The 217,697-nt window shown below is 38.9% G+C and overlaps 6 protein-coding genes across 9 annotated transcripts in view; 3 read left to right on the plus strand and 3 right to left on the minus strand.

The window, feature by feature from the left end:
- Nucleotides 1-6,600: 6,600 nt before the first annotated feature.
- slc41a2b (solute carrier family 41 member 2b) lies at nt 6,601-37,060 on the minus strand. 3 transcript variants are annotated; one of them, XM_053650899.1, is made up of 12 exons: nt 36,956-37,026; nt 35,033-35,916; nt 34,293-34,809; nt 32,604-32,711; nt 28,928-28,999; nt 28,236-28,380; nt 25,497-25,643; nt 21,892-22,039; nt 21,651-21,730; nt 17,516-17,647; nt 16,300-16,448; nt 6,601-9,754 (listed from the first exon to the last, which is right to left on the minus strand). In XM_053650899.1, the coding sequence occupies exons 3-12, from the start codon at nt 34,773-34,775 to the stop codon at nt 9,569-9,571; spliced, it is 1,650 nt and encodes a 549-aa protein (XP_053506874.1). In that variant the 5' UTR covers nt 34,776-34,809; nt 35,033-35,916; nt 36,956-37,026; the 3' UTR covers nt 6,601-9,568. The 3 variants fall into 3 exon arrangements, with proteins under 3 accessions (XP_053506874.1, XP_053506873.1, XP_053506872.1); XM_053650898.1 differs by lacking the exon at nt 35,033-35,916 and having other exon boundaries at nt 36,956-37,060; XM_053650897.1 differs by lacking the exon at nt 35,033-35,916 and having other exon boundaries at nt 34,293-34,901; nt 36,956-37,059.
- A 2,881-nt stretch (nt 37,061-39,941) lies between these two features.
- nopchap1 (NOP protein chaperone 1) lies at nt 39,942-44,547 on the plus strand. The gene is made up of 4 exons (XM_053650902.1): nt 39,942-40,186; nt 42,471-42,545; nt 42,677-42,810; nt 43,198-44,547. Exons 1-4 carry the CDS (start codon nt 40,117-40,119, stop codon nt 43,360-43,362), a joined length of 444 nt encoding a protein of 147 aa, XP_053506877.1. The 5' UTR covers nt 39,942-40,116; the 3' UTR covers nt 43,363-44,547.
- Nucleotides 44,548-58,691: 14,144 nt separating this feature from the next.
- On the minus strand, nt 58,692-80,187 carry aldh1l2 (aldehyde dehydrogenase 1 family, member L2). Its single transcript, XM_053650542.1, has 23 exons — nt 80,007-80,187; nt 78,968-79,112; nt 74,039-74,273; nt 73,571-73,736; nt 73,371-73,472; nt 71,595-71,684; nt 70,170-70,304; nt 68,552-68,677; nt 68,383-68,474; nt 67,176-67,323; nt 66,913-67,032; nt 66,695-66,822; nt 65,939-66,089; nt 65,789-65,859; nt 65,586-65,691; nt 64,939-65,026; nt 64,170-64,263; nt 63,209-63,308; nt 63,015-63,113; nt 62,695-62,860; nt 61,058-61,163; nt 60,750-60,949; nt 58,692-60,484 (listed from the first exon to the last, which is right to left on the minus strand). The coding sequence occupies exons 1-23, from the start codon at nt 80,052-80,054 to the stop codon at nt 60,429-60,431; spliced, it is 2,772 nt and encodes a 923-aa protein (XP_053506517.1). The 5' UTR covers nt 80,055-80,187; the 3' UTR covers nt 58,692-60,428.
- A 2,327-nt stretch (nt 80,188-82,514) lies between these two features.
- Nucleotides 82,515-91,559, minus strand: samm50l (sorting and assembly machinery component 50 homolog, like). Its single transcript, XM_053650791.1, has 15 exons — nt 91,342-91,559; nt 91,008-91,118; nt 90,608-90,709; nt 90,430-90,517; nt 89,728-89,834; nt 89,205-89,335; nt 89,028-89,115; nt 86,944-87,072; nt 86,211-86,282; nt 86,012-86,098; nt 85,856-85,926; nt 85,192-85,259; nt 84,924-85,070; nt 84,173-84,314; nt 82,515-83,226 (listed from the first exon to the last, which is right to left on the minus strand). Exons 1-15 carry the CDS (start codon nt 91,360-91,362, stop codon nt 83,181-83,183), a joined length of 1,410 nt encoding a protein of 469 aa, XP_053506766.1. The 5' UTR covers nt 91,363-91,559; the 3' UTR covers nt 82,515-83,180.
- Nucleotides 91,560-94,055: 2,496 nt separating this feature from the next.
- Nucleotides 94,056-189,726, plus strand: scube1 (signal peptide, CUB domain, EGF-like 1). 2 transcript variants are annotated; one of them, XM_053650675.1, is made up of 23 exons: nt 94,056-94,244; nt 96,633-96,755; nt 106,010-106,135; nt 120,698-120,832; nt 143,406-143,531; nt 146,276-146,392; nt 151,123-151,212; nt 163,703-163,819; nt 171,260-171,382; nt 173,015-173,131; nt 173,558-173,680; nt 173,781-173,900; nt 178,019-178,129; nt 179,129-179,245; nt 179,967-180,125; nt 180,414-180,617; nt 180,778-180,939; nt 181,190-181,357; nt 183,302-183,463; nt 184,240-184,437; nt 185,244-185,396; nt 186,926-187,005; nt 187,607-189,726. In XM_053650675.1, the coding sequence occupies exons 1-23, from the start codon at nt 94,157-94,159 to the stop codon at nt 187,757-187,759; spliced, it is 3,072 nt and encodes a 1,023-aa protein (XP_053506650.1). In that variant the 5' UTR covers nt 94,056-94,156; the 3' UTR covers nt 187,760-189,726. The 2 variants fall into 2 exon arrangements, with proteins under 2 accessions (XP_053506650.1, XP_053506651.1); XM_053650676.1 differs by lacking the exon at nt 151,123-151,212 and having other exon boundaries at nt 94,057-94,244.
- Nucleotides 189,727-217,661: 27,935 nt separating this feature from the next.
- mpped1 (metallophosphoesterase domain containing 1) overlaps nt 217,662-217,697 on the plus strand; it is a 37,231-nt gene continuing 37,195 nt past the window's right edge. Inside the window, exon 1 of the mRNA XM_053650030.1 lies at nt 217,662-217,692. Coding sequence (XP_053506005.1) covers nt 217,662-217,692 — 31 coding nt within the window. The remainder of the gene's footprint in view (nt 217,693-217,697) is intronic.

Below are 217,697 nucleotides of genomic sequence, written 5' to 3' on the forward strand. Positions count from 1 at the left end.
TCGTGCCAAAAAGTTCCAGTTTTGTTTCATCGCTCCACAGAACAGAATCCCAAAACTTCTGTGGCTTATTTATATGATTTTGAGTCAGTAGTGGTGAACGTATTGGAGTTCTGGCATGAAAACCTTCTGCGTTTAGTACACACCTTACTGTGCTCACTGAAACCTCAGTGTCTGTTACACCAAGTCTTGCTGCAGGTCTTTTGCAGTCACTCGAGTTTTTCACAACCTGCCTTCTCACAAATCTGCTTGCAGAAGTTGATAGCTTCCTTTTTCTGCCCCGTCCAGGTATTTCATACATTTTCTACCCCTAGCCAGTTCAGGTATTTCATGTGCTCCAGCTCAAGCGCACCTGCTGCAACTAATGAAGCCCTTGATTAATTGCATCAGGTGTAGCTTGAGACAACACCTGTTTTGCATATTTGTGTGTTGTGAGGAATTCTATTCAGGGGGTTGAATAATTTTGAGACTGGAGAAATCATTACAAGTTGCATTTTCAGTTGAATTTGGGGAAACCACTTGAAGCATTTGTTGTGTTGAAAGTCTATAAATGTTGACATTAAACTGATTTGAATCATTTTGATTGCAACTGTATCCGAAAGTGTGTTTTACTTTCAGTTTGTGTATGAGGCAAGTGTATTATGAGAATGAGCTGTCCGAGGTTTTTGTCAGTGCACATTTGTAGTGCCTTGCTTATTTAATTCTTGAGATTCATTTGATGAAAATGCAATGTAAATAATGGTATTTTGTTAACTAGAAGATTTTCAGAACCATTTCAGCCATAATTAGGCAAAGAAGAACAATAACTGGTCAAAATATTGCAAATTTTGTCCAAAAGTATACCATTTAGGAGCTGAAAGAGTCGACTTTCACTGAATCAAATGATCCGACTCACTGAACAACTCCAAAATTGATTTTATTCCAAATCCCACCCTCTACCACAGTTAATATTTTCTCCTAAACTTACTTGGTCTTGTTTTCCAAAATATAAACAAATTAGTCATTTAAACTGGATAAAGCTGTTACTGAGCAATGCACTGCTTCCAATACACTCCCATTTTAATGTGGAAAGCTGCAGACCCTGACTGAAAGTCAGTTTTTCTTTCTTTTTTTTCTTTTTCCTCTGTTGTTCTGTTTTATTTTAGTCACCTTTTTTATTTGTACTTTCGGGAAATCTCTTTAAGATCCACAAATTTGATTTTCTCCTCATTATGCATTGCACAATAAAAATTGCTGCATTATTGACAATCCTGGCAAAATGAACGAATGAATCAACTCAAACCGACACTCATTATTATAAACCTCTTTAAAAATACAAAGATGTAACAGAAAGTCTCTCTCGCTATGTGTGTTTAATCCTGAAACAGTTTCTTGCTGAGCAGATGTTATTGAAACTCTTCCAGCATGGCTGACCTTGGCACGCTGGCATTAGCTCCTACACTCTGTGGGAAGGCCTGCGCTCTCTGATTATATGTCCTGAGCTGCGTCCTGCCACGGTTTGAAGTGGTGTCTTTGAAGAAGTTGTTAGAGAGGAGAAAAAAAAGAAGAAGAAAAAAAAGCCAAAATTGTGCTGAGCGTCTGTGCCACTCTGTGCTTCAGATCTTCATGTCATCAGCAAACGCAGCATGACAGCATTGCAAGGAAACATCCAGGTTGTTCCGTGATAAGGAAGAAATGGTGATGTTACTGTAACTGCATGACCTTCAAAAGCTTGAGATTTCAGGAAAAGAGAGTCACATATGTTAGGATCTAAAAAAAAATAATAAATCTCATCCTGGACTGAATCCAGAAATAAGCTTGATCCTGGATTACATCAATGTTTATCTATTAATCCACCAAACGTTAAACACTGTAAAAAGGAAAAAAAAAATATGTATTGAGTTGAGACATTACTTTGTCCTTCTAATTTAGTTTTGAAATAATAGTTTTGGATTAATTGTAATCATGCTGCTCCATTACTTAAAACCCAGATTTACATAAAGTGCAGGTGATATGGTTTAAATTTTCAAATACTAGATAAATTACAGAAATTTAATGTCTCTCAATTTTTTTAAATCCTAGTGATCAAAAGGTAAAACAAACAGTATGGATGACTTTACTCATTAAATCCATAATGGTAAATGGTCTGCACTTATACAGCGCTTTTTTCCAAAGCGCTTTACACTGTGTCTCATTCACCCATTCACACACACACACACACACACACACACACCAATGGTAGCAGAGCTGCCATGCAAGGCGCTAACTTGCCATCGGGAGCAACTTGGGGTTCAGTGTCTTGCCCAAGGACACTTCGGTATGTGGAGTCATGTGGGTCGGGAATCAAACCGCCAAAATGAATCCCAGCTCAAAAGATTTAATCAGAGGTAAAACTATTAAAAATGAAAATAAAACAGATTTAAAAAAAAAAAAAATTAATGAATGCTTCTAATCCTTTTATCATTTATCCATTTTTTAAAAGCTGTAGTACTGAACTTTTGCCTCTCTGTCTGAAACATAAAACTGCAAGTTACTTGCGGAGTTATTGTTTTACGTGGGTTGTGCTTCGACACCGCTCCTGTGTACGTTTCTGATGAATCTGATGGTTTGAGGTATTCGTTTGTGTTGTATTAGCTCCAGTTCTTGGCAAACGGAGGTGGCGGTGGATACGGTTTTCTTGAAGTAGAGGCGAGTTGCTCTCTCTCATAGCTGGCAGAAAATAAGTGCGATTTCCCACAGTGACTATAGCAAAACAAAACAAACAAAAAAACATCATAGGAAACTCGATACCTAACTGAATCAAGCAAACAAGTGCGCTAATGTTAGCTAGCTAGTTATCGAGCCACTGAAATGTCTTGCCTGTTCAGCAGAAAAAAGCCATCTCTGCGTCAGTCTTCAATCCCTTCAGATCTGAGAGTTGTCGCCACCTCTCAAAAGCCATGCCGATATTTGTTCTCGTTTTATCACGAGCTCTGTCGCGTTCCCTTTTCCACTGCAGACTCTCCGCAGAGTCAAGGTTTCTTAGTTTTGACAACAGGTGAATCCCCAGATGACAACGATGATCGCCGTTTAGAACTATCCAGATTAAAAGCAGCCTTCTTCTTTCTGTTTACGGACGTGATGTAAACACGTACAGATGAATCACGTCAAACTGACGTTTCCCGCAAAATCCGACCCGACAGCTCAGATTATAAATCATTATTTTAATCTTACCGTTGTGAATCAGAGTACGGTAAGGAGACGGTTTTGAGCACTGATTATTTTACGTATTTGCTCAAGAACAGATTTTTGTTCATTTTTAACCAAAGAAAGTTTGATACTGTAGCTTTAAACAAACAAACAAAATATACAGCAATTAGGTACATATTTATCACCGAGGCACATATTTTAAGCGATTTGATAAATACTTAAAAAGTAAATGTAATATGTATCTCTTGTTTGCAGACAATTTGCTTCATTCTTCATTCTGAAACTCTGCAGTAATACATTTAATTTAAAAAATAATGCACTCAGTATAAATTCTTATAACTAGTTTTTATTTTAAGAAAAACAGTATAATTCTATAAGTTTGCATTATCACAGCTAGTGCTGTCAATTGTGAAAAAACATTTTATCCTCATAGAGTTGAGTGCAAAAGTTTGCACCCCCCCCCCCCTAATTTCTGGGTACAAAAAAAAATCTATTCTTATAATTAAATTGCAGAAAAAGAGTCGTATTATTTTATTATTAGTAAAAGAACAAAGCAAGAATTTTTACTATTCATATCTTAACACACTATTCAACTATTTGTCTTACTTCTATGAAAACTAACACACTAAATCTCATGTTGGGTCAAATAACTTGCCTATTTTTATTTATTTATTTTGTCCTAAGAATATGTACATTAAATATATTGAAGTTTGCACTTAAATGTATTAGAAAAAGAATGATGAAAAATGAAGAACTTGCTGATCTGAGAATATATTTAGACAAAATGGTACATACAAAATTGTCCATGACTAATGTAATACTCCAAAAATATCCTTTGAGATGTTACTATCTAGTAATTACAGTGACCCACATTTCCCATGCCGTTGGTTTGTGTGTGAGTGTGAATTTAGAGTGTGGTTGGGAAGTGCACCTGCAAACCCCATCTTCCATGACCCCTGTCCCTCCCTTTAACCAAAACCCTCACCACAGCCTCACAGTGCACTTCTGCTCTTCTGAAAATACCCCCCGAGTTAAGTTCAGCTCCTTCTTCCCACACTCCTCCCTCCTTCTTCCTTTCATCAGGCGCAGAACCACATCAGGCTTTTAATTCCAATCGGGCTTTGGGCATTTCCAACCCAGCTGGAGTGGGTCGAGAGTGGCTCCCTATCATTTTCAAGGTGTAGGAAAGCGGGTGATGGTGCAGGGAGGACATATGCTTTTATGATTTAGTGGTGAAATGTAGCATGCTCGCAGTTTAGGCCACTGGGTCTCCTAAGTGTTCACCTTGTCATTGGGCTGATGGAAGACCATGCACTCGAATCCCAGCGATGCCACAATCATCTGAGGTTGGAGACCAATGAGGACTGGCACTTATCTTTGGGTAGGAATTATAGGATGGTAGGTAGGGTGCAGTGTTGGGTGTAACGTGTTACTAAGTAACGTGTGACCAGTTAAATTACTTTTCCCCTCAAAAAAGTGAGGTAAAGGCGGAAGAGGATTATTCTTCATTTGTAAGTAATTAAATTAGCTACTTCTGATGTACTTCCATTATATAGTGTAGAGACTTTCAACAATTCTGTATAAAACAATATTAAATAAAAAATCTAAATGTATCATCTAAAGATAAAAACTTGTTTCCTAATTTAACTTGGCCCCTTTAAATTCGTTAGCTGCAGGCTAGTTCGCACCAGGTGGCTGTGAAGTCACTGAAGTTTAAAGATGTCAGCAGAAATGAGTGGCTGTTTTGCTAAATGGAAATTTTCCCATTACTTCATTTTTTTTTTACCTACGTAGAGGAAAAATATCACGATAAAAAATTAAATAAATAAAAAAAGCTATGTCCTGGGGGGGAAAAAAAACCCACTATCGGCTTCTCTCCAAAGTAGTAGTTCTTATTTTTAAGCAAGTTTATATAATTTGTTTACATTTTTGCATTAAAAATGATTTAATAAAGCTATGTTTAATAGGCTAAACTACTCCATGTTTGACACAAATTTAAAGAATTCAAGGAAGTGTTTAATTTTATTGTCCATGTGGTCAAGGTTAATACGGATTTTAAGAAGTAATTAGTAATGAGTAATGCAATTGCTTTTCAGGCAGAGCACTTAGTCAGTAAATTAAATACGCTGGTGCTTTACCCTTCAGAATTTTTTTCACTTCTGCATAAAAGTGACCTAAAACATCATCAGATTTTTACACAAGGACTAAAACTAGATCAAGAGAACCCAATTAAACAAATGAGATAAAAATATTATACTTGGTCATTTATTTATTGAAGGAAATGATCCAATATTACATATCTGTGAGTGGTAAAAGTATGTGAATGTTTGCTTTCAGTATCTGGTGTGATCCTCTTGTGCAGCAGTAACTGTAACTAAACGTTTGGGGTAACTGTTGATCAGTCCTGCACGTCGGCTTGGAGGAATTTTAGCCCGTTCCTCAGTACAGAACAGCTTCAACACTGGGATGTTGGTGGGTTTCCTCACATGAACTGCTTGCTTCAGGTTCTTACACAACATTTCTACTGGATTAAGGTCAGGACTTTGACTTGGCCATTCCAGAGCATTCACTTTATTCTTCTTTAAACATTCTTTGGTAGAACGACTCGTGTGTTTAGGATCGTTGTCTTGCTGCATGACCCACTTTCTCTTGAGATTCAGGTCATGGACAGATGTCCTGACAATTTCCTTTAGAAATCGCTGAAATAATTCAGATGCATTGTTCCATCGATGATGGCAAGTCGTCCTGGCCCAGATGCAGCAAAACAGGTTTCTTAATATAATCCTAAAAAATAAGGTTCTTGTGCTGGAATGCAGTGCTTTCCTTTCTCCAAACCCTTCTCTTTTAAACCAAAAATTCTATTTTGGTCTCATTTATCCACAAAAGATTTTTCCATTAGCTTTCTGGCTTTAGCAAATTGCAGACAGGCAGCAACGTTCTTTTTGGAGAGCAGTGTTTTTCTCCTTATAACCCTGCCATGCACACCATTGTTGTTCAGTGTTCTCCTGATGGTGGACTCATTAACATTAGCCAATGTAAGAGAGGCCTTTTGATGCTTAGATGTTACCCTGGGTTCCTTTGTGACCTCACGTGACACGTCTTGCTCTTGGAGTGATCTTTGTTGGTCAATCACTCCTATGGAGTGTAGCAGTGGTCTTGAATTTCCTCCATTTGACTACAATTTATCTGAATGTGAAATGGTGACGTCAAAACTCTTTAGAGATGGTTTTGTAAACTTTTCCAGCCTGATGAGCATCAACAACTCTTTTTCTGAGGTCCTCAGGAATCTCCTTTGTTCATGCCATGATACACTTCCACAAACATGTGTTGTGAAGATCAGACATTGACAGATCCCTGTTCTTTAAATAAAACAGGGTGCTCACTCACACCTGATTCTCATCTCATTGATTGAAAACACCTGACTCTAATTTCACCTTCAAACTAAACTGCTAATCCTAGAGCTTCACATACTTTTGTCACTCACAGATATGTAATATATCCTCAATAAATAAATGACCAAGTATAATATTTTTGTCTCAGTTGTTCAATTGGGATCTCTTTGTCTACTTTTAGGACTTGTGTGAAAATCGGTTGTTTTAGGCCATATTTATAGAAAATTCTACAAGCACCACTGTACAATGTTCACGTATGTAATTAGTAATTAATTACTTTTTTGAAGTAATTTACCCAACACTGGTAGGATGTCATTCATTGCTTTCCTACCAATCAGAACAACGGCAGCAAAATACCACTATTCTTGAAACGATCAGTGAGGTTCCATCAGTGGCAATTCAGAAACACAAGCTTGTTTCATGTGTATTAGAGGAAGCACATTAGCCTTCACCCTCACAAATTGGTAGCTGTTGTGCGATGAGGGATAACCAAGTAGTTAAGAATTAGAATTAAAAAGAAAATGTGATGACTGGCTTCACATGTCTTGGAGGAAGCATATGATAGTGCTGACTTGGTAGCTGTTGTGGGAAACGTTTTTATAGATCGTTGATGGCAATTGGACTAAATTGGAGAAAATAGTGTACAATTAAACCTGGCTAGCTTCACATTACTGACAGGAAACACATGACAACATTCACTCCTTTCAGGTTGGAAGCTGTTGTGTGATAGTGGAGAACTAGCTAATGGGAAGCAATTAATTAGGGCTAGCTTTAATAGCAATATTGTGCTAAATTATGTCACAATATGCTATTCTGAGATATCTTGGCTATTGTGATCTTTTTATTAAATTAACGGTTAAAAAAAATGACAGAAACTGACTGAAAGTAGCTGATTTGTTTGTTCAAAATTTATACTAAATCTTACAGATTTTTCTCCTTCTCTGTGTTAAACTGACTGTAAGAATGGTATTTTTTCGAATATACAAAATTTTAAAAACATACTTTTTTTTAGAAATGTTTCTAGAAAATGCAATACTACTGTTTTACTGGATAATATAGTATAGTATAGTATAGTATATAAATGTAGATTGTGATACATATTGTGTATTGTGGAAATACCTTAGAGAATTGTGATATGATCATTTTGTGATATCACACACCCCCACTGTCAATTACTCAAAAATATTTACAGTAAATCAGATTTGTAGTTGGAATAGAAAGGACATTTTTTAATTGGCTTAGGTGAAGTTTAGATTGTTTGCTTCAGTAACAGCCACTTCACCCATGATCCCACTTCTCCTGCTTAACCTAACTTCAACAAGAAAAGAATCTCTCAGCTGAGTGTTAGCAACCCTTCACTATTTGCCCAACAAGCAACCGTGAGCAAGAGAAAGAATGACTCAGTTCCATCTCTGCCATCCCACACTCTTTTCAAGCAACGTGGAAGCTCCTACTCTCCATCTGCATGACTGGACACAATTTAGACAGGCTAAAATGGAGGTACAGCTTAAGACAAGTAAGAGTGGCATCAATGATTATTTTCCTATAAGAGCACACACCAAGTGTTTTATTCCTGATGTGACAGAAATCACTATTGCTACTTCCCACAACAGAAATGAACCACATAGTGTTCTTGTTGTCTCCTACTCATAAACACTAGGCTTGCAGGGTTTTTTTCCTCAGTTCCAGACCCAGACTGAAGAGATAGAGTCATGATTAGTCTGCGTCAACGTTATAATGGTGTAATAAAGAACTCAAGCACAATGCTCTCGGGGACAATTGGAATGTCAGTCATGTATTTCAGGGTCCTATACACAACCTTTTTCTGTGTCTGGACTGTCCACATTAACGAGGATTACAAACACATTCTGCATAGTCTGACTTGTACTGGCTCTACACAGTATACACAATAAATCCCACAGAGCTGAATAAAATCCATTGCTTAAGGGGTTAATTCAATATTTTTTTTCCTGTGTGAAAAACGGCAGAGGGTTTATTTATAGCGTGGTGCTATAAATAATATTGGGGTCCACAATACTTCTTACAGTTTTTTCAGGTGTTGAGTCACTATGCTATACGAGTTATAGTAGCTCTGATGAAAATATAAATAAATAAAACATTATTATTATTATTATTATTATTATTATTATTATTGTTATTATTATTATTATAGAGCAGGAAAGTAAACTACAATGATGTTATGCCGTACATGTTGGGGGGGGTTGGGTTGGGAGAGGAGGAGGCACCTTCTGCTGAGATTGTCTATAAACAAATACTTAACATTTATTGTGAATATAAAAAAAACAGATCAGATTGTTTTTCTCCCATAAAGCAAAACCAACAAAGACAGCAAAATACACACACGAGACATATAGACAAGAGAAGGAAATAAGCCATTAAAGACAAACGCTGAGCCATCACCCACATGCAGAAGATTCTCAGGAACACATCTCTTGTGTCCTGTAGAGTTGCATACGTGTAAACAGAACATGTAAACACTGAAAAGTAAGCGTTTGAACAGACGGAACGAAACACATAAGTACCGTTTGTCTTACAAAGTGCAGACCCCTCTACACGAGGGCAGGAAGAGCAAGAGAGGAGTATGGGATAATTCTTTTTTTTAAATCCTGATCATGGATGTGATGTGAACAGAAAGATGGGCTGATGATTAGTTAATTCATAATGTTAATTCATGTCTGAGAGATCAGTAACACCTCCCAGGATTCTTACCTTCTTTCCAAAATTTGTACTCTTGACTGGAATGAAGCAGCATACAATAATCTCTCAAAAGCTGAATATTAAATAACTCTGTCCTTTAAAAAGCGCTATAAAATGTTCCAACTGATGAGGAAATCCCATCCTCATTGGTCCTCTCTGTGAATTTCACCACACATGATATACCGTCAGCCAATCACCGGTAACGTCCATTAATCGGTGGATGGACTTGTCCAATGGCAACGCAGCAAGGCTTTGGCCGAGATGCAACACATGACCGGTGAAAGGGTTTGGCCCTAGTCGCCTACGTCACTGTCCCGGTCCCCGATCACCCACAGGAAGTGGAAGCTCAAAGCCAGGAGGGCGGTGCCCAGCAGGTCTCCCAGCGCGGTCAGGTACGGGATGGAGAAACTGTCCGGGTCCTTCCCAGACTTCCACATGGCGTGGACCATCCAGTCTGCTATAGACAGCAAGAGGAACACCTGCGAGACAGACAGGCGCAGATTAAACGTATTTTAAAGTCACAGCTGTTAACAAATTCCCCAAGCGTGCCCGAGACAAGGCGACTGAGGAGTGTAAAATTAGTATGAGTCTATGTTAAGTGATTCCATTTGACTTGACTGCTCCCTGTACACACACACACACACACACACACACACACACACACACACACACACACACACACACACACACACTTAAGGGAAGAGGCTCTGAGCCGGAGAGAGCGGGTGACACAAGCGCTAACACACAATTAACACAAACTGGATCAGTGTCTTTGTGTGTGAAGTTTAGAAGCCCTTACTCTGCATCACTAATTAAGCCTATTTTCCACATTGTGAAAGTGTGTGTGGTATAAACATGTGCAATCCTGATGAAAGGAGAACTATCATGTAAAGGAAGGTATTGTCATGTGCAATGATTTAAATACAGTTAACTCCAGAATTATTGGCTCTCTTCAAACAAAATAAGAATTCACATTTGGTTCACACCAAATAAGAATATATAAAATAACATGCAATCGTTTACCTATTCATTTTTATCTTAAACATACAGGCACGCTATAGCTTTCATATTGATGCCATATTTGTTTAAGCACAAAGCCTTCTTTGTGTTTATATATTTAAAATCTGTATCCCGTGTTTATATGTTTCTGTAAAGCTGATTTGAGACAATGTCCATTGTAAAAAGCGCTATACAAATAAAACTGAATTGAAAAATTCTTAAGTACTACTTTTTCTGCAATGAAAGTTATTCACATACACACACGGAGGAAAGTTTAAGCAGGTTAGCTGAAGTTGCTGCTGTGCGTCATAGCCATGAAACTAGATGCAAACGTGATTACAGAGGAGAGCTCTCCCTTTCAGAATCAGTGATTTCTGCTGATGATAATATTGCCAGAGATGTTATTAAGAGAATAAACAACACAGTTTAACATTACAGGGAATTTGGTCAGACAATGAACAAAAAACAAATTAAATGTCAAAGTATCAGATAAAAAATATAATCTAATAAGGACCAGGATGTAGCCTATACATTGCTCGGATGTACTGCTATATGATTAAGTCATAAAGGGCATACAAATGTGATCACTTTTAAGCCATAAGCACACAGAGTAGAAATTAAATGGCAGTATTATGATTTACCCATGTCCATTCTTTCTTATCCTTAAATGCTGCAGATTTAAAAACTTCATAAAAGTGACTTCTGAATTTTCTTTTGAATTTTTAACATTCATCACCTTGCCAATCCTCTGTAATGATGTTCGGGTCTAGTTTCAAGGCTGCGATGCACAGCAGCAACTCCAGTTAACCTGCTTAAACTTTCCTCAGTGTGTGTACGTGAATGACTTTCATTTAGCAGAAAAATAAAAATAAAGGCAGTACATTAATCAGAGTGACAGACTGGTGTGAAACTCTCTGGGAAGCGGTGCACAGAGGTAGACTTGGCACTCGGAGGAACCGAGAAGCCTTTTTAGTGGCTTTCCAAGTTTGTTTGGATGGAGGCGAGATAAACAAGTAGATACTTCACTGGCCAGTGCGAGGCAATATGACGATTATACGTGGAGTATTAGAGTATAAAATTGTTAATGGGTGAGTAGGCAATACATACAGTATGGCTGTGTTACAAATCCTATAATAATGCTTCTTCTGCATGCATTCTCTTTATAAAATCTTGGGGTTTTTTCAGTCTGTAGTGTATTCTTAACTGCAAACTTGTCTAAAAACTGCAGTAATTACATACAAACACTTCTCATGAACAACAAAATGTGATGAAGTTGCTATAGAAACTAAGGGGTATTTAAGCTGGATGGTTTGCTAATTTATACAAACTAACAGGATCTGGGATGATGTTTCCACCCTCCACAAACATGTACACGTACAGACAGTACACAGCATGCACACAAAATAGTAGAATGATGATTAAAAATATCCTCTCCCATTCAAATATGTTTACTGTCCGAGCCTGGTAAATTCTCTCTCTCTCTCTCTCTCTCTCTCTCTCACACACACACACACACACACACACACACACACACACACACACACACACACACACAAATAGACAGGACTGCAAAAGTTTGCATCCCCCATTAAAAAAAAAAAAGCTTATGTACACTTTAACGGGGGGGGGGGGGGGGGGGGGGGAGGGGGGGGGATAGTACTTTCATTTTTACTATTTATTTATTACAAAGTATTTCAAGATGTTCAAATTTTGTCTCCTACAACTAGACAAGAAGCCAAGACTTTGAGTGTCATCCAGAACTGATCTGAAGAAGGCAGTGTATAACATCTGAAAGAATTATTACTAACAAACACTAACAGCTTAGTCCTGAATACTACTATGGAGCCTGATGATTACGACCGAGAAGATCCAAATGCTGTTCAGAGGATACGCAACAGGATGGAGGCAGTTCTAAAGGCAAATGGTAGGAATACAAGCTATTAATCTAAGAGATTATTTAAATGACATTCAAATATAACAGAGTTTTTAGAGTATTTCGTTTTCTTAATCTGGTTAAACACGCACACGCGCACACACAAACACCTGCTGGGTTTTTAGAAATTACATTCCTTCATTTTATTCTAAGGGAACACAAACATTTCCACAGTAAATGGTTACTAGCATCAACCACATCTGAGAAGTAACAGTCGAACACAAATATCTGCATGGCTGTTTGAAAACATGCACATCTCGCAGATACCGCAATCAATATGCCGCGTGTGTCACACTAGCTGCAGGTCTTTGTGTGGTCGCCGCCACTCGAGCACTTTCCCACGCCTTTGACGAGAGCATTTCTTTTCTCTTTGCCCTCTCGAATGCACACCGCAGCCACCGTGGCTCACTAATGGCCCCTTAGCACAGGCTCAGTCTATACGTAACAACCGTGTGCCAAGACTCCATTAATGCAACAAGTAGCCACTGGTTTCCTTTGGAATTCTGCATGTAGGCCTAGTTCCTTAGTGGTGTACAGGTCAAAGGTTATGGGTCAGAGATCAGCAGATGCTCGCGGTGAGCTCATGGAGGCAAACAATCAGCACGTCTTTGTCACAATCACAAACTGTTGGTGACAGTCTCTCACTCTGCATTTACATAGGTTATAAGATATCTATAAAAGTAATAAAATGCCTTTGTCCACAAACTGCTTCTCCTCTTCTGGCATTTACCATCAACATTTTATTACGCACAGGATTACTGGATATGTATGATGGTGAAGAATACCTGTATGGTGCATTCAAAAATCAGCCAGATGAAGGCAGCTCAAAAGGTTCATTATGTGAAAACTTTCCAAGGCTTCCAAATGCAGACTTAGAAGGTAGCATTTTCTATTTTTTTCCTGACACACCCAACGTGCATGGCTAGTGCATGTTCTTATCTTGAATTACAGTTGCCATGGTTTCACCTGGATAGAGTGTGATATGAGCACACAAACTACGCAGCTACCTAGAAAACGTATGAATAGAAAACCATACATTTTCACCACAGAAAAATATTGAAGGGAAATGGCTTGGATATACAGTCCCCTCCGAAAGTATTGGAACAGCAAGGCCAATTCAATTGTTTTTTGCTATACACTGAAGACATTTGGGTGTGGGATCAAAAGATGAATACGAGACAGTAGATCAGAATTTCAGCTTTCATTTCCTGATATTTATATCTAGAGATAACAACCCACCAATTCTGTGTGTATAGCAAAAACAAAACAAATGGCCTGGCCATTACAGCACTCGGAGGGGACTGTAAATAGCGTCCAAGCAATTAATCATTGTCTGGTATCAGAATGAGAAAAGGCTTCTTTTTTTTTCTTCTTTAAAAATAAATAAATAATAAAAATAAATAATAAAAATAAATCAAAAAAATGTATGATGACATCCATTCACAGCAAAATCATATCTCTACAGTCCTATTTTATTTGGATCATCAAACATTTTAACGCCATAGCAGTATGCTGCATCTCACCAGTTGCAACGAGGAATAAAAATCTGGTGTATATCAGGAAGTATATTTTAGGAAAGGATTGTATATCCTGATGGAAAAGTAAAAAAAAAAAAAAAAAAAAAAAAAAGGGAGGCTTTGAATTCTGGCATCCTACTAACACTTTTGTCCACATTGCTTCCTACTATTAAGAATAACTATTAACACCTCCAGGGTTGGGGGTTGGAATCCCGACTCCACCCTATGTGAGCAGAGTTTGCATGTTCTTGCCGTAATTCGGGGGTCCCTCCGAGTACTTCAGTTACTAGTGTGTGAATTTGTGTGCCCGACTGTGCCCTGCGAGGGGGTTGGCACCCCGTCCAGGGTGTCCCCTGCCTTGTGCCCCGAGTTCTGTGGGATAGGCTCCGGGCTCCTCATGACCCTGTGTAAGATAAGCGGTATGGAAAATGAATGGATGGATAAAATTCAAATATGAACAGCTGCCCAATATGACAACATAATATCAAGATCAAGGCAAATTGTGGCACAATACTTTTTCTGACATTGTGGCAAAGAAAGGCACAGAAACTTTCCCATCAAATTTCCATCAACATTTGTATTCAAGAACTTACTAATTGGAAGGATATTCTGAAAAGCCTCAAGACACAGGTTTTAAGTCTGTTATCTTTAGACATTTTACCTTTTAAAAAAAAAATAGTCTCGAGTCTTATCAGAATATCCATCATTTAAATCAAGATCTTGATGTTATCAGGTCCAGTTACTTAAAAGTGGTCCAAAAACTATATAAAAGCTACACTATAACAAATTTACACAGCTTGTAAATGAGTCAACTTTATATTCTCTGATGTTATGTACTGTACTCAACTGACCATCTCTCACTTCATAAATCATTGCAGCCTGATCTGAGGCCTGCTTTGTTCATATAGATGCATTTTCCTCACATTTCTAATAGTGCGAGGCTAGCATCTAGTTTAAATCATTGAAGTACTATTGCTGAGGTCTGTATTAACCTGCACACAGTTCACTAAAATCACTTCAAGCTTGCTGAGCAAAGGAGATTCAGCAGGCCGGCCTGTGTCTATTTATATCATGGCTTCAGCGAACTTCCACTTTCCATGCACAGAGAAATTTTACCCAGAATAAACAGAGACCCCACACAACGCACACCCCGAAAATGCCACACGTTCCATTCACTCTTAGCATACTTCTCATGAATACTTCTCAGTCATGTATTTGTAACTACAGTCATTGCTTAATTGATCGTAATTATTGTCTAAATAGTTCAGTCTTCAGTTTTTCAGATTTTGGAAAAGCATGCGTTACTAAAGCCAAGGAAGGGTTTTTAGTGTGAAATGTCTACAACAGTCCAGTGGTCAAAGTGAGTGAACTTCTAGAATAACGCTCAACAAATACCAATGACAGTGTTGAATTCTCAAATCTGATTGGTCAGAAGGTGTTGATTAATGTTCTGTAACAGCAGATCTGACAGTACTACCGACTGCAAGGCAAATCACAGGTTTATAATAATGCGCTCGTTCTGATATATTATTGTTTCTATAGTAACCGCTAATTCACAGGGTCTGTGACTGAAACTCCAGAAAACTCTAGAAAATTCCAGAAAATTCGCAGGCGCTTCAAATTTTTCAAAATTACCGCAGCTTTTCCGCAGATTTGGGCCAAGATGTGCACAACGCGCATTCAGCCAAAGCCCTCTACGATTCATGTGCGTCGCACGAGTACAGCTAAAAACATCACCATGCAAAACAATTTCATGCAATTGTGATTTCACCAATTCAAGTAGTTTTCCGCAAAATAACCCCCCCCAAAAATCTCTGCAAGTAGCATCGCAAATTTTTTAAAAAGCAGCAGAAAAAAAAAACAATAATAATAATAATTTTTTTTAAAAATCAACCATTTTGGGCCGCAACAACCACAAAAAACTGCGAAATCCTGTACGGACTGATTAGTAAAAATTAAAGAATGTGCTATTACTTAACCAAAAAAACCCCCAACAACATTAAAATTGTTGTTATAGCGTAGCTTTCTGCAAAGAAACTTTTTTCCCTTCACATTTATGGAAGGAGTCCCCAGTGTCAGCACTTTTTAACACCAAGTTTTCCAACAAGGGAAAATCTGTGTAACATGAAAAAATACATAGTTAGTCTTTAATTCAAGAGAGAGAGAAAGACAGGCTGATGATGTAACGAGTGTTCACAGCTACTATAAAGTTAATGATAACAGTACCTAACTTGTCTCAAGGAAGTTCCACAGCATTAAATGTAAGTATAAATGGATAAAAAAATGTAATGCGACATTTATTAATACATCAACTGTACGCGTTGGCAAATTGCTTTAGTAGAATACACATTTAACATGAGTGCACATTTAACAAGTGCATTGTATAGCACTTTCTGAGCTACACAATGTTCTTTACACTCTCCCTTCTCTCTCCCTGCATTGAGAAAAAAAAGTATGAAACCATTCTTTAGTCCAACTGTATTAAATAAAAGCTTTTTATTTGGGCAGTGCGTTGTCTCACTAAAACATCTGTCTAAAACATATGTATTCTCTGACTGCAGATGCACTGACTGACCTGTAGCAGCGCTGCAGCCAAGTAAACCGCCATGAAGATGGGCGTCAACGTGGTGTGGCCACTTTTCATCAGGTGAATCGTGTACAGGAAGACAAAGTGGCCTGGGACTGTCAATAGAAGCAGCACTTGTGCCGACCTGTGATTGGCTCCTGAAAAAAGAGACAGAAATGTAGAAATGATCACACCATACCATAATCATACCACATACGTGCAATCCATAGGTATGTGTTAACAGTCTATTTCTGAGTGATTGACGTACGGATCACTACAGGACCACCACTGAGCTATACGGGGCTGTACATCTGCTTTTTACGTACATGTAGAAAATAGTTTTTTTCAGTTTTTGCACAGAGTTTCAGACTCCTCAGAGATATGAGAGGATTTACGCCTCTTCCTCCAGATGGTAACGCCAGCCTGGCAGTAGGCGCTGCACCCCTTGTGTGTCTGTGTGCTTGGACATCTGTACCCAGCATTTCTGTTCCCCTCAGTCCTCCAAGCAGACTCGAGAAATGTGTGCTAAAAGCATAAGAGATGCCAGCTCGAGGCCTCTGCGCTGGCTTTCACTTCCACTGTTTATATTACACAGAGCTGCACAATATCCCAGTCTCTGTTAAATACACACTGCTCTGTAAGCACTGCATGCACTTAATCAAGTTCTGTGTTTTATCTCTCTCTCTTTCATCTAACCTTTCCTAGTCCTTCACTGTCTGTTGTGGAGAAAGCAGGAGGCTGAGTGGCAGTCTGCGCTTGGCTTTGTTTTCTCGAGCACCCGCATGACTCATGCATTTACAAATAAAGGCAGCCAGGGAACAAACACTACTAGAAAGCCAAGTAGAGATGCATCGTCGTCGTATTTAAATACATTTATTTTGACCATTGGGTAGATATTTAAACACAAACTCCAGGATCTACATAGAATGAGGTGCAAATCCAAAACCCGAAATTTCATTACCATACCAGAGGAAGCTAAAAGTGCAAATCGTCCATAATGTGTATTTTATCCTGATAAGTCTGAACCACTCTCAAATGTGCCTCTGGTTAGCCTGGTTGCTGATTACAATCTGACTGCCGGATACACAGGATATTTATCAGTTCCATGTATCTGACAACCTGTGTTGTTCCTCATTTCCAGTTTTAATGAGAATCCGCCGAGATTTTTTTTGTTTCAATACGTGATAAATTGGTGCAGGGTTCTGTGAGGTTTGTGTGAGGTTACCTGAGCCACAGAAAGTTCGGCAGGGATAGTAGCAGCCCTTGGCCTCGTCCGGTACCTCTCCTGGGGTGCTGTGGAAGTGCAAGTGTGTCGAGATGCGGCTAGACTGGATGGCCACAAGGTTTCCACCAATACCTGCACAGCAGAGATATTAACATTTCTCTGAGACACACTTTCCAGATTGAAAAAGTCATCAGTCCTGAGACTGGCTAAAGTAATACAATACATTCATCACTTCCTGCTATGAGGTACGGTTTTCATCTTACCTGACTTTCATCTTAATATACACTCTCATTTTATACTCTTCTCTATCGCTCACTCACTCACTCTATTCATTTCCAGCTTTTGACACGGCTAAGAAGAATTGAGTGCTGTCCATATGTGCAGTAATACATTTTTACAACCAGCAGCCTTAAAAAAATAGACATACAGACAGGATAAAGGAGAGCAGAAACAAACAAACAAAAAAAGGACAACCTATAGAGATAAAATTTGCCATCTTTTCCCCAGCATATGACATAATTAGCAGTGGTTGGATTTCAAACAAGCATTAGATATGCTATGAAGAATACAGTAGATAGAAAAATAAAAAATAGCCATAAAATGTACTCAATTACACCAAAAAATATATACAGTCGTGTGAAAAAATAAGTACACCCTATGGAACTTTATTTCTATTGAATAAATGCTTGACAAAACTAATGATTGAAAAAGCTTGTTCAGGTTTATCAACTTCATTAATAGGCACTGTTTAAAAAAAAAAAAAGATCAAATGCTTGCTTGTCCAAATATGTCCAAAAAAGCCTACAATTTCCATGGGGTGTACTTATTTTTTCACATGAGTGTAGATATAGTGGATATAGTTTAAATTCAAGAGTATAATTAAGTATTAGCATTAAATTATGTCACCAGGAATTAAGGCCTTACTTAAGTATTTGGTTACGTTTCTGGCTAAAGAAAGGGCTTTAGCCAGAAACGTAACTAATTACGTGGCTAATTAGAAATGATCTAATTTCTTTTGACTTTACAAACAGAAATCACACTATGGCTAAAATGCTTCGGATGACAGCAATGTCCCTAGAAATGTTGTAAAAATTACAACTTGAGGAAGGACATTTTAGACTAGGTGTCCCTGAAATGAACCATTCAAAATATAAATCACAATAATACTCCAATAATAACTCTGTCTTCGCTGACAGCACACTTGTACTTACGTCTGTGCTCGTGTCATTCTTAGCTTGTGTCTGTGTTTGTGCTCGTGTCTATGTGTGAATGAGCTCTTCTCTGTGCTTGAGTCAGTGTTTATACTTGTGTCAGTGTCTGTCTTAGCATGTGTCAGTGCTCGTGATTGTCTGAGCTCACGTCAGCATCTGTCTTAACTTATGTCAGTGTCTGATTGAGTTTATGTCTTTGCTGGTGTCTGTTACTGACCAAACTTGTGTCTGTGCTGTTGTCTGTGTCTGACTGAGCTTGTGTCTGTGCTGTTGTCTGTGTCTGACTGAGCTTGTGTCTGTGCTCATGTCTGTATCCGACCGAGCTTGAGTCTGTGCTCATGTCTGTATCCGACCGAGCTTGAGTCTGTGCTCATGTCTGTTTCTGACCGAGCTTATGTCTGTGCTGTTGTCCATTTCTGACCGAGCTTGTGTCTGTGCTGTTGTCCGTTTCTGACCGAGCTTGTGTCTATGCTGTTGTCTGTTTCTGAACGAGTTTGTGTCTGTGCTGTTGTCTGTTACTGACTGAGCTTGTGTCTTTGCTGTTGTCTGTTTCTGACCAAACTTGTGTCTGTGCTGTTGTCTGTTTCTGACCGAGCTTGTGTCTGTACTGTTGTCTGTTACTGACCGAGTTTGTGTCTGTGCTGTTGTCTGTTTCTGACCGAGCTTGTGTCTGTGCTGTTGTCTGTTTCTGACCGAGCTTGTGTCTGTGCTGTTGTCTGGTTCTGACTGAGTTTGTGTCCATGCCTGACTGAGACTGTGACTGTGCTTATGTCTGTGTCTGATTGAGCTTATGTCTTTGCTGGTGTCCAATTTCTTGTGACTTCACAAAAATACAACAGAAAGCACACTGTGGCTAAAATGCTTTGAATCACATTAATCTCCCTAGAAAGGAAGTAAAAATGATAACCTGAGGAAGGACATTGTTAATTCATAGAAGGTGTCCCTGAAATGAACCATTCAAACTATAAAATCACTCTGCTTTAATAATTTTTGTCCTTGCTGATAGCACACTCATGTTGACTCAGCAAATCCTAGTGCTTAGAATAAAATAAAGTTAAAATGCCAATGTCACATGGCTTTCTGTGAGCAAACAGATGAGGATGAGAAGAAATCTTTCATGCAAGACTCCCACAATAAAGTCTACGTAAGCTAATAATGGTTTATGCAAAGCTATAAGGCGGTAAATTATGCACAGTGCAGTTCCACAGATAATGACATACTGTCTTTGAATGTGCATCATAGGAATTGATGAGACTTGAAGATATTATGGAACACGATGTGCATATAGTTTTGATGAGGTTTTGCCAAGACGCAGTACAGCCATAGCAATACTGGACGTTTAGGGATTAAAAAGAAATAACATTTACAAAAATGAAAGCATTCTATGCAGAAAAGGAGATAAATGAAACCACCAATCAATTGCTAGTCAATTACAATGGCGTTAGAAACGCACAAGCACAATCTAACACCTCATAATTTCTGGGGCTGATTCTGTAACTGCAGCTCTGTAGCTAACTATATTAGTGCACTTAAATAGTAATGTAGTAATTACTTTAGCTCCCAATTTTTTAAATCAAGTTAATCAGGTTCTCAGAAAACCAATACACGGGAGTGGGCAAGCACATTTGAGCCTTCACTTGTTTGGTGAGTGAGATAATAAAGTAATGATTTGTGTACCCCTGAGAAGTCCAGATAAACTAATACCAACAGCTTTTAACCTTCTTACAGCCCATACAGAAATTGTGAATATCACACTTGCATATTCATATTGTATACACTAGTGTTAGCATCACACAATTCACCGACAAACCAGTGAGAATCTGATGTACGATTTGCTCACTTTTCGGGCGACAAGCTTCAGATTCTTGAAGGTTGCAAGCTCTCTGCGCTGGTTCCCAACGAGAAAACTTTTATACATCGTGACACGGTGAGTTTTCAGAGCAGGATTTAGTCACTGGATTGAAAAATGCATTAACAGATTCCGATCTTTAAAAGTTATTTTTAAAGAAATTTCGTTGGAAGCAGTTAGTGTTGAGTGACAGAGCTCTTGTGTTTGCTGATGGGCTGCAGGTCTGTATAGGCCTCAGCATCTTTCTCTGGAAGTAGGCAGATCTTGGCCTACTGACAAAATGTACCAGACTCTCTAGTGAATGCCAGATGTCATGCTGTGCGAGACTACATACACCCACACATACAGCTGTGTGATACAGTTAATCATGGCAGCCAGCACCACATCAGGGGCATATAATGTGGATCAGTGTGTTGATAAGACTGCCGAGCCATATCATAGTGTGTCTGAGGCTTATGTGAATGTAGATTTTGAGTCACCTAAATATCCCTGTACACACACAAACACACACAATCAGCTGTCCAATAATAGAGTGGGCAAGGATCAAGCTGGTTTAACACCTCACATCAGTGTGTTTTAATTAAAATCTTATCACTCCCTATTGAGATGCCGCATTACAGAGAGAAAGGAGCTATCATGGGTGTGATTAACAACCATACGCTACACATCCAAAACAAACTTACCCTAAAGCTTTTGCTCAAATGGTCATCTGCCATTTTCTCTAAATAGCAGCGTTCAGCCATTTATAAAAGCGGCTCGCTCTGCTAAAAATACGACTTCTTGAAATTTACAGATATTACCAGTACTTAATATTCAACACGAAGGTCCTAATTACCATTTATAATGCAATTTATGGAGTGCGGACTGAACAAAGCTCTTTACAGAACATTTTTCATTTTCATAACCTAAACTGACGGACTACAAATTGAAAAAGAATCCCCGCAAGCATCAGTGTTGAAAATCCTGCCTGTAGGCGAAAATGTTCCAAATGAGTTGGAAAGTTAAAATCAAATATATTTGGGAATGTTACTAAAAGTTTTACTTGAAGCTGGAATACAAACTGAGCTGGTCTTACCGTTTATGACAGGGGTGTAGACCACAATGCCAGCCAAGTTGGGGTCGGACACGGTTTTATCCAGGATCAGACCTCCAATACTGAGATGGACAAAAAAAAACAACACCACCCAAACATTAGGAATTGTGATCTGACAGGCAATGTTTAAATATGGGTGAATTGTCAAGTTAAGAGATGATGCATGTACTGCAAGTGCGTGTGCGTGTGTGTGTGTGTGTGTGTGTGTGTGTGTGTAAGAGACCTGCTGATGACCATGGCGGTGATGACAGGCTCCCAGCCAGAGTAGAGGAGCTGTCGGCTCGCCGGGTGTTTGGACGAGATGATCATCCACACCGGAGTCAGAGACATGAAGAAGGCACACACAAGAGACGACACGTATGGGTGAGAGTCTGAAAGAGACGGATATTAAGAGAGAGTTAACACCAATACCAACAGACACAGTGAGTAGCTCAGTGGTTAAGACATTGGACTACTGATTGGAAGGTCATGAGTTCTGATCCCACCAAGCTGCCACTGCTGGGCCCTTGAGCTCTGGTAAGGGCGTCTGCCAAATGGCATAAACGTAATGTGTTTTGAAATGGCTAAAGAAATAGAGTTACTCACGCGGTGAAAAGACATGGGCACTTGTACATACATCAAAATCTCATCGTAAAATTTGTGTTTGCGAATTCCACCATCAGTTGCTTATGTCTATGTTTAGTTCAACCTGACGGCTTGAGCTCCAAAAAGTCCTACAATACTAATTGCTTAAACCTGATACCAATTTTTTTTTCAGCATTCTCGAAGTCAAACACCTCTAACTAAGCTTCACAGATTTTTTTTCCCCCTTCTCGATTTACTCTTTTTCTCAGATATCACTGTTGTCTGATTACTGCTTTTTGTATTGACTCACTGTCGCAACACCTGCGTAAATTAAGGTTTTATGTAAATTAGATGTATATGAGGGTAAATCGGGATACGCATGTGACGTGGAAATGAGAGATGAGTGGGTGGGAGCTTGCACATTTCCATACAAATCATTTCTGGTTTCTTGAATCAGATGCACATTTGTTTGTACATCATTCTTGGAGCTCAAATCCGCAATCTGTTGTATGCAACTTTAATGAATAAGGGCCACTGACCCAAAAATGACACAGATGATTTTAATGTGCATTAACCACCTCAAACTTAGCTTTCTATCACATCTTAATCACTGTTCAACAAATCTGCATACATTTGCACAAGCCTCAGTCGTCCGATCCTTAATAGGGAACGTCTGAGTTTGTGTGACTATATTTAGTGAGAGCAGGCCCGACTGGGCCTGGGTTCATGATGGCATGAGCCACTGTTTGCTGGCTGGCATGGTGGCTGGATTTTGGCACAAAGTGGCACGAGCTGTTCACCTCACTTTACCTCTCAGACAGCGGCTGAGGAAGAGGCAAGGGGATGAAAAAAGAGAGGAAAAGACAAGATGCTATGTCATGGAGTCACTAATTTAACAGAAGAAACCCAAACATTTAAGACGGTCTGTGTGTGATGCGGTGTGTGGGAGTTGTGAGGACATCTGCCTCTGCGTTGGTTGTGTCAGCAGGTGGAAAGTGTGTGCGTGTGTGTGTGTGTATGTATTTTTTTCTCCCTTTTGTCATAATAACAACTAAAAAAAAAGGGTTACTTCAAACAGATGCATTATTTGTATCATTTTCTTAAACATTAAAAGAGAGCTACAAGGTTCCCAATCGAAGGGTTAATATTTCATATCCCTCATTTAAATGTGCAATCTGTGTTGTGTCATCACACAGATTTATGGAAAAAAAAACTGACAGTCAACTGTCAGTCGGGTCGATTCAATGGATTTAGGAACTCGGAAGCAAATCAAACTAACTGAGAAGAAATAGGAAAACTTCAAGTTCAAAAAGAAAAGGAAGTTAACTGAAATGTTTGTTTTATTCTTGCTTTACCATTGAGTATTCTGTTTCTGAGGGTTTCAGGGTGGGAGGGAGTACGTTACTCTCTCCTGTCAATCACGGTCACGCTAGCCGATTATGGGTGTCTGTTAGCTCATGTATGCGGAAGAGGATAGATATTGCTTTCCTCCAAATGGAAAGCAATGCGAAATTGCTCCGAGTGCGATATTCTGCCCTGTGCTAGCATGAGCAGTTTGAAAAGATATGGTTGGCTGGCTGTCTCAGAGGAAGCATGTGTTAGCCTTCGACCTCCCCGATTGGTGGCTGTTGTATGACAGGGGAATAAAGAAGAAACCAGAAGGAATTAAGGAAGTAAGCAAGGACGGAAGTAAGGCCGTAAGTAAGAAAGGACGGATGGAAGGAAGGAAGGAATGAAGTAGGTAAGTATTAATGGAAGAAAGGAAGCAAGGAAGAAAGAAGGTAAGGAAGTACAGTAAGTAAGTAAGTAGGCAATGAAGTAGGTGAAGGAAGAAGTAGTAAGTAAGAACAGAAGTAAGTAAGGAAGGAAGGAAGTAGGTAAGCAGGAACAGAACTAAGTAGAGACGTAAGGAAGGAAGAACAAAGATATGTAATAAAGGAAGGAAGTAAAGGAAGAAAGGGTGAAAGGAAGCAAGGATTAATACATTGTCCAGTAAAAATTAAATGAATAAGGAATTGGGAGCATTTAAATAAAGAATTCAGATTGAGAAGAATAACAGTGCTCATGATGATCATGATCAGATTCATTTTCAGAAGGATATTCTGTATTAGAAGAATTGGTAACTCAGACAAATTATCTAAGGCATAAGCTTTCTCTATATAAAACAACAGGCTGAGTAAGTTTCAGTGACGACATTAAAGGAATGCTGACCCGACTTCAGCATCAAAGTCATGTTATAATCAGCAAATTAAAACACTACTGTCCTGTCCCATCACTAGCAGAAGCAATTTCCTCCACGTCTTCCCACCGCACACATGCAGCACCAAGTCACATGATCTGTACCATTAAATAAAGCATGCAGACCGTGAAGAATTTCTACACGCAACTCAGCTCAAGTCCCTGAGTATGTGTTTCTGAGAATGAGAATGAATCAGTCATTCATGTCTTACTCTAGTCCAGGGGTCTGACAGGGAGGGATGGGAAAGGTATGAACTCTGCTACAGAAGTGCTATTGTGCAGCATTCTCTCCACCCAGCCCATGTCGCCTCATTAGCAGCACGGTGCAAACATAAAACATGTCAGCTCCTTAACTTTACATAGCACAGATAATCTAATACACATGTTATATTTGAATGCTATATTCAATTTCAATGTAAATACTAAAACCTGAAAAACAGAGACTGTGCACACTGTTAGAGCAGATCAGAACAGTGATCATTCAGCATTCACATTACTCTGCTGCCTTCTTGTGGTGCTAACTAAAAATACATGCACATGCACTATTGATTTCCTCTTTTATTTAACCTGCTTCTGCTCTCTGTCCTGCTTTCTCTCCGTCTCTCACGCTCTCTCTATCTTTGTCTATCTCTCCGTTTGTCTGACTGTCTCTCTCAGTCTGTTGGTCTCTTTCTCAGTTTGTCTCCCTTTGTCCGACTGTCTCTAACTGGCTGTTTCTCTCTATGTCTCCTTTCTTTGTCTATCTGCATCTTTCCCTCTCTTTCTGTCTGTCTGTCTGTCTCTCTCTCCAATCACCTGTCTCTGTCTCTCTGTCGGTCTGTTGGTCCCTTTCTCTTGTTTGTCTCTCTTCATCTGTCTCTCTGGGTCTGTCAGCCTCTTTTTCTTTGTCCGTCACTCTCTTCTCCCTTCATCTGTCTCTATTTCTGTTGGCCTCTTTCCCTTTGTTTGTCTCTCTTTATCGGTCCCGTCTGAGTCTTTCTGTCATTTTCTGTCAGTCTGTTGTTTGTCTGTCTCTCTCACACTCACCCAGGCAGTTATAGAGCCCTTGACTGATCCAGGCTAGGATGGCTAGAGTAATGAGGTCACCGAAGCTGGCCGCAATTGGCGTGGCTACGTTGTCAGGATTGATGCCAGTCTTCTTTGAACCCACGATCACACCCACCATGATGATACCTGTCACAGAGAAACAGTGAAAAAGCTCTCACTACAAATGACTCAGCCTGTTCTTACAGCAAAAAAAATAAGTTTTTCTTTCATCAACCTTAAGGCTTGTTGTCCTGACACGGCACAACGCCGTGTTTCATTCGGCCAGTGTGGACTTACAAAAATAATATTGAACCTACAAAAAAAAAAAAAAATAAAAAAATACTAAACCTACTACGTTTTCAAATTAGAGCAGTATTAATGGACTGTGACTGACTGTGTTGGGGAACAATTTTTTTTATGTTGATAATTTAGAAAACTTAATTAATCTGTACCTATAAAACATTATTACCTATAATACATTTACAGTACTATTAAATCATTTATGCGTTATATTCACCTTTTCTGTTTAAGAACCCATACTGTTCATGTAACCTATGACTGTTCTCTAGATAACGTGTGCACTTCTAGTACTAAACTGCATTAAATTGTAATTGCAGTCAAAATAGTAAATGCTAAACATTCTTCAGTTTAAGAAGCAAAAGTGTCAGAACCCTAAGATACACCGAAGTATCAGTATAAGTTAGAAGTTTGCTGGTTTGGTCCAACACGAAAGCACAGTCTATGCAAAAGCGCACCAATAGCAAAAAGATAATGAGTGTTTAGTGGTTTCCGGATGATGAGGCTGGTGTCTTATCATCCGGATACATCATCAACACATTCTTATTCAAGATCAGTGGTTTGAAAACCATTTACTAGACAACAGTCATTTTCAGATGCTGCGTTATCTGAATTTGAGATGTTAAAAAAGTGCCTCTCTATTTGTCAATATATCAAGGCCATCCATCCCGGTGCTGATATTAGTGCCAAGCAGGATTTTTTTTTTTTTTTTTAGGTCGACTGACTGATCGGTTGGTTTTGTTGATTAATCAGCACCGATAACCGTTTGCTGGAACTATCCCCACTGAAAGTTTTTCCCGGATGCGTCCGTTGCGGGAGTGTCCGAGCATGGTCCGCTGTCTTTATACAGTACGAGTGCGGCCTCAAGAGGCGAACTAAAAACCATCACTGACAAATTCTGTTGTGTTATTTGAAGTGTTTTTTGATTCCTTTTGGATGTCTCTATTTTTAATTGTTATTTGGAGTGTTACTTTTTGGTTCAGTTTGGATGTGTATCTTTTATTAGATTATATTATATAATATATATTTTCATGGTACAGTCAGTACCGTTTATTTTTGGAATAAAGTTCAGCAATATTTTACTTTGAGTGTTATGTTTTCATTCAGTATCAATTTTAATAACTATCGGTTGATTAATTGGTTATTGGCAGGTACTGCCCAACTTATTATATTTACAGATACCGTTATTGGTATCTGTAAAATCCGCTATTAGTTGACCGCTAGTATTTTCACCTCTTTGGAACACTTTTGAACACTTTATTCTTGCTGATATTCAAAAATATTCAACACACGGGGTGGTGTGATGCAGCCCGACACAGATTAGTAGACTTGCTTTGCAGTCACAACTACTGTCAGAGCTGCTGTTACAGAAAATTAATCAACACCTTCTGACCAATCAGATTCGAGAAATCAACATTGCTTAGCACAGACAGCATATAGCAGAGGGAAGTTCAACTGCAACGGCAAGCCATACAATCCAAAGTGAATGAGCTTGTTCCACAAAGAAACAAAGACCTTGCTGCTTATCCTCTGCTGTATTCAAAAATTCATCTAGTAATTTTGAATGTCAAATCTATCTAGGAGCCATGTCCTAGCTATCAGTATCATTCAATGTTGCTCTACAGGTTTATACTGGAGTGAAAGCTTTCCATCACGGATTATTATCTGCGCAGCTTTAAAGATACAATTTTGTTTGATGCAAGTCACCTAAAGATCCTGTTCAGAAACCCGAAATGCAAACTAATACAGCCACTCGCCCACGCACCCAGTCATGCACGTGCACTGAATATGCAAGAATACACAGATGCTATGCCTAAAAAGCAATCCCATCGCACATCAAGTTGCGCAACAGGAAAACATTTGCCCTAATGTCAGGAGATCAAGAGATAAATCTCAATGATGCCACAGTTAAGCATTGCTGGGAGCCAATTGGTGGCATCTGTGAGCTCATGCATGTGGAAGCGGGCAGATAGCTCTTTCATCTGCGTTTGTTATGATGCCCTGTGATGCAGCATGAGCAGCAGTTTAAAAAAGATGCGACTGGCTGGCTTCACGTGTCTTGGAGGAAGCATGTGTTAGCCTTCACCCTACCCAAGTGGTAGCGGTTGTATAATAAGGGAGAGTTGGAACAAAAAAAACCCCCAAAAAACGGGGAAACAAAAAAACAAAAAACAAAAGCAAGCATAACTTGATGGTGATGGTCGAAGTCATTTGTTCTTCCTCTTGCTCAAAAGAGCCTGGTGTTTTTCCCTCTGACTTTCTTCTGACTTTACTGAAGTGGCAATTTCACTGACGTAAGGAGAAGTTAGATAAAGAGTTCTGATTTAAATTGTTGACGGTACCTTTAAATGAAAGCACTACTTGGAAACAGAACTGTGGCCATTCGGAAATTGTTCATTTAGTCCATTTAAATGAACGTGGCAGTACTCCACTGAGACATACCTTGCAGCAGGGAGGCGATGAAGGCCGTGGCCACACTGCTGGAACACAGCAGCACAGCGTGACTCATCTGGAACTTTCCTTCAGGGATCCAGCCAAGAATAATGGCTGCCACTGCTGCCAGAAACCCCACCACTGTTGCTTGGACCTGAAGATACAGGGATGATCGTCAAGACAATCACATACCCCAAGGTGCATTTAATTATTAATTAGATGAGTGCCAAAATTCTCACAAAAAAAGAAGGCGAAAATGTAATTTATAGTAACAGGACTTTTGGTAAGTTAGCGTATGAATGTTAAGATATTAATAGTGCAAATATCAAAAATGATTTCAGTTCCAATGATTGTATCTCATTTTATGAATGTGATCTAAATGTTCAATAATAACTTGTTTGTCCACCCTTTGCATTTAGTATGCTTAGTTAAGTTCTTTGTATCATCGAAGCAGCTTTTAGATCATCTCAGTTGAAATACTTCAGCATCTTTCAGTTTTAATATTTTGGAATATTAATAAGTTGGGTTTTTTTTTTTTAAAATAGATGAATTGAAATGTCATACAGTGTAACTATGGAAAATCTTTCATCTAAGCTTGCACTAATCAGTAATGGCCAAATTGCAGATCCAAGTCTGAGCCACTGGACCTAGTGTGTTGAGTAAGTTTTAAAACAACCTCCAAATCAGTAGTTAAATCTTACTTGTTTTAGTGCCAAGTTGCCAATGATGAGGTTCCACTTCTCTATGGGCGAGTCCATTTTGCCAACATTCACCTGAGGAGGCAGCAGAGAAAACATGAACATACTCCACTGTTTCAAATGCACTCTCATTTCACTTCATCCCTGAGTGTATGTGCAAAAGTACACAGTTCTCAGTACACAGCTTCAATGGCAGAACAGACAGATCTAATAATAGAAATGCACCTCAATCACTTTCCCTTTTTACATGTTCACTAAAACCTCACGGACCGGTTAGATCTGCAAAGAGATGTCTGTAGTTTCTGTTTAAAGCAGTGAAGAAAAGAATTAAATAAATATCTATAGATAGGCCACTTTTAACTTTTAAGTGTTTCAATGCACTGAGGTCTGTATTTAAGCCAACTTTGTTTTAATAAACAAAAGGACAAAAGGTTCACAATTCATGACACAATATAGTTTTTTTCTCTTTTTAGGAATTAGAAAAGAAACTGCAGTGGAATGCATTTTTAATATAACCAGTTTAGCTCTCATAAACTTGAGCGCAAAGTGCAAGAGTTTTTATCTTAGGCAGCAGTCCAAAATCAACAACGTCAAAATTGGGGAAAGGGTCAAAAAGACCACTAGTACAGACATTTAAATGAATGTGGGTCAATCATAAAAAATCGCAGAATGACAGAATAAAGCTTATTGCACTCTACTGGATTTATACACATGAGAAACATGGGAGTTTGATTGATCGGACCAGTGGTTAGACCTAGCACTAGAAACTCTTTTACATTATATGTGCTTTTCCATAAAAAGCATTGTTTTATCCCAACATTTCAACATGACATGCATCGTATGTTGATTGGCATTTCCAAATTGTCCATAGTGTGTTAATGTGTGTGCGCAATTGTGCCCTGCGTTCCCTGGGATAGGCTCCAGGCTCCATTCGACCCTGTGTAGGATAAGCGGTATGGAAAATGGATGGATGGATATTGACAACAATGGATAGGTACACAGCCAAATAAAAAGAGGATACATGTGTGGCGGTCCGGGAAAACCCATTGGACGTCACTGCTAAGTGACTGTCAAAATGTCTGAGATGCCTCTGTACCATCACAATGCCACCTCAGAGAAGTGTGCTTGTGCACTGTGTGTAGCACACCAAGTTTTAAAATGTTTAAATGACCTGATAAAAAGGCTTCAATAAAAAGTAATGTAGTCAACAAACAGAAGTGAGAGAATTAAATCAGCGATGACTTCCCCACCGATGTTATCATGAAGAGACGACCATGAGGCTCGTGTTTAAATGCCATGAGAGACTTGTACCTCAGGTAATAAAACAAAGACTGATGTAGATGATAATCCAAGTGAGAACTCCATTCCCATTCCCGTAAATATATAATTCTTTACTTTTTCAGTAATGTTTTTCCATAAGCAGGTTAATTTAGAAGTGTAGAGGTAGGCACAGTATCTTTCAGTGGAAATAAAACAAAATCTTTGGCGGTGTTATGTAAATACACAAAAGAGTGTGAGAAAACCAGTTCTGGAACTAGGAAAAGCTGTTTGTACAAACTCCTGAGTATGTACCAAGAGGTCTGAGCAGGGGGGAAAAAGTAGATCATTCGTTTGCCTATTACATAATGATCAGACCACAAACTTTGTCAGCGTGTGTTCATAAGAAAAAGAGGAGAAAAATAAAACCACAGGCTAACTGTGTGAAAGACAGAGCAGCTGGGCTGTGACTGTGGCGGGTACAGCTGTGTGAGGAGAAAACAGAAGGCCAGAGCTTCTCCACTGCGGCGTTTGTTTGCCGTCTCACCTCGAGTGTGAACGACAGATTCAGTAGGGGAACGCTAGCTATTTCACACACTGAGGGTGACCTCCCTGACACGCCAAGCTGCTGCTGCTGCTGATGGAGATGGAGGTACAAAACAAAAAATCCGACAGAAGCGCTGCGTCGGCAAATTCCAGATTTGAGATACAAGCCTGTAGAAAAGGCCAGAATTTATGTAATTAAACTACGTGGATATAAAGATGCCAAATCACGCCTTCGTTCTCAGAGTGGACCTACAAATAAACATGATCCCTTTTCAAACAATTAGTTTCACATGAGAAAATCTGTCTTTCTACAGGCTGTGTTCCTGTGTCTGGAAAGAAACAATGCTAGTTTATATATAAATCACATGCAATTTGTTATTTTCATAAGTATGGAAGCACACCCAGAAGCCTTCTTTTGGATCATCTCACAGACAAACCGAGCTCTATTGTTGTTTAGAAAGGAAAACTAGATAATACAGATGAAAATTACAGCACACACAATAGCAACATGTTCAGACTGTAGATAAGCTGCATAGGTATGACACACACATACAGATCAAGCTCAACATATTTAGCAGTCAAAAACAATTCACTTAAATGATTTATTAATTAGACACGTAAGTCCCTTCCTCCTAGATTATGGTAAATACTTTCTGTAGCATATGAAATGAATGAATGCTTTTAAAGAATATTCCGTATAGATTTGTACAGAAGTTACAGGCTGTAAAATCTCATGGGAGATCTCTATCAGAACAGCCGTTCTGGGTACATACACACGCTTGGTAAACTTCTCACGTCAAAACAGGGATCTGTAAATAAAGGACACACCCAATTTAAAGCCTGCATGTGTCTAAGGATGCATTACTGGCTTTGGCTGTGACGGTTGCGAAATGAACACCTGCGATGATAATAAAAGACTAAGACGGTTTAAAACTAGCAACAGCCAACCCACAGAGCCATGTGCGCTTATATATGCACTCAGAACAAGAACGGACATGGCCAACGAATTCAGCAGAACCACTGACTCTCTACGACGGTGATGGCACTACTTCTGCATAAATTGGACACAAAATACAAGATTGTAATATGTACTGTAAATATCACTAGATTGGTTGAATTCTCAAATCCTGAACTTGGTCAGAAGGTGTGGATTAATCTTCTATAACAGAAGGGGTGACTAAGTTCAGAGCTTAGGTTATTAATGAATATATATTAATGCGCTCATTCTCATACATTATCATTTCTATAGTAATAGCTTACACAGAGACTTGTACACACAAATTTTTTTTTTTTTTTTTTTAAATGTGCAATTGTTGATATGGTGAAAGATTCTGAAAGGAGTAGATTGAATTTCACAACTTTTGGAAGACTACAAAGTGTCATTCATTCATAAATAAATAAAAATGTACTTGGCAAATTGCTGTGATACAATATAGGAGAACCTCAGGATGTGCAGTTATAAGAAAACAATCAGCTTTTGGGAACAGTAACTCCACTTAGCATCAGCCGCATCACACCACCACACCCGAGGGTTTCATTTCTCACGTATTGCTACACACAGTGATCGTGACATGCCTTGCTATGAATTCAGCTGATGAACGCATGAGGAGTCACTGTTAAACACTGACAATAATCAGCTGGTTCATGCCAATGCCACAATTTAACTTTACTACTCATAAATTTAAACAAACAAACAAACAAAAAATCTTATGGCTCTTGTTGCGTAAGGATTAAAAAAGAAACCACGGTCACTATTCTGTAAAATATTAAAATCAGATACCAGAGAATAAAGTAACTGAGCTGCCTGAAAGGGAAAAAAACAAAAAACGAACAACCCCCCCCCCCCCCAAAGGAAACACAAGAGCTAGACACTAACCGCTGTGGAGAGTCTGGAGGCTAGAGTCATTTCCAGGTTTCCTTTCAGACCCAGGAGAGCAGGGACCAGGATGAAGATCTCTGTGATGTATTTGAATGCATCCCAATGCTGCACGAGAGAAAAAGAGAGAGAGAGAGAGAGAGAGAGAGAGGCAATAAATGTAAACAAATGAGCAAATTTATATTTATTTAATAGTTTTCCACCACTGGATTGTCTTCAGGATTCAGTACTTTGTAGTTTTTCTAGCTTTTTTGGTGTTATTAAGCTCGAAAGAGGAAGACGATGCTAGAAGTACTTCTTTTTTTAACAACGTGTATGACCCAAGTGAAATCAGGAACTAATTTGTTTTGTGGAAGTTTCACACCATTAAATGTAACTATAAACTGTAAATAAATAAATAAATAAATAAATAAAATATTCAGCTGTGTTATAAGTTAAGAGCAATTTCAAGATGTGCTGTGGGGATATAAACAGCCTCTGGGTGGTTACAGTAACTCACTTTTGCATTGGGCCACATCACACCACCCTGTCACTGATTATTTTCCTATAAAAGCACACCCCATTGTTTTAAATCCTTACAAATGACCAACCAGACACATATCCACTATATCACATTCAAATGATCAGATGTCTTTATATCAGTAGCTTTGTATGGGATAAAATTGCACATATAAGGCACACACGACCACTATAATGGAGTGATGTCCTTTTATTTATGATCTTATTCTTATCATGTTTTGACTTTGTGTATGAGGGTGTTTTGTTTCTGGTTTCAGACACCACTTTGTAAGCAAGTTTGTTACAGTTTGTTCAGATTTACGATACGGAAAACGAGGTCATTTTGCACCGAGTAGACATGTGAGCACTTGCCTCAGGCTGAGATCGCGGTCTGTATGGTTACATATTTCTCCCATGATATTCTGGATCATTTCACTTTGTATACTTCAAAAGTCTGTTTTTATGTTCAAATGTTCTCAAAATAATGCAGTAAGAAAAGTAATAACATAATTTGTAAATTCTGTTTCATGTATTTTCAATATTAGTCATAGTGAAAGAACATCGATGGAACTGAAACTAAATGTCTTGTGGCATGAAGTATATTGCTTTTTTTTTCTTCCCCTTTAGACCTAAAGTTATGCAAACTTTTGTACTCAACAAAGACAAAAAAATCTTTTTTTCCAGTTAAAAACATTGCCACTAGTGATGATATCTACATTACAGCTGACCAATCAGCAGCTTCGCTTTAAAACACCCACACACAGTACAGGTGCACACTCTATAGCAACCCTACTCTCACTTCTTCACTTCTCTTTCTTGATCTCCTTTCCTCTATTTCTTTCATCTCACATTTTTCTCTCCATCATTCAATTTTCTTCTCTTTATCCCTTTTACATGATCTCATTCTCTTTCTTTTACCTTGTTTATTTATCCTTCTCCACACCTCCCTTTCTTTTCTTATGTCTCCTATTTCTCTTCCTTCCATTGCTTTCAGCTATTTGAAACCACTGTGGATTTGCATCAAGAAATGCAAATCTAGCTGCTGTAACAAGCAGGAACTTTTAAAAAAAACATTGCTGTATACAGACTTAGATAGCACGCAATTCGTTTCTAAATTCCTTGTTAAGGTTCACGTTATTCAACTAAAGGCGTTTTTGACATACTGATGTCATGATGAAGCATGAGACTCACCTGCACTATGTCTAACACCATGCCAGCTGACACCGTGCCAAAGCCAGCCAGCAGGAACGGCACCAGAATCTGCAGAGCCATGGCCAGTGGTGACTCCTTGGGCATGTTTTGTGTGGCTGGTTTCTGGTCTTCTTCTTCGCTTTCCTCTTCCTCATCTGCCTCCTCTCCCGAGAGCCCAGCATCAGGTAGCATGGGCTCCGTCTCGCTGTATCGGCCATCTCCGGAACGCTCCGAGGGGCGGCGGCCTTCGCGGTGAAAGCCGTTCTGGTGCGTCTCCGCCTTGGGCGAGTTCAATTCCACCATGGTCAGTCGCTCTTCTTGCAGCGCGGTGTAACCTTGAGGAACCATAGTGTGCAGCAGGGAAGACACTGGTTTCAGAGAGATAGAGCCCCAGCGGCTTCCTCCGCTATCACCACTGTTGCTCACAAACAGGTAAGGGCGCAGGGAGGGGAACAGAGCACCCCCAATGGTGCGGAGGCTCATACTGCAGGCAGAGGCTGGGCTGGCTCATGGCCCTCTGGAACGCAAAGGAGGAAACGGTGAGATCAGGAACACTGCTGCATGAAGCATAGTCTTCACATGAACACTGGATCTGACAAAGGTTCTGACCTGGAACGAGAGAAAGAAAACCTCACAGCCTACTCTTAGAAATCTGATACAATATACTATACAGAGTGTCTAATAATAAGCTGGAAGGTTATTATTAGACCAGTAGCACAGATAAACTGTAATCAAAGTACCTGCCAATTAGTCCTGCGTCTATTCCGTAGATTTAGGATTGCTTTTACTATTACCTAGACTGAAAAACAGCCAACCAAACATAAATAAGATTTACACCTTAATCTGTATTCTCATACCTAAAAAAATATTATGCTGTCTTTCACCTATACACATTTGATATGTCAGCAATTTTTATATCAAATCCTGTAAAAAAAATAAAAGTTCTCACACTTTTTCTCAGTTATGAAAACGACCCAGGAAGAGCACTCGCTCTTTTGTATCATCTCCTGCCTAACCCCAAGCCGAAACAAAGTATTGGTGGAGTTCAAAAAGCCGAACAATAATAATACAGGGGATGTTTAAAGGTGCTTGTCACAGGACCAACGCCTAGAGTAATTAGTGTATTCGTAGCATACGTATAACCTGTCCTATAAAATATGTCATGGGTGTTATGCCTACTAATGATCACCCTACAACAAGAGCAATTAAGCTGTTTGATGTTATAGTAATGTGTACATCTCTGTAGATTGTTTATCCTGTGAAAATCGTAAACACCATGCTTTCTGAACATCCCGTTATAGATTAAGACCCTCTTTGCTGTTATAATAACCTCCACTCTTTTGAGAAGGCTTTCCACTAGTTTTCGGAGTGTGGCTGAGGGGATTTGTTCAGCCACAAGGATATTAGTGAGGTCAGGAATTGATGTCATGTGAGGAGGCCTGGGGTTCAGTCAGTGTTCCAGTTCATCCCAAAGGTGTTCAGTGGGGTTGGGGTTCAGTTCTTTCACTCCAGCCTTGGCAAAAGATGTCATGTCTTCATGGAGCTTGCTTTGTGTACAGTGGCACAGTCATACTGGAACAGGTTTCAGCGAGTCCGCTCAGTTCCAGTGAAGGAAACTGAAACACTACAACACACAAATACGTTCTAAACAGTTGTGTGTTTCTAACTTTTGCAGTAACACTTTGGGGAAGAACCACGTACTCTATGGGTGTGATGGTCAGGTTTCCACATACGTTTGGACATATAGTGTACATTCACACTTAAGAGACTATTTAGATTCACTAATTCACCTACTGGAATGTTAGGAGGTTGGAGGAAACCAGAGATCCCTGAGGAAAGCATGTGAACAAATGGTAATCTGAGTTGAGGATCAAACCAAACTAACTTTAACCGTACACTAAAAGACACTCGGATATGCTATGACAGATTAGTGCAAACCTAAGCATGTACAAAACACGGGCCTTTCACCCAGTCTGACGTCATAAAACACAAATATAATAATAATTATAATAATAATAATGAAAAGATAAACCAAGGGTGACAAATTTGGGTCACTCTGACAAGTTAATGCACTTGGACCTGGTCCAAATCTGGACAGTTCTCACTCCTGATATTCCCTTTGCGCTCCTGTTGGACTTAATCTCACCTTTAATTTAAAGATATTTATCACAAACAAACAAGGAAACCAGGCGAAGTAGTCGCTCCGTCCTAAACCGCACACTACAGTTCTATATAGTGCGCCAATATAACACGTCACTACGATACTATTCTACACTATTTAGTACAGTAGTATGCTGACTGGGACGTCTAACCCCCTGAACTTCATTTGTGAGATGCTGGAGATGCCATGTGAAGGCGAGAATGCCGTGTTCTCTCTCACTTGACAAGACAACTACACATATAGCAAAACCGGAAGTGTATTTATGTAAAGGAGCAAATACTTATTTATTTATTAAATTCCGACGTGAGACTGAACTAAAAAAGTAAACACTGTAAGTCAGTGAAGCTAGCATGCTGGCTAGCAAAAATAAAAAATAAATTTTTAAAAAGCAGTAAACACCTCAGCTCGCTTTTATTCACCTTTACCTTAACCGATACGACAGATTAAGCTGGTCATAAATAAATAAGGAATAACATTTAAAATGTTCATTATGATCACAAACCTGTAGAAAGTGAAATATTCCTCCGCGAAGATGAAGCTTTCAGGATGTTGGACTTTACAGTTCTGGTAGTGATGTGGCGTCATTGCAGTGGGGTGGTGTAACCTGCCATACGCAAAGAAATATAATAAAAGTCATTCCAGGTTATAAAAAAAAACCCGTACTTTTATTTTATTTATTTATTTATTTTAAATAGTTCTGGAGATGTTGTGATTGTACAAAATATGGTGGTTACTTTGATAAAGCGCTCAGTTTTCCTATTATTGCAGTGTTGTTTCACTCAGAACTCATGACTAAGGGTCGTCAGTGTTATTTCCAGTGGAAAATCAGTGCTGATCTAAATTATTATTATTATCATTTTAAACAGACGTGAATTTCACACGATATCATGTTTTGTATATTAATAATCAAGTCTCAAATCAAAAATCATTTCATTATTTTTAACAATTAGGTAAAAGACTGTGTTACTTTAGGCGATATAATTTGTTTGTTAGATAAAATCTGCCGTGCTGGAATTTTCCTTTGAGTCTAGCACTAGTTTTAGTTTAAGTAAGATGACAAAGCTGTCATTCTGTATATGATAAGGATTTGATCATATATATATATATATATATATATATATATATATATATATATATATATATATATATATATATATATATATATGGGGGGGGGGGGGGGATGTGGTCCGATACAAAGTGGAGTAACTCTTACCACCCCAAAGTTGATTCTTTTCCAATAACAGAAAATTCTGAAGTGTTTTAATCTGCTTATACCACAGCAATTTGTGAAAATCCATCCATCTTCTATACCGCTTATCCTACAGGGTCATGGGGAAACCTGGAGCGTATCCCAGGGAGCATGGGATACAAGGTGGGGTACACCCTGGACAGGGTGCCAATCCATTGCAGGGCACAATCACACACACATTCACACAGCCATTCATACACTACGGACACTTTGGACATGCCAATCAGCCTACCATGCATGTCTTAGGACTGGGAGAGGAAACCGGAGTACCCGGAGGAAACCCCCGCATTACAGGGAGAACATGCAAACTCCACACACACACAGGGCCGTGGCGGGAATCGAACCCCCAACCTTGGAGGTGTGAGGCGAACATGCTAACCACTAAGTCACAAAATAAGATAGTTCCTGTTCTCACCGCCTCGCCTTTTTTTCTCTTTCTCTTGAATAAGACAAAAATACTGCAGCTTCCAATGTTACAGAGAAACCAGAAACAGTAATCTCCTCTGTCCTGAAGACTTTCCTGTGGTGGAAAACCTAAAGTTACAGCGTTACCTCTGACTGTTACAAAGCGCTGACACTGCAAACTCCTTCCAAAATATTAAATAAAGATTTCCTTATTGAAATCTTCACCATATCGATTAAACAATTAAAGGTTGTTGCTAAATAACAACATTTTTTTAAAAAAAAAATCTGTTTATTGTTAACATTAAATGATGTGGAGAGTCTCCCATACAAGTCCCTGTATAAGCAGAAATGATAACATATTTGAACAAATGCATTAAAATAAACCTGTGATTTGAATAATAGCTGAAACTGAATAGCTACTGTCAGAGCTGCTGTTACAGAAAATTAATCAATGCCTTCTGACCAATCATAATCCAGAATTCAACAGCACTGTGTTGTATTTCCTTTTAAGACTTTTCAAGAATCCAATATGTAACATAGTATCATAAATGCCTACTATGTTTTAAATAAAGGCCAATACATCAAAAACCTCAGAACACGAGTGCATATCAAAAAGGATCTTAACATAACAAGTGTAAGCGACCTGATTTACTTATAATGTTACCAGATTTACTGGAATTTCAGGACATGCAACATTTCTGGAAAACTTCTACTACTGACGCACATGTAAACAAACCCTTGGCTTGACATCAATAATATGGCAGTAGGCCAGGTGTTATCTGACTGGTCACCTGCACAGATGTTATTACATGAATTGAAAAAGATACTGCATACACAGGTGCTAAGAATTTTAAATCCTGTGACAGGTTAATATTCGGGTCTACATAGAAACCACGTGGGCCACCGTCTACTCAGAGAGCTTGGAATCTTTTACTGCTCCCCTGACAAAATGTACACAGCCTCACTTAATCTAACATATTAAATTATATACTGTGTATTTTGTAAAAGTCTTAAACACTCTAATTTATTTATTACATTCAAATTATGAACATCATTAAGGCTGTCTGGTTTTGCTTGCAGAAAATTTCATACAGCACACTGCTAGAGAGTGCATAAAGTAATGTTGTGTTGGGGTTTTTTTTTGTTGTTGCTGTAACTTTTCACCCAGAAGTTCTGCTTTAACCTGAGCAGGGAGCCTATCCTTGCAACACTAGACCCACAGCCCGGGTGGGGTGCCAGTCCATTGCCCAGCACCATGCACACCTATCTTATATAGGTCCCCAGTTTGAGCTCTAGTGTATCTAGCATAGCTAATCCACCTACAGAGTTTTGGACAGAGGGAAGAATCCTGTAAACCTGAAGGAAACCCATGAGGATACAAGGAAAACATTCAGTACACTGCAACAACAACTGTAACCCGAGCTGAGAATCAAACCAGGACCCTGGAGCTGTGAGGCTGCAGCACTACCTACTGTGACACCCTAATATTATATATTATAGTATATTTATGGATTCATATATTATGACATTTATATGTTTATATAACAATTTATACATTGTTTATTTTTCAAATTATTAATACATTTAACCGCTGGTGGTGGTCGATACTATTCATGATGTGATACTCGATACCATATCCATGATTCATGATAACATTCATAATGTTATTCATACAGCTCACTACTAGAGGGAGCATGGTGTTATTCATACAACTCACCGCTAGAGAGCGCACGGTGTTATACATACAGCTCACCGCTAGAGGGCATACGGTGTTATTCATGCAGCCCACCGCTAGAGGGCGCACGGTGTTATTCGTACAGCTCACCGCTAGAGGGCATACGGTGTTATTCGTACAGCTCACCGCTAGAGGGCATACGGTGTTATTCATGCAGCTCACCGCTAGAGGTGTTATTCGTGTTTTTTCGGCGTTTCGATATTTTTTTTTCACCCGGAAGTTGTTCGAGTAAACACATCGCACATGTTGCAAATAAGGAAAGTGACTGGAAAAGATGGACGTAAAGAAGAGTAACAGTCCTAAAAGTACCTCTCGGGATTTGCTGGACTGCGGGAACGGACACGGTAGCTTTATTTATTCACAAAACAGAGCGAATTGTGAATCTTTTGGTTTAAAGGTGCATGTTTTCGATCGTGTAGCATTACCGGCTGGTGCAAACTAAAGCAAAAGCGATTTATTAGAGAAAGACTTTGACAAAAATAAAAAATAAATGAATAAAAAAAATCAGGCAGAATAGGAGATACGTTTTATGTGTGTGTATAATACAGTGGTGCTTGAAAATGTGTGAACCCTTTAGAGTTTTCTTCATAAAAGTGACCTAAAACAACATCAGATTTTCCACAAGGACTAAAACTAGATCAAGAGAACCCAATTAAACAAATGAGACAAAAATATTATACTTGGTCATTTATTTATTGAGGGAAATGATCCAATATTACATATCTGTGAGTGGTAAAAGTATGTGAACCTTTGCTTTCAGTATCTGGTGTGATCCTCTTGTGCAGCAATAACTGCAACTAAACGTTTCCCGTAACTGTTGATCAGACCTGCACTGTTGTAACTGTTGATCAGACCTGCACTGTTGTAACTGTTGATCAGACCTGTACTGTTGTAACTGTTGATCAGACCTGCACTGTTGTAACTGTTGATCAGACCTGCACTGTTGTAACTGTCGATCAGACCTGCACTGTAGTAACTGTCGATCAGTCCTGTACTGTTGTAACTGTTGATCAGACCTGCACTGTTGTAACTGTCGATCAGACCTGCACTGTTGTAACTGTCGATCAGACCTGCACTGTTGTAACTGTCGATCAGACCTGCACTGTTGTAACTGTTGATCAGTCCTGTACTGTTGTAACTGTTGATCAGTCCTGTACTGTTGTAACTGTTGATCAGACCTGTACTGTTGTAACTGTCGATCAGACCTGCACTGTTGTAACTGTCGATCAGACCTGCACTGTTGTAACTGTCGATCAGACCTGCACTGTTGTAACTGTTGATCAGTCCTGTACTGTTGTAACTGTTGATCAGACCTGCACTGTTGTAACTGTTGATCAGACCTGCACTGTTGTAACTGTTGATCAGACCTGCACTGTTGTAACTGTTGATCAGTCCTGTACTGTTGTAACTGTTGATCAGACCTGTACTGTTGTAACTGTTGATCAGTCCTGTACTGTTGTAACTGTTGATCAGACCTGCACTGTTGTAACTGTTGATCAGACCTGCACTCTTGTAACTGTTGATCAGTCCTGTACTGTTGTAACTGTTGATCAGACCTGCACGTCGGCTTGGAGGAATTTTAATCCTCACACGAACTGCTTGCTTCAGGTTCTTCCGCAACATTTCTATTGGATTAAGGTCAGGACTTTGACTTGGCCATTCCAGAGCATTCACTTTATTCTTCTTTAAACATTCTTTGGTAGAACGATTTGTGTGTTTAGGATCGTTGTCTTGCTGCATCACCCACTTTCTCTTCAGATTCAGTTCAGATGTCCTGATATTTTCCTTTAAAATTCGCTGAAATAATTCAGAATTCATTGTTGTATAGATGATGGCAAGCCGTCCTGGGCCAAGTATAATATTTTTGTCTCGTTTGTTTAATTGGGATCTCTTTATCTACTTTTAGGGCTTGTGTGAAAATCTGATGATGTTTTAGGTCATATTTATGCAGATGTACACTACCTGTCTCAATTTTGGAGACACTCGACTGAAATGTTTCTCATGATCTTAAAAAGCTTTTGATCTGAAGGTGTGTGATTAAATGTGTGAAATCGGTGTTGTAGAGAGAAATATATTCGTGCCGACATATTCATTTCTTTCATTAGAAAACTAACATTTTATTTACAAAAAAAATTTTTTTTTAAAAGGACGACTCGGAGCGACTGAAAAGCAGCCGATAAGAGTCCGGCGTAGGTGTGAACTCCTTTAAAAAGCATCTCAGGGAAATTCCTCAAGAAATCGGTTGAGAAAACACAGAGAATGCTTTTCTGGACGTTCTAGGCAAAAAGGATGTCTACTTTGAAGATGATAAAATATAAAATTATTTTGATTTATTTTGGATTTTTTTTTTTTATCACAACATAATTCCCATAGTTCCATTTGTGTTAGAGAGTTTTATTTGATGACTTTATTATTATTCTATTATTATTTTTTATTTAACATGCAGTCAGATAAAGTTATAGAGCTGAAGTTATTCAGAATAAATGTTGTAACGATAGTGTGATCACCACATTGACCACTTCTAGTGTACAATATAAGGCTGACATTAAAAAGCTTGGATTAATCTTCGCTTTCCCAAACAAGGGTCTACGAACCACCCTTATTATCCGCTGTTTCTTTTACTTGCAGGAATTCCTGAAAAGCTGTTACTGAAATCCAAGTGTGCGTCGTCGCTGCGCACGGAGAAGGTCCTGAGAAGCAGTGGTGAGGACGTTTGGACTTTCTACAGAGTTACTGTTACACTGTTACCACCCCAGAGTGGATTATTAGCACATCCTGAAGTGTTTTATATCAACGATTATACACTTTTCTTTGTTTAATACCGTGTGTGTTAGTTCTAGACAGGGTCCAGGGTTTCCTGCCTCACATGGCCCGGGCTAATGAGACGTTAAGGCAGCAGATGGAGACCCTTCCTGCAGGTCACTTTGACATTGAGAGTGTTGAGGAAGCAGAGCGTGTCATTGAGATGGTAAGACCTGGTCACTTGGTTTCTGGAGTGAAACCAGTCTCCTGACCTAGTTTGTGACAAATGTAAGCATGTGTCAGAATTCAGTGTTTATATTTGTGTGGACTTGGTGGTTAGGGCGTTGTGCTGGCGAGTGATATATGAGGGAGACCCCGATAATTACTGCAATTCGAATTTGGCATGCGTACTCTGTATGCGCACCTAAACGATTTAAGATTGAAGTGCTTAGATGTATGTGGGAAAGTGTCAAGAAAAAATGTCTGGAGAAGTCTTTTAAAATGTATTGCTTTCATAAGACGTACTACTGATTTGTGCTTGTCAGAGTTATCCCTGTACATATCCTGCTAACCATGCTCACTCTTTTTGTGCGTGTGTGTGTTTCCTAAATAGGATGTTGCTGTGGTGGAGCTGGAGGACTCGGACAGCAGCGAGGAAGAGGAGTCATCCGAGGAGGAGAGCTCAGATGAAGAGACTGCCAGTGTTGAAACACTTAAATTACCTGGCAACCGAAAGAGAAAAGCCAACATTGAGGTGCTAGAAAAAGACAGAGAATGAAGGGACACGTCTCCTGATGGCAAATGCAACACCACTTTACGTTACCCCTCTCGCGTACGCACACAGAGGGTCTGGGAATTATCGCTCCTCTAAGCAGAGGACTCTTGAGCTACTGTAAATACGGACCTGAAATAGAAGAGCATAATTCTGGGCTTGTACGTTGAGTGATGGACATGAGCTTGAAGTGCTGAGGATTTTTACTACAGCCTTTGTTCTGTTTGCATGAATATATTCTGATGTCTGTATGAGAGAAAGACCTAATCTCAGGTTACGTAGACATACAGTGAGTTGCAGCAACAAGGATTAGATTAAAGCAAGTTTAGAGCTAATTAGGGATTTGTTGATCTACATTTTACATTCTGAACATGGGAAAACACTGATTAAAACCTTCATGTTGGATTCTTTGTCCATCAGGATAAATTTATCAGTATAAAAAGTCTGGTACTCTTGTGATTGTTGATTTAGCCACAAATAAACACGTTTCCTTAAGATGTTCTGTGCAGCCATTTTGAAAATTTAAACCTGTCCAGCTGCTAGATTTAAACAAATCAACTCAATTTGAAGTATTAAAGGATTAATGTTGCTGCAATCTTACTCTATAACTAATAGCTTACTGTATAACTAATATCAGGATCCATGTCTTATTGTGTGTCAAACTCAAGGTGGAACAGGTGCATCTCAAAAAATTTGAATATCGTAGAAAAGTTGTTTTTTTTTTTTTTTCTGTAATGTAATTCAAAAAGTGGAACTTTCATATATCCTAGATACATTACACATAAAGTGAAATTTCAAGCCTTTTTTGTTTTAAATCTTGATGATTACGGCTTACAGCTCACGGCAATAAAAAAAAATCCCGTATCTGAAAATATTAGAATAAAGAATTTTTAATACAGAAGTGTCAGCCTGAGAGGCAGGGGAGGATTAAGTCATTTTGGGACCTAAGGCAAACACAGGCATGGGGCCCTCCACATCCCTTGTTCTCCCCATTTGTCCTTATTGTCGTAATCCTTTTTTTTATCTAATAAAGACCTACTTGTAACGTCTCTTCACACAGCAAAGATGTCTAGACGTATGGGATTGCATCTGCAAAAAACACAAAACATTCAGTTTAACAAATACACCCAGTCACCCACTGTAAAAACCTATTTTCATTTTTTTTTTAAAATAAAGATCTCTGTACGATAATATTAATTGTCATCATTTACCTTGTTAAAGTTTAGATTTTTGGTGTAGCCAGGACATTTTGCTTCTCCAACCTACATTGACTCTGCTAGCCCACAAGTTCAAACTATAAAATTGATTAAAAGATCTATCTTACACTTCAGATAAGTAAAACAGCCGAACTCACGAAGACTGGATTCAGACGAAGCAGGTTTATCTAGCTTTAACCAATCATACACAGTTCTCTTTTTTTTTCATGGAATTAGCTTCCACTGTTATGCTGATGATACACAGTTGTATGTTTCAGCGAAGCCAGAGGACAGACAGAAGCTTAGTAAAGCTGAGGATTGTGTAAAGGACATTAGACATTGGATGTTAACTAACTTCCTTCTACTTAATTCTGAGAAAACAGAAATACTTTTATTAGGCCCACGTGTAGCTAGAAGTAATCTTTCTGATCACATGGTTACTCTGGATGGTCTTTCTGTTTCATCATGTGCAGCAGTTAAAGACCTTGGAGTGATTATTGACTCCAGCCTATCATTTGATGCTCATGTAGATAATATTACTAGGATAGCCTTCTTTCATCTCAGAAATATTTCTAAAATAAGAAACATATTGTCACTACATGATGCGGAAATACTAGTTCATGCATTCGTCACCTCTAGATTAGATTACTGTAATGCCTTACTGTCTGGATGTTCCAGTAGGAATATAAATAAGCTCCAGTTAGTCCAGAATGCAGCTGCTAGAGTCCTAACTAGAACTAGAAGGTACGACCATATCACACCGATATTATCAATACTGCATTGGCTCCCAGTAAAATCTCGCATTAACTATAAAATACTTTTATTAACCTATAAAGCACTAAACGGTCTCGCACCACAATATCTAAGCGACCTTTTGGTTTTATATAATCCGCCACGCCTGCTTAGATCAAAAGATGCAGGCTATTTGACGGTACCTCGAATAGTGAAGGCTACAGCAGGGGGAAGAGCTTTCTCTTATAGAGCCCCACAGTTATGGAACAGTCTTCCTATTAGTGTTCGGGACTCAGACACAGTCTCAGTGTTTAAGTCTAGGCTTAAAACGTATTTGTTTACTCAAGCCTACCCTGACTAGATTCTGTTCTACTACTTCGCAGTCATAATAATCTTTTTTCTCCCTCTCTCCTTTCGCCGAGCCCCACATGAATTTATGGAGATACTAGAGATCCAGATCCTTTTTGCCTCTGGATGGAGCTCAAATCTTCTTTAATTCCAGACTGCTGGGACTACGGCTGCTCCTAAGGCCATACAGACTTCATATAAATCCATAATGAACTTTTTCACACTATCTGTTGTTACCCAGATGAGGACGGGTTCCCTTCTGAGTCGGGTTCCTCTCAAGGTTTCTTCCTCTTAAAACATCTTAGGGAGTTTTTCCTTGCCACCGTCGCCACTCAGTGGCTTGCTCAGTTGGGATAAATTCGCACCTTTAATATCTGTATACCATGTTGATATTTCTGTAAAGCTGCTTTGAGACAATGTCTATTGTAAAAAGCGCTATACAAATAAAATTGAATTGAAAATTGAATTGAATTGAACTCTTTTGGTACATCCAATCACAATCTTCCACACATATCCCAATTACATAATTCCCCATTATCTTGAAGAGACCTTAGGTTTAGTTTAGTACTGCTCTAAATTTCCTTTATCTTTTCCTTCAGTCCATCATCATTTTTGACGGTTACACAGTTGAACATTCTAATGCTTATCTGTACAGTACAGTTGTTACTCTTTTTAGTTGGCCGTCTCGTCCGTTCTTGCTCCTCGTCTGACCCTTGATAAGGTCAGACTTGTGCTTGTAACTTATTCTTTATATTTTATGCGCTCTTCTGACTTAGACATATGGTCAAGCATCAGCCCTGGGCCTTCCACGACGGTTGATGCACACAAACCCACTTTCCCACTTTTCTCCAGGTGTTCCTCTCTTTTGCACCTACATGCATTGCAAACTTCACAATGGCCTTTATGTTAATGATTATAATGTGCCCAGTACACATACTGTGAAACTTTATTCTGTAAAAGCAAAGAGTAATGTTTCTTTTTGATTAGTGTTAAATGTTAATAATCAAAATTTCCTGTGTGTGTGTGTGAGAGAACTTTTCATCTGCGCCTGGGTACTTTCCTCTTCAACGGTCCATCTGTCAGAACTTCCTTATTCTCGTGCTGGTGTGCTCTTACACAACCACCACACTGTCTAGTGTCAAAAAGCAGCTGTCTTTAGGTTTTAAGATTTCACTTGACTCTAATTCTCTAATTAGAATTCTCTAATTAATTCTCTATAGAATTACTCTAATTAGGATTACTCTAATTTAATTCTCTATATTTTATTCATTAGTTTATATACTTTTATATCTTATTTTATCCCAAATTTCCTACACTCTCTCTCTATCACTCTCTCACATAGACATGCTCTTTCAAATATACACTTTCTCATCCACATACTCACTTTCTCTCTCTCTCTCTCTCTCTCTCTCTCTCTCATATGTATACATATGTATATCTCCTCCTCATTCCCTCATAAAGCTCTGTTGACCTGCTCCCAAGAGAAACCCTGAACTATGCAGACATGATCATAGGTGAGTTTAATGTCACATGATGATAGTGTGTTATTCAGACGTGGGTTCATGTTAAAAAATAAAGTTTCATTCCTGATTCAGGAGTTGTACAGCTGAGCGGTGGAGCTCTCCTACACTGCACCCAGATGATGCCCCCTGACTAACTAACATGCTGTCTTGATTGTTTTATATTCTTTTTCACTTTTTTTATTTTCTGTTTTATATTCTTTATTTTGTTGTTCTGTTTCTGTTTGTCTGTTTTACAAATATGACTTCATGTATGTTCAGTGCTACTTCAAATAAATATGCTTAAATAACGTTTATGTTTCTGTGTGTGTTATATTTTTATGCTAGTAAGTGGTGTTAAAAATGGGTCTAACCATCAATGAGCCGGTGTGTTATGATGGGGCGTGTTGTGGGCCGGGTGTGGTGGTCTGCTCTGGGGCAGAAAGTCCACGGCCACTTTTTGGGCCTAGTCTGCCCCGATGGCAACTTTTTTTTTTTCGTGTCAGTGAGACTTTGTGAAAAAATGTCAACACCACGTGTAATATCTGTAAATCTTTGCCAGAGCTTTTAACTATCTCCCTCTAAAAATTCCTATTCACCTCTCTGTTTTTGACTCTTTTTTTTAAAGGATATGGGTTGTTTAAAAACGTATAACTGCTCCATTTAGTTTTTCACATGGTGCTTGTTGGGTCTCTTCCCAATTCCACCACTGTCCAGTACACTTGCTTGATGCTGATTGATGGCATTTTCTGATGACATGTAACTGAGATGTCGGAGATGTGCACATGTCTCCTGTAAAAGCTGCAATTACCCATAAACACCCTCTCATTAACTCAACACTCATTGCATGTGTGTGCATCTTCACAGAAGTACATATCAGCTATAAACCATCACAATTATCCCTAATTCCTCTACCTGGATGTCCAAATAGTTTTTTGTTAACCAAAGTTTCTATTTAACCAAACATCCTGGGATGACCAGATTCAGACGCAAACCTGTCTGTTTGCTGTGGGGTTTTTTTTTTCATCACGAGAGAGAAAAAAAAAGAGAGGGAAGCAGCTATAACATAAGTGATAACAGAAATGTGTTTCACAGAATTAAATGTAACTACAGTATAAATAGATTTAAAAGTACATGTATGTCATTTTTTTACTAACTAAAAAATGGTAATTGTTGGGAAATTGCTGTGGTGTAAAAGGAATAAAACACTTGAGGATGTGCTGTTATAGGAAAATCTTCTACTGTTAACAGTAACTCAGCTTCATCATAGCATCCCATTGTTGGTTATTTTCCTATAACAACATGCTTCCCAGATCATCACCTTTATTTGAAGGCTGCAAAAAGAAATGGGCTTTTCTACAATACAGACAGGAAGCACTGTTCATATTCACTGTGGAAACTCTGAGAACGCTGAAATTACTCATCGAGTACAAATCTTAAAAATGACGGTCATTTTCATGATTTGTAACTAGTCAGCAAAGATGTACTTGTTAACATTCAAACATACAAACCCATGCTTTTGGCTTAATTAGGAGTGGAGTACAATTCGCCAGCCATGCGAAGAATTCACGCCTCATTGGTTATATCTGTTGGACTATGTGAAGCCGTGTTGATCTAAGCTCCAGGCCATGGTAACGCTCACAGATGATGAAATATTTAGCTAAACAATAAATTATTCCATCCGAGGATTTCGGAATGCCTCCTGCTACAGGATTTTGGGTACAGAATGGGCACTGTTTCCCCAGGGGCTCATTCAGAGGCTTAGATATATGGCTATGATCCTAAAAATGAAAATAAAACGTGTGCATGTTTATGTTTCAGAATACTGTGCTCCTCTGGGTCAGACAAAAAAAAAAGAAAAAGAAATGATCGCAAAGAATTTCTCATGTCTGAACAAAATCCAGTTTCCCTTAGAATTTCTTTATTATGTGAATCCACTAAACAGATCCATGAGGAATCATTCTGTTTCAGTACCTTTTATACATACACATATATAGTGTGTCTTTTTGATATATTCCCTATTCACTGGATTTTTTACCTTGAATGATGACTGTGGTAACTGATGCAGGTTTTAGAGTTAAATGCTATGTTTACTGACCTTTCTCAAATGTTCTATTTTGAATAATACATTCCATACACACATTATTGTTGCAATGTGTTTATTTATTTACACTACACATGATGTATGACGTGGTGCTCCATTTTTAAAAAGCCTTTACAATAATGTACAATGTCTTTCAGTGTTTTATGTCTTTTACACCATGTTTGAACTTTAACACACCAAATACTTTTATGATGGAATATTTCCATCCAACCCATAGGCAAAAAGTGTAATGTTTGTTTGTAATCTCAGTTTATCATCCACAGAGGAAGTTAAACCTGCAGTTATTCGTGCAATTATCCAGCCGATCATGTAACAGTAGCACAATGAATAAAATGATGCAGATACATGACAAGAGCTTCGGTTATGCATTTCAGAAATTTCTGAATAGCCAGACTGGTTCGAGTTGACAGAAAGGCAATGGCAATTCAAACAGCTACCCTTTACTATACCATGGTGAGCAGAAACGCATCTGAGAAAGCACAACATGTTGACTCTTTAGGCAGATGAGCCACAACACCAGAAAACCACATTGGGTCCCACTCCTGTCAGCCACGAACAGGAATCTGAGGCTATAGTGGGCGTAGACTCGCTGAAACAGGATAGTTGAAGATCGGAAAAATGTTACACGCGCTTATGGTAATCGGATCCTGCTGTGACATGCAGATGATAGGATTCAGCATTCAGCATCAAAAGCATGAATCCATGGACCCAATGTGCATTGTGTCATCAGTTTAGGCTGGTGGTGTAGGTGTAATAGTGTGGAGAATTTTTTTTTTGCATAGGTTGCACCCCTTAATTCCAATCAAGAGGCCACAGTTTACCTTCCTGTAATGCCATGATAATACACCATGTCACAAAGTCGTCTCAAACTGAATCCCTGAACATGACAATGACCTCAGGTTACTTCAAGAAAGTCACCAAATCTGAATCCAGTAGAGCATCTTCAGGATTGGTAGAAGAGGAGATTCGCAGCCTGAATGTGCAGCTGATAAATCTGCAGCAATTATGTAAAGCAATCATGTCAAAATCTCAAATCATGTCAAAATTGGAATATTTCCAATAACTTGTGGAATCAATGTCATGGTTTCAAAATTCAGGTTTTTCTGAGAGCAAAGGAGGGCCAGTATTAGTATGGTGCTACTAATAAAGTTGATGGTGAGTGTATTGGAAGCTTTACTGTTGCTTAGAAAAATAAATAAATAAATAAATGTTTTGTCTTGTTAATTGACATAGAGCAAAATTATTTTTTTTTCACTCTGCCTGCTAGGATTTTCTGGTTATATATTTAGCAATATAGGCACCTCTGCAGGCTAATCACTGAGGAGATGAACAAGCAGATTTAATGCTTCAGTTTTTCCAAATTTCTAAAGTACTTTCCACAAGATTCCAATGACATAAATCAGGCTTTAGATAACAGCTTTGGAACATGATGTGGGCTAATTCAGCTAGGTACAGCTTGAAAACCCACTCTGCTTAGCCTGTTATTATTATATAATCCTGCAGCTGAAATGATCCAATAATTTGAAGGCTTCTGGAGCAGACTTCACCTCATTCCTAATTGTGTTTACTCAGCAACAGGCAATGCACAGGTTTTGGTTTAATCTTATTTGGAATATGAAATGAAACTTTAGCCATGCAATACCCTTAATGCACAATTCACTCCTCCCAAAGCTCCTAATGCTCTCCAGATTTTTCCACATATTGAAAGCGGAATATCGCAAACTGGGCCCTCGGTCTGGAGTCTTTAAACTGTCAGGAGTGCAGGAAGGTCTCACAGGTGTTTTTTTTTTTTTTTTTGTATGCTGACTGGTTTAATGTGGAACAAGGAAACCTCCGCGTGTGAGAAAGGAACTTTTAACAGGATTTGACTCCTGAAGAACAGACTCAAATGCAGGAATGCTGAGAACATAAACTCCAGATTTTATAAAGAAGCTTCATGATGCATGGTCAATTCATACGCCTCCAAATTTGTGAAGATTTGTGAACATTCTAACATCAACTTTCATCACACACACCACTGATGAATACACAGCACATCAATATGAATCTAAACACTTGTCATTTGTTTAATTTATATCTTTATTTGGAAGAATACACCAAACTCTCTAAAGAGCTATTTCTGAGCACTGGGCCAAACATGGAGTGCTGCTTTTCGAGCATGAGTTATGTTTGATGAAGGTTGAAGAGCTCATCAGCTCCTTATTTGTGATATTTAATGAATGTTTACTGCTTTTGCACCATTATGCGCTGACACAAAACGTCCATTTTTGTTGCACCTCTCAGAATTTTCCATCAACCACGAACACCACAACAAAAACAAAAAAACTGCCGCCTCAGTCCAACTGTTCCAGTCAATTGGAGAAGTTCAAACACACTGAGTGACATAAATTTTATCCTTTGTTAATGTTTGTGGTTATTTTTGTGAAGCGCTTTGCAAAAATGGCTCCCTTCATTTGGTGAAAGTATGGTACAGTAACTCTAAATCACATGAGCGGTTGTGGAAATGTGTCACATTATTGAAAAATTTTCAAATACAATTTAACCTTCAGCTGAAGTAAAATCTAGCTAAGTGTAACTTTCGTACAGTGACACATTTGGTAGGATGGCATTTTACATTCCAGATGTTGAGATTCCACAGATGTGATATGCCACAGTCAGAGGACTTGTTGTACCAAATTTCATTCAATTAATCACCAGATATTTAAGCCTCCTAGAAAACAATAGAAGCAAAGAAGAGATGAAACAACAAAACCTTTTCTTTTCTAAGGGCGATACTGATACTGAAATCCATTCGATATTTTCTTCTTTAAAAAAAATAGTATCTTTTATAAATCTTTTAGAAATAGAAAAGAGGAGTCATATCAGGCATTGAAGGTTTCTGTGAGTGATTAGGCATGAAATGCACACAGCATGTTTGCTCTAGAGCGTGAGGGTTTCTTTGGTCCAGCGTGGGGGATGTGCTATGCTCTGGGACTAAACAGGGGCTCGATTCTGTCAGTTTAAGGGGGGCCTCGAGTCACTCCCACCTCAAACACATGTCACTCCTGAGTCCCGTTTATAAATCCCCTCGTCTCAGACACACAGCAGGTACGGCCGGTGCACGGCTGCTGTTCATACCCGAGTCAAAATCTGACAGAAGGCTGACACGATGCTGGTGAAGAGGTATGTGATGGATGCTGTAAGTATACATACGCTTCTACAAGAAGTGGTGACGACATTACTAAATACTCTCAGTACGTGTTTTAAAAACCCTGAATGATGGACAGATATCTGACATCTGAACATATCGCAGTTAAGATTGTACAAACTCAGAAAAAATGCTACTAAACTCTACAATTCTTTGTCACTGCAGTGGTTCCCTTATCTTTTGTATCTTTAAAATACCTGAAAATGTGGATATAATGTGCAATTTAAAAAAATATTTTTGGAGTAAAGTTTTAAAGGTACACTACATGCACCTTTCTTGGTAAAAGATACATACTAAAGGTACCAATGATGTATGTTTGAAGATGTACGCTTGATGATACCACCCCAGCAACAAGGATAGGTACAGTTTATTACCTCTTTTCCCTGAGAACGTGAAGTTAAGGTTGCAAAGTTGATTTTCTTTTTTTTTTAGGTTTGATTTTAACATTGATATTTGGCTACATAGCAAATAGTATTTCTTTTATTTCTGAGTGTAATGTCTATTTCTATTCATCATCATCATCATCATCATCGTACATATTATATTCTGACACACACATAGAGTAGCATACTGTGCCAAAAGTCTAAGAAATTAAGAAAATCTGGAAAATGATGCTGCTTCTAAAAATATTGAATTTAAAAGGTGTTAAATATGCAAAATAAATACTATAAAAAGCAATAAGTGGTGCAAACTTCTGTGTGTGTGTGTGTGTGTGTGTGTGTGTGTGTGTGTGTTCAACCCCTCCTGTGTGTTTAGGTATCTGGAGAACTGAACATCAAATCAGACATGGCTGCTGGCTGATAACAAGAATCATCTGAATTTTAAATAATCTACCAATCTTTCAACCACCTGATAACCTCCAGTGTTCCGATCCCGCCGGCAGATGGCGCTGTGGCAACAACGTGCACGAGCGGCTTGAGAGTGCGTACATGCACGTGATTGAAGTGCATGTGATTGACGTGCACGTAATTGATGCTAAAACTGTGTCAAGTGTTGCCAGCTGTCAGCAATTAAAAGACTGGTTACTTAAACCCCTCGCGTTTCTGCGTACATCGCGCGGCATTAAAGTAGTGACTTGACGAAAGGACTAACAGAGAAGAAGACGGGATGATTAATGTTGCCATGCTCTGTCTGTTGCCATGCTCTGTCTGTTGCCATGCTCTGTCTGTTGCCATGCTCTGTCTGTTGCCATGCTCTGTCTGTTTTCCTGTTCCTTAGCTTCTGTCATAGTTAAGAGTGTTTATGGCCTATCACAGTTAAATGTTTATGCCATGTCAAAGTCAAGAGTGTTTGTCATGCCAGAGATAAGAGTGATGTGTTGGTGCTCTAGTTAAAAGATGTGTTCATGCCACAATGAGGAGTGTTTCCTGCCTCATTTCTATTTAAAGGAGAACTGTTTAAGTTAGTTAAATGTGGTAGTTTCCACACCCTGTTTAGATTTCATGTTCTTTGCTTGAGTTCAAGTTAATGTTTAGACCTGGTTTCCCGCCTCCTTGTTTGTTGACTTAAGTGGCAAATGAAGACTGTACTCCTGCGCTTACTTCCTGTCTTGAGTCCCGTTTCATAACACAGAGACTCCTCCAACTCCAGATTTTTTTTTTTAAATCAGTGACACACTCTCACTTGCATTTGACTTTCCATTACTCATGTGTTTTTGTTCCCAAATGTTGTTCATTTTATGATTCATTGTTTTAGATGTGTGTCTGTCTATGGGGCATCCAATTATGAAAATAGTTTTACTCAACAGAAGTCATATAAATAAGAACATAATGGTCTGTCTGTGCACTAATAAATAAGGAATAAAATACACAAGTGCTGTGCAACTCTGGATTGGTGTGCAGAAGTGAAGTTACTGTTACCAGCCCAAAGGTAATCATTTTCCAATCACAGCAAGTGTTTATTACTAAACACTTAAACAGGAACAAGTGTCTTATTCCATTGACTGAAATCTGTCAATGCCTTGCCTGTTGTGTAGTTACTTCCTGTTAGGATGTATACTTATGCTTGCATCTGCTTTATGCGTCATCTAAGGAGGATGTCACAAAATTGTTCATTTTTATATTTATTCCGTTGGTTCAATTACCTGATGTCAGACTACAGAAAGCAACACACTGATTAGAGAATTGGACTTTGACAGATCTGGGATATGGTATGTATATTGATGAAATCCTATGTAAGTTATATTAAATTCATGTGCTTTTTGATTTCCAGGTAAATTTAAATAAAAAAGGGAATATTTTAAAGTACATAAATATATATTTTTAGCTTAGCAACTAAGGCTATATGCTAGTTAGATTATTATTTTTATATACAGTATAAATGGTAAATGATAGTTTGAGAATAGTTGGATTGAGAATATTTAGTCTATTTTTCAGTTATTGTTTTAACTATATTTAATATTTGATGTCAAATATTTGTTTATTGTCTCTAAATAGAGTGTGTTACCAAGGCCCATGCAGCCAGAGTAATGTATTGTGCTAAAATATTCATTACAATGATACAAAATGTGTTTTTGTTTTTTCTGGGCTCCTTAAGGGCCACATTTGACACAATATTTGCCAATCTGGTGTTAATATTCGTTCCTGGCCAAACTGAGCTGTTGTGTTGTGAGCCAGTATTACTGCACAAGGTTTTTAACAACCTAATGAGGATTAATCATGAGATTTACCTCTGAAATGTGAGGTTTTTCTTCATATCTATGCAAACTATTACTTTACATGTGTCAAGAGACATCTTTTAATATTTGCTTTAATATTTCCCAGTGCCAAAACGTAAAAAAAGGAGTCATCGATAACCCAGGAGTATGAGTCACAGGATTATGATAATTTTAGAGTATGTTGTTAACTGATTTAAATTGAGCGTAATTATAAATGGAAAAATGAGATTTGGGGAATTCTGTGAGGCTGGCAGGAAAATAGAAATGTCTTAACCATGAGTTTATCATTGGAAGTAGGTAGTGAGTCCGCCATTTTTCCAACATGCAGCCTGCCACCTACATTTTGAAAATTAAGATTGAGAATATTATCTTCATGTGATAGTACTGCCATCTGATGTTTGTACCTGGAAATTAAGATGAATATACTTTTAGATGAATAAACTTGGCATTTAATGGTAACATTATCATATAATATGAACGTTAAATTGTAAGATTGTTTAAAAGGAATATACATTTATTTTTGATTTATACCCCCCCCCCCACACACACACACACATTTTATTATGCCCTAAAACTACAACCATCCTTTGCTACATTCACCCTACATCCAACCTCCTCTAGTTGAGTAGAGCATCTTTACTTATTGCCCTATTCCTGTATTTATCAGACACAACATAAGGTTGTCTCTCTTTTTAGTTTGAAAACTAGAATCCTCATTACATATTTACTGTACAATAAATACAGTATCTTTTGTCATTGTGTGTTAATTATGGAGTGTGTTTGTAATACTGATTTGGCTGAACACATGAATCCAGATTTTTATTTATTTAGCCTCATTTTGTTTATTTCAGTTTCCTATTCAATGTGCGGAAAATCCAGAGGGCCAAAATGGATGTGTGATATCTGAGAAGAGATCATACAGACTACCTCTGCTGGATGTCTACACTGAGGACCATAGCGATCAAATTTCAGCACGTCATGAAACTCTAAGGGTAAATCATCATGCAGGAGACCATCTTTAAGATGAACTTAGCATTTAAGGTGAAAGTTAAATTGTGAGGTTTATTAAAAGGAATGTAATTTTATTTTGGGTTATAATTATTTAATGGAGTGCATTTGTAATACTGATCTGACTGAACACCCATGAATCTTGATTTGTTCTCATTGTGATGATGTTCCTTCAGGTTCCTGTTCAATGTGTGGAAAATCCAGAGGGCCAAAATGGACGTATCATTTTTGAGAACGAATCATACTTGCTACCGCATGGCCCTTGAAGCTCAGAGCATCATGAAACCCATTAAAATGATACATCACTGAGAGTAATACAGGAAGCTGTTCTCTGAAAGCTAGAAATACACGTTTGTTACCACAAAACCTCATAAGAATGTGACTTAAGTACGGGGAACCTGTAATATTTTAAAATTCTTAAAATAATTATAGAAATTAATGAGGTGCAGAGCCAGCACAACCAGAGCATAAACTGAGGCAAATAACAAAAGTTTTCAAGCTAGATTAGCTAGTTTTGTTGTGTTTAGATTAATTTTCATCTTATATACCCTTATTTTTCCCCATGACTGCTCTAACCTGGCTAATATTACATATCGGTCTAACCAACTAACATTAGGTTTACTGGCTAGTAAAGGTTAATGCTAGTTATCTAAGCTGGTTAAACAGCCCATGGCTAAACTACAAAATATACTGTCTTGTCTTGTCTACTGTTCTGTCTTATCAACTATTTATTTGTCAGGCCAAATAAATAAATAAAATAAAAATCAGTGACACTCATGGACCTTACACAGGCTAGTTATATCTGACAATATCTGGTGCTCGACACTCTCACTGAGTTACATTTCACAAGACATTACAAGACATTTCTCTTTTGTTTGTTCACTGTGTATTCCTCATTCTGAAAAATCATGTCTCATGTGTTGTAGGTTTCACTTCAATGTCAGGAGGATCAGCACGTCGAGTTTGACAACTTTTTTTGCAGCCTTGTGTGGAAGGGGACAGTGAAGAGTGGAAGATTTTTGTAATGATATGTACAACCTTATCAATTAAATGCTTTATATTCATTCATTTTGTATTAAGTATATAAAGTATTTATAACTTATATATTGTTCTTGTGTTTATTTGTTTTTGTTTTTTTCATTATTGTGTACCATTTTGAAATATGGACTTTGACTGGATGATGCTGGGTAGCTTTGGCAGTATGCTTAGGGCAATTGTCCTGTTAGAAGACTAATTTCTGCCCAAGTATCCTAGTCTCTGTCGATGAAAAGCTTATCCATTACATCATACTACCACCACCATGTTTCACTGTGGGGATGGTGTTCTTAGGGTGAGGAAAATTCTCTTTTGGTCTGTCCAGACTATGACTCAATTTTGGACTGTACAGGCTATGATTAAATTTTGTACTATCCAGGTTATGGCTTCTCGCAGATGTTCAACAACATTAACATTAACATAAACGGATATAAATCATGATATGTCATCCAAAAATAAAATATTACAAATATTGGCAAATCACTGTGGTCTGAGTGGAATAGAACTCTTTGGGACATGTTTTTATAGGAAAATAAAATTATTTAAAGTCTCCTTTAAATTTAAATTCGTTCATTGATGTTATCCTGAAACAGTCATTGTTTACTAATCATATGCAGATATAATGTAATGTCCAAAATTCTGAGACCACACTGAAAATCTGTGATTAATTTTTTTTTTTAAATAAACAGAAAATAAACAGATTTTAGAATTTTGAGATTTTTAAAACAAAGAAAGTAAATGTTGAATATTTAATATTCTGCACTATTTCTAGGTCCCTGCGTTAAATATAAGCAAATGTGTGATGACCATGTTAACTGCTTTGAACAAAAGGTCTGATTTTCCTAATGTCTAATCTCTTCTGTTGAAGCATGTGTTCAGACATGGATTTGATCTAAAATGGATCATAAGGTTTTAAACAATCTTGTGGAGTCCAGACCAGATTGAGTACACACTGACATTAAAGCAAAAAGGGGACATTCCAAATACTAAGAAACTCTGAAATTCATGTAAATATTTCAAAGAATCTACTTTTCACTCAAGTTGTTGTCAGTAATATAATTTGTAATGAAAATTGTTTAATAAATTTTGTTACATTTGAAAAGAATGCAAAATAGATGCATTTTCACTCGTGCTCTCAGACTTTTGGACCCCACTGTATATATTTTTCCAGTTACGTTTACAGCCAACAAAGAGCTAAAAAAAATCTGTGACACAGATATGCAAATCTAACGGAATATGCAAGCAGTTTTACACCTTTTCTGGATAAATAAAGACATATTTACAATTAAAGCAAACCACCAGGGTGGACATACAGTAGCAGTTACAGTAGTTATTACTATCACTTGAATTTTACTACTGTATTACAGCAGTTGGTCCATATTTATTTCATTATTAACAAATAACAATGATTTCTTTACCACAATTAGATTGACACTAACATGATGTCTTCTTGTATGCACTGCTTTTCACAGCATTTATTGACGAAAGAATCAAACCCGTCTTCTCTTCAAGATGATATGATGAAATAGAAAGACCCACTTTGTGAAAGAGACTTAAGAAAACAGAGAAATGGTGATCCATAGTCAGTTTATTGTTGATAGAAACGGATTTAATACTGTTGCTGTACAGTAGCTGCTTGGCAATATAAATACTGTCTTTCCTCACATAATGCACAGCTCATACTGAAGATAAGTGTTGATTTTAAATGTTGCCAATCAAATTTTTAGGTATGTCACACACTGTAACACATCAATATAAATAAACACTGGCAAACATTCTGTTGGTGTGATAATAGAAGCAGTTTATGTAATATTAAGAACTTTTCTTAATGGTGCCATAAAGGAAAACACCACCCTGAAACACAATAAATATGTTTATATTCAAATATTTATCACATGTTAGTGTTAGTAGTAACTGCTGCTAATTTATTGGTGATGCCACATTTCTTCTTCTTTTGTATGAGAAGTTAGAACTGAAACAGGTAGTCGAGATGTTGGTGCAAACACTGGACTCAAAGTTCTCAGAATGCAATGCATGTATACAAAGCTATTGCACTGAGTTATGACAGAGACTGGGATTGGCTAGTTGGCGATCTGCGACATGACGAAGAGGTGAGAAAGCCAGACAGACTAACGTATTAAAGTTGGCACCGCATCACTCTCTTTAGGTAGAGATGAAGTGAGGGCTAAATCCCACTTGAACCATTAACAGTGGGTAATCATCTGGCATTGTGGGTAATGTAGAAAAATGAAAATAGACCAACACGAACAAAAACTCAGAATTTCTTTACAAAATAAATCCATTGAAGATGATGTTTATTATAAAGATTATTATGCAAGTCGTTCAGGGTGGATTTTTCCTTTAAGACTATAACAGTGATTCCCGATTAAAATACTGAGTGTGCTTTTAATAACTAAAATGGTTTCTGGAGGATTTCCAGCCTTAATCTGGATTACATCACTCTGTCAAACTGGAACTCATCATAGAAAATGTTTTCTAGTAAACAACTGGGTTTAATCTGATTCCAGTAAGTCCAGCCTGAAGAGAGGGATGCTCAATAAAACATCACAATCTTCCTTAGTTTTCTTTCATGTACATGTCTCAGAATCCTTACATTTTTCAGACCGTCATATTTAGACTCAAGATTCAAAACATGATGTACTTCCTGTCTGGAATGCAAAGTTAAAAATATAAAGAAAGATCATTTGTTTCATTCTCTATAAAATATTTACATGTATATTAATTTAAAACAGGATTTCTGGAGGTGGCATGTTTATTAAAAGCCTAGCTCGGTGAGGTAGAAATATTCCATTAAAAAAAAAAAAATCATATTTTACGTGATAGTGCCATAAAATAGCTTTTGGATATATTAAGACAAAATACTTTAAATAAACCAGACACTGTGTATGGATTTATGTAAGAAACAGAAATCTTCCAAAAATAAAATAAATAAAATAAAAACTAAAATGTATTCTCCTTCTGATGTTAAATCAGCTGGATACTGGCAGTGTAGTGTTTTTAAAAACTGCACAATCAGAAGCCATACTGATCCATGTTTTTCCCAAGCAACTATTTCTACTATGTCCTTGGATCCATTTGTTGCATACTGAGCTGCCCTGGCTTTTTCCAGAAGCAAACTGACAGACATTGTAGGCACAAAAAGAGATGTGACAGAGAGTGCTTTTTTTTCCCTTTAAACACCCTTATCAATCCAAAACCCAAGCAAGATGGCAGATGAAGCATGAGACCTGCGTTCCCATCCACTGCCTGGCAACCCTGCATAAGGTCCAGCAGGTAATGTTTTCTCTCAGTACTCCACTGTCACAGCTTTGGTTCTGAGATATTCATGAAGGGCTTCCTCACCTATAAAACAGTCAAAAACACCCATAAGCTGAGCGTATTGTTAGAAATATGAACTAATTATATTTTTTTATACCACAGTGCTGTTGATTTGGTCAGAAGGTATTGATTCTTTTTCTATAACACCAGCTCTGATGGTAGTTCTGTAGACAATAGTTCAGGTTGATATGAATATCAACAGTACCTCCACATCACCACCCCATCACTGATTACTCTCCTATAACAGCTCATATTTTATTCGTCACAGATCAGGATTCACTGTGCTTACCAAGATCCTTCCCAAAGCCGGACTGCTTGAATCCTCCAAACGGCGCGGCCACATCCGTCTTGTTGTAGGTGTTGACGAACACAGTTCCAGCTTCCAGCCTCTCACTCACGTACATGGCTTTGTTGATGTCGCGTGTGAAGACTCCAGACGCCAGGCCAAACTCTGTGTCGTTCGCTCTGCTTAATACTCCCTCTACATCACTGGGGAGAAGCGTTCTTTAGGAAAAGGTGTTTCTACAAGCTTTAACAGGGTTTCCTGCAGAGCCGTTTTGTCACGTCTCCTTCTCAAGCTAACAAAGCACAACTTACCCATCTTTAAATTTAGACACCACCATGACGGGGCCAAATGATTCCTCTTTAGCGATGAACATGTGATCCTCTACGTCCGTGAAGACTGTAGGCTCCATGAAGAACCCTGCACAGATTATACACAAAACATTTTTTTAGGTTAGCTTTTTCTTAATGGCTTTAACCATTTTGTATTCAAGTCTGTTTTTTGTTTTTGTATGTGTTGTGTTTTTATCTGTTTTATTTTCTTGATATTTTCTTTGTTTGTGTAAAGTGCCTTGAGAATCTCCTTTAAAGGCGCTATATAAAAATAAAGTTTATTATTATTATTATTATTATTATTATAATAAAACACCCCTTGTATTACTCTGTTGGGTTTCTGACATTTTAATTTTAAATTAAATTTTTTTACACAGAAGAAAATAAGGATGCTTTCACTTATTTTCAATTATTTAAGGATACTTTAAGTAGTCCGTTTATTTGATTCGTGTTCATTTGCTATTTGGTTTGGTTTGATATTGCACATCCATCCATCCATTCATCATACTGATTATCCTACACAGGGTCATGGGGGAGCCTGAAGCCTATCCCAGGAAAGGCACAAGGCGGGGGACACCCTGGACGGGGTGCCAACACATAGCAGGGCACAATTGTACACACATTCACACACTACAGACCATTTGGAAATGCCAATCAGCCTACAATGCCAAATGTCTTTGGACTGGCGGAGGAAATCAGAGTGCCTGGAGGAAACCCCTGGAGCACAGGTAGAAAATGCAGACTTGGGATGCAAAACTCACAAAGGTGGTATTTGAGACCCCAATCCCGAAGGTACGAGGCAAACATGCTAATCACTGAGCCACTGTGCCCAGAATACTGCATATAATTAAACAAAACAAAATGGGAAAAAACCCCGCCAAAAATAATGAAACAAACAAACAAACAAAAAACACAACATAAAAAACTGGTAATGGCTGAAAACATCCTGGTAAAACTTTGACTCAGTGACTCATTTTGCTTCTTTGATTCACAAATATGGTCACGGAAAAAGATAAACCTTTGGCAAGGGTGTGCAGAAATCACAACGATCACCCGAGCATGGAGAACAAGTTGCCATTAAATAAAGAATAATTATATAAATAACTAGTTTAAAACATTCTGCATACAGAGGTTCTTTTCTCTTTTTGTTCATTGGTCCAAACCTCCAGAAAACATCGCATTTCTGCAACTCTACAGCTCTGTCCTTTGCCCAATTTGTGCATTGCAGCTCAGTTTCTCAGCTCACATCAATTAAAAACAAAACACTGCATGCAACCCAAAATATTGCATGTTTGATTCATTTCCTGCAGTGAGTCAACTCAGAGTCAAATTGCTTTTTTCATTTGAATTGATCTGTGCTAGCATTTGACAAATGCTCTTATCCAGAGCAACTTACATTTATCTCATTTATACATCTGAGGGTTACAGGCCTTGCTTAAGGACACAATAGTGGCAGCTTGGCTGTGCTGGGGTTTGAACTCATGACCTTCTGCACAGTAGCCCAACACCTTAATCCCTGAGCTACCACTGACTAAAGAACCACCCCAAGTGGGAAAACTTACACGGTTTCTAAGCACTCTAAATTAAGTGAAAACTTTCTTGGATGTGTGAAGTCTTACCAGGTCTGTCCACCTGTTTTCCCCCATATACGAGAGTGGCGCCCTCCTTCATGCCGATCTCACAATACTCTAGCAACTTGTCAAGGTGGGCCTTGTGGTTCTGGGGGCCGTGATCTGTAGAGCGATCCAAAGGATCTCCAATCTTCATTTTTTTAATCTCCTCAACCTGTGCATGTCAGTGGATTCAGTAAGTCACTCTTTGTTATTTTCAATAATCTTTTTCATTCATATCGGCTGGAAACAACAGAAAACGTACATGACGTATTTCTGGAAAACTAATTTTCTGTTAGTTTAAGTCATCAACATGAGTTCCAACCCACCACTCTTTGAATGAACTCATCATGAATAGACTCTTCAACAAACAGTCTGCCTGCTGCGATGCAGTTCTCTCCCTTGTTGAAGTACACAGAGCTCATACCCTACACACACGTACACACACACACATACACGTCAGATAAACCTGAGATTTCCAGTTCACAGTAATCTCAATTTCTGTGTGTTTCCTAGCTCTCACCATCCTCACGGCCTTGTCAATGTCACAGTCGCTAAAGATAATGAGAGGGGATTTGCCACCCAGCTCCAGGGAGACTTTCTTCAAGTTACTGACTGCACAGCTGCAGGAGGAAATGACACCAAGTTAACAGAGGGAACTTCAGATGGTCTCACAGGGCTATAAGAGCTGTAGAGAATGAAATTTGGGCAATATAAACCATATAGATCAGGGGTGTCCAAGGGCTGGTGTGGGTGCAGGTTTTCATTCCAACCAAGCAGAAGCCCCACCTGAGTCTAGTGAAAGCCAAGATCAACTGATTAAACAGGTGGAATCTGGTGTGGCTGTTGCTTCATTGGAATGAAAACCTTCACCCACACCGGCCCTTTGCAGATATGATTAGACACCCCTGATATAGACCATGGTGGTTGTTGGGATGGGCTGATTTGAGAAACCGGACAGGTCAGTCGAAATTTTTCCAGTCTTCACCTATCCAGTTTTGGTGAAACTGTGACCAATGTAGCCTCAGATTCCTGTTCTTGGCTAAAAGGATTGGAACCAAATCTGGTCTTCTCCTGTTGTAGCCCTTCCATCTCAAGGTTTGGCATGTTTTGAGATGCCTTTCTGTTTACCATGGTTGTAAAAAGTGAGTATTTGAATTACCATAGACTTCCTGTCAGCTCAAATTCGACTGAACATTCTTCTCTGACGTCTCTCATCAGCGTATTTCACCCCACAGACCTGCCGCACACTGGATGTTTTTTGCTTTTCACACCATTCTGTGTAAACTCTCGAGACTGTTGTGTGTCAAAATCTTATTTCCCCCATTGTGATGTTTGATGTGAAACTAAACTGATGCTCTTGTCCTGTACGTGTATCTGCATGAATCTATGCATTGCTCTGCTGCCACATGATTGGATGAATGCATGAATAAACAGTGGTACGAGTGTTCCTATTAAACTGGCCAAAATTGTACAAACTTTACCTTTTCATGATTTGTTTGCCAATGGGGGTGGATCCAGTGAATCCCAGCTTACGGATATCAGGGTGATCAGACAACCTCTGTCCAACCATACCACCTAAAAGACAGATTCATCAACATCATCATTCCTATCGTAATAAGTTAAATGTTATTGTTTATTGTATAGAAAAACAAATAACACAAATACTGTATGTCCCATATATAAATACAGGGCTTCTGGTGATGGCTTTTTTTAAAAATGAGACCAAACAAGGCTTTTTATTGTGTTGTAAAGGGAAACATCAGTGGGTTTAAAACCTTAGACCTAGATTTGTTAAGGTTTGTGTGTGTAAAAACATGTATAAACCTCTTAACACCCACAGTTAGGGTCTACAAAGGGCTGTTTTTCAAATGAGCAACTTAGCATGGTTTATGAATATGTCATTTGGGGTGTTTTTACCAACAAGTGCAAAAATACTGAGTGGAATCTATAAAAAATGATTCATTTGTCACAGACAGTGTGATTTAATGCCACCTGAATATAACTTTTAGCAGTTTTGAGCACAAATGAATATGACTGAAGGGCAGGTAATAAATTTGCCTTAGTGTCTTCAGTCTATATTACTTTGCCAACACATTATCCATACTTTTACAAAAGCATTTTCACAATCTTCATATTTTTGTAGGTTTAGAAATGAGTGCTTTTAAATTCCACAAAACTGTGTACACATACGCAGATGCATGCATCAAACAAGTAATCGGGCAGCATGCGAAGGAGCAGTGGTGTGATTACCTGATCCTGGTATGATATTGATGACACCTTTAGGAATGCCTGCTTTAACGGCCAGCTCAGCAAACTTCAGTGCTGTCAGAGGAGTCACCTGGATGGATTTGCATCCAAAGAGTTTTATTCGTATTTACTCTGTCTATGGGCTGGTTTGTGAGAGTGGTCACCTGCCAATTCCTGACCACCGCCAGCTCTCCCCTATTACATACATGTATAATAACTCATGCAACGTCACATGGCAGGGTAACCCAGGTGGAGCAAAGCGCTATCTACCCTCTTCCTCATACATGAGTATGCCACCTCTCCCACCCAGAGAGCACGGACCATTTTGCTCCTTACTCTCTCATATCCTTTAAACATCCAATCTCCAGATGATAACAAGCCACGTCAAATTTATTTATAAGGCACATTTAAAGACAACAGCAGTTGATCCAAAGTGCTGTAGAAAACATTAAAATTCATCACATTAAATAACATTATAACACAAAGAATAAAAATAAGTTTGAAGAGAAGATTTAAAAATAGCTTAAGATGGAGTGGACCTCATGTGAAAAGGGAGACTGTTCCAAAGAAACAGCAAAACTTTTCTGTTGCACCACTTGGGAGCACAAAGCTCTTAAGAGCTTTTAAATATCTGCCTATGTGTGTTTTACCTGTGCAGGTTTTAACACAAGTGTGTTTCCAGCTGCCAAACAAGCTGCGCTCTTCCAGGCCAACATCATTAGAGGGTAATTCCATGGAATCACAATGGCACACACCCTGGTCCAGAATGGTCGAAAAAATAACCTCACAGTTACAGATTGATACAATTCATCCTTTTAGTAGATTTATTGTAAACACAAATATCTATACTCACCCTAGAGGTTCTTTCTTAGTGAAGGTCAGGTTGCGGTTGGGTCGGGCCTGGTTGATGGGTATTGTTGTACCCTGTGGAAGACAGTATAGAATACATGTATAAGACAGATATTACCATTAGCAAGACCAAAGCACAGACTCTCATACGTACATGGATCTTGTCGCACCAGCCAGCAAAGTATCTGAAGGTTTGGATGGACATGCCAACATGAGTCTTTAGTGCAAGTGTGTACACAGCACCTGAGTCGATGGCCTCAATAGTGGCCAACTCCTCCTGATGCTCCTCCATGAGATCAGCCAGCCTGCACATACACACCATGTACATTTAGTGTGCAAGTATCTGAGGTGACTCCAAAAGTTTTCTTGTAGCTTCTTAGGTACTTAGGTAACGATTCTTAGGTAGCTAACAATACATAAACGGTTGATAAATTAAAGGAAAAAGCAATATAAAGTGTGTTATTAAGGCATTGTGGAATTGAACTGGACGATGAACGCTGTTCTTCCTAATGATTTTCAACCAGTTGGTGTTTTGATGATGGTGGTGGAAAGTGCTGTCTAACGCATGGCTCCAAAATCTCTCATAGCTGTACAACTGGTTTGAGATCTGCTGAGTGTGAAAGCCATAGCATATGATATACATCATTTGTATTTTCATCAAACTTTTCAGTGAGCCCTCGTGCCCTGCGGATGTGGGTGGAGTCATCCTGGAACCGACCACGCCCATCAGGATAGAAATGTTTCATTATAGGATAAAAGTGATCTGTCAGAAGAACGTTGTATTGATTTGCAGTGACCCCCCTCCCCCTCCCCCCAAAACCATAACAGAGCCACCAGGTTTTCCTTTAATTTGTCAGCCATCTGTACATAAACTAATTTGGGCCACTATTTCAGATAAAGTATCCTTTACTTGTAGAGCAGCCTGCCACGGTCGCGAGGGTTCATCTTGCCCCATGGGCCCGTCTCAAACGCCTCTTTAGCTGCAGCCACCGCTCTGTCTACATCAGCAACGGAGGAAAATGCCACCTTACAGATCACCTACAGGACAAGATCAAAAACCACAAAGGTCAAAAGTCAGACTCAGCCTGAGAATATGAGGACATGTGTGTAGATGTCTGAGTGACCTACAGAGCCATCAGTGGGGTTGACAGTGTTGTAAGTCTTTCCATTCTCTGCATCCTCAAAGCGCCCATTGATGAAACACTGGTAGGGCATCTTCAGCGTCATGTCATTGATGTCTTTTGTTGCCTGGAAATGGCAAATAATACCTAATAATAACACCTTTCTTACCACTGAAAAGATGGCACTAAAAATATTAACGTTAGAATGTCATGTCTTGCTCGAGTGTCAGGATAAAGTTAATCATGGACTGTTAGCGTATTTACACTTACGTAATTGATGACCAGCTCCTCCTCCTGGTCCTCCCCTCTCAGACGCCGTACAAACATCTGGATAAACTCCTGAAAGGAAGTAGCCATGTAGACATCCTCAGTCTGCAGCTGTACGCCTCCACACTTCTGCTTGATCTCCTCCACCAGTCTGCCACACGCACAAACACACCAGTTGTTCATGCTTACTATATGCAACCTTTTAATAATAATAATAATAATAATAATAATAATAATAAAAATTCACACAAGAAAAACAAAAAAGAGTAAATAAAAACATTTTAAAAAATCATATAAAATAAGACTTTGTAAAATAAAAAAACAATAATAAGATTAAATAAAAACAGAAGACAATACACAAATAAAGTCTGTATTAAGAAATAAACAAAAACAAGAAAGCAAATAAAAAAACAGAACAAATCATAAAATATAATGTCTTAGTGTCTTTAGCTACTATTTAAAAATGATATTCACGTATGCAATTCATATACAGTAACAATCAGAGGTGGGTTTTACAGTGATGTGCTAAACTCACATGTGCTAAACCCTCCACTGGCTTCCTGTAGCCGCCCGCATCAAATTCAAGGCCTTGATGCGCACCTACAAGACCTTGTCTGGAACAGCACCCTCCTACCTCAACACTCTGCTGAAGGCTTACGTTCCCTCACGCAATCTGCGATCAATCAACGACTGACGCTTAGTAGTGCCTACTCAGCGTGGCTCAAGGTCCCTTTCAAGAACATTCAAACTAACTGTTCCTCAGTGGTGGAATGAACTTCCAACATCAATCCGGACCGCAGAATCTCCCACCATCTTCAAAAAACAGATAAAGACCCACCTCTTCCGTGAACACCTAACTAACCCATAAAAAATAAATAAATAAATAAATAATGGCACTTACACCTCTACTCTGCACTCTTTGCTTCCTCTGGAACTCAATTAATGGATCTTGTATGGCAGCACTACTTGTAGCACTACTACACTTCTCTGCTTGATATATCGCTTTGCTTGTATTTTCTCATTTGTAAGTCGCTTTGGATAAAAGCGTCTGCTAAATGAATAAATGCAAATGTAAATGTAAAATGATAATATGAGACAAAATCAAAAGTTAAACTATGAATATGATGCACTTAAGGTAAACAATTTCCAGATCAGATCACAGATTAAAGGTTAGATGCATGTTGAGAAAGTATGTGAAAACAGCACACACCTGACCACATCCATAGACGCAGCCCCAGACTTAAAGAAGTCGGTTGTGTCCTCAATTACTGCCACGTTGCTCAGAATGCCCTTCCAGATCACCTAGAACCGAGTACAAGATGGTCATAAGATGAAGTGTATTTCATAATGTTTTACTTCTCTTGAGCACACACACATACCCTTATGTCCTCTGCCATGTTCTTCTCCTCCTCAGTGAGCTCTACACTGCTGGTATCTCCTGAAGAGAAGTACTTGGCAGCTGGAATCATCTTTCCATCTTCAAACTGCAGACTTTTCACCTGGAGCTGCACAATCAGCACAAAATGAAGTGGATGTCACTGATTTCACTGATTTATGACGAGTTTAGAAGGTGAAGGAATTATTTCTGCTACTGTTAACAGTGCTGTGAAAAAGTATTTGCCCCCATCCTGATTTCTTCTGTTTGTATGTATATCTCATACTAAATTGTTCAGAAATTAAAATAAAACGTAAAATAAAACAAAAACAACCTGAGTAAACCAAAAATACTGTTATCCAATACCAACTGGGCCTGTGTGAAAATGTATTTGCCCCCATAGTTACTAATTCCCCAAATCTATGAAACTGCATTCAAAATGGGGTTCAGCTGGACTAGACACAACCAGGCTTGATTACTGCAAACCCTGTTCAATCAAATCAACACTTAAATAGAACTTTTACAACAGTATGAAGTTGGTTAAAAGGTCTTATCCAGTAACACACTATGGCAAAACTGAAAGAAATTCCAGAAATGATGAGGAAGAAGGTGATTGAAATACCTCAGTCTGGGAAGGGTTACAAAGCTATTTCAAAGGGTCTGGGACTCCAAAGAGCTGTTATCTCCAAATGGAAAATCTCGGCACAGTAGTGAACCTTCTCAGAAGTGGTCGACCATCCAAATTCCTCCAAGAGCACAGCAATGACTCATCCAGCAAGTCAAAAAAGAGCCAATGACAACATCAAAAGGACCTACAGGCCTCTCTTGCATCAATAAAGGTCACTGTTCATGACTCCACTATCAGAAAGACACTGGGCAATAATCGTATCCATGGAAGAGTAATGAGGCGAAAACTACTGCTAATCCAGAAGAACATTAAGGCTCATCTGAATTTGGCCAAAGCACATCTTGATGATCCTCAAACCTTTTGGGAGAAGGTTCTGTGGATTTATGAGTCAGAAGTGGAACTGTTTGGAAGACAGGGATCCCACTGTATCTGTCATGAACCAAACACAGAATTCCACAAAAAGATCATCATACCTATGGTCAAGCATTGTGGTGGTAGTATGATGGTGTGGGGATGCTTTACTGCTTCAGGGCCTGGGCAACTTGCAGTAATTGAGGGAAACATGAATTCTGCTCTCTACCAGAAAATCCTAAAGGAGAATGTCCGGTCTTCAGTCTGTAGGAGTAAGTCCTAGTCCTAGAAGTAAGTGAAAGTCTGATCTCCAGTTATCAGAAGCGTTTGGTTGCAGTTATTGCTGCTAAAGGTGGTACACACAGATTTTAAGTTTAAGGGGGCAATTAGTTTTTCACATTGGTGATAGGTGTTGGCTAATTTGTTTTTGCTTCAATAAAATAAATGAATAAATAAATAAAAACTGTATTGTGTGTTTACTCAGGTTGCCTTTGTTTTATGTTGTATTTCATTTGAAGATCGAAAACTATTTAGAATGAGATATACACAAAAACAGAAGAAATCAAATACTTTTTCACAGCACTATGTGTGTGTGTGTGTGTGTGTGTGAGAGAGAGAGAGAGAGAGAGAGAGAGTGTGTTACCGCTTTCCCATCAGAGCCGAAGAGCACAAGGCCTGAGCTGGTGATGAGTCCGGGCTGAGACGCATCCTCTACATGCAGAGGCTGACCTGAAGGAACTGGACCACTCAGCATCGATGATCCATACAGCGTCACTGGCTACACAACACACACACACACACACACACACCATATGAATACCTAAAATATATATCATTAAACGTGTATAGAGATATTACAAAGAAGAATAAAGTTAGGAAGGTAGTATCAGTGATCGTCTGTGCCTCTGGTGAGCGTATGTACAGTAGCTCGTACGTATCTAAACTCCCTAAAAAAGCTAGCATGAAGCCTAGCATGTAACATTTAAATAAAACAAAGTGCAGTTCATAAAACAAAGTGGTTACTACTGTTTCTCATCAGAAGAAAAAAAATGTCCATAAAAGACAAACAACAAGCAACACAAGCGACTCGTCAGCTGTGCTAGTATGAATGCAGGGTTTGCCTAATAAATGTGGTAAACATATTACACACGTGGTAGCAGGAACGTTTACTTAACTGCACTGCTACAAATGCTACTAGTCATTCTTCTGCTAGAGGGTGAATGGAGGTTGCTATGCTACAGGACAGACTGCAGACAGATGTTGCTGATATAGATCATTTATAATCTGATGGGTTTTCCCAGACTGCTACGATGGATGTGAGTGTGTTTATACAGTTGCAATCATAAATTTACATACGTCTTGCAGAATCTACACAAAGTTAATAATAATTTTTTAAAAATAAGAGAGATCATAAAAATTGCATTTAGTTTTGTATTTAGTCCTGCCGTGAATAAGCTGTTTCACATAACAGATGTTTACATATAGTCCACAAGACAATAATAACTGAATTTACACAAATGAACCAGTTCAAAAGTTTACATACGCGTGATTATTAATCCTGTGTGTCGTTATCTGGATGATCAACGACTGTGTTTATGTTTTGTGAGAGTTGTTCATGAGTCCCTTGTTTGTCCTGAGCAGTTAAACTGCCCACTGTTCTTCAGAAAAATCCTCCAGGTCCTGCACATTCTTCACTTTTCCAGCATCTTCTGCATATTTGAGTTCTTTCGAACAGTGTTTATATGATGTTCAGATCCATCTTTTCACACTGAGGACGACTGAGGGACTCGTACATGACTATTACAAAAGTGTAAACATTCACTGATGCTCAAGAAGGCAACACGATGCATTAATTAAATAATAAAATTAAAAATAAAATAAAATAAAATTTAGAATAGGATAATTGGTGTTAACTGTTATTTTGTCCTATGTTTTTTTTGTTTTTTGTTTTTTTTTAAAAATGATGAACATTTTGCGGATTCTGCAAGGTGTATGTAAAAACTTATGACCTCAACATTAGCTTAATTTTCATTAACACCTGCATGTACAGTGTACTGACTCTACACACCTGTCCATCAATGACGGCCCAGGCTCCAGGAACTTTATCATGGCCACGAATCCAGTTATGAATAACATTAGCAGGCTGAGCCATGTTCACCTATAGAGAGAAAGGGGGGTGGTTAAACGAGTAGAAAATGACCCTGTGCACCTGTTACTTATTTTAGCCTCTAGTAACAGAAGTATTATGGCGGCAGCTGGCAGCAGAGCAACATTCCAGGCGTTGACCTCTGAACTACAGAAACCCTCTGCTTTACTCATTCACTCTCTCTCTTTTCCCACCCCCACACACACATTCCTTGTCATGCCAGACACCTTTCAGGCTTGTATCGGAAAAGTATGCACATTTACGACAAGGTCATCAGTCACAACATCTTTGGCAGTGCCAACGCACAAATTTCCTGGCAGCACTGACAGTCACGTCGACAACAAGAGAAAACGTCAGACTCGTATATGCACAGGTCCAAATTCTCCTCAAATACTGTGCTAGCCATAATGTAGGTGAATCTCTAACAGAAAGAAGAGGAGCAACATAAAGAGGGGTTTAATTACGTTTTAAAGATTTGTTTGCTAAAATATAAAGTCATGGGTAAAACATGATATTCCTGAGCCGCTCTGCATGGTCCTGACAATCCAGTAATAGTGAATCCCAGTGAGTGCTGTGTATCTGGTCTACATTGGCAGGAAATGTGTAAGCATACATCTTACAACATACGCCAGCTCACATATGTCTAGCATTGTCAACTGGAAGAGGTCTGACTACATGAGACGGAGAGACAGATTGACGATGCACGACAGTGTAAACAAACTAAACAAAAGAGAGAGAATGAAAAAATACGATATTATGCTATAAGAGTAAAATGGGGTAAAATGTAAAATGCTGATCAGGTATGGCATTCAGTCCCTCCAGAAACAAACACAAAATTAAGCAAACCGCAATATTCAGAGGAGCTTGGAATTTTTCGAAATTACCGCAGATTTGGGCCAAGACGCATCATGTGACGTCATCACAACGCACATTCAGCCAACGCCCTCTTCGATTCACGTGTGTCGAACATGAATACGGCTAAAAGGTCTCATTTACCAACAATCACTGTGAAAGACAACTGAAATTTTGCAGATTTAAGTAGTTTTCTGCTAAAAAAAAAAGTGCAAAAAGCTCTGCAAGTTGCATCGCAAACTTTGAAAAAAGCAGCAGCAAAATCAAGCGTTTTTGGTTGCAATAATCACAAAAAAAACTCAGCGAATCCTGTACGGACTGGGCATTTATTTATTCTGTAATTTGTTGGAAAGTTAGTGAATGATAGTCAACTGATTTATTTCTGTGGAGCATTTGTATCATTAGCCAGTTGTTAAACTTGAGTAAGATCAAGTCAGTCAATACTTCTGTTCACTCATGGTGTGTGTCATTTGAACAGTTCTGTGTCTATTTATCCTGTAAAATTGGTTTCGCCTGTGTGCAAGTATACGCCAGCTGGAGCTAACAGGTGTTTCTGGTTCAACTTTTTGAAACTCGATTGTACCAGACGAAAGTGGATGCTGAAAATGCCCATTTACCATCGCAATGGTTTGTTTCTATAAAAATGGGTTCACCAAAAAAGTCGACATTTTTGCTCTAAAGGATTAAAAAAATGCAACAACATCATATCTGAGAAACAGAAATTTGGAGCCATGGCCGTGAATAGCTCCCCACATCAGAAGGAAGGACATGACGGTTCTGAACTTTGAAACGATACTGTCCTAGACAGATTCAGCTGTGTGCCAGCCTGTGAGTACGTGTACTTACCCTGGCATTGGATTTCTTCTGGATGCCTTCGTAGCTTGCTCCCTCCTCGGGCTGTGGAATCCTGGGAGCTTTGCCGTCTGCGATAAGCTGCACTGCGTCCACCTGTTTAAATCCGTATGTTCAGTGTGTTCTGTCTATGTGACGATACTGTTTGTCTAAGTACAATTGTTGTACATTAAGTAAGAGAAATTTTGACTTACCATAGCTTTGATTCCCTCTGGGAAGAGGAAGCGGTTGTACAGTGTGTCCACAGTGTCATTGGGTTCCACTGGACATTCCTTTTGCAGCAGGATGGGACCAGTGTCCAAACCATCATCAGCCCAGAATATAGAGAAGCCAGCTTTTTTATCCCCCTCGATCAGAGTCCTGCGCATACAAATGTGCCTCCTTTATGTAAAACTACTGTACATGCACTCACAGTAAATCAACACATGCTAGCCCTCAATCTAGTGGGTACAAATTATGAAATGACCAACTTGGAGAAAATTTTGAGTAAAAATAAAAGAAAAAAGAAAAAAAAAACTAAGCTCCTTCTTCAACATGGATGGATAAGCTTATATACAGTTACACACAGCAATAAATAGAATAAAAACACCATGAAGTGCTTTACCCTTTATGTGCTACCAAACAGTTAATATCACACACACATATGAGCAGATGCCCCGTACCAGTTGATGGCAGAAGCTCCTCTGTGTCTGGGCAGGAGAGATGGGTGGTAGATGATGGAGCCGTGTTTGGGATGGTCGATCACATTCATGGGGATGAACTGGGAGCAGAAGGGCATGACGTTGAGTTCAGCTCCTACGGCCTTGTAGGCGTCCACCACCTCCGAGATTGGCTTCCCCTTCACACGCCAGCGTGGGAATTTAAACACTGGAGTGCCGTCATTTTCCGCTGCCACAGCTGATTAACAGGTTGAACAAACAGTATTAGGTCGGATAAGGACACACACTGTTGCTGAGTGATAACAGACATGAAACAGTTGTGTAACCACCCTATAACTGGGTTTCACTAGAAATAACGTCTGTTTGATCGTAAGAGATGTAATAGACTTTTTTTTTTTAAAACATACGCTATAGGGGAGAAAAACATAAATTGTCAAGACAGAGAATTTTACTTATTTTTATTCAGGGTAAATAGTCCCTACTGCTTTTTCATATGACAAATAGAAAGCAAAAGTCACATCTAAAACTCAACAATAATCTCATTTTTGAACATCCAACATTTTCAACATCGGACCTTTTAATGTTAGGAAAAACATCTGTCGAAGTGTTTCAGTTCTCTTACACCACAGCAATATTTTTTAGTTAAGAATGACAAGTTGTATTTTTTCATTGGGATGTTTTTTTAAAAATATAAGATAACATATAATGTTGTGAAATGTCCATGTGTCATATCGCAGCAAACCAGTGACTACATTTCCCATCCTGCACTGCGGCCTACAAACATGGCCGCCATGGACCGCAATTCCTAGGACACTCACATTCATTCTAATCACGCACACCTGCATCCAATTCACAGCACTCACAACCACAGTATATAGAGACTGTTTGTACACGATAGCTTTGCGAAGTATTGAGTGTTATCACCGTACCAAGCGTTTGTACCCTGTTCCTCGTTTTTGTTTCATGTTCATTGATCTTGTTTCTTGTTTCTCGTTTCTTGCCTTGCCTAGTTTATGCCTGTTTGCAGATCACCTGACCCATTGCCTGCTTTTTTTTATTGTCTCATGATTTGGATTTGTTCGCCTGCCTCTCTTTATTAAAAGCTCTTTTCTGCACTTGCATCCGTCCTAACCTTCATTACTTGGATTACGTGACACCATGAAACAAGTTATCACTTACGTTGTAACAGCTATAAACAGTTGTTCTCTCTCGTTTTCTCTCTTCAAGTTATGAAGACAAAAAATGCAGCAATATGGAGATACTGCAAAAGGACAAGTCTTCCACTGTGAAGACTTTCCTGTCGTTAAAAGCGTAAAGTTGCAGCTTTAACACTGACTGTGACGAAGCACTGACAGTGGAGACTCCTTTCATAAATGCTAAATAAACATCTCCTTACAAAACAGTTTATCATTATTCGACTTATATTATGTGCGTGTCCTCTGTACAAGTCTTTCTGAATTAGTTGTTGCTATGGAAACAATCATGTGTATGAGCGAGTACATTCATATAAACCTGTGAGCTGCCTTGATCATCAGATCTGTGCTGCAAACAGTGCTACGGTAGAATTTTTGTTGAACCCTCTAAACTCTAGACTTCAGTTATTCATCTTAAAGCATGTTACTTAGAATTGACTTTGAATTATTCAGTAATTACAGTCAAACTAATTGTTAAAGATGTATAGTTCCAACAGTGAGGAATGTAAGTATGGACCTCGCAGTCACACAAATACGCCCCTTTTTTTGAAAGACAAAGAAGAAATCCAGTAGAGAATTGTTCATGTTGAAGATCAAAATGGTTGAGACATTTTTGTATAAAACTCTTCTTAAAGAATATTCTTCAGTAATTACCATGAATTATTCAGTAATTACATTGGAAATAAGGAGAAAGGTATTTAGTTATGAGAGTGAGGAATGTAAGTCCGGACTTTGAGTATGGACAGTGAGTATGTGTGTTTGTGTGATCATATATGCTATTTAGTTACTTGAGTAACCCCGGTTCTCTGATAGCATTGAGTGAGGTGTCGGGATACGCCCCTTCCGCATATTCCTCAGAAGCCCTATTACATTACGGCAGCCAGCATTGGCTGGCAGGCATGACGCTTGTGTCTTGAGTGGCTCCCTTCTTCAGTATAAGATCATATAAACATCATTCTAGCATTCAAAACAAGCACACCTCTTCCTCGCTTCACATAGCAAAGAGGGTGATCTGGTGAGACACCTCACTTAATGCCATCAGAGAACCGGGGTTACGCAAATAACCTAAAGTTCTCTTTCAAGAATTCTTTTCTGTGTCTCACTATGGGATATTCTAACTCCTGTATTGCCAGATAGCCTGTTTCAAACCCCTCTGCCAACCAGAAACGACATTTATTTAGTCCTCATGGACTCAGGATTCTACACTCAGTACAGTATGTGCTAATGTCTGTGCTGCATCATCTAACTTATAAAACCTTGTAAATGTGTGCGCTGAAGAACAACTTGCTGTTCTGCTGAAGCATAAGCTGGTGGATAAAAGGGGAACAATGGAATGAATAACTTTGGGCATAAATACAGGATTCGGTCTCAGTACTACCCCTGCATACTACCCCTGCATCCCCCGGCATAAATTGCATACACGCAGAATGTACCGAAAATGCATGCAGTTCATTCATGCGATACGCTGAGGCCAGCGTTAACAGCAGCGCCGTCTTAAACGACAGTATTTTAAAATCAACTTCGTCCAGTGGCTCAAATGGAGACAAGGAAAGAGCGTAGAGTACCAATATTAAATCCCATGAGGGAGAATGCAGTTTCGAGACTGGCAAAGCGCACTGCACACCCTACATAAAGCGGCATACTAAATGGTGCTGTCCCACTGTCTTACCATCAAAGCCTATGTGGCATGCCGAAATAGCAGCCAGAAACACTGGTTGAAAACGCTGTCCACTGATCTCTCAAAGCTTGCCGAAAAAACAGTATCACTGCCACCGAACACTCAAAGGGAATCTCACGCTCAAACACGCCCCATTTACATTCATAAAGAGACCTAATAGAAGAGGCTCTAGTGTTCTGTATTTTTCTGATGACACTGTCGGGCAGCCCAGATGCGTTCAGATTGAACCGTTCACTGGCCAGACTCATAGTGCCAAGCGCTCTGGGTGAGGGTGTAAAATCTCCCGCCCCTGCCTGCAACAACAAGTCTCTGCATACTGGAAGAGACCACAGCTCCTCATAGAGCATATGTATGATCTCCGCTAGCCAGTATTTCCCTGGCCAACATGGAGCTATTAGTATCAGTCTCAGTTTCCCCTGGATAGCAGATCCGCACCCTGACTCAGATTTCCCTGTACGTGCATCGCGTTCAGGTATAGGAAGAGGGCATTGCCACATAAAAAACCCTGCCGGAGCAGGGTTAGCTGACACAAATGGGTCCTGACCCGACAGGCTAGCTTGGCGTGCTAGTCTGCGGTGAAGGCTCTTCATGGTGAAGCACACATTGTGCTCACATGAACCAGGACTATCAACGGCCGCCTGGGCATGTTTCTGCCCAAGGCATGTAGCGCAGACCTGGTGTGTGTCCTTCCATCAAATCTTAATCAAAGACACGAGAATCTCCCCCACTAGCCAAAGTACTCTGCATTGCTGTAGAGTCGAGGTACTAGAGTGGTTCTCACAATAAGCTGGAGTGCGAATTGCAGGAGTCAGGCAAAATACGGCGTGGTGGCCAGAAATTTGCAGAAAAATCCAGTCCCGGGAGGATTAGCCAGCAACTAGCGTGGAGGCTAGCAGTTGACAATTCAAACAGTAGTTCAGGCTTCTGGAGTGAAGCGAGAAGAGGTCTTAGAATACTAGAATGACTCTGTGCCGCTCATCTTATACTGGAGAAGGGAGCCATTCCCAGACACAAGCGTCATGCCTGCCAGCCAATACGGGCTGGCGTAATGTAGTAGGGCTTCTGAGGAATATGCGGAAGGGGCATATCCCATAGTGAGACACCGAAACGAATACTTATAGAGAGGACCAGCTGGTTAAACGCCTCTGTGACACCACCAACACCCAATCCCCTTTTACACTCAAAACACACTCCCATTTACCCTCCCACATGCAGCCACATCTAAAGATTTGGGTATTTCTTTTTCATAAAATGAATTGCACAGGCATTAATGAGTGTATTTAAGCTATTATTTTAGCTATACTTTTTATACTTATGCTTTTAACTTATTAGATATTATTTTCATTTTATTTCAAAATTTAATGCAATATATTTGTACTGTTACTTCATTATTCTTTTCTTCCTCTTCTTTTCCTCTGTCTTATTATTGTTATTGTTGTTATAATTATTGTTATTTTTATTATTAATAATTAAATAATTACTTTATATATCTATTTTATTGTACATTTTTTGGTCCTTTTATGCAATGTTATTTAAACGTTTTCCCCAAAGCCCCATATACACATTCTAGCATGCACAACTCCCAAACAATATACTATAAACATAAAAAAGTCACTTCTGCTTTGACACTAACTGATGTAAATCCGTATGAACCCTATCTTTTATAATCTGATTATAATTAAAGCTCTATTCTATTCTATTTTATTGTATTTTAAGAGATTTCAGAAAATTGTCTTCATTGTGTAACATGTTTCTATATGCAAATAATTATGGCGAATCAATGAATAAGCAAATTATTGTATAATGCCATTTGGTGATTTCTAGATCGTACATCGGCTACATTTCCCCTGAACAGATTTGGTAACACTGTTACATAAAAGTATTTTTGTGCAGTCTATGACCAGCATCTATGACTAACAATGATTGTAGCATTGTTTTAAAGTTTAAAACACAATAAATAGAAATCCATTCTGCTCATTTCCCTTGACCAAGGGAAGCCTCAGTGCTTTAATGGTTTGTTATAATAGCCTGTACGCCCCGCCCCCTCATGCTGTCACTCACCCAGAGGGTCTGCCTTGCCATCTTTATCGGGGACAGTGAACACGCCCACGACCTTATGGCCCTGCTTCCGGAGGCTGGTGTACACTTCCTGTCCAAACAAGCTCTGACCAATCAGCGCCAGCCTCAGCTTATTTTGGTAGCGAGCCTGTGTGGAGAAGTAGATTAATTTCAGTGACACGTCTCGATGAACCTGAAAACTGCACAAAAACCAACATGCATGCATCATTTCACGTTATATTAAGATAACTAATGTATAATAGAGCTGACTTTGTTTTGCTGTCTTTTCACAAGCATGTGTGAATGTTTTAAATAAAGTTAATAGAAATCGCAGTATACAGTATATCAGTTGTTTTATGCTTTTAGTGCACCCATACATGGAGCTATTTGTGGCTGTAGTAGATTTGTTGGGCTGACAACCTTGAAATTACGCCCAAGATAAGAGCCGGAAACTAAAAACAGACGTTTAACAACTTGTAGAGTCAGTCAATGTCAATGTTGCACTCATCAAATAATAATAATAATAATAATAATAATAATAATAAAGACATGTAAAAATAACGCTTTTGCATGTCTTTAGTAATGTGATATGCAGTGTGCCATTCCTCCAACACTTGCTGATGCAACTCAGTGCATATGTTTCTGCTGGGCAGTACCCGAGAGAGAGAGAGAGAGAGAGAGAGAGAGAGCAACAACGTGGCCACTGGGAACACTGTGCAGCTCTACAGTGGACACCAAGACAGCTAGGAAAAGCGATTACAGCCATGAATTGTGCACTATTATGTGCAGATAATGGTAATAAATCAGCTCGCGCACCTACTGCACTGCGCCTACATCTCCAACAGCACCCAAAATGAGAGATTAAAATGACAGTACGGACTATCCTTTAATCATCCAGGATTGCATGCATTAATTCATCTGTCTTTGCTAACCCTATTTTCTTTGGCAGTCTCGCGGCGAGCCTGTTCTACTGCAATTTTTCATTCATTGCTAACAGCAGCAACAAAGCCAGCAATGTTAAACAGGCGTAATCGTTACTCACGGAGGACGTGGAAAATTTCCTAACGACCGTGCTAACCGTCCACAACATGGCGACAATGCAAAGATTTAAAAAATAATAATAAGTGCAAAAAAAATTTAAGTACTCTGGGGACGCACACCTGCTCACGAGCGTGTGTATACGTGCGCGAGCAGGTCAGACTCGCCACAGTCAGTTTATAAGACAGACGGCGACTGTGACGGCTTGTGCGTGCGCGTCATTGTTGTGTACGTGCGCGCCCCCGCTTATATACCGCTGCTAGTCCTCAATTGACAATCTGCCCAACTGTCGACTACCAGCACTTGGTCACAAAAAGCTAGAGTGTATTATTTGTTTTAATCTCCAAATTGTTTCCCAATAGACTAATATTAATATAACTTTTTTTTTTAACTTAATGATCTCTTAAAAGCTCTCTTAGGGCTTACATTCCATCTCAAACGATTCAGTTAAAACCCCACACCATTATTCTGAATCAGGATTGATGCATAAATTAGCCTAAATTAGGGTTTATGCATCCAAACTTTGGGAATAAATTCATGCTTCTTCATACAAGCTTGTTTGATGCTGGATTTGAAGCATTTTCTGACAACATTTATTTATTTACATTTATTCATTTAGTAGATGCTTTTATCCAAAGCGACTTACAAATGAGAGAATACAAGCAAAACAGGCAAGACAGTTTAAATATGCTAACTATAGATTTATAGAAGTACTAGAGAAAATGCTTCTGGTACTGGTTCCTGAAAACCTATTAATTGTGCTAAGGTAGGACAGTTTGGTAAATTAAGACATATTGTCAGTAAAAGGATACCTATAATTTTGTATTATTCTGCGGCATACACCTCACACTTCAGGATTAAATTTGAACAAAGGTATTGATCCAAATGTGAGGACCAAATCTGTGGAACAAGACAAAATGTTATGCATCATGATATAGTCTCAAACTAATAAAGAAACAAGAAGTAAAGCAGGTAGCATTGCTGTCTCAGAGCTCTGTGTTGTGGGTTTGATCCTGAGCTCGGGTTACCTTCTGTGCAGAGGTTTGCATGTTCTTCCTGTGCCCTCTGAATTCCTCCTACTGTCCAAAAACACTACACGGACTGGCTATGGCCCAAGGTGTGTGTGGGTGTGTGTGTGTGTGTGTGTGTGTGTGTGTGTGAACAGTGCCCTACGATGGACTGGTGTCCCAGCTGTGGTTTATTCAACCAGTGCAAGGCCAGTGTGGCCTTGCAACCAGTGTTCCCAGTATAGGCTCCAAATCCACCGTGACCCTTTCTTTTGCAGGTGATGGTATCTGGTCCATCTATTCATTATCATAATAAAATCGCCTTGCCCCAGGCTGTAGTCTGTGCTGGAGTTTTGGGTGGGGTGAGTTTTTCCAGAGCCTCTTTGTTACAATATTGTATATAATGGCTGAGTTGTTATTACTTCTGCTATAACTATTGAAACTATTACTTCTTAAAACTATAACTGCTTAAATACCGCTTATAATATAATTTTATATAATATAATGCGTTATAATTGAGCAATTTCTGAGAATCGGTAAATGCAATGCATTAGTGACTTTCCTTATAAAGATTATTATAAATTCTTGGGAACATATTTTGATGTTAACAAACTGGATGTGATTTGTGATTTGATTTCCAGACCCTCCAGGGAATACAATAAACTCCATTTTGTCTCTGCAATTTACATTTATATACCAGGGATTTTAAATATAGCATATTTTTACTGAATCCAAAAAGGCACTTCAGAGACTTCCACACTGGTTTAGTGTAATTTACCCCCCCCCCCCCCCTTATGCAACACGTTTGAATTCTTGATTCTGATTTATCAAAAGGTGCTGATTAATTCTTTTTATAACAGGAGTGCAGTCTGCAAGGCTATATAAAAAGGAGCTTGTTCTAATAAATTACAATTTCTATAATAAAAACCTATAAGGATTTGTATGGAGGATGCTCCACATAAACAGAGTTTTAAAAGTGTCTAATTGTTGATTTCGAGATGTTTTATTATTTTACGCATAGGTCTTTGTGAGTTGTGGTTTCTTGGTAACATGACAATGTGTGCTTTTGTATTGTTAATTTAGGGGGGGAGAAAAAGACGAAAAAGAGGACGGTGAGGGAATGACTGTTTATAGCTGCTATAAGTGATAACAGGAACAAACTTGTTTTGCAGGGGTTCCACAACATTAAATGTAGCAGTAAATGGATAAAAAAGTATTGGAATTCTTTAAGTAATAATAAAATGTAATGATTGGCAAATTACTACGGTGTAAGAGCAGTACAACACTTTGGAACATGCTGATATTGGACAATAATCAACTTCAGGGTGGAAACAGAAACTCCAGCTTTCCGTTCAGTTGTCAGTGTCAACTATTTGTACATGTTTTGCCATTAAACAAGCATTTGGAAATAAAGTAATTTGATGTAAATTGAGCATAATAAGTGAATGTAATTTAATTGTGGATATATTCACAATCCTAAGCTTTTAAAATAAAAACAAATAAATAAATAAAAGGCTCACACAGTTTCAAAGGGGCAAATGTGATTTATTCTTACTTGGTGTACATCTTAACAGATATTAAAAAGAGGACAGTAAGAGCACTGCTGGTGGATCTTTAGTGGGGCTTCGACCCACAAAGGTTACAGAATGAAATGGAGTCAATACATAACCAATTCAATGAAACCAGGGAATCTATTCAGTCATGTGGTCTGGTATAGGGGGAGTCAACAACCAGAAAAAGACACTGGAACAATTCACTGAAAGAACGAAAAAGTGCTTGAATTAACTAGTACACACAAGTGACTGCATTACAATGGCATTAGATTTATTTTAAAAACATGTTTCCTCTGATCAGTCAGTACCTTATGTGATACATGGATTTAAACACAAGTTGGGTGCTTTTATACAAACATAAATAGTTGAAGCACATCTCTCAACAGAATCCTCACACAGTCTGGATATAGCACCTGTTATTACACACGAATAAGAGGTCCTAGTTCACAACAAAACCAACAAGCAAAAGATAAACAAGCTCAGTCATGTTTTGTCCTTGGAAGATGAAACCCATCACATTGTGCATGCAGGAGGGGTCTCATTCTGACATTTCTACACACATCTCAGCCAATAATCCTACAGTTCTTGGCTTTAGGACTAGACCAGCAGCTGATGACATCACAGGAAACGGATCCCAGCTCCAAACTGTACACCGTCACATATCCTTCACAGGGAAACAGAATGAAATTAAAACTCACAAAAACACAAAAAGGCACACAAACCAAAAACACAAAGGAAAATACATTAAAGGGAAAAATTATTTATAAAGTGCAAAATAATGGAGGCACTCAAGTAACCCGAAGTGATATTAAGGCAATTGCTTCAAAGTGGATAGGCTGTTTTCCCTTCTGCTTATTATTATGACTTAAGCTGTTTTACAGCATTTCCATAATGTCTCATGAATCAGACAGATTTGAACGCAATTTCTATGCGACTTTGATGAATGTCCCACATGGACACCCTAAAGATTTGCACTTCCCGAAAACAGTTTCTGCCCAAGTCTCACCCTTAGTTCAGTGCATAATCACGCTGTCATACTGTTGAGTTGTACAACAGTATAATAACTGTGGCTATATTTATAAAGACTGTCTTCTACTCATCCCAAAGCTCTAAGCCTATATTCACACTTGCAGGTGCTTGTAGCACTTTGTGTTTCATAGTTTGTTTCTTGCGAGTGTGCAGTAACCATTTAAATGGAAACTAATGACAGGAAAGTCATGAGTGGGGAACTGAAGACATCTCACATTACATGCGCCATATAACTGGCCCAAGGAACCATTTGCATTTACTGTTTATTTTTTACTCTTCTACACCTGTATATTGTAATGACTTATAATCCCACTATCTGGTGTCACCCAGAAAAGACCAGGTTTCCTTTTGATTCAAGGTGTTCCTCAGGTTGTCTCAGGGAGTTTTTCCCCCTCACCGCTGTCACCTCTCGCTTGTTCATTAGAGCTGTAAATCGACATGCGGTGATTTCTGTAAAGCTGCTTTATGACAAAGTCTTTTGTTAAATTGTTTGCTGTACAAATAAAAATGTTACCGAATTAAACTGAATAAACTGTGCAAATACTTATGGATTGAAATGTACTGTATGTGTATGCTGGTACCTGTCTCCGCTCTGAACACCCATGGGAATGCAGTAATTGAGCTCTAGTCTTGCGATGTTTCCCAACCGGAGGATGATGCCTGCACCGTAGGACCAGCGAATACATTCCGCTAACTTCTGCAAGTGTGCGTGTGGACCCTCTCCTAAACAACGGAAACAAGTGCTCAGCAATATTTACTCAAAATGACCTGCCTTTTCTTTCTTTCTTTCTTTTTTTTTTTTTTTTTTAAGTCCTGCATTACGAAATCACAAATAAAGAGTGGTAAATGCAGTCTAATCACTTATGCACATGGTCAGAGGGCATATTGGAGGTGATTAAGGTGATTATGGTCTTTGCTTGTACTATGTTTCTTGATAGCTGTGGAGAGTTTAAATCTCAAAGGAAAAAAAAAAGGTAAATGTAAAGAAAACCTTTTAAAGACTCTGGTTAACTTCTGCAAGCATGAAAGGCGTGAATGAATGACAGATATTAAAAAAAAACTTTATTACAGTTTAAGAAATTAACAATTTTGAGAAACTCTGACTATGTTAAAATACAAATTTAATAACTGCCCTTCATGCATATTAATACACATATATACACATAGTCTATGTATGAGTTCAAATATAAAATGTTCAAATACAATCTAAAACAAAACTTAAGACAACAAGAATTATGAGGGATGTGAATATAGCTTCAAGCACATCTGCTGGATGAATATGAATTGTTTCACGTGAGTCTTTTGATTTTCAGGCAACTCTGACATACTGACCGTAGTTGAGGTTGCAGAGATTTCCCGCATTAAGGAAGAAGTGTGTTCTGAAGAGATCAGCGAAGCTGCCCCGGGTAGTGCGAAACGGAAGCGGTGTGTACAGGTGGAGCCCTCCAGCCCAATATGCGTCTCCACCTAGGTAGTCACCTGAACAGGTATAGAGGCAGACACATAATTTTGAAGAAACTGTCTAATTCTTAATTCTAGATCTCTGAAAAGTGAATTTTTTTTTTTTTTATATGTAAAGTGTCTGTGAAACAGAACCGACCTTCACTCTGTGGGCCGATGCAGTACATGCCAAATCCTCTCACGCTGGTCGGACCACCCAGGTAGAACCTGACATCAGAAATAAATCACACAGCAACACACTGCCATGAATCATGTACTCCAAAATGAATTACAATTCTTTATTTATGCACCTAAATGCTGGGAGTCTGCAGGAATACTTAAGTTAGATTTAATATTATCCAACTAAAATTGAATTGAAGAACTAATTTGCAGTGATGCACTTTTTGTTCTGGTTACAAACCCAAATGTTATTAAGCCAGATAGACAGCACTGACTGTGTGAAACCCACTGTTTTTGGATTTGATACACAAATATGGAGTGGAACGTGGATTTGGAATGTTTATTACAGCAACAGAATTGCTTAAAAGTAACGTAAAAAGTTTAAAGGTGAAAATGTACACAGATTTTGCCTCTATGACGTTATATGCAGAGTAGTTTCATCTGATTTGCCAATACACTACTGCAGTTTAACGTGTCATTTAAAAGGTAGTGTTTCGCTGAACTCACATGGTTTTAAGTTACTGACTGATGGAGATTTTTAGAAACTGCCCAGCAAGTCAGTAACATCAGTAGTATACTCAGTTGTACGACACTAGTCATTTTTCTGACAGACTGTGGTGCATGAAATGGAAAATGACACATACCTGTCAGCAATGGAGATGGGTTGACCCCCAATAGGAACGATCATCCCTCCCCATAGAGATGCCGAGAGCACCTGAATAACATACAAACATTTTTAGTTTTTATACAACTAAAAAATGATATTCAGTCCAATGGGATTTCTCACAAGATGCACTTACAGAGCCCCAGAGGAATGGTTTGTTTAACTGCAGCTCAAAGTCTTCCTTCAGGAAGCTTGTATCTCCTCCGGTGTAGCCCGCTAGCTCCTGTAACAACATAGCCAGTGTACTCAGTTCATTAACACAGCTGAAATTCTCATCAGTAACCAAATGGGGTGCAAAGCAGACATCGTGAAAATATTTCACTGCCTGAACACACCTGGTTGATCCGCAGTAAGGCACCTTTTCTTGGAAGGATGGCAGAGTTCCTGGTGTCTATAGTCATTGTGTGCTGTCAGTGGAGGATAGACGTTTAAAAAAATTTCAAACTAACAGCAGAGGTTATTACTGTTCACTCATGTTCACAGAATATTACTAAAATACAGTCTGGTACAAACATTTACATACATTTTGGTTAAAATGACAACTTTTAAAACTGTTATGAATTGATGCCGTGTTGTTGGATACACCCACATTTCATTTTTAACATTATGGATTTCTTTTGTGTGTGTAAATATAGAGATGCAGTTTCCTTTTTACCATCCAGAACCCATGTACACAAACCTCTGCACTTGACTACTACTTCGCTAAGATAACAATAACGTTAATGAGTCTTTATTGGTCACAGCACAGTGAAATTCTTCTCTTCGCATACCCCAGAATACCAGGAAGTTGGGGTGAGAGTGCAGGGTCAGCCATGATATGGTGTTCCTGGAGTAGAGTGGGTTAAGGGCCCTGCTCAAGGGCCCAACAGTGGCAGGTTGGCAGCGCTGGGGCTTGAACCCCTGATCAGTAACCCAGAGCCAGACAGTGCTGGAGCTTGAACCCCCGACCTTCCGATCGGTAAACCAAAGCCTTAACCGCCAAGCCACCACTGCCCCGCTGTAAACAGTTTTTAATAGAAAAAAAAAGATTTAACATGATTTTCCTGGCTTAAGCTTGAGATAACCCACCGAGAGAGCAGATTTGAGAGTGTGGCCGCTTTCTTCTCGCACGGCAAATGATGCGCTGCGTGCGAGACAGCTCAGCTCCCGCCATACACCCTCCCACTTCACTGTGTGATCCGTCATCCACAGAGGGAACTAAGGGAGAGAAGCGTAAAGGTTGAGTCAAAGTTTCAGACTGCAGAATCAATGTGCTAGTTGTTACTGATTTGTATAACAGTACAACTAAGGAAAAAGGTTTTTAGACAAACACCACAAGTACAGTATAGTGCAAAAGTTTGGAAGAAATGCTGTAGAGTAAAGATGCCTTCAAAAATAATGAAATTAAATGTTTCCACATTTAAAGAAATACTATAAAGCGCAGTAAACAGTAATAAATGAAACAAAGTCAATATTTCACACTTTGCTTTAAAATAAATAAAAGTAGTCTCAGGTACAGTTTGTGCAGTTTAATAAGGAAATGAGCTGTAAGTTTTATTGAGCATGTTGCAGAACCAGTCACGGTTCTTCTGGAGACTTTGACTGTCACACTCGCTTCTTATTTTTGCAGCAAAACCCAGCAGAATTCATTCATTTTTTGTTTGAAAAGTGGTCTCTTATGTAATATGCTGCTTTCTTTACTTACATAAAAACATTTTTCTGTAAAATTTAATTTTGTGCTAGAAAACTAATGTTTTGGAAATCTAAAATGTTTTTTGTACTGACTCATACAGTACAAAATGTATAATGAGAAGTTATAAAATAAAAATCTGTTACAAAAATAGGGTGCCTAAAACTTTGACACAGTACTATACATGCCTGTACACTCTGTATCACACACACACACACACACACACACACACATATTTTGCTACAATACACTGTCATAGAATCATCTCAATGGGTCCTTCATCAGTATTACCATCTGCACAAAATCTACTAATACAGTTAAAATGTCAGTGACATTACTATTAACTCAATGGAAATCTTTGACTTCTTCTCACACTTATGAGTCCATAGGTTTGTGAAACAGGAAACAATTAAATCTCTAATGAGTGGCTCCATTCAGAGATTTCACAAAGTCTGGGATCCATGTTCTTATGGGTTATTTACTATCTAAAATACAAATGCAGCTGGTTTCTGCACTGTATATAAAAATGACAAATTGGACTGACTTTATTCATTTTTTTGGCATAAGAATTTGGTTTAGTATTTTTCTGTGTAGTTTAATTCAATATTAAATATACAAGAAGGGAAATTCCATTTATTTTGTTGCCAGAGTTCAGCACATTATTTGAGAAGCAACTGCAGCAATAAAATAACATGCTATCATGTATAAGGTAAAATAGTATAAGATATTTAATTGTCATTGTAGCTTATACTGTTAAATTCCATTGGGTGTGCTTATTATTATTATGTTTTTGTAAGGCATGTATACTGAATATTATATTCCAATCAGTGTGTTTTGCATCAGTTTGAAAATTTCAACAAATAACTCCATAAATCCAGACACAAACACAGCCTTGAGCCACCTAAGGAAAAAAATCGTAACATAAAGTACATAAAGACCAGCACAACTCGTATACTGTGGGACCTCTGAAGACACCATCCATTAAATATAAACAAAACTAAACAGAACCATGAACATGGTCTGTGCTCTATGTGTGCTTTACAAAAGTGAAACTATTGTCACGTGAATGAGAGTGACATCACAGTGAATTACATGTGTAATACATGAAAGAAAAATAAAACAGGCACAAACTATTTTAACAGCGCAAATGATATGCATACAATTAGAAATAGGATCTCACTCTTGGCTATAAACTAGAATGCATTCACTTGTTCAACTTCACTTGATCCTGATCAAGGTCGCCATCTGGAGTCTATCATGGCAACACCAATAACATCCCAGTACCTCAACCTGTACTCGATCCTTCCTGTAGCAGCCGTTTTTGAGAGACGGAAGGAAACTAGAGCTTGGGTTCAAACCTTGGATCCTGGAGCTGTGACACACCGATGCTACCTGTTGCACCACTGAAATATAGTCATTACAATACCTCTACTGTTAAACAAAACTCCCAGATACAAATACACTTGAGCTGATATAAGCTTACATTAAGTTCTGTGGAAACTCCCCTGTCAGTCTCCTTCAGTGAACTCCACGGAAATTGGCCAGTCACTTTGTAAAGGTTTAATGCCAAACTGCATGAATGAACATAAAAGGAATTTGGTTAAAGGAACATTTTCATAAAGTGAAATCAGTTTCCCAAAATAAACTTTTAGGGCCATACTTGCGTTCATAATAGCCAGACTGAGGTTTAAAGAAAGACAAGCCGTATGAGGTTTCCTTAGTCCCATAAGAAAACTGGAAGGTGAGCTTCTCTCCACGACCAAGCATGTTCGGTAGTTTAATGCCGAGCACCTGTATAGAGGAACATACAGACCATGTTCTTATATTAAATACACAAGAAGGGAAATAACATTCAATTTGTTGCCAGAATTATCTTCAGTATTATATTTGGTATTATTTGAGAAACAACACTAGTAATAAAATATGTTATACAGCATCAAGTTTAATATTATAAGATAAGAGATTTCATTGTTATTGTAGCTTATACAATGAAATTCCATTCTCAACAGTCCAGCTTAGTAAAGTAACAAGTGACAAAAATATACACGTTAAACATACAATCCAATGACAACAACAAACTTAATAAACAACCAGTGTGGTAAATAGTCTTAAATAGTATTAATATGTGTTGAATAGCATGTGTTCTTGTAAATTAAACGGACTGTGGGTGTTGTGTCCCTCACCATGCTACCCTCATTGTTTCCAACCATGGTGTTATAACTGCCCGTTATCCTCTTCATCTCCGTTACCTCAAATGTCACATCCAGACCATTAGGCAAGGCATCATCTCCTGAGAACCAGAGCATCAGAGTTAGGAACATCATTCAGGCAGGATGTCGATTAAAAATATTTTTATACCATAGCATGTTTGAATGCTCGAAAAAGATTAGGCTGAAGTTGTACATGATTTTCCTATAAACATCAGGGCTTGGAAAGTAGTTCTGATAGGTAATATTAATGTGCTCATTCTAATATATTACTGTTTCTATAGTAACAGCTCATACAATAGAGATCGAGCAAGAGAGAGAAAGAGAGAAAAACAGAGAGACTGGTGAGGAAATGACTGTTTGTCACGGCTATAATATCAGCGAGAACAAGAACCAACGTTTCGCACATTAATAATTAAACGTAGTTATCATTGGGAATATGCTGTGGTATAAGCAGAATAACACACTCCAGATCAGGGCGTTATAACCACTTCCCCCCTGCCAGAGTGCATTATTTTCATACAACAGCATGATGGTCAGTCGTGTTATTCCTCAATTGGGACATTTTGTTGAACCATAGACTCTGCTATATAATCACCAGTATTAATACAAGCACTCATGCTCCATTCACAATTACAATAAAACACACACAGACACAAAACAGTGTGCATATTGTACCTTCTGAGATGTCAATAAGAACTTCCACCTCTTTGAATATGCCCAAACGGAGCAACTTCATCCGAGCTTCATGTGATTTCCTCATCACCTGCAATGCAAACATATAAAACAGCATTTACCTCACAAAGTCCCACCGTCTGAGCGAACCATCTTGTCTTGACTTAATCACTACACTCACATCAATGAGATTTTTGGCACTGAAGACATCGGCGATCTCATAGCCCAGGTAGTCCTCTTTAGTTCTTCCCAAGCCTTCGATGCTGACATGCTGCACGACAATCTAAAATGATCAGAATCATAAGACAAATAGTTGAAAAAGAAGATCAGAGCATACTACCATATGTGTTTACAGCCAGTTTTTCCTTCTTCTGTTTCCAACTCTAAACTCTGGTATCTTGCTAATCTCCTGAAACAGCATAACCCATCATGAGCACTTCTCAGTTGAAGAATTGCTGTTAATTCCAATATATATATAATATCTCTGAAAGACTTAAGGAGAGAGCTTAATCCTGTTAGATCATTTAAACCAGACAGACCTGGAATTAATACATTTTATTCAAGCAATGAAGTGAACTCACATCTTTATTTTCCAGGACTTCTTTCTTGGGTTCCTGCTGTGCCTCCACCACTTCCAGGTCATCAGGGTGAACGCCCAGGTCGCGCCCGTGCATCGGGACAGGGTCCATGCTCTACAGTTTAACAGTACAAACCGAAATAATCACTGCAAACATATCGCTCATTCATACAATATGCATAATGCATGAACGGAATGACAATCCAGCTGTGCAGAGATACCCTGGAGGGCACTGAAGCACTGAAACACTACAGAGGGACATTACATTAGGCATGGATAGGAGAGGTCACACACAAATAAAGCGTATTTTCCATTGAGCCTTCTCAAAATACAATTACCCTTGCGTGCACCGTCCCCATATTCACGTCCTTAAAGTTGTATCTATTTTTTAAATTTGCTGAATAAACGCTGTTATCCTGAGGATGTAGATTTTCTTATTTAACAGCAGACCCGACCCCTTTCCAGGGAGACGCCATGACACACGCGCAGCCGCGCTGCAAGTCTGCGTCGTGATTGGCCAGAGAATGCGGCGTCACGACAGAATGGGCGGAGCTACGCGTGGTAAATCCGGAAGCGCCATGTAAATCCGGATGATCCCGAGTAGAATAATGTAAAGCGTAAAAGTGAATTTTTAGATCACAATATTCATAAATAGATAATTACATTACAACAACATTACTCTTAACTCTCTACTTATAAGACAGAGCAGACTTACTATATTTGAAAAAAAAACTATTAGAGGCTTGCACAACTCTATAGCACCATTTAGTGAGTTATGCAATGAACAAAACATATGGGGTGTGCTGTGAGAGGAAAATAATCAACAATGAGGTGGTGCGATTAACACTACTTACTGTTACTGTTATGTTTGAGTGTTTTAGTCCTCTTATATGTAGGCTACTACAGCGATTTTCCAATATGCCAACACTTACAATATTTTATTAATTAAAGAACATCATACAGTTTAGTTGTCTACAGTTACATTTAATGTTATTGAATGCCCACAAAACAAATGTTATCACTTAATTTATAACAGCTATAAAACAGTTTTACTCACAAAACCTCTCTTTTCTTATCTCCTTATTGTAATAAACAAAAAGACAAAAAAGCAGCTTGGCGCATTACAGAGAAAACACAAATTCCTTTGTCCTGAAAGCTTTCCTGTGGTGGAAAACTCACTGACTGTTACAAAGCGCTGACACTGGAGACTCCTTCCATAAATGTTAATATATGTCTCCTGACAGAAATTTCACCATATCAACAAATTTTATTTCTAGAAAAATCCATTAAATTTTTATCCTTAAATATATGTGGAGCATCTGCTGTATAAGTCCCTGTGAATGAGAAGTTACTAGACAAAGGATAACTTATTGAAACATGTGCTTTAATATATACCTGATTTGAATTACAGCCAGAATTGCTGTTATAGAAACTTAATCAACACTCTCTGACCAATCAGATTTGATAATTTACCATTACCGTGGAAACTATTCTATACTATCAGTAGACAGTTTATTGGGTACACTTAGATTATAAATGCAGTCCATGGCTTTTTTTTTTTTTTTTTTAAAGTTACAAGAACAAACAGGGCCACTGCTGATCAAATATTATTTGGGGGACTGTCATGGCTTGGTTCATGCTTGTAGAAGTGGCATAGTGTGGAATTGATATGAGTGTGACAGTGGCATTCTGGGATTTTTAACGTAGCCAGTAATAGACAGCAAGTATCTAGTTATCTTTCTTACTTTGTAAAAAAAATCTCATTCAGCCACATCACCCTTGTTTATTTGAATTGATTACAAACTTCACATTAAGTTAGCAACAACTGCTGCCATGTCCAGACTAAACAGGTTTCCATGTCCATAACCCCATATTTGGACATACTGTCATGAAAGTTAAAAAAGAAAGAAAGAAAGAAAAAGAAAGAAAGAAAGAAAGAAATTTGACAGCATTCGACCTACATTTAGTTTTTGAGCGGAAGCAATTAAATCTGGTGATTTAACATAATCTATTATTATATAATTTCTAATTAATCTTTGTGATATATTCACTGGCACTCCAGTTTAGATGTAGATTTAAATAATAAATCTTGGATTTATTATTCAAGTAAAACTTAATTTGTCAACCAATTAATTATTGAGTACTATACTGTATAACCTAAAAAAACCTTATAGATAGATCTTATAAATAGTCCTATACCTATAGTCCTATACCATTAGACATAACTAATTAATCATCCAAACATAGAATGCACTTTTTTTTATTGTGACACTATACTCTTCTATTGAAGCACTGTCTGTTACAACCTATTAGAAAACAAACCCCCCAATATGATTCATGCTGTATATAACTGCTTTAAAAATATTTACAGAGAGATGTGTGTTTGGTGCTTGACTGATTTACCAGCACCATTAGTGTGAATGGTTGAGATTTGTTGTCTAAATACGTGGTCATCAATGTGGCCAGCAGAGGGAAATATAATCTCTGTAATCACATCTACAGGGCAGCACATCCTTCAGGAATACAGAATAACGGGCCTGAACTCTGTACCTTATACTATATATTTGCCTGTAGTCGTTAAGTAAAAATAATATTTTTATTACTCAGACAGTCAATATGAATTACCTGCACATGGCGAGGTGTGAAGGCGCCTCAATAGTAAATTTCTTTATAAATTAATTACTTTAAATTAATAATGAACTGTGGTGAATTGGTCTATTAATAAGTGCGTTTATTAACTCTTCTGTGCTTTTATATAAGCTCAACAGATTGTGGGTGTGTTTGGAGAGCATTTCTGTCTCTCTGGAACCGTCCAAACCATGCTATCTGTACTAAAACCGCAGATATACTAGGCCTATTGATAGAATCGATATGCTGTGTTCATACACTATTTAGTGGAACAGTGTGCGGTTTTGGACTATGCCTTTCCCAATTGCGCACTCTCTCTCTCTCTCTCTCTCTCTCTCTCTCTCTCTCTCTTTACACGTCCAGTCTCCTCCTCAAAAACGTGTAAGCCAATGAGAAGCTCTTACTCTCACCTCTCTCTCTCTCTCTCTCTCTCTCTCTCGCTCTCTCTCTCTCAGAGTCCCGACCGTTCCTCTTATCACAGAAACCCGCATCTCTGGCAAACTGCACTCAATCACAGCTCTCGCCATGGCAAGTGCGCGCTTTCCTCGGCTCCTCTGTTTGCTTTTTGTCCTCATCAACATTTGCATTGTGAGGGGAAATTTCGGGACAGCAGGTCAGTCCTCTTATATCTTACCTTCATCTTCATTTTCAGCATTATCTTTCATCTCATTCCACTGGCAAAACTTTTAACACCATGTCCATATCTCCAAATACTTCATTAACGCACAAATGATCTCCAACTAGGCTACCCGTCCAGATCAATGTAAAGGTTAGTTCATTGCTGTGTATTTTGTGAACTGCTCAGTGCTGCCTAATTAGATCCCCTGATGATCCTCTTCCTTCAGTTTTATAAGGAAACCTAATAAGTGTAACTTTGTTTTTACGCACGCGTGTGCGCAATAACAAATTCTATTGTATGATATAGTTGAAAAAGCCTACATGGGGTCTCTGAGGGCGTCCATCTGGTCCAGGGCTTGTGTGGGTGTCGATCCTCCGACTTATCGACCCCTCACGGGTATACTATAGACCCTCATCGATATCCTTATCGACCCCTCACTGGCATCATCGACAGTTTGCAGAAACACTGTGGGCTTCTGTAATAGCAAATCAGTCGATATCTAACCATGAAAAGACCCTGAAACTGAATGTGACTTGGGATGTGTGTGTACATACATACATATATATATATATATATATATATATATATATATATATATATATATATATATATATACACACACACACACATATATTTACAATATTTCATTTCGATATAAAAAATATGAGCATTTCTTTATTTGTTTGCTTATTTATTTATTTATTTACATTTTGTAGATTACCAACACTTGGGTAGCCAATAAAAATTTTACAAAAGATACATAATGAAGCATTAATTTCCTGTTGCAAAAACACTTTTATGCTAAAATCTATATAGCATACACAGCAATTAACAACTGTGTTGATTAAAGAAAATTTCCATTAAAAAACAATGAAACTATTGCTCTTTAAAGCAGTTTAAAACTGTATTTTAAATTACATTACATGATGCCATGTTATGATTGATTATGTGTGCACCTCTTTAATTTAACGCCCACTAATATAGTCTGTGTGTCAGCAGACTTCGTCTAATATGAAATAACGGTTCCACCCATGAAATGTAATTATGTTTTCATTTGTGTGTTTAAGTTGTTAAGATATTATTATATTTATGTTGTTACTGTACTGTTTGATTTAGTTGAAGTCTGAGCATTTTGATTCCACAGTGGAGCAGTGTTTTATAAGTCTAAAAAGGAAATAAGCAAACTGTATGGGAATAAATAAAAAATGCAAAGACCTATACCCTGAAATGGACTGGTGTCCGATCCAGGGTGTATTCCCACATTGGGCATAGTTTTCCCAGCATAGGCTTTGGATTGAGTGGATTGAATGAATGGAAAGACCTTCTGTTCTTATCCAGTTATTGGACAATTATCTTGCTGCAATCTTAAAAATTAATGAAATGGATGAATTCCTCAATCCATCCATCCATCCATCTATCCATCCATCCATCCATTCATATGTCATGTATCTCTTACATTCATGCATATAGCTCATGTCTTCAGTAGTACTTCGTAAACTTAAATATGCTTAAAATTCTGAAAGAGTTATAAATTCAACACATACGATTATTGAGAGAGCGAGTTTTCTTATTTTAGGTCTCTCACACTGTGCTGCTACTTGTTGTCCTGTTTTGTCATTATTTTCCCTACTGAAATATAGTAATAAATTACAAAACCAAGGAGCAGCTTCAGCCAAAGCAATGCATTGTTCAGCCAGACAGCAAAATCTGAAGGTCTTCAATTATGAAACCTTCCTGAAATCGTCCTATTATTCAGTTTAATTTGAGTTGTATAGCACTTGTAACAAAACAGCTTTGGGCAGCACCACCTCACAGCTCCAAGGTCCCTGGCCCGATCCTGAACTCAGGTTATTGTCTGTGTCTGTGAGTTTTGCATGTTCTCCCTCCCAAAAACATGCCAGTTAGTTGAATTGGCAACTCAGTTGCCTCAGTTGTCAATGCGTGTACATGGCGTGCATGGTGCCCTATGAAGAACTGGTGTCCCAACCAGGGTGTATTCCCACCCCAGACACTCCAGGTATAGACTCTGGAAATCCGGATGAAGATTTATATCCCTAATGAGCAAGCCAGAGGTGACAGAGGTGAGAATAAACTCCCTGAGACGAGATAAGGAAGAAATCTGGAGGAGAACCAGAGTTAAAATGGAGCCGAGCATCACCAGATAGTGGATTTATAAATCATTTTGTACTAAGTATGTTTACAGGATGTTCAGTCTGAGCAGATTGTGAATAAGAGTCTTATAATCACAGTACAGTCTTTATTATTACAGCAGCAGATCCAGATGAGATTATGCCCTGAAGCAATGGTGAGACTTGGACGTAAACTGTAACACACGGATAATGGAGCACTACCAGTGAGTAACGTATGCTGTCTCTCTCTCAGACACAGATGAGTGTTCCATGGGTACAGATGACTGCCACATCGATGCTCTGTGCCAAAACACCCCAAAGTCTTTCAAGTGCATCTGTAAGGCTGGTTACAGGGGAGACGGCAAGCAATGTGAAGGTGGGTTTTCATTCTTCACATGTAAATGCATCCCTGTACAGAAATTTACATGCTTATACTCTCTCTTTATTTTGCTCTCGTACTTTATTCAGTGTGGGTTATACAGCTGTTCCCCAGCTCCTGCTGTGGGACTTAATTAGTGTGGAGGAAATGGGGTGTGAGGATGGTGTGAGGTGCTGCCCCAGCATTCACACCTCCAGCCCCTTTTCTGCCTGAGAGCACAGCACAGCTTGAGCTAATGCATGTACACACACACACACACACACACACACACACACACACACACACACACACTCACACACACACACACACACACCTTAATTACTCTTGTGCACTTACATACTCACATAATGATACATAACAGGACAACATATTGTATGAGGCACACACATTTGTGCATTGCATTCTGACAAATTTACTCATGTGTTCACACAGACACATCTGCACACACATCTGCAGACTCTAGGCCATTCATGTCCATGCAATATGCATCTATAGCCATAATGACACTGTGAGCATATTTGATTCCAGCAACTGATGCGCATTATCACTTTAAGCAAAACCTTACTTTTCCCTATAAACTCATGACTGGACAATAAAATATTTCTTTATTTGGTTTAGCATTCACCTGCCTTCATGTACACACACACACACACACACACACACACACACACATTTTGCATGTGAAAAAAGCTCTCCAGTAGAGCTCAGTGTTTTATTTTGAGAGCGAAAAAGAAAGAAAGAGCAATACTTAGATCGTTAATATCACGACAATCTGCATTCGACATCTGTGTATTCTGGATTATTCTTTCTCTCGTTCCTCTTCCTTACCCAGATGTTTAGAGCTAATGTTTCAGGAAGTGAGGAAATGTAATTTCTATCTATTATGGAACCTGAAACCCATTTCAGCTCCATTAATGAATTAGGAGGATTTGAAATGGAATTGAATCAGGCCGTGCTCGGGACAATATTCCCGATGCTGATGTCTGAGGGTAGAACAACCCATCTTTTATTTCCTTATTTCCTGTAAGGAACCAGACGAAATGTTCTGGAGCTTTCACGAGCCAGTTCCTCCCACCTTAAAAACCACAGTCTACGTGCCACAGAAGTGCGAGGATTGATAGCTTTGCTCCAGTATGAGTGCAAATCTGTGTGATGTACGTGTAGGTCAGTATTTCTGTTCTTCTGTTTGTCTTGCTCTTATTTTCTTCCTTTCTCTGTGGCTAGACGTACACAAAGGCTGGTGTGTCGTGGAAAGGAGGTCTAAAGCAAGAGCTCAAATTGAAGCCCTTCATGTTTAGCTTATGTTTGGAAGCTAAGTTAAAAGAATTACAGAATGCTCCAACTTATTGTTACTTCGTCACATCGCCTGCTTACACAGTAACGTCCTCGGCTCTGAATGTAAAGAGCTCCGAGACACCATGGTGTTGATTAGCGGTAGGAAGTCGTGGCACGCTTTGGCTTTTGTGGTCGAGCATGTGGTGTCTCCGGGACTCTGTGATACTACACAGGCTTCCGATGTGGATCCAGAGTTGGGCACTGTATTTTGGCATGCAAACAGAAACAACTCGCAGACAATTTATGGCTCATTTTGGCGCCAACTTCAGACAATGAGCCTGTACACTAGATTATTCCTGTTACACGGGTGATTCCACTATTTAGCCATTGAAACTCTTTCTTTTCAACACCGAATCTAAGAAAACACACACTTTTCTATTTATAATATGTTAACCCATCTCATTTTTTACAAAGTTTATTTGCTGACAATGGTTGCATTTGACAGTTTTTAAATGAGAAACAGGATTTTTTTTAGATCATAAATCTAATGATATAAGGACATAAAGGACATTCTAGTGATTTCCTTTAAAAAAAAAATCTATAAATCAATTTATTTACTAATGGATCAATCGATTGATTTATTGATTGAACTTACTGGATAATTACTAGAGTAATCTTTCAAATTGACCTCGTCAAGTGATATCACAATATCATTTAAAATAAAGAAAAAAGAACTTACTTTCCTTCTTCCCATAATCTTCAGGAACGTCTGATGGTGCAACTTCCTGTTGAACATGACTTGTGGATATTCCAAATATTTCATAGGGGTGAACCCAGGTAACAGGGTTGAGTAAATATGAGCTAAAATGTAAATGTTTCATTAACTGTCGTGGACGACTCATGGAGAATGATGTTCAAGCATGAGATGTTAATTAGATTCATAGATTAATGCAAAATATGATCTTTCAAGTATATTAAAGTGCGCTAGAACGAGTCAATAGAGCATCCATATTATTACTAAAGTCATGGAGTTTTATTAGTTCTTCTGGCAGTGTTTAACAATGACTTTAAATCAGTCATGAAATATACTTAATCATCAGAAGAGGTTATTTGGTGGGTGAACGAGTAGCCTCTCCTCTCCTTCTGTATTGCGATCATTGTTTTGAATTATTTTCCATCGCTGTCTTTTTTCTCATGCATTGGAAATATGTGAACTTTTCTTGCTCTTGTCACTCGTTGATTGGAGGATTGAGATGATCCAAATGTCATGCGCTTTTATCTGAGCCTGTATTATGTATTTTGTGTTGTGCTATTGATGGACGATTTCTGAGGCGCAGAAATTTATGATATTCAGTCATGGGGAGTTCTACATAGTTGAATAACTTGCACAACAGGCAAGGACAAGGATTTTTTTTCCCTAGCGAGTGCTTGTGTAATATATTTTTTGCTCAGAAGTTGATTAATGTTCTATAACAGCAGCTCTGACAATAGTACCAGCTGCAAATCCCTGGTTTATATTAGAACAACAGCAGTTTCATAGGGACTTGTATGGCAGATGCTCCACATAATCTAAACTTAGGGATAAACAGATTAAAACACATGGTGTTATTTAACAAAAAAAAGTATAATTGTTGAAATGGTTTTAAGTTTGACGTTTTCTGTAAGGACTTTTTTGGGGATAGAGGACTTTGTACTTAGTCTTCTTCGAAATTTCTCAAGCTGTGTTTTTTGTATGTTGTTTTTTGTAGAGAGAAAAAAGTAAGGGTCAGTGAGGGAACAACTCTTTATAGTAGTTGTTTATAGCAGTTATAGCATCATATGTTATTCCACTTATAATGTAAGTGGAACTAACTAACATTAAATATACCTATAAACACAAAGGTATGATATCATTCTTCAATTGCTGTGGTTTAAGAGGAATAGATCACTGTATGAAGTGCTGTTATTGGAAAATAGTCTATTTCCGGGTGGAAACAGTCATTCCAATTCATCACACCACTCATTTGTTGATTATTGTCCTGTAACACCATGCGCTGTTATGTTTTATTCTTAACATATACAATACACCTAGGACCACTGTATCAGGTACACCAACCATATAAATATTTTGAAGCTGTCCATCAGCATGGTATGCTATTCTCTACATAGTGCTGGCACTGACATGGTATTTTCAAAGCAGCAAAATAAAATCGAATAAAGTAACATTTCATGTTAGGAATACAATATAGATCATTATTCTGAATGGCACTTATGCACTTTTGTAGAACCTTATTTCTCTGTTGAGAAACTGTATATAACTACAACAGACACATCTTTGACTCATATTCACGTTACATCAGATTCTAGGTACACAAAATTATACATTTTGTTGACAAATAAGTAATTTCAACATTGTATTTGTAAAACCCCTTTTAACAACTAATCGGTGGGCCTTCTCTTAATTTGCACATTGAATGCGTCTTGCGATGGCCATTATAATGATCACAGGGTGTGAAGGGGTTACATAAAGAGATAAAGGATAAAAAGATGCAAATGTGTACTGGTGCAGTTGGAGCAGCTGTGTCAAGAATAATGTGCATAGCACTAAATAGGTAGTGTGTACGTGTGCTGTTGACGAAGACTGGGCTTAATGCGTCGATTCAGGAGTGTTAGAACCATAACTAGCACTACACCATGCAGCTCGCTGGAAAACTCCAACAGTGTGTATAAATAAGAATAAACAATATTTACTCCAGCAATCTGCAATGAAAAAACAATCGATTTGTTAGGATTGAAATTGGCACATTAAATAAAATGGTGCAGCTGGGATGGATACGGTGTTGCCTTGGAGACCGTGTTGGAGAGATTGTGCAGTGTTATTGATTTTGTGTATAGATTAATGCACGGGCATGACTCAGGTCTCTCGGGCACAGAGTGCTGTCAACCTGTTGCTGCGACACATATACATTGAGACCTAAAATGTTCTTGTGTTACTCTAGTGTCAGTCTGGTGAAGAGGATTTCTTGCTTTTCAGTGTTAATGAGCGGTAAGCGGTCCTGCCTCAGGCCCTTTACTCTTAATGCTAAAGGGGATCTTCAAGGGTATGCCATTTATATCGTTGGTGACAGTTAAAGGGAAAAACCGGTGGCTCTGTTATGCTGTCTCCACTTTTCTCTTCAGAAAGAAGCATCGCCGCACATCATTACGTTCTTCTGACTGATCGTTTTGATGCTACGATGAAACATTTTTATCCTGGTAGGTGTAGTCTCTTTCAGGATAACCCCACCCCCATCCACAGGGCTCATCATTCAGTATGAAAATGATGTAAATCATATGCTATGGCCTTCACACTCACCAGATTTCAAACCAATTCAACACCAATGGGAGATTTAGGATCGATGTGACCCTTATCAAAACACCAACTGAAGGGAAAATCTTTTGAAAGAATGGTGTTCGATGCTCCAGTAGTGTTTCAGAAACTTCTCGATGCTAAGACACACTGAAGCTGTTCTGGTGGCTTGTGGCAGCCCAATACATTAGACATTAATTTCTCAACTGTCTGTGCATTAAATAAATGAAAGATACATACCAAAGCCGAAGAGACCCCTGTCACTCTATCATCACAGTGACCAGTGTTGGTGCTGTCTAGTACATTTTTTTTCTGAGAGTGATTGAAGATCATGGCGTAATTACTTCTGATCTATCTTTCATTTATTTACATCCTTTAACTACAAGCATTGCTTTAATTGCATTTATGATCACTCAATTAGTATAGTAGTGAAAACGATTTTATTGACCAAGTAAGACAGCTTGTTGATAATCGTGACATAATTTCATTTTCTTAACATGACATATATTTTTAATCGCTTCACATTGTACATATTTTTCAGAACTCACTGCTGTGTTTTATAGAAACACGATATACTAAGTCACCCTCTTGAACAGCATTAGTTTAAACCTTCAATTTTGGAAACCTACTGAGCTTCCAATCTTCCATTACCTACATGGTTCCTTAAGGTTCGTTCTGGTTCCTGTTCTTTATCAATACGTGTGTGGTGATCTATGAACTTATTGCATCTATGAACTTATGCCTGAAAAATTGTGTGTTTGGCCAAAATTGTGTGTTTCTGCCTCAACATCTCAACATAAGTATAATTTTAGCAAAATATCATGGCAACGTTCTTATTTACTTTTCAACCTTGCCTGGCTTTCTTCCTGCAGAGCTCATGTTGTGTAAGAAGCCAGTTTATAACCTGTGGTGGTGAACCTTGTTAAGAGTGAATGTCATGCTTTATTTAAGTAGCTGCATAGGTACCTTAACGAAATGGACATAAGCCTCAATAATTCAGTTTGTAATCCGTCAAAATGTCCAGTGATGCTAGAACTTTACTTATGATTGAGATATATATTCAGGAAAGTCTGTAGGCATTTCAAAAGTATATATAGTATAAAATGTCAAAATTTCACCATGTCAAGGGTTTCCCAGGCTGCCACACATCTACAAAAAAGGCCACGCCCCATTCCTGTTGAGTAGAGGTGTCTAATTTACCTGTTGAAATATTGTGTGTGTGTGTGTGGGTGTGTGTGTGTGTCATATTACCATCCATCTTGTAACTGCTGAAATCAGATAATGACTGAATTACTAGTATAAGCACAAGTAAGGACAATTTCTGTCTGCAAGACTGGTAAATGTCCTAGTCTCCGCTGAAGGGTGCCTCTGTGTGTGAGAGAGAGAACGGAATGAAGGGGAATGAAGGATAGACAGATAGAGAAAAAGAGGGATGTGGGATTATTAGTAGGCCATTGTCTGCCTGGTGTCTGTGTGTTCGTCACAGAGCTGCTGCTGCTCTGAGTGGCTGACTGAGCACCATCATTTACAAAATCCCCCCCTACCAGAGCAGGTCAGTCTGTCTCTGCTGCTTTATATAGTCCACACACACACACACACACACACACACACACACACACACACACATAAACCCTGCCACAGTAATCCCACCTGTATGCATTCTCTCAGCCACTCGTACCCACTCACACACTTATCTCACACGCATTATCCAGACATTCACACAGCACGGTGGTAGAGAGCCGGACGCATCACACCCCCCTCTTGAATTTTGCCATGGAGCAGAACTGCATTTTGACATAGGCGAGAGAATTATCTTCACAGAACCACTACATGCTGAGGCTGGGCCTGTGTGGCTGGGGCCAGGACAGTGGCTGAGAAAAATCTTATGAGGCACCTCACATTGAGCCTTGATGTTCTGAGGAGGAGCGACAGAGGGGGTGGAAGGAAGGTGTGAAGTTCGGATATGACAAGGCGATGGCCTGAGAGAAATGTGGATGAGAGAGTGCTTGGGGCTCCCTTCGCTGAGAAAACAGCATGTCCAGTCAAAACGAATCAAACCTGAGCCCAGTTAGGAAGAGGAAGAAAGTTCACGTTAGTGATGTGTCAGAGTCCTGTTGATTTTTAATCATCAGCACCCCTGTCCCTGTTTCACTTCAGTAAAGGCATTGTTAACAGTGCTGTTAAGTTCTCAAATATGTGTGGATTTGTTACAGCAGCTCTGACAGTAGTCCCGGCTTTAATTTAAATCACATATTAATGCACTTGTTCTAATACGTTATCATTTCTATAGAAGCAGCTAATTCACAGGGACTTGTATGGCTAATATTCCACATAACCAGATTAGAAACAAACATGCTAATCATTGACTACGTTTACATGGACAGCAATAATCTAATTATTGACCTTAATCTAAGTAAGGTAATAATGTGATTAAGGTGTTTACATGAGTCGCTTTTAGAATACTCCTGTCATGTACCCGTTTTACACGTTATTGATCATAATTAGATTAAGAGCCCGCGTCATTACGTCACCGCGCCACGCCGTCCGACGTCCCTCCAGAATTTCACGTATCAACATACAGTTCGTCCTCGTTATGGTACCGTATACAGTTTTGGGTGTTTTTATTAAAATTTTTTACGAATGCTTCAAGTGCGGTTAATTATTAGTCATACTATACATGCAAATAGACGACTGCTTGAAGCCGTGGGCTGCGTCTCAAATTGCATACTTACCTACTGTATAGTAGCCAAGATGCATATATTTTTCCCCACTACAGGCCTATAGTAGGCAAGTATACAGTTTGGGACACAGCCGAACTCTCTTGTTCGCCGTAAAACGTAAAACTGCCGTGTGTGATCGTGTCCTGTCGCAAAATGCGGTGAAAACGCTCACACGACGTTAATAGTGTGATTAAGGTGTTTACATGTCTGTAATGCACGTCCATAATACGATTAAAACAGGAGTAATCCACCTGTCTTTATTCGATTAGAGCTTAATTAGATTATGACCATAATTAGATTAAGGTTGCTATTTACATGGTAGTTTCTTAATCAAATTATGGTCTTAATTAGATTAAGAGTGGATTATTGTTGTCCATGTAAACGCAGTCATTGATATAAGTTTTCTGTCTTTTTTGGAGATATTCATTTAGATTTTTTTTTCTCCAGTGTCATCTAATTGTAACAGTCATAGATAAACTTGTAACTTTAGGTTTTCCCACATGGGAAAGTCTTCAGGACAGAGGAGGTTATACTTTGCAGATTCCCACTAACATGATAATGCATTTTTTGAGTGGCTGGTGAGGGAAGAACTGTTTATATCTGCTGTGACTGTGTATAGGTGTTTTACGGATATTAAATGTCTATAAATGGATTAAAGTGCAATGGGACATTCATCCATCCATCCATTTTCCATACTGAGTGGAACCCGATGTGATCTTCTGCTGTTGTAGCCCATCTGCCTCTAGTCACTGGTTGTGATGTGTTGCCCCATTGTGATGTTTGACGTGAACATTAACTGAAGCTCTTGAACTGCATCTGCATGATTCTATGCATTGCTCTGCTGCCACCTGATTGGATATTTGCATGAATATGCAGGTGTACACGTGTTCCTATTAAAGTGGTCAGTATTAAAGCAGGTATCTGCCAACAAATTAATCTGGTGATGTTCCAGTTTTTATGTGCGAATGGGACTTGTCCTTGTATAAGCATAAAAAAAGGGGCAGCCGGGAGCTGTCTGCTTGCTGCTGGCTGATGTCAGAAACAGCTCATGGGCAGGAAGTCCTATCTGCTAATGACCTCCTCCTCTCCTGACGCCTACGACCATGCCCCTAACACTCTACACAGCAACACATACACACACACAGAGGTTCCCTATGGACGCATTTTCATATCTCCTTTCCCTCATTTTCTTCCTGCTTTTTTTTTTCTCTGAGCATTTGTGCATTTGGGATTTGCTGTACAGCTTCCCTCTAAACATGCAAAACCAAAACAACAAGCTACAAAAACAAAACACAACAAAAAAAAACATGTTTACGGATTCTTTATGGGTGAGCTGGCTCTGGGTTTGACAAGGTTGTGTACTGTGACAGCACTTTTTGCTCCCAAAGTCATAAACTAGCACTCTTTGATGCGGAAACGAAATAAACAACATCACTGTATACGAGTGCGATTGGAGTTTGCGAATGTGTGTAATGAATGTTTACTACTGGTCAAAAGTTTAGACACCCTCCTTCTTTATTCTAATTTTTCCCCACATTTTAGAATAATAATAATAAAGTCATCAAAACTCTGGAGTAACACAAATGGAACTATGGGAATTATGTTGTGATAAAAAAAATCCAAAATAAATCAAAATAATTGAATATTTTAGCATCTTCAAAGTTAACGCCTTTTTTGTCTAGAATTTCCAGAAATGTATTCTTGGCGTTTTCTCAACTGATTTCTTGAGGAATTTCCCTGATATGTTTTTTAAACAGTATTAAAGGAGTTCCCACCTATGCTGGACTCTTATCGGCTGCTTTTCGGAATATTTCGCTCCGAGTCATCGGTTTAAAAATTAAAAAAAAAATTTTTTGTAAATAAAATGTAATCTATGTAACATGAATGAATGAATGTAATACTAATATCTTTCTTTTTTTATTTTTTAGATATGGACGAGTGCGATAATGACTACAATGGCGGATGTGTGCATGACTGCATCAATATCCCTGGTAACTACAGATGTACATGCTATGATGGCTTCATGCTGGCAGATGATGGACATAACTGTCTAGGTAAGAAAATTGCAGCTTGCTCTTCAGTGTGTGTTTACAAATATACAACTGCACATCCAGTTCGATTCCATTTGACTCATATAGCACTTTTAACAATGTACAATGTAAAAGATCAGCTACAGAGATCCAGAAATCTGGATATAGATTTAGATTGAGATGCTTAATGAGCAGGCCAGCGGTGACAGTGGAAAGCATGAGACGACATGAGGAAGAAACCTTGAGAGGACCCAGATTGGGGGGATTGCGAGGTATGTTCATGTACTATAGTTGTATATGAAGAGGTACATTGTATGCAATGTGCAAGCAGGGATTCTGACAGGACTAGATATGTAAAGAGGATGGCAGCATCCAAACATCCCAGTTTACCAAAACTCTCTATGGCCATAAAGCAGATCTGCAGATCTTTACCGAGGAGAAAAGTTATTAACAATAATCTTGACTAAACAAATAGGTTTTCAACCTAGACTTAAACAAAGAGTGTCTCGACCACTAATTTGAAAGCATATCTGTAGGAAAAGGCTCTTCTGCAGTCTTCATTATTCTAGGTACTAATAAAGAGCCTGATTTTACATTTTTTTTCCTATGGTGTAAAACTTAAAATTGATGTCTTACTTATAGCTAGTCATTGATGATTAAACATTTTAGCATGCTAGTTGCTTATCCGGACATTTGTAGTTTTATGTAGCTGGACCTTCACAAATTGTAGTTTAATATCACTGTTCTTGACCTATAACCTGTTGGATATGATCCCACCGCCCACTTTTTCTTTTCTATATTCTCCCTAATTTCCACCCATCAACCAGCTATCTCCTATCATACTAATCGGGAAGGGTAAAGGCTAAGGGCTGAAACATAACTTACGTATCAACACAAATGCTTCAACACAAATACACTTTGAGCTACATGAAGTAGATTTCATTTTTTGTGTTCAGAAATGTGTCATGGCAAAATTGAACAAATTTATAAAGCAAAATCCATAATGTAGTGCAAGCACAAGCTGCATTATGAGCATTGTGGCAAGGGGCTAGTTTCTCCTCTTCAGCTGTCATGTCGCAATTAATTCATCAGCTATATTTTACTCTTGCCATTTTTACTCTTGTATTGAGAATTTCCCCTAGATTATATCATGGTGCTGCAGGCCTATATGATTTCAGCTTACACCCATATGTTAGAAAACCAAACTTTGCCTCCGCCATACACATAGCTAGCCTGTCTCTCGTCCACTTTCTCTTGAAGAGTTTTTCTCTCCTCTTCTCTTTGCCAAGTGACCTCTCCAACGACCCCTCCGTAAGCGTAAACAAACACGCCTCTGTGCGCTTTGGGAAGTGCAGCCTCATCTAGCCCAGCTCCCTCATTCCACTCCCGCTGACAGAAGTCGGCCGGCAAAAAAAAAAAAAAAAACCCTCCCGATTATTTTCTTCTCTTTAAAATGTCACCTCAAGTGTCACCAGTGGCGCAATCGCATCCATTTCCCAGAATCCAACTGGCACGGAGGTTGTTTATGTTAGTGGTTAAAAATGGACTCGTGAAGGGAAAAGTCAGAGAAAATTAATAACTCACCATCGAATATTTATTTAAATGGTTTGAATGTGAAATTCCACAACTCTGACAGGCAGGACTAGTTTAATGTTTTAGGGGGCTTGCTGTGGGGGTTCAGGAATCTGTTGAAAAGTGAAATGTGTGTGGGTTTTTCATGCTGCGTATCTTCACATGCCCATTTTTTATTCGTTCTACAAGCCAATGCAGATTGATAGGTTGAAAGACGTGCCATGGTGTGTCGGTAAATGTCCATTATTGGACCAGTCTTTCTCCACATCATAACATTTGGTCAGTTCTGTTCTGAACCCTTGAATTGATTTGACCCCTAGATATTTTTTTGGTTTACATTAAAGTTTGATCTTGTTTGCGATCGTAATACTTGTCTTTCTACCGCTTTGAAAGCTCTGGCCGAAAACTGGACCATTAATGGCATCTTTTTTTTTTATGTCTTTCAAGCATCATTGTGCACACGGGGTTACCAAGAAAGTGATAGAGAGCGTGAGGAGTTGGAGGACAGCACGAGTAGCTTGGCGAAGGAGGACAAGCTTTGGACGACTCTGTCTCTCCTCCTCTCCTCCCTGCTCGATGAATCCAAAAAAATTGAAGACCTGGCAGTGTGATTGAGTTTCATTATGCTGACATCATCGTTTTATTTTCACACTCAGTAATGATGATAAATGTCCAAGCAGCACGGAACAACACGGCCCTTCCAGCTACCTTATGTCTCATGTCTCTGCTATGTCTCTGTCTTTAGTTCTCGTTCTCATTGTCGTCCTTTTTTTCAGTGACTCGTTTTTTTACATTCTGGTTTAATAGTATTGCAACATACTGAGTCCAGTGTCTTCTCCCTTTGCCTCTCAGTCTACTCTAACTAATGTCTCTGCTCTTTATTTGTATCTCTGTAAACATATTAAGGTTCATGCTCTAATTATCCTTTGCCACTCTCTCTCTGTTCTCTCTCTCTCTCTTTCTCCCATGTTCATCTTCCTGACATCTAATTTCTCTGATCTTCCCCAAAATATCGCTTTTCTTGCTCTCTCTCGGTAAGTTCTTGGTTATTTTGGCCGTCTGTCTCTCTGGAACAACTCCAGGCTGTTTCCACAGAAGCAACAGGCTTGTTCTCTATTTGACATCTTTATTGTGGAGTGTTTCAAATAGAAGACTAAATGGTGGCGCTGGGAACCAATACAAGACCTTAGAGGGCCAACACTGAAGAGAGCTCTGCTGTTTTACATCACCACCTTCTCTTTTTTACTATATGTCTCTGTTACTTTCCATCTTGCCTTTATCTTTGTCCTAGACAAAGCCCTAGTTTCAGATAGTGGTGCAAGCATGGCATACCGTACATTGATGCAGATGGTAACCTGGAGTAGAGCAATGTAGTAGTAGAAAGGGGTGGGGCAAGAATATATACATTAATAAGAGCTGTGTTTAGGTATGCTGCTGCAATATCCAATCAAATTAGTTTGTCACATTTTCTTTACAAAAAAATGAGTCACTTAGCAAACTGACATTTTCGTAATGACATCTTAGATTTCACTTTTTAGATTAAGTGATAGAAATAGTCAGCTGGTATGGAACGTAAAGCAAAACTTAGAAAATGACATTTTAATAAGATTTGTTAAACATTTTGTTCATGGGCCTATGCCTATCCCTAAGGGGCGGCCAGGTGTGGGCAGTGCCACCCTAGTGTGAAGCGTGAAGCATGGCCACCCATGAAAGACCATCGTTATTATTATTATTATTATTATTAGTAGTAGTAGTAGTAGTAGTAGTAGTAGTAGTAGTAGTCGATGCGGTTAACAATGTCACATGATATGTAACTGAATGACTTGCTAAATCTCGCTGTGATGGACCTGTATGAATGATAACAAACATCTCTGGGAAATTTGAAAGTTCATTTCATCATTGTCCAATAGCAAGTATCGTCAACAAGTATAATGTCATACAGTCACAAGCAATTTTAGCTAGCTCACACAGAAGCGAGCAATTCCCTCATCCCACTGACCACAACAAACAAACAGCTTACAAACATGCAAAATTGTTTTATTTTTACATTAACAATGTTCATTATTTGAAGGCATTACACTGGATTTATTACGTTTGTTATCAGTTACTGCTAGCTAATGATTTTGAATTTGTAAAGCTAGAGTAGTTCGTAAGATGTAGCCTAATGTTATGTTCGCTAAGACTTTTTGTACTGTAACTTGCTAGACGACAAACAAACGTTGGTTAACTGTGTGTCTTTTATGTCCGATGGGAATCCTACTCAGGCCACATGCAGGTAGGAGGAGCCACATTATGTTTTTTTGTTTTTTTAATGGATGTTAATTAGAAATTTTCCCCACCCGAATAAATGTATTGAGTCTAACCAGGCAACCCTATTGTAAAAGGTCTGACTAAACCTCTGCTTCTGTTTATTTTGTAAATTACCTCACTTTCTGTGCTTTATTTCAGATTTCACAACTCGTGTTACAAATAAAACAATTCAGTCATATGTATTTACTTAGTACTTGAGAGAAATTGACTGTTTATGCTAAAGTGAGGTAATGTAAACATCCACAAAATGGAGTCATGAGTAAAGTGACAGGATGTTCAAGCCTACACTTTGAAGTTCAGCATACAGTTCATTTGAATTTTGAATGTCACACACCCTTGCACGGCTCCACCCACATCGGTTCGGATGGGTTCATTTCTGATTGAGAGAAATTACATTTGGATTAAAATTGAGCTTTGAAGCTTTTAAATACGCTATCTCTGTAATTTCCCCTCTTCTGTTCCTGTAACATTATGTCTCAAAGGTTCTCAGCTCTTTAAACCATATTACACGGCTCCTGATAAATGATGTTCTCAGAGTTTCTCTGGAGTCTTTTACTTTTAGATGAAAATGGAAACATGTTGGTTGACCACTTAGTGATGAGAAGTTTATTTAAAACCACAATTTCCAAAATACCAATCTGGCTAATGAAGTAGGAAGACACTGCCTGAATTTGCAAGATTTCATTAATTGTTGGCTGCATTACCTGAATTTGTGTCACGATCTTGTCTTGATCTGAAAATTATTTATCTTCCAAACCTTTCCAGCACATTTCATTACCGATGTTGCACTCTGATGTGTATAACCTTTACCCCAAAGCATGTCATTCTAAACTAGGTTATTAATCACCAATAGCCTATTAAATAAAGACCAACAACAACACCTTCAGCCTCAGTGAAAATGCTAGGCTCTATACATAAATATGCAATTTGGAAGTGTCTTCATGTCCCCCACCATCCCAAATATCTTAATATCTCTAACATTAGCTAACATATCTATGCTGCTAGTTAACTCCTCGAAAACTGACTACGAGATATAGTTGGGATTTCATGCATTTATTGTTATTTAACCTCATCTTATATTGTTTATTTGTTACTTTAACAGTAGCTAATCTTTTTCAAGTTCACTTCAACACACGAGTCATCACTCATATTAGCTATGTTATCTGGCTAATTATCTGCTAGTACACTAGCTCACATTCAGCTATTTTGTTCATTACTGCTAGGTTTAGCTAGGCTAGGTTAGCTATTTAATATGCAGGTTCTGTGGCTAGTTTAACTAGTACACAGGTTCTGTGGCTCGTTTAACTAGTATACAGGTTCTGTGGTTAGGTTAGCTATTTAGTATGCAGGTTTTGTGGTTAGGACACCTAGCTAGTGTGCAGGTTCTGTGGCTAGTAGTTATCAAAGTTGTGGAAGTTATCACTAGAGCTGAGTTCATATATAATAATAATAATAATAATGATCATTATAATAATAATAATAATTATTATTATTATTATGCTACTTGTTTTTAAGTTAGTTCATGTATCCAGTCTAACATGCTAAAACTATAAGAAATCAATAATAAATATAATGAAGTTATATTTGTGCCTACTTGTGTGTTTTTTTAAAAATAGTGATTTTCACCACTATACAGTAACAAAATAAAAATCACGTTGTATTCCACCGACTGAGAGGATTTAGATCACCAGTCACCAGTGACAAACTTTCAATGACAAGTGAAATATTCTTGCCAAGTTTATTAAAGCTTAACCGTCCTCATAGTGGTTTTTACACACTGTTCTTCACACTCTCTGTAGTCTTCTCTATAGCCATCTTTTTCTCCGTCCTTCACTCATCAAGCACATCGTCACTGTCCTTTCATGTCAGACAGATGATGTCACCGTTTCCACTGAACTCAGGGGCAACACCAGTAACCAGCTGACTGACCACCATAAATGGACTCCAGTGGCATCAGTTGTCCTCATGCTAGTGTTGTGTAACACTCAGAGCATAACGTAGCCTGCGGAATTAAGAAGTAACGTTATTTTTAAAAGAGCTGCATCAACCATAGTTGAATTCATTACGGTGAATATTTTTGTGGAGTAACCGTGTGTGTTCAGCTTTTCTTAGAAATGTCCTCGCTTAGTAATGTGTTTGTTTTAACTGAGAACTTCACCTCCCCCTATCCCCAACGACCCCCCCCCCACCTCTTCACCCCCCACCCACACCCACACATAGCAGAGGTTCAGGTGAAACAGCCTCTCTGTGTGTTGGAGCTCATGTCGGAAGTCGTTTCACAGACTCCCAGATGCCACATGTCAACAAGTTTAAGCTCTAATTGATTTAAGATTGGCTAATGGGGAGGCTGATTAAAGGGTAATCTGGTGCAGTTCCTCCCCGTCTTTTTTCATTTCGATTCGTATTTATTTTCCCTGCCTGCGCCGGCAGCTGGACTCAATGTGTTGATCATTTGGCTGTTTTAATGAATGTCTGCACCGCTGCTGCAGCTTATCTTTTTATCTGCCTGTCTGTTTATCTTTAACCTCTTTTTTCATCTTCTCACTTACTTCAGCCAGAAAGCAAAAAGAATTTTTGTTTTGTTTAAAAAGAGAGAGAGAGAGAGAGAGAGAGAGAGAGAGAGAGATAGAGAGAGATTACTTTCTAGTCTTACTAGTAAAAAGCAGTGACTAGAATGGTGTCCTGGACAGTGCTGTGAAAAAGTATCTGATTTCTTCTGTTTTTGAATATATCTCATACTAAATAGTTTTCGATCTTCAAACGAAATACAACATAAAACAAAGGCAACCTGAGTAAACACACAATACAGTTTTTATTTTATTTCTTTTATTATTTTTATTGAAGCAAAAAAATAGTGCATGGTGGCTTAGTGGTTAGCATGTTAGCCTCACACCTCTAGGGTTGGGGGGTTCGATTTCCGCCACGGCCCTGTGTGTGTCGGCAGAGTTTGCATGTTCTCCCCGTGCTGCGGGGGTTTCCTCCGGGTATTCCAGTTTCCTCCCCCAGTCCAAAGACATGCATGGTAGACTGATTGGCATGTCCAAAGTGTCCGTAGTGTATGAATTGGTGTGTGAATGTGTGTGTGATTGTGCCCTGCGATGTATTGGCACCCTGTCCAGGGTGTACCCCACCTTGTGCCCCATGCTCCAGGTTCCCCGCGACCCTGTAGGATAAGCGGTATGGAAAATGGATGGATGGATGAAGCAAATAAAAAATTATTCAACACAATGTGAAAAACTAGTTGCTCCCTTAAACTTAAAATCTGGTTGTGCCGCCTTTAGCAGCAATAACTGCAACCAAACGCTTCTGATAACTGGAGATCAGACTTTCAATTACTTCTAGGCTTAGGACTTACTCCTACGCTTTGGATCGTTGTCTTGCTGCATAATCCAGCTGTACTTGAGTTTCAGCTTACTAACTGAAGACTGGATGGACATTCTCCTTTAGGATTTTCTGGTAGAGAGCAGAATTCATGTTTCCCTCAATTACTGCAAGTTGCCCAGGTCCTGAAGCAGCAAAGCATCCCCACACCATCACACTGTATCATGTTCTTTTTGTGAAATTCTGTGTTTGGTTTACGTCAGATGTACCCGGACCCCTGTCTTCCAAACAGTTCCACTTTCGACTCCTTATAAATCCACAGAACATTCTCCCAAAAGCTTTGAGGATCATCAAGGTGTGTTTTGGCAAAATTCAGACGAGACTTAATGTTCTTCTGGGTCAGCAGTGGTCTTCACCTCACCACTCTTCCATGGATGCCATTTTTGCCCAGTGTCTTTCTGATAGTGGAGTCATGAACAGTGACCTTTATTGATGCAAGAGACTTTTGTGACTTGATGGATGAGTAGTTACTGTGCCCTTGGAGGAATTTTGGATGGTCAGCCACTTCTGGGAAGGTTCACTACTGTGTCCAGTTTTTCCATTTGGAGATAAAGGCTCTCACTGTGGTTCTTTGGAGTCCCAGAGTCTTAGAAATAGCTTTGTAACCCTTCCAAGACTAATGTATTTCAGTCTTCTTCCTCATCATTTCTGGAATTTCTTTAAACTTGGTCATAGTGTGTTACTGGGTAAGACTTTTAACCAGCTTTACACTGTTGTAAAAGTTCTATTTAAGTGTTGATGTGATTGAACAGGGTTTGCAGTAATCAGGCCTGGTTGCGTCTACTCCAGCTGAACCACATTTTGAATACAGCTTCATAGATTTGGGGAATTAGTAACTATGGGGGCAAATACATTTTCACATAGTTCACACAGGCTCAGTTGGTAGTGGATTACTTTTTTGCTTCAATAAATAACATTATCATTTAAAAACTGTATTTTGTGTTTACTCAGGTTACCTTAGTTTTATATTAGATTTTCTTTTAATTTCTGAAACAATTTAGTATAAGATATACACAAAAACAGGAGAAATCAGGATGGGGCAAATACTTTTGTATTCCTTTCCAACAGCAACGTGCATTATGGGTCTTCTGTACTTGATAAGACACATTTTTGTGTGACACACTTTTTATGGCTCAGCTTGTTTCTCAGATTGTTTAATAGACACTTTGTTGCTATTTTATTTCCTCTATTGTAGTACAAATACTGTATGGATTTTTAATAATTCATTATCACATTATAACTTCTTATCACACTGGCACCCTGTCCAGGGTGTACCCCGCTTTGTGCCCGATGCTCCCTGGGATAGGTTCCAGGTTCCCCGTGACCCTGAAAAGGAGTAAGCGGTAGAAAATGGATGGATGGATGGATGGAACTTCTTATCACATCTACTCTTTTGATGTGAAAGATGACTGCATTATATAAAAACAAGGTAAAAGTCTCCTGAGTGGCGCAACAGAAAAGCATTCGCGTTCTGGTCTGGAGATCACGACTCTGGAGAGTTCTGACAATGCCATAGCCACCCAAAATTGGCCGTGCTCTCTGGGTGGGAGGGATGTTGTACTCTTCTCTGCCCTGTCAATCACAATGACACTAGACAATCGTGGGCATGTGTGAGCTCATGTATGAGGAAGAGGGCAACAGTTTGAAAGTTCGATGCAGTCAGCTGGACTCAGATGCCTTGGACGAAGTAGGTGTTAGTCTTCAACCTCCTTGGTGTGGTAGCTGTTGTCTGGTTGGCGGATGAGAATCGGCCACCAAGCTCCATAAAGTCTTTTAAGATAAAAATACATCAATATAAGGAATCTATAATATATAGGATGTGGGGTTTTAATACAGATCTTGATAGACATCGTGAGAATGTGATCCAGAATCACTCAGTCATTACTCAGGCAAAAAGAATTAAACTATCGGTAGACAAGGCCAAAGGGTAATTCAAAGACTAATCCAAAGCCAAAGCAAAGGTCTAAAACACAACAGTGCAGTCAGCAATAACAAAGGCTCAGAAATTCCACACATGCTAGGAATGGCAAGACTTCACAATGAGCTAGAAAACATAAGCTGTTTAAATAGTCTAGAACCTGGAAGTAACCAGGAAGTGATACTAGAGGAGAGGAAATGTCCTGAGCTCTCATTACAGTTTCATAATTACAAAGCCATAAATTATTATTATTTGTTTTGGAATGAAAGGGTTACAACTTTTCTGTTGATCATATTTGGTATTTGGAGGCAACATGGCATGAAGCCAGTATACAGCATTACGGACTGAAAACACTTAAGTCAGTTTGTGTAATAGTAATACCACATCATTCTTATTATTCCAGTGAGGAGACCTTGTGATATTGTATTTCTGAATTGTCGAGCTATTGATAAAATTTTAGATTTTGGTGCTCTCATGTAATATCATGTGGACAGCGCATGACTGTAGGCTACAGCTGCAGCCTGTTCACTATATAGTTCATAATCAATAGGTTAGCATCCAAATTATTTACCTTATAGGGTACAGAATACCCATAACTCACTTTGCCTTTTGTAGAGAAAAGGAATTAAGGAGGCGGTATTTCAGTCTTTTTAAAATATTTTTTTCATTTCTTGGCGGTGCGTTCCATCAGCATCGTTTGCATTCTCTCTGTCTCCCCTTGTTGTGTCACGTCGTTCCCGATGCCTTTTCCAAATTAAAGTTTACACAAGTGCAATCAAGCAAAACAAAATCAGTCTAGTTTAAACTTGCTCTCAGATGCCAGATGTTTGACAGTATGAGCTTTAAATGTTTGACAGTATGAGCTTTAATTGAAAGATGACAGCTGAAATGTTGTTTTTATCTTTTTTTTTTTAGAACAAGCAAAAATTGCTGTCTGTCACATTAACTATCCGTTTTCATTCACGCATTAGACAGCGAGATCTGCATGAGCCGAGGCCACACATTGCAGTTCCTCACCACCCACTGTACTGTAGTGCAATGCTTTTTATACGTCATCTCATATAGGTTTGTGTTCACTTAGGAAATGGCAATTTATATTTCCCTGGATTGTTGCTGTATGATATGCAGTGGCACCATGTTTTGAATGAGATCTTATTTCAAGTACAAGACATGAGATGTGCTTGGCTGTGTGTGTGTGTGTGTGTGTGTGAGAGAGAGAGAGAGAGAGAGAGAGAGAGAGAGAGAGAGAAGGACACCTCTGGGGAAAACAGCATAAAGATAGGCCTTCTCTCCTTTTTCCAACTCCATTCCACCACTTGCTCGGACAGTAAAGGCCTTGCTGTCTTGGCTCCATTAACGAGTCGCCCTACTGAGCCTAAAATAAGAGTCATGTCTCCAGGTAAAAACCAAGGGCCACATAATAAACCCCTGTTACCAAATTAGGAGCCTGTGTGTGTGCGTGTAAACTGGTGTTTGCATATTACTCTTTTTATGAGGGTTTGTGTATCCGTGTGGGTTTGAGAGAATGCCAGTGACACGGATGATACTGTAACCTATAGCAGTGGCGCTTGCCCCGTCTGCTTGTATGTGATGCCACACGGGAATCTGGTGTTTGTCCATAATCTGTGCTCAGAACAAAACATTAGCAGTGTAATCCCAGCTGTAGAAGCTCATATTGGACAGTGAGTCTAGCTTTGGTGTTGCTCTTTTAGCCTGCAGTGGCTGTTGTACTGCTGTACCGGAGGTGCTAACAGCCATAAAGCACTTCACACACACAAATAATGAGCAGCTCCAACACTAGAGAGCTCATCAACCTTATTGCCTTTCAGTGCACTCTTAACAAAAAGGGGCTCACAGCATACTTACTTAAGTAGACACAGATTCAGTTGCATACATACACCCACACACATATAGTTGAGTGTAAAAGTTTGTGTACTTTTGCATAGGATAAAATAAATATTGTCACGAAGATGATCACAAGAGTACTTTGTAAGAGTACATAAAAACCATTACTTAACACAGTAGTAACTGTTAAAGATTAAGTCTATTAACCACTGAATAATGATAGTAATGATAACAAATATTCTTTTTTATTATTATTATTATTATTATTATTATTATTATTAAGCATTTCAAGTACTCACCCGGCATGCTGGTATAGGAAAATCATCAACGACAGAGTGATGGATGTGGCCTGAAATAAGTCGGAGTTAATGTTTCCACCACAAAGTTCATGGTTTTCCTATAACAGTCCTGAAGTGTTCTATTCATCATATATAACAGCAATCTGCCAACAGTTACAAGAACAACCCATCATATTTCCTATCCGTTTTATATCGGTACATCACCGAAACAAATTAGTTCCTGCTATCACTGATGTCAATCTTTTTGCTTTCTCTCATGAAGGTTATAAAGAAAATAAAAAATAAAAATAAAAGACTTTCCAATGGCGCCACTTACCGACGGGTGCAAAGCGCTGACACTGGAGACTCCTTCCATAAATGTTCCATAAGCATCACCTTACAGAAATCCATATCTTTGTTAAATAACACATTTTTAATCGATTTATTATTAGATTTAGGTTAAGCCCATGTGTAGTTTGTTATAGAAATAATAACGTACTAGAATGAGCGCATGAATATAAACCTGCTGTCAAAGCTGCTATTATAGAAAATGAATCAACACCTTCTTTCCAGTCAGAACCGAAAATGCAAAAGCACTGTGGTATAAAATAAAACAAATCTGTGAATCGAACCCTTCACACATCAACAATCTTACTAATAATCACATATCCTCAGAACTTATCTACTCTCACAAAGTCTATCAGAGAGAGTACACATCCTGGCAGCGAATCAGTGTTTGGTCTTTAGCTCTTCACCCAGAACCTTATACCATAGTAAATCAGATGGCACTGTAAACCCTTTTATAGCCAAAAAAAGCAAAACTTCACCATTAAATGAAACAGATGACTATATTATGACTATAATGAAACAGATGACATTATTTGCCTTCATTTTCCTTCAAAAACTGTTGTAACAAGTTAAAAACGCTATAATGCATAACGTATTGTATAGTTCAAACGCACACATTGTTTAAGTCCCCGTGAAGTGCCTTGAAACATGCAGCGCTATTCGATGTGTTGACGTAATCTCCACTGAAACAGGAAGCCAGGGCGGGACATATTGAGTAGCTCCTCCCCCCTTTTAAATAGCCAATAGTGTTTAGCTTACCTCACAACCCGGGCTAAACCGTACTTGACAGTTCGTACCATGGATTTTTATAATGTTGAGGACGGGACATTTCAGATTCTAGAGAGCATTTGATTGTACAGAAAATCTGATGAGAAGCCGAAGTACAGAATGATGTCTTCAGAATTGTTTATCCGTATTGGTGATAGAGAGAGAGACTCTAGCTTATAGATAACCTTAAAGCTAACATAGTCATACTAAAAGCCACAAAGCATCCATTTTGATGTCATGGGGACTTTAAATGTTGTTTTCTCTGAACCAATGAGATTTTACTGAGCCCAAAGGAAATTGTGACAACACAAGACAAAGAAATTCAGATTCTTGAAAAAAAAAGCACAAGTTATGCACATTTATCATTACTGCTTTTAGCAGATATCAGTGATGTTGTATTTGAGTCGTGAAGTTGGGCTTAATTCAGACTTGTCACAATTTTCATGACTTGAGTATGTTAGTTATGACTTAGGACTCGACTTGGATTTGCGCTTATATAATTGGACTTTGATTGAATGAATTTTGCATGCTCTGACATCTGTAAATACATCAGGAGTGCTCAAATTTTCTGGGCACACACCCTCCTATGTTTTAGTTTGGCCTTGTGGCAAATACTAAAGTAACATTATAGATGTCATCATTTTTATGTTTCATTAATGTACTTTATACCACAGCACTGCTGAATTCCCAATTCTGGATGATTATAAGATGTTAAATAAGAATAAAACACTTCTGGGTGTGGTGTTATAGGAAAATAATCAACATTGAGGTGTTTACTATCCTGAAGGTAATTATTTTCCAATAACATTCATTTTATTAGCAGAGCAATTTGCCAACAGTACACTTTTATATTTATTAATTAATGACGCCATACTTTTATCCATTTATATTTACATTACATGTTGTGGAACGTCCATGAGTTAGTCCATAAGTTAGTTCTTGTTATGACTTATGTTATAGCAGCTATAAACTCTGGTTCCATCACCAGCCTCTCTTTTTTCTCTCCCTTAAAGGTAATAAGACAACAAACAAAATGCAGCTCATCATTTAACTGACAAACCAGAAAGTGCAAAGTCCTCCAACATGAAGACGGTTCCTGTGTCAGAAAACATGCTGAGATCCTTTACATTTACGTCTTTTTTAGAGAAAACTTCAGCATATCAACGATTGTACGTTGGCAAATGTCCAGATTTGAACAATGAACAGCACTGTAGTATAATTTTCTATAACAGCAGCTCTGACAGTTGTTCCAGATGTAAGGCAAAGCATAGGTTTATATTAATGTGCTCATTCTAATATGTTATGGTTTCTATAGTAACAGCTCATTCACAGGCAAATGCTCCATATAGGCTAATCCAAATCATAAACATTAATGAAGAACCATACAATGCCCTCCACTAATATTGGCACCCTTGGTAAATATGAGCAAAGAAGGCTGTGAGAAATTGTCTAAAAAAGTCTAAAGATGGCAGACGTTGCACTTTGAGGTCACAGAACTGGTCAGAGTTTCAGACCCGAGTCTCCAAAGTAGCAGGTTGTTGCATCATTACTAAATAAAACTCACTCAAGTGTGTTACTGTTTTCTGGTGCTAAAATGTCACACCTCCCAACAAACCAATACATTTATAGATGTGTCAAAGGCATGGCATTGCCTATACAATATGAACACACTTTACAGGACAACATTAAACATCATGACCTGCATGGTAATGTTAACAAAACACAGCTTGAGACATGGTTTAAAGGTTGAACTCCATCAAAGAGGACTTGTTAAATCATAGATCTCATTTCCGAGAGGACTCAAGGCCAGTCTGCTCTCTAACTGACCCGTCTGTCTGTCTGCCTCTCTGTTTGTGCCTGTGACCGACTACCTGTGTTTTTCCTGGCCACTTTGTTTATTTGTTTGGCTGTCGGGAGAATGCTTGTATGGATGCTGGAACATTCCTGTTCTGCGTCTAACCGGCTGTGTTTCCCAGCTACATCAAATCGTGAAGAGGAAAAAGAGGAGGACCACAAATAAACAAAAGCATTCACTTTCACAAATACCTGTGTGGGCTTTTGATTACAGGGTAAAAAAAAAAAACTGGTGGCCCTATGTGTTTGCGTTTGTGTGTGTGTGTGTGGGCACATGTTAATGACTGTTTGTCTTTCTGTCTGGTGTGGTAGACGTGGACGAGTGTCAGGACAACAACGGCGGATGCCAGCATATCTGCGTGAACACCATGGGCAGCTACGAGTGCCAGTGCAAAGAGGGCTTCTTCCTGAGCGACAACCAGCACACCTGCATCCACCGCTCTGAAGGTGGGCCTAAAATTGTGTGTGTGTGTGTGTGTGTGTGTGTGTGTGTGTGTTTATGTGTCTAGGTCTGTAGCTTTGATCCTGCTTTTTCATCTCTGTGTATTAATTTTGGAATTTAACAACACTGATCTTGGTATCTCAGACAGTTCTTTGATAATTAAAAGATAAGACATTATTTAAGAAGGGGAGCCTCAAAAAGACAATTTGAGATGGTCTTTTTTTTTATATATATTTGATGATATATCTATTTGTAGTGTTGCCAAGTTGGTGGCTTTTCCACAGAACCGGCTGCTTTTGAACTCCAGCTGGTTGGCGGTTGAGTGTTTTGCATACATTAGGCTAATTATCCTTGTATATTAAAACATTTAAATTACTATTCACATTTAAATAAAATAATTTACTTATACCCAAATGAATAGAAACTGATCCCAAAATGGTCACAAAAACACATTGGCAAGGACACATCGCCCACCACACCCCTAAACTTCCCAGCACTAGGGGCCTCACAAGACTGTTTCCAGTCTTGATCTTATTCTCAGCTTTAGCGTCGTACTTTACTGCAAGGGTTCTTGAATATTTTGCAGCCAGTGACACCTTTAATTAAAAAAAAAAAATTATTAAATAATTAAAAAATCAACAGATTCCCTCTGCACAGATTTATTTTATGAACTAGTCAGATAGTAGACTCATTACGCAAATGAGTCATTCTTCATTATTAGGTTCATTATTCAAATACAGTAATTATTTAAGTACAGTAATATTCTGGCTATTTTTTGGAATCATGAAGCTTTTTAGTCCTGAACTTTCTGCCAACAGAACACATTAGGTCCAAGTTGACATTGTTTATGGGTTACATGTTCTTGATTTATTATGGTTTGCCTTAAACACATTCAGTTCAAGGGTTCAGTCAAACAAACTGAACTCAGTACTAAATGGTGGATTGTAATTTTCACAACTTAACAAAATATCATGTACCCCCTGACTATTCTTTATAGACCTCTGGGGATCCCTGGGACATCAATTGACGTACTATATGAATATATTACCTTCTATATTGGTGAATTAGTTATTCTCATAGCTGTCCTTTATTTATAACTAGATATGAAAGAGAATGCTTCACTTGAGTCAGTTCTTGTTGGTTTTAGTTCACTCTTTTACTGACTCTGCACATTAGAGAAAGATTTTTATAAGACCTGTTTTCATGTTTCCTCTGTTATTTCAAATAAAGCCTCAAGTTTTCTGAGGTCAGGTGATTTTGTGGGACAGTCAAAGTGTCCTAGTTTTGCATCAAAAGCCTGGTTCACACTGCACCGACAGACGTCGAACAACGCCAACAGACACGTTTGTCGGGTTTTGTCGAATCAGTGTGTTAACCCTGTCGGTGTCTGTTGCCGTTTGTCGGTGTTTGTTTTCACAGACTGACGATGTTCGGCATCTGTCAGGTCATTTAATGACTGAGCAGTGTGGGTCGATTTTCCAACAAACTTCGACTTAATGGTAGATGGTAAATGGTCTGCACTTATATAGTGTTTTTTTTTAACCTTAGCGGTTCTCCAAAGCACTTTACATTGGTTCTCATTCACCCATTCACACACACACTAACACACCAATGGTAGCAGGTGCTAGCTTGAGGGAGCAACTTGGGGTTCAGTGTCCTGCCCAAGGACACTTCGGCATGTGGAGTCGTGTGGGCCGGGAACTTAACTGCTAACTGCTAACCCTACGATTAGTGGACAACCCGCTCTACCACCTGAGCCATAGCCGCCCCTATGCTGATTGGGTAATCGGACCTGGGAATGAACCGTTGCCATGATGATGACGCAAGCATCCCTGCAAACTCTATAGAAATGAAATCCTGTGTGCTAGGTGCTAGACGCACATGATTCTAAGTAGACTATATTTTTGCCCTTGCATGTGAGGGCTAGTTGCTTAAAAATGTGAAAATTGGACAAAAAAAAGTTGGATTTATCATAAAACTTGCCCGGGATGTTATTACTTTTTGCAGGACTCAAAGACCGATAAAAAATAAAACTTTTTGGATAGTTTAGGCTAGTTTGGTGACACTAGCCAAGGGGAGGCTCAACTAAGCTATCAGTGTATGGGTTTAGCTGCTACATTGCCATGCAAAGTACGTAAGTTTTACACATCTTGTTTTCCTGCTCAGCATGAGAGGATGTTACTGTTTCAGTTTCAACCCCTTATATCCATTTCCCCCTCGCACTCACTGTGCGACCTAGTGTTTGGCAGAATTGAGAGCTGTCAGCCAATAAGACACAAGTATTTCCACGTATTTTCCTGTAAACCCTGTCATCCGTTCATTGAAGATAGAAAATTTCAACACCGCCGTCTTCTTTTACTGACGTTCAGTTAAGTAGTGAGAAACTGCTCCAAGTGGAGAATTATTTGGGGCTAAATAAAAAGTCTCCGGGGCTACAGCCCTGAATGCCCAGGCCAGGTTACGCCCCTGGACAAACCGAGCAATATTTTGAAAGCTTTGCACATCCTCTGTCTGCAGTTCTCGGAATAAATGCAAGTAAACGCCCTGTCGCTCACATAGCAACAACCAAGACTTCACCTGCAACCTCTTTTTGTTTTCAGGTGAAGAACAACATGTAAAGAGTAATAGTCAAATTTTGATTGTGGTAAAACGATCATCCATTTTTAAACCACCCCGACTGTCCGTAAAAAAGTTTGTTGTCTGTTGCAGCCGTGTGAACATGACAGTCATGTTTCCCAACATTCTAAATCGAACAGCCAGCTTTTAAAAGTTGGTGATTGTCGGCGTCTGTCTGTGCAATGTGAACTGGGCTAAACAAGACATAAACAGATTTGTCTCTATGCACCCTACGGTTGTCAAACTGAAACGTAGTAGTGTCAGTGTTGTGTTCTGATTTGACATAATGATCATGAGTCTTTATTGATCACATATACATTACAGCACAGTGAAATTCTTTTCTTCGCATACCCCAGCATGTTAGGACGTTGGGGTTAGTGATACAGCGCCCTGGAGCAGAGAGGGTTAAGGGCCTTGCTCAAGGGCCCAACAGTGGCAGCTTGGCAGTGCTGAGGCTTGAACCCCCGACCTTCAGATCAGTAACCCAGAGCCTTAACCGCCAAGACACCACTGCCCCTGAAACACAAAAAGGCACCTCAGTGTCTGGGACTAGAACATGTCCTGGACCCCCCACCCCAATGTTCACCCTATGCTGTCATCTGAAAATTCACACCCACCAGCTTGCTCTCTGATATCATACAACAGCCAGCATCTAGGGAGGGTGAAGGCTAACACATGCTTCCTCCAAGACATATGAAGCCAGCCAACCACATCTTTTCAAACTGCTGCTCATGCTGCATCACAGGGCAGTGTAACACTCTCAGACGAAAGCACTATTTGCCCTCTTCTGCGTACATGACGCTCACAATTGTCTAGTGTCGCTGTGATTGACAGGGGAGAGTACAGCCACTTTTGCTGTCTTGTCATGGATGGCTGTGGCATCATCGGGATTCAAACTATCAATTTCCAGATGATCGGTTGACCGCTTGGTAGCGATGATTCAGTTTTATGCCAAATTACATTCCTACAGCTGCGAAACCAGTTGACGTTGTTCAGTTAGACACTGTTATTAGTGGATGTGACTAATCTTCTGCCCAGGGATATTGTGGTTAAAGAGCTGTTTAGTTTAGGGAGCATGTTTTAGTACTGCTTTGTAGAAATGTATGGTGTTACAGTTTAATGTTACGGTACATTATGCATTAATATAGTCATTATGTTGGACGTACTGCATGGAAAGGGCAGATTTAGAGTTTTGGTAATGGGGGGGGTTAATAAAAAACCTGGCAACTCATGAGTTTTCATGTTTCTCGCTGCAAATTGTGCTGCGTTCATGTCATATGGCTGTAACTGTAATGATCACTTTCACATCAATCTCTAGTTTCTTTGACCAGACTAAAAGTTAGGGCATTTCTATTATGGCTGCCAATGTGAACACGCTGCGAGTCAAAGATATTCAAATTGTAGAATAGAATTGTATGATGTATGTATACTGGATTGAGACTCCTAAATTGTTCCACCTGCTTCAGTTTTTCTAAAGATTAAGTTAATTATGCTAATGCTTAACATGAATATAGCTATATGCGAATGCTAGCTAACGTCATACAACAGCCTTGTATAATTTTTACCTTATTAATATACCAATGTATGAAAGCATTCAATTTGTAAAACTGGACATTTTCTCATCATATAAATTCTTCCACATGGCCTAAATGAGACATTAGTGGCATTTTACTTGCACGGTCTATACTCAATTAGGACTTCTGTTCTTCTTTTGTCATGGCATCTTGGAAAAAGTAAGAATATGAGAAAAAGAAAATGGGAAAATGTCTGAATGTGCCTCAGCTCAGTGTAGTAGTGAAGGTCATGACTCAGGTCATTGTCACAGGGTTTTATCTGCTGAAATGCATTTCTTGTTTTGGGTTTTGGGGTCACATGCCTGTGCAGTGTGTGAGTGAGTGTGCATGCAGTTTGTGAAGGCTGGTGATAGCACATGGCTTATGACCTGTGTGTGTGTGTGTGTGTGCGCGTGTGTGTGTGTGCGCGTGTGTGTGTATGTTGAGCGGCATGTTTGGTCTTTTGCTGCCAGTCAGAAATGACAAATGCGACACATCTACACACACACACACACACACACACACACAAGCGAGAGTGGGCCGAGCTGTAATAATTTCTGTGATGTCACTCGCGGTCATGTGCGGAATGTGGCAAGTAGATGACCTCTCCTTCATTTCATTTCTCTCTCTCTCTCTCACTCTCTCCCTCTCTCTCTCTCTCTCTCTCTCTCTTTCTCTCTCACCCTCTCTCCCTCTCTCTCTGTCTCTCTCTCCCTCTCCCTCTCTCTCTCTCTCTCTCTCTCTCTCTCTCACTCACTTTAATCCCTCTTTGTCTCAGATACTTTTTTCTGGTTTTATTTATTTTTTTGCTTGCTGTCTCTGACAGAAAGCCTGGTCCAGTGAAGGTGTGTGGAATTATTTGCAGATACAAAAAAATCAGTGTATCGGATGAATTTGGAATACTTTCCAGTGAACTTCAGAATTATTGGCACCCTTCATAAGAATTGCCAAAAATATATGCAAATATACTTATGTTTGTTTGAACAAAAATAATTATAAAATAATACCATTTACTCTGAAAAATAAAAAATCTAAATAAAAAAATAAAATCACAAATTTATTTTTATATTTAAAACAGACAAACAAACAAACAAACAAAAATGTATATAAAATCTGTCTATATAAAATTGCTGTCAGTCTCCAAGAAGTTCGGTGTTTAAATTATAAACATGTTCAATCCGTTTTATTTCATCCATCATCTTGAAGAAAACCAGAAAATCTTTCAACACAGATGGTTGCTGATCTGCACAAGTCAGATAATGGACATAAGAAAAAACTTTGAAAAATTGTATGATGTTTAATCAAGGCCATTATAAGAAAAGTTGAAAAAGTCAGGAACTACTTAAATTTGCCAGGAAGAGGATGCATGAATATTCACTTTTGCTATCTTATCTATGGGAGGATTCAACAAAAAAATTTTTGTGTTGAGTGCTGATAATTTTGAAACTGGAAAAAAACGAATAAGTTGGAAATAAAACTATACGGTATGTTTAAAATCAAAACATCACTTTTTGCGTTTGTTAAATTCTTTTGCATATACATTTGACACATTTTTTGCAAAGGGTGCCAATAGTTATAGAGCTGACTGCAGATACATTTTAGGAGTGGACTAAACCCATTTTCATTCTGGAAACGTAACGGAGAGATGGAGTAAAGGAAAGTCAAAATGTGACTAAAAGGAAAACTGGGAAAGTGAAGATATAAAGATACAGAAATAGACATATTGGGTATTTGCTTTTTGGGAAGCCCATAACTACACAACTGTGTGTGCATCTCTCTGGGCCTGCGCAAGGTATATTTAACTCAGAAGTAAATCTTTGTGTGTGTGTGTGTGTGTGTGTGTGTGTGTGTGTGTGTGTGTGTGTGTGTGTGTGTGTGTAAATAAGCTGCAAAGATGTGTTTGTGGGAACCATGCTAATGTTTAGTGGCAGCTCTGAATTGATCGGCATGTCACACATATACCTACACAGTTTAAACACACACACACACACACACACATACACACACACACACACACACACACACACACACAGAGAACCAACATCAGGGGCTTTACTGGAGAATGCATTTGTTTGTTTACTTTTTCTCTCCAATTTCCGTAGTTTTGACTCTAACTTATGCACATCCACACACACACCCATGTACACACCCACACACACACACACACACGCCTTATTTCACACATTTGAGACATCACCTAAAACGAACCTCTCACCTTCACTCATCACACACACTTGTTGTTGACAGCCTGTGTCTTCATGCATGTGTGTATGCTTGTTGGATGTTTACAGTTCATCTCTCAGCACTCAGGGCCATTGGGTGAGTTGTGTGTTTGTGTGAGTGTGTGTCCTTGGCGCCGTCTGTCTGCTGTAGAAAAGTGGGGCTCTATTAACTGTGCATGTTCTCTAACATTGGATCCTGTCTTTGTTGAAGCATTTCACCAGCTCCCCTGAGGTTCTGTTTTACTCTAATGCTATTATACTGGATACACATCAGTGATGCACATTTACACCTGCTTGACAAAGTGAAACAAAGTTATAAAATATAAATAACGACTAGGGAAACAAGATGGAGGTGTGCCAAATCAGCCCTTATCCTTCCCTCTTGTTTCAACTACTCCCTTCCCATACAAACTACTTCCAAACCATGCCCCAAGACCATACTTTTTCAAATTTACTTGCAAATGGCTTTATTATTATTTATTATTTGACCTAAAAAGTCATACTATTAGTTTATGTATAGTATTATACATAATGTATAATACATTATAATACATTATGTACACTATTAGTTTAATTAATAAATCCAGATTCTATTAATACTGAGAGAGGAAATTCCCCAAACCTTCTATATATACCCCGCACCCATGCTCTGGTAAAACAGCATCATAACATCCATCCATCCATTTTCCATACTGCTTATCCTACACAGGGTCGCAGGGAGCCTGGAGCCTATCCCAGGAAATTTGAGGCACAAGGCAGGGGACACTCTGGATGGGGTGCCAACCCATCGCAGGGCACAATCGTACACACATTCACACACTACAGACAATTTGGAAATGCCTATCAGCCTACAATGCACGTATTTGGACTGAGGGAGGAAAGCAGAGTAGCATTATCACATAAAACAAGTTCACCCTGCATTTGCATATTAAACACGTTATGGTCTAAGCCAGGGGTGTCCAATCTTATCCGTAAAGGGCCGGTGTGGGTGCAGGTTTTCATTCTAATAAAGGAGGAGACACACCTGATTCCACCTGTTTAATAGGTGTGGACTCAGGTGTGGCTTTTGCTTGGTTGGAATGAAAACCTGCACCCATACCAGCCCTTGGACACCCCTGGCCTGAGCTTTTATGATGCAGTAATAGTTGCTTTTGCGGCATGGTGGTGCAGCAGGTCCAGGGTCCTTGTTTTGATCCTGAGCTCAGATTACTGTTTGTGTGGAGTTTTTGCACATGTTTTCTTTTGCCTGCGTGAGTTTCATCCCACCTCCCACAAACATGCCAGTAGATTGGTGGGTTGGCTAAGATAAATTGCTCCTATTTATGAATGAATGAATGAATGAATGAATGTGTGAGTACATGGTGCCAAATCAAGGGTGTATTCCTGTCTCGCACCCTGTGTTCCCGGGATGGGCTATCGATTCCCTAATTTCTCTATGACCAGTGGTCACCAACCCTGTTCCTAGAGATCTACTGTCTTTAGACTTTAGTTCCAACCATAATCATGTCCACCTGACCATCTAATCATTGCCTTAAGAAGCTCTTGATCAACAAAAACAGGTGTGTTAGAGTTGGTGTGTTGGTTGGAGATGGAAGGAAGAGGAAGAGGGTTGTTGACCACTGCTATAGACTATAGTGTTTTTCCCATAGTCCTGTTAGTGTAGCTTGGGATCAGTAGTCCACTCCGCATTCTGGCATCCTCACAGAGAGCTCACAAGTATCAAGCTGTAGTCGTGGGCAGCTGTGGATCAGGTGGTAGAGCGGGTTGTCCACTAATCGTAGGGTTGGAGTTTCGATTCATGGCCCACATGACTCCACATGCCGAAGTGTCCTTGGGCAAGACACTGAACCCCAAGTTGTTCCCGATGGCAAGTTAGCGCCTTGCATGGCAGCTCTGCTACCATTGGTGTGTGAGTGTGTGTGTAAATGGGTGAATGAGACACAGTGTAAAGCACTTTGGATAAAAGCGCTATATACATGTGCCATTTAGCATTAGTCTCATTGTCATGAAAAATTCCACAAATTTGCACGCAATATCAAAGCTGAACACAGCTTAACACAGGCCACCATAACAAAGGGGCAAGGCAATAATAATAAAAAAAAGGTTAATGCAGACAAAGGTTTGGCTGATACAGGTTTTAAGTATGTAAAAACAGAAAATATAAAATGAGACTAAGCAGAAAACCAGACAGGGAAACATTTGGATATAAGACTCAGTAACATTACAGGCTACGAAGCTGCAACAAGACTTCTGCAAAGTTCAAAGTGTACTCAACCATCCATAGTTTGTATGGGCACATCACTGATGAGGAACAGGTGTGAGTGATTAGTAATCAGGTGACTGTAAACATGGATAGGTTTGCTTCTGAGTGTTTTTTCTTATGACAGAGCCTGGAGTTTGTCACCTGAGGATTGTAGGAAATATAGTTTGTTTGTTCAAGTACTTTGCTGGAAGTGGGCACAGACGCCGTCATCGATAAAGCCGTCATTAGTATAAGCGGTTACGAATTTTCCGAACATATCTCGGAGTTAACTAATTTCTTGAAAGAAGCGTTGACCAAGCCACATGGCATGACTAAATATTCATAGTGTCCAGATGTTTTCCAGAAAGTTTTCCGTTCATCAGCCTCTCTGAAACAAATTAAATTATAAGCACACCTCAGGTGAAATTTAGTGAACATATGGGCAGATTTCGATAGTCCATTGCACTTTATTTAAGGCTCATAAGGGCTCACCTGCCTCTTTGCACAAAGGAAAAGGGGGGTGCTTGAACTCATTGGAAGAAAGTTTGTAAGATCGTAAAACGTCTACACTGTTTGACGCAATGGCAGTAACCTAAACTAAAGGCTGCCTGTGAGCAGTGAAATTATCTGAGGAATCTTGGTAAAATGTTTTTTTATGTTTGTCTTGTAAGGAAAATTACTCATAGATATTGTTTAATTGTGCTCAGTTGCAATCGTCCAGGTGCACAACATATTGACAGCTTGAGGACTTCTCATATGAAAGTGAAATATACAATCGTCTGACTCATTTCTTATTTAAAAATCATGCAGATGTTAACATACAATCCCTGTGTTTGAAATACTCACTAACCAACTGCAGTGCATTCTGGTATTTCATGAATATGGTGGATATTCTACAGGCAAAATTCCCCATATATTGGATAGGGTATGTTTTGATATCATTTCATTTAGTATACAATAGATCACCATGTGACACATACCCTGCCTACAGCTTTCGGTATATAATAATACTTTTCCATCCGTATTAACGATGAGTGATGGAAATACAGTTGCTTTTAATATCCATTAAAATTAAAATAGTCATGGATCTAGACTTCTGGACCGTACTGTTAAATGACAGTCATTTGTTTGAGGAGTGTGTTTACTTTAAGCTGAGATAATCATGCGACTGAAAGCCAGCAGTCCTTTGCTGCACTGTACATCTAATCATCGTGGTTGAGTTTCGGGTGAGGCTGTGCATCTGATGAGGTTCTTCTGCATTCCTAAATTTAAGGGAAAAATGGTTAGTGGTTTAACCTAACACAGCGTTTGGAAATCAGAGCCTGAACTGTTAAATATGGCATTAGATATCCCCTCATGTTGTGAAAATAATATCCTTGTAAATTCTCTCAGCTCAACCACAGAGATTCTGGCAATTGTTGGCTGGTTGTAAATTGGGAATTTGGGGAGGGGTGGAGGTTGTTTGCCATGAGAGCTAGTCTGCAACTTGTAAGGTTGTCAGGCTAGACGTGCCAACAGCATCCACAGTGATGAGACACAGGGAACGATGCTTGAAAACGGAGAGGGTTTTTTTTAACCACTACAGAAGGCATCGTTCTTCTCTTTCTTCTTTTTATTGTCCATAGCTCGTATACTAAGACAGGTACCGACAGGAACTAATGCTGTGTTCAAATGGGGTTGTGCTATCACTGGGGTTCTAGAAGATTCTCCATAAACGACCCAAAGATTTGGAAGATTACATTTTTTGACAGTTTATAAGTTGTTGAATGTTGTTGAATTTCTCAGTATGGTGGTGCTATGTGTCTACTTTTCTGTTTCATTTTTTTCTTTTGTTTCTACCAATGGTTATGAGAAAAAAAACCCCAGACACACAGATCATCCATAACATTAAAACCACTGACAGATGATGTGAATAACATTGATTATCTCGTTACAGTGGCACCTGTCAGAGGGGTGGGATATATTAGGCAGCAAGTGAACAATCAGTTCTTGAAATTGATGTGTTGGAAGCAGGAAAAATAGGCAAGTGTAAGAAACTGAGCGACTTTGACAAGGACACAGAGTGCATCGCATAACCACAGACCGGTCAGAGAGCCCATGCTGACCCCCTGTCCACCGCCGAAAGCGCCAACATTGGGCACGTGAGCATAAGAACCGGACCATGGAGGAATGGAAGAAGGTAGCATGGTCTGATGAATCACGTTTTCTTTTACATCATGTGGACGGTGTGTGCGTCACTTATCTGGGGAAGAGATGTCACCAGGATGCACTATGGGAAGAAGACAAGTCTGCAGAGGCAGAATGATGCTCTGGTTAATGTCCTGCTGGGAAACCTTGGGTCCTGGCATTCATGTGGATGTTACTTTGACACGTACTACCTACTTAAACATTGTTGCAGACCACGTACACCCCTTCATGGCAACAGTCTCTTTCAGCAGGATAATGCTCCCTACCACACTGCAAAAATTGTTCAGGAACGGTTTGAGGAACATGACAAGAGTTCAAGGTGTTGCCTTGGCCTCCAAATTCCCCAGATCTAAATCCGATCCAGCATCTGTGGGATGTGCTGGACAAACAAGTCTGATCCAGGGAGGCCCGACCTCACAACTTACAGAATTTAAAAGATGTCTTGGTGCCAGATACCACAGCACACCTTCAGAGGTCTTGTGGAGGCCACGCCTCGAAAGGTCAGAGCTGATTTGGCAGCACAAAGCGGACCTACACGATATTAGCCAGGTGGTTTTAATGTTATGGCTTATTGGTGTGTATCTGACAGTTCTGTCTTGTTTGACAGTTGTGTCTGACAGTTGTGCCACAAGCTCACACACCCATTTAGACATGCTAGTTAGCCTACAATGCATGTCTTTGCACTGGTGGTGGAGGAAACTGGAGTGCTCGGAGGAAGCCCCCAAAGCACAGGGAGAGCATGCAAACTCCACGTACACAGAGCGGAGGCGGGAATCGAATCCTCAACGCCAGAGGTGCGAGGCAAATGTGCTAACCGCTAAGCTACCTTGTCCCCCTCCCCAGTTACTGAATAATGTTGTAAGATAAATAAGCTGGGGTTAACCAGAAGTTCATTTCAACAAAGAAAAAATATATATAACTCAAACTATTCTTTCATGTTGAACAAACCTTGAGCATGATTCTGTCACTTTTACTGTGTAAAATATTTTTCCAGGCTAGACCAGAAAGAAACATTAACAAGCAAAATACAAGTTTGAACATAGTACCTACAATGTGCTATGTCATTTCTAGCTTGGATCCTTGATTATACATATGCATTTATCTTGAAGAGAGAATGTAAGTATGAGGGCAAAACCTTCGTGTGGCTAGAATTCCTGTATAATCACCCTGATGTGGAAAATGAGCTAGAATTTCAATTACTATTGTTTCCATTTTGTCTTTTAAACGTTCAGTAGAAAAATAACTTCAGACAGAGGAGCTCAGTCGAGCTGAGCGTGTTTTCGGCTGTCACTTCTGGACGTTTGTTCTGGTAGCTCTTGCTACCAGGGATTTGGCTGTGTGCATTAGTGATTGTGTGTTGGTGCAGGAATGCGAGTGTGTGTGAGATCCTTCAAAGCTCTTCTAAGTCTGGGTGACTCAGATGGCTCCGGGTCTACCTATAAATGCCCTCTCTTTCCGTCTCTGTCTGTCTTTCTGATTGGGGGGGGACGTTATTAATGCGAGGGCTCACAGCGGCGCCGCAGCCGCTGTTCAGACGGTGCTGGAGCAATGCAGTCAGATGATTTATGAGCACGAGACCTGGCATGACTACACACACACCTTTAAGCCCATACACCTACTATAACGCTGACAGGCTTTCCGGTCTATATAGGACGTCCTACATAATGCTGTTACAGAACAGTGTTTTAGAGGGCTTCAGACATTCCTATGAGCCTGTTTTTTTGTGTGAAGAAATTTGTGTTTCTTTTAGGTTTCAGCTTTGCTCGCAATGCCCTGATTTGTTCAGTCATGATGTACGATGTCTCCTCTCTCTCTCGCTCTTTCTCCTCTTCTCTCGCGGTCTCTGTGTCTCGCTGTCGCTGACCTGCGCCACAGGACAGCGCAGGAAGGACAGAGGGAAAAACAAACAGCAGGACAAACATGATTGAGAGCAGGAGCCCTGTGTGTTTATTTGGATTTTGTGGCGAGGCACATACATACACACGTGCACGCTGCGGATCGAAATGTAATTTTAATTTAATGCAGAACTGACGATGCCGAGAAAACAGGGCTGCTGTGCATGAATATATGTGTGTTTATGTGTGCGTGTCACACTTAATTAGGAAAGTGGTGGCTTAGGTATTTAAACTGAACACAGACACAGAGACACACACACACGTTTGTCAAACAATCCTTGTGAGGATCTTCCATTGAATAATTATTAATGAAACTAATTAATGCTATGCTACACCTAAACATTTTGACTCTATTAGTTTTTAAAATAAAAGCTGCAAAAAAAGCAGTTTTCCTCATGGGGACCAGCTTAACGTCCCAACAGGGTCAACATTTTCAGATATTCCTATTCTTGTGGACACACACACACACACACACGTACTCGTTCACACTGTGTCCCCTGCAAACATCCTGCTAGGGCTGTGGAATCCTGGCACCCAGGCCAGAGTTCATGGGTGGAAACTATTGGAGGTTGGGCTCGTGTTTGTGTGTGTGTGTTACTATGAAGAAGAAAGAGGGCATGCAGCCTGAGAGGGAGCTTTTCTAAGCTTGACGCTGTCCTATAGACGCCTCCTGACTGTCATCAGTCAGTCAGAGCTGTTCTGACATACAAAGGTCCAACTACACAATTTTGGGCAAAATCAAGTTCTGACTCGGAATTCAATTTTGGGCAGCTGTTTAATCTTGTGAGAGTGTTATTATTTTTTGGAGCAAGAGCGGTGTTAAAATGTACAGCTGTAACATGGAGCCATTTTTCCTCAGTTTCTGTGTCATGTCATTGTAGGTACTGTAGTCATTGTGTGTGTGACAGATATATGTGTGTGTGTGTGTGTGTGTGTGTGTGTTAGGGATTTTTTTTTCCGAGTGGGATGGTAATTCGAAAAAGTCGACTTTTCCATAGTTAATACAAAAATTGTTTCAGGACATCACTATTTTTAGGCTGCTTTATTTGTGCAGAAATTCAATACGCAGGCTACAAATGAAATTTCCGTCTGTAATGTTTTTAGGCCGTGCTGTATGCCGAACATGGCAGATGCGATGTCTAAGAGTTTTTTTCACCACAACTCCGGCATGAGTAGCATCCAAAAACATGTCTGCATCGACCTGACCGCTTCGAGCTCGGATGCCCTGCAACCTGACTCTAAACTAGCTGAGAGGGATTGTACAGTGATGTGCAACCCGTGGCTCTTTCACACCGAGCTAGTCACAGTGGAATCTGCTATGCCAGAATGCAAGGGTGTTGCTTCAATTTTATTTAGCTTTAAAGGACAACAAAAATAATGCGTGAGGAATTCCTGGAGTGGGATTAAAAACTGTCTCGCACACCCCGTCCACTTCATGCAAAATGTTAATGGTTCATTAAAGCAAAAGCACCTTTCCCGCTGTACTCTTGTACACTCTTGTACTCAGTTGACTGTAGAATTGACTCATCTAGTCTGAAATATTTTCAAGACTTATCCTGCATCTCCTTACCCCCTGTCCTCCATTCCAACTGGTCGACATCTCCACAGCGATGACTAGTGACCACAAGTTGACCAGTGTGTGTGTGTTAGTCATAATCAGTGTTTATTCTAATATGATGACTGATTTCTTACTGAGAGACGCGGCTCTGTTGTGTGATGTACAGGAAAAGGTGTCATCTTTTTTTTGAGGTTTATGGTAAGATGGAAGAACGTTGGCTAAACTTAAAAGCAGACACACATGGAAATGCACAGCGGAGGTGCTGAAGGTAACTGGGCGCTGGCAGCTTTACCGCTGTCTTCCTCTATTTATAAATACGTGTTCAAATATTAGCACTGAGGTGGGGAACTTAGAGCCACTGCTTTGGTTTACTCTTTTTTAAATCTATATTTTAAGCCCTTTTCCACCTGACACTGAGCTACAGTAACAAATCTGTGGCAATACGTTTTGGGTTTTTAAAAATTTATTCCCAAGCTGTACTGTTACCATGCTGAATAACCAGTACCGTCCTTATCAGGGTCATATGGGCGGAGCTAGAAATAGACGACATTATTAATTAGTCAAACACAATCATTACGAGTCATCTTTAAAATTGCACAAACAAACAAACAAACAAACAAACAAAAAACACTAGCTAGCTAGTCCAAATTTCAAATATAATGTATCTGCTTGTTTTGTGAGGCAACATCACAATTTCATAACTGTTCGGATTAGTTTTCATTTATTTATCCACAGTAATGCTTTTTGTTTGGCCTCTGATATGCATCTTTATTTTACATTTCTCACCTGTGGTTCACACACAATCTGTCGTTTTCAAGTTATTAGCAGCTAAACCCTATGTAGTGAGCATATATGAACTTTAGCCGAATGGTTTTATAGCCTGATTGGACCACAATTTTAAATTCAGCCACAAAATAAGGAGTGGCTTGTTGGATTTTAATATTGTCTGCAAAAATCTGCACTGACACCTCTCTGTGCATTTGCGCAGATTAAAGTATTGGCACCCTTCACTTTTGGTTTCAGTGGTTTCCTGCTGTACATTTTGCTCAATAGGAACAATAAAGAGGGAGAAAGGCCAGGAAACAGCACCACACACATTTTTACATATGTGATACACTGTATGCCTGAATTTTAAACATTGTCAAAGAAAATTTTACAAATTAGGTTATTACATAATGGGTACTGGGTTGGTTGAAGACTCGCCCATCACTAGTCCCCACCCCACAACCTCCTGAGAACACGTTCTAATTTTATAGGGGCTTTCATGTTATGACAAGGGGAAAGTGGTACTTGGTTGGGTATGGATTGGTATAGTGGATAGTGTGTACCATGTCATAATGTTTTGCACTCTGGTGGAAAAGTGTGTGTAAAAAGAGAGCTGTGTGTGCATGTGTGTGCGTGTGTTAGTGTCTAACTTTGTTCTTTACTAGAGTTGAGGCAACTGGTTTGTGTCATAAACCCTGGATGATGAGGTATGTGCATTAGAGTATCTGATGTGTGTATCTGAGTGTGTGTGTGAGAGAGACAGAGTGTCTTCTAAAGTCACATTATCTTTGTAAACATCCAAACCTCTATCCACACAGACACACACACACACACACACACACACACACACACATACACACACCTTCATTTATCCACTTATGTTGACATCACTAAGGTTCAGTGGTCTTGTTGTGGAAAGTGCAGAGGAAGTCCATATGAATGTCCAGTTTGTGGTTTGTGTGTGTATTTGCATATTTGTGTGAGAGCTTAATATAGCCAGAGAGTGAGAGAGCGAGAGAGAGAGAGATAGAGAGAGCGAGAGAGAGAGAGAGAGAGAGAGAGAGAGAGAGAGAATTTGTGTTTAAAGAAGAGCTTGGGGAGGGTTATTGGAAAGGACGTTTCTCAGCTGAAGGACATCAATGGTGGCTGGTGAAAACAGAGTCTCATTGAAATGCATGGCTTAGTACCTATAGCATTGTGTGTGGAGAGAGAGTCTGACAGATTTCAATTAAAACGGCATTTACAAAAGGATGGATGGGAAAAGGGGACTCTTTTGTGTCTATGCGTGTGTGTGTGTGTGTGTGTGTGTGTGTGTGTGATACATTCAAGCACCATGTTCAGTTCATAAAGACAGAGCAGTTTGATGTTGTTTTTTTCTTCCAAAATGTGAGATACTACAACAGGCACTATAACATATGGCCCATTCTTCATCAGAAATCCTTCCTGTGTATACCAAAAAGATCTGGCCACAATACCATCATTAATTTGACCATTTTTACCAATAATAACATAATGCCTAGTCTCTTAAACTAAACTTCTTGCATGCTTTAGAGAGTCGGGTATGTTTGATCAATTGGTTGCGATCCACCACAGAAAAAGGCCATTTGACTGACACAGCAAAGGACCAATCATAACTCGTCAACAAACACACAAGATGAACTCCTTAATAATAACTAAACAAAACTTTTAAAATATGGGATTCCGTTAACTTTGGTCAATCCAGTTTCAATGGAAAGCTGTTTGTCACCGTGTTCAGATGTTTATTTTACTGGTGGAAACCATCATTTTTTATTTTGTACTTCCTCATTTGTAAGTCGCTTTGGATAAAAGCTAAATGAATAAATGTAAATGCAAATGCAAATGTATATATATACGGAAGTGCTTTGAACCAAATCCCTTCAGATTCTTCAACTGGCAAGATTCTGAAGTGTGTGGCCAGAAAAGTGTACAAAAATATCAGATGCTCTGTAGCCCATAGCTGGAGCACCTGAGGCTGAGACTACACAGTGCCTCATACCAAAATGATCAAATACAAAACAAACAAACAAGACATTTGTCATCTGTGTATCATTTTGTATTTCTGATTTTAGCTCACATATTGAATACAACTGTTCACCTGTGTGTTTTAGATCTCCTGAAAATACAGCTCCCCCCCATGGGTTGACAGTAATTCATTATGTACATGAGCCACATGTAAATTCTTTCTGACATACCTACTGTATGTGCATAATACAATGTCAATATAGCATTGGGTGTTTCAATAAAGACTTTAAAGTATTGAAACTTAAAGAATTGTTTGCCACATTGTAGTGTCGCATCACTGCATTTTCTATCGCCCTGTTTTTTAAAAAATATTTATTTAATTAACTCTCCTTTGATGCCACACTTATTTAATACACCCAGTGAATTCTTTAAACTTGCCCTGCTGAAGACTCCGATGGCACGAGCCTCTTTGATGAGCATGCAGTTAAAGCTGATGTGAGTGTGGCTGTAACAGTTATATAAATTGTTATACATGAGGCTTTGAAAAGTGCTTTCCGTTTCATACAGTATTGCAGTGCTTTTAAAAGCCCTGATTTTGAAAGGGTTCTTTTAAGTGGAGAGTTTATGGGTAACCACACACACACACACACACACACAACTCACCACTGTATAGCATTATAGCCTGGTTTATACTACTGCAATGAAGCAATGTTTGCGTATCTGTGCCAGGAAGCAGAGAAGAAGAAGAAGACTTTTTTGGTCACATGTACATTACAGCACAGTGAAATTCTTTTCTTCGCATATCCCAGCTTGTTAGGAAGTTGGGATCAGCCACGATAAGGGGTTTATGGGTACTTGCAGCACTCAGAGGCTTGTGTATGCACCAAAATCCTAACAGTGTTTATTTGGTGCCGTGCATCAGGTGAATGCTGATTGGTTGTGCAGGGAAAGTCTTGAAGTCAAAGAGCTAGTAAATGTACATTTCAAAGCTACAAGGTTTATATGAATGCAATTGTTCTAATATGTTATTAGAACAACTAATTCACAGGGACTTGAGGGGAGGACTCTTTATGTAAACAGATTAAGAATGTGTATTATTGTTGATATGGTTAAGTTTGATGTAAGAAGATTTAAGATGTAAAAAGGAGTCTTCAGTGTCAGTACTTTGGAACAGTCAGAGGTAAAGCTGGTACTTTAAGTTTTTCCAATACTGTAAGGTTTCTCAGTAACATGACAAGATGCATTTTTAAAAATCAGAATAAAGACAGACTGATGAGGGAACAACTGTTTATAGCTGCTATAATGTCAGTTATAACGGGAAACTTTTGCGCATGTGCAGAAAATGAAATGTAACAGTAATCAGATAAAAGGCATGACATACTTTTTGTTGTGATCCTTGGCAAATGACTGCGGTATAAGAGATATGAAACACTTTGGGATGTGCTGTTATTGGAAATCAATCAACTTTGGAGTGGTAACATTAAAGTGCACCTATTATGGTTTTTCAAATATTACCTTTCATGTAGTGTGTTATATACGTAGCTGTTTGTGAATGTAAAAAGTCTGCAAAGTTTCAAAAATCAAAGCGCACGACAAACAGCGTTATTGACTCCCAAAAGTAGGAATCGATTCTGAACAGCTGAACCGAGTCGTTAGTAATTCCAGACTCACTTCCTGTACTAACCTATGTAGGTTTGTAACAAAAAGCCCCGCCTTTGGTCTTCATCGGCTGCTCGTGAACAGATGGAGCTAAAACTCATTACGGTAGTGGGCGTTTCCTTTTCGATGCATGCTGACAGCGGTGGACCAATCACAACAAACTGGGACGTCTGATCAATCAGAGCAGAGTATGCTCTCTGAAAGGAGGAGTTTAGAACGAATCCTTTAGAACGGATCATTTAACGAGTCGTTTGTGACACTGGGGGGAAAAGGTAACACTGCAGTTTAAATTATGCGCACGTTAAAGTGTTTTTTGACCTCGGATGCGTGTAAATCTATTGTATGAGACCTTTATAACAAAATAAGGCACGTTTCAAAACCATAATAGGTGCGCTTCATCTCTGTTTTGCACTGGGCTGCATCACACCATCTCATCGTTGATTATTTATCTATAACAGCACACGCTGTAGTGTTTTATTCCTTACTTATTGTTCTCACCATTACAGGTAAGGAGGAAATATTCAGGAAAAACAACGAGACAGTAAATAATTTGGCATTTCATTATGGCATGTGTTTATAGCAAACATAAGAAAATGTTACTTAGTGAGGTGGCTACCAAAATAACTGTAAATGAGCTCTAGTGGGCACTGTAGATTCTGGGAGGCAGGGCTTCATGTACATTAACATGGATAAGAGGAGGGATCATGGTGTAAACAAATCATTTCAATGATTTTGTAATTCACCTTATAATTGCTAGAGTTCAACCTTTGACTACAACATTAGATCTTGTTTTTCAGTGTACAACGGAATAGAGTCCTATCTCTTGTTCAGAGCAAATATGAAGAGACAGATAAAATGGCTGTCTTTCCTTCTCTTGTGCTACTTATCGAAGCCCCCTACCTTTGTCTTGTCAGCACCGCTGAACTCTCCAACATCTGCAGCCAAAACACATGCCAAGCTTCACCTCACACACATATTAACTTTCCTCTCTCCCTCTGCTTCTTATTCTATTTCTCTTCTCAAAGTTTTCTTCATTTAAACTCCATTGGGAATAGCGCTTGTAATACAAGACAGAATTGTCGAACTTTCCTAGTCAATCTGTCTTTTATCGTTCGCTCTGCGGACAGACGGAGCGCCCCCTCTGTGTTTGGTGATTCAGTAGAGCGGAGCACCGTTCCCTCTCGGTTTATTTGACTTCTCTGCAGTTTAAGCCGAGGGCCCACATGACATTTTAGCCTCGCGCTCACTCCTTCAAATAAATTATCCGAGCGAAACAGCGTGCTCCGTTTGGACTCGTGCTACGCGATCAGGCGCCAGCTCGGGTCACCTGGCAAAAGTTCGATTAAATCTTGATCTGTACTGTAAATCACATCAGATCTGCGATAGTGAGGCCATCTGGCCTGGATATATAAAGTGATTATGAAAAGATCTGGCGAGGAATGAGAAGTCTCTGCAGAGTGCACATCTTATTCTGTCACTCTTCTTGTACAGGAATGTGTACAGTAGTTTAACATTACATACACACAAACACTATGTGTGCAAGCATGATCCTTAGGCACATCAAGGCACCCTCACTGCTGCCCAAATGAAAAGACACAACCCCCACCAAGCATCCCAAGAGCTTCTGAAGGGCCTGAGCTCGGAGAACAGTGATGCAGTGACACAGGGTTACCACTGTGATTTGCTTTTCTGTGCACTTTCTTGGCCCATTGTCTGTCCATCACAAGAACTATACCCATTAGAGACACCCATTAGAGATGCCGATTAGGGACTGATAAGTACCTTGCTCTGTCTGCCTCTACCCCTTTTACCTCCTCTGTGTAATTCTTTCATGTGGCCATTTTCCTTGTTTAAGGAAAGCAGTGAATGAATTCTGGAAGGAAATGGTCCTAGGCTGTTGAGGTACACCCGCATGCCAGCTTGGGTCTTTAGCCTCAAGACTTTTTAAGAAAGTAAGATGGCATTGTTTGAGTGAAACAATGAGCTTTTCCCGCCACTCTGAACAGTCTCGTGACTGTACACCTTCTAAAGATAACTAAATACCTTCGTCTACAAACAATATTTTGGATAACTCCTCTTTTGCACTTAATTTGCATTGTCTTCTTAGCTTGCTGAACTTTGTTTGTGCATTTACATTTGGTCCTTGTTCCTAACTGAGCAGTTGAGCTTTAAGTGTCTTGCTCAAGGACCCAATGTCAGTGCCAGGATTTGAACTCACAACCTTCTGATCAGTGGCCCAAAGCCTCAAGCACTGAGCCACCACTTCCCCACTTATTCACGTATTAAAACTCTCCTGATTTGTCTCTAGCCTTTCTGGTTCTAGCTCCCCAGAGATTCTGTAGGTGCTTATTTATATCACTGCTCCTTCAGCATGTTTATAAGTCACTCTGAATAAATATCTGCCAAATGACTAAAACTCTTTTATTAACCCAGTAGTGGAGTTTCACAATTTTAACCTAAAAATATACATTTTTAATTTTTAATTTTAATCAAGATGCATTTTTGACCTTTGGCTGGAGCACAACTGACTGGTTTTTACTCTGATCAAAGAACGAAGGAAAACCTTATAAGTGGTCAAAAAGACAATATAATATTGATAAATTCCGTTTCTGAAATATTGTAATTATAAATTGCAAATAAATTTGAAAACATTTGGAAGAAGCTGATTGATGTTAAAATGTTGCACTGAATCATTCACATTGTTAAATGTTAACATTTAATGTCATATAATATATATTTTCCATTTTTAAAAAAAAGAAAATATACATACAGTATCATGATACATATTGTGTTTCGACAAAATGTCTTCTAGTGTCATGATATGACTTTTTTCTTTAATCATATCACCCTCCCCTGGTATGCAGTGTCCTTAGGAGGATGTTAATTGGCACTATTCAGTGTAAATCCCCCTTTTTTGTATTTAACACACACATTTATAAAGCTCACTCCAGTGTCCTTGTGGAGTTTCTGAGTATGCTCTTCCTGTGTCTATGTGGGTTTCCTCTGGGATTCTCTGGTTTCCTCCCAAAACACACTAGTAGTTGGACTGGCTATGCTAAACTAGCCCCAGGTGTAAATGTGTGTGTGTGCATGGTGCATTGTGATGAAATGGGATCCCATTCAGTATGTACTCCCACCTCATGTCTAGTGTTCCTGAGATAGACTCCAAATCCACCACAACCCTGACCACGATAAAGCGCTTACTGAACAGGAATGAACGAACGAACGAATGAATGAATGAATGAATGAAAGGCTGAATGTTAACCTATTTTATGTAGCTTAGATTAATTTTGGAAGTAGCTTAACTAACACTGACTATAATTTGAGTGTAAGATTATATGTTTTTGTTCTTTTATACACATATATACATACACACACATTAAAGCCAACTATTACATGAAGTCATGTAATGGGTTATCAGACTATCTTTTTTGTTTTTATTTTTAATTTTTTTCTTGTAGCTGTGACAAAACTAATTGTAATATACCGTAGATGGACTGTAGATGCAGCTAATAGTGTACATGCACTGTATATGATTTCACTGCTTATTTCTTGTGAATTGTTCGAAGTGATTATGGCCAAAAAGCTGTTCTTCTGAGAAGGGAGGTAAAGAAAGAAATCCATAGTGACTTCTTGAGAAGAAGAGAAAGCAGGGAAGGACTGTGTTATTCAGGGAGAAGTTTTTATGCTGGAATCCATGGGTCAGTGTTAATGTCAGTGGGCTTCTGGTTGTACAGTGGGTCCTGTGGCAGAAACATTAAGCTAATTTATACCTCTCACATAACACTTCCATCTCCAGGAGCCTGGCTGAGGATTGTTTGTAGTGGAGCGCGTACACGTCTTTCAGCTGTAAATTAATCCCCCTCTCACATTCTCTCTCTCCCTTTTTTTCCTGCAGATGGGATGAACTGCATGAACAAGGACCACGGCTGTGCTCACATCTGTAGGGAGACTCCTAAAGGTGGTGTGTCATGCGAGTGCAGGCCAGGCTTCGAACTGGCCGAGAACCAGCAGGACTGCAGATGTATGTACCGTGCCGTTTCAGCACCTCAGCAAAATACAGCTAACAACACGCCTGAAAATGTTGCTTTCAGTTATTATTCTCCAAGGCATAGGCTGGTGCTTATCCAGGAGCCGCTCTTCGTATGACAACACAGCTGTAGGTCCGGGTGACTTAGATGTAACAGTAACTTACATGTCTCCAGTCGTAAGTGTGTGGTAGTGAGATTAGGAATTTTTAGAGTTGTTCAGTGCTTACCTCAAATAATGCACATAATAATAATAATAATAGTCCATCCATCTTCTATACTGATTATCCTTCAGGGTCATAGGGAACCTGGAGGCTATCAATCCATCGCAGGGCACAATCACACACCAATTCATACACTACGGAAATGCCAATCAGCCTACCATGCATGTGTTTGGACAGGGGGAGGAAACCGGAGTACCCGGAAGAAACCCCCGCAGCACAGGGAGAACACGCAAACTCCACACACACGGTAGCGGCGGGAATTGAACCCCCAACCCTGGAGGTGTGAGGCAAACGTGCTAACCGCTAAGCCACCTGAAGAAGAAGAAGAAGAAGAAGAAGAAGAAGAAGAAGAAGAAGAAGAAGAAGAAGAAGAAGAAGAAGAAGAAGAAGAAGAAGAAGAAGAACAAGAACTGTCAGTCCCAGATTTGCATTCCATACTTTCTTAACTAACCCCAGTGTAGGTGCTGAATAATATGAATTAAGATGTATAAATGAATAATAAGCTGAAAGTTTAAGGAGTTAAACCTATTGTAGAAATGTTAATAATTTAGAAATGTGATAACACCTCTTATACCCCAGTGCTTCTGAACTGTCAATCCTGTAAGGAGACATTTATGTGGAAGGAGTCTCCAGTGTCAGCGCTTTGAAACAGTCAGAGGTAAAGCTGTAGCTTTAAGTTTTCTGCCACAGGAAAGTCAGAGAAAGTTACGCATTTGTGTTTTCTTGTCCAATTTCATTCTAGAGAGAGAAAAGAGATAGAGAGGCTGGTGAAGAGGCAGTCTATTGCTGCTATTACATGAATGATATCAGCTAACATCTTTAAACGTAACTATAAATGGCTAAAAAAAAAAGTATGACAAGTGTTGTTCATTAATACATAAAAAAATTGTATTCGTTGCCAAATGGTTGTGTTATTAGAGGAATAACACACTTTAGGATATGCTGTTATTTTTAAATCATCAACATCAGCTTGAAGAAATCTCGGATTGTTAGGAGTGTAAAGCTGGACCTGCTGACAGATCCTGAGATTTAAGGGGTTAATATGTAGAATGTGCACACACAGCTGTGACCTTTTCGAATTATATGTAGACCAACAGGTTGTGGGAAAAGAGAAAACTTGCAGCACTAGTGTATTTTGTAAGAATAAGTGGGAGTGATTTGGGATTAACTGGAAAAGGGCATATTGTATGTGGGATTCATTTCATCCTTTTAATGCAATAATAAACCCTACATACTCACTTTTCAGTCTGAAAGTGCATATTAGCCAAATTGTAGAGATTTGACAGTTTGGTTACATGGGTCAAATTGTATTTCAAGCCCTTTTCTACTCCATCCAAAGCATTAAGATCCAGGGCAAAAAAAATTCTTTGGAAATTGTAAGAAGTGAAATGCAAGCCTAAACTCCATTATTCATTACATTGATATATATATAAAAAAAAACAACTCTGCTAATAAAATGCCTAGGACTCAGCAAAAATATCCAGTGCTTGAGAGCAGGAGTAAAACATTTGTTTATTTGTTTATTCCTCCAAATCTATCATAGTTCATATCAATATATTTGTTCTAAATTGGACAATCCATTGTATAAAAATGCCAAGAAAATGTGAAAAGGATCAGAAGAATATAGGGCTATGAAGCAGTGTGTCTCTCATGACCATGTGAGCTCCCACATGGACCCATCCACTAGACAGCAGTCTGGGGGAGCGTGAGAGTGAGAGTTGCCTTTTTATTAGTTACACTTCGTTTGGCAACACATCCTGTTCCAGATGAGATTCAAGAGTGAAATATTGTGAAATGCTTTAATATCCATGATTAATGTGTGTGTGTGTGTGTGTGTGTGTGAGTGTATTTGCCCTGAACATTTTAGGCAAGTACTTCATATTCACACTTCAAATTCACATATGTTCATTTCTGTACAGTTCATTCGACATATAAAACAAATGAATGTTCGAATAATGATGGCAGTTTTATGAGCATCTGTGTGACTGATAGAAAGGCCTTTTAGATGAGTACGTGAGAATTCCTACAAGGAGCTTTAATATTACAGTATGTGCTATTCTCAGACATTTTTGGACAGAAATCAACCCAGGACTCACGCATGATGTAGCATTTGTAATACTTTTAAAGTATACGATTTCATTCATGCGGGTTGTATAGAGCTTAATGCTACAATCTGGAGACTGAATGGGTCAGGGAAAAACGTTTTGGGTTGTCTTGTTGCTGGATACACCCACATTTAATTTTACATCTTGGAATTCTCATGGAGATAAAATAAAGGTATCCCATCCCATACAGAAACAATAAAGGGGTTGCAAACGTTTGTACTCAATTGCATAGAAAAATGATTCACTCACTATGTTTATATAAAGTAGTAATTAATCAGGACATATCTCAGAGAGAGAGAGAGAGAGAGAGAGACAGACAGACAGACAGAGTGTGTGAGAGATGTGATGGAGTGTGTGTGTATGTATGTGCCAGTGCTTTAAGCCTCTCTCACAGTCATTGTGCATTACCAGTGACGTGTAACTATGGAAATGGCGGCTGCCAACACACGTGTGAAGACACTGAAACAGGACCGGTGTGCGGCTGCCACCAGAAATACGCCCTGCACTCTGACAGCAAGACCTGCGTCGGTGAGTCGTACACACACACACACACACACACACACACACACACACACACATTCTTCTGAGAGAAAGTTATGAGACTAGATTTTAAATTACCTTAGAACTCAAAAATGTGGTGTTTAAATTCTTCCTGGATGGCTAAATGGTTAAATCTGTTAACACTGAACAGTCAGTACGTCTGTAAAGAAAGTTAAGGAGTGTTATGTATGATCTCACTTAAATAAGCTCCCTGAGGAAACTTTTAGGTGCGAAATCTGTGTGATAAAACTAAACTCTCTCAATTTAGCTAACTAATGATGAACAAAAAAGGTTGTACAGATATTGAACTCCTACTGAAATCTTACAAAATAAGAGCTAGTTTACTAACAGTTCACTAAATCAAGACTCAGATATTAAATTTTCACTTGTACCTGTGAAGCTAGCTGACCATTAGCTAGATGGCTTAGTGAACAAATCAATTGGTGAGAACATGATGTAAATTGAGACTCATATTAAAATCCCACTTATGCCTGCTTATGACAAGCGTATGCTAAATAACTAGAGGTTAACTAAGATAACTTAGCTAATGTTATTGACAAACAAATACTTTGATGAGATTATGATTATGACAGATAGAAGTAGAAGTTAGTTAACTATATACAGCATAACAGGTCAAATAATGACTAGCTAACTTAGCTAATGTTAGTGATGACTGAATACACATCTATAAATGGAGACTTGGATACGAAAACAATGCTTATGACTTGTAAAATATGTGCGCTATGTAATGAAGCTAGCTGTTTGATTAGCTAATTATATACAGTGTAACAGCTCAGCTAATAGCTAAGTAACTTAGCTAATGTTAGTGATAGATAAATAATCTGTTGAGATATGATGATGTAATTCAAGCATCAGATACTATAATGCTATTTTTGTCTACCTAAGAAACATGTGTTCTAGGTGATTAGCCTTTAACTAGTTTATTTAGCTAATTATATGCATAATATATAAACAGCTCAGTTAATGGCTAGCTAACTTAGCTAATGTTACTGGTTAACAAATAAATTAATTAGCTAGTTATTTGGGATGGCAAAAAGACAGAACATGTCCAAGTTGTATGTATGTTCATAGATCCTGCTATTTTGAATGACAGTAAAGCTGTGGAGATTTAGGCCATTTTTAGTCATTTGTTTAGCACTAAATATAAAATAATTTATTATTCTGCAAATTATTTATAACAGTTTAAAATGACATGTTCAGGGATATTTTAAAATGTTGTGACTGAGGAGTGGTGTAACAAGGGCAAAACAGCCTCAGGGCATTGAGACGCTAGCAAACAGATGCTAATGTACTAATTTAATAGCATTTACCTAATTTAGTCCTTCATATTCTTATCTTCTTTATGTTATGCTTTCTCTCTCACACTAATATATATATATATACTCACTGACATATTATTAAAGGAATGATTTAGAGTATTAATTGTTGTAACTTTTGCTCTGGAAAGAGAGACAGAGAGAGAGAGCGAGAGAGAGAGAGAGAGAGAGAGAGAGAGAGAATATAAATATAAAAAGAAAAATGGTGTTTGGATGAGGGACAGGAGGTGGTTTGGGGAAGATGTGCTAGGTGAAGGAAACTTCATCATCACTGAAAGTGCAAAACACATTTATCATCCTCATAATGGCGGGAAATGCAGCCAGCCGTCCAGTGGAGTTCTGCCATATCCACCGAAATGGGAAAGCTTTATACACCATGTGGGTATAACCATATACACCCATGATGCCTCTAAAAAACAGGAGGAAAGCTGTTTTTTTTAATGCATCTGTCCTTTTTTGGAATTTTGCAAAACTAATGGACTGTTGCAGGTAAGTCGATTTTTCACCTTTATTTTTTTAGCTTGTGTCTCCATGCCTTGTTCCATGTTTGGTTTGGATGGCTGAGTCTTTTTCATATTAAAATCTCCTCTTCCAGGACATTCTTCACAGAATATTTGCCTTCTTGGTGAAACATTAGTTTCTCTCATGTTTCCTTATTGAGCTTTCAGAGATGGCTAAATCTGAGGCCAGATACACCCCGATAAGGCCATCCAAAGTCTCCTCCTGTACCTGTGTCATTTTAAAAAAAATACTTAAATTGGCCTTTTGTCATTGGTCAGGTTGTGTGCAAGTGTAGAATGTTCCAGAAAGATGGCATAGCTGAGTGGAATAAGGGTTAAACAGCGGTTAAACAACTGTTTTGTGTGTGCTATAACATACTAGCGTAGTCTGAGCAGATTAACACAGCACCTCAGGGTGTTTTTGGACACTTTGGCGTCTCGGCCTCACAGGAAGGGCCTCGTTCAGCCACGGCATGGTACATATCCCAGACAAATCCACATTCAGTCTAAATTACTATGTGCTGAGTGCCAGCGCTTTAAAGAGATCCATCTGATGTCATGTTTGCTACACTGGAAAATGAAATTGCAATTCTTTTTGTGAGGTTTTATGATTTCTTACTTCTCACTGTTGATGTTTTGTTATATGACTGAACTGTTCCCTGATTCTGCTGATAACCCAACACTGGACCGATGCCTCCATGTGGCTGTGCAGAGCCCAACGGAGACCATCCACCTGTCCCTGTCCTGATGCCTGCTGTACTACTCATCGCAGTCTTCTCTTTCAGCATCTGTGAAGAGTGACGCAAACGGCCGTAGAGACCAGAAGAGGAGTGTAGAGACTGATCCCTCCCATCTCTATCTCTATCTTTCTATCTATATTCCTCTCTCACTGTCTCACCAGACCCTATCGCTGTGGTTTGTGTGAGTAGCTGTGCTGTGTGGGTCGAGTCCTTCCCCTGTCTGTAGCATTGCTTCTTTAGAGTCTCCCTTCCGCCAGTAGTGTTTCCTCACAGGCTCCTTTGCTCTTCCCGTTCCTCCTGCCCTCTCTGGTGAAAGTTCCTGATTGCCTGTCTTGTCTGCAATTTTAAAAGAGTATTAGAGAGAATTATGGCTGAAAAGCAAATAAAGTCTTGTGAGACTTTTGAGAACAGATACCTCAATTGCAGCCTGCATCAAGGTCAGAAAAGTAGCCAATCAACAAACTAGCTCCACCTCTTGCCCGCCCTTTCTTACAGCACCTAGCCAATGGCCTGTCCTGATCCTCGACCTTTCCATCAAGCATGCCATACTGTAGCCTCCAACGAAAAAATATTAACGTGACTAAACAACACAAAAATGCTCCACTGCACCTCAAACTCATCTTCCACTTCCTGTTTCCTTGTCATGCCAATTGCATGTCCTCTGCCCTCTATACTATCTGCATCTGTGTGCTTCCTCTGTCTCTCCATGCTGTTCTTCCTAATAACTCATTCGCCTGCATGAATATGTTTGCAAATATCTTTTCTCTACTTTTTCCCTTTTTATTTGGTTATGTCTTCCCTTATGTATTGGTACCAACATTATTAGTAACCCCTGATCTCACGACAGTAGTGCCTCTGTTATGTTATAGCAGTAGTTTATCAATTAATTATTTTATCCTCTTTTTTTAGTTTCTGTTATTTAGTGCTTGCTCCCAATCCCTAATTTTTGGTCGTCCCTTATTATGGGCTGATCGTAGACGAGTCCCAATCTTGGAAATCCCTTGTATTCTCATTTTCTTTCCTGTGAGTCTGTCAGCAAAGATATATAAAACACATACTGGAGGCTGAACAGAATTTCAGATCCCACAGCATTAAGGCAGAACTTTGATTTTGTTGATTGGCCCATTTTATGAGGCTAAATATGGCCCAGTCATGTGCTGGTGCATCTGCATGCTCATTAACCATCTATACAGTAGCCCCACCCACTTTGCTCAGAGAACCTAGTTTTCCTGCGTTGACTTGATTGTCAAAGCCAGTTGTGATGTGTTCCATAGACAAACAGGCAACCAGCGCTGCCCCCAGACTACATCCACCTCCTCACCACCTTTCCTTTCCGCATGTCCCTCCACACTTCCTCCCACCGCAGGTTCCTCTCATGCTCTCCGACCATGAGACGGCACTTCTCTCCATTCCTTTCCATGTCATCTCTCCCTCATCTTGTCCTTACCACACTCTTCATGTAGTGTTACGCTGACCTACTGTAATTGTTATCCTCTCATCATGCAGTTTGTATCATTCCATCTCTTTCATTTTTCTCTACTTCTCCTCTCTGTCACTGCAGTAATTGAGTGGCCGTTTGATATGGAAGACTGCAACGGCAGCATCAAATATTCAATGTCAACGAGAACCCCTTCCATTTTTTTTTATTCCCCAAATCCCCCCCCCCCCAATTTTATTTATCTCTCATGTGTGTCTCTCCTTCTCGTTTTTTTCATGACAACTTCCAAAGGCTGATCTCTTTTTATTTCGGGAGAGTTTGACTTGATCTTCTTTATTTATATATTCATTAATTTCATTAACACTCTAACAGGGTTTATTGGCGCTTTTATTTTATTTCCGCAGCTTTTTTGCTTCTTGGCTTTGGTTTGTGCTCAAACGCCAAGAGGGTCAGGCAGTGTGAGTCTGGGTGTCCGAGCTGCGGCGACTGGGAGCAGGACTGCCTGTTAGCCCATCTGTTTGTCCCAGTTTGCGTGCTGGGAAAAAACTGACGTGGGATCAGTCTAACCTGCTCTTCAGGAGGCCTGCGAGTCGGATGCCCGAGGCTGGCTGGTCTATGGCAGGGCTGTCTGTGCGGGGCGATGGACATTGGGCTTCTAATTAACCTACTGCTCCCTGTTTGTCCTCTGTCACTTGTGTTTTAGAGAAAGATGAGGCTGCAATTGAGAGCTCTGAGTTCAATACCACGTCAGTAGCTGATGTGGACAAGCGGGTGAAACGGCGTCTACTTATGGGTAACTCCTTTCTTCCTCTTTCTATGTGTTGCCATGGCGCTTGTGCTTATTTCCTCTTCTACTCTTTACTTTCTTTCTGTCCTTTGATTTGTTTTGTTCGAGTTGTTCTCCAAACCCCTCCCCAACCACCACCATTATTGAAAGTTTCTGGTTGTTTCTGTGTCCGACAAAGCCTGAGAATAGACCCTCTAAACATGACAAGGTTCCTTCTAAACTTTCCCAAGCCTGCTCCCAACCCTACTTTATTCCCTTGCATAGGAACAGTAATGAATTTTTTTTTTTTTTTTTTTTTTTTTTTTAAATCCCTTTGCTTCTCATAGCTCCCATGCCATTCCTCTTGCATTTTAAGATCTTAACAAAGAACCAGGAATAACATGTGGTACACATTTGGTTTTTTTGTATTCCTTTTAGCACTGCAAGAAACACATTTCCTTTACACACGATATCTTTAGATGTTTTTAATAGTTTTATGTCAACCACAATTGGCCATATCCTAATTTATACTTTCTTGGACAAAGAATATATAAAGATGCAATTAAGAAGCATATCATAAATTAGTCTAAAGATACCGAGGGGCAAGTCTTAAATTCTTGTAACATTTCCAAAGTACAGTATTCCAACCTTTTACTCAGAGTCATTACTGATTTAATGCTCTGAATTTAGAAGCTCTTAGTACTGACCTGCTGTTTTTCAGCTGTATCTTTGATTAAGGCCAGACTCCCGCTACTGTAAAGCTCCACTGTCTGAGAAGAGATAACAATGGCAGTCTGAGTTTAAACTTTTAAAACTTGGAATGGGATTTCTGAAAACATTAAGGGGTTGTTTCAACCCCTTAAACTCCCAGCTTATTACTCACTTAGTCATTTAAAGCATATATGTGTTGCAGCCTGGGATTTACAGCCAGCCTTTACATGTTGAAATTTGGACATTTTGTCCTATTCGAAGTTTTGAAAAAAGATGTTTCTCTTCGCATGATGTGCTGTGCTGTATAGAAAAATAACTCACAACATGTACCACATTGCCAATGAATGCAATTATAGATTGATTAAAGAACACGTCATTTTTAACTGGTACATTTAATGTCGCAGAACTTCCAAAAAAAAACCCAAGTCAGTTCTTGTTATCATTTACGTTGGAGCAGCTTTAAACACTCAGTTCCTCAACAGCGACTCTTTACTCCTCTTTCTTGAAGTTAATAAGAGAAAGAAATGCAGTTTGTCTTGCTACTGAGTAGTCCTCTGTCGTGAAAACGTTCCCATGATGGAAAACCTCCTGACCGTTACAACATGCTGACACTGGAGACACTTTCCATGAATGTAAAATAAATGTATCCTTATAGAAAGCATCCACATATCAATGAATATATTGTCCTTATTTCACTAACATGATAGACAGATAGAAAAGGCAAGTTTTAAAAGTAAATAAAACCATTTCTACATCGTTTGCTGAAATGTAATTCATTTTTCTTCATTTCTGCCAAAACTGTAGCTGCAGCGGCATTCAGTAGGGTGTCCCAGGACCCCACACTTTTATCATTAACTACTATGAGCTATTTAGTAACTACAGTACAATTAATAGGCAATTATTTGACTGCTAGGTGTCCTAGTCAAATTGTATCGATGTCTATAGGGTGTTCATTTCCCTAAAATATATTTTCTTTGCATCGCATGCACATTGTGGTGTGTGGGCGTCTATACATGGACTACTAGACACTAAATACTACAGCTTCAATGTCCCTGTTCTCTTGTTCCATATTTAGAATACATTTAAGTGATTTGAAGTAGAACATTTGTCTAGGCAATAAGGAAAAATATTAAACTACACTGAGACACACTGGACAAGTGGAACGGCAACATAGTGTTTTTCTCTCCTTTTTACTACGTTTCCCTCTCTTAATATTACACATTAATGTTTGTCACATGTTTTCTTCCCCTTTAGCAAACAGATGAACCAATAACCAATATCTTTCTTTTCTTTGAGGCCACAGACATCGAAATTACTCTCATCTTTATGTATAACTTTGCCATTTATTGTCAAAACAGGTATCTTACAAGGACAGGGGCTTGAAACTCTCTACTCATAGTCCACGTCTCTTTTGCTCTTTTCTCTCATGAACTGCGGCTTTGACTGATTTCAAGTGGGAGTTACAATTGTTTCAAAAATGTTTGAATGCAGAAGTTTGTTTTAAGATGACCTGCATACATGAGCATACTATAGCAGCTATAAGCAGTTGGAGTATTTCAACAAATTGGAGTATTTCACTGAGAAAGCAAAAAACTGTCAATGCATAGAGTTTCCTGTGGTGGAAAATGTAAAGGAACAGCTTTACCTTGCCCATACACATCCCTGTAAATGAACTGTTACTACAGAACAAGCCTGTGATTTGAACGTTTGTCAGTGCTGCTGTTATAGAAAATTAATCAATACCCTCTGATCAATCCGATTCGAGAATTAAATAGTGCTGTGGTACAACTATGTTTATTCAATGCCTAAATGATATCATACATCCAAGCTGATATTAAAGCGTGTACTGAATGAATATGACAAAGGCGTTTCTCAGTTTTGCTGGAAGTGTCTCTTTTATTTAAGGCACCTCTGCTGAACTTGGCTGCTGATGTGTCCAAGTTGGAAGGGTCTGATTTACCCACTTCAAATGTAAATTGCCCTGTGCGTCTGCCAAACCTCTTAGAAGACGTCAACACTTGAGCCACATTCTAAAAGTTCATCAAGCAGAAGAAGTGCCAACTTACTTTATACCTACTATACACCATCTCGTATTTTTCACTAGTCATTACTGTCCTAACATGTACTTAATGTAGAGATTTATGGTGCTCTTTGGACAGAAGCTAGGATGGCATCGCTAATCAAAACCAGCTCAGATAATCAATCAGGGGATTATGAAGTGGGTTATAGTGGTGTCATCACTTCTATACCCTTTCATTTAATTTCTTGGATATTATGAGTTTATCACACAAATATGCTGGATGGTGTATGTGTGTGTGTGTGTGTGTGAGAGAGAGAGAGACTTTGTGTGTATGTGTAGCAATGCTGTACCTCAGGTTTGTGTTAGATTTGACACTCTCTGTTCACACTTCAGTTTGTGCTGCTGTCACAGCCGCGGCCAGCAGCACCAGGATGCGACCAATCCTGGCAAATTGAACTGGAAACTCGGCGTCAGTGGAAAAATCTCCTTCCCTGTAGTCATATTAAAAGTGCTGACATAGAGAATGGGGGGGGGGGGGAGACAGTAAGAGCGAATTTATTGTTCATTAAGGTGAATGGTGCTATTTGTTATAGTTATATGGTTTGGTAAAGTGGTTTGAATTCATCTGTTTATTTGGATCGGGTTAATGTGAATACTATTAAATCAGCATAAAGAATAATATCTAGCAAATAAAGTATGATCATGATGATCATAAGACTGGATATGAAAAAAGCATATTCCGTTAGTTATTAACTGAATCTTTATGAAAGGGCTGTACATACAGGGTTCTATTTATTTATTTATTTATTTTTTATTTTGTTCAGCAGTTTTCAACATTGAATCGATAAAAACATGCATTTAACCTTAGAAATTATGCAACAGTCTCTAATTTTGACAAGGTTTTTTTTTGCTGACAATGGGCTGCATTTATGCTCTGAAATTATTTAGCATAGAATTAACAAATACACCAAATGTGGTTAACTAGTATTACCTAGGACATTAAAGATGTTCTAATGATTTGCTTCAAATGACCTCACCAGTCAGTATCATATTAGAATTGAAAATAAAGACAAACAATGGTGAGAACTTACTTAAATTAATCCTCTAATCTTAATCATGCACATGATGCAACTTCCTGTTGAACATGTGACTTGAAAATTGAATATTCCCAATATTTCACAGGGGTGAATGTGTTTTAATTAAATGAATGACTCAAGGATAAAAGTTTGTTTTGAGCGTGAGATGTTAAAAGATTCACACTTTAATGTAAAATATAATCCGATTATATTTCAAGGTAAAGTGTATTTATAGTGTGCTGGGACAGGCAGAAATGCTAAGTGCTGTAGATTTAGGTTTTTATTCATGTTTTATATTATTTATCTGAAATATGTATGTACATAGGTTTTTATAAAGGACACTGTATTTAAAATGTCTTTTACCTTTACTTTACATACATATTTGTAAACATAATATCAGTAGGACACGGGACCCGAATCATGGTATCACTTCCGATGTTAGGATTAGGTCAGTCTGTGAAATGAATAGCTCTGGTGAATTTGTGAACCTTTACAAAGATTGCTCATCACACAGTTATAAAAGCTCACATGTCTATCACTCAGGAAGCTGTACTTCACATTATAAATACAGCTTTTGTAGGTGTGGACAATACGATACAGTACAAACTCTAACAATATGCAGGACATACAGCAAACAAATATACAATATATATAAAATATACATTATAACATGATATGTTACAATGCAGCATACACTGCAGACTGCAATGTTATAATACTGTGTTTACAGTATATCTTATATATAAGTGCAATACAACAAACCATGTGTAAGCTAGCCTCCTATATTTAACAAATATTTCAAGAGGTCCCATATTTGTGCTCTCATAACTGATTGAGTGTATGTGTGTGTGTGTGTGTGTGAATTTACCCTGTGAACAGTCAGACCCCTAGGCTATGTGCGTCCAGCTGTTACAGAATGTGTGCAATGGCCTGTAGCAAGATCCGCTAATAACAGGGCCGCTGGTATAAATCATTTTGTTTCAGAAAGCTTTTGAGGCTCTTTTAAACAAAACTGTCCTGCTACAATCTTTACTTCCCTCCTGTTTCCCAGTTTCCAAATTCAATCTCAGATATTTTGCCTGTGGGTTTATAAGGTCACCTTCTCATCCACATTTGCATTCAGATTAGCAAAACACCATCATAGCTCCAACTGAACGTTTCCCCATGTCCCGCACCTTGGCCCTTCTGCCATTTATGCTTTGTTTACTCTATCTACAATGTAAAGTCATTATGTAAATGCTCCGACATGGAAAACTGGACATTTATGATTGTATACTTATTGTAGCTCCCTCTAGCCTCCTCTCCGTATTTTGCATGATACAGTGGTGCTTGAAAATTTGTGAAGCATTTCGAATTTTCTTTACTTCTGCATAAATATGACATAATCATCATCAGATTTTCACACAGGTCCTTAAGATCAGGACTTTATTCTTCTTTAACCATTCTTTGGTAGAATGACTTGTGTGTTTAGGATCGTTGTCTTGCTGCATCACCCACTTTCTCTTCAGATTCAGTTCATGGACAGATGTCCTGATATTTTCCTTTAGAACTCGCCGAAATAATTCAGAATTCATTGTTTCACCAGCGAAACAGATGTGGCCCAGATGCAGCAAAACAGACCCAAACCATGACACTACCACCACCATGTTTCACAGATGGGATACTGTTCTTATTCTGGAATGCAGTGTTTTCCTTTCTCCAAACATATCAATTCTCATTTAAACCAAAATTTTCTATTTTTGTCTCATCTGTCCACAAAAGATTTTTCCAATAGCCTTCTGGCTTGTCCACATGATCTTGCAGACACATGAAACTGCAGACAGGCTGCAATGTTCTTTTGGAGAGCAGTGGTTTTCTCCTTGTAACCCTGCCATGCACACCATTGTTGAACATTAACATTAGACAATGGGAGAGAGGAATTTTGATGCTTAGAAGTTACCCTGGGTTCCTTGGTGACCTCTCAGACTATTACACGTCTTGCTCTCGGAGTGGTCTTTGTTGGTTCACCACTCCTGGAGAGGGTAACTATGGTCTTGAATTTCCTACATTTGTACACAATATGTCTGAATGTGAAATGGTGAAGTCAAAACTCTTTAGAGATGGTTTTGTAAACTTTTCCAGCCTGATGAGCATCACCAACTCTTTTTCTGAGGTCCTCAGAAATCTCCTTTGTTCATGCCATGATACACTTCCACAAACATGTGTTGTGAAGATCAGACGTTGACAGATCCCTGTTCTTTAAATAAAACAGGGTGCTCACTCACACCTGATTCTCATATCATTGATTGAAAACACCTGACTCTAATTTCACCTTCAAACTAAACTGCTAATCCTAGAGGTTCACATCCTTTTGCCACTCACAGATATGTAATATTGGATCATTATCCTTAATAAATAAATGACCAAGTATAATATTTTTGTCTCGTTTGTTTAATTGGGATCTTTTTGTCTACTTTTAGGACTTGTGTGAAAATCTGATGATGTTTTAGGTCATATTTGTGCAGATATATAGAAAAGTCTAAAGGGTTCCGAAACTTTCAAGCACCACTGGATTTGCATTACAAAAAGCTCTTAGGACAGAAGCTACTTTGAAGGACCATACATATATAAGACCCAGCAGAAGCATCTGAATATGTAAGAACTGGTTTCTTTTCTTATTAAACACTGTGGAGAAAGTGACTTAGATTTACAGAACTGAGATGAAGATCTGCTATCTGTGACATTGAATCTGTTGGGTTTTTTCTGAGGGTTTTTTTTTGTTGCTCCATTAAAGTACACTTTAATACATATATTGAGAGATAATGGCTTAGCAAATAAAATTTTAACAGCTATATAACAAATTGAGAGTGAAATAGAAACACAGTGAAATCCAAAAATACTACAGCCATGTCTCTAATATATTTTTTTGACATTGTTGACATCAGAGCATTAAAATTATAGTGTATTATTAATACCAGAATGTTTTACTAGAATTGGTTAAAAAGTAAACTTAGGACTCTGTACATTTTTTTTTCACTCAGTAGTAGCAGATTGTGCTATGTATTGGCAGAGGTAGAGCCATCATACACTGCTGGAGAATGAATTTTTCTATATGGCAGAGGTACCAAATGCAAACAGTTCCAGTCTGCATATGTAAATGAGCAAAAAGTTTGTGCTTGTACAATTGGATAATAAAATTCTTACTACACTCTTAAAAAAGGAAGATTCCAGAAAGGTTCCTTAAGGGGTTGTTTGGATGGGTCTAGCTTTCTATAGGGGTCCTACAGGGAATGGTTTCAGAAAGAGAAACCGTCTCTCTTAGGCTTCCAAATCAAACATTTAAATGTTTCCAGAAAAAGAATGAAAAGGAAGAACTCTTTATTGTGCTGGACAAGAAGTCACATGGTGACTGTTTTGGAATGGCCAAATGATTTGAGGTACCATGCACATTTGCAATATCTTAGTGTCTGATTTGAGAATTTACAAACGTACCGGTACTAGATAGTGTATAGTCTGAGAATAAAACAAACAGGCATTATATTATGCTGAGTTGTACATAATACATACTACATACTGAAATCTAAAAACTGAATAACCCTTAAGTGTGCTAGATATGTATATTATGGATACTGTATATCACTTTGTTTACAGTGCATGGTGTCAACATGTGAAAATATGGATCTAGTCAAAGCTCATTATGTTACAATTTAAGACATGGTATCATACTAAAATGTTTTTACAATTCATGTGACTAAACGTTTCCAGATTTGCTAACTATACATTAACCAAACGTTCTACAACTTCCTCCAGTTTCTTCGACCATTCACGACTAGACTAGTTGGGAATTAACTCTCTTGCTTCCTCTTTTAACTTTTGCTATTTCTTTTTTCAGCTTAAACATCACGTTGCTTCCACAGTTGCCTGAGATAAGAAAAAAGTCTGAATGCCTCAACTTTTGCCTTTTGTTAACTGTTGGTTAATATTTTTATCCCCAATTTAATCTTTTTATTTGCTAATGTTTTATCTTTTTTTTTCAGAAGTGAATCTTTATTAGGGAATCATTTCTGTACCTTACAGTTTTATTCATTGCTTAAATACAGTTTTCGAAGAATCTAAACGTTCAAAAAAGTCATACAAAATTAAAAAAGAAGTCATGCAGTTGGACAAACCCTTGAGTGTACATTTAAAGAGAATGTACCCTTTATGCCAAAAGAAGGCCATCAAATATGTTCAAGCTCACCTGATGGGTACAGTTCCAACATACACACTTAGAAACTGGGTTCTACTTGGAACTATTTCTGAAAGAGAGGCACTCTGTTGTAGGGTTCTACACAGTCCCTCAAAGCATTCTTCCAGAGGGACAAACTGAAGAACTCTTTAGGATGCTAGAGGAACGTTTTTTATTCTAAGAGTTACATTTCACATGTACCTAGGGACATTTGGTAGTGGATATTTGTACACAGGGCAGTGGTAATTCAGTGGTTAAGACATTGGACTTCTGATCATAAGGTTGTGAGTTCAAATCCCAGCACTGCCAAGTTGCCCCCGCTGGGCTCTTGAGCAAGGCCCTAAACCCTCAACTGCTCAGTTGTATAAATAAGATAAATGTAAGTCGCTCTGGTTAAGGGGGTCATGTGCCAAATTCCATAAATGTAAACGTAGAGAATTGGGGACGTATGAATTCTGCTGTTGGTGGTTCAAGGCATAGTGGATACCCCGCTAGTACCTGTGCACAGATTGGGATATTGTATCAACAAAGCCCAGCCAGTAATATAAAAACATACCATCTGACAACTCTGGTCAATAGAATTTTATATTACCACAAGTACTTTTGCATGTACATTTATATTTCCACAAAACTCATCGTATGACAAATACTCACTAAATCATCAAGAATGAGACTCACTTTGTAAGTGGCCATAACGAAAGCACTGATTACTGTGTGTGCAGCTAAGGCTAGTTCTTTTGTTCTTCAGTAACTCCTTTATCCTGGTCAGTGTTGTGATGGATCCAGAACCTAGCACCATGCATAAATATATTCACACACTCATTTATGCCTAGTGGTAGCTGTTCCACCTACTGGCATATTTCTGGGAGGTAGAAGGAAACTGGAGAGCCCGGAGGAAACCGACACGGACATGGAAATAACATGAGACTCAAAGACTATTGCCCAAGGATCCAACTGAGGATCATAGAGCATTGAGGTGGCAACACTACCCACTGCGTCACCATATCCTAAGGATTATCCCTTCACAAACTCATATACAGATACAAACTGTAGGTGTGTATTGGACTGGAGTCTTTCTAGTGGGACTGCTGAGGGACCAAACATTTTACATCACACTACAGACATGAAGATGTACATAGTCTATATTGACAAGACTCTGGCATACTGAAAAGGCTTGAATAGTTCACCCATTGTGGTTCTGGCCCAATGGCAACCACCTTATCTGAAGGCAATCTGGATGTGGGTACCATTTGGGACAGTTGGTCTTTCCTTATGGGGAACAGCTGTGTCAAGGGCTCCAGTGGTAAGGCATCCAGGCAGAGAAAAATGTTATAGTGCATTGAATGCACTGAAATAACTTTGTACTGGCAAAAGACCCAACATATCTCGGGTGCAGTCACCATTCTCTCAAATTTACCCTCAACTGTTTGCATAGCCCAGGCAGGTCAGCAAGTTTGAGGGAGATGACGCACATCAGCACATGGTAGCCAAGGTGAAAGGAGGCTACCAATCTTGAGACTTCCTGGTAATTTGGAAAAGCAAAAAACAAAAACTGAAGCTTTATTTGACCAACAACTCTAACCAGACGTTTTACAGTACTGTAGTCTGTTGTGACAACCTGAACAGCAAGCATCAGCTGTTACCACCTTTCTTTGGAAAGGAATTGACCCCAGGGGCACACTGGCAAAGAAAAAAACAGCTCTGTTTCCAGGGCATCAAGACTGCTATGCACTTGATATGTTTGTGTTTCACAGGGTCAAGGTGCAAGCCATGCAGCCATATCTGGACCCAGTAAAGATGGACTCAGAAAAGCTGTAACTATCTTGTGCTAGAGAGAGGACTTAAGTGAGGAGTTCACCTAATTCAGTCTCAAGTTTGACACGTTCCATCAGAGTGTCCGTCATGACCTTCTTACCTTTGGGAGAAGAAATGAGTCAGTCATCTACATAAGGATTCATTTCCAGGCAAGTTGCTAATAGTGCAGCTTGGACACCCTTGGTGAAACCACCAAAGACATAGTGAAGTGCAGGAATTTGTATTGTTGGAAGGCAGAGAAACAGACAACAGAGGAATTATGTACATTAAGGGCAAAAGAATGAAATGTTTATAACATGAAACCATGAAGATTTACTATCTTTATTAAAGAACTATTACAGAGAGGGTGCCAGTATTGATCTGGTTTCTCGAGATACTGTCACCAGAACCTCATTAGTCTGATGAAAGTTTGGACTAAAGTTGGGCCAAAAGTGCTACTTTAAGAAATGTGTCACCACTGAACTAATATAATCTCAATATATTTCTCAATGTTTAACCATAGTTGGAGTGTGGCTCCACTCACTAATTATAGTACTGTAGGACTGAAAATCTAGGCCTAAAGATTCAGCGTAGTGGTTGCCCAGTGGCTGTGTGTGGACCTTGAACTACAGTGGTTGTGTGAGAAAGTGTTGTAGAAGATTTCAGATGCCAGTAAATACCCTTGCAATACGTCTTTTGCTATGGCTCTAATGAGTTGACCTGGTACCATGGGTAGGCATATCAGGATGGTATTAAATGCCTAAGAGAGGGGACTGAAGAAATCCAATAGTTGGCCACAGTCTGGGACAATATATGCCACAGCCTAAAGTGAGCCTGAAGTGAGCCCATTTAACATGATGAAGCTATGCATTAGCTATAATGAAGAATGAATCAGAGATACCCCCTCAACCCAGTTTTGCAAGACTACTCCTGACAAGTATCAATAAGGCAGATTCAAGGAACTCTCACTGAGACAATATACAGAATCTTTAGAACCATGTTTAGGTGTTGTAACCACAAGAGGGTTGGATCCTGTTTGCAGGACTCTAAGTAAATACTTTATTTCGTCCATGCTTAATGTTGTTTAATTTATGCCTTCTTAATGAATACTTACAGGTTTGAGGCTTATCTGCAATGCAAGCAAGACACTCCTGCCTCTGGGACTTTGGCATTAAGACTGAAATATACTTCTCTGCCTGCAAATCTGCAGACATGTTGACATGTATTTTGCAGACCTTATCTGCTAACTGATCATGGAACATCTCCATTTCATGCTTAACCAATCAGTGTTTGTTTGACACGCACACACAAGCACGATGTGAAGTTGAGATTCTGGAGGCATGCATGTTGGCTCTTCTGTGAGCCTCTGCAAATTACATTTACCAATTAATCTCTTCTGTCTGTTTTGACCTAATCCTCTTTATAGAAGTATAAATCAGCCATTAGACAACTGTCCAAGCATGGGTAAGTCAGTCCCTACTTTATATTACATGGCATATGCGAAACACTATTGTCTGGTTACAAAGCATGTCATGGCACTCTTACCACAGGTAGCCCTTATATATGGCCTCTGGATTAAGATTGGAGTAAGATTGATATAAAAATCCAATATAATCAAGCAGACCAGCAGCATGGGGGCAGTAGCACATCTGGTTGTAGGACAACCAAAGCAACTGCTGATTTTGTTGCCATAGTCATGACCCATCTGCAGATGCACATGAAGGATTGATTGTGCTTTTTTTACGACCACTGATTGTCAATAGGCTGAAGTAGAACTGCTTAAACATAGTTTTATACATAGGGCTATATTAAATAGTATCTAATGTCATTGTCTTGGAGAAAAATCTTTCAAAACTAGTTTAGGATGCCATACAATTTATACTAGATTCTTTATCATAAGGATCATTGTGAAACTCTACAAGAGATGGTTTCCCTTTCACAACATGTTCCAAGTAGAACCCTTAAATGAAGCTAAAGCTCCTAAGAATCCAAAAAACCATTGAGAAGCCTTTTTTTCTAAGATTGTGTTGGGAAACTAGAGCTATTTGTAGGCTGTGATATTATGTCATGTGGCATAATGAAATATGTCATACCTATAATGATATTAAGTATGTTGAATCACTTCATTTTAATGACAAATATGCAATTTTACAGCAATTTTATACTGGCTAATGTCAATTTCTATGGAATTTTGGGTTATTGTATTGGGGGTTTTTTTTATGCCATTTTGTTGGGATTTTATGTGCCATTTTGCCAAATGGGAAGTCCATGTCTGTTTTAAGACATCCTTCTTTCATGTATTATAACATGTTAAGATAAATCATGTTACTCTGGGCTTCATTTGTTGTAACAGAGGTACTATTTTACATGTGAATAATTTCATGTGGTTGACTTTAGCAGTTTCTTTACTGCAGAGTCACATTATTTAAATTCAGATGCACCCTATCTTAATATATTATATAGGTTGATCTCACCTGAGTGCATCATAACAGGCCATGTATGCCAGCATGAAAGTAACTTATTGAGTATACTGCAATGAAATTTAGGTGAATGTGTATGTGTCCTTCTCCTGACTTTTCTATGGCCTGTATGTGTGTGTGTGTATATATATATATATATATATATATATATATATATATATATATATATATATATATATATATATATATATATATATATGTGTGTGTGTATGTGTGCATATTTACCCAGAGACCTGTGCAGTAAACAATGGTGGATGTGATCGCACATGTAAAGACACGGCCACTGGAGTCCGCTGCAGCTGTCCAGTCGGTTTCACTCTGCAGCCTGATGGCAAGACTTGCAAAGGTCAGTACGTGTTTGTGTGTGTCTGTGTATATTATCTGTGTTTTGATGTCTGTGTATATTAAAATGTTGAGGAACATTCCCCTTTTTTTCTCCTTCCAAAAGCTTCTGGATGTCAGGGAGCAATTTTACATTTCCTGTATTTAGACTGCAAGATTAAATTGCAGGTACACCAGGACAATGATTCTTTTGGTGGAGATGGCTAGGTAGCACCATGTGCCTATGTGAGTGATCCTTAGCCAAGACCAACTCAATCCATGTCTTTACGTCCTCCTCTCATGTGGAATGGGTCTGTGGTTGTTGTTGTTGTTGCTCTGGCCGCGAAGCATTCCCGCTTCCGAAATCCAGCTCTGACGTCAATGGCCATGTATTCAAAGATAAGTTGCCGCTAAATGATCTTGGCACAGCGCAATGGTGGGTTCTCTCTAAACAAATGCCACAGGAGAGTGGGAAAGGGGAACGCTAAATAAGTACTCACTTAGGCGACTGGAGTGTCTGCTTTATCTAGGTAAAGTCAACTCCTTCCTGTTATTGGCATCCTTCCTGGGGAAAATTAATATATAAAGCAAAAAACCACATGCAGTGATTGATATTTTAAACTTAAACATGAGGTTTTTTCCCTAATTCACTATTTTCCAAGAAATCGTAATCATATCATGGATATTTTGTGTGCAAAAAACACTGGGTTAAAAGTATTGGCACCTCGTACAATTAATGATTCCTGAAGCCTTCCCTGGAGAGATTAACAACACAGTCTTGTAATGACTAACACGTTTGGAGACACGTGTAGAAAATTTCAAGTTTCTTTTATTCCTAGACAGACTTTCTTCTTCAATTTGGTCCACAGATTTTCCAATAGGATTTGAATATGGCGACTGAGATGGCCAATGCAAATCCTGGATTATGTGTCCCACAACCATTTCCTTGTTGATTTAGAGGTATGCTTGATGTTGTTGAAAGATTCAGCTAAGCCCAATTCTTAACCTCCTGGCAGAGGCAACCTGTTTCTTTTTTTGAAATACTGAGCTGTTGGATCATTAGCCACAAAACAGCCTCAAAGATCTACCCCTGGGCGCCTCTCTTTTATGTAGTACCCTTAATTTCTCCAAACAATACATTGGCCAAAATTTTGATTTTGGTCTCAACTGACTACAACAGATGTTTGCAATTACAGCTCCAATGAAACCTGGCAAAGGTCTGTAAACGTTACGGGTGTCAATAGTTTTACCACATATTAAGAAATATTTCTTGCCTATTTTCTTGGAGGGTGTCAATCATTCTTTCCATCAGATTTTGCATAATTTAGCATGCAAAATTCATGTTAAGTTTCAGTGAGGTTGGACTAATGGCCACAGGTAATTTCTGGCTTTTTTTAACGCAGTGGTTTCCATAGGGATGTGGTGTGGTCATGTGACTGTGACTGTCTCTTAAGAAGGGGAGACATGTGGCATGTATGTGTGTAAAATAGCTGGACTTATTTGGACTGCACATAAAGGCGCTGCAGATCCGATACTGTTTGATCAGTCAATCTCACACATACACACACACACACACACACACACACACACATACACACCTCCTGAGCTGGACACAGAGGAAAACTTCAAATGTCAGGTGGTGAATGTGTGTATATGTGTGAATCTATACGAGTACCCTGGAAGGCGGATGTTAAGCTGGTCCGATGCTTCCCCGCCCTCATAATTAAGCCTGCCTCAAGGTCTGCAATCATAAATCCACCATGTCTTTGATCTACCTTGTGACATGCCGTTTATCTCACATAAACACTTGATGAATGACCTTGTTGCTGCCTGCTGATAAAGTTTGTAAAAACTCACTATGACCATATGGTCAAGTCAGGCTCCAAATTAGACTTGTATAGGAATTTTGCACAGAAACCTCTCAGAACGTCAAAATCACGTGTCAGACTCAAAGCCTGCAAGCCAAACATGGTTCGCTGCTTCGTTTCCTTTGGCCCATGCGCATGCAAAAAATAATATTTATACACGCTGTAGTAACTACTACTCAACTTTTTCACATTAGACCAGTAATATCTAGAATTCACACCAGACGAATACAGTAGCATAGCACCACTGTACAATGATCAAGTCAAACTTATATCTTAATTGATTCAGAAATGTATCGGGAACTTTGTTTTTTTCTTGTAATCCAGTCTTTGTCCCTGTCCTGTCATTGGTTTGTTGCCTGATTGTGTTCACCTGTTCAGTGTTAGTCATTGATTAGTTTGTCTATTTGTATCCTGTTGTTATGACGTCTTTCTGTGCCTTTGAATCCAAGTCCAATTCCAAATCTTGCTTTCCTGTTTCTATGTTTGTTCTGGTTCTTACTCTTGCTTCTATTTGGCCAGTGATTATGGATTATCCTTGTTTGATCATTGCCTGCCTGTTTTGACTCCCGTTGTGAATTCTAACTATGATTCTTGGATTTGCCTAAATAAATGTCTTACTGAGTTTACGTCTAAAATGATTCCGAAATGCATCTGGTTTTGGTCTGTAGTGTAATTCAATATTGACTCCAAATTGACGTACAATTTGGAGAAAAAAAAAAAGAAAAGCTGAGCATAAAGAAAAGAGAGATGAGACACTAAGGACATGTTCTGAGCAGAGATAAACCTGCATGATTTCTTCCTAATTGTCTTTCTTAACGTTATATATTTTCAATATTCACAAAACAGATATATCTATTATAGCATTAAACACTATGTCATGGTTACTTTCATGACTGCTAACTGGGGCATCAGCACAGGACCAGGACCAGTATACTAATTTATGTGGTATGGGAGGTTAACGCCATTGATTACTTTTAAGGGTGTGTTTCATTTACACTCTTGTCACAAGATGAAAAAGCACCATTCTGAGTTACTTTTAGAGAACTATTCTATTTACTGAAAATGATGAAGTTTATCAGAAGGCTGTACTTGACCCCTTATATGGTGCTTTAGAATAAAACCATTCTACAGTCTAAAAGCATTCCTACACCGTTATAATAGTTATAATGTCCCCCACCGAGCTGTGTAGCTGAGTCTGTAATCTGTCATTTGAAATGTAATTGATGGTTTTAATGTACTGTTGTAGATTATATAATTACTGACTTGAGGGAAATTAGGTTTTAGACCACCTTCTTGCAACAGACAAAATGGGAAAACAAGTCTTACCATGATTATGATTATTATAAAATGTCTGCTTCTACCTGTGTGTAGGGTGGTTTTTGTTTTTTTGTTTTGTGTGTGTGTGTGTGTGTGTGTGTGTGTGTGTGTGTGTAGGTGGCATGATAATGATAAGGCCTGGTTTGTACTTCTGCATCTATGTTTCTGCATCAATTACAAGTTTATGCAGTGTATTATTATTATTATTATTATTATTATTATTATTATTATTATTATTATTATACTTCTTCTCTCTGAGATCCCACAGGGAGCTGTCTGGTCTTGCTCTAGTAACATAATCATTTTAGTATAAACTATTTAGGGCATGTTGAAATCCCTTGTGTCTCATAAAGGATGTTTCAGCAGTGAAGACAGACAGGAGAGCTAACACAGACATGAGACAGACAAGCTGCTGACAGACACTTGCTTTATCAGGGAGAGAAAAGGGTGGAGGGGTGGAGAGAAGAAGAAGAAAGAGAAGGAGAGACAGAGAGAGAAAAATCGAGAGAAGAAGAGAAGAGATAGACACACACACACACACACACACACACACACACACACACACACAGAGAGAGAAAGAGAGAGAGAGAGAGAGAGAGAGAATAGTAGGGAAGGAGTGAGAGTGATGTAGAGAGAGAGAGAACTTAAAAAGGGAGGCAGATAGAAGAAGAGAGAGAATGGGACAGACAGAGATGGAGAGAGAGAGAGAGAGAGAGAGAGGGAGATGGGGAAGAAAGGTAGAGAAAAAAGAAACATAGAGAGACATACAGATGAAGAGAGAGAGAGTGAGAGAGAGACATAGAGATGAAGAGAGAGAGAGAGAGAGAGAGAGAGAGAGGAAGCAAGAGACAGAGATGAAGAGAGAGAGAGTGAGAGAGACAGAGATGAAGAGAGAGAGAGAGAGAGAGAGAGAGAGAAATGGGGAAGAAAGGTAGAGAAAAAAGAAACATAGAGAGACAGAGATGAAGAGAGAGAGTGAGAGAGAGACATAGAGATGAAGAGAGAGAGAGAGAGAGAGAGAGAGAGAGAGAGAGAGAAATGGGGAAGAAAGGTAGAGAAAAAAGAAACATAGAGAGACAGAGATGAAGAGAGAGAGTGAGAGAGAGACATAGAGATGAAGAGAGAGAGAGAGGAAGCAAGAGACATAGAGATGAAGAGAGAGTGAGCGAGACAGAGAGAGACAGAGAGAGAGAGAGAGAGAGAGAGAGAGAGAAATGGGGAAGAAAGGTAGAGAGAAAATCAGCCATGTACAGCTCATGTACAGGTTAGCCCTTAGCTAGCTGAGTGAGCTAGACAAGCTAGCCAGATGTTTAGCTGTTTTACAGTGTAAAAGTTCAGTATTAAACTTAATATGTCACTTCAATTTTCTGTAATGATTATGTTAAATATATCTAAGTCCTGCTACAGTCTATATGTAACACTCAAGATAATGTAAACATTAGGGGGGCATCTTTACTACATTGCTAATTATGTAGCTAGAAAAACGAGCTAGCTAGCTAAACAAACCTAGCAAGCTATTGAACCCCTAACAGCATTGGTTAAGTTAGCTAGCCAGCTAATGTTAATTTTCTTTGTATACTTTTGATAATGAAGGTGGTGTTCACTTAAGCATAGCTCACTTGGTTAGCACAATTAATAAAAAAACAAACAAACCCATAGAACATTTCTTGATTAGTTGTGTCTGTTGCAGACATGTATAAAGCGTCATTTTTACTTGCTGTTTTTCACCAGGATGAATTATTTACTTGTAATTTTCTTGATCATTAGTAGCAGCACTTTTTATAATGTCAGTGTGTTGTAGTCTTCATATCACTTTTCTCAGGACAAGTGCATTTATATTTTTAGATGTCAAGCTCACTTGTCCACAAATGAATTACCTTTCCTCCGATTATTTTTATTCCACGGTTTTTGTTATAGTTCTTTGCACTGTGGTCTCCTGGTCTTTCTCTCCTGCTTGCGAACATGCAGAGCCAGTGTTATTACATGGCATAATCCCTTTATGAAGAAAGCAAATAAAACAGGCCTTTTAATTTGCAGAAAACTAAACTGGCGCGTTCGGCCCCGCATTTCTGAGAGATTAGCTTCCCCGAGGTGTGCTGCTGAGAACAATCTGTGAAAATGTTTCTGCTGCTGAAAGCTGGATCATGACACTCCATCACGGGTTATTTGTAAAGGTTTGTGTTTCCACGAACATATTACTTTTAATTGCTTTTTACGTTCAAATATTTGGAAAAGCTACAAAGCGACTCTGAGTGCAGCTGCTAGTTCCTGGACCGCGAAGGGATCTGTATTCTTCTCACAAATGTTCTGTACACCACATGATTAACAACTAGACGTCGTTATAATTTTTTTCTCTCTTTTTCTTTCTCATGCGTGTTTGTGTTCATGGCACCTCCATTTTCTTTTTACAGTCACTTTCTCTTATACTCCTGTTTTTTTGTTTTTTTTTATCAGTTCAAGCTGTGGAAATGTTTAATATATTTGTTTAAATCTATAGCGTTCTTAAGCCCATTAAAGCTTATTATGCGGAAAATTGCTAGATTATGTAATATATCAAATATGTAATACATAAAGTAAATTATAAGCATATCTATAGATATATAATAATATACTTATTATGGGGAAGATTACTTGCCTCAGTAATCAGGTCGAGCAGGCAGTGATGCTGTATGTGGTGGTGTATGCGCTGACGTACAGGAGTATAAATAGTATGGACTGCAGTAGTTGCGGGTTTTGGCGTACTATTAAGCACAATGCAGGTCTGCATTTTATATGTATACACTCATGTGAAAAAACTAAAGTACACTTCATGGAAATTGTTGACTATTTTGACATATTTGGACAAGCAAACATTTGATCATCTTTGAAACAGCGCCTATTAATGAAGGTGATATACTTGAACAAAACCAGAAGGAAAATTAGCTTTTTCAATCATTTATTCAACAGAAATATCAATAGATGTGATATACTTCTAAGGAAAAAGTAAGTACACCCATGGCTAGTATTGCCCCCTTTAGCAGAAATAACTTCCTGTAAGCGTTTTTGCATAATCGTCCACCAGTCTCTGACATCGGCTTGCTGGAATTTTTGACCACTCCTCCATGCAATATTCTTTCAGTTGCAAGATGTTTGAGGGTTTTCTTGCATGTACTCCCGTTACAAATCCCCCCACAACATTTCAGTGGGATTCAAATCCGGGCTTTGACTAGGCCATTCCATAACCCTCCATTTCTTCTTTTTGCTAGTGTGCTATCCTGTTGAAAGGTCCACTTTCGGTTCAACTTCAACTTTCAGAAAGATGGCCTCACATTATCTTCAAGCACTCTTTGATCTGATGCAGAATTCATCGTTGAATCAATGAATGCAAGCTGTCCAGTCCCTGAGGCAGCAAAGCAACCCCAAACCATAACATTTCCACCACCATGCTTCACAGTTGCTATGAGGTGCTTCTCTTGAAAAGCTGTCTTTGGTCAGCACCAAACATGTCTGCTGATGATTTCAGCTGGTTCCTTGCCTCACCTTGCCTTAGAGAACTGCTTTTTCTTAGCATGTTCAATACTTTTTTCCCGTGACATTCCACTTTATTACACATTACTTTATTTATGGACTTTAATGTTGTGAATTCTTTATATTTACAGATTTCTTGAGTTAATGCTGATGTCTGGTGAAAATTTCATGTGAATAGCCTCATTGGAAATATATTTACTGAAAAAAATGTTGTTGCGTCCGATACTTATTTCCCCCACTGTATATGTGTCACCAAGTTTAAAGCCTTAGATTGTACTTGGAACAAAGTACTGTACCTGAGTGATAACAGTCAGGTGTATGTGTGTGTATGAGTGTGGGAGTGTGCATGACTGACAACAGCAATCCACACTACACACAGTGTACACAATGTACACAATGTACAGAAATCTGTGGAAACTTTCCTTACTTCCTTACTTCGGGTAATTTTTGTGTGTCTATTTAAAAATCACTTTAGAGGAAAGCCTAAACACACACACACACACACACACACACACACACACACACACACATTCACATAAAGTTTACTCTTTATTGGGCTGTGGACGGCTTTCCAGTGCTGGCTCTCATATTTAGGATTTTTCCTCCGAGTATCAGTGTGAGACTGATCATATTCTTGAGTCTGTGTTTATTATTATTATTATTATTATAGTTGTTGTTGTTGTTGTTATTGTTGTTATTATTGTTATTATTATTATTAAGATGATATCAGTGTTAATTGTGTTTTTGTTGTTGTTGTATTTATTCACACACAGACATAGACGAGTGTCTGGAGAATAAGGGAGGCTGTGATCACTTGTGTAGAAACACGGTGGGCAGCTTCGAGTGCAGCTGTCGCAAAGGCCACAAACTGCTCACCAACGAGCGCACGTGTCAAGGTAAGTGATGCTCATGCCACAGAGAGAACATTGCAGCTGCTGCCTCCATGTGATCACGGTGTGTCAGTGCAATTTCTTCTTCCACTGATGATGATGATGATGATGATGATGATGATGATGATGATGATAATGATGATAATAATGATGATGTTGCTTTATAGCTGCAACAGCTCCATATTTACTCACTATGGCAACAGTGATTAACCCATAACCCATTAAGCCCCTGGACCCATCGGTGGACTTAAATTCTTCACTCTTATAACTACACACCTTTGGTATTAGTTTTATTGTTGGTTGATGAAAATAGTAAAATTATGATTCTCTATTTTTCTGTCTAATTTTAACGCACAGGTTTTCAGCAGGAAAAGAAACTCTCTCCGCTTTTCAGAGATAGTGGCTTGATCGGATGGAATTTCATCTTTTGAAAGTTACTAAAGAGTAAAAATGATGATGTCAGTCACGTTACCTCTTTCTGTGATAGTAGGCAATTTGGGGTCATGTTTATTGGTGAATTGTACCAGACTCTGGCTTGCAAGACTAAATAATACTTGTTTGAACATTTGAAGTGTTTTTTTCTTTTTCAGCATGTAATGACACTATTTAGAATTGACAATATGTCTTCATATGCTCACTTTACTGTTACTCTGTGTGTGTGTGTGTGTGTGGGGGGGGGGGTCTATCTATCTATCTATCTATCTATCCATTACTCTCCTTATCTCACTTTCTCTCCTTCGATCACTGTATCTGTCTCTCTCTTTCTCTTATACTCCATCTCTCTTTTATCCCTCTTTCTCCCACTCTCTTTCTCCTTTCCTTTTGTTTCTCTTTTTCATTTTCTTTTTTATCTCTCTCATTCTCTCAGTCCTCATTTTTGTTCAATTTTATTCAACCCATACCATTTACTGTGTGTGTGTGTGTGTGTGTGTGTGTGTGTGTGTGATTCTTTCTGTCGGCTGTTGGACTGTTAGAGAAGAGAGATGTTTCTCATCTGATGCACTAAGAGTTTCTGCTTTGCCTTTTTTTTTTTTTTTTACATTTATTTTAGTTCAGCGTGAACTGAGGGGTCAAAAATCAAATGAATTGAAATGAGATAATAAGACAATAAAACATTGATGCAATAACACAGTGATACACAAAGATTTTATTTTTACTTACTGCTAGTAAATAGTTAATAGTTAAATAGTTCTTGGGCTTTTTTCCATGTTAAAGAAACTTTTCAGGATTTGTAGTAATTCACAGGTCATTAGTGTCATTGGTGATTGGAAATGATTTATAATCATGTTTGAATTATTTTAATTACTCCATGATTTTGGTCTAAAATGAAACAATCATTATTATTATTATTATATTTATTATTGTTGTTGTTGTTGTTATTTTTGACGTCATCATCATCATCCTGCTTGTATTTTTTTGTTTGTTTAATTGTTTATTAATGTATTACATTTTTTTTGGACTAATAATTTTCCAAACTCCAGTTATTATGAGTTAAAGTTCACTTTAACAGTGATGTGGACTTTATGTCTGTTGAGAAGACAGAGATATGGGAAGGGGTCAGGCAGCTAGGGTTCTATGAAAGTGCTTCACGGAAATGTCTCATATGGAATGTTACAGGTTTTTTTTTCTCCACTTCAGACATTGACGAGTGCTCATTTGAGAGGACATGCGATCACATCTGCATGAACTATGAAGGAAGTTTTGAGTGTGTGTGTCAGAAGGGCTACACTCTCTATGGCCTCACTCACTGTGGAGGTGTGTTCAGACACAGACACACACACACACACACATACATACACACACATACACACACACAGTCTGATGAAATGCAGAGGACAACTGATGATAGTTGCTCACCCTCCAGTGCGCTTGAATAGACAAATAGAAACATTTATTATGTATTGCTGCACTGAATTTCTGAAATAGCTTTTTACTTATTTCGTGTTACCTACCTGTCATGATATTCTCATTATTTTATAGTCTGCTAAAATTGATTGTTTTCCTTATTGTGAAATAAGCTTGTGAAATTTAGGACTGTGAACACCTAGTTTATATATATATATATATATATATATATATATATATATATATATATATATATATATATATAAATATATATATATATATATATAGATATATTAGTAACATGCGCCTATGTTTTTGTGTGTGTGTGTGTTGCAGATATTGATGAGTGCAGCATCAATAATGGACGCTGTGAGTACAGCTGTGTGAATACTCAGGGTAGTTATGAGTGTGTGTGTCCTCCTGGAAAGAAGCTCCACTGGAACAAGAAAGACTGTGTTGGTAAGTTTTTTTTTTCAACCATCATGTGCACATTTGTACACATGCATGTATTGTATGTGTTTGGTGTTTCCATGGTGACGTGACCCTGTGTGACCATCAGAGGCGGTGAACTGTCTGCCCAATGGCAAGCCACCACCTCGGGCTCTGCTCAGCTGCACTAAGACGGCCGGAGTGGAGACGTGTTCTCTGTCCTGTCCATCAAACGCCCTCTTCCAGGCAGGTCAGTGTCTCAGCGTCACATTGTGGTTAAGGGGTGTGTAATTACCTCACATTCTGAACTATCTGAATTTGTACTTTTGCTACATTGCTATTGTTTGTTATGATGATGCTGTTATTATTATTATTATTATTATTATTATTATTATTTTTCTCTGTTAAGGAGACGTTTGTGCAGGAAGACATGAACAGCATGTCTGCAGTCACTCAGGTTTCCTTAATAAATGTTCATTAACTACAAGAGCGCACCGATATTTTGATTCCTGTGTGTATTTACAAGAATTTTTTTACTTTAATGCAAGTAGAAATTGGAATATAAAACTTTTACCCTGATTCAGGTACACATTTTTTTACATTTTGTTAGCTGCTATTTCTGAACTATGGGCAGAAATAGCTATTTGACTATAATGTTAGTTTGTTAGCTCATGATTATATCTGAGAACAACCAAACTCCTGAAAGAACGTCATCCTTGTCTTCATTAGTTGCTGTTCAGGGACACTGGACACCACAGGGCTATCAAACATGTAGCTAATCTCAGTCTTTAACATTGTTAAATAATTTCTAACTTTATTGACATGCAGTTTAACTTACCTTTATGTGCTGATATCCTGACAAGATGCCGCCTCGGAATTTTTACTGGAGCACTGTAGCCCAAACTCTTCTATGAATATGGATGCTCCTCTATAGTTCTTCTGTGTACAAACTGAAAAGAGAAAACATACAGTCGCTTTGGTGGTTTCTTTAGATTCAAAGTATTTAACCAAAGCATTACAGTTACACTTATCTGGAACGATGTGGTCCACATCTTCTCCAGCATGACAATGCCCCTGTACACAAAGCAAGCTCCATGAAGACATAGTTCCCCAAGGTTGGAGTGGAAGAACATGAGTGGCCTGCACAGAACCCTGAACTCAACCCCAAGACCTTTGGGATGCCAACGATGCCCCAGGCTTTCTCACCCAACCTCACTAATGCTCTTGTGGCTGAATGAGTAAAACCCCACAGCCACGCTCCAAAATCTAGTGGAAAGCCCTCCCATAAGAGTGGAGGTTATTATAACATCAAAGGAGGGACCAACTCTGTGTTAATGCCCATGGTTTTGGAATGGACATATACAGGTGTGATGGTCACATACTTTTGGCCATATTGTGTGGGTATAGAGTGGGTTCTATAATGTTTGCATTTTAGTAGACTTATATAGACTTTAATAGACTTTTAAAGACTTTTTTTATTGAACCAATGGTACACAATCTCCATTCTCTGCTGGCATCTGGTGGCATTCACTAGTCATCACATTTTAGATGCAACAACATTGTAACTGACTATAAGATCCTCTTAGTACTCTCAGTAGTAGCCTCTTTTCAGTCAGAAGAAATGTTTAAGGTTTAAGGTGTTTAGTGGAAGGTTTAAACCAGATATCCTTATGACACAACCTCCTTCTACATGGCACGCATCGGTGATAGTCGTGGTTTGTCATTTGCTTTCTTAAGCTGGGTTGACTGTATGATTCTCAGCCCGACTTTGCTCTCATGGATGAAAATCACATATCGTAAAAGATATCTACTAATCGTAGGGTTGTTGGTTTGATTCCCGGCCCACGTGACTCCACATGCCGAAGTGTCCTTGGGCAAGACACTGAACCTCAAGTTGCTCCCGATGGCAAGTTAGCTCCTTGCATGGCAGCTCTGCTACCACTGGTATATGTGTGTGTGTGTGTGTGTGTGAATGGGTGAATGAGACACTGTGTAAAGCGCTTTGTTGAACCGCTAAGGTTAAAAAATCGCTATATAAGTGCAGACGATTTACCATATAATCTGACATGGAGAACATGTTGTGCAGTGTGTTATAAAATTCTATCTAAACTATCAGGCGCTCCACCAATAAATAGAAGTCGTATTTGAGAGACGTGGTATGCTCAATGAATTCATACCTGGAGTTCGGTTTTCCTTGAAGTTGGAAGATAGAAAGATCCATTTATCCATTTATCCATTATTTGTTTGTTGCTGGTATCCGAGGAGCAAACGAATCTTCAGTGAGGTAATAATAATTCATCATTTTGAGAAATTTTCTAATTATTCTGAGATAATAAGACAATTTTAACCATTTGCCTCACTATTTAGACAAAGTGAAAGGTTGCAGTTTGTCTTCAGCTGGCGAAAATAGTTTTTTGCAAATTTAGTACATGCTCACAGGTTGGATTCATTTGCACACTCTATAGCTGTCCTGACTTTATTACTTTCAGGCTGCAGGTGCTGAATTTATGAATCTGTTCACATAAACACCTCTCTGGGTAGAAATCGCATATTTATTAAGGCAAATGTGCAAAACAGACCAGATATATTGCGGGTTTGAAAGGCGCAGTCCTCCGTAGACTTTATCGTCTAAAGTTTGCACATTCTTTTAGTGAATCAGGATCCAGGTACTTTTGCAGTAGTCAAAAGCACTAAAGACTTTTCTCCGAAAAAAAAAAAAAATAGTCAAACTTTCATTTCATATGAAAGTATGTTGGAATGTGTTCTTATTTCTAAGTGGGTCAGACTGACTGCTGAAAGGTAGCATTGTGGGACATGGTTTTTGTTTTCACAGAACTGAAGTGTGATCCACAGCCCGGGAGGAATTACATTCTGAAACACGGTGCTGTTCCGGCCGTATGTCCACTGTGTTTTAAGTAAACGCCTGCAGCGTTTGGCTTGGCTGAGGCTCACACTAGGCTGATGGACAGCTCTTGAAAACAACGTGAAATATTTGTTTTTATATGTTTCTGGAGATAGAGAAGGTGAGAACAGTGAGGCTTTCAGAAGCACAGCCTCCGAGTCACCTGTGTCTTTATGTAGTCAGTGAAACTCAATTTCATTCCTCATCTGAGTGTATGTGTGTGAGTGTGTGTGGTGTGTGTGTGTGTGTAGTGCTTTGAGAACAGGTATAGAAAATGTGTGTGTGTTAGGAGTGAAAGAGTGTGTTAATTGTCTCTTTGGCTTCATATGGTGAGCACATGAGGCATGTAAAACCTGCTTTAATCCCGGCTGTGTAGAGTTAAGCCAAAAGAAATACTCCGGCTGCCATTGGACGATTTGTGGCCAGACTAACCGCAGGCTTCTGGCTCCTTACACAAGCTCACAGGACTCTGACGCTCTGATAGCCAACACTTACTGATACACATGGATACAAACACACACACACACACACACACCTACTTTTATTATAGTGCTTGCTGCATTTTATTTGAGCTAATGTACACTTTTTAATACCATATAAATGTTCACTTTCCTTTGTTTTTTCCCCTCTTAATTAATTTCTCCTTGTCTTTCTTTCTTTCTTTCTTTCGTTCTCTCTGCCTCCTTCTTTATTTTTCTTTATCTTTATTTGTCTTTTTAGTCTTAATCTCTGTTTATCTCTTTCTCTTTTTCTCTCACTTCCTTGTTTCCTTTTTTCTCCCCTTTTCTGTTCTTTCTTTCTTCTCTCTGTTTTTCTTTATTTCCTTTATTTATCTTTATTCTCTCATCTTATTAGTCTTTTATATATTCTTATATATCTCTGTTTTTCTCTTATTCTCTCCCTTCTTTGCTTCCTTTTTCTCCTGTCCTTTCTTTCCCCTGTCTCTTTCTTTATTCTTTCTTTATTTTCTTTATTTATCTCTATTCTCTCACCCTTTTTTCCTTTCTGTCTCTGTCTTCCTCTTCCTCTCTCTTTTCATTGCTTCCTTTTTTCTCTCCTTTTCTTTTATCCTGTTCTTTCTGTCTCTTTTTCTTTCTTTCTCTTTCTTTCTTTCTTTCCACTGCCTCCTTCTCAAGTTTTCCTTTATTTTCTTTATTTATCTGTTTTCTCTCATCCTTTTAGTCTTTCATATATTTTTCATATATCTATCTGTTGTTCTATTTTTCATAATCTCTCACTTCCTTGCTTCCTTTTTCCTCAGTTTTTCTTTTCTACTGTTCTTTCTTTCTTTCTTTCTTTCTTTCTTTCTCCATTCTTCCCTTGGCTAGAGTGAGTGCTGTGGCATTATTGGGATTTCAGATTGTTTGTAATGACAGTGCTCCCTGACTGTTGTGTCACTCCAGAGCCCTGTCTCCTTCATTTTGCAGCGTTGTAGTCTAATGCGTTTGTGTGTTGTTTATGTGTAGACTCTGAGAACAGTTACACCCTGAGCTGTGGAGTACCGGTTCAACCAGGCAAAGCAGTACAAAAGAACATCACTGCCTCCTCCTCCACCTCCACTCTACAGAGCTGTACCGGTAACTGCTCCTTTCTTCTTCCTCCTTTTATTCACTCTTTCTTTCTGTCTTCCTTTCATTTCTCCCCTCTGGTTTTCCCCTTGTACAGTACATTTCTTCGCATACATGATCCGTCTTTGGCAGTATTTAGTATGTGAGAGTGATGCCTTGCAGTCCAGGGTGTACACCCCTGTCTTCCTAGGATGGGGACTGGGCATTCCTTCAGTGGGAGGAGCCACAATAAACCATGTGAATGAATATTATAAATCTGTCCCAAACAGACCTAGCAAATTTTCATGACAGTGGATGAGTATCATGGGATGTGGTTTAACTCCCCTAAGATGCTGCACTGAAATTGAGCGACACTGCCATAGATATTTGATCAGAAATGGACCAACGCAGTCTTTGCACTGTGGTCGATACAAAAGTCTGTCTGGATTTTTTCAGAATAAATGGGTACGTATGAACGATGTTTGTTCAGTTATTTAACTTTTTGCAAATTTGAACTCTTATGAGCTCTTCCATGACCTTCTGTTCCCCTGGTTGCTGAGTTATAGATTTCCCATTGGGGTTTTGTACATTTTGGACAGTAACACAGTGTTCAGACAAACAGATGCACACACTCACTCACACACACACACACACACGGCTGATGTTGGACGACGCTACTGTGGCTGCTGTGTCTCCGCTGACAGATATGAAATACACAACCTGCTTTCCACCTCAGGTGTCCCACGCAGTTCCCTCAGAGTTCACTCTGTATGTGTGTGTATTTTTGTGTAAGGGGGAAAGGCCTCTACTCCTGTATTAAAGAGACTGTCCTCAAACCCCCTCAATTTCTTTCTGTCTCTCACGTTCCCTTCCTATTACTGTTTACCAGGATTGTCATGTTTGTAATGATATGGAATGAGCTTGTGAAATCCGTGAGCCTCTGAAGAATTTCATATTTGACTGATGTTTGTTTGAGATGGCGGGATGTTGGAATGATTGTGTGAGACGTGTGTTTGTCCTGCCCCTCAGAGGCACTGGCGCAGCCCGTTAAACAGAAGGCACGGTTCAAGATCAAGGACGCGAAGTGTCACCTGAGGCCACGCAACAGAGAGAAGCATCGAGATGGGGCCAAGCAGGGCCTGCAAGGTGACCTGTCCAAATAACACAACAAACCCTGTCTTTTTATTGTGGGATGCGGATAGGGAAGAGCCATCGTTATTATTTCATTTTATATCCTTTATATCCTGTTCTTTCTTTTATTTCTCTTTTCCTTTTTTCTTCTTTTTTCTCCTCTATATTTCTTTCCTCTCCTTTCTGCTTGTTTTCCTTTCCTTCCCTTTTTTCTTTCCTTTACTTAATTTTTTTTCTTTCCTATCCTATCTTCCCTTTCCTTTTTTCCTCCTTTCTTCACCACTGTATTCTATTTTCTTTATTTATTTTCTCCAATATTTCCCTTTCACCTTTCTATCCATTCTATCCTTTTCTTTCCTTTCTTTTATTTATCTTTTCCTTTTTTCTCCTCTATATTAATTTCCTTTTCTTCCTTTCCTTTCTGCTTGTTTTTCTTTCCTTTCTGCTTTTATCCTTTCTTCTCCACTCTATTACTTTCCTTATTTCTCCATTATTTCCCTTATTTCCTTTCTATCCTTTTCTGTTTATGTCTTTCTGCTTCTCTCTTTTCCTTTTTCTCCTCTCCTCCTCTCCTGTCCTCTCTTCCTCTCGTCTCCTCTCCTCCTCTCCTCTCCTCTCATCTCCTCCTCTCCTTTCCTCTCCTCCTCTCCTCTTCTCCTGTCCTGTCCTCTCCTCCTCTCCTTTCTTCCACTCTGCTTCTGTCCTCTCCTCCTCTCCTGTCCTCTCCTCTCCTCAGGAGCTCAGTTTCCCTGCACAGATGACTGCCAGGTGACGTTTGTAAATCTGAAGTGTGAGTCTTCTAAAAAGCGCCGGCGAGGGCGAAAGTCTCCGACTAAAGAGGTCTCACACATCACTGCTGAGTTCGAGATGGAAATGAAGGAGGAGGAGGCCTCAGGTGTGTGTTCAGCTTTACTCTACACCAGCTATCTGATATAACTGATCTTACTGATTAAGGCCCAAGCACGAAAATAAGACATAAGAAAACGGCATTATAACGGTAATTTTGTGACCATGTGGTAACCTGTAATTACAAAAAGGGGCGGGGTTTAAAAGAAATACAGGATTCTCATTTAGAAGTCACAAGTGAGCTGTTCCTTTTGTCACATATAAAATAATTGCACCTGAATGAAAATAAAGCACTAAAGTGAAATGAAATAAGAGTGCGTGTTGTTTTGTGTGGCAGAAACGTGTAATGTGGATTGCGTGCGAGAGAAGACGAAGCAGAGGCTGCAGAACACACTGCGCACCCTGAGGAAGTCCATCATTAAGCAGCAGTTCTATATCCAGTTTTCAGGCTCAGCGTACGAGGTGGCGCAACGTGCCGTCCGTCCACCGGAGACAGACGAGAGCTGTAGCACGGGTCAGGTCCTCACCAAGGGAAAGTGTGGTAGGCATTGTTGAACATGAGGCTGGTTGTGTGTTTTAGTCATCCAGGTTGTTTTTGACGATTAGTAGGTTTCAGAAAGTTCCGTCTGGCAACCTTAAGGGTTCTTTGGTTTGTCTCATGTGAAAACACTGATCTTATGACTGTGCTGTGTGTCTCCCAGTCAGCTGTGGTGTAGGGACGTTCTACAGCGGCGAGCAAGACAGGTGTGTCCAGTGTCCACCCGGAACCTATCAGGACACAGAGGGTCAGCTGTCCTGTGAGCCGTGTCCCGCTGCCGAAACCCAGAGCATTACAGGGGCCAAGAACGTCTCTGAGTGTGGAGGTGTGTGTGTGTCAAATCAATGATCGGCATTGTAATGTTAATACCAAGCACTGATTATAGGGATTGATTGAAATGGCAGAAATCAGTATCATTGATTACGCAACGTCAATGACTTCATCTCAGGTATTAATATGTAAATGTCGAGGCTTTTCAGAAAAATGGCTTGGAACCTATGCCGAACACTGACTGCGCTTCCTTCCTTCCATTATCGGGAATCTGCTCATTATTCTACATCATGTTGTGGTTATAGGTCTGTGTCCTGCTGGTCATTTCTCTGCCGATGGTTTCCAGCCGTGCCAGCAGTGTCCACTAGGAACCTTCCAGCAGGAGCGTGGGCGTGTGCTCTGCTTCCCCTGTGGAGGAGGACTCATGACCAAACACATAGGAAGCACCTCTTTCAGAGACTGTGAAGCCAAAGGTAACACACCAAACTCTACATTTTTAAATGTGTTTCAAGTTTTTTGTTCTGCTTTGTGTTGTGTATAACTAGGATCGCCCTCTCTCAAACACATCTCGATTCATTCAACCAAGCAACAATTTGATATACATCGCTTCACTACTGATGTGATATGATTCACTTCAGCGCTGATATGATTCAGTTCAACTCCAATCTAATATGATTCATTTCAGTTCAATTTTTCCACCATGAGAGCGTCTTCCGGATAGTGCGTCCTGCTTTCTTTGTTAATATGAAAATGTTGTTCTTTTTGCCTTGTTAACTTGTTAAGAGAGAAAAAAAAGAGAGGCTGGTGAGGGAACAACTGTTTATAGCTGCTATGGCACGATTGATAACGGAAATAGACTTTCTGGAAGTTCAATAACATATAACAATATGTAACAATATAACAAAACGTAACAATAACCGTTTTTAGCCATTTGCCCTTTCTTTTCAAACTGGATCTTGGCTTGTAGATTGATCCCCAAAGTAGATTGATCCCCAAAGTAGATTGATCCAGATCCCTTCAAACTGGATCTTGGCGTGTAGAGTGATCCGTAACATAGATTGATCCAGATCCCTTCAAACTGGATATTGGCATATTGATCTCTAAAGTAGATTGATCCAGATCCCTTCAAACTGGATCTTGACTTGTAGATTGATCCCTAACGTAGATTGATCCAGATCCCTTCAAACTGGATCTTGGTATGTAGATTGATCCCTAACGTAGATTGATCCAGATCCCTTCAAACTGGATCTTGCCTTGTAAATTGATCCCTAAAGTAGATTGATCCAGATCCCTTCAAACTGCATCTTGGCTTGTAGATTGATCCCTAACGTAGATTGATCCAGATCCCTTCAAATTGGATCTTGGTTTGTAGATTGATCCCTAAAGTAGATTGATCCAGATCCCTTCAAACTGGATCTTGGTATGTAGATTGATCCCTATCGTAGATTGATCCAGATCCCTTCAAACTGGATCTTGGTATGTAGATTGATCCCTATCGTAGATTGATCCAGATCCCTTCAAACTGGATCTTGCCTTGTAAATTGATCCCTAAAGTAGATTGATCCAGATCCCTTCAAACTGCATCTTGGCTTGTAGATTGATCCCTAAAGTAGATTGATCCAGATCCCTTCAAACTGCATCTTGGCTTGTAGATTGATCCCTAAAGTAGATTGATCCAGATTCCTTCAAAAGTTGATCTTGGCTTGTAGATTGATCCCTAAAGTAGACTGATCCAGATCCCTTCAAACTGGATCTTGGCTTGTAGATTGATCCCTAGAGCGTATCACAGACATTTTCTTTATTAATTTGAGTAATTTTTTTACACCCCTAATTACAAGCAATTTCTCTAAATTGGTGGTCTCTAAAACCACTTTAAAATAAAAAAAATCAGCGTCACTGTGTCGGAGCAATGCAAAGGTCGTAAAGTGTTACTGCGCATGTGTCAAAATACATAGACAGAAAAATGGCTGCCGGAAGAAATGCCTCATAAGGAATAAAACATGACAGGGCATGTTGTTATGGGAAAATAATCGATGATGGCAAACCCAATGCAAAGTGGCATTACTATCACCTCGAGAGCTGATTATTTTCCTCTAACAGCACGTCCTGCATTATTCCTCTTCTTCCATAACAATTCACCAACCATTACATTATTGTCAATAATTGAAACAGGACAATTTAGTTCTTGTAATCCCCATACACATCATTTGCTGTCTGCATCCTCCTCTTTATAGTCTTCCATACTTCTTTTATGCCTTATATAACATAGATAGAAAGAGAGAGAAAAAGCATGTGTACACAAAGACGTAAGACAATCCTTTTACATCTCATTTAATACTGCTTTGCCTTGTTACTGTCTAATGATCCTGCTTTCTGTGTGTGTGTGTGTGTGTGTGTGTGTGCGTGTGTGGGAACAGTGCACTGTGCTTCAGGACACTACTACAACTCCAGCACACACCGTTGTATCCGTTGTCCTGTTGGTACTTATCAGTCTGAGTTTGGGCAGAATTACTGCGTCACCTGTCCTGGAAACACCACCACTGACTTTGATGGAGCTACAAACGTCACGCAGTGCAAGAGTAAGGCAATCTGTAGAGAAAAAAACAAAAAGACAGAGATAAAAATATCATAAGATTAATAAAGGAAGTGCGGTTTGCAGCACATTTGAGAATGTGCTTGGTACACTTCAGAATTTTGGGCACCCTTTGATTAAAATGAGCAAAAATGACTGTATACATGCTTTTTGAGCTTGAACCTATAGGCATGTTGTGAGTTTTAATTTACGTTTACAATTGATTTAAAAAAAACATTTTAATTAAAATGGAATTATATTTCTCTTAAACACTGGTTTTAAATTTAGCCGCACCCCCAAAATGACATTTTCTTCACATTTTTTAAATGGTTCCAGGCTTATAAAACGTTTTTGTTATGTCCCTGATTGTATCCGATGGTATTTTATTATGTTTTGATGAAAGTTCTTTTGTTTTCCGCATTGTGGTCTTATTTACACCTCAGTTAAACAATAAAGGAAGCACAGTTTCTAGAGACTGAAAGCAATTTAAAAAATAATAAGAATGACAATTTGTTATTTATTTTAAATATTTTTTAGGGATTTCAATAATTTTGCCCTAAAAAAAAACAACAACAAAAATACTATATTAAAAACAATTCTTATAAAATTATGGAAAATGTGAATTATTTCACCAAATGCTTCTCCAAAGATTTATTTTACACAATGATATTTCTGCATTCTACTGAAGGGTGCTAATCATTTTGACTGGTTTTGTTTGAGAGTGGATCATTGATCTGCTTGACATGCTGTATATACATGACAGGATTGGTTTCCTCTGTATAGATCAAATGTGTGGGGGTGAGCTGGGGGATTTTATGGGTTATATCGAGTCCCCTAACTATCCCGGAGATTATCCGTCTAACGTGGACTGTGTGTGGACCATCAACCCTCCCAACAAGAGGCGGATCCTCATTGTGGTGCCTGAGATCTTCCTCCCTATCGAGGACGAGTGTGGGGACGTGCTGGTCATGAGGAAAAGCTGTACGTGTAGCACTTGACTTGTGTATCTAAGTCGTAACACTTTATTTAAGGGCAGCGTTTATAAGCCTTATATTCAGATACTTAACAAATGACATAAACTTACATAAACATTTATAAAGGCTTGTTCAGAATCACATTGGCATCTCATTATTACGCTGATGTGACCCAGACATACCAGAAGTAAGCTGTCATAACATTTGAAAACCAGTCCCAGTGAAAAACACTGTCATAACCTTATGTCAACCTTATATCAGATGATATGTCAGCTTAACTTAACATAAGTATTGACATAAGTAGCTTGTATAATATCTGACAAGTGTTGGAATATAACTTTGTAAATGTCTATGTAGGTTTACTTCATTTTTCTCAAGGACTTGTGTAGGGCGTATTTATGATATTTAGTATTTAATATTATGTAGTATTTGTCATTTAGTATGACAAATACTTTAGTATGTATTTAGTATGTATTATTGTGTCATTTATTTAGAATTAATTATTATTAGCTATTTATTATGTAATATTTATTTAGTTATTTGGTATTTATTGTTACTATTGTTAGTATTTATTTATTATTATGTCCTGTTTGATATTTAGTATTTATTTACATGACGTAATATTTATTATTATGTGATGTTTATTTTATTTAACAGTTATTATTGTGTCATATATGTTGTTTAGTATTTATTGAAGTTATGTAGCATTTGTTATTTAGTATTTACGTGTTATATATTAGGTTATCGAAACAGTCAGCTCTCTCAGCAATTGATATTCGGTGACTCGCTCAACTCCTCGTTCTTTTTTCTTAGCCCAGCCCACATCCATAACCACCTATGAGACGTGTCAGACGTACGAGAGGCCAATCGCTTTCACCTCCCGCTCCCGCAAACTCTGGATCCAGTTCAAGTCCAATGAGGGCAACAGCGGCAAGGGGTTTCAAGTTCCCTATGTCACCTACGATGGTGAGACATCTCTTCTCCCCATCTTTAGACGACCAATATATTTTTATGTTCTAGGTTGAAATGCCCTAAAAAAACCCCTGCAATTTGGACTCTAGTCATCCAGGTCCTTACTTACTTACGAACCCCCACGTTCTCTGATCCAACCAGCAAATTTGTATAGTTCGAAAGCACTCTTGAAAGATTTAAACAATACATAACTTTGTTTTAGGCTGACAATTTGCGTTTATTTCATATATTATTTGGGAGCATCAATTTTTATATTTAAAATATTATTAAAAACAGTTCTTATGAGAATTTTTTTTTGTTAGGGAAAATCTATGTAGGTTAGGAACATTTATCAGACACTCAGTATAATTTTGCTTTCTTTGCTGGTTGAAATAAGCAACACAGGTGCATCTCAGAAAAATGGAATATCATGGAAAACTTCATTTTTCCCCATAATTTAATTCAAGTGAAATATTTCAAGCCGTTTTTTTTTTTTTTTAATCTTGATTATTACAGCTTACAACTCATGGAAATAAAAAATCCAGTATCTCAAAATATTAGAATAAAGAATTTATAATACAGAAATGTCGTCCTGAGAAAAGCTCTAATCAGCGAATTAACTCAAAACACCTGCAAAGGTTTCCTGAGGCTTTAATCTCTCAGTCTGGTTCAGTACACAATCATAATCACGGGGAAGATGAAAGTAAATGTTGCATTTCATTTGGAAATCGAGGTCCCAGAGTCTGGAGGAAGAGTGGAGAGGAACAGAATCCGAGTTGCTTGAAGTCCAGCGTGAAGTTTCCACAGTCAGTGATGATTTGGGTTGCCAGGTCATCTGCTGGTGTTGGTCCACTGTGTTTTCTCAAGTCGAGAGTCGATGCAGCGTCTACCAGGAGATTTTAGAGCACTTCATGCTTCCATCTGCTGACGAGCTTTATGGAAATGCTGATTTCCTTTTCCAGCAGGACTTGGAACCTGTCCACAGTGCCAAAACTACTAGTATCTGGTTTGCAGACCATGGTATTACTGTGCTTGATTGGCCAGCCGACTCTCCTGACCCGAACCCCATAGAGAATCTACGAGAGACACCAGACCCAACAATACAGACGAGCTGAAGGCCGCTATCAAAGCAACCTGGGCTTCCAGAACACCTCAGCAGTGCCACAGGCTGATTGCCTCCATACCACGCCGCACTGATGCAGTAATTCATGCAAAAGGATTAAAGCCCCAACCGAGTATCGAGTGCATAAATTAACACCATACTTTTCAGAATGTCGACATTTCTCTATTATAAATTCTTTATTGTAATATTTTGAGTTACTTGATTTTTGATTTCCGTGAGCTGTAAGACGTAATCATCAAGATTATCACAAAAAAGACTTGAAATATTTGACTTTATATGTAATGAATCTAGAATATATGAAAGTTCCACTTTTTGAATTAAATTGCGGAAAAAATGAACTTTTCCACGATGTTCTGATTTTTTCCGATACACCTGTATGTAAGCATCCTTTTAACATGTTTATGTTTTGTGTGTGTGCCAGAGGATTACCAGCAGCTCATTGAGGACATTGTTCGAGATGGTCGACTCTACGCATCAGAGAATCACCAGGAGATCTTAAAAGTAAGAACTTTGATTCCTTCCACTATCATCCTGCAGTTTTTGATGGTACCGTAATCGTTTGTATTTAAACTTTAGAATTTTGCAGGAAGTCACAAAGAATCCTCTATCATTACATCTAATCAGGGATTAAGTGCGGAATAAAATGCTTGGAGACCTGCTGGTTTAGGAAAATAATCAACAATGGAGTCGGTGTGATGAAGAGTTACTGGTGCCACTCCGAAGTTGATTATTTTCCCATACCAGCACGTCCTGAAGTGTTTTATTCATCTTATACCACAGCAATTTGCCAAAAAGTTCTATTTTTATTTAACATAGAATGGCACATCATATTTTTATGCATTTATAGTAACATTTAACGTTGTGGAACGTCCCTAAAAGAGGTTAATCAGCTATGTTATAGCAGCTATAACCCTTCATTCCCTCACCAGGTTCTCTTTTTTCCTCTTTTCCGTGAGTTAGTGTAAAGCTGTGGCTTGAAATTGTCAGAGCTGCTGTTATTTAAAAAAATGAACCACCACCTTCTGACCAATCTGATTTGAGAATAGCATGCTTGTGTAGGTTTAATAGGTTTGGGTTTAAACTCTGTTTCTAATTTTTTCAGGATAAGAAGCTGATTAAGGCTCTGTTCGACGTCCTGGCTCACCCTCATAACTATTTCAAGTACACAGTTCAGGAGTCCAAAGAGATGTTCCCTCGCTCCTTCATCAAGCTTCTACGCTCCAAAGTCACCAGGTTTCTACGGCCTTACAAATAGAAACCTGCAACGCTGCTCTTTCCTTCCCCAACCCCTCGTCTTCTCCTCATCTCCTTTCACACGCCTCTGTTTCCCCTTCACTCGGCTGATTTTCTCTGTCTGCGTCCCTCTGGAGTGTTTCCACTCGCTAGCTAAATCCCAGAATGCCTCACTGCAACACAAAGTGGAGGTCTGGTCTTCCTCCTACCTCTTCTCTGGAGTCTCACTTTTATATTTCCTTTATAAGCCTATTTTTTTTGTTGTTCCATTGTTTATATTTTGCTTTGGGATTTTTTTTAAATGCTTTTGAATATTTATATGTGCTACAACTCGCAGAGACCCAATTTTCCCAGATGTTTAATATCTCTATATTTGTATATGTATGTACGTATGCATGTGTATTTGCGTATGTGTGTTACACCTGTGCCCTGCAGGCGTACATTCATACAAACATATTGTTAGTATGAAAAAAAAATTCGTTCATGCCCCAGACATGCACAAGATTGCGTTTAGAAATGACTGGTGTGCACTTAATTTTATTTTATTTTATTTCCAAAAACAAAATAGTCTCAGTATGGCGAATGGAATTAGTTTATGAACATGGACTAAAGGTGAACAACAGTGTTTGAACAAAGAGAAATAGATGATTAAAAAGCATATATAACAAGATAAAGACTACCTGCTGGTAACATTGGGTTACTATAGAGTTACACTTTTGTTTTGTAACTAATATTTGGAACTTTAATTGCACTTGAATTTTATATTGTAAACTTTAGAGAAAAAAAATTGTTACTTCTTCTTTTTCCTTATGTTTGTGTTGTATAGAAATGTTTTACATTTGGTTGTCCTGATTGCTTCTCTCTCCTGGCTGAAATGGGATTTAAAAAAGTCTCGCCTCTTCGGAATGCCAAAAAGCAGTTAAGCCTATATTAACCCCTTAAAGTCCCAGCTTATTATTTAGTCATTACCCTTATAGTACAGTATACGGCCAGTTTTGTTGTCTTGGACTCGTTGCATCGCCGGGACTCATGCTCGCGATCACCGGACGATAGGGTGAACGCCTTTCTGTTGAGCCACTCAGGAGCCCAGGGAAAGACTGTTTATAGTTGCTATAACGTAAGTGATAACAGGAATTAACTTGCTTTGTGGACGTTCCACAACATTCAACATCACTATAAATAGATAAAAAGTACAATGTATAGTTTTTTTAACAAAAAAAAAAATTGTGTTAGTGTTGGCCAATTGCTGTGGTATAAGAGGAATGAAACACTTCAGAACGTGCTGTTATTGGAAAAGAATCAACTTTATTTAGTTGTAACAGTAACTTCGCTTTACGCCAGGTCGCGTCACACCACCCTGTTGTTGATTATTATCCTTTAACGACAATTTGTTTAATAATATTATTATTATTATAAAGGGTTTTTCTTAATTTTCTTAATTTCTTAATTCAGTAACTACAGTAACTAAGGCCAGTAGGAAAGGTGTATAGTTATTATAGTGAGGAATGGAATTCTGGGACTTTAAGGGGTTTATTATATGAACCGAATTGGACTTTTGTTTGAAACATGTTGATTATATATAGTAAATGCATATTAGTAACGTTTGCGTGCTGTGCACATGGTAGAAAGCACAAAACAGCTCTCATTTTAGACATAACCTTTACAGCGCTTGAAGTCATACTGTAACACATCCATTTCAGTGGCATATGAAGTGTTCAATTTAAGGAATGTTAGCTTTAACTTTATGAATGTATCATGAGGGAGGTCATGTGGGTTTTTGGTTGAATAAGAGAAGATTATTTTCTGCTAACTGGTGAATATTTTGTATAAAATGGCTCTGTATGTGTGTCTAGGTTTCTCAGTAATGTCAGTGGGGTTCGTACACATCATGTTCATCATTGAAATTGGGCAGATTATAAATGTGCTTAAATACGTAGACTCTGAGTTGTAACACTGTTCTCTACATGCAATACATGGATTTTTACCCTAGTTTCTCTCGCTTTATTCCCAATTTCTACTAACTTGAAAGCTACTAACCTGGAAGAATGAAACCTCTGAAACAAGTCACCACATCTTCTTGAACCGCTGCTTGTGTAACATGATAGGATTGATCAGTGTTTCTCAATGCTGGTCCTGGAGTAGTTCCATCCTAAACATTTTGGTGTTTTCTCTTCTCTAATCAGTCCATACAGAATTTCGAGTTTTTTTGTGATCCAAAAATGCTTGATTTTGCAGCTTTTTTCAAAATTGCAATTGCAGGAAATTGTTCTGCAGGTCTTTCACAGTGATGTGTGTTGGTAAGTGAGACCGTATAGCTGTAGTCATGTTCGACGCACATGAATCAAAGAAGGCGTGTGTGTTCTGATGACATCACATGATGTGTCTTGGCCCGAATCCACAGAAAATCTGCAGTAATTTTGAAAAATTGCAAGCTCCTCAGAATATTGCAGAGTTTGCTTGATTTTGCTCTAATTTCTGCGATCAGGAAATCCTGGAGGGACTGATTAATTCACCTATACTGGCTTGTTAATTAGCTAATATTGAATCGGGTGAGATTGGAGCAGGAAAAACAACAAAATGTGTAGTGCGGTAGTACCTCATGAGCAGGATTGAGAAACACAGGAAGAGCTGAAGAGTTGAATGGAAGAGTTGAGTTGCTTGGAGGTGAGCAGTGTTCATAACAACCAAAAACTCGGTTCTTTTGAATTCCCTGACAAACTGTGAAAATTTCCACAATTTCAGCTGTATAAAAATCGGCAGTCACCGTAAGCTAGCGTTGTTTAGCTTGGTGCAGGTTTTTGGTTAGCGCTTTATTAAATTTACAACTGAACGTCAGATGGAGGCTGTGGTGATTTGGCTATTTAACGTTTGACATTTGGAGAGCACTAATGTGAGCCTGTGATTGGTTGGTGCTGTTCTGATCTGCATTTCTCCCACACAGAAGACAAAGCCAACGATGCTCCACTGGTCAATTTTGGGTTCTGTCTAAATGTCCCATTCAAAGCATTTTTTAGTCAAAGTCCCTGGAAAGCCTTCTACAATACCCCCAGTGTGATCTCAAAGGTCTACAACATTGTCCACAAAGAGCCAGTGTAGGTGCAGATTTTCATCCCAAAAATACTGATGAATGAATCTAATCTTGGTTGTTAATCAGGGTTGTTTCTGAACATTTGTGGGATGTGAGCGACAACTTACCTACTCAGAGGCCATCATCCCACACCAGTCATATTATTTTATATGCAAGAATGAACAGAATTAATACGTCATTATTTTGGATGAGTCAGCAGGCTACTGCTGTCATAGTCAGTAGTAATGGGCTAGCACCTTAACGCGTTTTAGCCTAACACTTACAATAGATACTAATTAGCTAGCTAGCTGGTTGGCTGCTAACTTTTTCAAGCAGAAGTAGACAAATGAGCTAAATCTAATTATATAGCATTGTTTTTTTTTTTGTTTTTTTTAAACAGTGGTTTGGTAAAAATTTCTCATATTCTACTTTTTTCTTCTCTGCACTTTTTTCTTTTTGCGCCACTGCTTTGGGATCTTCTCACATTAGTTAGGTTAGATACCAAATTGACTTAGATAAGTTGCAGTTTCTGTTCTTTTCACACCATAAGGGAGCCTCCTTTCACCAGGTGATAGTAAATGTTTTTTTTTAATGTTTATTTAAAAAATTTACGGAGCCCCCTGGTGATCCAAGTGCCCTAGGCAACTGCTTATACCACTTATATCACATGTATCAAACACAAGGCCCCGGGGCCAAATCCAGCCCGCAGCCTCATTTCATTTGGCCTGTATGAACTGTATGAAAAAATAGTAGTGAAACGGCCTGCAGCAGGCCTACACTACTACTCAACATTTTCACACAATCCAGAATTCACAGCAGCTCCGCAGTGCAGCGACCACAATTGTACAGCACGTGAGAACACACCTCACGCTGCTGTACTAAAACTGCAGAGTGGGACATTTTTCTCCCCCACTTTTTATTTCCAATCAACTATCCATAAAGTGCTGTGTATACTTGCACTCAGGTTTTTACCGCGCCTGGCTTGACTGTGGTCTGAAATACGGGTTCAAATGAACTACTCTGTGCTGCACTTGATGTAAATCGCACTCGCATCTAACAATGATTCGGAAGCAGGTCGTGTTGTGCTGGCAGTGACATAACAAAGAAACTCATTTCACTGGCATGAGGAAATATACCAAATAAAATCATTGTTTTTCTGATCTGTATAATTCAACCGGGAAGTGTGAGGTGCTCGTGCATTTCAGGTGGATGTCAGACAGCAGTAGGAGCGGTGATGACGTGAATTTGTTATTGAATCATTTAAGGCACAACCAAACAGTCTTTCTATATTAATAACGTTTCCATAAAATACCTTTATAACAGTTCCACTGAAAATGATTCACAGAACATGTTGATAATAGAGGAGAATTACATCTTATATTATAAATCCTGATCTTCTTTTGTTTTGCAGTAAACTCCAGTAGGCTACTTCACCAGCTGTCACCTCCATATCGTTGTTCTTATAGTGTAGCTATCTGGCTAGTGACTTTCAAATAGAAAAACGCATCATATGTATATATATATATATATATATATCCTACCCATCCATTTTCTAGACCGCTTATCCTACAGTACAGGGGCCTGGGCTCAGACTTCAGGACCTCAGTATACATATACATGTGTGCGCATGTGTCTGACAAGACAAGGATCTGAAGCTTAAGGCTGCTTGATTTATATTAGCACTTACACACAGTACTTATTCAGTTTTTCACCTGAATTATATTACATTTCATTACAGCATTTGGCAGACACACTTATCAAGAGCAACTTACATTTATCTCATTTATACATCTGAGCAGTTGAGGGTTAAGGGCCTTGCTCAAGGGCCCAATAGTGACAGCTTGTCAGTGCTGGGATTCGAACTCATAACCTTCCTATCATAAGTCCCACGTCTTAAACGCTGAGCTACCATATGAATATAAATAGAAAGGACACACGTATAAAACTAAAGTCTTGTGTTAGACACTCTATATTTTTAAAATAAAGTTGGTCTTGCATGCAAATTGTTTGCCTACTGCAATAATACTGGGCCGGCTGTGGCTTTGGTGGTAGAGCGGGTCGTCCACTAATCGTAGGATTGACGGTTCATATATGACTCCATATGACTCCACATGCTGAAGTGTCCACTGTCCAAGTTGCTCCCGAAGGCAAGTTAGCATCTTGCATGGCAGCTCTGCTACCATTGGTGTGTGTGTGTGTGTGTGTGTGAATGAAAACCAGTGCAAAGCGCTTTGTAGTACCGCTAAGGTTAAAAAAGCGTTATATAAGTGCAGACCATTTACCATATACCATAATGTATCAGTAGAAAACAAAAAAATATATATATATATTTTCCTTTAGAAAACAATATGGGAGTTTATGTAAAAGAATGAACACAGTTGTTAACACAAAGCCATTTCATGTACGGTTTAACAAAATGATTTCTTTACTTTGTGAACTACCCCCTGACTGTTCTTGTTTGGGTTTTTTTGTTTGTGTGTGTGTGTGTGTGTGTGTGTGTGTTTATTTACAGTTTTGTTGGATAGTTTATTTGCTGGTAACATCCTCTGTCATGTTACTGGGAAATACACAACGCAGCAGTGAAGCTCATTCCTAGTCCTGGAGTCTAAAAACCCGACGTTCGTGGACGTCTTGTGGGATGTTCTTCTCGGTCGGTCTGCGACGCTTCCAGTCTTTTTGAATTTGCTAATAAGTTAACAAATAAACCAGTGTCATGTTGTGTTGTGTTGTGCTCGCCATGTTTCCTGTTATAGTCCATCGCAGCCTTGTGACAGCTTTCCCATCCAGCCATGAGAATGATTTCAATACGTTCTTCTTGTCACAAAGGTGTTGTTAAAGGCGATCTGAAGAAGAAAAAAAAAGTCATATAAACTAATTATGGAAAATTTTGGAAGACATTTTGCTAAAAAGTGTTCAGTTCCCCTGTGTATGGAGACTTTTGGGACACCCTGTATAGTAACAGAACAGTCACAGGCACTCGTGTTGCAGATGACGTACATAATCTAAGACGTAATAAACAGCTTTAAGGACGTCTTATTTAACAAAGAAAGATGCTTCATTTCTTATGGTGAAGTTTCCACGTTTACTTATCGAAGGAATCTAACAGAAACGTTATAGTTTCTATAGTAACAGTCAGTAACTTTTACTCCATGGTAAAGTCTTCAGGACTGAGGAACATGAGGATCATGAAAGAGGCTAGTGAGGGAGTGACTGTTTAGACCCGATAACACGAGCTAACTTTCCCGACGACATTAAATGTAACTGTAAACGGATAAAAAAAAATAAAGCATGTTGCGTTAATTTTTAATAAACAAAAAAATATTAGCATTGGTGTAAGTAAACTGCATTGGTACATGGGGAAGAAAACACTTTTCCAGATGTGCTGTTATAAAAAAATAAACAACGGGCCATGTCATTTAAATGCTTTAGCGCTGTGGTTTAAATGACTTACTCGTTTAGATTTTGGGACGCACAAGCAAGTATGTTTATTAGCAAATATTTGCTGGAGTGGGCGAGATTTGTTTAGAATTCCTTTGGATGCTGACAAGCATGGAGTTTAAAAACCTGTCCCACACACATCTGTAACTCCAGACACCAGGAAATGAGAATCATTGTCCTAGACACAACATATCCACACATACGGATGAATCTAAAATTCTTGTTCATGTGCACACACACACACACACACACACACACACACATACGAATGAATCTAATATTGTATTCATGTGCACAAACACACACACACACACAATGTAAGCTTTATGATTACCAATATGTAAATGATGTACAATTTGTTTTTGTTTGTTTGTTTAAAGTTAATATTTACCTTGTCGGAAGAAATGGATCTACAGTGGAGAGAGGCAGTCTCGGGTCTGTTCATTGTGTTGTGAAGAAAAAAGAAAAGAAAGCATTCGAGACTGTTCCAGAGGTCTGGATGTGTTTGTGCTCTCAGTGGTGTGCTGCTGTGTTGATGAGAAAGATTCAACAAAGTCAATGCAACCCCACGACTCAGATGAAAAGTGTGTCAGAGGGAAGAACAACCTTGTTAAAAGCTCATTTTAATAATAAATCATACAAACCACAAGCTGTGTGTGTGTGTGTGTGTGTGTGTGTGTTTGTGTGTGTCTGTGTCTTACACTGTACTTCCTCATCGTGAAGGATGAACAATAATAACAACAACAACAACAACAACAATAATAATAATACACTGTATCTGTATTTACACTGCCCTTTCAATGCACTGTACAGATATCCATAGCACAACCCTTTTGATTTCTTGATTCTGATTGGTCAGAAGCTGTTGATTAATTTTCTGTGACATCAGCTCTGAGAGAAGCTTCATCTGCAAGAAGTTATTGTTTCTATAGTAACAAATAACGGAAGGACGTGTATGATGGACGCTCCACATGAACATAATTGTTTGCATAGTGAGGTTTACTCAGAGGAGATGTTTATTTCGCATTTTGTGGAAGGAGTCTCCTGTGTCAGCGCTTTGCACGTTTCAGAGGTAAAGCTGTAATAGAATACGTTTTCCATCACGGGAAAGTCTTCAGGACAGAGGACGTTGTGCTTCTTCATAACATGACAAGCTGCATATGTTTTCTTTCACAAAACAGACAAAAAGTGTCAGGTGAGTGAATATCTGTTTATAGCTGCTCTAACATAAGGTAGCGCTTGTTTCATAGACATTCTAGACCATGTAACCATAAAGGGAGAAAAAGTACAACATGCCCTTCTTTAGTAAGTAAAAAACAATATAGTGTTGGCAAATTGCTGTCATATAATTGGCATAATTTTATGGGAAAATAATGTTTTGGGAAAATAGTCAGCTTTGGGTTAGTAACAGTGACTTCACTTCACGTCAGGCAACATCACACCACCCCATCGGTGATTATTTTCCTATAACAGCACACCCTGTCATGTTTTGTTCCTTACATCATACACATTGTGTCACTGTAATAAAATAAATAAATAATGTCTAAAGCACATATTGTTTATGATTAGCATTTCCTATCAGTAATGCTCAGGTCCAGCTCCAGTGAACCCATTCCCCCTTTCCATAGTTTTGTGTCATGTGTCTGTGAGCTTTTGTTGCTTTGATAAACCCGACACACTTTATTAAGAATTGAATAATGACCGGATTATATCACTCAGGTGACTGGGAGCGTGGAAAACAAAACGTGCAGTTCATGGAACCATACAGTTTCCTATTTTACATTGATTTCTGAAAAGTCAGCAGAAAGAAATCGTACAATGCTTCCTTCCTGCTGACTTTTCAGAAACTCAGGAGATTTGCATAACAGTAACTGATGGAAACATATAATATGCAGATCTGCTGAAGAAGTAGCAACAACTTTATATCATCAAAAGTGTGGCAAGCATGAGAAAAATACCGTTTCTGATGGCGAATGTTTCAGCGAAAGAAAGATGTCTATTATATTAATGAAGTAAAAAAAATGAAAAGTTGAATTAAGTGTGTATACTGCAACGAGACAACAATCAAAATCATAATGTATCAAAACGATATAAAAATATCAAACGTAAAAAAAAAATTCTCACTTTTTTTGATTGTCATTTACAATACACTGTATGATTAATAATATGATCATGTGTGCTCTAGCACTGCTAATCTCTCTAAATAACACCGCACAGAACAATCAAACAGCATTGTGGGTAATGAAGGAAACCGGTAACCAAAGTGAAAATAAACCAACATGTCAAAGAAAGAAGTTTAAACTTAAAAAGTTCAACTAGGTCAAAAAAGCTCACAGACACATGACACAAAACTATGGAAAGGGGGAATGGGTTCACTGGAGCTGGACCTGAGCATTACTGATAGGAAATGCTAATCATAAACAATATGTGCTTTAGACATTATTTATTTATTTTATTACAGTGGCACAATGTGTATGATGTAAGGAATAAAACATGACAGGGTGTGCTGTTATAGGAAAATAATCACCGATGGGGTGGTGTGATGCTGCCTGACGTGAAGTGAAGTCACTGTTACCAACCCAAAGTTGACTATTTTCCCAAAACAGCACATCCTGGAGTGTATTATTCGACTCATATGACAGCAGTTTGCCAACAATATATTGTTTTTTACTTACTAAAGAAGGACATGTTGTACTTTTTATCCCTTTATAGTTACACAAAGAAAGAAGTTTAAACCAAAAAATCTCAACTAGAAATGAAATTCTAAGATAAATCTTTGGCATAACTTATATTTATTTATTTATTTAAAAAGTGTGTATATATTGTTTTATTTAAGTTCCATACGAATTGCAGTATGCAATATGAGTGCAGTTATGCACCTTTTTTGTGAGTTTGTCGCCACCGTGTGGCTATAGTTAAAAAAGCAGCTAATGAAGTGGAACGTGCGATAAATGCAACTTCTACAGTCTGTCCACGAGATGGCGCTGTGCCTCAACACAAACGCGAACTTCCACCAGCTCTACATGGTCCAGCTCTCAACACCACACACTTTCCCTAGGAGCAGCGATGGCAACGGACATCATGAGTCACTTTACTGATTCGATTCTTTCGAACTACCAATTTATGCGAATTGAATCTTTTTTTAAATTATTTTTTTATTTTGATTCATTTGATTCACCAGTATAGTTCACCTCACACTACAGTAACACACACATGCGGATTTATAGTTCCACTTTGTCCAGATTACAAGAAAGAATTTCAATTTGTGTGATAAACTATTTATGCTTGCAATTTAACACTCATGACTCAGATAAAACAAAAATGATTCATTAACGAACTGCAGATTATTAGGCTAATAAATCTCTACTTTAACCTTAATGAGCCCATCTTAGGTGACAGGTAGGGCTGGACATTATGGTAAAATATTGTACTAGAAGTCAATACACATGTATTGAACATTCGGAAAAATGCTATCCATCCAGCCTTTATACTGGTGGGGGACACCCTGGCCAGAGTGCTAGCCCACTGCAGGGCACAATCGTGCACACACTATGGACAATTTAGAGAAGCCAATAAACCAATCCAGTCTTTGGACTGGAGAGGAAACTGGAGTACCTGGAGGAAACCCCCATAGCACAGGAGAACATACAAACTCTGTGCTCTGTGGGATTCGAACCCCCAACCCCAGAGGTGTGAGGAATAACAATGCCGTTATAGTCACTCACTGACTATAATTATATTAAAATGTTAACAAAATATAATAATAAATAAAATTCAAATTGAATGGGACATGGACAGGGGCCTCTTGCACCTCTGGGGTTGTGGGTGAGAGGCGGGGGACACCCTGGATGGGGTGCCAACCTATCGCAGGACACACACACTCCGGACATGCCAATCAGCCTACCATGCATGTCTTTGGACTGGGGAGGAAACCGGAGTACCCAGAGGAAACCCCTGTATCACGGGGAGAACATGCAAACTTCACACACACACAGGGCTGCGGCAGGAATCGAACCCCCAACCCTGGCGGTGTGAGGTAGAGATGATGCAAAGGCTAAATCCCACTGGCACCACTATCAGCAGGTAGTTGAACCGCACCATAAAACAGGCTAACCTGTCCATGAAAGATTTGATTGTAAACTCTATTGCAAGTTATTCAGCGTGGAGTATTCCTTTAACTCTCCAGGTTTGTGACCGAGGACAGTCAGTAGCTGTAGGTCTGTTTAACATTAGCATACATTTATTCTGCTCAGACGAACAGAGAGAGAGAGAGTAATGAAAAACACCGTTACGTTCAGGTATTCCTAATGCAACTTCAATAAATGTCAGTCATTCATTAGAGACCGCGCGCGTGCACATCATCTCGTTGACCCTAAGTAGCCGTGCATGACGTAAGTATGCATACACTTTCTTTCTGCGATGTGATGAGATGAGATGTGACATGGAACAGAGGGGACGTGGATGGATGGATGGAAAGATACAGAGAGACAGACAGAGAGAAAGAGAGAGAGAGAGAGAGATAGAGAGAGAAATATTATTGGACGAAGGGGGCGTGTCTCCGTGCGTCCGCACGAGACCAAGGCTCATAGCTACAGCTTCACGCGCGCGCCTTCGCTTCACTTTCAACTTCAAAAGCTCGAGTGCGCGCGCTCTTCCACCTTTAGGACTCTCCGTGAGCATTTTTTTTTCTTTTTACATTTTAGTTTTTAGTCATTTTTGGAAAATCTTTTTTTTTTTTTTTTTGGGAAAGACAGCCCTTCAGGATCCAGTCTTCATCCCTTCAGGATCCAGGTATGTCCTCACACACCGGCTCGGTACATAACCCACATTATGTGCAGGATGTTTACACAGGAAGTGAGCAAACTTTAGAGTGTCATGCAGACTGTTAATAAACATGTCCGCGCACTTAACCCGAGTGAATATCCGCCTTTCTTTATGATTGGAAATAAAAATGAATGAATTGTCATTTGTTCCGAGTTTCAGTCGGAAGCATTTCGCAGGAGCGCAGAGTCCCGTTGTATCACCAGGCTGTGTGTGTGTGTGTGTGTGTGTGTGTGCGCGCGCGTTTGCGTTTAAACACGACTGTGCATGGACTTATAACCGGTTTCACAATCTTATGCATGCACATTTATTCTATAAAGCACTTTATGATAGCTGTTTGTTTATTAAAATAGAAATGCAAATAGAAATCTCATACAGTGTACAAGCTACTATGTAACTGTACATAACTAATAAAAGTCCTGAATAAAAACTTGAACTTGAAGAATACATCCCTCTATGATCATTCAGTGTGATTCAGTTTGATTTGTACATCTGTTTTAACATTAGACATACTCACAAATGAGCTTTACTGGAATCCGGATCATTTCTAGGAAATCGTTTTATGATCAGTTTTTAATCATTTCTTCTGAACTTCTGAACACTGCAAGTCAAAATCCAACCAAGAAAAGATTTTCTGCATTTTAAGTCTTATCTTTAAAACCTACTTTTTTTCTTTTTTTTTTTTTTTTTTAGATTAGCTTTTACTTGACTGTTAATTTTGATTTATTTATTTATTTTAGTGTTGATTAGTCTATATATATGATTATTGTTTTATGATTTGTATTTATACATGATTGAGTTTTTTATGTAAAGCACCTTAGGAAGCTACTTTTAAAGGCACTATATAAAATAAAGTTATTATTATTATTATTATTATTATTATTATTATTATGGCTGATAATGGATTTAATTTTTTTTAAGTCAAAATTTTATTCTCAATATGCAATTAAGCTGTGACATACTAATATTAGACCAGACATGATCCTTTTCATACATTACTAAACGGTACTGTTTTCTTGTCACCGCAGTATCGTTTGTTGAACTGGAAACATCTATAAAGTGTACCTTTAACAAAGCTTTAAGGTATAAATTGGACTGTAATGACCTTTCAGAGTGAGACTTTAAAGGTACACTACACACACCTTTCAGATAAAAAGGTACAAAATTGGAGTGTGCTTCCCAGCAACGATGGAAAGAATGGTACAATGTAGTACCCTTTTTTTTTTCTTACAAGGTACAGATATTGTTATTGTATTCTGCCTGCGGGCTTTTCACTGCATACAATTTAGCCATTTAGAAGCAGAGATAAAAGAAGGACGATTATGCGTATTCAAACACTCCACAGTCAGATCTTATAATTTTTTTTTTCCGCCACCAAAGATTGTCAGTTCTCCCTTAATAGCTTTTTAATAAATAAATAAATAACTACATTCTCAGTCCAGGACTGGATGACATGGTACACATATTATTATACATTAGCATCATGATAGACTTTTCTATGAATCATGGTTTTCAGCAGACATCGATGCTTCTACACCACCATTTTTACTTACAGTTACTAATAGCTCATTTGATTGGATTGAATGTGGGTCTATTTTTGTACCACTTGTTTTATTTTCCTTCCTCACTATTCGCTGGTAAACATTTTAGTTTTCATCAATGCTATGCCACAATCTTTCTGAACGTATCTTTTTTTTTCTTTTTTAATAATATGGCTACACTGGTTTTTAGATCTAATTTATTGTGTATTGTGTAGCGCAGTGTGACAGGACATAATTTAGACCATTTTCTGTGCTTCAGCAAGCTCGGAGTGTAATTCGAATGGAAAGTGTGTGTATAAGATGTGTCTCCGGTGCCCTCTACGTCTCCGTCTTGTTTTCTGTCCTCTCATCACAGTTAAGCAGAATGCCACTGCTCTGTTCTGCATTCCAGGTGTGTGTACCTCTCAGTCGAGTTGGATCTCTGGGCATCATGAATGTTCGCAGTGCCAGCACGGAGGAAACTGAACGCTGAGCCTCATCTGCTTCTCAACCCAGATCACCAGTGCAAGTGTTCTGAGCTCTACTCACACGCAGCCAGCCAGCACGGAGTCGCTTTGAGTGTGAGTGTGTGTGTGTGTGTGTGTGTGTGTGTGTGTTGGAATGGCGTTTACATTGTCGGAGATCATGGCTGCGCGACGGCAGCAGCAGTCTCAAAGAGGAGCGAGGGGAGCAGTGGAGGTGGACGAGTACAGCGCAAACCCTACTCAGGCCTTCACCTTCTACAACATTAACCAGGGACGCTTCCAGCCTCCCCACGTCCATATGTAAGTCTCTTCTTCTCTTCCTCTCTCTCTCACTCTTACGCTTGCAGTTCCATCTGCATTTCGTTGCATATCACTTTATATAATTAACGACAAATAGTTTTGTAGGATTACGGCTAGCCGATTTGAAAGGAATAAAGCGCTTGGAGGCGTGCTGTTATAGAATAATAACCATTATTAAATCATTTTTCTCCATGTCCTTTTTAAATGATTTAAATCTATCATTGTACATTTTGTGTATCATGACATTTTTTTTTTCTTTCTTCGTCACCACCTCTGTGCAATATATAAGGTGCTCAATGCTCGCCGGCATGTTGCTTCTAAATTACTCACCACAGAGGATCGCTGAGTGATAGCACTCATATAAAATGGTGTTTTAAGGACCCTTGTCACTATGGTGGTGTCCTCAAGGGTACGTCTCAAGTGTATGTTTCAAGTCAAGGGTATGTCTCAAGGGTATGGCTTAATTCAAGGGTGTGTCTGAAGTCAAGGGTATGTCTCAAGTCATGGGTACGTCTCAAGTCAAGGGTATGTCTCAAGTCATGGGTATGTCTCAAGGGTACATCTCTATTAAAGGGGTACATATCAAATCTAGGGTACATCTCAAGTCTCAAGGGTATGTCTCAATCTCAAGGGTATGTCTCAAGTCAAGGGTAAGTCTCAAGTCAAGGGTAAGTCTCAATTCAAGGGTAAGTCTCAAGGCAAAGGCATGTCTCAAGTCAGGGGTACATCTCAAGGGTCAATCTCAAGTCAAGGGTACATCTCCAATCAAGGGTATGTCTCAAGTCAGGGTTACATCTCAAGGGTATGTCTTAAATCAGGGTCACATCTCAAGGGTATGTCTTAAATCAGGGTCACATCTCAAGGGTATGTCTTAAATCAGGGTTACATCTCAAGGGTATATCTTAAATCAGGGTTACATCTCAAGGGTATGTCTTAAATCAGGGTTACATCTCAAGGGTATGTCTTAAATCAGGGTCACATCTCAAAGGTATGGGGTTACATCTCAAGGGTATGCCTTAAGTCAGGGTTACATCTCAAGGGTATGTCTTAAATCAGGTTTACATCTCAAGGGTATTTCTCAAGTTAAGGGTACTGTATGTCTCAAGGGTACATCTAAAGTCAAGGGTAAGTCTCAAGTCAAAGGTACATCTGAAGGGTACATCTCAAGTCATGGTCATGTCTCAAGGATACATCTCATTTGAAGGATACATCTCAGGGGTATGCCTCAACTCAAGGGTATGTTTCAAACAAAGGGTATATCTCAAGTCAGGGTACATCTCAAGGGAATTTATTTTTTTACCATGTAGAAAGTCGGGAAGCATCATTTAGGATACATCATTGGACCTTATGGACAACCTTCAAAGGTACATTCTGTGCCTTGAGGAACATAAATGTGACCGTACTGTACCTTTTTTTGTAGTTACACCTAAATGCAGCTAATGCTCACTGCATCTGATAATCCAATCATGTGTAGTTACAGCGGAGAACAAAAGCAAATCAGGTCTCTAACGCACCTCTGCCATGGAGGGAGAGTGAATGTGAAAAATCACAATGTACAGTATGTACAGTCTCATTACCTTACTGTGTGTGTGTGTGTGTGTGTGTGTGTGTGTGTGGTGTAGGTAGGCAGGCTGACCCAGCAGTAGTTACTTCAAAGTGGGCCACTCTTATTCAAAAGTATTTCCCTCTCCTCTAGAGACATACTTCTGCAACCACAACCCTCCAGAGAACTGCATATAACTCCTGTTTCTTCCTAAAAACACTCCATCTTCTCTCTTCTTCTTCTTCTTCTTCTTCTTCTCTCTCTCTCTCTCTCTCTCAACTCTCCTTCTCTCAGGGTTGATCCGTTACCCCACGACACCCCTAAGCCACCAGGCTACACTCGCTTTGTGTGTATCTCGGACACACACTCGCGCACAGACACTATTCAGATGCCGTACGGCGACGTGTTGCTGCACGCAGGAGACTTCACTGAGCTTGGCTTGCCCAGCGAGGTGAAGAAATTCAACGACTGGCTCGGTGAGAACGCATCCGTATCGGCTCTTACACTCTCTCTCTCTCACACACACACACACACACACACACTCTAAACCTGTTAACCCCTTAAACTCAAACTCTCTGCTTATTATTCCAGTGCCTGAGCACTATATTCACATTCTTCATACTTCTGCTTCTTCTTGTATTCATTTATTATTTATACAAGAAGCAGAAGGATGAATAATTAATTCAGCAAAAACTACTTAACATCGAGTCTGACACAGAGACTCGTTCTGATACTGTACTTTCTGTCTTTCTTTCTTTCTTTCTTTCTTTCCTTCTTACACTTTCATGCTCTTTCTTTCTTTCTTTCTTATGGTTGCATGCTCTTTTTTCTTTTTTCTTTCTTGTGCTTCATGATCTTTCTTTCTTTTTTTCTTTCTTTCTTACTGTTTCATGCTCTTTTCTTTCTTTCTTTCCTTCTTACAGTTTCATGCTCTTTCTTTCTTTCTTTCTTACGGTTGCATACTCTTTTTTCTTTCTTTCTTTCTTTATTTCTTATGCTTCATAATCTTTCTTTCATTCTTTCTTTCTTTCTTACAGTTGCATGCTCTTTCTTTCTTTCTTTCTTTCTTTCTTTCTTACTTTTGCATGCCCTTTCTTTCTTTCCTATGCTTTATGATTTTTCTTTCTTTCTTTTGTTCTTTCTTTCTTACACTTTCATGCTCTTTCTTTCTTTCTTTCTTTCGTTCTTTCTTTCTTTATTTCTGTCTCATGCTCTTTCTTTCTTTCTTTCTTTCTTTCTTTCTTATAGCATGTTATTCAGCAATTGATATGGCTTACATACATTCTGTCACTTGCCAGGAGTTTTAGGGGTAATCTTTTTTTTTTTTTTTTAAAGATTTTTGTTTTATCGAGAAGATAATGAAACATTTGTCATTTCCACTTGCAGCGCTAGTGTACAAATTTTTAGGCAAATTTAAATTTGCGATAGTATCTATCTTGGCTCAGTAGGCTATCTCGGCTCACAGAGCAGATTAAAGAGGGAAAAGGCTGCATGTGCAATACATCAGAGACTAGAAGAAAGACGGAAACAGCAGAGGAGAGGGATGAAGACAAGAGGCGGACGGATGTATGGATGGGAGCGCAGCCCTCCTAAGATTATACTGTAGGGTGCAGGAGGCACGGGCAGTGCGATAAGACAAGGCCAAAAAAGCCTGCAGTTTTCTCAGATAACTGATAGCACTCAAGACTCTCTCTCTCTCTCTCTCTCTCTCTCTCTCTGTTTCATATCTTTCATAGCCACGCTCCCTGTGATGCATCCTCCCCTGTCCCTGCCTTCTCCCTCTCTTTTTCTCTTTTGACGGGTCTTCCTGGAGTTTTGTTCTCCCATTTGTTTTTAGATAAATATTTATGCCTCGACTCCTTGTCCTTTTCCTCATCTGTTCCTGTGTGTGTGTGTGTGTGTGAGAGAGAGAGATAGAGAGAGAGAGCGTGCTGCTTTCTTTACTTCAGCCCTCTGAAATATGATTGACTTTTTTCCCTGATAATGCTCAAAAACACACATTCTCACATCTCACCTCACACATATGGTAATGCAGAATATATATATATATATACACACACACACACATTCCTTATTTATCTTTACATTGTAGTTTTGAGTTCAGAAAATATTCGTATGTTTGTCTGCTGTGTACAGAAACCAACCATAACTTTTTACCACCACCAGTTTAGATCTACATATTAAAAACATGCAAATACCATACAAACATCACAGCTTTTTAAAAGAAGAGTAATAAGTTTAACGTCAGATAATGTGGGATATGATTTGGAGAAATGTAAGCTCGAAATGTTGACTTGATATCTGTTGATCAGAGACCACCATTAAAAAACAACCCCTCTCTATAAAAACCGCAGAGAGTAATGAATATCTTTTTGTGTTTAAATGTAGGGATGAACCAATCCCATTCTGAGTATCAGTATCAGGCTTCAAGACATGTCTTAAGATACATGGCATCTATTTCACACGTTATTGTGAGAAGTTATCAGTTGGGTGAGAAGTTATCAGTCGGGTGAGACTGTAGCAGACAACCTGTGGGAGCGAGTAAAGGCAGGATGTGCGGCTGCTCGTTCAAAATGTATTTATCTCAATCCATGAACTGTGGTTATATTCCACAGCGTGGGCCAGAGTGCAGGCACGCAGAAACAAACTAGGATTATTTATAACCCTAACCGATGAATAAATGAGAGGAAATCGGGAACCATGAAACAAAAGAAACGAGAACGCTGCTTGAAAGCAAAGGGAACTAGGGCTCCGACTTTTGGTAAGACTTCGCAAGGAAACACAGAAACGGCACGGTACACACAGATTATGATTAATTAAAGGCTGACAGCGAATTGGTGAACACAATGAGTAACAGACCAATGACAGGACAGGGGGCGGAGACAGGATCGGAACCTGACGAGACATGTGTCAAGCACACTTTGAACCGTGCTGCACTGAGAGGGGAAATTCGTGACACGCGGTGCTTAGCGTTGCCACCTCACGGCTCCAGGAGCCCTGGTTCAACCCTTAGGTTATTGCTTTCTGGTGTTTCACATGTTCTCCTTGTATCTGTGCATGGTTATAATTTAGTTATCGTATCTTTATAGATATATTAGCTATTAGTTATTATACAACATTAATTACTGCAGAACTAATAAGAAAAGTATGTAGTAGTTATGAGAATAAGGAATTTAAGTCTGAAGTCCTGGTAGTTTAAGGGTTAAAGAATAGTGTCCCAAATGCTAATCAGTTGTAATGAAAGTAATACATTAGCATTCAGAACCATCAGTACTTACTTACTGAAGCATTTTATTTGTAACCTTTTACTGGTGGCAACGGAGATGGGGATCTGTATATCATTTAACATGGGGGGGGGGGGGGGGGTTAAAGAGAGAGCGCATTTTCAGTCTGAAAACAGAAATTTTATATAAAATTTTAGAGAACCCCCTTATGATCACAGCACAGGTCTTAGTTTTATTCAAATTTAGGGGTGCCCGTGTTCCGCATTGAATTGATTTGTGAGGTCACACTCCGCAGTTGTGGGTAACGGCTCATATGAGAGTAGACACACAGGGCTTTAAGAATTTGTTTATTTTTAATTAATTTAAGTTTATTTTAAATAAATTTGTTTATTTATTTATAAGAATTTGAAGTGTTTATTTTATTTATAAGAATTGATTAATTTTTTTTACATTAGCCTACTAGGTTTATATGTTACAATTTTATACTGGAAGTTGTATACAGTATACAGTTTTATCTCTGCACCAGTGTTATTGTGGAGAGGTGTGATTTGTTTGGCCAGCAGGGGGCTCACACCCCTCAACTCGTGATACTCCACACACAGAAACCCAACAGTGTCCTGACTAATCTTCTAACAGACTTGCAGTAATAAAATTTCTTGATACTGATTGAAAATGTCCGATAAGTCGATTTGGAACACCAGTGTACTGCGAGAAAGCCAATCTTGAGAGAGATTAATGAGTTTTTATTGATCACATATACATTACAGCACAGTGAAATTCGTTTTTTTTTTTTGCATATGTTGGGGGTTGGGGTTATAGCGCAGGGTCAACCATGATAGGGTTAAAGAGGGTTAAGGGCCTTGCTCAGGGGCCCAACAGGTAACCCAGTGCCTTAACCGCTAAGCCACCACAGCCCCGTGGTGAAAGGGTTCAATTCAAGTTAAATTCTAGTCAGGTACAACTAGAATCTTAAAGCATTCTTTGCTTTGTCTCTTAGGGGGAAATGTTCTATGTACTGTAGAACCCAGCTAAGCCTTTGCCTTTCAGAAAAACTTACAAACAGAACTTATTTAGAAAGCTGGAAATGTTAACCATCCAAATATGCCTTGAGAAGTTAACTTTTTTATTCTAAAAGTGTTGGCTTTTAACTATAAGGAAGGAATAAAACACTTGGGGTGTGCTGTTTTAGGAAAATAATCAATGTGGGGCCGTGTGATGAGTATTTTTCTAGAACAGCACACCCTGAACTGTTTTATTCCTCTTATACCATGACAGTTTGCCAACATTTAAAAAAAAAATTGATATGTATGAAAAAAATAAATAAAATCAATTTAGCTAGTCAATTCCTGTTATTGTTTGTATTATAGCAGCTATAAAGTCATTCCTTCACCAGCCTCTTCTTTTCCTCGCTAAAGAAAACTTTTCTATATCGGCAATTAGCTGTTACTATAGAAACAATAGCTTATTTGAATAGAAGCATTAATATAAGCCTGTAATTTGCCTAAACAGCTGGAACTACTGTCAGGGAGGGCTGCTGTTATAGAAAATGAAGCAAAACCTTCTGACCAATCAGATTTGAGAATTCAGCAGTTCTAAATAATAACCACAACAACTTTGATAGTAGTTGAAGATGATTGGCGTCATAAAAAAACCCATCTTTGACGAATCCGGTGATTGATCACACTACCTTAGCTCAGCGTTGATTATTTAAGCCTGTCTTTCTTGCCACTGCGTGTGAGTGTGTGTGTGAGAGAGAGAGAGCAAGAGTGAGAGAGAGACAGAGAGAGATGAGAGATGAGTGCGCACTTGTCAGCTCTTGTCAGTTTTTCTCGGTCAGGCATATTGAGTAGCGAAGTGTAAGGAACGTTCTAGATGTACTGCGCCAAAGTGTTCTAGTTAAATATGGATCTCATTGTAGAGAGATGGAGAGGACGTCAGGGGAGAAACGTTCAAATTAATAGTGAAGATGGACGGGCTCTCACTTTTTTCCTCTTTTTTTAGAGGTCAGGAAATTTAGTAGTCTGTTTGTATGCTTCCTGTCTGTCCAGATTATTAATAATAGATTGCCTTCGTTTATGATGCAACAGCCATGTGGTCAGTGTAAGGTGTGTGTACGTGTGTGTGTGTGTGTGTGTGTGTGTGGAGGGGAAAAAGTTTCTTTCTCACTTTCTCCCCTAATCCTGATGTTTTTTTTTTTTCTCCCCTCAGTTCTGCAGAGACCCTTTGCTCTTTCTCTGGTCTCGATACGGAGAAAAGCAACATGAAACTTTAATGCTCTCTCTCTCTCTCTCTCTCTCTCTCTCTCGCTTCTCTCTGCTTCAGACGCTCTCTCTGCAGCTCGGTTTGATTCCTGCGCCTCCGCGTGGGGTTTTTACTCCGCTGTAGGATTTGCTGTGGGTTATTAATGAGGAAGCTTGACACCCCTTTTTACGGCTTTTAACATCGCAAATAAAACAGAATCTTGTGCGGCAGTAGCTTTAAGATCCAAACCGTTTACCATCTGTCTGTTCGCATGTGCTTGTACTTTATGTTTGGTATCTTGTGCTGCCTACGTGTACATATGAAAAACCTGCTTTTCACAGTTTCCTCTTCACAGATGGGCCGTGTTCAGTATTTATTCTTATTCTTTGTATTTAACGTTTATTGCCAATGTGCTTTTGTGTGTGTGCACATTTATGTTGATTAGGTTTGTTTAGCCTCAGACAGTACCTCCAGTCAAATATATTGCGTTTAAGGCTGCCTAGAGATAATCAGTGTTTCGCGTTTCGCTCACCGCATTATCTTACTGCGAGAATGCTTCATCATCAAGACACGTTTAAAAGCATATAGCGTTTCTAAATTTATCCATCCATTTTTCTTACCGCTTATCCGACACATGGGTACAGCAGGGGACCCTGCTGGACAGGGTGCCAATCCATGGCAGGGCACAATCGCACGCACGTTCACACACCGCGGACGATTTGGAAATGCCGATCAGCCTACAACGTGCGTCTTTGGACTGGGGGAGGGAACCGGAGTACCCGGAGGAAACCCCACGAAGAAGAAGACGAGAGAACGTGCAAATTCCACGCACATAAGGCAGAGGCGGGAATCGAACCCCCAACCCGAATCCTTCTGTATCTACAGCTCAAAGCAAAAAACAACCCAAAAAAGTTCTGAAGATGAGGTCTCATCTCACTGGGTGTTACTTGTTACTGTCTCATAAAAGAATCTCCGGAAGCAGTATCTGCTTCACTGAGATGTGTGTATTTCTATCATACACTAAAGCTATGATTTTGGCTTTACGGTTTTAGTTTTGTTTACATTCCCAAGGTGCGTCACGACACTAACAGAACTCAAAGCAAGCCTCTGCTGCATCAAGCTCTGTCTCGTTCTCCACCCGCCTCACTCAGACTTTCCTCCCTCCTTCGTCTCGCCGGCGACCCTGTTTTGTTTTGTTTTCAGCGTGTGAATAACGCTGTTCATCTGATGGGCTCAGGACAAGGTCTTCCATTATGATAGGGTGTGTGGGTGTGTGTGTGTGTGTGTGTGAGAGAGAGAGAGAGAGAGAGAGAGAGAGAGAGAGATTAAGATTCCATCCATTATGATGGGGTAGGTGTTTACATGACACTTTGACAAAGAAAGACATGAAAGTGCAGGCGTAAGCCGTGCGTGTTTGTGTGTGTGTGTGTGTGTGTGTGTGTGTGTGTGTGCCAGGAGATCAAGTGCAGGATGTCTTTCGGTGAGGCTTCTTGAAGTGTATTCTCAGGCAGTCTTGCCAATAAATCACATCCTCCAAAATGCTAATATCAACCTTCTGTCCTGTATCCAACGGCTTAGAGAGAAGACTGCCAGTTCTGTCTGACCTAAAAAAATTTAAAAAAGTGAAATTAATCAATCAGGACTTCTATTTCTGTCTGTATTGGAAAGGCTTTGTTCTGTTAAAACCCCTTCGATGAGACATATTTTAGTGCATTATTTACAAAACTGACATATAATCCCCGAGTCATACAGGACAGGTAAAGCAGGTGAGCATTAAAGAGGCCCCTGATGACTGATCACACAAGTCAAAATGATGTGGAAATTCCCTCAAACCACCAACTCATACACAGGGACACCTTCGACCTTGATTCCTCCTCCTAAAGGTCACAGTCGTGTTAAACGAATGTGTATGAGCGATGCTGTTCAAATGAAGAGGATGTGCATACAGTGTTAGGAGGTCAGAGAAGAAAAGGGAAAGGATACGAAGCGGAATTGAGGAACCAGAGGGAGTTGGTGGATGAATGGATTAAGGATGAAAGCTCGGATAAGAATTAGACATCGCAAAATGATTCTTTGGTTGTAAGTTAAGATCAGTGGTCTTAGAGCCCTTAATGTGACATGCTGATGTCCAAGGCTCATGAATTCACCCATATAGAGAACAGATAGAAACTCGGCACAAAGCGAAACTAACTGCTTCCACAAGCAAATGGAGTGAGTTTGTTTTTTTTTATATTGTTTGTATTTGGTCTGGCCGTTGCTTTAGCTGAAAAAAAAACAAAAACAGAAAAGTTTTGTTTTCAGGTGTCTCCCGTATCGCTGTAACAAGAGGTCAAACATGTAAATGCTACAGCTAAACCCTAGACATAGGCACTTGCTGAAGATGAGTGAATGAACAAATCTCAGTCAGTACGTTTACATGGATAACAATTATCTGATATTAACCCGATATTAGGAGAAATACATGTATATAGTAGGAGAAATACATGTGTATATAGTAGGAGAAATACATGTATATAGTAGGAGAATTACATGTGTATATAGTAGGAGAAATACATGTATATAGTAGGAGAAATACATGTATATAGTAGGAGAAATACATGTATATAGTAGGAGAATTACATGTGTATATAGTAGGAGAAATACATGTATATAGTAGGAGAATTACATGTGTATATAGTAGGAGAAATACATGTATATTGTAGGAGAAATACATGTATATTGTAGGAGAAATACATGTATATAGTAGGAGAAATACATGTATATTGTAGGAGAATTGCATGTATATAGTAGGAGAAATACATGTATATTGTAGGAGAATTGCATGTATATAGTAGGAGAAATACATGTATATTGTAGGAGAAATACATGTATATTGTAGGAGAAATACATGTATATAGTAGGAGAAATACATGTATATAGTAGGAGAAATACATGTATATTGTAGGAGAAATACATGTATATAGTAGGAGAATTACATGTGTATATAGTAGGAGAAATACATGTATATAGTAGGAGAAATACATGTATATAGTAGGAGAAATACATGTATATAGTAGGAGAATTACATGTGTATATAGTAGGAGAAATACATGTATATAGTAGGAGAATTACATGTGTATATAGTAGGAGAAATACATGTATATTGTAGGAGAAATACATGTATATTGTAGGAGAAATACATGTATATAGTAGGAGAAATACATGTATATTGTAGGAGAAATACATGTATATTGTAGGAGAAATACATGTATATAGTAGGAGAAATACATGTATATTGTAGGAGAATTGCATGTATATAGTAGGAGAAATACATGTATATTGTAGGAGAATTGCATGTATATAGTAGGAGAAATACATGTATATTGTAGGAGAAATACATGTATATTGTAGGAGAAATACATGTATATAGTAGGAGAAATACATGTATATAGTAGGAGAAATACATGTATATTGTAGGAGAAATACATGTATATAGTAGGAGAAATACATGTATCTCAGCTACTATATAGTGGGTAAGTACACGGTTTCGGACGCAGTCAAGCAGTCGTCTATTTGCACGTATAGCATAACAAATAATTAACTGAACTTGAAGCTTTCATAAAATTAAATATGAAACACCAAAAACTGTATACGGTACCATAACGAAGATGAACTGTATGTCAATACGTGAAATTCTGGAGGGAACGTCGGACGGCGTGGTGCGGTGACGTTGACATGTGACGTTAATCCATCTATGTTCTATAACATGTAAAACAGGAACATGAAAGGAATATTCTAAAAGCGACTCATGTAAACACCTTAATCAGAATACTGTCTTATTCAGAATAAGGCCAATAATTAGATTACTGCTGTCCATGTCAATGTAGTCACTGTAGTGAAAAAACAAACAAACATGAAAGTCAGCATGTTTTGTTTGGCAAGTATCAGTTTTTGTCATTTTCTGATTCTTTGTCACCAAACAAGAACCCCAAAATTGAGCATTTAGTTCTTTTAAGGCTAAGCTTGGCCTACTACATTACTGCACATAATGAACACACACACACACACACACACACACACACACACACACACACACACACACACAGAGCTCACTAATCCCATCGAACAATCCCAGAATTTGGAGGTTGGAGGATTTTCCTCATCAAAGGCTACAGACCACCCACTACAACACACATACAGGGACAATAACACTTAGATCCAGCAGCGTCTGCCTGGTATCTACTATTCTAACGAACACACACACACACACACACACACACACACACACACACACACACATATACACATTGTTTTAAGGATTGAGTTTGTGTTTATTAGGCATGTATGAAAGATAGAGATGCGTGCATGTGTCTCTGTGTGCATATGCTATTCTGTGTGTGTGTGTGTGTGTGTGTGGGCATGCATGCACCAGCATTTATTTAATTGCTTCCCTTTGAAGAGAAAGTACATGAAAAGAACAGGCGCTTTTGTCGAACGAGATTCTTAGTGAAATTTAAACTGTTTGTTACTTAAAAGCTGCTTTTGAAATACAAAAAGAAAAAAAAAAAAGATGGAGGCTAATAACAACAGTCATTTACATGTCCGGCTTAGGCGTGTTGAGCAGAGAAAGCATCTCTTTTCCTTTTCTCTCGCTCTGTCCTTTTTCCCCCATCACAAAAGCAGCGGGCTCCTCGCGTCCCCCTCCTCCCTCACGCCGGCGTTTTGTGTTTTCGTGATTGATTGCTTCCAAAGACTATATTTTTTTGCTTTGTGTTTCTAAGAGAATGACTCCATTGTACAGCTCAGAGTCTTGTCTGTAATTCTGCAATGGGCCTTAGGAGCAGTTTGGGGAATCTGGAGGAAAAACAGAGGAAGGTGATGAGCGCAACAGGAAAATGTGGATTTTTTTTTTTTTGGTCAAAAAAAAAATCAAATCAATTGCAGATAGGCAGTGTTACATTTTTGGGAAATAGTTTCGTTTAGGGAGAATGGATAGGAGTAGTTAAGTAGGTTGTTTGTATAGTAGAGGTGCCAACATTTATGTATTTTAACCCATCGCTACGCAGATTTCAGCTAAAACAGCAAACGTGAATAAAATTCCCCAGGCGGAAAAGCCAGTTCACTGAAGGGGAAAGGACACTGGATGTAAAAGTTGGTCTGTTATTTGAGGTTATTTTCATTCAGTGCCAACTCCATGTCCTCCTTGGAAGTGCGTACGATTTCAGAGGTGCGTACGATTATGATGTGGTGTGTGTCCAAGCAGTTTTGGTTGGGAAAAAAAAAGAACGGATGGACTGGGGGGAAAACGACTTTAATTTTACTGCCTGCTGTTGACGTCACATTCATATTGGCGGTTTTTTTTGTTATAGACACGCCCCCTGTCAACGCTTAGAAACATAAGTAATGTGTAATTATGTAAAAAAAGACGGCATTACGACATTGTGGTGGAGTTCAAACTTGTGCTTGCTTCGTAATACGTTATTTCCGACAGTACTCGAAGGCAGCATTTAAAAAGGTGATCTTGAAGAAGTGGGCGGGGCTTTGGTGTCACTGGTCAGTAAAACAAAATGGAGGAGCTGCTTATTATTAAGTAGCACTCATTTACAACACTGCTTTTGACTCGCTCTTTATTTACTGTCGATGCACGTGGTTGGGGGTTCGACTCCCGCTTCCGAGTTTGCATTCTCTTCCCGTGCTTGTGGGGTTTCCTTCGGGTACTCCGGTTTCCTCCCCTAGTCCAAAGACATGCATTGTAGACTGATTAGCATTTCCAAATTGTCCGTAGCGTGTGAATGAATGTGTGTGCGATTGTGCTGTGCGATAGGTTGGCACCCGGTCCAGGGTGTCCCTCAGCCTTGTGCCCTGAGTTCCCTGGGATAGGCTCCAGGTTCCCCCGCGGTCCTGTGGTGGATAAGCGCTACAGAAAATGGATGGATGGACAAATGCTTAAAATCCTGCACGATAGGAATTTCTAGTTTGCAAAGTTGGCACATCTGATATTGATGTTTACTCTTAACTTTCAAGCGTTTGGCAACTGCTGTGAATTATTCAGCAGCTACAGTGTAAGTTTAGTTACAAGAGTGCGGAATATAAATCTGGTCCCGCTGATGGTTCGAGGGATTTCATTTTAATCCAGAAACATGAAAGCATGGAGATATGGAAATAGAACTGAAACAATAGAAAGAAGTGAAAAGGGGGAAGAAAAAGCCTCGGTTATAACCAAGATATGCAGAAATGTGTCATTAAATGCAATGATGCTTTTGTAACGGTTGCACTAAATCTCTCCGGCTCGTGAGCAAAGCTTAAAGAGCATCTCTCCGCCAAGCAGCACAGCGCGTACTCATTTCTCTGCCTGTTTTTTATTTTTTATTTTTTTTTTTTATACGATGTGCTCGCAGCGACAGCACAAATGTGCTTATGCCTGCAGATTTCTAGCGGCGCTGTAAAATATAATGTATGTGTGTGTTAACATCAGGTAAATTGCTTATATCTCACACCTTATGTGTTAGATTTCATAGTGCTTCACTGTGTGTGTGTGTGTGTGTGTGTGCTGACATTTCAGTAGATCTCCCCCCTCCAGTCTTCCCCCTCCCTCAATTTAATTGCTGCTTTTCAGGGACGCGCTTGACTGCATAATTGTCAAAACTCTGCGTGATTGAACTCTCCTTCACATACCAAACCTGACACTTTCTGATGCGTCTCGTCTCTTTATGACACTTTTCAAATAAAGGAAGCGCTCCAGATGTTTGCGGTGATTTTTCTCTCTCTCCCCCCTTTCTCTTCCTCGCTGCAGATTTCGGGGGGCGCTGCTGTGAGCGTGTGCAGGAGGATTAGAGATTTGTGGGGACAGGCTGTCTGTGTGTTTGGCAGGCGTGGACAGGTCCGCTCCATGCCGCATATGAATGTTTTAGCGAACGCTTATATATTGTATAATGAGACGGAATGAAGCGTACTAAGGTTTGTTTATTAGCGGTGAAGAAAAGTTTGAAGCGTTCATTTAAAAAAATAATTAATTAATTAATTGCTGTACTTAATGAATGCTTCAGAGATGTCTCTGTTATCGTTCCAAATGAATATCACGCACATCATCCGCCTTTAGGACGTTTCCAAATCCACACTGTCGCCCCTGGTTGTTCGTCTGCTAAATTTCCGTCCATCCCCAGTAAATATCACTTTTCCAAAAGGATCGGCGCTTTGTTGACAATATCTAATGTAAAAACATGTTATCAGTAATAATCTATGCATTCCCATTAAGGATTTTCCTATAACAACATGTACTGAAGCGTTTTATTCCTCTTAATCTACAGCAATTTACAATACTTGTTTTTATCATCAATTAAAGAATGACGCACCATATTTTCTGTTTATTTATAGTTACATTTATTCCATTTATTTACATGGAATGCGAAAGCAAGTAAGTTCCTGTTATCACTTACATTACAGCAGATATAAAGAGTCGCTCCCGCACCAGTCATTCTTTTCTACTTTCTTTCGAGACGTTAATAAGATAAAACTAAAACAAGAAACAACAACAACGAAAGAACGGAGCTTGTCATGTTACAGAAAAAAAAAAAAAACTGGAAAAAACAAAAAACTGAAATGAAAAGAGCCACTGTCATGAAGTCTTTCCTGTGGCGGAATAATCGGATGTAATTTTTGTAAACCAATTAAAAATATTGTTGATAAGTCAATAGAATTCAAAATAAAGTGAACGTGTTTAGTATTTGTACGTGAATGCTTCGGACTTCCGAATCAGTTGCAGGTTAGAGGTCATGCTTCAAGATCTAAATACTAAGCCATCTGTTTCAAATGCTTCTGTAATCTTCGCTATGAGAAAGGTACATCTTCGTTCGCTCAGCTACAAACAATAAAAACACGTGGTCTTTGGTCCAATTCCATACTGTTCTTCCAAATAGAAGAGAATGCTCTTCCAAATAGAGAGAAGACACCCCAGTGACCAGCGTCCGTATTCCTTTTTCCTGATCGTTCAGTGTTCATTCGGATGATATCTTTTCGATAAAAACCTTCGCAGCAGCAGTTGTACACACCCACGCCACCGTGCTTCACAGATGTGGCGATGTGCGTTTGATCACACGCGGTTCCTTTTCTTCTCTTTCAATAAATCTTCAACACACCTGTCCATAAACCTGCACCCCATCCCGCCCCCTCCCCCCCAACAAACCCTACAGGCTTTTAAATGTATTTTTAGCGACATGTAATCTGGCCATGCTGTTCATGAGGTTTACTGATGATTTACATCCGGTTAAAAACCATCTCAGCTCACACTCGTTTATTCCTCTTTATACCACAGCGCGGTTGAAATTCTTAAATCTGATCAGTTGGAAGGTGTTGATGAATTTTCTAGAACAGCAGCTCTGACAGTAGTTCAGACTGCAGGGCAAAGCACAGGTTTATAGTAACGCACTTCCCAATGTTAAGAGAGAAGCATTAACTTCACCATTTATTTTGATCCGAGCTCTTATTGAAATGCGTTTAGGATAAATGAAAATATATATATATACTTTAATCTAGCGTGTACAAACTGGTAGATCATTCTTAAAATTATTTATGGATGGTGTTGTATATTTTAAGAATAACCTAAAATTACTTTAAAGGTGCTTTAGCCGTGATTAGTCAAGATTAGTCAAGATTAGTCAAGATTAGCTTTTAAGTACTTGGACTTAATGATTTTCAATTATTTGTTATTATTATTTGCAGTCCTCTGTGATGGCTAAAACAACAGTTTAACATTAATTTAGTTGACATTTTTTTTAATGAACGCTCAGAAGAATTTCAGGTGACTGTCACCTCTGGTGTTTGCACAGTTAGCAGTGTTGGCTGCACTGGAGTTAGCTAGCATTGCATACATTTCTCTAAAAGTGGTTCATCTCTTAGGGATAAAAATGTATTTACTTAATTCATGATGTGAAGCAGCCATTCAAACAGTACAAACCTGTCCAGGAGCGCTGTCGCTAATTCTGCATCCAACTTCATTCCCATCATCCGTAATAAATTACAGTAATAATGCAAAAGCACTGTCGAAGTTTATTCTAGTTTTACTGCGTATCTGGCTGTGCTGGGCGCTTGCCGGTTTCAGCCATGTGTTTTCTTTCAAAAAAGACTGAGATGGGGCGGAGTAAAAGGGTGTTTGGGGGCGTGTCTTGAAAAATTGGACCATGTAAACACAAACAAGCAGGCAGTCAGGACACACAGTTTTCCACACAGGGTTTTTTCAGCCACCTAATACACTTGTGCTGAGGCCATGGCTTACATCCTTTCTTTTTTTTTTTGTTAATCATACAAAATATGAAGCATAATTTCCAGGTTATTTGTACAAGTAAG

This window comes from Ictalurus furcatus, chromosome 19 (genome assembly GCF_023375685.1).
Source record: "Ictalurus furcatus strain D&B chromosome 19, Billie_1.0, whole genome shotgun sequence".
Lineage (NCBI taxonomy): Eukaryota > Metazoa > Chordata > Actinopteri > Siluriformes > Ictaluridae > Ictalurus > Ictalurus furcatus.

What these genes read in the sequence shown, in the direction of transcription:
- slc41a2b (XM_053650898.1), bottom strand. Translation starts at nt 34,775, where the DNA reads ATGAGCCTCCGCACCATTGGGGGTGCTCTGTTCCCCTCCCTGCGCCCT. An exon ending in CCTCCAGACTCTCCACAGCG is followed by an intron (nt 29,000 to 32,603) that starts GTTAGTGTCTAG and finishes CTGCCTCCTCAG; the next exon opens with GTGAATGTTGGCAAAATGGA. An exon ending in CATCGCCTCCCTGCTGCAAG is followed by an intron (nt 25,644 to 28,235) that starts GTATGTCTCAGT and finishes TCTCTGTGACAG; the next exon opens with GTATCATCATGGTGGGTGTG.
- nopchap1 (XM_053650902.1), top strand. Translation starts at nt 40,117, where the DNA reads ATGGACGTAAAGAAGAGTAACAGTCCTAAAAGTACCTCTCGGGATTTG. An exon ending in GAAGGTCCTGAGAAGCAGTG is followed by an intron (nt 42,546 to 42,676) that starts GTGAGGACGTTT and finishes CGTGTGTGTTAG; the next exon opens with TTCTAGACAGGGTCCAGGGT. An exon ending in CAGAGCGTGTCATTGAGATG is followed by an intron (nt 42,811 to 43,197) that starts GTAAGACCTGGT and finishes TTTCCTAAATAG; the next exon opens with GATGTTGCTGTGGTGGAGCT.
- aldh1l2 (XM_053650542.1), bottom strand. Translation starts at nt 80,054, where the DNA reads ATGTTGTGGACGGTTAGCACGGTCGTTAGGAAATTTTCCACGTCCTCC. An exon ending in TCGGCTCTGATGGGAAAGCG is followed by an intron (nt 68,678 to 70,169) that starts GTAACACACTCT and finishes CTGATTGTGCAG; the next exon opens with CTCCAGGTGAAAAGTCTGCA. An exon ending in CGTGGCAGGCTGCTCTACAA is followed by an intron (nt 66,090 to 66,694) that starts GTAAAGGATACT and finishes GTGTATGTGCAG; the next exon opens with GCTGGCTGATCTCATGGAGG.
- samm50l (XM_053650791.1), bottom strand. Translation starts at nt 91,362, where the DNA reads ATGGGGACGGTGCACGCAAGG. An exon ending in GAGTTTCCACAGAACTTAAT is followed by an intron (nt 87,073 to 89,027) that starts GTAAGCTTATAT and finishes TCTCTCCCTTAG; the next exon opens with TTCCCTCTGTGGATGACGGA. An exon ending in AACCATTCCTCTGGGGCTCT is followed by an intron (nt 85,927 to 86,011) that starts GTAAGTGCATCT and finishes TATGTTATTCAG; the next exon opens with GTGCTCTCGGCATCTCTATG.
- scube1 (XM_053650675.1), top strand. Translation starts at nt 94,157, where the DNA reads ATGGCAAGTGCGCGCTTTCCTCGGCTCCTCTGTTTGCTTTTTGTCCTC. An exon ending in GAACAAGAAAGACTGTGTTG is followed by an intron (nt 173,681 to 173,780) that starts GTAAGTTTTTTT and finishes TGTGACCATCAG; the next exon opens with AGGCGGTGAACTGTCTGCCC. An exon ending in ATCACCAGGAGATCTTAAAA is followed by an intron (nt 187,006 to 187,606) that starts GTAAGAACTTTG and finishes TAATTTTTTCAG; the next exon opens with GATAAGAAGCTGATTAAGGC.